Consider the following 288,358-nt stretch of genomic DNA (forward strand, 5'->3'; position numbering starts at 1 on the left):
TGACCCCTGACTCCAAAGTCTCCTATTTCCAGGTAGCAAGAGTGAGCAGAAACTAGGATGGCTCACCCTCTGAAGGTGGGCTGTACTTCCTCACAGAAACAGAGCAGGGCTGCTTGACTTGAAAATTTTTAACACCCTAGTGGTCAGATGTTCCTACTCCAAGCTGGGAGTACCATTAAGACATCCAGTTTCAGTTTTGGTACAAAGTAATTGTATAAATTGTCCAAAGTTATGTGGTCCAAATCCCACTAGAAATAGAAATGTGAAAGGTATGTAGCAGATATTTCTGCTGTTCATGTAATATTATATTAAATGATATTATGTTTTTATATATGTCGAAGCCACCCAGAGTGGCTGGAGGAACCCAGGGTGGGGTACAAATATGATGATGATGATGATGATGCTTTTAGACAAGAGTAGTACACTTGTAAATTCAATTGATTTCAGTGAAATTATACATGTATAGTGGTGTAACAGGATTGCATCCTTTCAGGTTAAGATATTAAATCATAATAAAAGTGGTTTTATTAAATTTGTAGAAAGTCAGATTCTTTCCTCTCTGTGTCCGTCTGTCCGTCTTTCTATTTTCTTTCCTGATTTTTGTATTATATCTGAACTTGTTTCAATATACATAGCTCACAAAACAATGCGCTTCAGGTGACTGCAGAAAACACTCGGGTATACAATCAAAAGCAATCTGAAGCTGAAAATTGATAAAAATATGAGATCCTTTCACCCAGACCTAAACTAATGCATTTTAATCAAGAGTAACAGCTGCCTTCGCTTTCCAAGTCCTGATTGCGTAGCACTAAAGGTTCTGTAGCTCTGTGACCCTCCCACTGACCAAAGAGTTTTGGATATCACTGCCTACAGAGAGCTCATTAGCTACATGCAGTGCTTGAGCAGGAGAGTTGGATAACTTGAGTGGAGCTAAGCAGGCTATTTGTTTTGTACCAAACAATGGGCTCTGTTTAGCCAGCCATGGTAGGGGAAGGGCAAAAGACTTATTATGAATCTCTTCAATATTCAAAATGATTTAATTGATGGTTTAACCACTCACATAATTCAGATGCTTGGAGTACTAGGGCAAGTGGGTGGATGTTAAATATGTCTAAATCGCAACGGAGAGAAACATAAAGCACAGTTACCTCAGCTAGGAGGGCATGCCCAGAATAGCAAATATCTCCAATCAGAGAGCCCATGCAAACTCCTCTCAGACCAAAAGTCTAGCTCTCTTCAGTTTTGGCAAGCAAACAAACATGGGGTGTTCATGAGCAAGAAATAACAGCAACATTAGTGCTCTAATTTTTGCCCCCAGCATATAAGGGCTCTGTTGAACATTACCTTAGCAAAATCTGAGACACTCCAACAATGGGTTTCCCCCATCACCTGGCTCTAGGACAAGCATAGGAAACCCAGCTATCTAGATGTTTTGGGACTACAACTCCCATCATCCCTGACCACTGGTCCTGTTAGCCAGGGATAATGGGAGTTGTAGTCCCAAAACATCTGGAGGGCCGAGTTTGCCTATGCCTGCTCTAGGATGTCTCGGGTCACAATGGTAGCCAGCAACATGGGCATTTCCAACCATTCTCATCACCTCAGCAAAACAGGGGCAAGACACCTTTGTAAATTTATTCTACTGAATGAGCAATGAGGACTATTATTATTTTGGCTCTAGGGGAAAGGAGTTTTAGGTACTTAGGCCAGTACAGACAGGCGCCTGTCATTTACTTAGTCCATTACATAGGCAGCTTGTGAGATCTCCCTGTATGATGCACCATCTTTGGAGTCTCAGGTTCCAACAATACAATAGTATCCACAGTGCAAAAGCTTCTGCTATGCTTATGATACACTACATAAGGGCCAAAAAAAGATTCCCCCACCCCACAGTGCTTATTCTTATGTGCAATGTAAATGTTCCTCACATCTTTGTATAAGCTGAACAATTTGCACATAGAGATAATTGCATTTCAATATTCCAGACCCTAAATAACCTTTATTTATTTAGATTTGTAAGGCATTAGATAGTTCCATGTGTGTAATTTTTACTTAATATATTGCTTTAGCCTTTACTGTAGAAAACAGCAGATGAAGCTTCCACCACTATGAAGAGGAGTGAGGAATCATTTAGGAATAAATGAGAAATTGAACCAACTGGGGCTGATTTGGTCCCATTTTCATTGTTTTAAAACAAATGTCATGAATAGCAAATGGGTACAAATGGGTTTGTTGTAATTTACTCACTCATTTACCCATTCATCACTCATTTGGAGGTTAGCGGGCTTACAGTCTTTTGCAGCAGCATCAGTCTTCTTAGTGGCTACCACCTAAGAACTATCTCTCCTTTTTTTCTAATGAAGAATACCCAAAACATTCGTCTTGGGGCATCGGGGGGGGGGCGGACAGGAATGGCAGCCATCAATATCCAGGGCATTCTGGGAAAAGAAAATGGCAGCAACCAGAAAGCAGCTACTGAAAAGATGCCACTGTCACTGTTGGAGAGAACAAAAAATGAAAAATACAGTGGTACCTCTATTTACGAACTTAAATTTGTTCCGGAGGTCCATTCTTAACCTGAAACTGTTCTTAACTAGAGGTGTGCTTTCGCTAATGGGGCCTCTTCCTGCCACTGGGCCACTGGCACATGATTTCCGTTCTCATCCTAGGGAAAAGTTCTCAACTTGAGGTAACTCTTCCAGATTAGCGGAGTTTGTAATCTGAGGCGTTTGTAACTCAAGTTATATACATTTTCATGTATATGAAAATGAATGTAGGTAGTGAAACGACTCCAGTGCAATGCAAATAATGCAGTTCGTGTGATTTTCAACAAATCAACATTGGCTTTTAATACTGGAAATTATTGGAACTATGTACAATATACTCTGTGTATATGTGTGTGTGTGTGTGTGCGCGCGCGCGCGCGTGTGTGTACTTCACACTCCACTTGTGATAATATGCATATGTATATATAAAAGAAAGAATTCTTCCCATGTTTAATCAATCTTTAGTGGTGCTTTTGATTTTGTGTTTCTCTTAAGGGGCAAAATGTTAACAGCACTTCAAGTACAGGATCACGATTAAACTGTAAATAGAACTGGAGTTGATGCACCTACCTGTTGAGATTGAAAGCTTTTGCAGTGAGAGATTGTAGTTGAAAATAGTTTCCTGTGGACTCAACCCTTGTGATGCACTTCAGTCCTATCGGCTGTTTCCTTATCTGGTATCTTTTCTTCCCAGTGCTTAATAACAGAGCTTTAAGGACCTGTAAAGACAGGGTAGGGGAAGTCATTTTAGAACAGGCAGGCTACATTTAGCAATGTCACCTTGGTCCTTTTTTGCGCTTACTTTGTCTTAAAGGAGAGAAGAAGCAAATTGTCTCAGTCACAGAACCAACAAACAGAGAAAATGTTGTTGTTGTTTTATAAAAAGCCTCCTTTGAAGCTTTAAAAATGGAGAGCAAAAACCAGATGAGCAACCAACAACTGGCCGAATGAACATGAGCAAAAAGAGCCAGAGACATTTAAAGAGCCCATCTGACAACATGTGGCAAAGTAGGTGTTGCCCAACCTGCTGTTCCTCCTCTTTGGGCTTTTATCACTTAAGCTCTTCCTCTTATTAACTCACCAATCCTTAGCTTCTTCCAAGGACATATTAGCTCTCTTCTCATGTTTATTTCCATGCATCCAATCAAAACATGCCTCCCAGTCATGCCCCAAACTGTGCCAAAAGGCTTTACATCAGGGGTGGGCAGAAGGAAGATCAAAACCTATTGTTAGATTTTTGGGTAATTTGCATTAGATTGGCAAGGATTTATGATTCTCAATTGTGGGGAAGGGCCATGCTATATTGAGCATTCCATTTGCTCAAGCATATCACCTTGCCAGATGGAATAACTCCACACCTACTTCACACACTCTTCTGGGGCAATCCCCTGACCCCCAACCAACCCAATTTCAGGTGAGAATGACATGGAACTTCTCCCCACCAAATAGTAACAGGACTGGACGGCATGCAGAATGGTTCTGCCTTTCTGGCTATTTCCTTCTGTGTGACAACAAACGCGCCCCCAGATGCAGAATCGGGACTGATGAGGAGTTTTCATGGGCTTTCCCCCCTATTTTCCTTTGAGTACATAAAACACTGTCTGGTTTTCTTATTCACTTTGATGAGATTCGAGGAGATTGGCTGACAATACTGGATAGATATTTAATTCAAAAGGCAGGCTTTTCCATGAAGTTAGCTTTTCTAAAGCAGGGGTAAGAATGGAAAGCACCACACTAGTACTGTTTTATCACTTGCCTGGGGGCAGTACAGTTTATTTCAGCCAATTAAAATAACAATTACTGTTAGTGACACTAATAGGAATACCCTTCTGCTAGTTAGCCCCACATCCCTGATGGCATGATTAAAACTCCTGAACTTCAAATTACAGCATTGTGCTAGATAGCTCTACTTCAAAAGAATATTTACAAGAACGTTGAACAAAATTCATTTTGTGGTGAATGAAAATGCTTTTAAAAAAATTGTTTTATCATCTTTTTTCCTCATAAGTTTCCCAGTGTCTTTAATGATTGGAATTTTTTTAATGGTAGTAAGCGAATAACAAACAAGGACCACATTACTTTTCTACCACTGAACTCCGTCTCTCTCAAATTTGGCAATATATGGTATGTATGTGCAATATCACCAATTAATTTATTCTTTTCTTCTAATGTTTGTATTCCCTTTTATATCGAGCATATTCTAATCTTAAAAGCTGCTTAATATAACCACATTCCATATTCATATGCATTCATAATCATATGCACGTCCATAACAATACTGCTTGATACAGCCCCAGACTTCAACTAATTTAACATTCTGTTTTCTATAATTGCCGAGCAGGTGGTACTGGGTGCCATGACTCCCTCTGAATCAGAGCAGGGGGGACTTGAGGAGAAGAAAGAGTGGAAGGGAGATGGGGATGAGACATGGGAGCAGAACCCAGTGGACAGAAGGCCCTCTGGAAATGTCCAGCTCTGCTGTTGAAGCAGGAGTCCCAGAGCTTCCTCTTCCCTCCCTGTGGAAAAGAGGAACATGTTAGAGACTGTGGAGGCTATTTATGCAGTGAGAGATGGGGAACACTTGGGGCATTGTCTGTTGGGGCAGAGTGAGACACTTCAGAGGTGCAGCTGGGTTTGGCGTGGTCTCCCAGGGTAAAGCAAGAGAAGAAGGACACATAGCGCCCAACTTCTGGCCAGCAATTCCTAAAGGGACAAGGATTCGTACGAGTAGCTTTTTCCACCTCTACTTAAAAGCTTGTCAGGTAGGCGGGAAAACTTGTTGGAACAACTTTGCAGCCTTGAACTAATGAACCTTGGCACTTGCTTCTAGACTGGCCTTCTTTCTGCCTATACTCCACCTTGTAAGATCTGCTGGACTGTATCTGGCTCTTTCCATGCTTCTGAGTCTTTACTGTTAATTAGTTTCAATAAATTATCACTTCCTTAGTTGTAAGTACATGCACCTGCTGTCAAGTTTTTGTTGTTTTTTTAGTGAAAACCAGGACATTGGGAAGGCCACAATCAGAAGATAAAGACAACATACATCTCCTCCTAGTTTACCCACCACCAGCTAGTATCCAGAGTCACAGTGTCTCTGAACAAGTTCAATTGTGGTCCCTCAAGGCTCTGTCTCTAGCCTTCTCCTATTCTCTCTGTACATGCCATCAATGGATGATGTCATCACATTCCATGGTTAACCATATTAACATAAATTTAATCACCATAATCAGAACATGAATAATAACAATAGCAATAAGCTAGAATTGCCACTCATTTCGCATAAAGCCAAATTTGAAGCAAATTCACTGGGTCCAGCCCTCTTCCATAAACCTATGGACCCTCTTACAAATATTGTGTACATACAACACATTTTAAGAGGGATAGGTAGCATGGGAAAATAAGAAATTCTTCAATAATTGGAATGTGTGTGTGGATGTGATAGGAGATTATTAGAGAACATACCTCTGGCTAGGCCTAGAGGCTGTCTTAAAGGAGAAAAATAGGTAAATTTATCTCTTTCCCTACAGAAGAGAGTAGCTTGAGAATAGTTCTAGTTCAAATCAAACTAGCATGCATTTTAGTTGGTATGCACCTAATTTAGATGAAAAGAGTTAGCTTGAGAAATATAGGATTGTTAAAATACAATATCTAGATTTTTAAGAAATTGGGAGCTTCCATCGATGACCAGAAATACGCTTTGTTAAAAAATGTTGATTTACAAGTGAGCTTCTTCACATAGTCACTCATCTGAGGATCTAGAGGCGGCATTTGTTTGTTTTTCATCCATAACACAGCTTGCAATGATAAAATACATAACATACGGCCTTTAAAACACAATTTAAATAACTTTTTTTTTTAAGAAGAGCACTACAGCAACTAAACAGACCATAGGGTGTTTAATGCTACATTCATCCTCCCACCCACTGCCACAGATACTAGGTAACATGTGATGCAGCTATAATGGGTGGCCACACTTGAGGTTGCTCTGAAGGCTGCAGCTGGTGCAGAACACACTGGCTGGGTTGCATGTGGAGGCAAACTTTGTTGTTGTTGTTGTTGTTTAGTCGTTTAGTCGTGTCCGACTCTTCGTGACCCCATGGACCAGAGCACGCCAGGCACTTCTGTCCTCCACTGCCTCCCGCAGTTTGATCAAACTCATGCTAGTAGCTTCAAGAACGCCATCCAACCATCTCATTCTCTGTCGTCCCCTTCTCCTTGTGCCCTCCATCTTTCCCAACATCAGGGTCTTTTCCAGGGAGTCCTCTCTTCTCATGAGGTGGCCAAAGTATTGGAGCCTCAGCTTCACGATCTGTCCTTCCAGTGAGCACTCAGGGCTGATTTCCTTCAGAATGGAGAGGTTTGATCTTCTTGCAGTCCATGGGACTCTCAAGAGTCTCCTCCAGCACCATAATTCAAAAGCATCAATTCTTCGGCGATCAGCCTTCTTTATGGTCCAGCTCTCACTTCCATACATCACTACTGGGAAAACCATGGCTTTTACTATACGGACCTTTGTTGGCAAGGTGATGTCTCTGCTTTTTAAGATGTTGTCTAGGTTTGCCATCGCCTTTCTCCCAAGGAGCAGGAGTCTTTTAATTTCGTGACTGCTGTCACCATCTGCACTGATCATGGAGCCCAAGAAAGTAAAATCTCTCACTGCCTCCATTTCTTCCCCATCTATTTGCCAGGAGGTGATGGGCCCAGTGGCCATGATCTTCGTTTTTTTGATGTTGAGCTTCAGACCATATTTTGCGCTCTCCTCTTTCACCCTCATTAAAAGGTTCTTTAATTCCTCTTCACTTTCTGCCATCAAGGTTGTGTCATCTGCATATCTGAGGTTGTTGATATTTCTTCCGGCAATCTTAATTCCGGCTTGGGATTCATCCAGCCCAGCCTTTCGCATGATGAATTCTGCATATAAGTTAAATAAGCAGGGAGACAATATACAGCCTTGCCGTACTCCTTTCCCAATTTGGAACCAATCAGTTGTTCCATATCCAGTTCTAACTGTAGCTTCTTGTCCCACATAGAGATTTCGCAGGAGACAGATGAGGTGATCAGGCACTCCCATTTCTTTAAGAACTTGCCATAGTTTGCTGTGGTCAACACAGTCAAAGGCTTTTGCATAGTCAATGAAGCAGAAGTAGATGTCTTTCTGGAACTCTCTAGCTTTCTCCGTAATCCAGCGCATGTTTGCAATTTGGTCTCTGGTTCCTCTGCCTCTTCTAAATCCAGCTTGCACTTCTGGGAGTTCTCGGTCCACATACTGCTTGAGCCTTCCTTGTAGAATTTTAAGCATAACCTTGCTAGCATGTGAAATGAGTGAAATTGTGCGGTAGTTGGAGCATTCTTTGGCACTGCCTTTCTTTGGGATTGGAATGTAGACTGATCTTCTCCAATCCTCTGGCCACTGCTGAGTTTTCTAAACTTGCTGGCATATTGAGTGTAGCACCTTAACAGCATCATCTTTTAAAACTTTAAACAGTTCAGTTGGAATACCATCACTTCCACTGGCCTTGTTATTTGCAGTGCTTTCTAAGGCCCATTTGACTTCACTCTCCAGGATGTCTGGCTCAAGGTCAGCAACCACACTACCTGGGGTGTACGAGACATCCATATCTTTCTGGTATAATTCCTCTGTGTATTCTTGCCACCTCTTCTTGATGTCTTCTGCTTCAGTTAGATCTTTACCACTTTTGTCCTTTATTATGGTAATCTTTGTACGAAATGTTCCTTTCATATTTCCGATTTTCTTGAACAGATCTCTGGTTCTTCCCATTCTGTTGCTTTCCTCTATTTCTTTGCATTGCTCGTTTAAGAAGGCCTTCTTGTCTCTCCTTGCTGTTCTTTGGAAATCTGCATTCAATTTCCTGTATCTTTCACTATCTCCCTCGCATTTTGCTTGCCTTCTCTCCCCCGCTATTTGTAAGGCCTCGTTGGACAGCCACTTTGCTTTCTTGCATTTCTTTTTCATTGGGATGGTTTTAGTTGCTGCCTCCTGTATAATGTTGCGAGCCTCCACCCATAGTTCTTCAGGCACTCTGTCCAGCAAATCTAAATCCTTAAACCTGTTCCTCACTTCCACTGTGTATTCATAAGGGATTTGGTTTAGATTGTATCTTACCTGTCCAGTGGTTTTTCCTACTTTCTTCAGTTTAAGCTTGAATTTTGCTATAAGGAGCTGATGATCTGAGCCACAGTCAGCTCCAGGTCTTGTTTTTGCTGACTGTATAGAGCTTCTCCATCTTTGGCTGCAGATAATATAATCAATCTGATTTCGATGTTGCCCATCTGGGGATGTCCATGTGTAGAGTCGTCTCTTGTGTTGTTGGAAAAGCGTGTTTGTGATGACCAGCTTGTTCTCTTGACAGAACTCTATTAGCCTTTGCCCTGCTTCGTTTTGATCTCCAAGGCCAAACTTGCCAGTTGTTCCTTTTATCTCTTGATTCCCTACTTTAGCATTCCAATCCCCTATAATGAGCAGAACATCCTTCTTTGGTGTCACTTCGATAAGGTTTTGTAAGTCTTCATAGAACTGGTCAATTTCAGTTTCTTCAGCACCAGTAGTTGGTGCATAAACTTGGATTACTGTGATGTTAAAAGGTCTGCCTTGGATTCGTATCGAGATCATTCTATCATTTTTAAGACTGCATCCCAATACAGCTTTCGCCACTCTTTTGTTGACTATGAGGGCCACTCCATTTCTCTTACGGGTTTCTTGCCCACAGTAGTAGATATGGTAGTCATCCGAACTGAATTCGCCCATTCCCGTCCATTTTAGCTCACTGATGCCCAGGATGTCAATATTTATTCTTGCCATCTCATTTTTGACCACATCCAACTTACCCAGGTTCATGGTTCTTACATTCCAGGTTCCTATGCAATATTTTCTTTACAGCATTGGACTTTCCTTTCGCTTCCATGCATATCCACAACTGAGCGTCCTTTCGGCTTTGGCCCAGCCGCTTCATCAGCTCTGGATCTACTTGTACTTGTCCTCCGCTCTTCCCCAGTAGCATGTTGGACACCTTCCGACCTGAGGGGCTCATCTTCCAGCATCATAACTTTTATATGCCTGTTGTCTTTGTCCATGGAGTTTTCTTGGCAGGGATACTGGAGTGGCTTGCCGGTTCCTACTCCAGGTGGATCACGTTTGGTCAAAACTCTCCACTATGACCTGTCCATCTTGGGTGCCCTGCTCGGCATAGTTCATAGCTTCTCTGAGTTCTTCAAGCCCCTTCGCCACGGCAAGGCAATGATCCATGAAGGGGGGAGGCAAACTACCACTGGACTATAACACCCTATTGTGGGATTTGCACTGGCTGGCAATCTGCTACCATGCCAAGTGGGGACGCGGGTGGCGCTGTGGTTTAAACCACTGAGCCTCTTGGGCCTGCTGATCAGAAGATCATCAGTTCAAATCTGTGTGATGGGGTGAGCTCCTGTTGCTCTGTCCCAGCTTCTGCCAACCCAGCAGTTTGAAAGCACGCCAGTGCAAGCAGATGAATAGGTACCGCTGCGGTGGGAAGGTAAACGTTGTTTCCGTGTGCTCTGGTTTCCATTATGGTGTTCCGTTGTGCCAGAAGCAGTTTAATCATGCTGGCCATATGAACCAGAAATCTATTGTGGACAAATGCTGGCTCCCTTGGCCTGAAAGCAGAGATGAGCGCCGCACCCCGTAGTCGCCTTTGACTGGACTTAACCATCCAGGAGTCCTTTACCTTTACCATGCCAAGTTCAAAGTTTTAGCACTAACACGTCCTATGCAGCTCAAGACCAGGTGGCTACAGTCTGTGGGACAGCTTCTTTTCCAGGTTCCAAAGATCTCAGAAGCTCACTCCAGAGTAAGTCAAAAGGGCTATTTGTGCAGCTGACCCTGTTCTGAGGAACAGCATTCCTGTTGAGATACGGCAAACACCCTCTATCTGCATTTGCCATTTAGGGCCTTTTTCTTTCAGCTGTTATTTTCTGTCTTGATTTCAATCATAAAAGCCAAGCTATGGCTCCCTCAATAAGTGATTTGAGGGGACCAGCCCTCCCCCCCCCCAAGTTGATGGGCATTGCCATTCAAACGGTGTGCATCATGCAACTGATTATGCGTGGTGAGGCTTACCTCCTCCCCCCCCCCCAGTATTTTATTCAAGTTGGCATGCCTGATTTTAATTGTTTTATTTTAGATGTTTTATTGCCTTTTTGTACATCCCCTTGATGCATGTGTGTGGAGGGTGATGAATAAATAAATCACAACCATCATAAAAAAGCCACACACATTCCCCGATTCATACAAGAAAACCTTAAAATGGGCCTATGTATTAAGTATCTTTGTCACACGCTGCTGGTGTATATTGAACAGGTTATATGCGCGCATGTTCCTTCCCTAGAACATGTCCCATTTTCTCAGCTACCACCTTAACTTCTATAGTCAAGGAAAACTTTATCATTTTAGAAAACATTGTATATGGCCTTTCCACCTATGAGACTTGTTTTCTATCTTGGGGCTTAATTAGGTCAGTCAGTGCTTGTATTAAATTCTGAATTCCCCTACCTCTGTGCACCTTATGACCATGCTTCCGCTTACAAGTTAAGAGTGCCTAATTAACTAGGGTAATTCTCCTTGCTTATTGTGCATACCAGCCACACAATTAAATTCTTGATTGTGTAAACAAATTGGAGAATGTCATGAATGGGTAATTCTTACTGGAACACTAACATGTAAACAAATCCTGAAGAAGCAGATATAAAGAAAAGAAATAGACACCCCAATCATAAGAATTATTTATTTGTCATTTACTTCATTGGAATTTATTTTCAAGTATGTTTGATTGGGATCACAGCCTTTCTTTCTTTCTTTCTTTCTTTCTTTCTTTCTTTCTTTCTTTCTTTCTAAAACTGTTCTACATCTATAAGATCCCAGGGTTCTAATTACAATACATAATTATAGTATTTTAATTAAAAAATCAATTAATATCCATTAAAATACACACCAATAACATTTACAAATGATCAAATCAAAGCAATACAATGCAATAGAGCAGTGAACAATAACTACAATGATCCTGAATACCTCAATCTGTCTGTCCCAGTGTCTTCAGACGTCGCTGAAACCTCAGAAATGAGGAAAAACAACCTTCTATTAGCAGGGGATTCAGCAGCTGGCATGCTACCACCAAGAAGTCACCATACAGTGGGCTACTATTATCACAAGCAGCCAAGAAGCCTGATTTCGGTGATAATGATAGAGGCACTGCTTCAGCTATTGAAGACCTTGGTTATTCAGGGCCAGAGCTGGCCCAAGACGTTTTGGTACCTGAGGCAAACCACAAAATGGTGTCTCTCGGCAGGCCAGGGAAAAGGGGGTTAGTGAAGATCTACATTAGGAACAAGAGTGGGAAGAGACTAGCAGTACCTCTTATTCACCAAGAGGCCAGTGTAGAGGTGGAAGTTTTATAGCTAATGAAGTAGTATCTTGCAATCAGATGCCTGGTGCTCTTACATCCCCATAAAAATAACTGAATAAATGTAAGTACTATAAAGATTTCAACAAAGTCAGCAAGATTAGGAGGGGTATTATATAATTACTTGAGACAACTAAGCAAACTTGCAATCAAAATGCAGGAAATTGACAGCTGCCAAACACCAAAGATCCAAAATTCATGTGGCAATAGAGAGATGGGTCACCCTATCATAAAAAAATTAGAGTTGTGGGTAACCTTACCAAAAAGATTAGGAACCGCAGGTATAGAGTACAAATGGAAAATGGACAGGCCCTAAGATGACATTGCAGGAACCTAAGATTTGCTCCTAGACTTAATTCTGTGGCTGAAGCAGCAGAAAAGACAAAGCCCATAGTCAAGAAGGATGAAACCACAGCTGATTAGGCCATGGAGAGCATGAGGAGGAGAAGGGGAAAGACTCATTGCATTAGCAGGACTTGCTGCACTAGCTCCTGGTATCACAACTGTTTGGTTGAATCCAGCCCCCAGATTAAAGAGCCACGAAGTATAGTGCATTGCAATAATTGATCCTAAAATTTGCAGTGAAATAAATGTTTATTGTTAAATCCCCAGTCCTCTGTAAAGTTCCCAGAGAATGGTTAGAGGGCATGTGATGCAAAAGCTTGGTTGAAACCAACCAGATTTAGGTCGTATCCGTGCCTGGTTGGGAGACCACTTGAAGGCCCCATGTATAACACATTGAGTTCTATGATGCAGAAGTACTAGGATATTATTGTGTTAAATCAACTTTCTTCACCTTGGTGCCCTCAAAATGTTTTGGACTTCCAGATCCCACAACCCCGCTATGTTGGCTGAGGCTGATTGGAGTTGAACTCCAAAACATATGCAGGTTACCAGCTTGGTAAAGGTTGTATTTAATAAATTGCTGAAAAAGATTTTTTTAAAAAAAAATCATAATAAGATATAAATAGGTGCATGGGGGGGGGGAAGAGACGTGTCATTAAAGAGGATGAAGAGAGAGTCACAATTGATAGAAGCATTCAGAATCAATTAGACAGCAATGATGACGTCGCATGGAAGTCCAAAAGGGACCATAAATCTTTCCCAATGTTGGCAAAAATAAAACCTTAATTATTCATGTTTCAAGACAGCATTGACATCCCATTAATTTCCTCCCCATCCCAGGAGAAGCCAGGCCATGCACCCAGGAGGGCAGCCCAGATGCTTCCTTTTCAGCAGTGGTGCTAAGGCACCTGTGCAAAGACCACATCAATTCATACAAATATGCACCTGTCAGATCCTTCTAATTAAATCTGGCAGACAGGAAACCTCGCTCAAAAATCTTAGTTTCCCATGTTAGATGCCATGACAACTGTATTCAGCGAGTCACAAAAAGCATGTAAGGAAGGGGGGATGTGCTCTATGTTAAAAAAAAGAAATGCCCTTAGCAATGGAAGCAATGCTAACTCTTGCTGTGATGGTGTGCTGTGCTAGATAGCGGAATGCAAAAATTAGGATTCCTGGTTAATGTGAAATGACAGTGAGACTTTAGACTCGTTGATGCATTAATCATATGAATGATGGCTGGAAGGTAGGGCCTTGTCCCTGGTATCCCCTGGTCTCAGACCCATCACTGGCCTAACCCCCTGGGCATCCATGCCTTGGTCTGGAGTCCTTCAGGGCAGGAAACCACTGTATGAGCAGGTGAAGAAAACAGCACCACCACATGACACACAAGGAGTGTGGCCAGCAGCACAGTCGCATTCTTCAGATGGAGGTGCCTCCTCCATACTATTAATAATAATAATAATAATTTATTATTTATACCCTGCCCATCTGGCTGGGTTTCCCCAGCCACTCTGGGCGGCTTCCACAGAGCCCAAAAATACACTAAAATGTCACACATTAAGAACCTCCCTGAACAGGGCTGCCTTCAGATGTCTTCTGAATATCAGGTAGTTGTTTATCTCTTTGACATCTGATGGGAGGGTGTTCCACAGCGTGGGCGCCACTACCGAGAAGGCCCTCTGCCTGGTTCCCTGTAGCTTTGCTTCTCGCAGTGAGGGAACCACCAAAAGGCCCTCGGTGCTGGACCTCAGCATCCGGGCAGAACGATGGGGGTGGAGACGCTCCTTCAGGTATACTGAGCTGGGGCCGTTTAGGGCCCATGCATAAAGCGGGCTTAAATTCTTACAGAGCATAAAAGATCTTAAACTCTGACAATACTACAACAGTCTGTGAACTTCTGTGAAGTGCGTAAGTTAAATGTCCAGTCCTTAAGATACTACCTCTTTAGAGATGACATTGCTGTTTTGTTCCTTACTTCCTTACCTACAGCTTTGTGCCTTCAGGTTAGCTGCCCTGCAGGCCAAGCCATATTTTCCTATAGCTGTAGGGGAGTTATGGACATGATTCTTGCCTTCAGGCCAGCAGTTGCTAACTGGCTCATTGCTGAAATATTCTGTAGCTGCAGACAGCTGTGACCCTGATTTCTTGCCTTTAGGCTGGCAGTGACACATGGCACTTTTAAAAACCAGATTTTATGCTCTCTCTAGGTATGAACTGATTCTCTCTCTTCACCTCCCCACCCTGATTTCCATTCCTTTTCAGGCATGAGCTGATTTCTCCAGATTTCCATCCCTTTATAATTGCATTGAGTCAGGCTGTGCTGTGTTTCTCTTCTCCAGAATTCTAGTTTAATCTAGAGAATTTCTAAAATTAATTAGGGGTAAGTTACAGTGGATAAGACCATGCCTGTCAGCCTGCTGAGATTTCTGGCTGCAGAGGCTGCCCAGCTATAAGAGCAAGTCCAGCCAAGGCGGTTTGCTAGCAAGAGAAACAGGTGAGGAGGCCAAAGGAGTGAAACGAGAGATGTCACAGCTGCAGTGAATGAGATTTTAAAATGAGCCCAGATGAAACTCTGAGAAAAGGAAAACAGGGAAGACGTGGAAGAGAGAAGACAGAGTCTTTTCTTAATTGGGGTTAGTGATTTGGGTCTTATGCATTTGTTTTCCATGTGGAACAAGAATCTCTGGGGCTCCGTGTTGGAGGTTTTCAGTGGTTTGTGAAAGATGTGAGGCTCTGTGAACAGCTGTGAGTGAAGTATTTTTGTCTCTGGGTGCAGTGATATTGCTACTCCCCTGTTGCTGTGTATGTAGAAGCTGAAAGGACCACAGTACAATGTTCTTTTGGTTCAAATTAGGCTACAGCTTTATTGATTACAGATGGGTTAGGGGTTTTGGTTTAGGCATTGGGTATCTCCTGTATCAACCAGTCCACCTGCTGGAAGATTCTATTGGGGTCGTTCCTGATATAGGGCTGACCCATGACATACATCAAATAGGTTCAACTCCCTCAGGGTCACACCTTGGTGAGTGTTATGGCCCTCAGACCCCGCCAGGGTGCATAAACAGAAGCACCTCCCTTAGGATCCCGTTAATGTAGTGTTTCTCAAAATTGGGTCTCTAGCTGTTGGACTACATCTCCCATCATCCCTGGTTAGCAGGAGCAATGTTCAGGGATGATGGGAGTTGTAGTCCAACAACAGCTATAGATCACCAGATGAAAAAGATAAGGCTCATGCCCCCTTAATTTTTGTTATGGAAGAAACATCTGTTGCAACTCCTTATTCTATACAGCTATTAAAGTTGCAGGAGTCCTGTCCTTTTCCCCATCTGTGCACACTCTTGGGATAATGGTGACATTGCTTGTGGAAGATGTTTGCAGAATGTTAGGCTTGGATCCTAGAAATTTACAAGGCTTTTCAATTTGGAAGTGAAATGGCTACAAGGGCTACAGTTACTTCTGCAGGGGAGCTAGGAGTTAAATGAAAACTCCTTTTTAACTTGTGTTTGAAACACTAGCACCATCTCACGCTTCACCCAGTCAATCCAGCACATTGATTTCAATCTTTATATTGGCGTGTGTTGATCCTGCATAGCAGTCTGTACAAATTGAAAGAGTCAGTCTGCTTAAATATTCATGGTATGTTTCTGGGTGATAGTCCATGACTTTGACAGGGAAGGAAACTCACAAAATGCAAAAGCTATATAACATGGGTAGCTGCTGTAAAATGCAGAATACTGCCCCAATGGGGATGCCACCTTTTTGTTCTGGCAAGGCTGATGAGCCTTTAACAGCTGCACAGCATGTAGAAATTCAACAGTAAAAAGCACCTCCTAGCATGGAAATGTAGCAGTTTGAATGCTTTAGCGGCAGAATTACTTCTTGTCATACATCTATCAAAAGCACAAAACCTCCGCCCTGAGGGGTGGGGGGTGGGGAGAAGCAGCGGTCATTCTGGCAAGCAAGCAGGTTATTTTCTGCTTGCATGAGATGTCTTGCTTGTTTTATCTACGATCTGCTCTGAATGTTGCTGGGGAAAAATCATTGCAGGGGTGTCGATGATTTTCTAACCACAGAGAAGCTGATCTGTTACAGGGGAGAAATGATCAGGGAGTGAGTGCTGAGGAGGAGAAGGGAAGTCAAGATGGGCTAATTAGCCTTGTCCTGCTTCTAGCAAGCTGTCCTTATGTCTGAACCATCTGCTAGATAATTTAGAAAACACCTATTTGCTTCTAGTCTCAGTGCTGAAAAGAAGCAATTTCTCAGGGATTGTAATTCCAACTGGTATACATAATTTGTCGTTTATAATTTCCATTCAGAGTAGCATTTATTCCTGTGTTAAGTTGCATTTGCGCCATGGGTATAGTTTCAATTTTAGCAGCTGATAGGTGGATCTGAAAAAACATAAGGGCAATCTTCATGCTGAAGATGATGCATATAGCAGTGCGTTTGCTTTTATTTCCCTTGCTTGTATAAACATTTTATGCATTGTTTTACTACATATTATCATGTAGATCGTGAATTGCGCTAGACAAATATCCTGGCCATATGCCATGTTGACATGGATGAAAACCAGATTCGTATTTCTGTCTCACCCATGCTTTTTAACTTTCATGGATCTAAACAAAAAAACAAAAAGGCTTCCCAGTTTTCATCCTCTCTCTTGCCTATGTTCTCAATTTTATTCTAAACACCGACTCCATCATTTTAAGATATTTCACATTCTCTCATTCCCGACATCATTTTTTCTGTGTTGTAAAAGCAAAAATATTTTACAATTACTGTTGCCCTGCATGCTAAGTGGACAGTCCCAGGTCACCTGTTAAAAGTCAGAACATTTCCTTGGATTGAGAGAGGAATGGGGACTCTTGTTGCTTCTACACTAAATACTTCCTCTAGTTTCTGTTCAGTCAATGGATTCCCATGGCATTGCTCCATTTCAGTGTGTTTTCTTCTTGTTATACCCTAACTCATGGCAAAAAAATTATAATTTAAAAAATGCAGTTGCACCGCCACCTGATTCAGTGTAGATTGGCAAATCACTATTAAGGCTTCTAAGGGCAATTATTCTTTCAACATAACGCTTCCTGTTTGCCTATTTTATTTTGGTTTTTTGCTCAGTGAAGCTGGTAGTTTAGTGATTAATTGTCCCATTTATTTACATTGCAATCCTATACATGTCTGCTTGGAAGTAAGCCCCATTGACTTTAATGCAGGTAACTGCATACAATTGCCACCTTATTCAGTTTTTGCCACTACTGGAGGGTAGTGCCTCTCTTTTCAGGTTTGCCTTTTCGTTCTTCCTTTTTTAGTAAAAAAAAACAAAAACAAACTTCATTTGTGCAGTATACAGTGCTTTTTTCTATAAAAATGTTTAGGGGTGCTCTCATTTTGACTCAAGAAAATCACCATTTTATAGTTCAGATCGGGGAAAATAAATACAGTAAATGGACAAAAGTACGAAGATTCACAAAAAAGCACTGGCAATATACATGAGGGTTACATGAAAGGCTGTATACATCCTTTTTTATTACTCTTATTTACTGAATCTCTTTTTGCTTCTCTCACATTTTCGATATGTTTATCGTTTACTTTTGGAGCAACTGTGTGGCAAATCTAGTCACAGGTCTTGCATTTCCTTCTGCATGAAAGGGAAAGGCAGATGATGTCCACAACAGTTTGACTCCTGACTTGCTTTTATGTTTTCAGTGTCTCTTAAGCTATGTGCGCTTCCTTTTAAGTAATTTTGCTAGTCCTCTCAAAGCTCATGCCCTGAAATCTCTCAAGGGGAAACTAGATGGTAAATCCATGGGATGCTCCAAATGAGGAGCCTCTTCAACATATATTAAAGTAATATGTCATAGGATGGTGGCCTAGACTTCTAGATCAGCCTTGTTCAATACAACTCCATCAGTCTTAGCCTGCACAGCCAATCAGCAGGTATGATCAGTTGTAGTAAAAAACCCCAAAAACCTCTGGATTGACATATTGAGGAAGGCTATTCCAGATTATTTCATACTGTACCATGTAACTAGTTAAAACTGTAGTGGCTAGTTAAAACTGTAGTAACTAGTTAAAACTGTAGTGTTAAAACTGTAGTGGCTGTGACAAGAGCTGAGAGGTTAAATGAGAGCCAGAAAAAGGTTATCGTTGTCCAGGCAAGGAGCAGAGAGGCTTTACGGTCCTTCCTGTTGAGGAGAGCTAATAGGCAACTTGGGGGGGGCAGAGTCAGGCTAATACTTAGACACATTTTGCTGTACAAAAAGAATTAGCTGCTATTTCTGCATTGTAGGGGGTTGGACTAGACGATTGTTGGGGTCTCTTCAAACTCTACAATTCTGTGAGTGGTTCTGGGGGCTCATCACACAATGGGGAAGCTGGGTACAGAGCTGTCAGTTCCTCGTTCTAACACTCACGGTGGCTGACAAATGGTGAACATATCAAAACCATCACAGCCAATATGCTGTGTCAGTATTTTCTTTGGCAGCTGTATCCTATTCTGTTTGTTCACATCAGCGAGACTTCTCTGCTATAGCAAATATCTCTTACAATGTTTTTATTTACATGTGTTGCACCCATCAACTTGGTGCATAGAGAGGTATGCATTCAGTTATTATACCAAGAGTCTCCCTCCCCATGTATACAGGAGAAAGACATCTGACTTGATAGGCATTTCCTTTTAGTGACAGCTTCCTTATATTATACTATGTTCTCTTGCTTCTATAATTGAAAGATTCCCATTTTTAATAATAATAAAATAAAAACCTGTCACCATGGAATGGATAACATTTTCAGATAAGCTTGGGTGCCTTTTTATAAGTTTCCCATTGAGTATATGGTATTGAGATGAAGGAAGCTGACACCAGCTGAATTACTTGGTGAGATTTCAGTTTTTAATAGTGTGAGTGAGGGGAAGGATACTGCTGGATGATCTTAGCTGAATTCATTGGGCAAAATTACTGTAATCGTCATTGCATTGATCGAGCTATATTTCTTTTTAAAACAACTTAGAATAATATGGAAGGACACCTTCAATATTAGAAACATTTTCATTTAAAACAAATAAAAAACAATGACCCAATATTTCTGTACATTATTGTAGCCAAGGTTTCTGTCAACAGAATGTGGTTGGAAGCAGTTTCTGACCATTCCCCCCAGTACGACCCGCGTCCCTCAAATCTGTTGCAAATGGTAGGGGGACACTTTTAAACAGATTTAGAGGAGGAGTGCAGGTTGAGGGGAATAACTGAAAATTGCTTCCGTCCCCATTCTGCTGACAAAATCTTTGCCATCAACCGATTGATATTGTTGGATACAACTCAATGCATACACACATAATAATTGTTACATGCCTCAATCTCTAAGCGCTGTGAGATTACTGGGGGCTTGGCGCTTACTCAGGGTTCATGTTTCCTTTGGAAGTTAGGTGTTTGGCACAGTTTAATCAAACCTTAATTAATTCTAACTTTTATTAAATTCAGGAATTATGGGTAGTCTCCCCACACACACACATCGTGTTCCTGTTTCTGCAATGCAAGAAGAGCCCTGCTGGACCAGACCAAAGGTGCACCTAGACTAGCATATTGGTCTCACAGTCGCCAACCAGGTGCCCATTTCCCTTGCAACAGCCCTCTTTTGTGGGAAGAAAATAAAGATCCATGACCGATGTTATAATTAACAAAAGAATTGGCTGGATGCCTAGATTCAAACCATGGGGTTTAACACATCCAGCAGGAGAGACCCCCCACAAAGTTTAAAACAGTCACAAAATTAAGCAGCAGTATCACACCGGGATATAGGTTGCCTTTTCCTGGCAGGGAGCGGGTCCAACACACTGTTAAGTAAGTTTATTATAATAATAACAACTATTTGTTTATTTATTTGTCGCCCATCTGACTGGATTGCCACAGCCACTCTGAGTGACTTCAAACAATTTTAAAACTAACATAAAAATGCTTTGCTTACAAAGTCCAAAAGTCTGATTCATGTTCCATTCCATGCTGCAGCTAGGACTACAAAATACAGATAGATAGTTTCAAACATCCTTTCTGGTCAATAACATGGTGTGAAGAGAGAGAAGAAGCTTCACTTCCCCACCATAGGTAAGGGGTGTGTGACCTAACTTAGTCTAGGAACACAGTTCCACAGTCTTAACCTCTTCATGCACTAGCTAGCACTCGTGCATTTGCGTGGACAGGCGGAGTCCCCAGATCCTGCACGGTCCCCCCGTCATGCGGAATAACGACTCAAGACAACGTGCTATGGGATTAAATTGGCCACAACTTTATTAAATTTCAAATGTGGCTAGACCTTGGCTCAGGCATTGGACGTTCTCCCTCCCCGGTCCCCAGCCGGGGACCTAGGGAGCATCAGGGTTATCCAGTGTGTGGGGGGGGGGGATGGGCCGGCTCTGGAGAACATATGTTCAAGCAGAGATGGCCGCCCCCGTAACGCCGCCACCGCAGGAGAGAGCAATGACGACCTTTCGGTGTACGGCCAAAGCCTCCCTTCAGAAAACCCCTTTAACGGGGAACCCTGGTATCGCCGCCGCAAGAGGAAGATGGACAAAAGGATTCCGCCCAAGGCCTGATACCGCCAAAGTTGTGACGTTTTGCTACGGGAAAGGCAAAACCTGCCAATGCAGGGAAATTCCTTTCCGGCCCTTTAACAGCGACCTTAACATAGCAGCGCCCGCATACCTGTGAAGAAAAGTTAACCTGCAAAACCTGTGAAGAAAAGTTAACCTGCAAATAAGACCTTAACTGAGGGTGGGTAGGGTGGGAGAAGCTCTGGAGCCAAGTGAGGATTCCTAAGTAAGATCCTCCCTCTATTGTGTGGGCAGGTAATCCCTCCCCTACCTGGCCTGGTCTCCTTGGCAACGCTTCCCCCAGGTGGGATTGGACAACTGACTGAGGTAGGCGGAGACCTCCAGGTATCCCACCTGAGGGAAGGCAAACCAAGCCTATGCTGTTGGAGCCGCTCCAGATCTAGGGGCTGCGTGCGTCCACGCAAAGGGCGCCCCCCATTTTAAGCAGGGAGCGGTCATTCTGTTTGACTGCAATTTCCCACACCTCGCTCTACTTCTGCTTCCAGGCAACTGGTATGTGGTGGCAATACCACATTTGATATCAACAGCCATTGCTTGCCCTATATTCCATGAATTTGTCTAACTCCTTTTTAACGTCACTTAGGTTGGTGGCCTCTACTACATTTTGTAGCTCCTATGTTATGAACCAACCTGAGATCTTATGATGAAGGGAAGTATATAAGTCTAATAAATAAAATTTTAAAATAGTGTTGAATTCAATAGATTGAACTGTGCCCTGTGTGAAGAAGTATTTCCTTTTCACTGTCCTAAATCCCCCAAATTCAATGTCTTTATGCACTTTGAACAATTTCTATCACAAGAGTTTTCTGCTGTGTTACAGCCACCTGTCACAAGTACAACTGGAAACAAAGTTTTTTTTTTGTAGATTTACAGCTGTGATAATTTCCAAGTGAAACTTCCTACACACTGTGGTTCCTTGAACTTTTTACAGTAGTTATGAACTCTTGTTATTATGGATTATTCTTTCAGTGCCGTTTGTCCTTGCAAAATACGTTGTGTTTTCCCAGCACATTTGCTTTTGTGTATCTGTCCTTGAGTGTATGTTCTTTATAATATAGTTGTTTTTAGATGTGTGAGCCTCTCTTTTAATTACCAACCATGGATGTAGTGGTGATCTCAGGTGATACTTATGTTTGAGATTACACCAATGTAAAATTAACTCTGAACATGCATTCCACAATACCAAGAGGAGTCACCATTCTCTCTTCGAGTGCAAGAACTACAAAGGATGGATTTTGGAATCAATACTAAATAGATGGCCCTCTCTAATTTTTTCTGGCACATTTCCAAGGAAATAGAAATTTAGCTGTACTTTATTCTTGCTCAGGTAGTTATTCTGCATAATTGTACATTCATTTTTTTTACTACTGCCATTTAACAAATTAATGCTCCAAATCTAGGCACAAATTTCCTGTGAATAACAGAGGGCCATATTTCAGCGTAAGCATGTGTAGGATTGAGCTGTATGAATACAATTTTGTCCAAGTATTGTAAAAGGTTTCATTGACACATCATCATCTTATATGGTGTTGTGAACATCTGTTGTTATTGCTGCACATCTAGTGTGGTGCATGTGGTCCTAGCTTTCAGCAAACGCAGGCTATGATAGTAGTGGAACCTGGCAATTGTTTGCTGATTCGGTAAAGCTACTTCTAGAAATCCATTGTTTTAGACTGCACATTTTTAATGGCACTTGTTATTGGACACATCTAGAGTTCTGCTATGCAGTCTTAACTTATATTTGAACTATTTGCCAACAAATCAATTGCCACAACAGAAATAAGTTAATCTATTTGAACGAAATCTGATTAAACCAGCTTCAATGCAGGCACATGTGCTTAACTGTATCTTCAGTCGGAGTATAAGGGCATTCCATCTTTCCCCTGCCTGTGTTTACATTAATATAACTTAAATGGCTGACATGTGAACTGTGATCAAGCCTTGCCAGTGTCATTGGTGAACATGCACAGACTTTGTACAGCTCTTTGATTAGGATAAGTGGCAAAGTGGTACCTTGGGTTACAGACACTTCAGGTTACATACGCTTCAGGTTACAGACTCCGCTAACCCAGAAATAGTACCTCGGGTTAAGAACTTTGCTTCAGGATGAGAACAGAAATCATGCAGCGGAGGCACCACAGTAGCGGGAGGCCCCTTTAGCTAAAGCGGTGCTTCAGGTTAAGAACAGTTTCAGGTTAAGAACGGACCTCCAGAACGAATTAAGTTCTTAAACCGAGGTACCACTGTACCACAATTTCCTTCCTGAAGATGAGTCATGTCCATCTAGGATACTAGTCAATTTATTCTATGACATTTTAATCCACCCTGCCAACCCAAGACACCACTAACACAAAATTCTCAAAATACAGTATTCAATAAAAAGCACAACATCAGCAGCATATATTTTATACAATCCTGTTCTTAGATAGGGCTAATCGTTGTTGTAGCTTTCTGTGCCAAAGTAATTAAGTTCTCATGGTTAATAATTCTTTTTTTTTCTTCATCTGTTATTGTTTATTTCTATATATTTTTTATTCCTTTCTTACTTCACAGAGTTTAGGGTCATGTACATGCTCCACTTTATATCACCCCAGCAGCTTTGTGAGGTATATTTGGACTCTGGCAGCTACATGTCAACTGGGATGGGTTAGCCTGAGCATGCTTTTGGACACAATTCAAAGTGATGAGATTCACCTCCAAAGCTGTAAATGGTTTGGTTATGCGAAGGATCATCTTCTCCCACCATTTACTGACTGTGCACTTTGCCTTTAAGTACATTGCAGCCATCAGTTCCCCTGTTTCCCTTTCTTCCATTCGACTAGGCCAGAAGATGTGACTATTCTGTTGCCCTCTTGAAGTTGTTTGACTTCAACTCCTCTCAGACCCGGCCAGCATGGCCTGGAATAATGGGAGTTGGCATCAAACAACATTGGGGGGAGGGCACAGGACAGCCCACCCCAAGGCTATTAGAAACCTTGCTACAAGCCCAAGTTAAGGGCTCTACCAGGGATAGTAACTATCTTAGTTACCAGTACCTGCGTGGAGCCTGCATACAGTAAAGACTAAACAGCTGAGCCAGCTGTGAGTTGGAGATCCTGTTTTATTGTCTAGGCAAGACCAGAAGGCCATGATCCTAGTAACCCTGGCATATCCAGAGGTGATGCTGACTACCAATTCCAGGGGCTGATACTAGGCATCCGTGTGGCTCAGGGGGTTATGTATATACAAAGCCACGAAACCTAAGGTCCCCACTCCCAATCTTGACACATTAAAAAATGAGGGAAGCTCACCTAGAGATCACTTACTATTATATGGAATGTGGTTTTACAAAGTGTGTTGAAACCTAACTTGTGTTTTTTAGACCTGTTCACTGCCGTCTTTTAAACTCCTGTTTTGGGAGTTTATTCAAAATTAACTCATGGCCAGACCAATGAATGGGGCATACCAATATATTTATTCTTCTCTATGTCGGGCCCTATTCCATGAAGATTTCTTCCTGCCCTTAATTTTATGTCCATTGAGTATTCCTTTTGAAGCAGAATACCAACAGAAAGTGCCTGAAGTTAGGAATATGTATAGGTCTTTGTACGAGCAGAGCTCTAATTAGCTGCACACATCACACAAATCACCATACTGCTTTCAAGTCAGAGAGATTATTTAATAGTGAGGAGCTTTTGTGAGATAAGACAACTTGCCTATGACACCATTTATTCGATAGCAGCTTCCTTTTTCTTTCATGTGTGCTTTCCTTCCCGCATTCTGACTTGGCATTGGTTTGAGAGAACTTCCTAGACAAGTTACCAAATGCTCTTTATCACTAGCAATGTTCAAACCTGGGACACCAGCCATAGATGCTTCAGACAGTTTGACTGTGCAGTCCTATCCATGTCTATGCAGAAGTAAGCCCCAATGAGTTCAGTGGGTTTACTCTGAGGAAAGCAGTTACAGTTTTGGAGATTGTTGTCCGCAATATGATGACACACAGCACTACCTCTTTACATCTGCAGGTGTGGCAATGAATGTGTAGGACTGTTGTCTTGCCTCAGTAATGGACTGGATGAGAGCCAACAAACTGAAATTCAGTCCAGATAAGATTGAGATCCTTTTAGTGGGTGGTTCCCCGGGCCAGATGGATGGAAGGTTGCCTGCTCTTGATGGGGTTACACTTACTCTGAAGTAGTAAGTACACAGCTTGGGGGTACTTCTGGGTCCCCTGTTGTTGCTTGAGGCTCGGTGGTGCAGAGTGCCTTCTATCAGCTTTGGCTACCAGCTGTGAACTTATCTGGACAGAAATTATCTAACTTCTGTTGTCTATGCTCTGGTAATCACTAGGTTAGATTACTGCAATGTGTTATACATGGGGCTGCCTCTGAAGATGGTTCAGAAGCTTACCTGGTGCATAATTCAGCAACCAGGTTGCTCACTGGGGCAAGATTTGAGCATATAATTCCAATCCTGGCCTGGCTGCAGGATTGTGCCAATTCGTCTCTGGGCACAATTCAAAGTGCTGGTTTTGACCTATAAAGCCTTAAACGGTTCAGGACTGCAGTACCTCAAGGAGTAGTTCTCTCTATGTGACTCTGCAGTCATCATCTGAGGCCCTTCTTTGTTTGTCTCCTCTGCCAGAGATCCAGAGAGCAGCAGCACAAGAATGGGCCTTTTCTGTGGTGGCTCCCCCTTGTGGAATGCTTTCCCTAGGGAGGTTCACCTGGTACCTTTGTTGCATATCTTAAGGTGCCAGGCAAAAACATTTCTAGTCTCCTGGGCCTTAGGCCAATTAAACAATCTATGGCCTTTTAAACTGTGTGTGCAGAGTTGGGGTTGTTTTTTTACTATGTAATGCACTTTTGTGTTTTATATTGCAAACTGCCCTGTGATACTCAGGTGAGGGTGATACAGAAAATAATGATAATAATAAGATTGTGCCCTAATTCAGAAGCTTATAGGGTTTCCCAAACAGATTCTTGCTTCTGCTTCCTGTTTTTTGCCCTATAGTGAAAACATTGTATTGGGTAATAGAGCATCTTAATGAATATGTTTGTGTATATTTTTAAGCACTTTGTGATTTGCACATGTATGACCCACAATTTATCAGCAAGATGCTGCTCATCGGATTCAACTTGGTGTTGCAGTGCTAAAGCCCCAAAAAACTATTTCCCCCCATTTTTGAAAATTTCTCCCAATAATATTTATGCAACATAGTACCCCCCCAATGTACAGCTTTAAGTGATTAATAAACCTTATTTATTTATGCCACTTTAAAGGTAAAACTACAAACCTTTAGATGGTTTACAAAATAAGAACAGAAGCATGAAAAACCTCATATAAATTAATTGCAAATAACTAAAAAGGGCTTAAGAAAACATTCCAGTTAAAAGCATGACTGTAAAATATAAACCCACTATTGATTAAAGCAACCTTCTTTTTAGAGCCCGTATTAGCCTTTTGTAGGCTAGAGCTAAATCTCAGGCAAACCTTTTTGGTTCAAAAGCCAAGGATTTGAAGGAGGAGGCTCATCTTCACCTTTTTCGGTTCCATTTGCTGTCTGTTTATGTCCCTTATGTCAGCAACTGCAGTTCTCTCCTGTTGCTGAGTCTCATTCTCTCTCTCTGTATTTAGCCAGAACAAGGTCAGTGAGCATTCCATTCACTCTTGCATGGTTTCAGTGACATCGAGTAGCCAAATCTCATTGGATATGTTGCACCATCATGAGAACAGAAATTTCTGTCTTTTTATGCCCTTTGGTTTAAAAGTGGAGAGGGCAGCGAAGTGTCCTGCAGCTGCAGGGAGCATGATCATGGCTGCAGTAAGTCCTTGCTTTCACGCCCTTCCTGTAAAAAGAGACTCCCTATCGTAGCCTCCAAAGGTGGAGAACTCCAGGGCATTTCAGTTGTAATGTTACAAGTCTGGGAGTGCACTATGTTGGCTACCCCTGATATAAGGTTTGCCCATGCTGGTTTGATAGCCTTTTAAGACCTTTCAGGGCTGAGAGCCCATTACCGCTTTCCCTGGTTTCAGTTTGCTCCAACCACTGGTGCCATGAAGCCATGTTGTGAGCCATATTTTGTATGTACCCTGCAGTTTGTTGAGAAATACTTGTGTTTGGCGCATTTCCCCTCAATATTCCATCTGATTTGTAAATGCAAGCTGCCATTAAGATGAAGGGTGTACAGTTCAGACAGTCATTGTGCATGCGCAGATTGCAACTTCCTTGAATAGATGTGGCCAGTGGCAGAGGACGGAGGGCAGGCAGGGGCATGGTGTGCCGCCTGCAGGGGCGTGGCATGTGTCCTGGGGGCGTAGCTCACCACCCGCAATGGCACCCAAACGGGATTGTGGTGCCGGGGCCGTATGCTCCCCTCGCCCCTCTTCCTCTGCCAGTGGATGTGGCAGGCTAGGAGTGTTTGCAGGTACAGAGAAACAAATAAGGTACAGCACACTGGGTGAAGTCACCCACCCACCTCTGGTGTGAACAGCAAGCGCAAATGAAACGCAGTGGCAGGGGTGCAGCCTCACTGCCTTTTAAGATACTAATGTGCGCATACACTCTGATATCAAGAACTATGCAAGTAGTTCCATGTACATATCAGTTTATGCATTTGCACACATAGCCAACATCTCTGAAAACTTTGGATACTTTTATGAAAGGAATATGGGTCTGCTCTTCCAAATAAACGACAACTGTCATATCCAAGTTCTTTCCCATTGGATCTTGGTGATTTTATTGTTTTTCTTAAAAAGTGAAACCATCTCTCCACAGAGACAGCAGTAGAAAAGTAGTTTTGAAATTCTGCAACTTCATTACCGCAATAATGATCTTTCTTCCTATCGAGACATTAATGCTAGATGATGCTATGCATATTTCCACTTGCATGCAAAATTACATTTGAATGACTAAAAGATACAGAGATTAATTTAATTACCACATTAGTAGTCAGTGCTTCGTTGTCCAGGATCATAGAACAGAATAGCAACAAAGCGTAGTTGGCTTCAGTAACGCTAACTGTACCCTGCAAAGAGCAACACACCACCCCCATATCGGAAGATGACTAATGTGATTCAGAGAGGAAGATATCCATGTAATATCCACATTAGTGCTTGTTCTGAAGTTAAAATTCCATGTTTAGCAGCAACAGCTTGTCAAATAATAATTCACTACTACTGCTGGTTTTGACCTATAAAGTGTTAAGCAAAACACTTGGGACCAGGTTGCCTGTAGAAGACCTTCTTCAGCATATTCCTGCTCAAGAGCAGAGATCTTGCCCAGACGCCTTCTCATTGTCCTTTCAGGAATTCAATAAGTGACAATAAAGATGAGGGCCTTTTTCTGTAAATAACCCTCTCCCATATCCTCTGAAACTCCCTGACCTGGGAAATTCAGATGGCTTCCTGACTTGCTTCCTTTATGAGGTGGTTTAAAGGATTTTCTCCTCTCCAACTCCTGAGCCCTCTGATATTTTTTTGCCGCTGTGTGTTTTGTTCTTTGTTGGTCTGTTATATTGTTCTATAATTTTTAGTGAACTCTGATCTCCTTGGGGACGAAAAGCAAGATATACATGAATAATTTTAAACCTGAAATGAGCTCTCAAACCAGTTGACTTTTTCTGTAGAATATGAGATCAGACAAATTCTGGGTTGAGACCAAGCCAGTCATAATCAGAGCACAGCCATTTTAATCAGTGGTCTTAACCTAGTCATGGCCTTTGATTTCAGTGGGTTTACCCAGTATTGTGAACCTCCCTGAGATCTGCAAATGAAGGATGGTATACACACTAACTAACTAACTAACCAACTAACTAACTAAATCTGTGATCACCGCAGACTTGGATTCAACCCATGAATTCAACTTCTCCTAACATTTAGCTGTATTTTCTCTGTAGATATAGTCACTCAGTGTAAAAGTCACTGAAGACATCTTGAATTTCATAGAAGAGACTTTATCTCCACTTCCTGGAAGCAACAACCTTTGGGTTCCAGGTGAGTACACAGTTACATTTTCATCATTTGAATTGCAACAATAATTAAAGATATGAGATTCTACTCATCACCAGGTATTTTTGTCAGAAATTCTGCATTGTACTTCGTTGAAGCTTGTTAGTAAACGTTGTTTGGTTAAATTTATATGGTTATTGAATGCTTTCAGAGTTGAATGCAGCCAGAATGAGACGGATAATTTCAAAATGGTGCCTATGAATGAGAACATTAAAAAAGTGCTCCACAAACATTTCAATACTTGAGTATATTATTGAGTTGTTGTCTGGAAATGTGAATATGAGTGGGAGTCTTGTATATTTTATGTACCAGTTTATTGCATTAATATATTCTTTTACACATTTTCTATTTCCTACATGTTAAACTTATGTGAAATTAATGCCTTAAAAATATTCTGGATATGAAGTCTGAATTTTGAGAGATTAGAAACTTTCATATTGATATTACTTGCTTTTATGGAAAGTATAAGAGTACCCAATAAACAAGGCCACTTGCAAAGTGGTCTTCCATTTTTCTTCTGAGAAATTTATGAAATATTTGTGTAATACAATTCAGTTTGGAAAATAATATGCATAAGTTGGAGTCAACCCTCGCACAGTTCCACTCAAATATGGGACATGATTTAACAACTTTAATTTTCAGCTGGATCCTGCCAGTAGAAATGATGTTCCATCATATTTCAGGACCATGAGGGGCTGCAATAAGAAAGAGGTCAGAGAAAGCCTGCTTGCGGTGTTTTAGATGTGACTCTTTGGAGCGTGACCATAAAATTATAGAACTGGCTATCCTGCTAAACATTCTTTTGAGAAGTGTTTTTTTTAAAGCAATGTTACGAGAGAGATAAAGGAACCAGAGAAGTAATTATTATGCCCTATATTTTGGAGAAATGGGATGTGGGTGGTGCTGTGGTGTAAACCACTGAGCCTTGGGCTTGCCGATTGGAAGGTTGGCTGTTTGAATCTCCGCAACGGGGTGAGCTCCCGTTGTTCGGTCCTAGCTCTTGCCCACCTAGCAGTTCGAAAGCACAATTAAGTGCAAGTAGATAAATAGGTACCGCTTTCTAGCGGGAAGGTAAACGGTGTTCCGTGTGCTGCTCTGGTGCCGGTTCGCCGGAGCAGCTTCGTCACGCTGGCCACGTGACCCGGAAGTGTCTGCGGACAGCGCTGGCTCCCGGCCTCTAGAGTGAGATGAGCGCACAACCCTAGAGTCTGTCAGGACTGGCCCATACGGGGGGCACTAGGGGGCGCATTGGAAGATGGCTGACAATACCATCCATCCGACCCACACAGGGTAATAAAGAGGCTGTTATGGGAGTAGGCAGCCTCCCTTGTTGCCCCAAGGAAATGGGGAACACTGCCCTTGCCTGCTGTGCCCATACATCACCCCCTAATTCTAAAGAAGGGGGTGAGGACCCTAGGCAGAATGCCCCCGTGTGGACCTCGGCTCTCCTGGACGCTGTCTCTGATTGCGCACTAGCTGCAGAAATTTGGAATAATTAATTACAAAAGAAGCAAATGCACATATTTCAAGTGAAGAAGGGGAGTGAAGTCTGCTAATTTAAGTGACCTCTGCAAAAGAAGACGACGGGTTGGAGAAACAGGAATATTTTACGATGAAGGTACACCAAAGGCTGGGTATGTTGACAACGGGACTGAATGGGGGGGGCGACCTTTTTTACTTTCCTTCTATGTGATTTACAAGAACCCCTCCTCATTAGAATCGTCGGTTGACTGACCCAAGCAGGATGATTAAGGTCTGCGTGGAGATAAACTTTAACCAAAAGTATGCTTTATGGAGATCGAGAAGCAATAAGAGCTTTTGGAATGGCGCAGCAATTAATTCAGAGTCGCCATCTTGCCAAAGGATTTATAGCCAAGAGAAGGAACGGACTTGTTTTCAGACTGCATTCCTGGTGAATCTCCTCAGAGGTTTTGAGAAAGGAGGCAGATTGGTGAAGATTAATGACGCTAAGGCTGTTTTGATGTATGGAAGTGATGTTACATGGAAAACGTCTGGATATGGCTACTGGATAAAAAATAATAATATCCACGCAGGATTACAAACTGTCTAACCAGCTTGTGGAGACTATCAGAGGTCACAAAGAGAAAGGAAAAATATATGAAAATAACAACAAGAGATATGGAAAAACAAGAAGAAAGGACTGGATAGTACTGTGAACATCATAAGGATAGATTTGTGGACATTAAAACAGCAGTAAGAAGCAAGAAGTTGATTGAATCCCCTTCAGAACTTGAAATATGGGTACCCCCAACAAAAATTTAAAATCCGGCTGTGTAGTTTGGAATTTATGTAATTTGGTTTGATTTTATGTGATTGGTCGGTTAATAAAAAATTATTCCTAAAAAAAAAGACTGGCCCGTATGGGCAGGGGTACCTTTACCTTTACCTTAGGTACTAGAGCAAAAGGAATACTTGCTTACCTGTTTATGTAGAAGAATTTACGTATTCACCTGAAAACAACTACAATTCTTTTGCTAACACCTTAAGGGAAATTTTTTAATGGTCAATTTATTTATAACTCAATTATGCAAGCAAAAAACAAACTTCCTTTGCATATAAAATAAACAGTGTTTAGCTGGGATATATTCTGGGAAGGGAGAATGTGGGAGGAAGAATATTCTGTTGTACTGGGGTAAAAGTTTCCTATCTCCAAATGTCTGAATAATTAGATGTGGGAAACGCAATGCTGTGGAAGAACTTATGATTTTATTTCTGTTTCACTACGTGGCAATTATAATAAGACTGAGAAACTATGGAAGAACAGAGTGATTGATTGTTTATTCATTTAGCCTACCACTAAGGCATTTCTCAGCAAAATCGCCCACTGATACAAGGTACCGTCTATGAAGACTCAGTGCACGGTCACTTAGCAGTTCAATAGGTGGATGTCTATGGCTCAGTGGGGCAACCTATAAGTGGCAAGTGGGTTTGTCTGTAGCCCTTGTCCTAATTTCAAAACTCCTGTGAAAGCTATTAGTTAGCCCTGTGGCTAGAGCTGACTGCTGGGCACAAAAGGGGTGAGAAGGAGGCAGGAAGAGAGAGTTAAGTGGTGGCAGAAAGAGAAGAAGGTCTGGCTCACCACTGACCTCGACAGACTAAAGATTGCCTACTCCTATGATGTCTCTCTCCTTCTTTGGTAAAAGCACATCCAACAGTTAAGTTTTGCACCAGAGTTTTTTCTCATTTGTAGAATATTTTGTTAAACGTTAGCTTTCTGTTGTTTTATTATTAGTAATAATTCTGGGGACTGTGTGTGTGTGTGTCCATATCCAAAGTGACAATGGATATGACAATGGATGTGACAATGACTAAGTGTCAGTGGTGGGTAAATGGGACATGTACTTCAAATATTTAAGTATCTGTTTGAGCTTCTGGTGTGGTGTATGAATGCATGTGCTAATGCTGTTAGCATAGGACAGAAAATGGAAGAAAGCCATTTAAAGACCAAACCCATGCCCTCTTCGATACGGGTTTTCTGTTCTCATTACAGATGCAGACATAAAGCATCTAGTGTATAAGGCTCAAATTGTTTGGGAATGCAAAGAGCTTTTCACGCGACACCGTGCACATGCTATTCTTAATAGTATATTTGCAAGCAATGAGTGGAGTCCGATTTCTGCTCTAGCACTTGCCGAAGTGCTTTTGATCCAATAGATGCCTTTGGCAACAGAAGAGCAGGGGATGAAATTTACACCAATTCCCATTCCACCCTGCAGCCCACATGCCACCTTCCATGTTGTTCTGAGGGTCCCTCAGCTATCTGGGGGTGGTGATTCCCAACCATCTCCTTCCCTCCTTTTCTGTTGGGGATTAAAAGGGTGCCAGCTGGATTCCACCTGCTGTATTTATTCAATTCCCTCAATCAAAGAGGAGAAAAAATGTGCTCTGAATGATTTCACATACAAGGTTTCCTGATTTCAGAAACTAAGATCTGTGTGCACTATTCCAAACAAGTTGTTTCCAGTGGTATCATATCTTATGGAACCTAAGAGTAGAGAGCTTTCAGTCTGACTCCCCGCAAAAAAACAAGCATGTAAAGATAACTGATGGAGCCACTGTTCCTAGATCAGGCTTTTCAGCTCAGGAAAATAGGATTTTCTGCATAGGGTATCTGATGCTGCTTCTGTAAAAAATTAATTATCATTTTCAAATTGTTGAGTATCATTCGTGAAACCGAAGTAACTAAATGACTGATAGCTAACTATTGAGGCTAATAAAGTTTAGGAATACTAAGAAATATATCATTGATTGAATCGGATTTCTCTTAGTCATTAAATTGGTGTTCAGAAAATAGCATTGCATTACAGTATTTTGCATAAAGAAATTCCCAGTTTTCCCATTAATTATCTTCAACTTGTTTATGAAGAATAAGCCTACAGTTCTCTATATCTCTAAAGGTTATCAAGTAAAAACAATAGTCATTGTCTCTTTCATCTATGGATTTATTGTCCAGCTGTGCACCACAGTTAACTCTGAATCGTTTTGGAAACCATGGTAACAACTGTCATTATTTGTGCTATATTATAGCACTGTTGATTATTCTCAAGAAGACCTCTGCAGAGCAACCATCACTTATGCATGAAAAGCTTTCTAGTGCAGATCCTCATCTATATGATTGAACTGATTTGAAGCCCATTTCATACAACCTAATTGCTAGATGTAGCATGAGTCCTATGCACAAACATGTTATCCACCAAATAGTTCACATGCACACACTATGTTTGTAGGTTCAGGTTGTTGTTCATAGGATTGACAATAAGTGCATGTATATGTTCATCCATACACAGGCATCTATCATGTGAGCTGTCCAGTGTCTGAAAATAGTTTGTCATTCAGTTAGATACCGTTCAGGAGTCTTTCTGTATGTGGCAGATCCAGGGTCAGAGCTCTGTATGTAAAATAACACTGCAGGAAACATTGTGCAAACTAATACTGCAGAGAACAATGGCCAGAGGGCTTTGTGTGCAAAACAATAAGATACTCAGGCATCTCAGTGCATGAATGTGCAAGACCCTGAACAAGCAAATGTGCAGTGTGAGGCATGTAAATAAAGCAAAACAGCCAGTGCACTTGGACAAATCTGAATTCTGGTATTTTGTCTCTCTCGTGGTTTGTGCACGAGTTTGCTTGTATAAAGAAAACAGTGCTCTCTCTGTAAGCAGAAGAATGTTTTGCATGCAGAACAACTTATCATTGTGTTTTTAAACTCACTTTGTCAGCTGCAAACTTGTGGGGAAGAGTTGTGGCTCAGTGATGGAGCACATGCATCATATACAAAAGGTCACAGGTTCAATCCTGGGCATCTTTAGTCTGATCTGAGAGAGACTCCTGCCTGTGACCCTAGAGAGCTGCTGCTAGTTTCTGTACTCTGAGCTAGCTGCACCATTGATCTGACTTGCTATGATGCAGAACCCCATGTGCCTGTGTTTGTCACAAAATACTGTCAGAGTGATTGGTGGCTTGTTCAGTCTTTATCTTTACCTAAGCATAAAGGGAGGATCCTGATGTAGGGAAGTACGTTGATCATGCAATTACTGACCAGCCAGGTTTCCTCCTATAGCACATACCCCTTCCTATGTTATGACATCCTTTTTGGTGCAGGTCAGGAAACTGCATGGGTCTTCCCCCTCCAAAATAGTGTGGAAAGATCACACCAATTGGCTGTTGTAAGTGTTACGACATACACAAGGCACTTGAATTGACATCACATGCAGTCCCCTACTACAGGGACCCATTTAGTCCTATTAACGTATGGACTGGGCTTAGATTATCCTAGATAGCCCTGCGACTATAGCCCTAAACTGCATATTGGTTTATACCAGTGCAGTTGGCAAATGTACGAACACCATTTATTGTCCAATGTAGTTTTTCAGGGTGATGTGTTCTGGTATAATTACAGAGAGAATGTCCTGAAGTTGTGTGGTTTAGTGGTTTTTAAGTTAGAACTATGAATCCCCAGAGAACATCTTCACTGCATGCTGAGATTGTTTGCAGAGTCTCTCAACCATTACTGGAGAGCTTGACTTGCAAATGCAGAGAGGGCAACATGTCCATATATTACTAAGGGCCTTTCATTAAATCTTTCTTTTAAAAATAATTGGTTCTTTTAATCTATAATGGAACATGGACTTACAGGCTGCCTGTGATTAAAATTAAGCCTTATTTGTCATTTAATATGGTGCTATGTTTCTTCCGTAATTGAGCAGGGATCGATGCCAGCCGTGTGATGGACAGTAAGCTTATCCAACATGACTGAGATGGATTTCAGGGAAGACAAGCTTTGCTGTTCTATGTACAAGTGGGATGTGCTCACCATATCAGCAACATTTAATTATTTTGTAGGTAATTATTCATTTGAGGGACACAAGTTTCAGAGTAATATTAGAAGAGCTGACAGACCAGTACAGTCATTGTTTGTCTTAATACATTGTTTGGATTTCTTGGTGGGAGACAATAATTAGTTTTTCATTATATTTGCATAAAGTGATGTTTTACGAAATGAGGAGGTTTGGTTTACACTAGATCAAAATGCAGCAGCAGGTTCTTTTCTTTCTTTTTAATCAGAAGAACATTGATGTGAGGAGAGAGTTATGACACAGTATATCAGGAAATGCATACTGAGGGGTCATTTGTCAGAGAGGATATGGCTCTGCTTGTTGTACTTTCGGGGGATAAAAAGGAAAAAAAAATAACCACCCAATATTATTCTGTGGGAGTTTTCAGGCAAAGGCATGAGGGGAAAAATAAAATGTAATACAGGCTTTCATAATGAATATGTTCCGCTCCAGCTTGAACAGACTTATTTGAGACTGTGTTTGTGAATACGATTCTTGATCAGGAAAACTGGATTTCTTTTGCTCCATTGTCTGTGTTTCCTGCACCATAAATAATTGTTATCTCTCTGCTGGTTGCTAAGCTATAAATATTAATGTTTCCCAACCAATATTAGCAGAAGCAAAAACCCTGCTTTTGGCAGCATCTGTGAACTGGAAGAGCGATGTCTCAAGCAGGTATTATCTATCTGTTGGGATTTCCATCTTTTAATTTTACAGAGCAGAGAATGTTGTGTCTCCATCTTTACCTTTTTTCATACTAAACTGCGGTTGGATGCATTGGGACGCACATATTGTTAAATGGACGTGTCTCAGTCTGGTTGGTGCAAAGGTTTCTGAGTTTTTCTGTTTGTTTCTCCCCCCCCCCCGCCCCGAACATCTCTAGATCTCTGATTTCAAGGCCCATCTTGCTGCCTGTCAAAATGCAATATCCACTGAGATAATATACATCATTTCCATGGCTACTGCAGTGTGACATGATTTCACGCTATTTGTCATGAAAACCAATGGAGATTCTAAGAAAAGTAATCAAGGTCTTCTGATTTGGACTTTGATAATTTTTCATTAATGAAAGATGAACTTCCTGCATTAAAAATGTGGTGATCTACTAAAACCTGGTCCCTCAATGTTCTGTCATAGACCTGGTGTAGCCATTTTACTTAGGGCATATGTAAGTCCTCTTTCATATAGGGCTTAATGTTTGTGGAGCCGAGGGCGGAAGAGGCGCTGAATACAACATAGGTAGAATTAAAACAGATGACAGCGGTAGGGGATTAAACACGCCAGAACTTTATTGATTACAGATATCAGCAGATTTTGGCGTAGGCATTGGGTATGTATCTTGACATCAACCAACCTGCCTGCCAGTTGATGATTGACAGGGTTGACTAAGGTTCATAGAATCATAGAATCATAGAGTTGGAAGAGACCACAAGGGCCATCGAGTCCAACCCCCTGCCAAGCAGGAAACACCGTCAGAGCACTCCTGACATATGGTTGTCAAGCCTCTGCTTAAAGACCTCCAAAGTAGGAGACTCCACCACACTCCTTGGCAGCAAATTCCACTGTTGAACAGCTCTTACTGTCAGGAAGTTCTTCCTAATGTTTAGGTGGAATCTTCTGTCTTGAAGTTTGGATCCATTGCCCCGTGTCCGCTTCTCTGGAGCAGCAGAAAACAACCTTTCTCCCTCCTCTATATGACATCCTTTTATATATTTGAACATGGCTATCATATCACCCCTTAACCTCCTCTTCTTCAGGCTAAACATGCCCAGCTCCCTTAGCCGTTCCTCATAAGGCATCTTTTCCAGGCCTTTGACCATTTTGGTTGCCCTCCTCTGGACACGTTCCAGTTTGTCAGTGTCCTTCTTGAACTGTGGTGCCCAGAACTGGACACAGTACTCAAGGTGAGGTCTGACCAGAGCAGAATACAGTGGCACTATTACTTCCCTTGATCTAGATGCTATACTCCTATTGATGCAGCCCAGAATTGCATTGGCTTTTTTAGCTGCCGCATCACACTGTTGGCTCATGTCAAGTTTGTGGTCAACCAAGACTCCTAGATCCTTTTCACATGTACTGCTCTCAAGCCAGGTGTCACCCATCTTGTATTTGTGCCTCTCATTTTTTTTGCCCAAGTGCAATACTTTACATTTCTCCCTGTTAAAGTTCATCTTGTTTGTTTTGGCCCAGTTCTCTAATCTGTCAAGGTCGTTTTGAAGTGTGATCCTGTCCTCTGGGGTGTTAGCCACCCCTCCCAGTTTGGTGTCATCTGCAAATTTGATCAGGATCCCCTTGAGTCCATCATCCAAGTCGTTGATAAAGATGTTGAATAAGACCGGGCCCAAGACAGAACCCTGTGGCACCCCACTAGTCACTCTTCTCCAGGATGAAGAGGAACCATTGATGAGCACCCTTTGGGTTCGGTCAGTCAGCCAGTTACAAATCCACTGAGTGGTAGCATAGTCAAGACCGCATTTTACCAGCTTCTTTACAAGAATATCATGGGGCACCTTGCCGAATGCCTTGCTGAAATCAAGGTAGGCTACATCCACTGCGTTCCCTTCATCTACCAGGCTTGTAATTCTGTCAAAAAACAAGATTACGGGTTACGGGTTGACCCTTTGATGTGCATCAATTCTGGGCCACCATTTTGGGGTGCAATGGCCTGTCCGCCCCTGGGCATCCAGCTAATAAGCTCCTGCCCCAGGCTCCCTTTAACTGCCGTGCAGGGAAGCCCCACCCCCTCACACACTTAGTTGAAGGATTCATCTTCAATGCCTTGCCTGCCATCAAGTTCTGACAGTTGCTATGAGCTAGGCAGAAACCCCTGACCAGCCAACTGGCCTCAAGGGAAAATTTATCCCTGGCCCCCCCCAAATGGTGACCAAAGCACTTCCGTAGCAAGGCACACAGAAGCTAGCCCACTTACACCTGGGCAGCTACCAAACACAAATCAAATGGAAGGAAGGGTGGGAATCCAGAGGAGAACTGTAGCCAAGGCATGGGCATGGCAGACTTAGATTTCCAGGGAGTGGACCAGAGGGAAGACTGTGAGGCGAAGTCTGCCCTGTTGCCCTCTCCCTATGCCATGCCAATGAATGCCCCTGTGACTGACTGTGCTGCCCGTGAAAGAGGCCCCAGCAACCAGCATAGCTGGCAAAAGTGGCATGAACTCGCTCCACACAAACACACCAGCCTGTGCTGCAGAAGGGAGCCCCGTTTGCCATGGCCACACTTTCCCAGAAATCAGGTAAACAGACCTTTTAGAAATGTTTATGTTACACACCAAACATACACAAACTTCAGCTGTCCACATTAGGAATCCATCTTCATGATAATTTGTTAACACTGCCTCATTTCAATGTATACATCCACCCAAGCAGTTGCTGATTGTGCCAGAGCACCCGAGTCAAGACTATGCTGCGTTCTGTTTTCTATGGTGATTCATGACAGCAAGGAAATGGGTACGGCTGAGGAATTCAGTATTTGTGAATTCCTGTCTGAAAACTCAATACTCTCTCAAACTGACATGCAAAACAAAGTTTGCGTCATCCAGGTGTCACACTGCCTGGTTGTTTAGATGCAATTTTGAGGTCAAAGATTGCAATTTTGATAAAATATGCATGTAGACATTTTCACTTGGGCAACCTCTGAACTGCACTGGGGATGGGAGACAACCTCTTCTATATTTTTCATTCCTCTCTGGCTGCTCAGAATAAATGCAAGTACTGGGACATTAGTATGGTACAAGACACATTGAGTAGCAGCCTTTAAAGAATAAAATTGCCACTAATGAAACATTGATATCTGCCTCCAGCTCAACAGTACTAGTTAAAAGTGTAAATACTGCCAATTTCTAGTCAATTTCTAGGAGATGGCCACACACTTCTCAGATGGCTGAATTCAGGCAGTCTTTAGCTCTGCGTTTCTCAGCGCACCTGAGGCATGCAGTAGTGGCTCAGGGAAGAACTATCTATATGGCGTGCTTTACTTAATATTCATTTATTCCAGTCATGCTTATTAACTCATTCATGCATTTTTTATAACTTCCAAGAGATAAGTTACCTGTAATTTACTTGGATAAATTACATGCAGATGTGGATGTTAAACACTTGCAGCGTCAGACCGCATTTCCATACTTGCTGAAAAGTTACAATGTACTCAGCAGTGGGGGGTGGGATTTTAAACCTTTTTTAATTTAATGTTTCATCATGCTTGTTTTGCTTGGGCAAGGAGCGAAACATCAGCGTAGGAGCAGAGCAAAACGTTTGGTACCAGCTTGGTTGCAGGAGTTGCTGGAAGGAGGCATGCAAGGTGCCATCCTGCCATCTTAGGGAATCCACTATGGATTTGTGTTGTTTACTCCTTAGCCTTTTCTTCTCCCAAAGATGCCCCACAAAGCAACAGAGCCTTAGGGTCGGTTTTCCTTCTCTTAGATGGGCTACCTTCCCAGTTGATGAGCCCCATCTGTCCCTCACTTCCCTCTACAGCACATGTAGAAATTGCCTTCTTGATTGTTGGACCCTCTATTGGTCTTGTCCACTCAATACTCCAGAGGAGGCATACAGGAGAAGTCCCATCAGCTACCCTCACCTGGTATAGCCTGCCAGTCAAAGCCGTTCGCAGGGTGTAGCCACTGTCACATGCTGACAGCTTCTAGGAGCCCCAGGTGAGAGCAGAGTGCAGGGTGGGGACCAAAGGTGGACAAAATACCCCAGAAGGAGCACATGTTCCACACCAGAGGTACTACAACCCCAACACTCCATACATGCCACACCTAGAGAAGGATGTCAGAAAATGATCTTGGGGACCAGCTAGACATTTGTAGGAAGATGTGATCTAATGTGTCACCAGGCCATTTAGGACTTCAAAGTCAGGGTCAGGGAAACTTTCCCATCCAGAGAATCACATTCCCTTATTGGTAACTTTCTCAGGTGCTGGGCAGAACAAGAGGCAAAATCAGGTGGAACGACAAGAGCAAATGCTAGCTGTGTACAGTAGGTTAGTTTCTACACATGCACATGCCTCTGTCCTCCACACAGGAAAGAAACTTGATGGCAACATTCCAGCCAGGCAACAATACTCAGGCTGTGAAGCAGGGGCCGCGAGGAATATGAATTGGGGACAGTTCAGCAGGCCAGATAGAGAAGCCTTGAGGGCCACATTTGGTCTATAGGCTTGGCGTTTCCCATCTCTGCATGAGTGGTTAGCAACAGTCAAAGATTTTTTAAAACAACAACAACAACAACATGGCTCTCCAATTGGCCTGAGCGCCATGTTCCCTTCAAGGAACTATCCTTTGCTTTCTTCTCTTCCTCCTGCCCATAATTCCAATTTAAAGCACCTTTCAATCGCCTGCTCCTTTTTAAAGTGCATATTAGACCAAGGAGTCATTGGATCATTTTGCTGTTTTCTCTAGAAAATTCCCTGTTTTTGCCTTCTGCAAGAGAGGGTGCAGCACAAGTGACTGACTTCTCTTGTAAATCACTTTGGGATTCCTTTCACTTGTGTGAAGTGATAAATAAATTTAATAATCTGAGCTAAACTAGCAGAGGCCATATACGTCACAGAAAGGGACCTTCCGAGCAAATATTTCCAGATGACACATACACATAAACAGACCAGCCACACTAGAGGCGATAGATAGGGCAGCAAGAAAATGTAGAGAAGCGTAAGAGAGGAATATGTGGATTGTAGAGTAAATGGAAATTAGTCCACATGAGAAATAATCTGGGATAGGAAAAGATGGGAATTTGGTATAACGTCCATATAATATGTCCTGTAGTGGAGGTATTTTATATCACCCATTGTTGAGTTAAAAAAGAAAAAAAGGTTCTAAAGTTGTAAATTCCATTGAACACATTGGGATTTACTTCTGAGTAAATATGCATAGGCTTGCATAACTATATGATACAAATGTGATGCTACAAACCAGAGGAGTGATCTGCACAGGTCGTTGTAAGGAGCAATTGGGATTTTGAACAAAGGACAATATTTTCAATGCAAAGGTGACATGAATTTTTAGGCTATCATTCCATCACCCCTTATATAATAAACAATCATGATTTAAAAAAACAATGCAAATTCTTACTTACCTAAGTTTTGGCTTGGCATGCCTGCAGGATTTCTAAAAAGTTTATTTCGCACCCTCCCCCAACAATTCACTTTAAGTAACCAAGTCATACATTCTCCCCTATGTTGCTCAATACAATGCAATACAGTACAATAATAAAAGACTTGGAGAGATCCAGGAGTCAGCTGAGGGTGTCAGCTAAGGCTATTCTTTTTCCATTTGTTTGTTTCATAACAAGCTAGTTGTTGGCTTTTGGCACCCCTCCAAAGAACTGCCCTTTGTCCCCTCCTCCACCCTTTCCTCTCCCGACTCCCATGTTGGACTTCATGTTAGAGCTTTGAAGTTCGATCTTTGCATTTACTTGTTGCTGATTTCCCCAGAAGAGGTCCTGTTTGCCTTTTGCAATAGACGGCCACTGGTTGCTGTTTGTCATGTACTGTGATTAGTAAATGTCGAGTGGGAGGAGACATGTACATATACCCAAATACCTCTGATATCTTTGTGGTCGGGTTTTAATTGTTGCAAGCCACTTGGGGAGCCCCTCTTGGCTGAACATCAGCATATAAACCAACTAATGAATTTAATATATTTGGCATGAGTTTCACATACTGCTTTGGAGGATGTCAGTTGCGGGTGAAATGCTAGAGCACTGATCAAAATATTAATGTTCTTCCTCCTTTATAGATTTCACTTGATAAATGCCAAGCCTACATTGCCACTTCAGCATCTTTGACTCTTTGTTTGGTTAAACAGCTAAGCTGTTTGTATAAAGAGAGCCAGACCGGTAATGAAATAATTATTATATAAAGCCCTCGAAGCTAGCTAATATAAGAGTTCACCAAGGACTAGAAAAGCTTTTTATAAAACTCATTAGTTAAGCCATCTGGATAAGTTGCTTACAAGCTTGGTTCTTAATACGCATTTCTTTTAGTATTATTATTAGTTTTATTGCTATTATTATCATCATGGAAAAATGATCTTATCCCAAAGGATACTATACTGTCAACACCAAGAGGCGGAACAACTTGCTATAGGTCATTGATAAAAATGTGGTGTTTGCAAGGGGGGGAGGGGAAATAGTGGAGCCTGCCAATTTAGCTCATTGATATTAAATGTGTGCACTGATATGCACATTTTAAATATTTCAGAATGCTGGCTTCATTTGCAAATCGTCTGAATTTGTGTTGTACATGGGAGTGATTGCAAATGGGCCCTCTTGGATTACAACCTACCAGTTTAAATTCCCCTCAGAATATTGCTGGCTAGGCATGCATTCTAGAATTGCTTTTTTAGACCAACTGACTTTTTATTTTATTTTATTTTTAAAAAACGCACTTACAAACTGGGAGGGAAGACATATCTTGATACTTACCTGTGCACAGATTAGCTTAATTTTCAGCTGAAGGAGGTTAGTAAACAATGGTGCTGCCAGGTTTGAGAGGATCCTGGGCAAGATGTCCCCTCTGCACTGGACTGGCCCCTCCATCACCATGTTGTTCTTCCCCACCCCACCTTGCTCATTCACTTTTGCTATTTCAAAAAAATATATAGCATTTTGTTCCTCTTGTCCCTATCACATGTGTGAGGGTTTTTCTGTTGTTAACTAAACCTTACACTTTTCTCATGGTATCTGTGTTTGTCAACACTCTGTGACAGATCCTATCAGCATTATATTTCAGCAGGACTTTTCAGCTGCTTCCCTGCAAGGCAGGGAAGCTTAAACAACCCTTGGCCCAAAGCTTCATATTTTATTATGTGAAGCTAGCAATGGTCAAAAACATTTTGTAATTCTTGGATTTTAAAACAGGAACATTGCAGTATCCACCACAACAAAAAGCAAATCAACCAACCCTCTCCCTACAAACCTTGTGGTATCATCATATAAAAGCAAGAGATATAATCACAGAATCATAGAGCTGGAGAAGACCATGAGGGTCATCCAGTCTAGCCCCCTGCAATGCAGGAACCTTTTTGCCCAACTAGGGGCTCAAACCCAAGACCCTGAGATTAAAAGTCTCATGCTCTACCAACTGAGCTATCTTTTGCACATTAACAGAGAGCATGTCAGTAAAATACAACCTCCACTGTCATGTTTGATTTAGTGTGAACACTATCAACTTTGATAAGAAATTGTGTGCTTTTTTATTATTTCATAAATGCAGGAACATTTTACATTCAGTTTTATATTTTTGAAGTCCCCATCCATCTTTCCATTGTTACTGAAAATGTTATTGTTGCAATTTGCTAGTATCATTTTCCCAGTTCTCTGTGAGTAACATTCAGTTAGTATGAGAATTTCTAAGGACTAGGTTTTAGTTTGCATAGCTGGTTAATGTTGTAATTTCAATATCAGTGTCATGTTGTATTGCCACTAATGTCACATAATTGATAAAACAAGTGCACAGCCAGACTAGTCACATTCATCTTACTAATTAAAAAGGTCTGATAAATTGATTAGCTTGTTTGGTAAGCAAGTCTTTGATGTGCAGAGAAATACAAATGGACCTATTCATGCATATTCCATTAAATGGAAAAAGATGGATGTCTATACAGGTATTGTAAGGCCTGGTAAAAAGGAGATGCACGAAGATTGTTTGAAACGCACACTTCCAATTAAGACAGAAGTAACCAGTATGGTTCCTAACAGTACCAGCCTTAAGACCCATTTTACCCAAGGAAAGAATTGTTGATGAACCCAGACCGCCATGGGTCCAGATAATCAGTCATACTCAGGACTGAATGAACCTTTATTTGCATCAGCCATTGGCCATAGCAATAAAACAACAATGTGAGATACAAAGAATAAAAACATACTTAGGAATGTTTGCAGTTGTTTCACCCAACTGATGCATCCCTAAGAAAAAAGGGAATGCATTTTTGCATCAGTCTTCAGTGGTCAACCTCCGCCTGCCCCTTGGATTGGTGTCTGGTGAACTGAGTCAAACACTTTTACCATGCAATACTAGGCATAGTGCAACATCTTTCTTTGCAGGCCATTTTGTGACTGGACCCATAAGACTTGGGACCAGCTTTTATTAATAATATCTGCTGGGAGTAATGAGAAGTGCAGGAAGTTAATCTTTGTTGTGGCCGTGAGCCCAGTGCTGTCCATGGTAAGGTGTCTGGTTATGCATAACCCCAAGGTCTGAGCCTTGCCTTCTAGTGAGTAGGGAGGCCTTCCTGCCCAATCTACCTACTTAGTGGGTTGGTGTGGTCAGTTAGCTTGGGTATGGGGTGTTATTGAGGCTAAGGCCACCGAACCCAGAGATACATGCCCCTCACCTTCAAAGGTGCACTTTCCTTTCAAACAATGTGACCAATTAACCTATTTAACAACAGCCACCCCTACGTTCTTACTGGCCTTCAGCTTCCGGTGCAGAGGAGACATGCACACACAAAAGCTCCTGCCCAACTTGGCCAATTTGTGGACAGGCAAACAATTCCTACAAGGCCCCAAAGCAGCTGTAATTCTGCACTGCAATAGAGGGTGGGCTGGTCAGATGCCCAAAAGGCCAAAGAGGATACAGGAGGAATGACACGGGCTTACGAATCTCAGTGATGTGTCCATTGATACTGACATACATGAGCATACCCTGGTGTTCCTGTGTTTCACCTCTCCCCAGCTGGCTGCAGTAGTGCTCCTGAGCCATAGTGTTGGGTGGGTAGAGGAAGCTGATTTGTGGCTATATCCCTGCAGAGAATGTAATGCATTGCCCTCTTCTAGTAAGCTAAAACATTTGTGGATTTTAGACTATGATGATTGCAGCTACTATAGTAACGTTCTTTCAAACTGAGAATTTGTTTTCATCAACAGCTTGGTTGTGTAATTTTTCTGGGCACAAATAAGATTTCTCAGCAAATTGGTTTTTAAAGAAGCTCCCTTCAATTTATAAAATGTATACATTCCAAACATTGGTTTAAACAGATTCATACCATGATTTAAATGTGCTGACTGATCATGATTTCAGGATCAAAAATAAAAAAGCCCCAAACTTTCTTCAAGTTTTCTGATTCCAAGCTTGGAGGTTAACATTTGATTGCCCAGTAATCATATTTCTTCTGCACCTGATTTACTTGGAACATTTTGTAGATGGTCTTATACAAGAGAAGGTCATAGTTCATCCTGCAGGGCATATAAATGGTTCAAAATCCTGGGAAATTTATGGCCCTTGCTGCTTGTATTTCTATGTGATGTATAACTCAGTTCCTCAACAAATTTGGATCCATTCAGGGGTGAATGAAGTGGGAGTTGCAGGGCACAGTGTTCCCTAACCCATTAATAAACATGTAGTCCTCCCTTTACAGATAATAAAAGCTGGGTCAGTAATATGTATCATGTTGAAACCAAATTAAGTTTACTCAAATGTCTTATTTGAGTGATAGTGATTCTGATTTAGGTTATTAATGCCATGATGTTAGTTTTGACACCTACATCACATTGACACTGTAGTTGCTTTGCTTTTATGTAGATGTCACTATCTTTAGCGATAGCTCAGTTGGCTAGTGTGGTTCTGATAGCACCAGTGTTGCAGGTTCGATTCCTGTACAGGACAGCATTAATACAATTCTGTGATTCATTTTGCTCTTCCCTCACTTCTTTCCATTCCCTTGCCCTCACCATATGTCTATATGTCCGCCAATTTAAGCAAATCCTTCATGCATCTGATGAAGTGGTATATGAAAGCTTATGCCGCAATTGTTCTTTTTATTGCTTGAGTGCCACTTGGTGTTTTATATTTTGTCAATTCATCCTGAAGTCCCCAGTGCTACACCTCCCCACTGAGCCAGAAGAACCCCCAGTCTCCTGAAACATGTGTTGTTGTTTGTGGGAGGGAGAATCGGGGGAAAGTCCCCTAATGTGTTTTCTGCTGGTGGGAGTGGAAATCATGATCTAAGCCTTTATAGATATCCACTGTTAGTTAGACAATATCTGAACCATTGAAATCAATGTAACTACTCGGTATATGACTCATTCTGTATATGATTAACTATGTGTTTAGCTGTGTCTGTTATACATTAGTAGTGGTGTTCAACCCAGTGAAGCAGTTTATAGGAAATAGTAGCTAAAGATTATCTTTCTAAATTCGTATTTATGGCATCCAACAAGAGTGAGATAAGGTATCTGTTTGTGGTAACAATTTGGAGCTCTGAATTGACAGGATGAAGAAGTGTATCCCATTCCTCATGACTATTCAGCTGACTAATTACCACAAATGTGATTGCTTCCAGAAATGCTTTAGTACCTCAGAACACTAGACTTTTAAGGCAAGATTATCAGCATGAGAATAAATGAGTTGGCAGGAGATAATATACCCTGAAAATAAGTGTTAAATGATTTATGCATCATTCATAGATGTGATGCTGCAGAGTGTTGAAAAGGTTTTCTTCTGGCTTCTGAAAAATAAGGTTAGGAATATATATGAAAATATATAAATGTTAGATTAGTTTAAAAGATGCAACAAGTACTGCGAAACTAGGTAATGTGGGCTTGACATGAGTTGAAATTTGAATAATCTCTGATAGAATCTATATGATCCAATTTGAGTTGGAGAAAGTTAATCAGCATAGTTGTGCCAAATTTGCAGTAATAAATATTTGAAGAAATCAATTAAAGAAGAGAATTGGAATCTTTTCACACATTAGGGACTAAAATGTAATTCCACATTTGTAACATTTGAAGCAATTTTCATTATAATTTTTGGTACTTTAAAAATAGTTATGAAAGTAATTTCTTAAACCAGAAGAAAGAAAGAAAGAAAGAAAGAAAGAAAGAAAGAAAGAAAGAAAGAAAGAAAGAAAGCCTTGATGAGCTTAATGGAATATATCTGATATATTGTTTGTCCACTATAAAAGGCTTCTTGATCCAGCAGAGGGAGCAAGGCTATTTTCACCAATTTGCCCAACCTCCTTGAACCACCCCCCTTGCTGTGTTATGAAGGTTCCTACAACAGTCTGTAGAGGATTGGGTGATGGGGATTCAGGGTTGAGGCTGACTATATGAAGAATGCCTTTCTTCCTCATTCTGTTGATGAAAGTCTGCTGAATAAAAACAAAAGTATTCAATCATTGGACATCAGTAGGCACAACTCAATGAGAAGAATAAAAATCATTTAAATCAGAAATGTAAAAGACAGACCTTTTTTTTTTTTAAAAAAAGGACACAATTCACCGTCAAGGACATTTAGACTAATATAGGAAGCTGCCTTGTATCTTTGGTCCATCTAGCGCAGTGCCACCTACTCTACCATCTGCTCTCCAGGATCTCAGGCAGATGGTGTACCTGCTACCTCCTCCTTTTAAAACTTGCCTTTGGCATGTAAAGTACATGACCTACAACAGAGAGAGAAAGAGAGATCTCCATTGAATCCCTACGCATCTCACCGTTTGCCAGCTTTAGATATAAAGAACCAATAGAAGGATCATTCCTGATGTACACAGTAGTAATGTTGGAGGACATATTGATGTCTTATTGCTTAATATAACTTGGGTTTGCTAGATGAATATTTGAGTCATAGAATCAGAGAACTGAATTAGAAGGGACTTCTAGGACCATCTAGTCCAGCAGTTCTCAACCTGTGGGTCCCCAGATGTTGTTGGACTACAACTCCCATCATCCCTGAGCTCTGGCCTTTAAAGGTAGGGGTGATGGGAGTTGCAGTTCAACAACATCTGGGGACCCACAGGTTGAGAAAGGCTGATCTAATCCAACCTTCTACAGTGCAGGAATATGCAGCTGTTCCATACAGGGATTGAACCTGCAACCTTGGTGTCATCAGCAGCACACTCTAACCATCTGAGCTATCTATCTCTACCAGGTTCTTTGACTTCAGGTGGATCTGAATAAGGAAACAGACTTGGTAATTGCTTTTGTGTGACAATTCCAATTGCCAGAGGTTGGACTTGGGGGTTCCTTCACACTCTACAGTTCTAGGATTCTAGGATTCATTCCTCTCTAGAAACTGACAGAAGGTAGTAAATGTTCCAGAAAACAATTTTTCTACATAGGTTACAATTACCCATGCCTTCCCAAACAAGTAAGAATTTAGGCTCAAATGCTGGTAAGACTTACAGAATCATAGAGTTGAAAGGCACCCCAAGTGTCATCTAATCCAAACCCCAGCAATCCAGGAATCTCTACATGTAGTCTCCCATCTAATTTGAAACTCTACCAGATGCTGCTTAGCTTTGTAAATGTGCTAGCAGTTTTATTGGTGCACCACTAGGAGGTTCTATGAGATGGTGAATTAGCGAAACAAAAATAAAACAACAATAATAATCCTTATATTTTGGGTGCCTAATATTAAGTACTACAACCTAAATGAAGCACCTGAGTTAAGTAGGATTCCCAGTCTAATTAGTTGCTTCTAAGTTTAGTTTGTATTTTTAAATGCAAATTACTTTAATTGATAACCAGAAGAAATAAGTCCAGTTAGTATCTCTCTTCATAACCAGCAACACTCCAATTCATAATACTCAGACTTGCTCATGGACAGCCCTTGAGTTTAAAAAAACAGATTCACAAGCATTTGCGTAAAAGTGAATCATGAATAAATTCAGGGAAATTGCAATCTACTCACGGACATTGTGTATACAGGAAAAAAAGAAGCAGAGTTTGTTGAATAAATTATTCACTGTGAATTATTTGCTTAGCTCTAATGATGGGCTTATCATGCAGTTTAATATTTGGAATTAGCATCAGGACAGCATATTCCAGTCACATCACTTCTTCTTTCACCTGTGTATTTTTTAATCCATTGACTCCTTTTTTGTTTTTATATGCTATCCAGTGGGTCAATCCATATGCAAAATTGTTCGCAACAGTTCTGAGCATACTCAGAAGTGTGATTTTAACTTCTGCAGCCAGCCTACCTCCCTGCCTGTGAGCTAGGATACTCTCCCATTCTGCATGTCTGTCTGGGAACAAAGGCTCCCACCTGACATTCATCTCTCTCTCTCTCTCTCTCTCTCTCTCTCTCTCTCTCTCTCTCTCTCTCTCACTCTCTCTCTCTCTCTCTCTCACACACACACACAATAAATATTTGTTTGCTTGAGAATGGGAGCCTATGCCATCTGGATTTTGCAAGCATTCATAAGGAGTGATAACAAAACCAATAAAGCTTTTGAGATGAAGAGGTGATGTTCCTATACAGTGGTACCTCGGGTTAAGAACTTAATTTGTTCCAGAGGGCCGTTCTTAACCTGAAACTGTTCTTAACCTGAGGTACCACTTTAGCTAATGGGGCCTCCTGCTGCTGTCATGCCACCGCTGGATGATTTCTGTTCTCATCCTGAAGCAAAGTTCTTAACCCGAGGTACTATTTCTGGGTTAGCGGAGTCTGTAACCTGAAGCATCTGTAACCTGATGTCTGTAACCCGAGGTACCACATTATTAGAGTTCCAAAGTATTTCCCATTCATCATAGCCATTTATATTTCTTTTATTAATAAAAATGTTTGGGTATCACCGTTTCATAAAAAAGCAAAGCAGTTTACAACCATACATTTACAGAACAAAAACCTTGGGGGGGATTAACATTGGAGATCATCAGCTATCTATTGCAGAAAGATCTTAAGTGCCTGCATAAGCTTGGTAGCATTAAAGTTTTTGGTAGAAGATCTTGATGATCAAGTTGGGATATAAGGATTCAGGTGATACCTGGGACCTAAGTTGTTCAGGTCTTTGTAAATTAATACAAGGACCTGAACCTGGCTCAACAGTGGATGGACTGCCAGTGCAGATGTTCTCAGCCATGTGCCCTCATCAGCAGTCTGGCCAACAGAGCTTCCAATCCAAGCCCAGGGACAGCCTCTCACTGAGAACATTACAGGAATCCAGCCTCAAGGTTACCAGCACATTGACTACAGTGGTCTGGCTCTCCCTGTCCAGGAATGGCCCTAGCTGGTGAATCAGACAGAGGTAGTAAAATGCATTTTTAGGACACTTGAGCCTCTCATGACAGAGATGTATTCAGGAGTAACCCCAATCTCCGTAACTGCTCCTTCAGAGTGAGTGTGACCTTAGCTATAAAGGGTAACTTGCCTATCTCCTGAACGTATATGGGAAACACCTACCCAAAGAGCCTCTGTCTTTCATAATACTTAACAACAACCAGCCCTGGCAATTTAGCTCAAGGGTGGATGAGTTGTGCACAGTGAGACAGTGTGAATACTGAGTTAATGAAAGCCATCTACTGCAAGTTCAGGGCAGAGATATTTGAACTAGGAATTGGTTTGCTATTGCTTCTGCTAGCAGCATTTTTCAGTCATCAAATTAGTGTGAAATGGGGTGGGGGGGACACACATTTAATCCAAACAGCTATGGAAATAGTTCCACGCATCCAAGGTGGAACTATTACCACACACAAAAATCTTCTTTCCAAAAAATTCCAGGAGGATAGTTCCAGAAAGTTTGGTAACTAACTAGAACAGTGTGGGAGGTGGTATGATGATTTTGCAGGGGCAATTGGCAAGAATTGCCTGCCCTCCCTTTTTCTTCCAGCAGTGGTTCCCAATCTTTTTTTGGCCATGTCCACCTAAGCATCTCTAAAATCCTGACACGCCCACCCCCCCGGTGACATATAATAATAATTATTCAAAAAGTGAACTCCTATTCACGTGGAGGAAGGCTAAATGCCATTAACTGTTAATAAACCCATTCTCGAATTGCCCCCCTTAAAAATCACATTGCCCCCCTGTGGGGTATGTGACCCATATTAAAAACCATGGCTTAGTGGATCTCAGTTTCTAGGGACATTTTTGGACACATCCCAGCATGTTTAGAAGAGCAGACATCAATGTGAGAAGCACAATTATTTTTTAGAAATCATCTCAGGACAAATATTGCCCCCTCAAAATGCATTCTGTCTTCTTAGTGCTCTTCCCCCCTCCCCAGTGTTACCTATGGATCGAAAACAGTGGCAAACGGATTACTCAATAACTAACATTTAACAGAAGCTGGGCTGCAACATCTTCTACCAGCTGAAGCTTACAATAGCATTGTCTAACGTGGATTGAACAAAAGTATTATATTATTTAAAATGATGCATCCTTGTAAAGATGCTCATTGTAAGCAATGCATATATAACAATATAACTAGAAGTGTATGTTTGCGAGGTGTCTCAAGGACAGCAGTAGAATTAACCAAAAATATTGCAGTTACAAAGTGAGCACGTTGCCTCGGTTTAAGCAGAGCAGCAAAAACATCAATGTAGAAAACCAAACGTTTCCCTCCACAGTCTTTGATTGCTTAAGGGTTTTCGACTACTGTTTCCAAGCCTTTGCTGGTACCTGTAAGGCACTGTGATCCTTACAAAATATCCTACACTATTTGAGGTTCATGACACAACATCACTCAGTGTTGGATGGGTGGGTGGGTGGGTGGGTGGGTGGATTGATTCTGGGTCACAAGCATCTATCAAAAAAGGGAACAACTCAGATAAAGAGCTAAAGTGGATATGATAGGTTACTGAAAAGGTTATCATGAATACATGAATTATTTTCTTTCTGGCTTTCTTTTCTGACTTGAAAAGAAGGCTAATTTGAAATCTTGACATTTCCCTTGGATGCAAGCTTCATATCCACTTCCAGCTGCAAAAGGTTTTTGCAAAACTAGGCTTGGCCCTGCCATCTTAAGTTTATATAAGGTGCAAGGTACTCAGGGCTGTTGCCAGGAACCTGGTGAAGGACTGTTTTATATATGTGATCAATAAGAGCTGATGCAAACATAACAGCAAACACTGCTATTCCCTACAGGGCCTGGAGAGGTCTCTGTTTCCTGAACACATTTATACCTGCATAAGCAGCATATTAAATGCAAGTGCACAGGCATATGCAGTGTTTCAACAGCAGGTTGGCAGTGTTTATGAAGGTTCACAAGCATGCTCTTGATATATTCAAAGATTATTAAATCCATGCATTTAAAAGTAAATCATTGTGCTTGTTTTATTTCTTACCCTTATAATAACTAGCACCAATGTATATCAAAGTGGCATGATGGTATGTGGTGTGTCGTCCCCCCCCCCCTTTGGGTTTTTCACATTTGAAGCAAAAGGATTTCTTGCTTAGGCATAAACATGGGGCCTTTTAATTGTTCTTAAGAATAATGACTCAGGCCAAACTAGATACATGGGGCAATCAGAAGCACAGTCCTGCTCTACTCATTGATAAAGCAAGGGTAGGGAAAGTTGTTCATTACGTAAACAGGAGCCCATGAGGAAAGAGAGATAAATCCAGCCTTGTCCTCAGGGGCGAACAAAGGCATCGTGACACCCTGGGCATTGCTATGTAGGGCGCATGTGTGGTGTCGCTGCATACAATGCATGCACCGTACGTAGCAGTGCCGCACATGCACTGTACATAGCAGTTTGCAGGCGCTGCCGCACCATTGCTGTATGGACGGTGCCGGGATCCTCTGCTCACAAACGGAGGATCCTCCACATGCAGCTGCAGCGGCACGATGGCTGCTTGTGCCACCGTGAGCCCCCACTGGGTGCCTTCTTGTCACCCCCGCAGACATGGCACTGCAGACAGGCGGAAAGGAGTTTTAGTCTAATACAATTTGGTCCACATCAAGCAAAATACCACATTGCTTTTCTTTGGTGTCAAGGACATTAAGCTGCAGCCTTGTATAGGTGCTCACCTTCATCTTATGAGGAGGGCAAGTAGGGCCACATTCACTGGCTGTGCCCCCTTTTCTTGCAACCCCATTGCCCAGCCCTGCTGCCTTCCATGCATCAAATGGAGAAGACCTAAATTGTGGGGCCTGTTCTGTGCATGTATGTGGATTTTGGGGGTTTGTAGAGATGAATAAAAACAGACAACGAGATGTTTTCTTTCAGAGAGCTTGCGTGTGTGCCGAATGAAGGTGAGAGAGAGAGAGAGATTCTTTCTCTAGCCTCACAGCATCTCCTTTTATTCAAAGTTACAACAAGCATGGCCACGAATGTGCTAGTGGCTGATTGGCTCAATACAAGACAAAGAAACTGAAATCCTATTGGCTCATTTGTATGTAAGGCGGGCTTACATAGCTCCATAGATCTTTGGCACATGAAAGACAGAATGTTAGAGCTGTATTTAGACAGGCATATAAGCTCTTAATCCACCTATGACTAAGATTGATAATGTTATGACTAAGGTGTTTACTAATGTTTAGATTGTTATATAAACTCACACAATTAATTATACATTGAGGATTAACACATCATTGTGATTTACACATCATTGTGAACTAAAGGTGAACTAAAGAAGACAAGTGTGGTATGTAAGGAATGATATACAAAAGGATCTGTGCCAGGCACAGACCTTTAGCCTTGTGCGTGAAAGAGAGGGAGAGAAGCGTGATTGATTATAAACAGGTCTTATAGTCTGTTTTAGAAGCAAAGAGAAGATAGAAATAATTCCCAGAATGCAGGAGGAAAAGAACCAATGTTTTACTATGCTAGGCACATAGAAATAACATGTCTACATCTCCTCCTTTTTTTTCTTCTTAGCGAGGTAAGGCAACTCGGTGAATAAAGCAACAATACTTCCGGATCAGTGGTTTGCCATCAAATGCCGGAAATAATACTGCTAGGCTTGATGGGGCAAAAGTACTTCAAGATTAGTGGTGTGCCAACAAATCTCAAAATAATCCTACCCACATCTCCCCTTTTGTTTTTGTTTTTTACTTACTGGTGGCGTTGCCATTTCGCATAATAGGCTGCAAGGAGCGCGCTAGGTGGTGGTGGAGGAGAGAGAAGGCGAGAAAAGAGATTTGTAAGGCTAGGAATGCATTGGAGAAAGCAACAAAACAAAATTAATATACATACAATAATAATGGTATAATAAAAGGCATCGCGTAGCCATTTGAGATTAGGTAGCCACGCCGTCGACCACAAGGAAAAGGAATCCCAGAGTCCGGAAAATCCGATATCCTCTTTGATGTGGTGAGTGAGATTTTGCAAATGAGAAATTTGCCTTTGAACGGCCTTAGAATTGTCAGTGATGTTAAAACAGCACATTTCCTTGAATTGTTCGCAACCATAATGATGTACCATGAGTAGGTAGTCCAAGGTAGATTTCGACCTTAATAAACCGTTGCGAAGTTCAGCTTGCTCTGTGTTGAGAAGATGAAGCGCCTTAGACGTAATATTCAGGGATTTTGCTGCAGAGCAAGCTAAAGAATTAATATTTGCGCTATTACGCACAGCCAAACCTGGAACACCTAAGAGAGAGACAGCTAAAGAGATGTATTCAGACCTGCTAGGGAGAGAGACAAGATCATCGCAGTCATCAGACAATTCAACACTACGCTGATGTCTAGAGTAAGAGAAATGATGTTTTTCAGGCAATATGATAGACAGACGGCTTAAACAACAAGGTGTGCCGTGACTAATGTTTGCCGGAATGTAATTGAAAGTGTAACCTGGGCAGGACCAAAACCAGCCTGCTGGCAGTTCTGTGTACTTATATATATAAGAAATGTTTACATAATCAGAGCAATTGAAGTTATTTTTGCCCATTTTTACGCAGTTCTGTTTCGTACAGTTGACCATACGTGCACAAACAGCGTTATAAGAGGCCACATAAGGTGTTGTCAAATCAATAGCTAAAGGTGGGCGTTCACGCATTTGCGTTCCCCAATTGTGATAACCTTTATATCCAAGGGTACGAAGTGAATCATTTTGAGGTAGGAATGAGAAAAACCAAGTATCATTCTGTATGTCATGAGGATCATGGCAAACTGGAATGAGACAAGAGCCAAGGATATCACCAATGGCTACTTGCTGAGTAAGGCAAAATGATGAGACATTGAGCGTCCTTGCAAACGATTCCCATACATTTAACGATGTGGAATCACCAGTAGGAAGAGCTGAAGTAGAGAGAGGCAAAATTAAAATACTGAAAATGAGAATTATCATGGAATTCATATTAAGACAAGCAATGAGGGATAGAAGCTGGTTAGTAGGGCTTGCTTCCAGTTGCTGTTCTCTCCTATACTGTTCAGCTTGAAGAGAGAGCGATTTTATTTGGCCCCACGTCACTGGGGGATTGCGATGTCCCCGCTTACGAGTCCTGGGGGGGCTGGACGTCACATCACGGGTGATCTGGAGTTGGTGGTTGAATTGAGGCAATGGATCCGGAAGAACCTGTCGCCACGCCATGGTGCAGCCGAATACAACGTGCAGGAACCCACCGAGCACCCTGTGGAGTAGAAACTGCAGCGTAACCCTTACCCCATGTAATTAATTTCACTGGTTCACTCCACTCATTGGAGGGTAGAATTTTATAGCGCACCAGTGGAGCTGGAAGAATTTCCTTTTGCTGGAAATGCTTTTGAAGACGTGTGTAAGATTGGTGATCCTGTATGGAGATATTCAAATGATTAAGAGTGAAAAGCACACTTGACAACCAACTTTCCTTTTCTGAAAGTGAGTTTGGAATGCCTGCTTTCTTTTCCTGCCTGTTCAGTGCAGTTTTCAGGGTACGATGAGAGCGTTCAACTATAGCTTGACCTTGTGAATTATAAGGGATGCCAAACAGATGATGAATATCCCAAGTTTCACAAAACTTAGCAAAGCCTTTTGCACAATACGCTGGGGCATTGTCAGTTTTTATAGAATGAGGCTTGCCCATAACTGACATTGCACGAACAAGATGATTGCAAACATGTTTTACTTGCTCTCCTCTTTGAGGCGTAACCCAAAGGTAGCCAGAGTATGTGTCGACAGAGACATGCAGAAACTTCCAGGGTGAAAAAGGGGCAAAATGAGTTACATCCATTTGCCACAACTGATTTGCTTCCAGTCCACGGGGATTAACCCCAGGGCTGGGATGGCCAATCTGATTGGAGCATTGAGGACACTGCTGAATAATTGCACGCGCCTCTTCCAATGAAATTTGAAATTGGCGGCTAAGGGCTTTTGCATTTTGATGATGAAAAGCATGACTTTCTATAGGAGAGACAGGCAAAATCTTTAGCAAAGAATCTGCTTTTGCATTTCCATCTGAAATGAAACCTGGAAAGGGTTGGTGAGAGCGAATGTGCACTACAAAGAGTGGGTGAGAACGCTTAGAAAGAAGCAGTTGCAAAGACAGGAAGAGACTCAACAAGTTATCATCTAATAAAGGACTTACATAACTGCCTTGCATTCTACATATGACGTTTGAAACATATAAGCTGTCAACAATCAAGTTAATTGGTTGTGAGGAAAAATAATGCAGAGCTTTTACCGCAGCTGCAAGTTCAGAACGCTGAGCAGACTTTTGTGGGAGAGTGTACAGGCTATGCCACTCCTCATTCTGTTGCCAAGCAACAACTCCTCTAGAAGGAGCCCCGTCAGTGAAAACAGTCAGGGCATTCAAAGGAACAGGGGAAATGATAGAAGAGAAAGACATAGGGAATTGCTTGCTCATTTGCAGGCGCGTATCGGGTGGAATATGACAATCCACCTGACCCACAAAATCAGCGAACGCACACTGTAAATCCATGCTAGTGGAAAGAGCTGTTTCCCATTGTTCTAAAGGCATAGGGACAATAATTTGATTACAATCAACACCAAAAAGATGCTTACAACGTCGTCGTCCCTTGCTAATGAGCTGAGCAAGGAGATCCACTAAAGGGTTTACTGTGTTTCTTGGTGCATGATGTAAATAAAGCCATTCTAGTATATGAACTTTTGATGGACCTTTCTGAATAATTGCAGCAAAAGGTTGTACAGAATCCGTCATTATGACCAAATCAGGCATAACATTAGGAATCGCTCGATCCACCCAATGAATACGCATGAGTGCTTTCAACTCTGCAACAGTTTTGAGTTGATCAGAGTTCAAGGTGATTTGCTCACCTGGAGATTGATGGCCTTTTAAGGCTGAAAACAGTGGCCTTAGCACTTCAAGAGGGATTTTAAAATAAGGCCTTATCCAGTTAATATTTCCCAGCAATTGTTGCAGTTGTACATATTTCATTGTTTTTGAAATATGAAGTTCAGGGATTATTGGAATAGAATAACTAGCTATCATTTTATGTCCTAGATACTGAAAGGGGGGAGATTCCTGAACCTTCTCTGGAGCTATTTTTAAACCATACAAAGACAAACTGGTTATTAAATCATGTTTCCAATTAGGGGGAAGGACTGGAGAATAAAAAAGGATATCGTCCGTATAATGCTGAATCTTAAGATGTGGGTACTTAAGACGAAAGGATTGAAGTGCCTTATCCACAAAATATTGGCACATGGTGGGGGAATTTATCATTCCTTGAGGCAGAACCTTCCAGTGATATCTCTTAGATGGTCTACAATTATTTAATTCTGGAATTGTAAAAGCAAAAAATTTGCGATCCTTTTCATGCAGGGGAATAGAGAAGAAGCAATCCTGCAGATCTATTATAGCCAATTGATATGAATGTGGAATCATATTTGGATTAGGCATACCACATTGCAAAGGCCCCATGGGTTCAATGATGCTATTTATGGACCTCAGATCGTGCAAAAATCTATATTTCCCATTTTTCTTCTTAATTACGAAGACTGGGCTATTGAAAGGGCTGACAGAAGGTTCTATATGGTCAGCTAATAATTGCTGATCGACCAATTGTCTCAAAGCAATCAATTTCTCTGTAGTAAGAGGCCATTGCGGAATCCATATAGGATCAGTGGACTTCCAAGTAAGTGGAAGCACAAACTTACTCATTTATTTGAATCGTTGCTTGTAATTGTTGCAACAAATCTCTTCCCCACAAATTAAGATGAATTTTGAGCACACAGGGCTGAATATATGCAATAACTTCAGAGCTATCAGGCAAAGAGACAGGCAGCCATTGTGCGCTTTTGCAAGAAGTCTGATTGCCTCCCACGCCCCACACTTCAGGAGAAGTTTCAAGCGGCCAATTTTGTTCCCAAAAATTAATGGAAATGACCGAAACATCCGCACCAGTGTCTATCAGACCCTCTAATATTTTTCCATTGATTTTATACTTACGAAGGAGTTTCTCTCTTCCAATACGTTGGGTCACAGCTAGAAGCTGAGGGGAAAAAGATAAAGAGAGCTTGTGCAGATTAGTGTCAATTGCATAAACAACATCAGGTGGTGAAGGCAGCATCACCAAATGAGCAAAGGATTCACCCTTTGTTAACTGCATGGGCATATGGCTCCAAAATTGAACCATGATTGTGCCCACATAGTCAGGAGGCAAGGCACCTGGGATGACATGAATGCCTTGTTTTGCAGCAGAAAATTTAGGTAAAATTAAACCTGTGATATTAGAAGGAAGTGGACCTGCCATTTGGCTGGCCATGATTATGATTTCACCAGGCAATGCAGTGTTTTTGGTTTCTTGATTAATCAAATCAATGGCAAATTCAGAAGGCATATTTTTAGTAACTTTTGCAGCAGCAGAAACCAAAGGCTGACATCTCTCTATTCTTTGGGGCCCGAGAGACTGGGCCCACTGAAGTTTCCCTGAGACCTGCATTGATTTGCCCAATGATAGCCTTTCCCACACTTTGGACATTTTTTGGAAGGTCTGGTCGTGGTATTTGCATTATTATTCTTCTGTGCAGTCCCACCTTGGGCCTTGCACTGTTTTGCAAAATGACCTGGACGGTGACAATTATAACAGTTTCCTGTTTGTATCACGGAAGCGTGAAGTGCATTGGCAAACAAAGACATTGTATGAGATTGACTCCCTACTTCCGAACACGCTTTTATCAAATCTGCAAGGGAATATGTTGAACGGCTTATGATTGATTGCAGCAATTTTTTGCAGTCCGTGTTAGAGTTCTCATAAGCCAATTTTTTTAGCAACTCACTTTGAGCCGTTTCATTATCAATCTGTCTACAGATCGATTCCTTCAATCTGTCCACAAATTGATGGTATGGCTCTGTATTCTGCTGTTTAACATTTACAAAAGAACTCAGTGGCTGTCCTGAGACAGGGATTTTTCGAAATGCACGCTGCACGCAAGTTGCAGTGCGCTGAAGGTGTGAAGGTGACAACACGGCTTGGGCAGCCAGGGTCTCAAATGGAGGAGCGCCGAAAAGCTGGCTTGCTGTATGCGTTTGATCAGCCAGAGCGATGGCGGCATGTTTAAATTCATTTTCAAAAACTAAAAATTGCGCTGGAGATAACATCATCCTCATCAAATCTTTCCAGTCAATCGGAATCATTGTAAAAGAGGTAGAAATGCCCTCTATAATTCCCATTACATAAGAAGATTTAAGACCTGAATCACTAATGGCTTTCCTGAGATCTTTCATGACAGCATAAGGCAATTTTTCATGATAAACTTGTAATTGCTGACCTCCAGGAGCATTTTGATAAGTGAGAGGAAAAATTAATGGCATTTCACCAGCCCATGCAGCTGTTTCTTCCATTGAAAAAAGCCCATCCTGCTTAGCCTGTAAAAGCCCAGCACGGACGGCTCCATATTGTTTTGGCAAAGCAGCATGGTCTAGAGACAAAGAGGAAGGGACAAAGGCATGCTGATTTGCTTGTTCAGGCAGAGAAGGGGGGCCGAGGGGGATGGGGGGGGAATTTGTAAACTGAGACGAAGCAGGAGCAAGGGAAGGAGAAAAGGGAGGGGGATTTTGGCTAGGTGATGAGGGAGACAAAGGGGGCAAAATCAGGGGGTATGGCGGGGGGGAAGTGATTTCTTCAGTTACCAGCAGTGAAGAAATTGAAAGAGAAGATTGTTCTAATTTTGCTATGGCGGTAGCACACTTTTGCCACGTGAGTAGGCAGCTGATTTGGGCACGTGGCTCAGAGAATAAAATTTTGCCGATTTTCTCCCATGTGCTAATTTGCAATGTGCCTTCTGCTTTATAAAAGGGACATTGATGATTTATCTCCTGCAGCAGCTGTTCAATCTCTTTTAGAGAAATTTGGACTTTGTCTATTGTCTGTCTTACTAACGAAAGAAGCTCTTTCGCATGAGCCTTTTGCACCTTACTTAAATCCCCTCCCATACTAACGAATTAAGCGCTTTAGACTTTTTCCCAGTCGGATTAGTATGAGGAATGCTTTTGGCTCTAAAGGGATCTCTATTGGGATCTGATTACTTACCCTTCTTCAGGATCACGTCAAGGGGTCACCAGATGTGGATTTTGGGGGTTTGTAGAGATGAATAAAAACAGACAACGAGATGTTTTCTTTCAGAGAGCTTGCGTGTGTGCCGAATGAAGGTGAGAGAGAGAGAGAGATTCTTTCTCTAGCCTCACAGCATCTCCTTTTATTCAAAGTTACAACAAGCATGGCCACGAATGTGCTAGTGGCTGATTGGCTCAATACAAGACAAAGAAACTGAAATCCTATTGGCTCATTTGTATGTAAGGCGGGCTTACATAGCTCCATAGATCTTTGGCACATGAAAGACAGAATGTTAGAGCTGTATTTAGACAGGCATATAAGCTCTTAATCCACCTATGACTAAGATTGATAATGTTATGACTAAGGTGTTTACTAATGTTTAGATTGTTATATAAACTCACACAATTAATTATACATTGAGGATTAACACATCATTGTGATTTACACATCATTGTGAACTAAAGGTGAACTAAAGAAGACAAGTGTGGTATGTAAGGAATGATATACAAAAGGATCTGTGCCAGGCACAGACCTTTAGCCTTGTGCGTGAAAGAGAGGGAGAGAAGCGTGATTGATTATAAACAGGTCTTATAGTCTGTTTTAGAAGCAAAGAGAAGATAGAAATAATTCCCAGAATGCAGGAGGAAAAGAACCAATGTTTTACTATGCTAGGCACATAGAAATAACATGTCTACACATGTAGACTCCCCATATGATTTACAACAGGGATGGGGAGCATCAGGCCCAGACAGTGGCGTAGCGTGGGTTCTCAGCACCCGGGGCAAGGCAAGTAATTTGTGCCCCCTAACCCGTGGATTTTAGCACTCGAGTCTCTTCCGCGCGCCCCCAGATGTTGCGCCAGGTGTGGCCACCCCCCTGCACCCCCCACGCTATGCCACTGCTCCCACCACAAGTCTTCAGGACAGCCATCCGAAGGCTGGCGCGGGGAGAAGGTCTCTCCGCCCCACCGCCAGGCTTCGGAGCAGCCTTCCGAAGGCTGGCGGCAGGAGGAGGTCTCTCCCGCCTTGGAGAGGTTCCTGCTTCCTCGAGGGGGGGCAGCCAAACGCGCCCCCCAAATGTTGCGCCCGGTGCGGCCGGCACCCCTGGCACCCCCCACGCTACGCCACTGGGCCCAGAGCCAAAATGCTTCTTTATCTGCCCCTTGGAACTCTTTGCGTGGCGAGTTCCCGCCTCCCTCACAGAAATAAAGACACAGGACACCAGTATTTTAGGTTAATGGGCAAAATTAGGCCACAACTTTATTGATTACAGGAATTGAGCGGTATTGGCTTAGGCACTGGTCCTATTGACTAACTGTTTTCAGCCTGATTGCTAGAAGACCGGCAAGGGTTAACCACCAGTAGGGGGAGTCCTGCTGAGGCACGTCAACTAGGACATCCCCCGGGGTCACTGCTCGGGGGGGGCGTGCCTTAGGCCCACACCTCCATAGGCTTCGGACAGGGCAACGCCCCCCGGAATCCTTTACCGGACTACCCTTCGATATGGGGGAAGGTGATGGCACTTCCTCCCCCCCACTCATCTGCATAACAATACCCTTACCAATGCCTAACCGCCAATACCAAGGAAGTTGTGATGATTTGCTACGAGGTAGGCAAAAAACCAAATGGCTAGTGCCAATTACCAGGTGGAAAAAAAATTCCTACCAGGCTCCTTGACGGCGACCAACCGAAGTCAGTGGCCCCTGCTTCACACCTCACGTGTTTTTACCTGGCTGGAATCTGTCCTGGACCTCTGATAATGCTTCTTGCTTGCCAGGACCCTCCAGCACCCCCAGAAGGTGTCCAGGCTAAAAGAGGTTCCCCACCCCTTATTTAGAATACTGATTGTGCTGGGATCTCAATCACATGGGGAGCATTAATGTGTAGAGTGGGTTCCCCACTTGAGATCTACCCCACCCAGGTCATGGAAGATGGCAAGCCTGGGCAACATCATCTCTTCCCATCAGATGATTGTACTTCTCTGAGGGATAGAATTGACCAAGTAGGTCTACCCTGTATCTTAAAAGTGCTTCAGGGATTCTTGTAAATAAGCATGAACCAAGTAGGTTAAGCACCAACAAAGGAAGATGGAGGTCCTATAATTTAACCACTGTGTAGAAGAGAGAATTTGGGTGACCTTATGGTGAAATGAGAGAAGCTGGAGCTGGTCACATCCTATGTTCTCTAGAATTGTTACAGCACCCTGTGTTCCTTTAATAAAATAATACTTTATAGATTGACCTTTCCTGCTTTCAATGACCAGCATCTATACTCGAGGTTTTAAAATCAACCTTTTTGGAAGCACTACTTTTCCATACAACATATTTGAAGGCATATGATACGCTCTTTTCAGGCATATTTTGATTTTAAAATAAACCTGAACTTGAATTTTCCTGTGTTTTTACATTTTGACTTACTTTATATAGAATTAACATTTAACTTAAATGTTCTCAATAGTACAATAAAAAGATATACTTTTCACCACTGAATTAACTTCACTGACAGCAACTGCAGAAAGCAAAATGGCGGTGTGGTGGGGGAGAGAGAATTAAAATAAAATGTACTTGCTGCATTAACAGCTTTACACAGGAGGGGTTTTAAAAGTTATTTTTCAGGATAAGTGGGTTAAAATTAAATGTCAAATATAATTTGGTTTAAGGAGTTTGAAAGATATGATTGTCCTTAGAGAAATTCTGAAGTCTCAGGTCTCCTTGCCAAATGGATATTTGCATAATAGTGAGGTGTGGGGTTATAGATCACTCTGTGGCAGCATGCCAGACCATAAACAGCTTGGTAAGGCTGTTTAAAAAAAAGTTCCATCGGATCCACATTAATCATAGCAAGAAATTGGAATCTTATTTAAAATATGATGTGCATTGACATATCTTGCCCCCCCCTTTTTTTACTTTATTAAGCAAGTAAAGAATTCGGAAACATAGATCTTTTCATTTCTTTGGGTTTCACACAAATGCGGAAACTGAATGTTGACATATATTTATATGCGTTCTTGCACACCTTACACGTTGTTAAATGCTTTTGAGCATCAGCCTTATAAAAACGTGATGTCTGAAGCAATTCTATCAATCCACAGTTGTGGAAATCTTCCAGTCAACAGCTGGAGGGGGAGGGGACAGATTAAAAATTAGTGTTTGGGGCCTTTGAAAATATTATATACTCACATTTTGGTTAAAGTGAAACAAGCTGCACATTACCACCTGGTTCCTTGCTTCTCCTGTATAAATTATTACGCCTTCTTACAATATATATAATATATTGGAGAGTGACTGAGGAAAAGGCAATTTATAGTTCAATGACAAACTGGATTGTGTGAGAAAAGTACTGCGGACCTGTTTTAAAATAGCAGGCCAGCGTGCACCTAGCTGGCTTTCTTTTATATCCTGTGGATTTTCTACACGGTTGGATAGATGCACTGGCAGCATGCTATGCATCCCAAAGCATTTACCAATTGTTGGTCTCAAGGCTTTGCCTACACTCAGTGGGATTTTGTCAACGGTAACCTTGAGGGCAGGTGTCAAAAAACTGGGTGGAGAGATTTTCCCTTTATTGATCCTCTCCAATTCCACATATACTGGCAAAAATGAAGGAGATTTGTGGTCAAATACAGAACTTGCCGTATCACCCATACTGCAGAAATGAGGACTTAGGATTTTTATGTGGTGTATAGCAACCTGCTGTGCAGTTTATCTACTACAATATCACAGTGTGCTTAGATGCCTTTGTATGCACAGATTATGGTCCCTATTCAGAGAAGACAGACATACTCAGCGGGGAGTCGCATTGCAACCTGCTTTTGGAATTACCTCTAATTTTGAGGGGAGGGGGAAGCATCTGGCAGTGTCACGTAGAAGTGATGCTAAAGCATGGCCAGTATACGTGAATCAGTATGTAGATATTATTGTATCACAATATTATGATTGTTGTAACCCAAAACCATTTATTTCCTCTTGGGCACACCCTCACTTATATCTGTGCTCTGCTCTAGAGACTGCTTATGCGAATCTGAGTTCTGCTGCATTCACGGGACTCATTTGCTCCCATGAGCCTCCACTGAGCAAATGTCAATTGGATTTTCCGTGGATTGACGTTTGCTCTGCTTCAGCACTACATAGCAAGTTTTCCTGGGGGAAGGGGTGGGAGAAGTGGAAAACTGTGCTTTCTAGACATGGGGCAAGCAGAAGTCTGGATGAGCCCTTAGTCTTGATTGCTTTCACGAATGGCTTTTTTCTTTTCTTTTCTTTTCTTTCTAATTCCGATGAAAAACGGTTGTATCCAGGGGTGTAACATCAGTGGAATGAAGAGGGAAGTAATTTCCACCTGTACCTTTTCTCCTTACAGTTCCTCACACCCTCTCCAAATCTGCTTCAGAGGGTTGGGGAACACTTCTGAGAAGATGGAGGAGGCAGGTATGGACATAGCTGTCAACCTTCCCTTTTTTGTGGGAAATTCCCTTATTCCAGCGCCATTTCCAGCTGCTTCCCGCTGCTATCCCGGATTGTTAGATATTCCGTAGACTGACCCTGGGACAAGTGAGGCTGCTGATCCCTTATTTTTGAGGCTGCTGATCCCTTATTTTTAAATCTGAAAGTTGATAGCTATGGGTATGGAAGACTGCAGAGGGGAAGGTTGGAAATTGCTCTTCCCTCGTTGATCTGCTAACAGAAGTCTTGGTGTCAGCTAAGCAATAGTAATGGACACACACACACAATTACTTTATATATCTTTGTATTTTAAAGAGCATTTTGGCAACTACATGATTCTGTTTGTTTCAGTTTCATACCATTGTGTAAACTAAGAACGCTACACACTACATTGTTGTAGTCTATCCATTTTGCTTCTGAGAAAATCACTAGCATTGGACTTGACAGAAACAAGCGTGCTAAGAACTCCTTCCTTGTTTCTGGAGCTGTGAGTTAATATATAGCTCAGGCTGAATTTATAGCACTGGGTGGTTAATAACTAGGAAGTCAGTGCTGCCCAGATTTAACTGTAAAGAAGTTAGCTTACTTATTGCTTTAACCGCAGCAAGCTGATATTAAATCTCATAATACTCACAGGCAGTTTGAATGCGTTATTGAGCAGAAGCAGTACAGATGGGGTATGTATGCAGCAACCTGAAGCCAATTCATAATACTTGCCAAGAAAGTTCAGTAATAAGGGCATGGTGGTTGATTTGATATCGTTTGGATAACACTCGCTTGTGTTTTAATGACAGTTCTTGAAACATTGTGCATATTTGAGCTATATTTAAAACGTTGTTAATCCTTTCCAAAAAGTCATCATGAAAAGGGCTATTTGCAAGGGGTTCTTAAAATAGGTTTAAACTTTTGACTATAAAATTCTGAAAAAAATGAAGTATTTGGAATGAGGTGAACACACTGCTTTATTTATTATTACTGCCTTAAGCATAAGTTTCAGGATATGCCAGTAAGTGGCATATGACATATCCAAATGCTATTTTAAAATAATCTGCTTCAAGAATTCTAAGTTTTGAAAAACTTTAGTTTGCCTAAGCTTGTGGGTTATTGGCAGGGCTTGTTTTCAGCCAGAACGCACCGGAAATCAGTTCCGGTGCCCCTCAGGTGGGCGCCATTGCCATTACAGTGGTACCTTGAGTTAAGAACTTAATTCATTCTGGAGGTCCGTTCTTAACCTGAAGCACCACTTTAGCTAATGGGGCCTCCTGCTTCCGCCATGCCGCCAGAGCACAATTTATGTTCTCATCCTGAAGCAAAGTTCTTAACCCGAAGTACTATTTCTGGGTTAGCGGAGTCTGTAACCTGAAGCGTATGTAACCCGAGGTACCACTGTATAAGAGAACAAAGGAGGTGAATTCCAGCACCTCTTTTTCTAGAAAAAGACCACTGGTTATTGGAGATAGCTAAAGATGGAGGGCACAAGGAGAAGGGGACGACAGAGGACGAGATGGTTGGATAGTGTTCTCGAAGCTACCAGCATGAGTTTGACCAAACTACAGGAGGCAGTGGAAGACAGAACTGCCTGGCGTGCTCTGGTCCATGGGGTCACGAAGAGTTGGACATGACCATACGACTAAACAACAACAGACTAAATCATCTACTGGAACTCTTCCTTTAAACATTAGGAGGGCTGGTGTGGTTTGCCCTTACACTCCATGCCTGCTTTCATCATTACCATATAGCTACGGGATTGGTGAGTTGGTCTGGATAGGAATCCCTTCCAGACCTGTGATTCTGTATTAGAATCTCAAAGAAGAACCTGCTGAACTGGCCTTGTCACCCTAGGAAAGAGAACAATAGGCTGAGTTTTTTTGAGTGTGTGGTTTTTGGGTAAACTGGAACCTGTGGAGAGAGGGGCTTGCCTTCTTGGTGTGCTGGATCCAAAGCTTTAGCTTTTGTGGGCTTACAAAACAAAACAAAACAACACCTAATAAGAAAGCAATATCCTGAAGTGTTAATATTATGAGTCCTTCCATTCTGTTCTCAGGGTGTAAATATATGTAAACGAAACAATATATCCTAAAGACACCATAGTCCCTGTTGCCCTGTTGGAGGTGGCTGCTACCCAGGTAGTGTTGACTCATGACTGGGCCTTTTCAGTGGTATTGCACATTTGTGAAACCATCCCCTCCCCCCGCCCCCCGGTGGGATGTGCCTGTCTTTGTCATTGTTGATTTTCCGAAGAAATTTAAGAACATTTCTGTATTCCTACACTTTTGATGGCTGAAAGATACTGGTCACAGCAACTTTGAAATTAGCAACTGTGAGGACATGTTTAAATGCTTCCTTGTGTTCTACATCTTTATAAATTGTTTTGAAATGTTTTATATTATTTTAATTTGCATTGTTTTATCTTTCTGATGTTTGCCACCTTGGGCAGCTTTGGGACAAAGGGTAGGATATAATTATTTTAATGAAATAAATCTAAACTCAGGAACCTACCATTTATGGATACACATCAAGTAAGGATCATCTCAGGGTGTAATTGGCTGACATGGTTGTGAGAATGGGTGGTGAATAAGAGAATAAAGGAGGCCACTTTGCAACATTTGAGATGCACCACTGAATTCAGGAGAGGCTGCTTGGTTCTGGTACATAATGGGGAGCATCAAGAGAGATGCCATGTTCCAGTATTTTGCAGTGCCAAAATGTAGGTGAAGGCATTCAAAGCAGTCTTAAACACAATGTTAAGTTTCAGCTCAGTCATCCTTAGTACTTCCTAGAAATCACTCAGCATCTGAGGCTGGCATCTGATGGACTATAGGATCTGTTAGATCTCCCTTTCAGAGAGTTGTGAAAGAGATCTGCCCTCAGAGAGGGAGATCTGTCATTGGATGCCTTCCCAGTGAGACTGTGGGGACAGGTGGAGAGAGGAAGGATCTACATCCCATCCATTATTCTAATATTTCTCCTGAATGAGGAAGAAACATTGCCAGTCCTGGAATTGGCTTAATTAGTCCCCCACCCCCGGTGTCTATGGGAGGGGAAAGGGGTTTAAGAGAGAGAGAATACTTGTATGTGGAACTGAAAATAAAAGAGGGAAAAGGTAGTCTGGGAATTCCCGAACATGTCCTCTTTGGGGGGTCCTACATACCCATCTGGGGGGGGGGGGAGTGAAATTTTACATTTTAAAGCAAGTGTCCTGGATTTGGGGTTGTTGGGTTTGTGTGTGTGTGTGTGTGTGTCCGTGCGCGGATGGTTCTGGCTCTGGTGTGGGTGGTTCTGCCTTGGTGGCAGCGGAGAAATTATTGTATGATTGCCCTAAAAAAACTCAACAACTTTTTCTGTCCAGATTTTATCTCTTGAAATATGGGAACCCTCCTCCCTCCAGCATTTTGGATTTCTCTGCCCATGAATTTGGCTTCATGCACTTGATGGTGCAATGGTTTTGATGCTGAGCTTTTTGTTTTTTGAATGAATGAATATCCTTAGCCCAGAAATCCATTGTAAGAAAAATGAAGCTGGGGGAATGCTGCTGCACGTTTAAGTAACAGGACCCATTTGCCCACTTCCTCTGTCACAGGTGGCTGTTTGGCAAGGACATGCCATTTAAGAATTCTAGGCTAGGGGATGCCTTTGGGCTGTGAACTTTTTTCCCCCTCCTCCTTCTTTTAATTGCTCCCATAAGCCTGTAGAGTTACTCCTTCACCAGAAAAGAAAAGAAGAAAAGAAAGAAAAAAGAATTACATGTTTTTAAAAAAGCACATCCAATTAAGTGCAACTTGTGGTGTTAAGCAGACAGCATTGTTAAAAAAAAGTCACAACAGACTTGTGAAAACATGTTTCTTCAGTATTAATTATGCAATGATGGAAGACACTGGATGTTACATACATCTTGTCTTAGCTCTAAATTAAATGCACATCCATGCTTTTTTCAAGGGAAGCTGTTGTTATTTAACTTGCTTTTGGCACACGATAACATTGGTAACTCATACGTATGTGTCTTTTTTGCTGCTAAACCATGAACATCTAGCTGCCATACCATCACAACATTTTATTTTTAAAGGACTTGTTTTCAAATAAATGATTGCACTACATCTACGAAAGCCCCAGTAATCAAGTCCAGATCTCGGCACCTCTCATGTATGCTTTTCCAGCAGGAGTTTTACATTGAATCCCTAATTTAAAAAGCTTTTAGCAGGAGGCAGCTTGAGTCTGAAGCTGTCAGTTTTCTCCTTGTCCTTGATGCATACCAAGAAAGAGATTTTACTTTTAAAGATGCTTGAGTTCCTTGAGACATTTGTATTCAAACATTACTCCCTCCCCTTTTTTGTGTCTTTCTCATGGGAACACAGCTCTACTCTTCAAATGGAAAAGAAATAATAAAATACATCAGGAACAGTGGACCCCAGACCTAGTGTTTCTCTCCTTGTCTTGGAATGTTATTTCCATATAGAAAGCTACTCTAATGGGACACTTGTAAATGGCAGGGAATTTAGCCCTCGTGGAGTCTTCTCTAGAAATTGGATTTTTGCTTAAGCAAACAGCAAACCATGCAGCAGGGAAAAAGCTATTTATTTGGCTGCCTCTTGAAGAGCCTTACAAAAATACAATTCAGTTTGCTATGATCAGTCAAGTCAATCTAGTCAGCACCATATATATATATATATATATATATATATATATATATATATATATATATTTGCTTTCGTAGATTTTCACGGGTACAGGAATGCAGGTTTTGGTGTCTTCGGGTGTCTTCCCGTGTAAGAGTCGGGGTGTCTGGGCGACGTTTCGACGAGGTCTCACTCGTCATCTTCAGGCTGGTGCTTTCGGCTTCTTGTTACTGGAACAGAGCAGAATCTGGTGTTTGAGTTTCTATAAATACTGTTGAGGGGTGTGGTGTATAGCCTCCAACGTTCTGGGCAGAGAGGAAGTTCCTAGATTAGTGTGCCTTTTCTTCTTTTGTTCCTTAATTACTTGAGGGATATCTTGAGTGATTTCATGAGTGATATTCTGAATACCACTGGGTGGGTCATTAAGTGTAGATTAGTTGCTAAAGCTTTCGTGTCTTGACCTCTTGAGCTTGTGAAGAGTTTTTCTGAGAAGATGGCTGTGCTGCATTTAGTTGTGCTCTGGCTTGCACGTATCGCAGAACACAAGAATGCCGTCAAAAAAGAAGAAAAAACTTCCTCTCTTTTCCAACACATGAAAGAAACAGGACACGAAATTAATTTTGCAGATTCCAAATTGCTCTTTAACATGGAACATCACCACAAGAGAATAATCATGGAAGCCATCGAGATAGAGAAACACCCTCACAACATGAACAAGCGTGACGACACGTCCCGCCTGCCAGACATCTGGAAATTAGCCCTCCCCACAAAAACCGACACCAGAACCAGAGGCACACAGAACGCCGTCACCAATCAACCACACCAGACCCAAACCCAGACCCTCTCCACAGACATATTACAGACTCCATCCAGTAGCCAAACTATAGTGGCACCTCCGGATGCTGCACCCCCCTGCAATCCCTACACAGATCTGGCTGGCACAAGGCACAAAATCACATCTCGCCCCTATACACGAAGCCAAGCCAGAGCACAACTAAATGCAGCACAGCCATCTTCTCAGAAAAACTCTTCACAAGCTCAAGAGGTCAAGACACGAAAGCTTTAGCAACTAATCTACACTTAATGACCCACCCAGTGGTATTCAGAATATCACTCATGAAATCACTCAAGATATCCCTCAAGTAATTAAGGAACAAAAGAAGAAAAGGCACACTAATCTAGGAACTTCCTCTCTGCCCAGAACGTTGGAGGCTATACACCACACCCCTCAACAGTATTTATAGAAACTCAAACACCAGATTCTGCTCTGTTCCAGTAACAAGAAGCCGAAAGCACCAGCCTGAAGATGACGAGTGAGACCTCGTCGAAACGTCGCCCAGACACCCCGACTCTTACACGGGAAGACACCCGAAGACACCAAAACCTGCATATATATATATATATATATATATATATATATATATATATATATATATATATATAGTATTAGTTCAACTAGTACTAGTAGAATCAGCTCTTTAAAGTGTAGTCAGACTTAGTACAAAATATTTTACATTTTGCCTACATTTAAGTCAGAAAGAAAGCAAAATCAAGCAGCTTTGTCATCAACGCAGGGATCTTTGTTTAGAATTCATGAAACCAAGCACCAACATATAGAGGGGATGTATATTTTCAGCTTCTTCTGGAACACGTAAATGTGACCATGAATCAGATCATTATTTAGGTATGAACTCTATGATCTTTATTTCTGCTTCCCACTTTTTTCTCTCATTTCATCCAAGGCTTGCAGAGCTCACCGTTCAGAATATGCACATTAAGGTTGCAAAAGCAGGGAGTCTCAGTATCTGTGCTCATTTTTACTGTGATTTCTTCACATCCATGCCTTTTAAAATCACCATGGCCAATCCAAATATTGCCTTTTCTGTGCCTGCTTCAGAAATTTAGAACTGAGAGCCAAACAAAACAGTTGCCTTAATGTACTGCTGTTGACAATGATACACATACACACACCCATTGCTCTAGTCTGGCTATGGAATGGCTAGATGAAATGAGCAGTTGACAGGATTGCTCCCAAGCATCCTTCCTGGCATAGTGGAGCCAGAGTGGCTGCTTGGTATTCTGGGCAGTTTAGGGCTCTGAATCAAGCCAGAGAAAGACCAGTGCAGAATGCTGCAACATGGTTGATAACAGGAGTGAGAACTTGTTATGATCAAAGGTAGCTAGAGGGTATAATTAGCCTATTACTTGGGATGACTTTTAGATGGTATGGATCTCAGAGTAAAAAAACACAAAAGAACATGTTGACACTGGAATATTGCTAGCTGGAGGGAGCTGCAACCTACAGTAATATTTCAAGAATTCTAACTGTAAGACCTTTGCTTAAGTAGAATTGTAGCTGCTAAGAAACAGTTCAGTGATGTGTTTTATTTTCTCTACTCTATTGATTCTGTGGGTTTGTTTGCATGCAACTAGTTCTATCTTAAAACATTTTTTGTCCTAAGAACAATTTCTTATACTTTTAGCAAGCTTTTGACTTTGGTTCATCAGACCTATTACTTCACTCACCCCATGTCTAAAAGTCAAACTGCACATTACCCAGACATATTCTTGAATACCTAATAGAGTTTCAGGCTGTTTGGCAGAGGTAGTCTGGGAGAAAAAATGCTTTCACCAGCTGACAGTGAAAGGTTCATGGGACAGGAGGATAAAACGGGGGGGGGGGCACGCTGGTTGACCTCCTCTCCCTTTCTCACAAGGGTACTGATGTAGCTGGGGACTAATGATAGCTGCCTATGGCTCAGCCATTAAATATATGTACATTTTAGAGTCAGTTAAGTTTCAGCAGTGAATGACCATGTTGCCAACCTGTGCTCAACACAGTAGTGTGCCTACTACAAAACAATTGCAATATTCTCCATTTCATTTGCATGCAGAAAAAAAATTATAATTTCCAGGAATGTTGGGAGATTGCCTCAAAATGCATTAAGAATATTGTGGGTTTAGCAAAGTCAGGATGCAAATCAGGATCATCAAACTTTGACAGCATCACTAATATTAGTGCCTGGGAACGCTTCCAAATCCCTACAAACTCTACCAGCTACATTTGAAGGCATTCCTTTTAAAGAGAAGACAACGCCAGAAATTCACAGCTAGTGCAAATAAATAAATAAATAAATGGCACACATACATGTCATTCTCCACCCCCATAGCATTTCACAATATGGCTGACATCAGGATGTTACATGTTTTTCTTTGTGCCACATTCATTGGTTACCACAGGCTGAGAAAAAGAAAATGCATAGTATGACGAGAGCTTTGAACGGATAATCGGTTTTCTCACTATAAAATCCTCCAGAACACTCAGGAGTACATCATATTCCATCAGTCTCTGAGGAGGGGCCCACCAACCTTACAGTGGGGAATTGTTGCTACCAGTCCAAACTTCACCAGAAATGGTTCAACCATGAAAAACAAAAAGGAAGTGCGTTGCTCGCCCCTCCCTTCAGACCTTCAGTCTTGGACTCTCCCCACTTGGGGCAAAGACTACTTTAAGGGTATGTCCTCCTCAATGTGTTTGACAAGTGACCATTAGGGACAGCCCCATAGACATATGCCCATTACACTTGTCCTTCTGAAATAGCATCCTCCCAAATCAACAGCAGACACTTGAAATACATTTAAAGATGTTTCTTGTCAGATGTCTGAAATCTCTATTGCTCTTAAGCCAAGTTCACAGAAGTGTTTCTATTAGGCCGGTGGGAGGTGACCCAAATCCCATTGACTTGAAGTATTTACCGGCCATCAACGATCTTAATAGCTTCTGTTCTCTACAAACACCTAATGAGAGACAGCCAGTTTGGTTTGATTGTGTGATTATTTGACCCAGGCTTGACCGTTGTTATTGTGAGGAGAAATATGTAGATTATTGTGAAACAATCTAATATCCTCACATAAGTAAAATAACTGCCACTGAACTGTGAATTTTGGTTTTGGCAGTTCATATTTCTACATTTTTTTTATCATCCCCTATAATAAGCTAGAAACATTTTATAAACTTCTAGCATCATTGGGGATGCCTGGTGCATCTTGTTGCAAGCAAAAGAACTCATATGGTGCACTTGTGCTTCTCTTCATTGATTTCAATTTAGAGACATCGGCACAGAGAAAAAGGTATTTAACAATGAAATTGTTAAACCATGTTGGGTAACGTATATGCCAATTACACTGGGACCATGCATGGCTGTGGGGCGTAAGACACATTTGTCACCAAAGGCATCAAGCGCTGTGCACACATCCATGGAGTGAAATCAACTGCTGAGAAAAATACATTGCAGCTGGCTGGCTTTCAGCCTGTGCTGTTAAACAATAGCTTGTGCATAAACATTCACCCAAGTAGGAAATAAATTGTATGCTGATTTCATTTTGTTTTGTTGTGTGTGCTCGTAAAACAAAAGTACCGTCTCCCTGTGTTTAAACACACTGACTCTTAAAATGCTTTGTATTACATTAGTTTGCATTAATGCATTAATGTTTCCAATGCACGGTTTGTAAAACAGGGTCTTCTGATTCTATCTATCTACATGTGAAAACTTCAGGTTTTGGGGAACAAGGATTGTATCAGGAATGTGAGATGATCCCAGACGCAGAAATAGGAGCTCCTGATAACGGTTAAAGCCAATATTCATTTTTTCTTCACTGGTACACCCAGTCAATCATATACATACTATTACATATCTAGTCTGTTTACCTTGAACAAATTCATTTCAGTTCAGCCATTTATCCTCTGGACCTTATATTTGTTTGCTTCCCATTTCTAAAATAATGGCCACATTATTTGATTTTAAATTACATTTTTTATTTTATGTCTAAACTTGTTCTGTTTGATGATATAATCTGCTAGTGGGGCTCCACAGATTTATTCCTTTAAATAAATGTTGGCCCTGCTAGGTATTATTCTGGTTCCCAAAACATTATGAAAAATGTATGTCATTTATTTTTCATTGTTATATATTAAGCATCCCATGTGTATGTGGCTTTTGTATTTCAAAACAAATTAGCAGGGTGAGAATAGTGGCAAAAATCTCATTTCATTTTTGACTGCCCTTCCTTGCAAGCTGAACACATGCACTGGAAAGAAGCTAGAGAGAAAGAGGGTGGAAATCTATTAACAACTCTAGGCTGTGCTTTGAATTTAGATCCCAATTTTTTAAATTGTTGTCTTTGTAGGGATATATGCAGGGCAGGGGATACACAACAAAAAACTGATTGTCTACTGTGGAATTTAAGTGTTGCCTCAATTATTCCATACAGCACTTGAATATACCACTATACAAAGTTATGTTACGCATCAGTGCCCATCCGAACGACCAGGTTCCCCTGATTGCAACTCGGTCTCTTTCAACAAATATCCTGGCAATTTCAATTAACTTTATTGCTTTCAAGATCAGCCCATGCTCTTACTTCCTGATTATCCTGTGGTTAATGATAAAACTTCATGTTATATCAGTAGGGATAGGAGGCTGGGTTAAGATGGAACTGCAAATGGGAATTTGTATAGTGTATGGAATCTAAGGCCACATTCACATCATGCATTTAAACACTATACAGTGGTACATCAGGTTACATACGCTTCAGGTTACAGACTCCACTAACCCAGAAATAGTGCTTCAGGTTAAGAACTCTGCTTCAGGATAAGAACAGAAATCGGGCTCCGGTGGCGCAGCAGCAGTAGGAGGCCCCATTAGCTAAAGTGGTGCTTCATGTTAAGAACAGTTTCAGGTTAAGAACGGACCTCCGTAACAAATTAAGTACTTAACCTGAAGTACCACTGTGATGCCACTTTAACAGCCACAGCTCCACCCAAAGAATTCTGGGAGCTGTAGTTTGTTAAGGGTCCTGAGAGTTGTTAGGAAACCCGTTTCCATTCCACAGCTATACAGTGGTGCCCCGCAAGACGAATGCCTCGCAAGACGGAAAACTCGCTAGACGAAAGAGTTTTCCGTTTTGGAGGTGCTTCGCAAAACAAATTTCCTATGGGCTGGCTTTGCAAGCCGACAATGTCTTGCGAGTTCCTGCTGGGTTTTTTTCCTCCCCCCCTTTTTCTAAACTGCTAAGCCACTTATCAGCTGATCTGATCAGCAGATAAGCCGCTAAAAGCCACTAATAGCGCTAATCCGCTAATCCGTCAATGGGCTTGCTTTGCAAGACGAAAAAACCGCTAGACGAAGAGAATCACAGGACGGATTCTTTTTGTCTTGCGAGGCACCACTGTAATTCCCAGAGTTCGTTGTAAAGAGGGTTTTATTGTTAAACTGCTTTGCGAGGAGACTAGGGCATCTCCTAACAACTCACAGAACCCTTAACAAATTGCAGCTGCCATAATTATTCGGGGGAAACTGTGGCTGTTAAAAGTAGTATCAAAGTTGTATGGTGTGGATATGGCCTACTTGCTGATTCAATTAAAGCTACATAAAGGTGGCAAGAGGGAGAATATAAGCCCTTGTGTTTTTTAAACTGGGAGGCAGGTGGTGATTAATCCACTGACTTGCCCTACAAGAGAAATAATTGAGTCTGGTGCATTGAAGATGACTAATGGAGCAATTCTGTCTATTTCTATACAGAAGTAAGCCATGTAAATCTCAAAGGGACTTACTCTCAAGTAAGTGTATAAAGGACTGCAGTCCAAATGCATTATTGAGTGATGCTTCATTTCTGTTATGGGGAGGGGGGAAAGACTATGGGGAGAGGTTCATTTCTGTTATGGGGAGGGGGGAAAGACTATGGGGAAAGGTCGGGGGAGGAAGGAGGAAGTTAGCTGCAACTAAGTGGCCCCGTGTGTTTCAAGAGGGTAAACAGTGCAATCTAGGCCTTGTTTCTCTGAGAGTAAATCTTGTTCTGGTCCATGGTACTTCAGTCCAGATTAGTGTGTATAGTATTGCAGCTTTAGGTGCATAAATGTCCTTGGATTGGAGCCATGGCATTTGGGTGTTCTTCTCTAAGCATTCAGTTCATGATAATTCAAGAATCGTTCACAAGGTAAAGTTGAACATGTCCATTAATTTGTGGTGCTACTGGCTGTAAATAGTATGTGATTCCTAGATGATGTTTTCCAATTATCTCTAATTTGAAGGAAGTGAAACCCCGTGCTTCATAACAAATTAGTGCTTGTGAAACTTTGGCATGCTTGCCCGTCAATTAAGATGCTCACAGTGAGTTACACGGAGCCAGACTCCGCCTGTGGATACCGCACTCTCTTCCTTCTTCATTTCTTGAAAGCACCATCCTCTTCTGCTTTTTAATTCAGCAGAATGGAAACAATGACAAAGACATGGAGAATAGCTGCTCTATAAGGCAGACAAATCTATATTCAGCCATGGGCACTTTCTCCCTTTGTTTATGAGGTGCCATGGCAAATACTAGCACATTTTGGTTGATGAGGGTATGCAACATAAAGGGCAGGATATAACCGCACATTTAAAATAGTATTACCACCTGCCTATGGATCAGCTATGCTAGATCAGCAGCAGTAATCAACAAAGTTTCAACAGTTTGAATTTATAAAATACTGCAGTGGTGAATCTTGATATTGTAATGCTTGAGCACCAGTATTAAAGGCAATTTAACTTGAATTAATAGCAGTAAAATGGTAGCACATCAGATAAAATCTAGAAATTCTTACATTTATGAAACCCAACAGTCTGAATTGTGATAGAATCTTCTTTTTCTCTTCTTTGCTAAACTATGTTTTTGTTAAACTTCAGTTGTTACAATAAAAATTGTAATTGTAGTAAGTATTGGTAATAGAGTGTTTGCTTCCCCCTTTCTTCCTTTTGTTAATGTATGCTCGGAAAAATCATAGCATTCCCCCCCCATTCTTTTTTAAACAGCAACCAAAGTTCCAAGACAAATACATATGTCTGTGCTGTGTATGTAAAGATGAATTGGAGCAGAGGGGGGAATTTGCAAACATTTGCTCTCTTCATAAAGAAAATAATCTTTGGGTGATTCCCCTCCCCTTGAAAGTTTTATGCAGGTGATTTTGTGTGCGTGAGTATGTTGATCTTTTACTTCTGTTTCCTGCCTCCACAGAGGAAGTTGACTTGCTGGATTCCACAGCCACATTCACACATAACTCTACACCAAATCATGGCTTAGCATGAATGTGCAAATGTGCCAGCTCCCAAAGAGGAGATTGCAGCCGCTTTGTTCTTCTGGTTCTGTCAGATCAGACATGGCAGCAGAAAATATTATTTATGATTGCGTCACATGGACTGCAACTGCTAGCATACCATGGTAGCATAGTAGAATTTTATAACTGGTTTGTCCTTCACAAACTTCACCTCAATCCATCCTTCCTCCTTTGATAATGAGAGGACAGAGGAGTCTGTAGGATAGCACTTTCATTACTTCTTCCCCATGAGCTTTATCTTAGAGTTGGCAAGAGAGTGCTCATATATGTGTTTGGGGTGGAGTTGGTGATAAGCCAAATCTTGTGTGAAGACAACAGTGGCATGGTGTTCAGTAATAATTATTTGCTACCAGTGGTTGATTTTATCACCAGTGTCCTAAATGCTAATGCTATTACATTTCTTCAGATAGCTCTAATTTAAGGCGAGAATGCATATGAATTCTCATTTGTACTAAAAAATCTCTCTGAAGACTTGGCAAATGTATGCAATCTGTGGTTTCAGGAACAGTGGTGCAATTACTATATAACCCTGCACTTACCAACCATTTTAACCTCAATTTAATGTGCACAGAAACTCTCCCAGAATAACCTTGATGGTACAAAATGTTTTGCATTTTTAAACAGGCTTGGACAAATATAAGGACGTGTAATTTCAATTAATAGAATATTCTATCCAACACTGATCTAATATTTCACACATTCAGAAAATGTTCCAGTATTTACAGTATCACAAGTGAGACTTAGTCACAGCGATGCCCTTTTGAATTGCACTCCATGTCTTTTCAGTTATTACTTTGAATGTGGAGTGATGCTATTAAGAGACTTGCAAGCCCCCCTTGAAGTAAATTGTACCCTGCAGCTGAAACATGACATGGTGCAAACACTACGTGCAGTGCACTGTACAGACTGTAGTGGTAGACTGCAGCTTGCAAGATCTATTAGAGGCATTTGTGTGCATCTTCAGTATCTAGTCAAACTTTCACTGAACTTGAACATTTGGAAATAACAAATAATAGGCACAGTAGTTGTGAGAAGAGGATGTTGCAAAAACATCCCTGGAAAACCTTATCAAAATAAAAAGGCTCAAATGCAGTAACCACAGAAGGTATGGGGATAAAATATTTTTGCATTTTAATGAGAACTTACCTAATTCTCATTTTTTTCTCAACACAGCTAACCATCTAAATTTTTGCTGCTTCATATACACACTTATGAATAAATTCATGCCAAAATGCTGGTGCATGAAGAAAACTGTGAATTGCTGTGGAAGTGTGAACAACTGAATTTAAGATTTGAAAAATAAGAAACTGAGAGAAACCAAAATTCACAGATTCATTAATCCCCAATCAAATACAGTGAGGAAAAAGTTGGTGCCCTTGATTTTAGTAGAAATAGTTAAGTATTTCTAAAGGATTGAAGAGGCTGTATCTCAGTGACAGATCACATGTGTTATGCACAAAAAGTCCCAAAGTTACTTCATGATATCTCCAGGTTCAGCTAAAAAAGAGTGAAGGTAAAGGACCCCTGGCCAGCTAAATCCAGTCAAAGGCAACTATGGGGTGTGGTACTGATCTCGCTTTCATGCCAAGGGAGCCAGCATTTGTCCACAGACAGCTTTCCGGGTCATATTTGGTCAAGGCTTTAAATTTGTATACTTGTCTACAAATTATTTCACTGTGTCTGAGGAATAAGCCATTCTAGAACATGAATTCCTGGATGAATTTAGTTCAAATGTTGTTAGAGAAACATTTTCCAATCCATTCCTAACTATGCTGCTAGAGGATGGGTTTCTGGAGGTCTAGCCACACTGGTCCAAACTTGCAGAGTTAGCAAAAATACCAAAAGGAATCTAGTAATTTGATAATGGATGAGAATGCTGATTTGGCATACCGAGACCTGGGTGGGTGGGCTCGGAGTTGATCCTGACCCAGCTCTGTACACCTGTATATCAGCACAGGATGCAGGGATGTGTGTGTGTGTGTGTGTGTGTGTGTGTGGAGTTGCTGTGGTCTACAGAAGTGTTCTTTTTGGTGCCTACTAAAGACTTTCCTCTTTCAACAAGCCTTTTCAGATTAGATCCCCCCCCATGTGTACCATCTACATTGGAACTGTTTTAAATGTGTCTTTAATAAGTTTGTATCTTTGTGTTTGCCATCCTGGACTGCTTTGGGAACAAGCATGGAATATAAATTTAATGCAGAGTGAAGGCATTGAGTGAGGTTAAGATACAACATAAGACGAGCCCTGCTGCATTTTTGGTTTTATACATACAGCGCCACCTATAAAAAGACAGCACATTACAAAGAACAGGTGTGATATATTCCTCCTGAAGTGGTTTAACACTTGAACTAGACAGAAGGAAACAACAGAAGAAGGGGGGGATGCAGACATGCACATGGCTTCCCCCCAAGTATCATGGGAACTGTAGTTTATTCCTCACAGAGCTATAATTCCCAGCACCCTTAAAAAGAAGAACTACAGGTACTTTAACTGTATGCGTGGGATCTGTCTAATCCCTTTTATTTATTTATCAAATTTATATCCTGCTATTCCTCCTAAAGGAGGCTAGGGTGGGAAAACAATAAACAATAAAAACACATTTAAAACAATTCAAATAAGGATGCAGACTGAGAAAGATCTCAAAAGGCTTGTATTTTTGTATCTCCTATATGATGCCATGCTTGTGAGAGTGCTAGAACTAGCCTCTCTCCCCCTGCACCCTAATGCAGTGCTTAAAAATAAATAAATGTGCTGGTACTCACCATTAAGTAAGTGCCACACTTTTAACATTGGGGGGGGGGGACAAAGGTGCTGGTACTGCATACCCTTGAATATCCCCAGGGGAAAGAAGCAGAGCAGAATGTATATATGGAAGATTCTGTCATGCAGTACACACACACACACACACACACACACACACACCCCATACATACACAACATGCCTGGAATCTAAACTGCAGCAGTTGAGGAACAATTTTGCCGCATCATCTGCTCTTGGTAGAGCCTAGCTGATTTTGGCTGGATCATGCTCTATTGTTCCAGAAGACTCCAGACAAGAGTTTATGCTGCTCATTTGATTTCTTTAGGCCATGTCCTTCCATGTCCTTGTCAACACTGCAAGGAGAAAAGCCGTCTTGGAAGATTTGCTAAAAGGCAGAAGCAATTTCACAGCAATCTAAAAAATCTGACCTTTACACGTACAGAAAAATCTCTCTTTAAGTAAATAACCTTTTTAGCTGTAAAATTTTGCAAAGACATTCATTTATCAAAAACCTTGATAAAAATCTTGTTGTGTTTATCTCTCTATACCATTTAAAAGCTGCATTAAGAAGGTGCCCCAGACTGCTACCAATGTATGTAGATTTCAGCAGAGAAAGTCTCCCATTAATAAATTTATCATTTTAAATAGTAGTGCAAATTTAAAGTTTGTAATATTGGGAGTTCAGCAATTAATTATGATAGGATGTGATTTGTGCATTTACCCCCATTATCACATTCATGAAAAGTGTGTAATGAGGTTCATTTAGCTTCAGATACATTTCCAGGATATAAAGATTCAAAGTCTAATAGAATTTACCGACAAATTAATGAAGAAGCAGTGTAATTATTTATCTTTAAGAAAAACTGTGAACTTTATTGAAGAATTAGAGAGAGATTCTTTGATTACTTGGTGGGGATCTTAGACGCTATAGATTGATTTAGTTAATCTAGCACCTTTTTGACTCCCATATTTTAACACCTTACAGGTGTTAAGAGGAGTATCCATCATCTCAATATCTTTCAATATTCTTTACAAGTTACATCCTTGTTTTGGTCATTGCGAGTACTCTATGATCTGCTAAATAATTACCATCCTTTTTTGTATGGAAAATTGAGAGATAGTGGCTGCATAAGATTAGTGCTGGGTCTAAGCTTGCCCTCTGATTTATTGAAAGATTAGTTTCTCAGCAAAAGATGTATCTATTTTCCTGTTTCATGGTCATGGCTCTTTGGAATCTCTCTCAAATTTTGGTGAGTTGCTGACTTTATTGTTCCAAAGGAGCCTTGAGTGGGTGTTGTGTAGGAATGTCAGAGAATCCCCATGAAAATGGAAAATGAAGTGGAAACTGACACACTTTATGTGTTTGTCTGTGATCAGGAATAGAAATCATTCAATCAAATAGGATTGGTACTCATTCAAATTGTTGTTGATTTCTTCAAGTATGCAAACAAGAATGGTTTTTTGTATTTTTAAGTCATTTAGGTAAATTTACACTGAATAGTGGACAGTGAGATGAATAACATAGTATTGACAGAAACTGAACTGTATCAGAATGGAAAGTGTTGAATGTGGCAAATTCTGATTGGATTGGGAATCACTGCCTTCTTGCATCCTGTGTGTGTGTTTTTTCTTTCCATTAAACATTTCTCCAGCACTCTACAGCCTGTCTGGCTCCTTGAGCTTCCTGATCTGGGGGGGGGGGAGATCCCCATGGAAGGAGTTGCCTCTCAGCTTTCCCCCCTGAGCTGTAACTGAAAAATGTGAACAGGGATAGAGTACAGGGCTGGCTACCAAATGCCCGACATTGCAGCACTAGCTGATTTTAAGTGAAATCCTTCTTTATACCTTTTTTAAAAAAACACTTACTATATGAACAGCGACCAGATGCATACAGTATGCAACCTCCTCCCCTTCCTTTGTTTACATGAAAACATGGCTGAGGCCATCACATGGTTTTAGGGAAAGCTGCAGTGTACAGATTACTGTAAAGATGGCATGTAAATCAGAGAAAAGGAAAGGAAAGGCACTCACAAACACTTCAAAAGTAAGATAAGCACAACAGAAAGCCTGTGAACCTCCCACGAATCAATGAGATTCCTCTTCCATTTTTAAAATACGATTTCTTTCTCTTATAAATAGGCAGGGGGAGGTGCAAGAATGTGGCACATCACTAATGCTGAAGGTCCTAAGTTCTACCTTCAAAGTCTCCTGTTGAAAGAACCAGGCAGCAATTAATGGGATGGACCTCTGCTTAAATTCCAGGAGAGCCACTGCTGTCAAAGTTGATAATACTGGGTGAGATGGGCCAGTGATAACATTCAGTTCACATAGCTATCTGAGTTCTCAAATAATTCAGTAGAAGCAGCTTGCCTCACCAACCCAGCAACTTCCATTTGTACTTGATCTTTATCTTCAAAGATGTTCTGGGGAGTGTCTTCCAGATTTGCAATCAAAGTAATTATCAAATGTGCAAACAAAATATTGCACTGGCAAATTGTGAGTTATATAACTTTCCTAGCATTCCCCCCTCTGTGCACACATACAGTGAAATGTCTACACACAGAGAGGCTTCCTCAATTAAAGCTGACAAGAAAAGGGGGAAAAACATGAATTCTCCCAGCAGAAGACAATCTGTGCAAAGAACTGTGAATTCTTCAGTGAAGCAGTAACAAATGGCTGCAAAAATACCATCTGACTTCTCTTCCTGCTGCCTTTGGTGGTAACAAAATTGATGCAGAAGGATTGGGCTCCAGACCAAGAAAGTGAATAAACAAATCTCTTAACAGTTGGAAATCAGATTGAAGCAAATGTTATCAAGGGGGCCTGCGTTGGGAAAATGGAATAAATGTATTTGGAAGTCGAAAAGGAGGCAACCTTATAATACAGCAATGAATGGCAAAAAGGACAGAAAACAAGGAAGGCATATGTAGAATATCTCATTCGTATTTCCATCTTGCCTTTCATCCCAAAGAAGCCCAGGGAGGATAAATAAAAACATCTAAAAACATCTAGAATATGAAGAATTTTTAAAAAAATTAGCTCTCAAAGCTAATATTTTCAAGGTTGCCAGGAACAGTATTTGGGGTGAGGGGACAAAAGAGACCGTGTTACAATGGTAGCTTCGGTGTCATCATAAAGACAATAGGAGGCTGTAGAGAGAAGAAGGAGAAAAGGATGAATAGCTTTCGAAGGGGAAAAGTGATATATCTGATATTTCCATAAAATAACAGTACTTTCAGGGGCTTAGAGTGGTTTCAGCACCAAAGGCTATTCCACTACTCTGGAAGTATTAATGTGGCCATAAATATTAATATTAACCACCAAATTAACCATATCAAATTTAGATTGTAAGCTCCTCAGAACAGATATCTGGCCACTTGTGCCATGCACACTGATAGTAGTGGGATGATGGCAATGATTGTTATGCTTTCCCCAAGAGTTGAACAAATTTAGTGTTTCTCTTGCATCTACCTTTTTTGCTTTCACACCTTTAATACAGTTGTTTATGAAGGTGTTCTCCCATTTGTTGCAAATGTTCATGATATATTTCATCAGCTTTAGCATGTTTCCCTTTTACCAAGTGGCTGGAGATCCCAAAAGAAAACGGCAACCGAACGTGACGGGAGGGAGGTTGTTTTTAATGTTATTCCATCCTTCTGCTTCAATGCAACCTCAGTTTCTTCATTTATAGAATTCCTATTAGTTCCTCTTAATGTTAATCCTTTGAGAAGGCCATGCACAAATAGAGGCATTAATTAAACATTGAAAGTAGAACAGTGAATGAATATCCAAACAAGTGCAGAGATTATAAGCTTCAAGATTTAGGAGCTATTTCCTAGCTCTTTCACCCGGAACCCAGTCACATGTAGGCTAGCAAAGCTGCTGGTACTTTGTGGTTTCTTAAAGATGCACTGCCTTTATCTTGTGCTTCATTTAACAGGTCTAACTCTATATGTTTCCAATGAAAAGTTCTGATAAAGTTAGTACAGTGTTCTGAATTACCCTTTTATCATCTGTTCTCTAAAGTCCCTTCAATCCTTAGTGGCAGATTGCTCTTTCAAAATGTATTTATTTTTTATTCTTTCTCCCTTTTGTTATACAACTGACAGGTCTTCCTCTCTGCCCTTTTCTCCAACTCTTCTCTCCCCCCTCATCTTAAAAAAAAAAGCGCATACACCTGAATTGATTTCTATTTTTCTCCCTACTACTTCCACTGGACTTTCCTCCCGGCTGTATTTTCCTACACCTTCTCCCCCTCCCTCAAGCTCTCTTTCAAAACGCATATAGAGCCCAATGAAAAATTGGGGCCAAAAGAGGTCAAATTGATTTATCCTACAGCTCGTTATATATTATATGTATTGTGCCATTATGAAGTAAGGTGTGGGGATAGATAATTTTTCTCTCTTACTGTTTAGAGCAAAACAGAAACCTTGCAGATCCTGAGGTGTCAGTAGGCAGGCATCAGTGCCTACCTGTAAAGCAACAGATTCTGGATAAACCTAGTCTTAAATAATACAGAACAGCAAACACAATTGTCTTTAGCTGATTGATAGCAACCTGTATACCTTCATTATCCACTTTGAAATGTAAATACCAGCAACAACAGAGAATCGAGCATTTTGGGTGGCATTCACCTAAGTTTTACTCAGAGTAAATCCACTGAAATTAATGGACATAGCTAATTTCAGTGGGTTTACTGCGAATAAAACTTACTGAATACCACCTTTTTTAGTTATGTGCTTATGTTTCTGTTTATTTCGTGATGTGGGGGACTGATAGGCCAAAAAGACTGCAATTCTTACCAGATCTACTCAGAAGTAAGTCCCACTAAATTCAATGAGACTTAATCTCCAGTAAATGAGGTTAAGATTGCAGCCTAAATAGATACTATATTAATTTTCTCTTCATGAACTAACTAATGTTGCTCCTTGCAGATATGTAGATTTATCATTGCAATGTCCCTCAACACCGTAATAGCCATTATGATTTTTCTCCCTGTCCCCCACCTTGCAGTTTAAATGTACACACTAACAGTTACACCAAATTATTTTACCAATATTTTTTTTTAATGAGAACTCATGAATGTCCTAACAAACTGAGGGGTACTTAATGCCAAGACATGAAGTATAGATAGTAGCTTAGAGACATGTCACTAACAGCTTCCTTGCAGCTAACATCCAAAAACGTGGACTTCATTAATTGTGCCAAGGAAGAAGATGAATCTTAATTCTAGTTAATCCAGTGGTTAATTTATTGACTCACTTTCACAGTGACATGCCTTTGGTATGCTTTTAAGAGGTGGCTTTTAGCAGCTAGATCTGGGCAGAATAGAGTTGTTGTTGTTTAGTCGTTTAGTCATGTCCGACTCTTCGTGACCCCATGGACCAGAGCACGCCAGGCATTCCTGTCTTCCACTGCCTCCCGCAGTTTGGTCAGACTCATGTTTGTGGCTTCGAGAACACTGTCCAACCATCTCGTCCTCTGTCGTCCCCTTCTCCTTGTGCCCTCAATCTTTCCCAACATCAGGGTCTTCTCCGGGGAGTCTTCTCTTCTCATGAGGTGGCCAAAGTATTGGAGCCTCAGCTTCACGATCTGTCCTTCCAGTGACCACTCAGGGCTGATTTCCTTAAGAATGGATGCGTTTGATCTTCTTGCAGTCTATGGGACTCTCAAGAGTCTCCTCCAGCACCATAATTCAAAAGCATCAATTCTTTGGCGATCACCCTCCTTTATGGTCTAGCTCTCACTTCCATACATCACTACTGGGAAAACCATGGCTTTAACTATACAGACCTTTGTTGGCAAGGTGATGTCTCTGCTTTTTAAGATGCTGTCTAGGTTTGCCATCGCCTTTCTCCCAAGGAGCAGGCGTCTTTTAATTTTGTGACTGCTGTCACCATCTGCAGTTATCATGGAGCCCAAGAAAGTAAAATCTCTCACTGCCTCCATTTCTTCCCCTTCTATTTGCCAGGAGGTGATGGGACCAGTGGCCACGATCTTCGTTTTTTTGATGTTGAGCTTCAGACCATATTTTGCGCTCTCCTCTTTCACCTTCATTAAAAGGTTCTTTAATTCCTCTTCACTTTCTGCCATCAAGGTTGTGTCATCTGCATATCTGAGGTTGTTGATATTTCTTCCAGCGATCTTAATTCTGGCTTGGGATTCATCCAGCCCAGCCTTTCGCATGATGAATTCTGCATATAAATTAAATAATCAGGGAGACAATATACAGCCTTGCCGTACTCATTTCCCAATTTTGAACCAATCAGTTGTTCCATATCCAGTTCTTACTGTAGCTTCTTGTCCCACATAGAGATTTCTCAGGAGACAGATAAGGTGATCAGGCACTCCCATTTCTTTAGGAACTTGCCATAGTAGCTTTCTCCATAATCCAGCGCATGTTTGCAATTTGGTCTCTGGTTCCTCTGCCCCTTTGAAATCCAGCTTGCACTTCCGGGAGTTCTCAGTCCACATACTGCTTAAGGCTGCCTTGTAGAATTTTAAGCATAACCTTGCTAGCGTGTGAAATGAGTGCAATTGTGCAGTAGTTGGAGCATTCTTTGGCACTGCCCTTCTTGGGGATTGGGATGTAGACTGATCTTCTCCAATCCTCTGGCCACTGCTGAGTTTTCCAAATTTGCTGGCATATTGAGTGTAGCACCTTAACAGCAACATCTTTTAAAATTTTAAATAGTTCAGCTGGAATATCGTCACTTCCACTGACCTTGTTATTAGCAGTGCTTTCTAAGGCCCATTTGACTTCACTCTCCAGGATGTCTGGCTCAAGGTCAGCAACCACACTACCTGGGGTATACGAGACATCCATTTCTTTCTGGTATAGTTCCTCTGTGTATTCTTGCCACCTCTTCTTGATGTCTTCTGCTTCTGTTAGGTCCTTTCCACTTTTGTCTTTGGTATGCTTTTAAGAGGTGGCTTTTAGCAGCTAGATCTAGAGTACACTTCACTAATTTATAAATATTTGGCTGACATAGAGCAGTTTTCCTAAAACTACCTAGTGTGTTGGTGGGAGAGGTGAAATCTGAACCACAGGTCTCCTGATTTGTGGCTCAGTCGCTTGGTCACACTGGTACATCCTCACCCATAATTTTCTGGTATTTCTTGGCTTGCACAATGTGACAAAGAGAATGCAAAATTGCAATACTCTTAAGATTGCATGTCTAAAATAGAAATGTGTGAAACTGTTTGAAGAGGATCTCAATATGAACCCTGTACTTCAAGGTTGTGTCATCTGCATATCTGAGGTTGTTGATATTTCTTCCAGCGATCTTAATTCTGGCTTGGGATTCATCCAGCCCAGCCTTTCGCATGATGAATTCTGCATATAAATTAAATAATCAGGGAGACAATATACAGCCTTGCCGTACTCATTTCCCAATTTTGAACCAATCAGTTGTTCCATATCCAGTTCTTACTGTAGCTTCTTGTCCCACATAGAGATTTCTCAGGAGACAGATAAGGTGATCAGGCACTCCCATTTCTTTAGGAACTTGCCATAGTAGCTTTCTCCATAATCCAGCGCATGTTTGCAATTTGGTCTCTGGTTCCTCTGCCCCTTTGAAATCCAGCTTGCACTTCCGGGAGTTCTCAGTCCACATACTGCTTAAGGCTGCCTTGTAGAATTTTAAGCATAACCTTGCTAGCGTGTGAAATGAGTGCAATTGTGCAGTAGTTGGAGCATTCTTTGGCACTGCCCTTCTTGGGGATTGGGATGTAGACTGATCTTCTCCAATCCTCTGGCCACTGCTGAGTTTTCCAAATTTGCTGGCATATTGAGTGTAGCACCTTAACAGCAACATCTTTTAAAATTTTAAATAGTTCAGCTGGAATATCGTCACTTCCACTGACCTTGTTATTAGCAGTGCTTTCTAAGGCCCATTTGACTTCACTCTCCAGGATGTCTGGCTCAAGGTCAGCAACCACACTACCTGGGGTATACGAGACATCCATTTCTTTCTGGTATAGTTCCTCTGTGTATTCTTGCCACCTCTTCTTGATGTCTTCTGCTTCTGTTAGGTCCTTTCCACTTTTGTCTTTGGTATGCTTTTAAGAGGTGGCTTTTAGCAGCTAGATCTAGAGTACACTTCACTAATTTATAAATATTTGGCTGACATAGAGCAGTTTTCCTAAAACTACCTAGTGTGTTGGTGGGAGAGGTGAAATCTGAACCACAGGTCTCCTGATTTGTGGCTCAGTCGCTTGGTCACACTGGTACATCCTCACCCATAATTTTCTGGTATTTCTTGGCTTGCACAATGTGACAAAGAGAATGCAAAATTGCAATACTCTTAAGATTGCATGTCTAAAATAGAAATGTGTGAAACTGTTTGAAGAGGATCTCAATATGAACCCTGTACTTCAACACAGATATTCCATTGCCAGTGCTTCCATTGTTTTGAATTCTCTGTGTATGGGCACATGTAAAATGGCTACCTCTAACCCAAGGATGTCATTATATATGTTAAAGTACAGCAGTATATTTATATATGTACATGCACAAGCTGGTGCTTAAAATTTAAAATGCATTGACCTTTGGGTAATACAACCTTATATCTTTATTTGAAGTTTTCATATGTTCGTTTCTGTATCAAAGTGCCCTATTCTACAATATAGCAAGCAGCAGCTGATATGAAAATGAAAGGATATGACACTGTTCTGCTATGTGAAACACTGTGATGTGCCAGGTCGGTCAGCCATTGACAAAGCTGCTCCAGAGGGGCTTGCATCTCAACACTACTCCTTAATTCTTTGTTAATTATGTTTTAAGGCCTTTGCACTGATAGCAAGTGTTTTAATAATTTTTAAAAAGTGACATTTGGCATAGCAAAAAGCAGGTGAGATTCAAAGCCAGTGTGATCTCCTCTTTCTCGTCTCCTCTCCCTGATCCAAAATATTGTAAGATCGAAGTCCCAGCTTACTTTTGTGAATTCAGGTTTTTTGTTGTTTTTTTACATTATTATGGCATTCTGCAAAGGCAGTGAGCAAAGACTGAAAAACAATTTCTCATCACGTCCCAATGGCTGGCATCAGAATGCCAATTTACAGCCAAAGGCAGTGCTTGTCTGACTGTGAATTTGATTGCCCACTCTTTGATCAGTGCTATACCCTACCACCATTCCAAGCAAAGAGAAACTGAACAATTTCATTGTGCTTCAAAGGTGAAGCTGAAAAAGGCGAACAATAGAGCATTGGCACAGCTCAAGTGAAACCTTGTGAAGTGCCACTTACTGTGGCAATGTGATTTGAGCAGGCACTGCAAGAGGATGTGTTTTCATCTTTTCAGGAGATTGGATATTTTAGGGAAAAGCAGAGTGCAGTAAGCAATGAAAAGAATAGCAAAAACACCAGGCTAGAGATTATTGTCCCGTGAAAATAACTGCCCTGTCCCTTCAGTCACAAACAGTCGCAAGACTCTCCGAATAATGGCTGCCCATTAAAGAATTAGCCAACACAGGCAAACTGAGTATTTGTTTGAGGCACAGATGACTATTATGATCCTTTGGGATTTCAGCCAGGTTTTTTTTCTTCTTCTTCTACAAAGAAGTCTAAATCAAGATAAGAGCATCAGTCCATTTCAGGAGGAGCATCATTCATTGAGCCAGTGGGAACCTCAGCCATATAATTTGTTCGTTCACTTAATCACCTTCTGTTCCTTGAAAAGCCATTCTGTGTGTGATTGGAAAGAATAATGCACAAAGGTATGTGGTTGCCTTTCTGTTGCACAAAAGTATAACCAGGAGCGTGGCATTTTTGTAAGATTATTTAATATAGAATGCAAAGGGGAAGTGAAATTGTGGTATTAATCCCTACTTAAACACATTTAGTGCAATGCAATTATTTTCTACCTGCCACAGTTTTGTATTGGCTTTCAGAAACACCAATAAACCCATAAACCCAAGACATTAAAAGCAGTTGAAATAATAATAATAAAAACTCAACCAGCTTCCAAAATATCCATGCACATACACTATAGCTTATATCTGCTGCTCCCAGATTCAATCTCCTGCATTTCCAACTCTACCTGAAATGCTGGAGAACTGCTGCCAATCACTGTCAACAGTCCTGAGCTGGATGGACCAATGGTTTGCCTCAGTATAGACAGCTTCTTGTGCTCCTAAGATGTACTTTTATTACCACTACTACTGAATTTACATGACAACACATCAACATATGCATTCAGAGTGACTCACAGAATCAAGACTATAATCCATTCCATACATACGAGCTTTCTTTATCTTTGCCTTTCAAGCAACTGGACTGTTGGATTAATGGAAGGACTGATACATTATTTCAGCTGAATCCTCAAAGTGTTTTTTCTTAATGTCACATATACTTTTTGTTTTTATAGTTACTTATTCTTATATAAAAAGAGACGCAGGTGGCGCTGTGGGTTAAACCACAGAGCCTAGGACTTGCCGATCAGAAGGTCAGCGGTTCAAATCCCCGCGATGGGGTGAACTCCCATTGCTCGGTCCCTGCTCCTGCCAACCTAGCAGTTCAAAAGCACATCAAAGTGCAAGTACATAAATAGGTACCGCTCCAGCGGGAAGGTAAACGGCGTTTCCGTGTGCTGCTCTGGTTCACCAGAAGCGGCTTAGTCATTCTGGCAACATGATCTGGAAGCTGTACGCCGGCTCCCTCGGCCAATAAAGTGAGATGAGCGCCGCAACCCCAGAGTTGGTCATGACTGGACCTAATGGTCAGGGGTCCCTTTACCTTTTTTATTCTTATATAATTTTTGCAGTATAAGCTCCATTAATAATAATAATAATAATAATAATAATAATAATAATAATAATAATAATAATGTATACCCTGCCCATCTGGCTGGGTTTCCCCAAAAGCATTACCCAAGACATAACAGGTATTTATTTATGTTTATATACATGGACTCTAGAAAATACCTCTCATGCAATTCATATGGTTTGGAAGATGTCATTCTTTTTTTCTTTTCTTTTCCACCCGAACTGCCATGTCTTCTGTCTTTGTAGCTGGATGAATATGAGTGGGTTGCTTTCAGACAGCTGGATCCTTCTTCCCCTCTGCTGTAAAACAGATTTCATTCCGGCTTGGGGTTATCAACCCCATCATGCTAAATGATACTTCACATAGTAGTGTCAGGCCCTATTTGTCTTCTTGGCAGAGCCTTGACAGAAATTGGTCCCTTGAATTTTTTGTATTAGTAGGCTATATGTATATAACAAGCTATTTATTTATTTTTCAAGATTTCAAGTGACTCATTCTGGGAATGTATAGTGGGAGGAAATAATGTTGTCAATAGTTATATGAAGACATGAATATGAAAAACTAAAAAATGATGACACTTAAATGTTAAATCATTTACAGATCTGCCCACATTATATAATCAATGCTGTGTTTGCTTCACAGGTAAATTTACTCACATTTTTGGCACAAGGAAAAGAATAGATAATGAATAAATTAACATCTTTGTTCACATGGAGTGAATTTGAGCCACAGCTTCCAGTTTAGTCCTTTATTGTTGCTGTTCCAATAAGAACTGCAGAAACATATGCTCTTATGGCATAAGAGAGTTTGTACATTTGCATAATTGTAAAAATTAAATAGGAAACTGCAAGAATGGTGATTATTGCAAGCTGTTGGGACTAATTCAGCAGCAACATGGCACAATCAGTGCAAGGATATCTACTCGGCTTTAGAATTCAGTGGCAGGTTGTTTAAGCAAATATGGTACCATCTTCATTTCCCACAAATTATTGGTTCCACTGAATTGGGATTCATTCTGCAGAACCACAGTTCTCAGTGTGATTTTGAATTGCAATGAAGCACCTGGTGTAATTATAGTATATCCTGTGGGTCAATATTTGGCCTATCAAAAGACGGGGGAAAGTGCAATAGACAGGTGGTCAAATCTTGAAACGCAATCCAAAAACTGGTAGGAACGGAGTCAGAAGCAGAGGACTATGCTCAGTAATGGCAGAAGACAAGTCTGGGAGTTTGGTCCTAGGAAGTTAACAAATTCTGAGGCCTAGAAAGCAGTAGTGAGATGGGAGATCTCCAATAGGAAGATTATCAAATTGTTGTTGATCAAAAGTCAATACTAAGTCTGATTTATTAAGTCATCCTCTCTCTGGGAGTAGCAAGGAGAGACTAAAGGACACAGAATGGAAAGAAATGTGCTGTGTTAGAAACATTCAAGGAAGATGTCCATCTTTCCTTGTGGAAAAAAAAAACTTGCTTATCTGTCTTAGTAAAAAGAATGAGTTGTCTTGTTAGTCATTCTAGCTCCTCTAACCAAGACTTCATTAACAGGGGGGGGAGTTATTTATTTCACAGGGCCACAATACTTCCCTAGTAGCAAGTAAATCTGTTCTGACAGATGCCAGACTGAGCACTAGCAGTCCTGGATTCCAGGTCCAACTATCCACATGAATCTACAACGAAGTGTTTCTCTCACATCTTTTATACACAGTTTAAATGCCGCAGGATTATTCCTTTCTGGTTTCTAGGCATTTTAAGAGTGGCATGGTTTTGTGAGCACTAATGATTACATTTAACAGCAGCATGGCAACACACGTTTGAGCATATCCAACTGAAAACATAATCAGGTAACCAAAGGAGAACAATTATCTGTCATACTAATTGGCAAGTTCCTTTTAACCTTTAATTAACTGTGAATTTTCAATGGGTCTGAATGGTCTTGTTAGATGTCTCACTGATAGAAGGTCACAGAAATACCTTTTTTCCTGATTGCACAGATACAATATAAATAAAATATAGGGACATGTAGGCACTATAAGGCCATCATCCTCATTTGCTCTTTGAAGTACATAAAGTATGTAAATCTTATGTGGTGGGAAGGCCTAGTGCTGCCAGGAGTTTGTTTTGCTTCTTTTTTAAAACACACACACAAACCCTTCTATCTTCAAAAGAAAATTCAAATAGATTTTACATTCACAGTTTGTTTCTTTTGGCACATTTTTGATACAATCAGCAACCACTACTTGAAAGGTTTAACGCTGATTAGCATACTGCCTAATGTGCCTTCTTCAGATGACATCCTAGAGATTATTCCCTGTAGGGCAAAGGTTAAGATACAGCAAAAAAATAAAAATAAATGTTATTTTCCTTTGCACTTCTCTATTCAGCATACTGCTTTTATGATGCTCCCTTTTGGTAAAGGGCTCATAAGAAACCAGCAGCAAGGACTACACATTTAAAGTAGATACACCTGTTACTTGAGCAGATGGGAAACTTTTCATGTCAAATATGAATTTACGTGTTTGATTTCTTGATTGTAGTGAGATTCATGTTTTGCTCATATGTGGTAGGGATGGAGTACAAAACAGAATATCCCCTTTCCTTCTACTCTGGAATACTCACTACTTTACACCTTTGTGTGTGTTTTTTAAAAAGGTGGATGCTTTAGAGAAGAAGATGTGGTACCTTTATAATAGTTTATTGGCATCAGGAGAAGGACATTGTTCACGCAAGACGTCACGCAAAAACTGGTACCCAATGAGTATAACTTCAAATGGTGATTTGTAATTCTGAAATGATCACCACATACCATTGTAAACAGTATATTCCTTGCACTTCATATTTCAATGGAAAAAATTCACACATTTAGCAAAAAGGGAGGTGGATCGAAAGGATGTACGAAGCACACTTAAGATTTCATTTTTCTGTTCTTTTACTCCTTTTCTAGAAAATAGCCAGGAGGGAAACAATATATTAGGTAAAGTATTTTACCTTAGAGGGAAGAGACTTGCTTGGGAAGCTCGGTTAACTATTTCTACAAGCATGCTTAACGGTGATGGCTACATTAGGATTTTGTAGGGTTTTCCTTCCAGATTAGATTGGCTAAGTAAATTGAGATGCAGACAAGTAACAAAAGACCACTCTGTGGCTTGTTGGTGAAGAGTGGCTAATAAATTTCATCATGATGATGATACATCCAATTGTCAGTCAAAAAAGTGGTCCTCATCCTAGTATACCATTAAACTTCAATTATTTGCCAGTTCTGTAAAAGGATTCTCTTTTTCCCTTCTTGATGAAACAGTCCTCCTTTTCTTCTGCCATCCCCATCACTTACACAGCAAGATCTTAAATTTAGGAATATTGGCTGCTCAGACTGTTTTGCCTCTACAACCATAGGCATAAGCCCCCCCCCCCCGGGATGTATGCTTACCTAGGAATGAATGAAAAATTGAGCCAAATGGAGCCTGTTCTGTTGAGTTTTCATTTGTTCTCAAACAGAAAAAAGCATTGAATGACACATGGCACCAGGAGGAAGGCAACATTTGCTCCAAGCTTCAGAGGGCTAAGTTGGCTGGGGGACCCTGCCAGGGACAGGCTCTCTCTCTCTTTTTTTTTTAGTTTATACCTTTCTTCTAGCAAAGTTGCCTCAGACAAACTCTGCACAGCACCAATGGGTTCCGTTTTCACCACCACATTTGTGGCTGTTAGTCAATCATATTCATCCATCACTTATCTTTCTCTGATGTGATCAGCAGCAAGCAGAGTTTGTTTTGATAAACCCTGCAGGCTTCTTTGTCCCCAAGAATTTTGGTGAAAGGGATGAAATGGAGTCCACTACTGGGAAGTGCCTTTTTTTTAATGACAGCTGCCACCATCCAAGAACAACATTCTGGGAAAATAAAATGGTGGCTAGAGTGAGCAGCTACTGATAGAAATTCTGTTGCCACAGTATTAAGAAACCCCTCCTTTCTCAAGAAATGACCCTGCACCAAATTTTCAAAGCAACATTGTGAACCCCCACAGCCTCCCATTGTATTTCCAGTCCTGCTAAAAATGCCAGAGTGCTCTCTCTGACTCGGCCTCTCAGCTGACTCTGTAGCAACACCGTTTGTCTGTTCATCTCACTACCTGAAGGGTTCCCTTCGAAAGGTGGTTATTAACATTCATTTGAAGCCATTAGCTCCCATTCAGAGAATATTTAACGGATCAGCCCTGATCACAGGAACCAATCAGCTCAAGAAAGAATGCAACCATAATGCCATCTTGGCTCAGTGGTTTGGATTAGTTGTACACTGAGATGTAGTTCCAGGGTGCTGTAATTCCATGATCTGAGAGGCAAATATTTTAACTGCTTGCTTCATTCTCTCCAGTTGTATTTTAAATTAAAATCTATGTCCTCTGGTCTAAAACTGCATCACACTAAGTACAGCATAGTCTAAAACTGTCAAATCCTTTGCCTGAGTAAATTCATGTGGCTGCTAGCTATACCTAGTATTTACCGTACTTAAGATTCATGCTGAGGACCATAATTCACCTTTAACCACAAAACAGAATTTATTTAATTTATTTTTTTGCTTGTAGGCCTTTGTTCATCATATCAAATGTAGGTCCTTCAAGGACATGATCTAGTTTAGAACACAAGAAGAGAAAACAACACAAGGCTGTACCTGGGCATACAGTGAACTCCCTGAAGCAATCAACAGATCTACAGATATTTTTAACTAACACTTGACATAAAATATGCCATAGGTTATAGCATACCACCCCCCCTCTCTTCTTCAACTAACAACTCAGCTTTCTTTTCTGAAGGCAAAGGAACCTAGGGACTGATTAGTCAACAACAACAGCTTTCAAAGTCTTCACGACAGTCAAAATAACTCTCTCTTTTTTTCAAATGTGCAAATCTCAAGGGCATGTTTTCAGTGATTCATTCCCTGCCACATGTGAGCAGAGCCAACAAAACATGTTTTACTGAGATTTTGGACTCAAGCTATCAAACTGTTGTTTGACATTCTCCAGCCCAAACCCACCCTTCTGTCCAGCTTGAACATGCTCATAAGCGGAGGAAACTCAAAGACAACAAAGCATATTTGAATAAACAACTAGACAGGATGCAAAACCATGCTACTGAAACCAAACAGCAGATTTCCAGAAAATCTAACATGGTCTCCTGTGTTCAAGTCCCAAGTAATCTTACATTCTTTGACTTTGTTGTTGTTGTTTAGTCGTTTAGTCGTGTCCGACTCTTCGTGACCCCATGGACCAGAGCACGCCAGGCACTCCTGTCTTCCACTGCCTCCCACAGTTTGGTCAAACTCATTCTGGTAGCTTTGAGAACACTGTCCAACCATCCCGTCCTCTGTCATCCCCTTCTCCTTGTGCCCTCCATCTTTCCCAACATCAGGGTATTTTCCAGGGAGTCTTCTCTTCTCATGAGGTGGCCAAAGTATTGGAGTCTCAGCTTCACGATCTGTCCTTCCAGTGAGCACTCAGGGCTGATTTCCTTCAGAATGGATAGGTTTGATCTTCTTGCAGTCCATGGGACTCTCAAGAGTCTCCTCCAGCACCATAATTCAAAAGCATCAATTCTTTGGTGGTCAGCCTTCATTATGGTCCAGCTGTCACTTCCATACATCACGATTGGGAAAACCATATCTTTAACTATACGGACCTTTGTTGGCAAGGTGATGGCTCTGCTTTTTAAGATGCTGTCTAGGTTTGTCATTGCTTTTCTCCCAAGAAGCAGGCATCTTTTGATTTCATGACTTTGACTTGCATCCTCTTAATTCTGATCCCAGCTGAGGGATGCTGTTGCTAACAAAGTTGCATCCACACTACCGAGGGACTGGCATTCTGCAAGCAGCTGGAAATATGGACAATACATTTAATTCCCTGTGATCCAAAATGCAGTGCTTGATGCCCATTGCAATGCATCAGTATCCATCCCCACAACATTGGGAAAACGTTTACTGTGCAAGCAAAAAAGTCCAAGCATTAGCTCCTTGTTTTTAATTTTATACGTAGTTGCACCTTGCCAGTGGCATAGTGTGGGGGGTGCAGGGGGGGCCGGCCACACCGGGCGCAAGATCTGGGGGGGCGCTCGCACTCGCAGCTCTCTGCCCCTACCTGGCTCACTCACTCTCTCTCACTGCAGTGCTGGCTGTGCGAATCCGATCCGAGCCGCCGGGTCGCCGCCCACTGTGGAGGGGGTGGTGCCAGGCATGCAGTGTGGAGGGGGCGCAAATTACTTGCCTTGCCCCGGGTACTGACAACACATGCTACGCCACTGCACCTTGCTGCAAATTCGCTCCTACCCTGTTTTGCTTCCCATCTAGGCATTGCAGACTCCATAGACTCGAGGGATGAATGGGTAAAAATGCTGGGGTGGCAGGACTAGTCCACTAATCCATGCACAGTCCCACATGCCCTTTTATGCTACAGTCCTATGTGCTATGTGGGAGTAAGCCCCAATTACTTTAGACCAGGCATAGGCAATCTCGACCCCCAGATGTTTTGGGACTACAACTCCCATCATCCCTAGCTAACAGGACCAGTGGTCAGTGATGATGGGAATTGTAGTCCCAAAACATCTGGAGGGCCGAGTTTGTCGATGGCTGCTTTAGACTGAGTTAACATTCCTTGTGTGGGCTATCCTAGGTGCCCCATCACTGACACTAGAGCAGTCTCTTTCACCTTCTTGACACACACATCATCCCATCTGACTTTTCCAAGACTGCTAATGGAAATCCCTCAAATGGTGTGTCGGAGCAGGGCATCAGTGAATTTGGATCTCCAATCCCCCTACCCTAATCCCATTTGAAGCCAAATGTAGACAACGGATGAGAAACACAGTTTTCTTCACTGTGGTATGCAGACCAAGGTGTAATGCTCAGTGTTTCTAATGAGAAACATAGAGGCAACATGAAACAAATATTATTGCATTTAGTATCTTAGAGGCATCTATGTGGGCTGTCCTTAAAAGACTGTTCAGAAACTGCAGTTGGTCCAAAACACAGCAGAAAGCTTAATGGCTGGGGTTCTGTTAAGAACTCCCTCCTGTTTCTAAACAGCTGCATTTACGGTCACTTGGCTTCCGGGTCCAATTAAAGATGTTCACAGTGGTGTTTAAAGCATTGGTGAAGGGCAGGATAGAAGTGCAAATAATTAATGCATGCCACACAAATGCAATCACACCAAGGCTAGAATCCTAGAGGCCAATTAATTAATTAATTACAGCCTGATTAAAGAGTAATCCTTGGAAATGTGAAATGAAGCACACCTCTCTCGATTATTTGTGCTTGTCTCAGAGAGCATCAAACGCCAGGTGGCTAGCTTTGCTTTTGTACTGGTCTGTACTGAAGTTTGAGCATCGAGAACTTGGTGCTTGTTAGATCCAATGTTTCCTTTTGTATGTCACGGAAGTCTGGCTGCTTAAAACGGATGGAATGGAAGGGTTGCCACTGATTGTTTGAAGCAATCATTTGCTGATTAGGAATAAAGCTGTATTAACCTGTTGCAGTTTCCTCTGGCAGATGCCATTGCTTTGCCCAGCAGCCTTTTATTTTCGCAACAAACTGTCTTTCAGCAGGGAGGGGGAGGAGCGTCTTTCACATCTCTCCCCTGTTTATGTAATAGTAGGAAATCGCCCAGAAAGGAAATATGGTTCCGAGAACTCATGTTTAGAAATTTTTAAAATATGTGTACCCTTAGTGTGTCCTTTCATGCTTAAAGTGCTTGCTCATTTCACAGGATGTTAGCAGTCTTTTGAGGGAGGCTCAACATGCAATATAGAGCCCTGGTTTTTCCAGGACAGGCTTCTTGGTGCAGACTTTCAGCTACCAGTGGGAAGGGGCCTTCAAAAACAATGAAGGGAAACACACAGAAGGGGGAGGGACCAACAAGCCCCCACTTCTCTCTTGCATGCTAGGAAAGAAAATAATGATTGAATAAGGCTACAGCTGGGTGGTTGCAGAAGACTAGGAGGTATTAGGAAATGTCAAACAACAACAACAAACAAACAAACCCAACCCCATACAGTTTTGATGTTTGCTTTCTTTCAGGTGTGCTTATTACAAATATGAATGACAGCACTGAGCGTTCTTTCTTTTATTAAATGGCCATTGTGATGCATTGCCTAAAAGCTCTTGGGGAGTTTTCAGCTGTCACCTCCAGCCTTCCTGTCAACATCCTGATTGATCTCTGGAATAAGGAATTGACTCTGGCAGTTGACCCAATTGCTCCAAGATATACCGGGGAGTTGCAGTCAATGAAGTGGTGTGGGTGATGACTAGTCTGTATGTTGCAAAAGCAACAACACCATGACGCATCCGACCATGCATGTGATAGAACCTATTTGAAGGCCTGCTCGGTGGTGGTGATTATGAGGGCAGTGAAAGATGCTCATTTCTCTGCCAAAAGAAACTTTCCGAGTGGCCAGGGGCTTTTTCAAACCAACAGGAGGGCTTGCCCAATCTCTTGCTAGAGGCGCTTTGCGGAAAGAAGCATTTCATCTCCATTTTGACTTGAACCCATCACTGGAAGCAGGTCCTTTATTGGAAATGCCCCATGCACCAGCAAGTGACTTTTGCTTGAATAGGCTTTAGCTGTTAGCCACACACAAGCATTTGCTCCATGTGTTTGAGAAGGCCAGTCCCTGCAGGCTTTCCTGACCTGAGGTTGGGTGGGATGTGTCTTCTCTTCTCTTAATGTAACACTGCTCCCCAGGAGACATCACCAGATGAACTTCTTCCTCTGCACTCTCCTGTTCTGCCACCCCTAAACCCCACTCATTCTCCATAGGCTGGGAAGGGCAAGACCTTAGGGTCCTGCTTCCTATGGTCCAGCTGCTTCCATCAATCTCTGATGCATAGTCCCCCTCTTCTTATTCTGAGTCCTCATCCTCAAGTGCCTCCCACTCCTGCTCTGAATCTGAAGGCCAGAGGGAACCAGAACAAACAGTACCATAAGGTCCACCTTCCATGCATTGCAAATGTTGTCTTTGCTTTGTTTTCCATTTTGAAACACTGCACAACTTGTTAGGTTACACATGGTGAAGGCAACTGCCATATTATGCCAGTGGAGCCTTTTTACTGCCGTAAATCGTTATGTCCTCTTGGTCGGTCCTGTCAGAAATGCCTTCCCTTTTTTGTGATTAATCCCTCAACAGGAAAAATTGCACTCAGTTATGTGGAAATGATCAAGACAATTGTAAATGAAAGTTCTCATCTTCTGCAAAGGTTGCAGCACAAGGTTAGGAATAGTGACAAATGCAGAACTGCCAAAAAAAAAAATGTTTTTAAATAGTTTCAGTGAAAATCCAAGTGCTTCATTAAGGGCAGTGTGTGATACCCTTGTTCCATTGGCAAAAGGTTTTACGCTTTACGCAATGGGACTTCCCCTCCTTCCTCTGCATCCTCTCCAGATCTGCTCTGGAGGCTTAGGAGGGACCCAGAGCAGAAATGGAAGGGAAGTACAAGCATAAATTATTGTGCTAAAAGAATAAAAGGCTTAGAATTGCTTTGGATAAAAGCCTGAGACCACACACTTTTTTCTGTTCCCCACATCATCAAACTCAGTAATATACAACAGACTGTGTGTATAATTCCTCTAAATAGTTTTCACTGTATTATCATTTCTTTTGCGGCATTTCTGTTCAGCTGTCAGTTTTCAGTAGTATTTTCTTTCCTTTATTAAACAATATTATAAACTTTTAGTTCTGGGCAAGCTTTATAAGGGGTGGGAAGAGAGAAGGGTGATAATCAACTTCAGTTATTAAGTGATCATCTCTTTCCCACCCCCACCTAGCAGAAAATCCTTTACAGGTGATGTAGAAATGGTTCACTTTGTGTTGTTTGTGTCTAACTCTTCAGCTGCCTTCTGCATGCAGATGACAAACAGTGGCCAGCTGTATTTGGTAGCTTCAGGGACGTCCGTGATTTCCATCCATTCAAATTGGTCCAAGCTACTGAACTATTCCCATCTCCAGGGTTTTCAGGGCCAGACCAATTTGCCCTTATCACAACAGAGTTGCTGTAGGCTTTGTGAATTTACAAGCTGTTTCTCATGTTTATTGATGGTCTGATGTTTGGCAATAGACTAAGATTATTTTTTTTAAAAAAGTGAGGAATCATTTCTACTGCAACTAAATCATTCCCTCTCCTCTGCCTCCCCCCCATTTTCTTTCTTTCTTTCTCCCCCCCCTTTCTTCCTTCCCTCCCTCCCCCCCCCTCTTTCTTGGCTTACATAAAGCTCACTTTCCAAGTGTAAGACCTCTGGGAAAGGAAACTGAAGTAATTGAATTGGATTAGACAAGCCAGCAGAACAAAGTCACATTCCATGAGGTTTTTTCCAGTGTTGAGTAGCTGAATTGTAATTATTTAAGGATTAGTGCAAGTCTAAGATGTGGTCTACTCTGAATACTCGTCTTCACCATGTATAAACAAAAGCAAGCGGTAATATATGCTGTTTAAACTTCTTTTTATCTATAATAGATTTCTTTTAGAGCTGCAGGAACTTGAAAAAAATCCAGCATGGTGGGTAAGCGCTCTTATTGTTTTTCAATAAAGAATTAAATCCTTGAAGCTCACAATCCTAAGGAGAGCTTAATTAAGAATACTTACTCCTGATTTGAATTTCATTCACTCCTATTTTGCTGGTTCTTTCTCTGAAGTGTTATTGGAGAAATTAGGCTATTTTATAGACCATCGCGCCTACCAGAAATTTGTGATTGCTTCCCAAAGTTACCAACTTCCCACTTTCTCCCAGACAGGGAAAAAATTGAAAGAAATTCTATAGCAGTGGTGAACTTCCAGCCTGCAGGCCAAATAAGTTCCATCAGTCCCCACCCACCTGTCAAAGTGAACAGCAGAAACTATGGAAAGTCAGAGTTTAGCCCGTTGACCAGAATCAGTTCCTACCTCTGTGCTACAGGGGTTTTCTTTGGATGTGAGAGGACTGGAATCTTCGACATACTGGTTTCTAAATGTACAAGCAAAATAGGCTCATTAATTCATTTGGGTTATACTCCACACTGTCCATGTGTGAGCTGAACAGACTTCTACTCATGCAACACAAGTTCACTTGCCTTTACCTGTACCTCCAAATATGATTCTAGGGGCATGCAGGTGACTGTAGGGGGAGGAGAGGCAGGTCAAAGTCTATTGCACCAGTGAAAGTCTGCTTGTGTAACTCTAGATTCTATCCAGAGTCTATATCCCATGCAATGAAAAGATGATGCTAATGGAATTGCATTTGCAAGTGCTGCCTAGCTCCACGTGGTAAAAGTTGAGATGGGCCAACACAAAAGGAATAATTATCAATTGGCTTGTCTGGAAGAAAGGAAGGTGAAGACATAGCATGGCATTTTATTCTAGAATCAGTGGAGTACTTGGTTTTTCAACATAGTGCACACACAGTCTAAATCTATTGCATACCTTTGGCTCTGAAAAGCACTTCTTAAAAAAATTGTCTAGTTCGGAAAATAAAAGCTGTTTACAGATTGATTCTGCATTACTCTGCAGTGTATCCATTTGAAAACAGATGTAGGCAGTCCCAGCAATGGCGAGTCTATTTACATCTGCCCAGTGGTGTTGTGGGTGGGTGCATGCCAAGATTGCATTCATCACTTCCTTTTTCATTCACCTGGAGCACTGCTGGGAGGAAAACCTAATCAAGGGGAAGGATTTCAAACATGCATTAAGAAACCATACTCACCTTTGTGGGTGGCAGGATCTAGAATCTCAGTTGAAAGCAGTATGTTGAGAATGACAAAGTCTGATTAAATATTTGCTTTTAAAGACTACAAAGCTAAGTAGCTTATCCAAATGTGTTGATCTTTTACTGATTTTGTGAATTGTAACCAACCACAAAGTCTAGGACCTGTGTAGAATCAGTTAGTGGAGATGTGCTCATTCTCACCCTCTTTTAGGCTCCTTTTCAATACTTTGTTGTATACATTACATCTGTGCTTTTACTTTCGAACATCATTTGGTTGTTGTGAATACTGCAATATATTCTTTCTTTTAAAAAATAGTAGAGAGGAACCCAAAGCAGTTGAAATCAAATGATTTCTTCCATTGAGGTTTTTTGTGTTGTTTTTTTTTTTTTTGTGTGTGTAGTGAGAATGCACGCATGTGATGTCTAGCAGAACTCAGATTTTGTTCCCTAATTGGGTGACATGACAGTCATGAAAAGGTTCAGTGCTTGAAGGGATCATGGAATGATGAGTCTGTCATCTCTCCACATTAATTCCTTCCCACAGCCACTGAGCTACTTCTCTCAACCACAGCATCCCACAAAACTCTTAATTTCTAAACACATAAACCAGCTGCATCAAAGTGGAAATGGGAGATCTGTAACCTTTGAAATAATTAGGCATATCATATGGATGGCTTTTATATTTCCAAGAGAGAGCAGATAAGTCATAATTGCTTTGTTCCAAGTTTTTGTGTAACTTGAAAAACTAGTATGCGGCTTGTGCATAAGCTGCTTGTTCTTTGTTGTCTTCCATTTTCATAATAATAATAATACCTGCAGACCTAGTAAGAGTTATGGAGAGAAAGAGTGTGTGTTTCGCCTATTCATCCGTGCCTCACTTTCCTCTGTTTGACCTCTTTCAAATTTTACATTGTATATTCCTCAGAGCAGGGGCCTGTTCTCTTGCTCTTCATAGAGTGCTTTGCACTCTGTATTTATTTATTTGATTCCATTTATGAATCACTTCCTCAAAAATATCTCAAAGCAACTTCAATGTTAAAAGCATTAACATTGGAACAGTTCCATATGTAAAACCAAAACAAACAGAAAAACTCTCCATTGTTTGGAGGTTTTTTTAACTGTTTTTTTGGAAACACCCTCCCCCCATACAGTGGTATATAAATTTTATGAAATAAAATAAAAAAGACATACATACATACATATATAAGCATTCCAGAGCCAAGATAGATACATCTCCACTTTAAAAGGTTTGTTGAAAAAGGAAGGTGTACAACAGGCCCTGAAAATGCAACAGAAACCACTCCTATCTGATGTGTAATGGGAGTTCCAGAGGACAGACACCAGCACGCTAAAGGCCTCCATAAATAAACAACAGTAATAGTTCTCTGCATCTCAAAAGCTAGCATAGTTTCCTGAAAAGTAGTTGATCTTGTTAAAATACACTGCTTCCCTGAGTATGTGATTTTTGTTTGTGTTCTGTTCTGCTAGGCCAACACAGATAACTTATTTTGGTAATTCCAAGCTTCCTCAGGTACTCATGCTTTCTGAGTGCATTTAAGAGCATCTTTGTTTAAATGGTTTGTAAGCATTCATAAGGCTCTCAAAGTCCCAGCCGTTATTTTAACAGCTGGAATTGCAAGATGGGTCATGCACTACATAGTACTTTGGGGGCTATTATCCACTCCTGGCAGCCTAGTGGTTTGCCTTCAGCTGTCCTACATACGTATTTACTGCAAGAAGGACTACAGTGTTTTAGCACAGTCCTAGGAAGACAATAGGCTGGGAGCAAGCTATTTGTATGGTACAAATAAATGTTCCTTTTATAGCAGTTTATAAAACAAACAAACAACAGAATCCCTGCCTTTAATGGTGATGGGTATGTGCATGGTGCAAGTGGCTAAGCAACAGTATAGGTTTAAATAAAAACAGATCAATGCTGATGAACAAATATTGCCTTTTCTATCAGCTGCCAAAGGTCTACATGGCAGAGGATAAAAATAATGTGTGTAGCAGTAAATTATTTAAGCTTCATTCACTTCCAGGTGGGCCACACAAAGATTTCCGACTTCCAATGTAGGAAATATCGTATTTCCTAATTGACTATCCATGCCATTGTCTTCACACAGAACTGCGCAGAATTATTAAGCACTGGCTGCCATTTTGGATTCAGTTTGCTTGCAGAATATTTTTTTTTTTTGCACTGTTCAGAAAGGTCTGAAAGTTTTGTTTTCTATTCAGAAAGTCAGTTTTGAAAAGGTCATTCAATTAATAAGAGAAGTGGGAAAGATTCTAAAAGGTTAAGATGGCTTACACCACAACCAGGAAGAAGAAAAAAAGAATCTTTGGATAGTAATGTAAATATACCTGTACCTTTTGAAACCCAAGTAATTAGGCCACTCCTTAGGTATGGAAAAACAGAGTCAACCTCTGCAGCTTTCTTTCTAAATACCTTCCAGCCGTGTTCCTCTTCCTGTGCCAGATCACCATGGAAACAATGTTAAATAGCATTATTTCCATGGAGATCTGACTGACACAGGAAGGGGAACATGTCCAGAAGGAACCCAGAAGGCTGCAGGAATGGACAGTGTCACTGGCTGCAATTAGTGGCAGACAAGGTTTTAAAAAAAGAAGTGGGGGGGGGAACACATTAAATTGTTCACCTGATCCGTAGAGTAAATTAATGTCTCCGGTCCCTGGAAATAATCAGAAATTTATCCTGTCCCACCCTAAATCTCTGGAGCATTTTCTTTCCTTCATGTTCTTCCTTCTTTCCTTTGCCTCCCACCATGAAAGCAAATAGAATCAACTTGGCTGAAAATATTGGTGTGGCTTTAGGTTATCTTTTTTAATAATGCTTAATAATGTTGTAATTGAACTTTTTTGAAGATATAAATTGAAAAGGAAGCAAAACAAAACATGCAAATGGTGTGTTATTAACATGCCAGGCTTAAGACAGCTCAGAAACTATACATACTGATAATCTTAACACTTTATTCTATATATTTTCTTTCCAGGTTTTTTCTTTAATGAAGGGATGAAGGTATAACTTTAAAGATCCATAGTCTAGGGTGTATCAAGGGCAGAAAGCTGGCATTATTATTTACATGTGAATGATCAATACACATTTTGTATATTTTCTCAAATGGATCTTCTATCATTTGGCCCCTGGTTGCCGTTTGTTTCGTGTTAATTTCTGTAAAAGGGCGCTTTGCTGAATATTTTGGTACCACTGGTCAATATTTATGTTCTGACATTTCTTGCATTTCTGAGCAACAACTGCTTGTACATCCAAGAGTAAATGACTCATACATAAATAGAAAAACATGGGTTCAAGCCAGCATACAAAGACACAATATATGGCAAGCAAAGTACTGTACAACAAATATATTCGTCACAATGTACCCTCTATTACAAGGCATCTAGTTCATACAAGCAGTACTCCAGAATCATCAAAATAAGTACAATATTACAATTAATGATATATTTTCATTATCTCCGACACAGAAACATATTTAACAACACCAGTGTTGAAGATGGATGTATCCATTGACCATGATCTCACTGATTTCCTGGCATGCCAACTTTCAAAAAACTTCAGCTTTAGGTTTATGACTGATCTAGTATTAATTCAAAACTTATTATTTCTTACATCATCACCACTGTTAAATGAGTTCATTGTTAATATATGAAAATTTGAAAATACCACGTGATTCTAGTGGCCATTGGCGGGAAGAAGGCAGGGAGACCAACAGTAAGTGGCCTTATAGCCAACTGGTTTTAGTTATGTCATTATCCTCCTCCCTCCTATGTTCTACAAGGACAACACCGACTAGGGAAGAGGAAGTTAACAGGCAGTTCTGCACCTTGGACAGGTTGTAATAACACAGGCAGGTGGGGGCTGGCTGGGGGCAAACAAGGTGGTGGGGCAGCGGCCCAAGAACCCTAATGGACCCTCATCAAGTGGGGGGTGCTTTTGCCACAGAGGTTTGTGTTAGGTCTTTGGCTTTTTAGATGTGAAGCTAGTTTATCAGTTAGAATCCTCTTCATGTTCTCTTTGTAGAGTCTCAATTTATTTTTATTTTCCTAAATAAATCATATTCTTGTTTAGCCATTCTTGATTTGTTTCTAGGTTCTTCAAAGATGTTGCCAACGAAAAGTCTTAAATCACTTTCTTAAAGCACATTCTTCTTGACGTAGTATAAAGGGAGAATTAAGAATATTTTGTCATCTCTGGAAATAAATAAAAGTGTGTTCCAAGAAACGAATGTTGCAGTCCTATGGAAGGTTACTTGTGAATAAATCATACTGCATTCAGTGTGCCTTCTTCTGCATAGGACAAATGCACAGAATTCATCTTTATGACAGCTGCTCATTTTACCATTCTGGATCTGCACAAAACCCTAGCTGCTGGGCTAGAAACCAATTGGATGATGGAGATATCTTGAGTTTCATGCTAGTATGAAATCTGGTGACTTACTCTTGCTTGTAAGTATTAAAAGTTGACCAGAGCTGTTGTGAGTCTGACAAGCATGTACCATCCCTGAATGATTCACTGTATTGCAGTGAATACATATCTTCTTTTACTACTTGAGCAACAGTTATAGATTTAAATAAAAAACAGATCCTGATGAACAAATACTTCCTTTTCGATTAGCAGCCAAAGGCATCATTGCCGAGGATAGAAATCATCTGTACCAAGGAGTGGATGGGTGGGTGTACGTGTGCAAAATATTTATCTCACATTCATTTCCATTGGGCTTAGGCGAAAGACAAAGGCTTCCTTGTTGCTATGTCGAAAGCAACACACACCCTACCCATCATGCCATTTTCTTTGCATTACAATGTGCCCATGACGATAACAAATCTCATTTTAAGTTCATATAGGAAGTGAGAGAGTTTATTGAATCTGCTTTCATTTTATATACAGACTCTGATATAAACTTTACGTGGCTTCTATGCACAGGAAGCTTCTGGTGTGATGGGCCCCTGTTTTAGATAGTTTTGAGTCTGATATAAAGACACTGTTTTTAACATTATTATGAAGGAATAGACAGTAAAATGGTAGTGATCCTCATGGAAGAGACTACGTGGGCTCACACATTTTCTCCACAAGTTTGTGTATCTAAATCAGGGGTAAGGAATGTGTGGTCTTTCAGAGGTTGTGGGACTACAACTCCCAGCAGCCTCTGGGAAGATGGGAGTTGTAGGCCTAAAATATCTGGAGGACCACAGGTTCCCCATCCCTGACCTAAAATCACTATTGTGGAAGGAGAAAGTGCCCTTCATTTGTTTGAACCAGTCTGCCAGGGATTCCTACACTCTTGTCAGGTTTCATCGAAGTGGAGCCTCAAGTGTTTTACAACTGCCTTGCTGTCAGGAATGCTCAGCACGGGCCAAATTGCTTCCATTGCTAGGCCCCTTTTTCACATGTGGCATTAAATTTTCTTTACGCTTACCTAAGTGCTATCATAAACGAGTATTAATCACCAGCTGAGATTTGTTGATGTTCTAATCTGGTTAGAAAGGGAGTTGACTAACAGTAATCACTTTAGCTACATGATGAAAAGACAGGGTAATCATCACTTACTGCACAGGAAACAGAGAAGCAACCTTTCATCTGAGCTCAATATTGCAACTTGACTTGTTAAACTAGTACCAGTTCTGATGAGTGAAGGACTCAGGCACTAAAATTTTGCACCAACTGCACTTTGATCAAAAGATGTTTCTCTTCTGTCTACCTGACATTTGCTATAATTGGCCTTACCAATTTTCTTCACACTTCAGCTGTGCAGAATATGTAGCACATCAGTAGCAGGCTGTCTCCTTTTGATAACAGGCCCTTTTAATAAATCACTCATCCTTTCTATAATAATAAGTTATTCTGCTGCATTTTCTTCCTTCAGTTTTATGTATTTATTTCATATCCTGCTACATAGCCTTTAAAAGGCCTTGGGGTCATGACAGTCATAACATGCTGGGCTGCCCCAATAGAAAAATTTGGCATGGATGCTGAAATACCCTGACACGAAAAAAACTGGAGACTTCAAAATCATGTCTGAGACTACTTTAATGTAAGGGCTAAGCTGTAGGAGCTGAGAAACAGGAGCTGTGTTAGGAAGGCAGAGCCATTTTGGATGACTTGCACAAATTCATGGGAAAGAATAAGAATAAGGCTATCAGTGGGTACTTTCAGTTCTATAAGCCTATGACAATTTCTGGGATGCACAATTGGGGAGAACCCAATTGTGAGCTTCTGAAGGCATCTGATTGACCACCATGCTGGACTAGATGGGCATTTGGCCAGATGTAGCGAGGCTCTTCTTATGTTCTTAGGCAGGAGTCAGAGTCAAGGAATTCAGCTCCTCTGGACTTTGCTCACACAAAGATCAGGAGAGCCCAATAGCCAGCTTGAGTGGGCAGCCCTAATCTCGAGCCTGAGATTAGTTCACTGTCCTAGAAGATGCTCCAAAACACAATACCTTGTGCATGGTTATTAGTTCTACTTCAGCTCTTCTTCTGCTGGGTAGAAGAATTGTCTCTATGACCAGGGACTTGTGTTCTGTATAGCCCATGGGTTACCAGGAAATGAAGACCGAATTTACTCAGAACACCACCACAATACAGCTCTTCCCACTGAGGCAGAGCTGAAATTTCCCTTGAATAATTCTGTTATTGGGAGTTAATAATTTTGCAAGTTGTATTCTTTCAAGTTCTCTCCCCACTCCCTTCCATGACTATGATATAAATAAATCCGTATGATCTTGAGCAGAAGGATAGGTTGAAGAAACTGGACTTGGTTTGGTCCGTAAAAGTTTTGCATTTGACCAACTATTAGTTGTTGCATACGTTTTTGAAAGACCATGTGTGCTGCTGCTGTTTTTTAAAAGAAGATTTAGCTGCTTGGAGCAGGAGCAACACGCTTTGAAATGGGGCTGGATTTGTCACTGTGGAGAACAGTATGTCATAAATGTCACAGGAACATTGTTTGGGGGGAAATATGAGCATCATTGCATGGAAGCAGATAGCTTTCTTTCCTCTCCAAGCACTGTCTTTCTGTGGAATAGTATGTCATCATGTACCATCCCACATATGGGCATTTCCAGCCCCATTCAAAGTACTTGCAATCTGATTGCTTTCAAGCTGATCCAAGTACAGTGGTACCTCAGGATGCAAACGGGATCCATTCCGGAGCCCCGTTCGCATCCCGAATGGAACGTAAGGTGCGACGGCGCATCTGCGTGTGCGCGGGTCGTGTTTTGCCGCTTCCGTGCATGCGCGTGATGTCATTTTGAGCGCCTGTGCATGCGCAAGCGGCGAAACCTGGAAATAGCATGCTCCATTACTTCCGGGTTGCCACGGAGCGCAACCCAAAAGCGCTCAACCTGAAGCACATTCAACCTGAGGTATGACTGTAGATAGATCTTGTTAAAAATCAAAAGGGGGAAATGATAAAATGTAGCCCTTTCTTTGACAAAAATTTGAGATGGCTGTTTGTGGAGCAGACCATGTTCTGAACTGGTGTTGTGGAGCAGGTGAATCTACTTTAGAATATGGATTTTCAAATTGCTTCCCTGACTTTGCAGGAGATTGGGGGGCAGTACATGATGATTCCCATATATTCCTATGGATTCCCCCTTTTAAAAGCCTAGAAGGTTGACATGAGGGGAGCATTGTCACCATTCTCTAGCTAAGCCCCACAGCAGCACCCTGGGTGGGGCTAGTGAGAGTGTGAAGGACCCATACCTTCTTTTCTCCATGAGAAAGGTTCATCAGGGCAGAGTGGAAGGGTGGATACATGCCTATGCAAAGCAGTGTGACTCCTGTTCCACCTCTGCCAAGGTTCCTGCTTTAGGGCAGGCATGTCCATAGCACAAGACAGGCAAAAATACTAATGGCAAACTGAAGCCATATCTGGAATAAAAATAACCATTTCTCTCTGAAATTATTAATTCCTTTTACGTTGTGTAGACCTATCATGCTCTGAAGTCATAAATGATTGATAGCACAACCGAATTAAAATATCAGCTCCATTGAGTACAATGGGACTCACTCTCAGGGTGTATTATGGATTATGATCATTTCATCCAGCCCAATCACCACCTTACCAGTATGGGAATGTTGTAAAATAAAAAGTAAAATAAAATAAGCTAGTAAAAATAAGGCATTTGTTTGCAAAACTGGCTTGGTGAATCCATTTTAGATTGATAGAAGTAATTGGCAAATAGATATTGAAAATAGTAAATGTTTTGCTGATTTGTTTTCCCCAAAATAAATTAAGAACCTATTTGATTGTTAAATATGCAAGAGACTTAAATTGCCTTGAATCCCAGAGTCTTCTGTTTCAAGAAAATATTTTAAATCTCATTTTTTAAAGAGATGTAATATAAACCAAGTAATGTCTTAACAGTTTGGGTGTAACAGAGAAACAATATATTGAACTTGTTTTAGTATGTGGCAATCACTAATGAGCAATCAGACATTTACGTCATTCTGCATATTTTGACGCACCATATGTACTGGAGACCAAAGTGAGACCCTATTAAAATATTTCTTATGTGCTTTGAAATGGGATTTGTCGGCTTGAAGTTCACTCAGGAAAAAGGACTGTGGTTTTGAACTAAGACCACACTTTGAATGGCAACGGAGGGTCATAAGTCGATTTCATTGTAAATACACAAATGGGGGTAAAATGCTTTACACATCAAGTAAATTGCTCTGAGCAAATAATGCAAGCATTTACAGTTACTATCCCTAAGTGCTATACTGTTTGTATAAATGCTTTGTGTAACCCTGTAGCTAATGGAAAGAAAATGAGCCATAATATCCAGAATATGGCAGGAAATGGTAGCCAATTATATAGCACAATTGGACCTTGATTCAGAGAAATGCACACAGGCATCCATATTTTTCTCCAAAGGAGTCATTTGGATGATGCACCAATGGATCTCCACAACTTTCAAGTTTAAAAAGCAGTATTGAAATTTAAAGCAAAAGCTTTAATGTAGGGAAGACTGCTGGGGGGATAACATTAACCAACACTGTTTCTCTCTTAATACTAAATCCCCCAAATGCCTTCTTAACTCAGATGAGTCCAACCCACAAGTGCAGAGTGGGAAAAGGCAAACCTTAGAGGCCAAACTGAGTTAAAATGAAAGGGCACTAAGGAAAAGGAAAATATTTATGCAAAACATCCACAATAAATTCAGTGTAGCTGTTCAACGCAGACATTTCTGGCCATTTTTGCAGTGCCCTGAAAGCAAACAGTAATGTTTCTGAAAACAATGGCATATCCAAGCTGTCTGTTAAAATATCACCAGATTTCCCTGCACTGCGTAATTACAACTGATGCGAAATAATATTAGCACCACACTTTTTGACCACATTTTTATCACATTGATCTTAAAATCAAGTATCTTTTTTGCTACCATTTTTCAGCCTTTATGATAGCATTGCATCTAAGATGCAAACAGTAATTTTGTTGTTCTTGTCATCCAACTTAGAGTTAATGCCCTGAATTCATATAAGGCTACTGTGAACATAAGGGGGGGGGGGGTCGTTCTTCAGCCTAATCTCTCATTGATGGTGCTGTGACTGTCTTTGAAAATAGACTGAACAGTTTCGGCTGTAGAGACTTGATTAAATCTCACTTGTCAAATAAATGTAATGAGCGATCTGACTCTGTTGCATATGAACGTATGCTTTGAAATGTCCTTTTTCCTCAACACATGGCCTCCTCCCACCACTCCTCTCATTCTCCTTCTTTTTATTTTTCTTTGTATGAGGACAGGATCACATAAGTGAATTTCTTCTTATAACAGTTCTAAATCTCCTTGATCTTCTAACTCAGACTTAAGAAAGCTGCGAACGTTCAATAACGTTTAAAAGATATTATCTGCCTTTGTGAGTGAGGAAGCGCAATCGTGGGAATACTTAAATATCCAACCTATAATTCAAGCTGACTGACACATTAAATCATAGCCTCCAACTGAACCGCTGCTCTTTAAGAAGCATTTTAGTCTCAGATGTAACGTAATTAATGGATGGTAGAAAAAGAACTGTATTATTTTGTTTGGTTGCAACAGCAACAGTACATTTGGGAAATATTTACTGGATCACAAAGAAGATGAGGGAAAATCAGTATTACCAGTTGCTTGCCAAAATCTTTAATTCCTTGGGCACCATCAGGTTAATTTTTTGGTATATAGATTGGAAATTCTGCTATACCATTAATCAGAGGAATAAATATGAACCAACCTGAGGAGCATCCGTATAAGAAACAAAGTTTCACAGTCAGTGGTGATCCCATATGTGCCATTCCAAGCAGGAGAATTTGTGTAAGCTACCAAACACTAGCACTGTCAGGTTTTTTTTAAAAAAGGAAATAAGTCTTTAAAAGATACAGTTATTTTTACAACACCCAAATAAATTTTCCATTAATGATGCTTCCTGTGATGGAACTCTGATCCCATGAGATTCTTATGCCTGCAATACGTCACTTGAAACCAACACTGTTCCAGAGGTTGGATATTCTGTTGGAATATTCCAAAGGTTGGAATCTTGGCCCAAAATTTAGGAGACAATAGGAAGATCAGTTAGCAGCAGGCTGATTCCACACTGAAGCTAGTGCGCCAGGATTTGCGCTGTTTAAATGTGGTTATAACCCTCTGCAGTGGAAGCAACATCACAACAGCATTTGTAGGGATAAAAGCCAACATAGAAATGTGGGCAGCCATTCCAGCAACTGCTCACTGTATATACTCGTGGTCACTCACCAGTGATGCCCTCACATAGTATCTGTATGGGGAAGGCATCAATTGGTTCACAGATATGGTACACATGCCATATGTCAGTATCCTACCCAGAAAACACATGCAACTGAACAGACAGAATGAGAGACCGCGGCACATTTCCCATTGCAGACTGGGGTGTGTGCTAAGACGGTGACTGTGGAGCTCCACAGATAACTTTGTTAAACCATTGCAGACACTGATGGTGCAGTAAGTAGGAAAGAAGCCTCTGACACCTATGGCTTCAACTCCAGGGCTTCCCGCATACAATGATTCAAATCACCCACAAATCATCATTTTTGAGATTGCATCCCAGTACAGCTTTCGCCACTCTTTTGTTGAGTATGAGGGCCACTCCATTTCTTTTACGGGATTCTTGCCCACAGCATGAGTTTGACCAAAGTGCGGGAGGCAGTGGAAGACAGGAGTGCCTGGCGTGCTCTGGTCCATGGGGTCACGAAGAGTCGGACACGACTAAACGACTAAACAACAACATTATTATTGTCCAGTCAGTCATTTACACTTTCTTCATGTTTGAGCTGCAGATGTAACCAGGCTTGATAACTTGACATATAATTAGCAGCCCTCTGAAACCATCTTGGTAACATGAGGAATTGCATGGTAGGAAACTGACAACAACCAAGAAACACTATAAATTACCCAGAGCATTGCAGAAATGTTTGTGTGGTGTTGAATTAACTGGCCACAAATTTAAACCCACCCATTTAAACAAGAAGAGAGTTTTTCAACACTCCTCTATTTCATTCTCACTGTGCTTGACAATGACACCATAGAAATAGCAGCAAAAGTGTGAGCGTCATTGAACCCTGTAAAACCTGTGGAAACACCTATGTTAAACAATTTTGTATTATCTTGTGAAAAGTGCATTCAGTAGCCTTTAGACTTCCTTAACTTTTCTAAGGTAGCAGAATTTATTCATCTGATCACTTTGGCTTCAGATGAGAACTTGTTTAAGTTTATGAAATGTGGAATATGTTATTTGGGAACTGTGTGGATTACTAGAGCAAAATAAGCTGTTTTTCAGTTTATGCCAAGTGTGTTTGCAGAATCAGCTGAATAAGTGTAGTGTGTATTGATTATTGTGATCGCCGCTGTCATCTATGAAAGAAAGATACTGCAGTCCTATAGATAAGATAATCGGTACTGAAATAAAACATTATGTATAAAACTAATGGGACAGCACCATCCTGTATAGATCACAAGGATAAGTTTTACTACGAAGTATGTATAAAGCTTTTAGGACTCATAGGTATGGGTAAATATCCTCTAATTTTACCTGCCACCTTTGCCCATTTCATGCTTTGACACAGCTTGATAGACCAGTCCAAAATCTTCATGTTGAATACAAATCACTAAAAAGACTTGTGGCATCTTTCATGGACTAGAGCCAATGCAAACCGCTTTTATTATATATTAAAGTGTGGGGTTTGTGAGAGAGGGAGAGGGAGAGAGAGGGGGGGTGGAGGGCACACAGGGGGGGGAGGCCCTTTTGGCAAATACTATTTAATTCTTGTGTTTGGGAAGATACTACCAATAACAAAAATTCTCTGAGTGGTTTACAAATGAAAACAAACAAGCAACAAAAATTTTAACTGCTAATGAATATAGATCTACTCTGATCAACCTCATTTAGAGTTGTTGGCATCCATCTGCTAAAGAGACAGTTGAGTGCACTTCCAGGGGTGAAATCCAACTGCTGCATTAGTAGCAGTGAAGTGACCACTCCAGGGCACAAGGCAGTGTGTATGGAGGTTCTGAGGTGCTCAACGACAAGACCCTGCTCTCAGCCTCACTGATGTGGTCCAAAGAAAAGAAAAGTAATAGTTTTAGCAACAACGTGGTTGCCAGAAGGAGGCATACAAGGCACCATCCAACTATCTTAGGGACTCCACTCTGGACTTGTGTAGGGTTTAAACCTTAGCCATTTCTTCTTCCTAAGATTTCTTGAAAGGCAGCAGAGTTTTAGGATCAGAGTTTTCCTTCTTCTAGATGGGCTATTTCCCCAGGTTGATGAGCCCCATCTGCCTCTCACTTCTCTACAAGCCCTGCAGGTTTGAGACCCATCTGCTACCCTCACCTGGTTTAGCCAGCCAGTTGAAGTCATTCCTGGAGGTTGACCGCTGTCACATGCTGACAGCTTCTAGAAGTCACAGATGAGAGCTGAGTGCAGGGTGGGGGCCAAAGGCAGACTACCCTAGAAGGAGCATGACGTGGTCCTACCCCTCTCTGACACCCATTCACTCATACATTTAGAGTGCTTTGTAAAATATGTGGCACCTTAAGAATTAATGAGTGTAGCTTTCATGGCGGGGAAGAAATGGAGGCAGTGAGAGATTTTACTTTCTTGGGCTCCATGATCAATGCAGATGGTGACAGCAGTCATGAAATTAAAAGACGCCTGCTTCTGGGGAGAAAAGCAATGACGAACCTAGACAGCATCTTAAAAAGCAGAGACATCACCTTGCCAACAAAGGTCCGTATAGTTAAAGCTATGGTTTTCCCAGTAGTGACGTACGGAAGTGAGAGCTGGACCATAAAGAAGGCTGATCGCTGAAGAATTGATGCTTTGAATTATGGTCTGGAGGAGACTCTTGAGAGTCCCATGGACTGCAAGAAGATCAAACCTATCCATTCTGAAGGAAATCAGCCCTGAGTGCTCACTGGAAGGACAGATCCTGAAGCTGAGACTCCAATACTTTGGCCACCTCATGAGAAGAGAAGACTCCATGGAAAAGACCCTGGAAAAGACAAAGCTTTCATGGCTACTACTTAATTTGTCTGATGCATGGTGCAAGGCCAAACTAAAGGTGACACCTGTCATGTAGAGTGAACTATTTTAAACAAAAAAAATAGACGAAGGTGGTGAAGCTAAATTAGAATGATAGTGTAAAAGAGAGGGGCTTTAATGCTTTGTCCCCGCTGAATGTGAATCCGCCACCACATCCACTATCTGCAATGGGAGGAAAGCTCCATTGGTGTCAGGGCCAAGGACAAGAGCACTCTGCCCCCTGCAGTTTCCAGCAACTGGTATTCGGAAGCATACCGTCTCTAGGCATGGAGGCAGTGCATAGTCATCTGGGTTAGATGACAACTGCTTTGCATACCACCCACCTCTTCATACTGATATATATCCTAAGGCAGTGACCTTTTATTCTGCAATATAAGAAGGAGGAGTCAAGGATTCCTGGTTCTGACAAATCTCTTCCAACCCACTGCAGGTTCCATTTCACAACCAGCCTAGCTTGGGTATCTGGGGTTGAAGTGTAATAAGACAAAGTGGGCTTGGCCACCATTGAAGCCATCAGCACATTTTTCAGGGAACAGTGGTTGCTAATGGTTAGTATATAATTTGGTCCCCATAATTCAAATCAGTTTCTTCTTGTTTTGTGACTGAATGTCACCCAAAAATAGTAAGTCTGGAAGTGCCCTAAGTGAGATGGCTCAAGGGTAAATGCTATAGTTAATAGAAACAAAAACTCCAGAAATAGTTGTGAAAGAGAACTCAGTAAACTGTAGTTATGATATGTTAATCACCGGAGGCAGTGATTAAATTAGCCTGGCTTTTTAAAAACCTGCCCCTTCTCCTATTCGATAGAGCTACAGGGAATTTTAGGGGAAGTTCACACTTTTCCATACCAGTGTTAAACACAGAAGAGGGGAGAAAGCTGGGAAATCTCCACAGAACCTTCAACAACGATAGAAAGCATTTGTCTAAAACAATGTTTTATGTGCTAAGGAATTACTTTGCAAAACATTTTTAAAGGCAGCCTCTTCACTAAAGAAACTAAGAGCTGTATCAGAAGATAGGGTGATGCAGGATATTTGGTTTGCTTTGTGACATCAGCTTCCCATCATTATATTGCAGGTAATAGTTCTCTTCTTCACCTGTGTATTAAAAGAGGGAGATCTATGGAGGCTGTCAAGTAATCAGATATCACAGGCAAGGAAACCACACAAGGCCAGAGACAGCTATGTCAGTTATCATTAGGTATAATGCAAATGTTCTCAGTGTGGATTTGTGTAGATGCATGTGTACACATATTGATGAATATAATGTGTGAAGCAGCATAATTATTAGAGGAATGTGACAGAAATAATAAGGTTGACAAGACGGAAATGCCACCAAAAATAAATAAATTAAATTGCCTCCATCAGGCAAAGCCTTTTAAAAACCTCTCTCTCTCGTGTGTGTGTGTGTGTGTGTGTGTGTGTGTGTGTGTGTGTTCCCACTGCATGAGGCGGAATGCAAGTTGTTACACAATCACATCTGCACCTCAGACCAAAGGGACTCAGCTTGGAAAAGGTTGATTTTTTTTGTGTCAGTGCTCATTTAATCCTCTGTGGTTTTGCACTCATTGTTGAAGGGCAAAAAAGAGTGAGACATTTTATCTCTTTCTATTTTCGGGAGATAGGAAATGCTAAAAGAGATGGGGAATTTGTGAAGGGTTTTTAGTGGCGCTTTCTCAAATATGTGATTTTAGTAGACAAACAGCAGTAACACTTGCAGCCTGATCCTAACCCCCGCTGTAGCTGTTATGGCACAAGCAGAGGCTTATGAAGCAACAGCTGCAAGTCGGATCTGTGGCGAGACAAACGTCTCTCAAAACATCTCTATCTGCCCTTTGCAGCATGTCACTGCCTGGGCACGTTTGTCTCCGTATGAGGTGAATGGCTCCATTCCTACAGCCCTTAAGTCGCTACTCAAGAAGTTGTGATGAAAAATCCTGCTTCAAAGGGCCCTGAAAGTTTGCAAGTGATGAATGTCTTTATTCACTTCCCTGTCCGCTAATCTGACAACAGAAAGGGATCCTTACTTCCATGCTAAATAAACTAAACTGGCTGAACTAGATATGAGGTTAATTATGTGAATGCAATTGATGTGCACATTTTTTGTTATGTTACTAGCAGCTTTTGGGAACCATTAGCAGCCCCAGGATGGTGGAGGTGGAGAAGCGAAATGGATTTCTTTCCTAGCCACAGCCCTGAGAAAAATCACTTCTCTAGAGATTTTTTTAAAGGATTAGTAGAGAAATTTAATTTTGTTCACATGTAAAAGTGAACCTAATCTATTCTCCACTTTCCAGAGCAATGCTTGAACTGAAACACACATGTCCTTTGAAATTCACACTTTGCTGAATTTTGTAATGTAGTAGCATGTAGTGAAATAGTGAAAATGCAATACAGAAATTTATTATATTGGAAAAGTGATAACCTGAGAGAAACTGAAATTAGCATATTTGACCACCCCTAGCCTTTGTCCATACCTTTGGAAAAACACAAATGGAAAGACGGTGACCATGTACTTGGGTGGGCTAGTTCATCATGACGTTTACTAAGTTGGAATGGTTTTCAGTGGGACACCAACAGAGTGATAGCTGATTCCAAAGGGTTAAATAGCTCCCCCTCCCTCTATTTATTTATTTCATTATTATTTAAAATATTTTATACCATTTATCAGAAACTATCTCAAGGTGATTCACAATAATAAAATTCACTTAAAAATATATTAAAACAATAAATCCAGCTGCATTTACAAACATAAAAAGCAAGCTGACATCATTACTTAGAAAATGCCTCAGAAAACAAGTAAGTTCTCAGTAGGTGCTGAAATAATTTCACTGTAACACCTGACCTACTCTAGAAGGGAGGCCATTACACAGACTCGGCCCCATAAGGAAAAAAGGTTGTTGTCTTGGTCACTGTTTAACAGTGGAACTGGCTTTTCACATCTTGGCATTTTTTGTTCCATTATGGTAGCTATAATTTACACATCAAGGGGGCATCTCTAATTTATTCTCCTTGCCACCATAAAGTGGGGAACTTTGTGACTGCAGTGGCTGTCCCTTAACAATACTCTAGGATTTTTGCCAAGCGCCTTTCCCTGAATACACTCTTTCCCTGCCCCCCTTTAATATTAAACAGAAGATGTTACTAAATGTAACTACGGCATATATCCTTGGGGAGAGACAATTAGTAAATACTAAACATTTACTTCAACAATCTCATTTGGGGTCCCTTATTGAAACTGGTATGCTGAGTTCAGATTTTTTTTTATAAAAAAATAATACTAATTTTCATGGGACTGAATAAGCCAACATCCTGTTAATTAACCCCATCTGCTATAGTTACTTGCAAAGCTGTGGCAATCTGTTCACTAGAGATTCAAATACTGATAAACAAGCTCCCTGTAGTAGAAGCACCTCAAGTGTCTTAGTCTTTAATACCCTTTGTCCAATATTATTGTTCTGACTTACAATACCCTTCAGTGTTCTTTTCTTGAACAGTTATGGAACTAAGAGCACAACTCTCATTCTCAGGAATCAGATGTTTCTTGAAAATTGTCACATTGAAATTTTTCCAATGTTTACTTAGTCTGCCCTCCATCTTCCCTTTTCTTATTTCAGCTTTCTGCCTCCTATTTCTTTAGTGGTTCATTTTCTTTGTCTTCTTTTGTCCACTCTCCACCCCCACTTTGCTTTTACTCTCTATTGCTCTTAATCATTCTTTTTGCATGCATTTCTTCAACATTTCTCTCTCAAGCCTGATTTATAATGGGTGTCTGTGGCTAAAGCTCTCACATACGTCAGTGTTCCTCACAAGCCTTGGCACATTTAAATGCAGCCAGTGGGTGTGTTGGCCCATTCATATTTACAAAAACATTGGACACGCATCCAAACCATTGGTCACTATTATTACACATGAGTGGGCACTTGGAAAGTGTGCTTAATTGTGATCTGCTGTAGGTAGAATGATTACAGTGGTAACTTGGTTTTCGAATGGCTTGGCTCTCAAACAAATCGACTCCCAACACCGCAAACAGGAAGTGAGTATTAATGTTTGCGAATGTTTTTTTGGAAACCGGACATCTGACACAGCTTCCACTTGACTGCAGGAAGCTCCTGCAGCCAACTGGAAGCCATGCCTTGGTTTTCAAACTGTTTTGGGAGTCGAACAAACTCCCGGAACAGATGAAGTTCAAGAACCAAGGTTCCACTGTATATGGATAAGATCCTTTCCGGTGACATACATTCTATATAACAGTGTAATTCTAACTATGCCTATTCAGAACTGAGGGCTATTGAAGCCAATGAGGATTGCAGGCATATGTGCTGGAGAATCATAGGCCCCTTAGTGTTAAGGGCAGAGGTTATGAGTCCTTCCATAAGGCATTATTCCTGGGATATGCTCTATTTTACTGTTGTCTGCATTTCCTCTTCCAGGAACCTGAAGTTCTGCCATGTCTCAGCCATCCCCCCCTCATCCCGCCATCAAAAATAAATTGATATTGAACATATTGGATCTTACATTACTGAGCAGGAATCTCTGCTTTTGCTCTTTAACTCTGTCATCTGCATCACACATGTGCTGGTAGTAATGAGGGGACTGGAAGAGCACCGCCAACCCTAAATTAGCATACTTTTTATTCTAAATAATTTTGGTTCAAGGTAATAGACAGGTGTGTGTACTAGTAGGATGGAATTTGTAAGCTGCACCTAGATCTTTCATTCATGTAACATGTGCAGCTGGCAAGCCAAATGCAAAGGGTTTAACTTTCCCACTTTCTTATTTTGACCACCCAGCAAAATGATGAAGCCTTGACATGAGGAGGTTTCTCTGCTTCGTCTTGCTTATTGAAATAATTTCAACGGTTAACAACAATTATCTGAATTTGGCATCTAAACCTTAGAAAGTAATTGCAGCATAAGTGAGCTCATGGGTGAACAATTAAATGAGGGAAAGTAGATGTGTACTGTAAGGTATTGGGATGCTGGGGATGATGTTTTTATTCTGGGAGAACAATTCTCACTTCTGCTATCCCATCCCCCTTTTATGTTGTGAGTAAATGATGATCTTGCCAACAGAGGCCAAAGATCATCTTGACTCTCCAGCTGGGTCATGCAAAAATGGGAGCTTTCTATACAAGAATCAGTGCCTTGAAACTTAAAAGTGTAAGTTAGCAATTGAAAAATGTTTCTCCCTCAAATGTGATTTGCTTGCTGATAGCAGGACAAATCTCTGATCATGGATCTTAGGTATCATTAGAGCATAGCCTTCCTGCTACAAGAGTGTGTTTACTGAGCTGCAAAGATGAAAAGTTACTCATTATAGCCAATACTAAAAAGAAAAAGAAAAAAAGTTATTAGGGATCCAGACGCATTAAGATATACCAAAGTAAATTTGCCCCTGGATAAAATAGGAAGTCTGGGCAGTATCACATCAAATGTCTCCCATATATAAAAGAGAATGAAAGAGAGGGATTTCTTTTCTTCACAAATCATAAGGGTCAGTCAATCTGCTACTCTGAACAGAAAGGTCTATTTTTATAGATATGTATCTTGCTCCCATATTTGAGGTGTAAATTAAATTCTATGGTGGCTGAACACTTTTAAGTTGCTTGGTGTGAGATTTTCTAAGGTTAACAATGACTGTATGTCTGTTATGGAGTGGACATTATATTTGTCCCAGTTTGTTGTAAAAGTTTCAAATGATATAGTAAGCACTTCAGCAGCAAAAGTCAGCCTACTTATATTGCTTTTCTTTATAGAGATTTTCTTTCTTCCTACCTTCCTGAAGCACAGAGAGGAATCAGGACCATATTTCCAGAAAATACCTGAAATTCGTGTGTGTGTGTGTGTCTACACATGAGCACTGTCTCCTAACCAAAAAATCATTCCACTCCCTCCTACACTCATCCTATCAACATACTGGGTTCCAATCCTAACTTAATTTTGTTCTTTCTGAGATAAGAAAAATTGACTGTGCTCAGGAATATATTCTTTAAAAATGTGAAACCAAAACCTAAGCCTGGGCTTGCAAATTCCAAACTGCTCTTGTGAGTTTAGTTATGTGATGGACAATATGTGTTTCTGCATACTACATGTCTACTTTTGATTTTCTATACATTAATATGTCCCCTGTGTATTCTTCTCATGCAAAGCATAGCAGTGTGGATCCATGTGCATGGCGCATATTTCATAGTTTAAGGTATAGAAATCAGAGCACACTTGAAATCCCAACAGGCAAAATCCAGCAGCGGCCCTTCTATTTTTACGAGAAATTACTTTTAGTTTCATATTCTTCCTTTCTCTCCTCCCGCCCCTCTCTCCAAGCCATATTGGTCTTAAATCTGTGTTCATACCAAAGAACCAGAATCTGGAACTTTTGCATCCTTGTTAACATGCATGTTTGTTTTATAGTTCTGTCAGGCATATCCATGAAAAAAGAAACCACATCATTCACCTCGAGTGAGTGTCATAGAAAGTTGGAAAGTAACAAACAACTTTCTCCTACCAGTTTTCTTACAAAATAGTATTCCTTTGCAATTATGTGTAGGTTCCCAAGTTGTGCCAAAATTGAACATCTGTAGAGTTACCCAAATAAATAAAGATTTCAAATGGGATTCTCCAAGTTTCTGAGTCTAATAACTTTGTAACTTCTGTGAAAGAACTTCCAGTCGTCTTGAACTATATCAAAGCACTAAGAAAGTGATACATAGCTCTGAGCCCAAACCTTGAGGGATTTATCTATCATTAATAACAATACAGAATAACATTTGAAGCTCCTGAGGAAATGGTTCTGCACTCAATAGTTTTTAACTCCATGCTCACATTCAGAAAACTTAGTTCTGGAGAAAAGTTATTATATACTGTTACTATTTTTTTTCTTCATTTAGGCCACACAGGTGCCAGGATTGTCATTATAGATGTCAGGAGAGGGCGAACCAGATTATAGTAGATTTTTTACTATAATTATGAAGTTTGATTAAAGGAAGAAAAACAAGAAACTGATTGAAGCCAAAGTTGATAGATTTGTCCATCCCTACAGGTAAACTGTAAAATTTTGAGAAATGCATATTTCCAGGACAGTTGTGCCAAATGACTTCAGAAACCCTTTGAAGAGCCCAACTATACCAAAAACTAAGCTGTTATTTCTCAGCTAAAGCCTGCCCTGCCTCTGACTATCTTAGGCGACTATTTTGCCTTCATTTATCTATTTTTGTCAATTTGTATACAACCTGTCCACCTTTGCTTTATAGCATAAGAAATCTTTCAATAATTTTTGTACCTTGTGATAAAGACAGTATTTTTTTAGTTTATAAGAAGCCAACTGACAGGATGTGGTGAATTTTTTAAATATAAAAATATAGGTTTGTGTGGAAAGAGCTCAAGATAAATTACTTTCATACTTTCAGAACACTAGAGGTTTGGACTCATCCAATGAAAATGATAGAAAGTTCAAGACAAAAAGTAAAGTATTACTTCATGGAGAACAAAAGTTAACTTGAAGGTGCTATGATGACTACCAGCTAAGATGGAGGAGGTCCATAGCTCAGTAACAGAGCACAGTCCTAGGACCTCATGGTGGTTTAAAAAAATAATCAACAACAACATGCTGTATAGACCCCCATCTCAATCCCAGCCATCTCCAGTTGGGATTGCAATAAAATCCTGTTTGAATCTCTGGAGAGCCACTGTAGACAATCAGGGGTAGATGAACCAAATAGTCTAACTAGCTGCAAGGCAGTAGGGTTGTAGAAATCCATAAAGGACAGAACTTTTAGTGGCTATTTGTCATCATAACTAAAAATGGGGTTACGGGAAGCTGTGGAAATTGCAAGTGGACCCATTTTTAATTGATAGAATGTGTGTGCGCACAAGAACATGTATGAATGCTTTCTCTTTGCCACTCCATTTTCTCATCCCTGACTTCACTTTCTGCCTCTGCCTCCTGCCACTCCATTATCCTGTCTTTGGTCTCCCATATCCCTTCCCACCTTACCACCTTTCACTCTTCCCACATTCTCTTTTGTCCCTTGTGCTTTTCAGAGTAGGTACTGATCTTTTCCTTGAAAAGCATATAGACTGAAAGACGAAGTGGGAAGGAGTGTTGTTCTCTTAGACCTTCTCTTCAGCTCTATATACTTCTCAATGCAGGAAAAACCTAAAACCTCTTGGCACCTCATGAAAAGAGGGACAATGAGTAGAAGGACTCAGAGGTTTTGTGGATACCAGAGAAAGTCCTCATGGTTGCCACTGCACTCACAGGCACTGAGGTGTATATTATAGTCAGTCTAGAAGAGAAAATGGGGGGGGGGGTGAGGCATGAGTTCCTAGAAAGCACTTGTTAAGCATTACGTCCAATCAACTTCTTGGGTAGCGGAAAAATGCATTTCTTATTTTAGAAAGCTGAGCTCTAAAAGCTTTGATATGCTATATAATTCAGAAATCAGGGAGGGTTCTTGTGAATTCCCAAGCACAAGGGCTCTTATTGCCTTTCAAGCAGCAGTTATAGCAGGTTCAGATGAAGGCAAACGAAGCCGAGGCCTGTTTGGAAGATAATAAGCCACCTAAAGCATTTTTTGTTGTTGTATAAATGCATGTATGTGGTTTGATTTGAGCCACCAAACAGTATGCCATCATCATTAATTTGAAATATTAAAAGCATGTAAATGAGGTTTTGAAAATGACTCTGCTCTCAATCTCACCCAGGTCTCTCTTGGACTAGTGCCCAGAAAGCAGTGTTGGATCAATGACAGGAAGCAAGTCATCTCTTAAAGTGTTTTCTTGTTGAGTTGGGCTTCTCATAGCGTCATGACAAAATACTGGGAAACAGGGTCGTGCATTCCCACACTGAGGGGTTGCGCCCATTGTCAGGGCCACCCTGCTGTTTTCTAGTGGCATCCTGTGCCAAGTTATTTTCAATGGCTACAGCAAGCAACCAGCTTTCAAATTTTAATCATGTGTATGTTCTACTATAGGGAAGGGCATGTTTCTCTTGGATAATTATACTTAGTATTCTACTGACATTGTGGTTACCGTATTGCAACCTGGAGGTGTTGTGTTTTCATTTAAAAGTTAATTACTGGCCTGGTTCTCACACCATGCTAAGCTAGGTGAGGGGAACTTGTGGACCTCCAAATGCTACTGAAGTACAGCTGCCAACATGGCCAATAGTCAGGGATTGCGCCCCAATAGGCAAATAAAGAGGCAGGCACATTAGAAGGGGTGGAACTGGGCCACTTTTTTTAGACCTTAAATTGAAATCAGCAGAGGGGCAGTACTATGGGGCAGGAACTAACTATGGGGCAGGAACTAACTTAACTGTATAACTGTAGCCATTGGGCAACCCACCCTTGCCTAAGGAATTAGGGCATGGCTTCTTAGCCTACCCAGATTCCCAGGCCATACCCTGAAGTTGAGAAGAGAGGTCTTACCTTGTCACCACCCCCGGGACTGCAGAACCCCAGGTGGATGAGGGAGTTTGGCTTCAAAGGAGGCCCCTATATCACCCTCTGAACCATAGAGTCTGAGAAGTGAGCCTCAGGGCTGAACCATCACCTGAAAGGTACCCAAAGGGCATCACCAGGCTAAACCAAACTAATTCTTTTCCCACACCTAAACTGCCACTGAAAGGGGACAAATCTCTATTTAGTCCCTTTTCCCCATCCCTGAGAGACACTGTTGCAGCCCCCTCTGCAGGTTGGATAGAAAGATGTTATTTTCAGCATCCGTTACATGGACTCCATCTGACCTATACAGTTCAACCCCATCCGCCCCGATACCTTCATGGCGGATTACTTGACCTCCCAGGCTATCAACTGCAAGCTGAACTTCACTGTTGACTTTTCTCCTTGTCCTATTTATTCCCCTTGGATTCCAAGAAACCTACCATACCCTTCTAGGCAGTATTTCGGACCAAACTAATGTAACCACTGGCCAACGATGTTGGATAACCAACATGGCTTACAGGCTCAGAGCCTTTCCTTTCAGCAAACCTGGATCATTGACACCCAGGTGGACCACCAGCACCTGGGAAGGCCCAGGCATTGCAGCCTCCTGGAACAGCAAAGGGGGCAACAGGTCCCAATGTATGCCTCGGTGGCCCAACCACTAAACTGATGCCAACTGGATCAACCCTAGTTGTGTGCCAAACTTGGAAGCAGCAGCCCTCCAACTGGCTCCCAACACCATTGTGTGGCCGCAGATAAGCACCCTGGACAGCTCGTTCCAGATTTAGGCACCTGCCAAAATAAAACATAGTCAGCAACACATTTCAAGCACTAAGGCCACCCTTGCCCCTTAGCGGCCACACCTGCCCCCTGTGCGTAATCGAGCCCTTCCCACTCACTCAGACCACCTTAGAAATAATCGAGCCCTTCCCACTCACTCAGACCACCTTAGAAATTTACCTGCTCTGCCTTTCTTGCCCAACAGCTCACAAAGGCATCCAGCCTTTTCAGCACTATCTAGGTCTTTTGGCTGAACGTTCTAATGGGACTTGTAATTCAGTAACATCTCAAGAGCCAAAGATGCACTAAGACAACAACTGTGTGGCTCCCCCAGCTGATATGTGGGATGTGATAGAGCCACAGATTCTCCTGCCCTGTTTCTTCATCAAACACTTTGCTTATCCTTCCTCCCCATCTGTTTGCTACATAAAGTGCAGGAAGGGAGGGAGCAGGACACTAGATTACCTCACCAAAGAAGCTGCAAGTACATTGCAACTTTTGAAGGTTCAACTAGGCAACCCTAACTGGTATCACCATTGCTGGCTCCCACCTCCATAGCCACCCTGCCCCTGTGTCTTTAACAACAGCCCAAATACACAGCAGTTAAGCAAATGAAGCTTTCCCTGACATCTAGAAAAAAAGAGGGGGGGCGGGAGTTTTGCCAATTTCATTTTTCATATTTTTCTCCTTTGAGAAAAATAAGAAACCAATCCAAATTTATTTGAATAGATTTCCCTTGGAAGGATATCCTTTATTATCTCTGTCTAAATTGCTCAGCTTTCTGATGTTTTAAAAGGCTGCAAGTATCACAGCAGCTTTAAAATATACAGTTGAATATGATCTATCTAGAGCTACTCATGAACAAACCATAATCAACAAGAGTTGCTTTCAAGCGGGTATGTTGCATTTGCATGTTCACCCCTCCCCTGAAGCTATAATGATGCATACAGACTTCTGACAAAGGGTGCAGAATTGACAATGATGACATTATCAATTAAGACTTTAAGCAAATAAACAATTTCATTTGTTTTTCTATCTCCTTTGATAATCATGGCTATATTGACCCAACTTACTAGTCTAAAATCCCATGTAATTACAGCATTGTCTCTGCTGAGCTTGTTTTCAAATTAATTGCAGTCAATGTGGTGGCAAATTAATTGTGGGAAATCATTAGCGATAAATCGCAAGGTGCACAAACTCTTTGAAGCATTGTTCTGTTCCTCTTTCCAGAGCTTCGGTGGCCATCAGACACAGGCAGTTAACAGCAACACCTGAAGTCTTAATTGGACTCTAATTGTGCTCCTATTTGACCAGGGAAATTATGCCTCTCTTAAGCACATATCATTTACACAACCTTACAGTGATATCCTTCCAGAGGCAATGGGTCTGGAAGGCTGTTGTTGCTGTGCTAGGTTTCAGTGGTTGTCATTTTGACATATTATTTTGTGCTTTTCTTCAGAAGACAGAAGTTGATTGAATGTGAGAAAAGTGGGACTTTGACAAGCTGTCAGAAGCCCTTGCAGTGCAAACTTACCTGCCAGCTACCTTGTTTCAGATTTCTTTCAAAGAAGCTTTCCAGTGCACCAGCTTCTATTACTAATCCAAGAAGCTCTAAAATCAGGAGCTCCCTATTTTGAAAAGGCCAAATTAAATAATTTACACTTCAAATTGTTTTAAATCCCAAGGAGGATAGAAATGCCTGATAGAGCAAAAAACCAAGGGTGGATTTTGGAGATATGTATGCCCTCCAGTCACCCTGGCAAGTCTGTGCTAATGCAAAGTTAGTTGGTGTTTCATTCCTGCCATCTCCCTCTTTTGTTTTTATTATTTCAGTGAATGTGTGTGTGTGTGTGTGTGTGTGTGTGTGTGTGTGTCCGTCCCTTCAATTCCTGGAAAACCTTGTGAAATTCAAAAAAGAAAAGAAAAGAAAAGAACAGGCAGCCATGAATTGGTCAAGGAAAGGAAATATGAATAGAAATAAGCTGATTTAAAAGAGAAGCCATCTTCTTGGTTTATAGTGTTTTATTATAATAAAATCTGATCTTCAGAGCTATGGGGCTTTGTTTTTTTTAAAAAACCTTTAAATATGCTTTATTTTTTTCAGATATGATTGTTTTGCTTTTCCTTCTTCAACGTAGCTAGGCTTTTTCATACATCAGTGGCTATTTACTACTCCATCTGTGATAGATAGATATGTTTAGGATTTCCAGACATATTTTATTGGTGCTTTTGACAGCTTTCTTAAACTTAGAAATTAAGCAAATCATCTCATGGAAATACATCACCAGGAAAGGTTTAATTTGCTTAATGTTTGCAAATGTATGGCTTTCTTCTCAGGCAAAATGGAAACCAAATAAGATATGATAAATCTAGTGAAATTTCACTAGATTTGGGTGGAATCTGCACATCCATAGATTGTCACCATATTTTGGTTAAAGCAGAATTTGAAGCAAAAATGCCAGCTCCTTCTGCGAAGCATTACACTTTTACGATCACATTTTTTTTAAAAAAAAAAAGGCATGAAGATAAGAACTTCACTTTTTCATAATCGTCAGGGCCAACACTACTGTTAGGCAAAATGGGGCAACTATCCCAGGCTGCAGCGAAACTGCAGCAACTAATGTGGGGGCAAAGGAGAAAGCCCTTTCACTGCCTTTGAGAGCCTTCTTGCTGTACCCTTCTGTTGGAGGGCATAACAAGCCTACCTCCATAGCCAGCCCACTGCACTTGGGTGCAGTGGAAGACACTATTCCACTGCCAGTATTGAAATTAGATTCAACTCCCAATCCAGTCCAGTCCTTGTCCTTCATCTTAGGCCACGAAACATCTTGAGTTGGCCCAGATCATGCTTTGAGGAAATAATAAATAATGTGTAATTTAAGACTCCAGTGCTGTTCACAGTTTACTTGGAAGTAAACCCCATTCAACTCAGTGGGACATACCTTTTTGGTAAACATGTTTAGGATTGTATGTGTGTACAATCTAGAAAAGCACTAGGAAAACGACAGTGCATTCTGGGTGATTCAAAGTGGAACATTCCATCTCAATACAATGCATTAGGAACATTGGAACGTTGGAAACTGCCTTATTCTGAATGGGACCCTTGGCCCATCTAACTCTTCATTGTCCATACTAACTGCAGCAGCTCTCCAGGAATTCTGGCTGGGATACCTTGCCCTAGCCAGAGACACAAGGGATTGAAACGGGGCACTTCTACATAGAAAACTGGTTTTCTATCACAGAGCTATGGCCTTAAACCCATCGAAAGAAAGAGAGAACACTGCAGCAATTGCAAAACGGGTGAGAGTCAAACAGTGCCAGCCCATGACATCTTACTGCCCTCCACTGGGGCCTGAGACTTTCTGCACCATTCAGACATCAGTTCCTGCCTTCATCTATTTCTCCTTCATGTTGCTTCCAGAAGCAGGTGGCTTCATCTTGTTTCATGGCAGGCCCAGTCTTATGTGTAAAACAAACAATGGTTGCTTTTTTTACCTAAAGGGAAGTAGTCAGAGGAAGTTGGGATTCTGTAAGCTCTCTTTCTAGTGCCACTTCGCCCTGGCTTGCTTTGCTTTGCTGTAGGGCCTTCTTGCATCTGAATGTGGCTTCCAAGAGGCTTTGAAAGATAGCAAAATTATTTTTGCCTTGTAAATGCAGCAAGATCTCTGGCACATTTTATAGAAATGCCTTCCAGTTTGCTCATAATTCCCACTGCTGCTTCCAAGCTCCAGTTTCACTTTACATTTTCAAAGCTGTAACATTCTGAAAATTTACCAGACTCCAAAGGCTGATTTGCTGTGAGAAAAATCCATCAAGCTATGTGGCTAGTCTTTAAATGTATTAATCACTAAGTAGCTGTCTTTTCTAATTAAGCATGGGTCTTTTAACACCATAACATTTACTTAAACAAAATGCACACTTTTGCACTTTGCCCTGGACCTTATGTTAAAAAGCCTTTAATAATTTGTGTAACATTATTACTAACTGCAACTTATAACTAAAGGACAATGAATAAACAGTTGCTGGCACAGGCACATAATGGCCATGGCAGAAAGAAGGGAGCCCACAAAAATGGACACAGGAGACTAGTATTGGGTTGAATTAGGCCACAGCTTTATTGATTACAGGAAATATTAGGTTTGGCTAAAGCACTGGGCATGTATCCAGCATCAGGCAGCTCACCTGCTACCTGATAGGAACCTGGTGGAGTTGATTGTGTGTTGGGGAATTGCCCTCAATATTTCTCTTCCTGAAAGTGAGGGGTGTGTCAGTGTGCATGTAAAATTCTTTAAAAGATTTGTAGGGATTACTGTTAGCTGTCGCAGGAGTGCATCAGCCCTTATCCTACACACACACACACAATTTTTAGCACTTCTTACAGGCTACAACTTCCCTCCACAGTGTGCATAGCATCCTTCAGGGCATGGGGGAGGGAGACTACCAGTAGTGAACATACTCAAGACCATACAGGCCATAAGAATTATGATTGGGAGGCCACAATCCTTTATGTGGAACCTTCTGGCAGCTGCGTGCCAGTAGTGGGTGGAGCAAAAGTCAAAAGTGGGTGAAGCAATGGATGTGACTCTTAGCCTTGCACAACAGGCAACATTCCAGCCATGCAGAAACCGGGCACACATCTTTCTCCATCCAGGCAAGGAAGAGGCATAATTGCTTCAAGAGCACATTCCAGGAGAGCAGGACAGCTCAGGGATGTGTCCTGGGAAGTGGGGTGGCCTAGGGAAAGTGCCAAGGGCCAGGCAGAGGGAGCTAGAGTACTGAATCAGGCCCCTGGGCCTGAGGTTTCCTATCCCAGTTACTAGTCTTCTTTTTCTTCCTTCGTTAGGGAAAAAGAAGTATGGGATTGGCAATAAGGGTACATGGTGGACTCTTCAGGGACAATCTTATTTCCAGCTTTCATTTAGAACTTGTGGTGTGTGTGTGTGTGTGTGTGTGTGTGTGTGTGTGTGTGTGTGAGAGAGAGAGAGAGAGAGAGAGAGAGAGAGAGAGAGACACTGTGTGTTGGTTATTGGGGTTGCCCTTACTTGAAAAAAGGCAAATAGAGACTTTCAGAACAGATAAAATGACATTAACATGAACTGTAATAATTCCTTTGCTATTTTTCTGCATTAATAAATAAATGATACTATAAATACAGTATACACTATTGATGGGTTTACTATAATAGTCAACTTGGAATTTTTACAGCTATTTAAAACCTGCAGAAGATTCCATTTATTTCCCTAGGTGCTTTTGTACATGTTTTTCATGGAAGAAAATATTTTTCAATTAAAGCATTCAGACCCCATTTCCTTTATATCTCTTTTGTGAACATTTGTTTTGAGTGGGCAATTCTATAGAAGGCTAAGTGAAAAGATGGGTTCAAGGTTAACATGATAATATGAAGAAAAGAGGGGGAGGGGAGTTGAAAGTACTGCCAGTAATGTCTGCCTATTGCATCTGGTTCACTTGCTTTTATTACTGAAGCCTTCTGCACATTTTTCGTATTTAATTTTCTTTTCACCCACTGGAAACATTTCCCAGTGTAAGCCAGAATCCCCTTCTATCCCATTTGTGTGCTGTGCCCTCAGCCTCTACAGATGCATGTGACTTACTTTAGTCCCTTTGTTTACAAAGAGGGCAGCAAAGCAATTGTATACAAGATGTATGCTAAGGCCTGACAAGAGCTGCTCAGATGTAAAAACTAAATGCCTCTTATCTGTATCCGGGTATGAGCTCTTTGAAATAACTCAATGTGCTTCATGCCCAGAGAGAGAACACTTGAAAGCAAGCAGGTGTATGTGTGTGTTGCTCGAAGGATTCAAGGAATTATGAGGGGAAAGTGTACACTCTCACAATGTTTAGGAATTTTATTTCATAGAGAAATGCACATGAATGCTGCCTTGAAATGGTTTGTGTTCTCCCCTACTACTTTTTTATTATTATTTCTGAGTATTTCTAACCTGCTCTTCTTTGACTATTTTATTCTGGGGGTAGGGAACAAGGAAATTAATAATAGTGAAAAATATGCAGGAATTCACACACACACACACACACACACACACAATCCATAAGCGTAAGTCCAATTAAATAGCTCACTTGTAAAACAAACAGAATCTGTTCTACTTGCAGCTTCCAGACCAGATACAAAGGCAGGCGCACATAAAGCATGTTACAGTAATCAAGTTTTGAGGGAACCACTGTGGTCAGTCTATATATTTATAAAAATGTTTTTTAGGTGTTGATTGGAGGTTTTAAAAAAGTCAATCAACGCCTCAGATCTAATCAGGACCAAATTAAAATCTAATTTGATGGCTTTCCTCAGGATTAGTGTTGGGAACTGTAAATGCTCATCAGGCCCAACTGTTTACGCTCTTCTTATATGGGCCTGTGAGAATGCTGGGAGGCCTCTTTCATACTAGTTCTTATACAAAAAGAGAAATGGAGTCAGGCTGAGCCCTGACCAAATTTAAATTTAAAGACCTTGGCATATGATAAACCTGCCCTCTGTGTCACATTCACCCTGTGCTAAATATAATTGATTCTTCATTGGGACTTATTGTTCCCTAGAATCTTTATGTTGCAAGATTCATCTATCTGGAACTGAACTTGCTGTTACAGAGACTGTAGTGCATCTTTATTCTTCTCATTGGCATACAACTATTCTGTTAAGAAGCTGCAATATACAGCTTAGATCGGATGGTGGTGCTGCAGAAGTTGAAACCATTGTGTGCACTTCCTCTCATACAAGCCCCACTTTTGTTAATTCTCTCTTCCTGCTGCAGCTGCAGATGCCATTCTGTTTGAAAGCATATCCCAACCCACAGAAGCAGATATTTGAAAATGCACACAGAGGTATAAAGCAGGAAATCCTTAGTCTGGGAGTGGAAGTTAAGATTCAAGTCAATTCGGTCAACGATTTCTTGTCATTCACCACCACCATCTGAGGGGCTGAGTAAAAATAATGAGCAGTTTGTCATAATGCTCCATGTTCAATACAGTGGTATCTTGGTTTATAACCTTAATCTGTTCCAGAAGTCCGTTCTTAAACCAAAGCATTCTTAAACCAAGGTGTGCTTTCCCATAGCAGCGGGGGACTCAATTTACAAATGGAACATACTCAACAGGAAGCGGAACATGTTCTGCTTCCCAGGCAAAGTTCACAAACCAAAACACCTACTTCTGGGTTTGGCGCATTCTTATTCCAAGTTGTTCATAAACTAAGCTGTTCTTAAACCAAGGCACCACTGTAGTGGCCTATGACCTAAACCCTAACTGATGCCTGAAGCCACAGAATTGTATTGTGCCAGACTATACTAGATAATTAAGCCAATTTTGCCATGACCCTCCTCAAGAAACTCTTAGGGGGCTGTAGATCTGAATAGCATGACAAGGTTGCGGAAATTGTGGACCTCTAGATGTTGAAATGCAGCTCCTGTTAACTATGACCACTGACAATTTTGGCTGGGGCTGATGAGAAATTAAGTCCAATGGCATCTGGAGGACCACAAGTTCCCCAAGCCTTACTTTCTTGTAATTCTTACAAGAATTACAATTGCTGTGGAGCTGGCCTCAGACATGCTTATGAGCATAACTTCAAGCTTCCTTTCCAAAACACATCCTTTAAGGTGAAAATTTGAATTCTCTCAATGAATTGACTGGAATTTCTTGTCCATTACAGGATGGAAAAGAGGCTTGTCTGAGATACTTTAAGTAAACAGGGAAGGGGAGGATATTTCTTTTTTAAAAATACTCAGTACAGGTTTTCAAAACAGCAAGGCATAAATAGTGATGGAAATAGATATCAAGAGTTTATGTTAGTAGGATTAAAGAATTTAGACTGCAGGAATAGTTAGTGGTTTTTTTATAATTCAGACGCGGAGTATATCAGTTATAATTTCTTTGTCAGATGGAGTTGTATGTCACATAGATTTCTTTTACCAGTGGAGCAAACATCTCTTCTGTCACAAGCAAAATAAAAATAGAAAATGCTTTGCACACTGTGAAGAAGAACCATAGCTCAGTGGTAGAACATGTGTTTAAAGGGATATTTTTTGTATTCAGAAGAAAACTGCCTGAAGCCCTGGAAAGCCAGTCCTGAACTAGATGCACTAATGACTAATGGAAGGAGGTGGCTTCCTGTTTTTCTTTTGCACACACAGTTTTCTTCATAAGTATAATATATCCTTTAAAAAAAAAGAGAGAGAGAGAGAGAGAGAGAGAGAGAGAGACTTAATAATGTAGGTTATACTGTATCTCTTTAATATTTATGGAAGCCTGATCTGCTTTTGTTAGTTATAGATCTGCACTCTTCAGTTCAGATGTAGAAAGCAAATTCAGCCAGAGATAAAGAGTATAATGATATGACCAGTTACTCCCATTGATCAGTGGATTGCCAAGTGCTTTGCAATGCTAAAGCAAAAGTCAATACTATACAGCAAAAAATTAGGACAATTTGAATAATCCTGCAAAGTAACTCTCTGCAGAAGACAATTGTCCAATAGTAAGTTCCTTAGCGGGACGCGGGTGGCGCTGTGGGTTAAACCACAGAGCCTATGGCTTGCCAATCAGAAGGTCAGCGGTTCGAATCCCCGCGACGGGGTGAGCTCTTGTTGCTCGGTCCCTGCTCCTGCCAACCTAGCAGTTCGAAAGCACATCAAAGTGCAAGTAGATAAATAGGTACCGCTCCGGTGGGAAGGTAAACGGCGTTTCCATGCGCTGCTCTGGTTCACCAGAAGTGGCTTAGTCATGTTGGCCACATGACCCGGAAGCTGTACGCCGGCTCCCTCAGCCAATAAAGCGAGATGAGCGCTGCAACCCCAGAGTCGTCCGCGACCAGACCTAATGGTCAGGGGTCCCTTTACCTTTACCTTAAGTTCCTTAGCAGTTGAAAATCATGATCTGCCTAATCTATTGAAGGTCTTCCATCATACAGAAAAAACCAACAACATTTGCACAAGATTGACCTGGCTTCACATCAAAATAATATCCAGCTTCTGGTGAAGTAAATTTAAACTTCTGATTGGACCCAAATATTTCCACACTAGAGCTGCAGCATTCTGGAAGCCACCTTCATCTAAATATTCCGTATGATTGGCATGTTCATGTCCCATCCCCCCAATCCTTGTGTCAGATTCTGTGTCTTTCCATGTTGGCCTCAGGTCACAGGATATTAAATGGAACAGTCTACAGGCAGCCCAAAGAAAAAGTAATTGTCGTTCTCTTTCTATTTCATCACTGCTTCTGTAATTGAAAGTTATCTGCTTATAATTGCATCTTTAGTGAGCAGTAATTAAAATTCTTATCATTAGCGTTTTCTTTTAATTAGTTTTTTTCCTCTGATAAAAAAATGTATTTTGCACAACGCATGTCTAACTTCATAATAATAGGCAAAACTGGAAAGGTAAAGCAGAAATGTTGTTCAATGCAAAATAAGGCTCTGTTACAGTAAGCTGGTGACAGAGTAATAAAAAAAAGAGATACAACTGGTTAGACATAGTAGCACATGAGCTAGAAACAGAAGCACACAATAACTACCTTAATTTAATTTATTGGCTAGCATCCAATCTTGTGCAAGTGGATTTGTACTCATGCAACAGGACTTGCTCTTTGTTCCCTCCCTCGTGACTGTTCCTTGTGCCACCAAATATTTCCTGGAGGGTCCCAGAGGGGCAGGTTTTGGAGGTATGTGTAGGGTGCTGGGAGGGGCCTACAGATGAAGGGAGAACTATTGCTAGCAATAGTGTCAATTTTGTTGGTGGACTGATGCAGTTGGACTTCACCCATTCTATTTATGCTGCTTTTCTGTTGAGACAAAGTGTCTTACAATAAAATAAAACACTTGCACTGTATTTGACAGGGCCTCTATGGTCAGTCTTAAAGGCAGATTCATATGAGAGCTTACAGTTTCTGATTATCCCTACCCTTCCAAAGATCAATATCAACACTTTAAATCAAGCACAGAAACAATTGCATATGATCACAGTTATATGTCCTCAAAACCAGATAGCCTGCCTCCTCTGCACTGATGGATTGATGGGTAAACAGATAGATTATAGCTGCAGGCCATACAGCCCTCTACACTAGGAATTCCAGGTGTTGAGGCCTATGTGTGTCATTTATTCCCACTATATTCTGATTTTGAGCCCTACCCTGACTAAAGCAGCCTCTCCTCCTTCAATATTCTGGCCTAGCATGTTGTTTCAAGTTGTATATCCTGGCCATCTGGTCACCATTTACCAATTAAGCTTCAACAGCATGGAAATCAAGCCTGGCCCAAAGCAGAGGCAGCTGAGGCCTCATACCCAGAAGGGCCAACTTGCTCTGCTAAATGCCTGTTGTGATGCTGGCCTCTGTTCTATGCCTGGCTTTCTCTCTAATTGTGTCAAAGGAAGGCTAAAATATGACTATAGACAAAACAGGTTGTAAAGACAGCTTGAATAGCATGATGTAGGGAACATTGTCTTAGATCTGATTTCAAAATATAATGTCCATTCCATATCTACTAAGTATCTTGTATGTTTAAGAAGTGGTACTTTTCAATTAAAATGGAAAGAGGGAATAAGCAAATAGCAAACATGGGCATATCAACTCTTATTTTAATGTAAGAATTATGCCTGTCAGTCTCCATTGCTTTCATTTGGCAACAACAACAAACAAATTCCACCTCAGTACAGGGGAGAGAATTTTCATTCATCAGCTTTTGAGGAAAACAGAAATGGAAGCTGAAGATAGGAGACATCTCTGTGAATGATGTGTAGAAGAGGATTACGTTCTGGAATGGTGTCTGCAGTATATTGAGGACTTGGAATATTCTTTGGAGTGGGGAATGGGCATTTATAAAATAGGTGTTCGTTTCTGGGGAAAGTGAGCTACTGCTATGTTGCTGTTGCCATTTTAAGGATTGCAAACATCCTTATATTTTTGGTGATTTTGCTCAAGCTCAGCAGTGAATAGAAGCACTGCTGAAATGCTGAGCTCTCTGCAGAAACATCCATTAATTTAAGAATTTGTCATGACTGATTTATAAACTTCTGTTCCCTGAAACAGTTATCTAATATTATCTTGAAAACTCCTTTGTAAAATGGAAGTCATGACCAGAAAAAATGTGTCTTAAATCATTTGCTTTTCTGTTTGCTTTCAGTGAAACAAAGAAGGCAACATTCTATTTTCCAATTTATTATGTGAGGAGACGTGGGGAATGCTTTATATCCATCAAATTGTTCTTTTCTATTTTCCACAGAGCTGGAAATCCTTCTCTGCTACTGCCACTTCCCATCCTGTTTATCACCACTAAAATATCAACCTTTCTTTTCCTTTTCTTCCCCTCCCCCATACTGAAATTTTGCATAACAAATGAGCATGAGGAGGAGGAGGAGGTTATAAGGGAGATGCTAAAGTGATATGAAATTTAAAACGTAACAAATGCAAACAGGTTTTCTCAACAAATACAGTGTTGTTGTTTAAAAAGGAAATAACCAGATTAAAACTGTAACTTTTAAAGTAAGAGATTTATTAGTATGAACAGAGCTAGAAAATTGCAACAAAAGGGCAAAACAGCAATCAGATTATTTGAAATGTGCATTTGAATCAACGAGGTTTACAGGGATTACTTAGGTTATGTGAAAATCCTGGAAGAATGTGGTGACATTTCTGTCAGTATGTACTTGATCAATGCCAGGGTTGGCCAGCATGGTGCTCCCAAATGTTTGTTTGTTTATTATTTATTCTGCAGTTTTTATACCAGCCTTTTCTCCAAGGTAGGAATACAGGGTAGCTCACCCCAAAGAGAATTCAGTATAGAAGAGAATATAAAAATATACAGTAGAAACAGTCTAAAATCAAATACACTTTAAACATAAATCAAAACCATCATCTGCTCCAGGATGACTTAAGACATGAAGGCCTGGACATATGAATGATTTTAACATAAATCTTATGTGGAATACAGCCAAATATTACTCAGGAGAGAGTTCTGTAAATGGGGTGCTGCTACCAAGAACGTCCTATCTTGTGTTGCGTGCTGAGGTCCCCTAAAACCCCTACCCCAATAACTCACACATCACACATAATTTTGTTTAAGGTTTTTGGCATAATTTTGGCCACAACTTTATTTTCATACAAATTGAGAGTGGTTGCTTAGGCATTGGTTATGACTAGCTGTCACCCCCCGCCTTGGGGGACAGCACTGACTCCCTAGTCAGTCCCGGAGGAACAAGGTCAGAGTCAGCTGGAGCTGCGACACAGGCCCTCAGCTACTCTGCGCATGTTCCTTGAAGCTTACGCGGCCCGCACCCTGCCGTCAGGGTTTGGACGAAGGGGATGGTAAGCTTCAGAATTCCTTTAATGGAATACCCGTCAGCAGCAGCATTGGAGGGGCAGGCACAGCCAATCCATACCCCTCCACCAACCAATTTAACCAATGCCTAACTGCCAACCTTACAAGTTGTGACGATTTGCTAAGCAGTAGGCAAAACCCAAAAGGCACACACTAATCAGCCAATTGGAAAAATCCCTACTGGGCCCCCGCACCAATGCGGACGACCCCATGACAGGCAGAGCAAGGTCAAAGCGCAAGCCCAATCAAGGGAGGGCGGGCGGGAGATCCAGTGTCCACAGCGAAAGAGAAAGGGAAAGCTGTGGACCTTGCTTAAATAACCACTGATCCCACCCCTAAATTGGCAACATCAAATTTACCCCAGTAACACCATCCTCCAATCTGCTCCAGGCCCCTTGAATCTAATACTGCCTGGCAACCAAGTGGAGTTTTGTTCGGCCCCATCCGCAACACGTGCTCTCCTTTTAATGAGAACACGCTTTACTATCCTGCCAGGGTTGATGAGATCACAAGTAGGGACTCTAGTGTTTCCTGCAGGGCTCAAAGTCAGGAGGTATTGGGGAAGGCACTCTCTCAACACACTTGTCACATATCTATATGATATTTGATTCCTATGATTTGGTGTTCTAGAAATTCTAGTGATCTGCAGTAATGTGTACCCCACTAAATTTTGCTGATGACAGTAAATTGTTAAAGGTTGTTAAAACAAAAAGAGATTGCAGAAAGCTCCAAAAGGACCTTTCTAAAATGAGTGAGTGGGCAGGCAATAAAATGGCAAATGCAATTCAATGTAAACAAGTGTAAAGTGATGCATGTTGGAGCAAAGAATCTTAATTTCACATACATGCTCCTGGGGTCTGAACTGGAGGTGGCAGAGCTGGAGCGAGACTTGGCATCCTAGTAGATAGCTCAATAAAGATATCTACCCAGTGAGTGGCAGCCATGAAAAAGGCGAATTCCAGCCTGTTGTGAAGGAACAAAAACTTGTTAGTTATTTGTGCTCTGTTTCGGCTGTAAAATGTTTTAGAGGCTGTGCTGACCAGGAGGGACAAATGTTTAGCTCAGAAAGTTGAACTTTAAGGGGAAATGAAATGAAACAAAACAAAAATGAAGAAAAGAAAAACCTAGAGAACTCTCATGCCTCTCCGATTGGCCAGATCTCTGGGAGGAGGTGTATATAAGTAGAGCTATATAATTAGAGCTACAATTCCTAGTGTTCCCTGGGAAGAGAGGATTGATTGTTAAATCATTCTAGAAACAGTAGTTCTGGGAGGAAAATAGGGATATCCTGACAACTATCAGCACCCTTAACAAACTACAGTTCCCAGTATTCTTTGGAGGGTAGCATGACTGCCCTCTGCCTACACTTCAGAGCCAGAGAGTCATACAAGGCTGGGCCTCTCTTCTTCCTCCTCCTTGCCCACTCTGCAGCAAGTGCTATGAGCTGCCCAAGGGATGAGGCCAGCAGTGGTGGCCATGGAGAGGCCACCACTGCTGCCGCCAGCTCATCCTCCTCCCCAAGCTTGCCAGTGGTGGTGCTGACAGAATCTGCTGGCAGAATCCAGGATGGCTTTCATAATTCAGGGACTGTCCCTGGAAAATAGGGACATTTGGAGGTGTGGGTTATAGTCCATGCACTTGGTATAGAAGAAGAAGAAGAGTTTGGATTTGATATCCCGCCTTTCACTCCCCTTCAGGAGTCTCAAAGCGGCTAATATTCCCCTTTCCCTTCCTCCCCCACAACAAACACTCTGTGAGGTGAGTGGGGCTGAGAGACTTCAAAGAAGTGTGACTGGCCCAAGGTCACCTAGCAGCTGCATGTGGAGGAGTGGAGATGCGAACCCGGTTCCCCAGATAACGAGACTACCGCTCTTAACCACTACACCATAGGGTTGGCAGAGTTTTTTAGCTTTTTGTTTTCCGCCAGTCACTGCTACCGACTGCGGTATTCAGATATGTCTGGAATATTCTGGACGTATGACAACCCTAATCTGGTATGAAGGTTGTGGACCACAGAGACATCTCAGTCATAGTATTTTGAAGTGATAGCGATTGTGTTACATGTGGGTCACAATGGGGTTAGAAAATAATGTTGAAAAGCCCTAAAACCAGAAAGCTGAAATGTGGCTTTAACAGAACACACACATTGAAAAAAAAGTAAATCCTGAAGGTCTGAATGAAAGCAAGCTGATGCAGGAATCAAAATTACTGTGTATTATGGCATTAGTGACTAAAGGCTGCAATCACATACACACACCCAGGAAGGGGATGGACAGAATGCCTAGGAGTTAGCAAAGCTGATCTGTTTGCCTCAGTGATAACAACACAAAAGACAATTTTTGTATAATATATTTCCAAATATTTGCGGCAGAGACAAATCCGCAGTAGAACATGCATTCATTTGTCTTTTTTTGGCTTCAAAGCTCCCTCTCCTTAGGTATAATCTCATCATCAGTGGAAGAGCTTTGGTCTGAAATATGCTTTGGTCTCTTAAAATACAGTAATCAGAGGTGATCAGTGGTTGGTACAATTAATACAAAGTAACAGGTTGCTCAACTCTGTTTGATTCACAGAATGTACTACTTTGACATGCAAAAGTATGAAAACATTATAAAGTATAATTTAGTCCTGGAGACGTGATTTTTGTCAACAAAAGGCAATACCAGAATAACAATGTCTGTAACAGTTCTGTTCATGACAGAACAGAACTTATAACTTAGAGGAGTAGCAATTTTGAAGGAGCCATTGGAAGGAGCCATTTTTCAAGCCTAAATATGCAGTGCAACCTTGTCCTGGGCTTGCAGATAATTTCAAGAAGTCACTGAAAATGATTGTCTATTAAAGGGTGAGACCTCTGGTATTTCCTAGTCGCTAGAAATCATCATATATTAGAATGGAAAGACCTCTGGTATTTCCAGGTGTCAAAGTCCCAATTTAAGGGAAATGAGAGATTTTATGTAAAAACAAAAACAAATAGAGGCTGATACTTTGTTGTGGCCAGTATAATGGGATTAGAAAAAAGAAAAGATCAAGGATCGTTTAGTGATTTTCTTATTCTACCATTGGTTCTGGTATTTTTTAAGAGAGAAAGAGAGAATAGTGAAATAAGGGTATTAGGAATAGTGAAGCACAGGAAGGACTACATATATTCAGCCTGGAATAATTCAGCTTCATCTAGAGATGGAAGAAAAATAGCAGAAAATTCAGGTGATTTAATTAAAGTAGTTTAATAATGCAGACTTTTCAACAGCTGGCATTCATGTGCATCTTTCTCAAAGAACATATTCTGATTACACAGAACTGATCCAAATTCTCCCCTTCTAAATTTAGAACGTATTTGAACCACTACTTTTAGAACCTAAATTTTTTAGCACATTCACTTGAATGTCTCAGTGAGTGTTGTCTTTGCAGTGTAGGACAAAATTTGTGTGGATTATGAATAGTCTGTTTGTGCATAGTCGTATCATTGTTGCACCACACCATGGGTACCAATTGCCTTCCCTTCTACTTTACTGGTGTAATCCTCTATATTTCCTGTGCAAGGAAAAAGGTGATTGGTGTCGTGCAAAGGAGCCATGAGGAATAGTTTAAGAAACTGAGCAGAGGTGCTCATTGTCTTCCTTTATTGTTCTAACACACTTCTGCCCCCGACCTGATCTATAATGTGAAAATGCTTATATTGTGGATTGGATGAGGTATCAAGCCTCTTCTCCTCCACCATCCTTCTTTGAAAATTGATGCTGCATATCAAGACGTATGTCTGGGATCATGGAACGGAACTACAACTTCCATCTTCCCAAGCAAAAAAATGCCAAAGTCAAGTCCTGGTAGCGATGGTGGGACTTGTAGTTCTCTCATTGAGTAAGATGTTTGTTTTCATTGGTATTGAAAACAGCATGGATAAGGAGGAAGTGCTGTCCTTTCTTTGCCAAATCCACCACTGGAGCCACCATTACTTGCTCCCCCATTTTGAACTTCCTTCTTGGGGACCACTGCAGGGTGGTATGTGGGAATGGGTCTCCAGTGAGCATTCTTTCCAATACATGGCAGGTTTCACTTGAGTGGGGCCTGATTCGTATACAGGGCGAGTAGCCTTCTTTATGTAAGCCTGAAGAATCTCTGAGCCTTGGGTCATTCCTGTGACCCTTCAGGTCCCTCTGTCAGGCCCTAAGGATGCTTTTACAGGCCATGCCCCACACTGTCCCTTCCTTAAGTGCTTTTTCATGGCTGGAATGTGCCCTTGAACTGTGATAATACCTTTTGCTTGGCGGGATGAAGGATGGAAGATTTGTGGCTGCATGGGTATGCCTTTTACATGGATGGAATGTGCAAAGACTTTAACCCATTGACCCGTGGTTCATTGTATCAACCAGTGTGTTGGAGGAGATAGGAGTCCAGTTCCACCATTACTGAGGCAGCTCACCCTAAGTAAGGGTCTACCTGGCCTGTCACATCTTGTTCTGTATAGTTAGAGTGGTGCTGCCCTAAAATAAGTACTTGTATGCTGGAGGTATCATCCTTTCAGGTCCCAAGTTCCTTGTCATCCCATTTCTACTTCAAGTTTGATTCGGTCTCAACATACTTTCAGGTGAGAATCATACAGACTTTTAAGAGTATTAGTTGCCCACTCCCCTGCCGCAGAATCACTCAGGCCTCTTGCCTTCTCTGTGTTCTCATTGGGAAAACAAGACATGCACTCAAGGAGGTGTTTGGCCAATCCCATCTTATTTTCTACTTGACTTTTCAGGGTGGCATGCCACCCAAGCAATGATGAACCCGGGGCAGCCTGTCCTGTTTCACTGCCTGAGGCAAAACAGGCAGATGCCGCTGATGTGGCGGCTTCCAATAAGATATTGCTGGGTGGAGGCAGGGTCCCACAGTGCCCTGTGGAATTCCACAGCCTGAGGCAGCTGCTTCACTCTACCTCATGGGCAGGCCAGCCCTGGCAGAACCACCTAGTATATCCACACAGCAGTGCCCCAATCACACAGTGTGTCCTTCACAAGAACAGTTGCACCCAAGGAGCACAGAAGCCCAAACAAATCTAGTCTCTTCAACCCTTCAAACAGCTTGCACGGTTTCCACTTAGTCCAGCAATATATGGTACTAAAAGAGGGTCAATGGTACTCAACATTTGCCCAGGGAAAGCCTTGGTTTCGCCAAAGGAGAAAAGGTCGACCCATACAGGGCCACAGACAACCCTCATTCACCAGCCAATGGAAAGTGTTGGGAAAGGGAATGCCCCAGAAAATAGCTAATTATCCTCAATGGGGAGATGCAAGCACCTGCCACTCACAATTTGCTACAAATAAGCTGCCACAGCCCAAAATGGTTCCACTGGGCACATTAACCTTCCAGAAGGTTCCAGAAGGCCCTGTTCATACTAGGGAATAAAAGCCCACAAGACTCAAGGCCCAGCAGCCTCACTGATTCTTTTGCCACCACTTCCACTCGCAAGCTGTTGAAGTTCACTGCCTCAACAATACCTTGGTCTGCCACTGCTCTTTCAAGCAATCACACAGACATTGCCTCCTGCTGCAGCCAAGAAGAGTGTAGGACAGGGAGCCTGAATAATTCTGGTTGGGACACATTAAGCCCTAATGCCCTGCAGCCTCACACCGTGTTTTATTCTTCCCCAAAGGCGCAGGGCACACAGGGCAAAGAAGGGACTGCAGAGATTCACAATAGCAGGGGGGAAGGTAATTAAACAGGTGATATTTGTTTATGCATTATTTTAGATGAAAACAATTTCACAGCCTGTAAATATAGTGCCAATTAGTTTGTTAGATGGATTAATGTCTTAATGTGTTCTGGGGGTTGGGCAGCCGAGAATGATGGATTAATTAGAAAATTGTTTGGGGGTTTTGTTTTGTTTTCCTCTTGACCATGCCTGTTATGTTTTTAATAGAACATTTAAAACTCGTAGTGGCAAGATTAACATGATAGATTATAATGGCCTTAGAAAAGCCAGCACATTTTATCAGGTCACTAACTACGGATGGAAGACATTTTTAAAGGAAGAAGCAGAATGTTGTAAGATCCATTAGGTTTTGTAGGGTCAAAACGTGTTTAAATAGGCATTAAGCCAATTGGCCTGAGGTGTTAATAATGTATTCATGAAATAAAATGTGCCAAAATTCAGAGCACACGGCTTTTGATTAAATGTATTTTCTTCATTTACAAGCACGGTCCTTAATACAGTCTTCTCCATTTTGAAAAACTGATTTCCCCAATGGAGCATAGGTCTCCCAGAGGCTCTTTGCCAATGTACATCTAGCAGTTACTTGTTGCTACTACTGCCATCTCCATTCAGGACTGATGAATGATGCTTATTACCCTATCAATGCTGCCTTGATGCTGAAGCAGCAGCAGAAGCTTCCTCAATACAAATACTGTAGTGCTTTCAGCTTGATTTTATATTAACCAAAGCTTCAAATGAATGTTTGTTTGGTTTTTGTTTAAAAAAGTAATAACATAAAATTAGACTTGTGTTAGGAGAAGCACAAACTTGTATCTTTTCTGCTACCTTGTGTTTCTGGGTAGACATAGTATTGCTGTTTTATAGCAGCCACACTAAAATCTTAAATATGTGCTATTGGCAGCTCTCATTTCTGCCCTAGGGGAGATTTTAAAATGGCTTCCACTGAAAACCTGGGAATTCTCTATCCAGGCAACCTCACACTTTTTCAATCTCTGTGGATCAAGCAGCCATAAAGATTCTGGTAAACCTGTACTAAATATTTTTATTTTTTTTTGTAAAACTGAAATTTGCTCAGGAGTGTTAGTCAGCATTTTCCAGAAGCTGTAAAGAATCTTGCACATGCTAGCAGGGGAGCATGTCCTGTTACTCATGAAAATAATCCAGTTTAGGACCAGGTTGTGCGAGCCCAGCCTGGATAGAGTTTCAGTGCTTTGCAACTGATTTGCTTTAAGAGAAATCCCAAGCCAAATAGCAGCTGGACTACCTCTCCCCTTTTGGCATTTCTTCTGGTGGAACCTTCTGCTGTAGTTTGTAGGACAACAGCAGTAAGTATCAGTAGGTTTCAGTAACGAGAATAAGCAAAGTTTGGAGTATTTGGCATTCTGCAACTCAATGAGAGAATGCTTTGATGTATAGATGTATACACTCACTGGCCCCATTCCCTGACCTCTAGCCCAGGCATCCCCAAACTCGGCCCTCCAAATGTTTTGGGACTACAATTCCCATCATCCCTGACCACTGGTCCTGTTAGCTAGGGATGATGGAAGTTGTAGTTCCAAAACAACTTGTGGGCCAATTTTGGGGATGTCTGCTCTAGGCATTCATAGAAGGTGGGGAAAAGACTTATGTGCATGGAAAGCTCTTGTGATGTGTGGAAGGACAACTTCCATACAGAGGTTCACTTAACATACAAAGGTTTGTGGGGGAATGGCTGGGGAGTTTAACCCCACTTCTTTCTTCACACTTTCAGTGTGTAGCATAGGACATGTGCAATGTTCCTTCTCTGCAAAATTCTTCTACAGTTTGCCTTGTTCCTAGCAGCAACCAAGTGGGTTAAGAAAAACAAGTTGTAGGTACTTTACTGTGGATCAAAGGAATATTTATTTTATTTTTGAAACAGAAGCCTGCTGTCACAGGATAATACTTCTCAGAAAACAAGGGCAAATGCATTATGGCTGCTTTCCTCATGTGTTTTATGGATGTGGAGGGACTGGCTTTGAATGGCTCTGCAGGGGCAGCCATAACTTGGCTAACAGTGCTTAAATGAAAGGCAGGGAATCAGGAAAGTCAACGTTTGGGCTAACATCACATCTCTAGCTCCATCTGTTTGTGACAGCAGCACAGCATGGGTCCCAGGCAATATGTCAGGCTCTGCTTTGAATTTCCTACCTTGTGTCAGTTTGTGTCATACCTTTTGCTGGAAAAAAAGAAGACCCCAGCCCAAAAAACCCTGGTTCTTACAGTTAAGAATATACATGCTCGATTCTTCATGAGACACCCCCCAGAAAGAGGAAAGTTCTGCTTGAATACCTCTCTAGCAAGTATACTGTATGCATTTCTCATTGTGGGGAAAATTATATGTATATAAAATCTATATGCACCTGAGGAATCTGGTGCAGGTGTCATGCAACCCATAGGAAATGATGTTCCTGAGCTTGAAGGAGTGAGCTGGCCTTAAGGATAAAACTACTTCTCCAAATCTCCGGGAAAGTAAGATTGATTGAAATAGAGGACAAGCTGGCAGGGACAGCTAGAGACAAGCTTAGTTTTTTGTTTTGGCTTTTCAGAGTTCTCTGAGAAAGCCTGGGGAAAATGAATTAATTACAAGTTGAGCTGTGGGGGCCTCACCCATCACTAATGTATGAAGTTTGGTTTTATAAAGGCTTAAATGCCCATTGCATGGTTGTGGGGCTTGCAGCCACACCATAGGAATTTTAAATTTGATCATAGTGGGGGTTTGGGAGGGGTGGGTGTTCCTTCAGGACCTGAGAGAGCCAGTGACAGCCACACATACCATGCAGGGCTGGCTCTTTTGGTGAGTTTGCACTGCGACAGCTTCAGCACTTTCTCCCCCTCTCCTTCCTTGTAAGTCACAGTGATACTGGTGATGGGCGATCAGAAAAGCAATAGTGCCCCACTGGCCATTGCTTCAGCATACAGGAAGGGGAGAATGATCTTTGTCTTCCCAGTGGCTGATAGAAATTTGTCCAAACCCAAGATGATAGGAGGATGGAGATAGGGGGAGAAAAATGCATTGTGGGGTATGTTTCTACGGCCCAGCTAATTTTTTTGTCTGCAAGATGTTTTTAACTGTTTTTAATATTGTTTGATATTAACTTTTTAATATGAATATTGTTTTTAATGCTGTAGCCCATCCTGGGATCTTATGGTGACGGGCAGGTAATAAACAAAATAAGACAAAATACTTTCCATAGGGATTGTGGCTGGGGATGGAAAGCTTAACCCCCCTATGAAAATGCTGTGGTCCAATGGAAATTGCTCACCCTTGTGTCTGAGATTCATTTTTAAAATAATTTTGCTTGGCTGCAGTTAATGAATGTGTAATTCATCTCATAGTTACCTGAAAGTAGAATGGTGCATTGGGAAACCTGTTTATTTATTTTAAATTTTGTTCCTTCTGGATCCCTCCTAGTATGATATTTGTGGAACTGTTGTGGAACTGCCCTGGATGTGGTATGGATACAGGACAGCCAGCACATGTCTCCTGTACTTAAAAGCTTGCAATGGCTGCCCATGTGTTACTGGCCCATGTTCAAGGTTCTTGTTTTAATTTACAAAGACCCTCAACTGCTGAGGTCCAGAAAGCAAAAAAGACTCCCTGGTTCAATATAGGCCTGCTCAAGCACTTACATCTTTAGGGGAGTCTGGATTCAAGTAATCTGGTGCACTAGCAGAAACAAGCACAAAGACTTCCACTAACTTCCACTCTCCCTTCCCTCAAATCTGTTCAGTACGGTCAGCAGAACCACCAGAACAGTGTGATGGGGAAGAGAGGGGAGATCATTCCATCTGACATGCCAGAGGAATGGTCTTATCAGCACAAGGTTAAATTCCACTCTCTGTTACTGATCCGCCATGGCTCAGACACATGGTTCATATCTATCAGGAGCTCTGTGTATTCAGTACTGTGGGTCCTGTTCTGTGTAAGTCCCTCCCAGCTAAGATCAGATAGGCCTCTTCTGTGCTGAACCTCTGGTGCTTGATGGAAACTTTTTGTTTTATTTCAGCATTTTAAATAATTTTGGCTGGTTTTATCTACTGTCTCTCTTTTGCATCTTTACTGTACACAGCTTAGAGGCTATGGGGTTTAGTGGTATATGAATTGTAGAAATAAAAATGTAAAGCACAGAATCCAACCACTATATGCAGCTAAATGCAGGAGTAGCTGGTGGAGCAGGGTAGCAATGTAGAACAGACCTCCTGGCAGCTTCATTGATGTCCTTTACTGGGAGGGAAGGACAGGCACACAAGCAGTAGTGCTGGATTGACTCTTCCAGTGTGCCTGTGCCCAGTGCTGTTTTTCTAGAAAAAGAGACCCTGGAACTCAACATGAGTGCCGCCCTTGTTCTCTTAGAATAACAATGGAGCCCACCGGAGAGGGGCCAGAACTGAGTTCCAGTGAGTTCTGGCTGAGGAAAAGCCCTGCCTGTACCCACAAACACCACCACCCCCTGGTACCACCTGGTGAGCCATAGTGACAAATTTTCTAGGAAGCTGGCTTTGCATTGTCACTTCACAAGTTGTGTCTGGTTGTCTGTGGACTGAAAGGTCTGTTTTATTTAAGTTTTTCTCCCACACGTAAGAACAGTATTAAACTTGATTTGAGATCATACAGAGGTCAAAAAAAAAGAACCAAGATTTACCACTGAAGGAAATTGCAAAAGACTGTTGCTAAGTTTTAAAAGCAACAATTAGGCGAATGCTTTTATTAGCATTTTAAACAAGCCGCAATTGACCAGTGTAGTTTTAGACACAGGTTTATCTGCTAAATAATGTACACTGGATGAATAGTGTAACACAGGTCAGAGGGCTGCTGCTGACAAAGTTAAGCCACCCAGATGAAGCCTTTAATCTATTCTTACTCTGGCCATTCATGTAATCAAAATCTTTTAAAGATGAAAGAGTTCTAGATCTAGTTTGGTTGCATGCATCACAAGCTGCCACATGCTCAGATGCACAATAGTTGTCTAATTGCTGGATGTCTAATTGCTTTGGCCTGTGATGAGCCGGAATGAAATTTATTCAGCTTATCATAATGTGATTGCCTATGTGGTTGGGTGACCTCATTGCCATATGTCCAGGTACAACTTTGATCACTCAGTGCACCCTTCACAAGGACATAAGAAGAGACCTGCTGGATCAGGCCAAAGGCCCTTCTCGTCCAGCATCCTGTTCTCACAGTGGTCAATCATAAGCTAGATCAGCTCATGCAAAGCACAGTCCTAATTGGCCCCCACTCTCATTGCAAAGACAGTTCAATAAATTCAAAATTAAACACCTCTTAACTAGTTAGTGCATGTGGGGCACAGCAATCCAAACAGGGTGGGGAATGACAGCAGCAGAACTGCCAGAACCAAAGCCCTGCCAGGTCCATATCAGCAGGGCAGAAGGTTCCCCCTCCCCCCCCATAACAACAACAACAACAATTTATTATTTATACCCCACTCATCTGGCTGGGTTTCCCCAGCCACTCTGGGTGGCTTCCAACAGAATATTAAAATACAATAATCTGTTAAACATTAAAAGCTTCCCTAAACAGGACTGCCTTCAGATGTCTTCTAAAAGTCTGGTAGTTGTTTTTCTCTTTGACATCTGGTGGAAGGGCGTTCCACAGGGTGGGTGCCACTACCGAGAAGGCCCTCTGCCTGGTTCCCTGTAACTTGGCTTCTCGCAGCGAGGGAACCGCCAGAAGGCCCTCAGCACTGGACCTCAGTGTCCGGGCAGAACGATGGGGGTGGAGATGCTCCTTCAGGTATGTCATTAGTTGACATACTGCTTTCCCTCACACAAATCTGGACTTTTAATTCAGTGGATTCAAAGCTTCATCCGATCTACCCCTGGAACACATCCTCTTTGTCACCTTCAGTGTTGCGAGTACTGGCAGTGGAAGGATATTGATACATGACTGCTATGTGGTGGTCTCTGTATGTGGAGGTCTCCTGCTTTACTTGAGGAACTCTGACTCCACCAGGAGTGTCTAATGAACCTGAGTGATGGGAGATCCAGAGCAGACAATGTACTTCCTCACATAGCCCACAGTTAAACTATGGACAGCTCTCCCACTAGACTTGATGGACACCAACTTCGGTGGCTTTGACAGGAGCTTAGACAAATTCATTTTGGATAGCGGTCTCAGCATGCTTCTGAATACCAGCTGCTGGATAATTGCTTGTGCGTTTCCTGTAGGCAAATGGTTGCCCGCTATGGGCAACAGGATTCTGGACTAGATCTCTGCTCTGATCCAACAGGTGCCTTCTTATGTTTTTATGTAACATAGTCACTGTGGACAAATTGCCAAACATAGTAGCATTAATAAAGCTGGAATGAGAATGAGCGTGCTAATGTGAAATTAATATGCTCCCTGACAAACTGATTACCCAAACACAGTAGTAAAGAATGGAGCATCTAAACAGCGTATAACTTGGAGAAATGAAGTTATGCAGCTAAAATGTCATTAATTAACACAGAGAAGACAAAACATAGCTCACAGCTTTAAATGTAGAGCAGCAGTTAGTATGAGGGCACTTGGCTATGTAATCTAAGGAGACTAGTATGCAACAGACAGAGAAAAAGTAATTATTGGCCCTTTCAGTTAGCAAAATATCCTGTTTTCTATTCCAAATTCAATTTCATAGTGAATGCCAGGACCGGGGGTGGGGGAAGGGAGCAAATATATTTCTACTGGAAGAATCAGTTCAGGTTTATATATTATACAACAATATGATTACTCATGGTTTACAGAATCCATCCTGGTTTCTGATTCGATCCTAGAATGGCCCACTTTTCCTTAGAACGTCCCTATTTTCATCGGAGAAATATCGGAGTTGGGTATGGAGTTATTTATTTCCTGATACAAAGTCAAGGAGATAATTAACTATACAACCTTTAGAAGACATCTGAAGGCAGTCCTATATATGGAAGTTTTTTAAAATGTTGAATGTTTTATTATGTTGGGAGCCGCCCAGATTGGCTGGGGCAACCCAGTCAGATGGGTGGGATATAAATAAAATTTAATAATAATAATAATAATATTTAATAGGACATCCCTATTTTCACTGGAGAATGTTGGAGGGTATGGGACTGCAGCCAGTGTAAAATGAGCTAATTATAAATCTACATGCAATTTTAACAGCTGGACAGGTCTGCAAATGGTCAGGCACACTTTAGGCAGGTGGCCTCCTGGTATTGTTTGAATTAATATAGCAGCAGTGGAATTCTCCCCAAGGTTGCAAATTTGATGAGTGTCGTCAGTAAAGGTGACCCTCTGGCTATAAATATAAGTATCACTTTTGTTAAACCAGATTTTAAATTATTGGTATGGCCTATATATGCTGCAAAACTACACAAATACTCTTAATATAGTTGCAATTATTGGGGTACCAGGTGGAGGTAAGCAAGCAGAAATACAGAAAGAAGTTTACAAAAAGAGCACGTGACATGTAAAAAAGGGAAAAGCACAAAACCTTGTAACTCTCTCTTTAAAACTAGGAAATGTCATTTCTACAGGATTTTTCAGCGAGCCTTCAGAATTGAGGAGCTACGTTTGTGCGATAGACAGACATTTATATGACAGTTTCTAAATGCTAAAGAAAGGTTATCATTCTCTGAAGGGCCTATCTATGGGGATATGGTTTCCATGCCAATGAGTGCAGTAATTATGTTCTTGAGCATCTGCATGTCTCTTTCATTGTGTCTGTAGAAGTGGTGATGCACTACAAAAGCTCCATTGCCTCCCTTTCCCAGGTACTCAATCCATACTGATGAGTTAAGATTGACTTTGAGACTCAGATGCCCAGGCAACCTAGCTCATAAGCGAAAGCCCAAATGAATAGTTCTATGTGTTATTTGTTTCTTTGCCATTTAGTCCAACTGATCAGTCTGCACTTGTAACATGTACAGACATGCAGGTCAGAACTAGGCATGCCGACAAGCATGTTCTTGCTGCCAAAACCAGCTTACCCTCTTCTGCCCTGAAGTTGTAGAAACATAGGATGTGTTGCTATCATGCCTCGTCGTTATTAGCTTTCACAGTAGGTGTGTAGGGTGCCCAAACATCACATGTCTCCATAACTCCACATGGCAAGGAGTAGTAGCAGGAACTTGACACAGGATTGGCAGCCTTGTGTGAAGACTCTGTTGCTTGAGCTTTGTTGGTCCACCCTGCTTTGGGGTAGGGCTGGGAAACACTGCTGTCTGAAACCATTGGGAGCCATTTCCAGAGGTTCTCCACCAATGGTGTAAACAATATAGAGCTAACTGGGCTAATAGTCTATAAGGCAGCTACTGACATTCCTTCCTAAGTTCCTCCATGTAGCAAATTTCAAGCAACAAGACAAAGTTGTCAAGGAAAAGGATAGTCGTGTAATAGTTCCATAACATGCTAATTCTCTTGCTTATACAGTACATTATTGAACGCTCATCTGTGCCAACACCTCTGTTTTATACACATTTACTTTGACGGAAGTCCCATTGATTTCAGTGGAATTCCAAGTAAGTTTGCTTAGGAGTTCAGCCTCAGATTAATTGGTGGCTTATTGGCTACAAACCCAAGCACAGATTCAAACACATTGCAATCACATGTGCATGCGAGTGAAAGAGTGACGCTTCTGATTTAATAATTACATTTTGTGTCATATGAACGGCATAACAACACTGGGGTATTTGAGTGTCTCTAAACTCTACCACTGGCTGCTGTTAAATATTTATATGCCTACTGTTAAGAACAAATCATTTTCTCAATCTATTTCACTAATACAAATTATTTATAAGTACGTCATTAATTATTTAGATTTTCCTGGTATTATATTTGCATTAATAATTCAAATTCATATAATTATCTATTAAATCATATAAATATAATTTAGCTTCAATTGTTGTCTGGAGCACAAACAGCAAGTCTGTCATGGACCATAAACACATAAAACATGATTTCCGTCACTAATAAGCATCTATTGGCTGCTAAAAGTCATGACAGTATCATGCTGAGCTAACTTGCCACTTAATATCTCTGCCATATAATTACTGTACCTCTGAAACTTCATGGTCTCTCATGGCTGGGATGCCTTTTGTCCACTGGCTATTGTTTTATAATACAGGTAAGCCAGCAGTCATAACGAAAGTTTCTTTACACTGTTCACCAATTACTTTTATGTGTCCTGAGGGGGATTAGCACTCCCCCCATCCCCCCTTTTAGTGTGTGTGTGTGTGGGGGGGTATGGTAGGCAAAAATTGATTCACACTCCAGGAAACATCAGCCATCTCCTCATTAAAAACTTCAAAGCAAGCCACAGCTGAACAAAATGTGTAACACCAGAGCTTAAACCCATAAGTTATAATACATCCTGAGGGGAACTTTGCTTTTGTAGAGCACATATCTGCACATTTTAAGTTGCTTGCTATCCCTAATATATTCAACTCTGCACTTACACATGATGAAATTGCAATGGGTTTATTATGGTTTAATCTGACTGACTTGTGGCCTGATCCCCATGCCCCAAAGGCACAGCAGTGGCAGCAAAGCACAACATTTCTTATAAAGGTACAAGCATTTGTCGGGGTGAGGAGGTCACAATTTCCTTTCCCACCTATATAGTTGCTCCAGTGCACAGGATATGTGCCAAAGTGGTGCAGCTGTGGCATACAAGAAAGAATGTGTCCTACAGGCCTACTGAGAACACCTGCCATTCCAGAGCTTGGGTGTTAGCGTAACACTAAAAATTTGTGGCACCAAGGGAAATTGGTTTTGTTCAGGGTATTTTTCAATAGAAGTGTCCCATTTATCTAGCATAGGATTGTAAGTGGCAACGTAGAAGCAAGCTACCTATGACTAATTATTATTTGTGTTCAGTGTTATTAGCATTAGCATTTATTTACTATCAACGTACATGGCTGTGTACAGAATGAAATTTAAAAGGTTCCTAACCTGAAGGGAGTTAGAATAATCACACTATAACCCACGGCAAACTTTCATAGTGCTTAAATGGGAACTATTTCCAAAAACCTTAGAATTCTTAATAATTAAGGAATTCAGTCTTTGCGAATCCTGACATGAAATTACCGGTTCTGCGCCTGACACATGTGCAAAGGCAGTTCCCAGCAATTTAAACATAAGGAAATACATATTTATGCGTGGATTTTGAAAGACAACACACATACCGGTATTCTGAGAGAAAAGGCACATCTAAGTACATATTCTGATTATCTGATATATGTACGTCTGAGATAGTTGGGCAGTTTTAACAGCAGAAATGAAACAGAATTCAGTTATGGGAAACAGGCAAAAGCAACACTCACTAAAAATAGAAAGGTTCACACTTCCTGAGGTAAAAGAACCAAGTTTCTTCTGCATCCCAAACACCATGACTCCTCCCTAATGAGTTGCTGAGTTTTATTTGCATGATAAAAAAGCAGGCCCAGTTTAAGGAATTGTTTACCTGGAACTGAAGATAGCTACTTCCCCCTTTGTTTTAGTTTGGCAACAGAAGGATTTTGCAAGCTGGACTAATTAAAATACAAAGGGCTTTGGCTTTAAACAGCTGTTTTCTTTCAACTGCTTCACTTCAGCAACCCAGCTTATGTAAATATTCACTCCAGCACTATTATTAAGACTTTTCCTTTCTTTCTCTGTCTTTTTTGGTTATTGTTTTGTTTTGTTTATACAACTGCCTGAATGCCCTTAGATATATTCCGCTTCACTCTCAATAAAAGTCCCTAGTTGAAAATTCAGCATGGTAGGCTTTCTAAATAGATGAGCCCGAACAGTAGAATTTCAAAATTAGCAGTTGGCCTTCTAACAAGGATCTACTGCATGCTATGTATGGCCTTATCACTTGTCAAAAGCCATGACTTCTGCTTCTAGAAAAGTAAGAAGGAAAACAATTGAATGACACAATTTTTCTTAGAGCTATTTCATCCATGTGCATGCATACACACACACACACACACACACACACACACACACTTCCTTAGGATTGTAACTGTGCTGCCTTTAATTAGGGCCTTTATTACAGCCCTTTATTCTGTTAACCTATTTCCATCCATGCTAGATTAGTATACAAGTGAGAGTAATTTTAATGGCTTACCAAGCAAGAGGCCCCGTGGGATGCTTTGGGACACTGTGAACTACTGTGATGAGGAGCAGAGCTGATGCCAACATGTTTAACTTTTTAATTTGAAGATTATGTTGGAATTGAAACACATTCTCCAAGGTGAATAACAAGCACTTTTGCTGCAGTACTTAACCTTAGCTGTGAGTTAACATTAATTACCTGGCACACTTGTGTCTATCTGTTGTACGTATATTAGAAAACAATTGCTCTCAAACAATGGTACATGGACCTCTGGTGACATGCCATGGTCCTTATTGCTGCTTCCATCAGCCTGATGATGAGGGTGTATTTAGAGTGAGAAGTCCCAGAAGCATCCTGGCAATCACTAATTGTGCACGTCTTCGTCTTCATGCTGAGCTCTCTTATTATGGCAGCTGACAGTGTATACGAGTCTCTTCCTTTGCCTGCTGCTTTTTGCTGAAAGTAAATGACAGTGAGAGTCATGATATCATTAACACTGAACCCACCAAGGTGAATGCAGCTAGTTATAGTGGTTTGCCAGGTAACCTGCACAGTGCTTAACACCCCTCCTTATTTCTGCAGTATGGCGCAGGCAATCTCTTCTGGAGGGATATGATGTATGACTTGTGTTGTGTGTTTGACTTTCTGGTTGTGTAGGTCTGGAACACAGATATGGTGTTTCCAAAGCTCAAGTCTATTTCAGATATGCATGTACAAAATGAAAACCTACTCTTGTGCTGAAGCAGGCAGTGGGGTAACACACTGCATGTTTGAGGAGTTCGAAAAGGGACCCTGCACATTTACTATTATATGTGTGTAGAACTCTGCCAATCAAATGGGGAAACTGGACCAGACAGTGTGCAAGAGCTCTCTTGATGTATGCCAGAACGTATGTACTGTAGGGCTCTTTCTCATACTTGTCCGGCAGAAGATATGGCAGTAGAAGGGGATGGGACAAGCTTGTGCCACCTTGTCACATGCTTTTAATAGTCTGGATGCTCCATATGCTTCTTTCCATCCTATCACAGCTGAATATTTGAACCACTTCCACTGAAAAGAATTGGGTCTGCAGTGACATAAAATAGCATTTCAGCTCAGTCCGGGGTGTTTCTGTCTGTGGTGATCATTTCACACTTGTAAATTATGTTTTGATATTTTAGACACCGTTCCCAAGTACATGTGTGATCACATCTGTTGTCACCCCTGCATGTTTTAGTCTGACGTGTCTTTTGCCTCTGTGGGTTCAGCCACAAGTGATGGTGTGCTGTGATTGGAGTCACCCATATGCCCTTCAGTGCAAGTGCGCCTGCCAGTCCCTCTGGGGCGACACCAGTGAATGGTCTCAGTAAATATCCCTTCAAAAATCCCCATACACAATATACTATTTCTCCTCCTTGTTTGCTTCTTCCTCCACTGACTAATCTTCTTCTACACTAAACATGCATACACACACACAGTCTGCAGACAAACACACACCACAATCTATTCTGTTTCTTTATAGCAAGGAGAGTGGATCCTTTGATCACCAGGGAAGGCCTATGCAGGTATATCTGCAGCACAAACTGGCACATTGCTGACTTCTGGGATACAGAATTAGATGTAAGTGTGCTGCTACCCTTTGCCACTCTCATTCTGCCCACAATTCCATTTCAGCCATTCTACCAGTATATATATCATGAAAGCAGAATATCCAGTATTCTGTCAGCATAGAAGGTCTTCCGCTGAATCCTATACCCTCTGACTTGGCAGTTCTTCAATATAGGATTGCACTCTATGACATCTTAATGAAGCACACAATGCCATCAGGCTTTGTTTTACTCTGAAGAGATGTCTAGACTTATTAAGACTTTTGTAAACCAGCACATTCTCTTGAAGGAAAATCATTAAATTAAATGTAAATTAAATTTAAATATAGACAAAAAGTTGGCACGTATCCATTTCTATACCACAAGTCAATTGACAATGAGGATAGAAAGAAAACCTTTAACGTTAGATTGAAGGTTTCTAAACTTTGACATATGTGCACAAACAATTCTGTGTTTTGAGTTAAAAATAATTTGGTATTACAGCTTTATTTATTTTACTTTCTGCCAGGGAAGAGATCTGAGGTTACTGAGCTGCCAATTGATAGTGGAATTTTCATTTAAGCTGTTTTGCCATTTAAATTGTCCTTGTATTCAGCTAAGCTGTACTCAGAGACGACTCTCTGAAATCAGTGCTAGTCAAAGTTAGCCATAGCTAACTCAAATTAATTTATTTCAGTCAGTCTGTTATAACAGTGAAGTACAAATTTGTCACTTAGCTGATTTATTTATTTGAATATGTTGAATTACAGCACCATTTTATGCATGTTTGGTTGGAAGTAAGAGTGTTTAATGGAGCTTGCTCCCTGGTGTGTTTAGAATGGCTGCCTCAGACCTCTTTCAAAAGTCCTTAAAAACTCCCCAAGGTATGTGATAAATTTGACTTTGTCTAGTTACGAGACAAATACAAAAAGATATATATAGTTCTATCCTGGTTCTGCTGGATAAACCATCTCTCAAATGTTTAGCATTAAAAAGTAACTTACTTTTTGTGTGTAAATAAATAGGTTACTTACTTACTTACATCTAAAGAATAGTTTATTTCAATTAACCAAAGTAGGGCTTCTACTTTTTCCTGAAAGCAAAGCAACACCAGGAAGAAATTCTACCGGTAAAGTTTTAATTGTCATGCCTGCCATGGAGTTTGCTAAAAGCTTGAATTTCTACCTGCCAGATGTCAACTAGTGTAAAAGAATGTCTATTGCTAAGTCCTGGTTCGTAACAAATCATCTTCCTGAGCAGTGTTCTAGTGGGGTTCATATAGTTCAAGGCTTATAAAGCACAAAGAAATGCATTAATTCAAATGTCATCTTCGCTAGGTATCAGAGGAGGAAATTGTAGCTTCCTGTACTTTTCAATGTGAAGTTTGTGTTGCTGTTAGAGTTATGGATCATCATGACTGTGTCTTTAAGTGCAAAATTAATATTTCATCTCAGTACTATCCCTGTACAAAATGGTTTGATTTTAATGAGTGCACTTTACAAGATGAAAACTGCTTCCACCTGAAATGCTTCAATTTAACAGAGCTTATTTGTCTCCATCCATATTAAAATGTGATTAGAATTGCACGTGAAATTATTGTATTTGGAGATCCACACTGACAGCAGTTCTGAACTTGAAACGCTGAGTATAGCTAGCTGAATCAGACTCAAAACTGTGAATTAGTACAGTGATGCTTGATTGCATTAATATCAATATTTATACCGCTATAAAGTATGTTTATGACACTGTAATTGATAAGGCTATTAATATTAGCTAAACTTAGGACCTGCAATTATACTGCTATAAACTAAAATTTATTGTTACACTAATGGTCTCTAGCACTCAGCTTGAGAGACCTGAAGCTGTATTATTTAAATCCATAAAGCTATGGACTGTATTTCCTTTTCTCATTTCTATCAAAGACTATATTTACATTGTAAAATTAGAATTTGCTTTCATTTGGAGTAATGCTTGCACTTTTGAGAAAGTGCTTTTAATTAATTTTCATGTTTGTTCATCTGGAAACCACATGGAAAAAGCTACGCCACCATGCTTATATACTATACTAGTAAATTAAGCATGCATTTTGCAGGCAGAGAACAACGTTTCTGGCTGCTATGTGGAGTGGTCCCTCTCCCATATTAAATTATGAAATGAGCCCCTGTACCCCAGCATCAGCAGGAATCCACACTCTTGACTTTCTGCCTATGTGGTTGTTTAGGTTTTATTTTAATTAATCAGTCATTTTACTTTGTACAGGTTTTGATCGCTTTTTAATACTCTTATACTGCTGTACACTGCCCTGATATTTTATGAGCTGGTATGTAAATACTTTTATAAATAAAAACATTCTGACTAGGGCTTGCTGTGTGCTGAAGTGTTCCCATCTATGATAGGATCACTGGTAGCGGAAGAGGAGTGGGGGGGAACGCACTGCCCCCGGCAGCGTGATCCTGGTGGGGTGCCATCGCAGCTGCCCTGCTGCCCACGCTAGGCGCCATGCCCCCAGGATGCATGTTACGCCCCTGCAGGCAGTGCGCCACACCCCCGGGATACGTGCCAGCCCCTGCCTGCTCTCTGCCCCCCCCCCGGTGCTGGAGCATGAAGTTCCGCCACTGGATAAGGTAAATGTCATGCCCCACAGTATGCCTGCTGCATGTTAAATAAGGCCTGTGGGTATAGGGCAGTATATAAATTCAATCAATACTAATAATAAAATCCAATATTCAACATTTTCTAGTTTGCCAATTTGCCTTGGACTAAGTGCCACATTTCAAAAAAAATTCTGTGTTAATCATTTTGTAATAGACTTTTAGCTATCCATTTATAGGAACAGATAGGTCTCCTTCTAACATTTCTACTAGTAATCAAATTGTCTTGGGCTAAGTACAGTGGTACCTCGGGATGCGAACAGGATCCATTCCGGAGCCCCATTCACATCCCGAACAGAACGTAAGATGCTACAACACGTCTGCACAGGTCGCGTTTCTCCACTTCTGCACATGCGCGTGATGCCATTTTGACCGTCTGCGCATGCGCGAGCGGCGAAACCCGGAAGTAATGCGCTCCGTTACTTCTGGGTTGCCGCGGAGCGCAACCCGAAAGCACTCAACCTGAAGCATATTTATCCCGAGGTATGACTGTATGTGCAAAGTTTCAACTTCTAACTAGAATACAAGGAGCTGAACAATTTTACAGTACATCAGAGCTCCAGATTTGAATGTCCAAACTTATACTTCACGAGAAAGTATTACAATTTTAATGTGAGTAAGAACAGACACACGTATACCAAAAATACTTGCTAAACCCACAAATATCACTATTATAGGCTTGTAAAAATAAAATTGTATGCTTGTTATAGTGGGATTTAGACTCCCTGAGATCTGTAGTATTTTGGTTCCATAAATTGCAATGTTCACCAATTCAATAAATATAAGAATGAAGTTCCCAAGTAGACACAAAACACTAAAATGTTTTATATCTTTTGTACACGCTTTTCAGGATACCAAACCATTCTTCTAGTTAACTGCATATACATTGCATAAATTTTCCAAAATAATATCTGAGCATTGTGATAAATCTTGAGGAAAATATAATTTATTGAAATGTGTAAGATACATACAGTGGCACCTTGGGTTACAGACGCTTCAGGTTACAGACTCCACTAGCCTAGAAATAGTACCTCAGGTTAAGAACTTGCTTCAGAATGAGAACAGAAATTGCTCAGCGGCAGCGCAGCGGTAGCAAGAGGCCCCATTAGCTACAGTGGTACCTCAGGTTAAGAACAGTTTCAGGTTAAGAACAGACCTCTAGAACGAATTAAGTTCTTAACCTAAGGTACCACTGTATTTTTAAAATCCTCCTTGTTCTGTATTCCTGGTCCAAAGTTAGGGATTTCTATGAAAAAATCATTGCCTGGTTCAAAATGCATCTGGCTTCAGTTATTCAGTGAAATGTTGAGCAGACGTTGTCACACATGGATTTTTTTCCTTGTGTTTACACTGCATAATGAGCTTTGTATTTACAGTGCTGCATAAATACTTAGGGTATTACACTGCCCTTTATGTATGGAAGTCATGGTGCACCCTGTTTGGGAAGTCATGATATTCCAAGAATCATGGGTTAATGGAGAGGTTTGCTCAGATTGGGTTCTGATGCAGCTATTCACAGGAGTTTTCAACTGCTCCTTTGCAACGTTAGTGCAACTAAGAACTTTCCAGTATATAATGTTTAAATTTGGTCTTGCAAAAGCTTGAGCCTGTGTCTTACATCAGTCAAGTTGGAACTGCCTGGCAGTTAGTAGGTTGTTTTCCTGCTTCCTTTCTAGGAATGAGAGGGAATGAGTGGAAATGCTAAATTACAATATTTGCTGTACACAGTAAATGCTACATTTCTCTCATCTTATTCAAGAATGAAGTGCTGACATGTGGGTTACATGTGAATATAAAGTACGCATGAGTCAAAATATTGTAGTAACTTCTAAGCCACTTTGTGTTTTCGGATTTAGTTGTTGGCATTCAGCAGTCAATGTGAGGCAGAGCAGCTGGGCTTCAGATATATACATGCTTGTTTGTTTCTGGGTGCCATTTGAAAGGGTCCTGCAACACTGTATCTCTTCTGTTTGTGACATTTCTATTTTCAGATGGTGGCAATATCACTGAGAGAACAGGTTGCACATTATTTAAACCTTAAAAACACTTCCCAGGAGACCAGAGGGAGGGGTGTGTGATATACATGAAGATAAACAAAATGCATAAATAGTCACGGAGAATTTCAGAAGGATCAAAATGCATTTTGGATGTTTTATATTGCACCAGGCTTTTTCAGCAATAACTAAACTCTTCAGCTGAGAAAGAAAATCAGCTTCGTAATATGTGAAGTAAAACAATGCAAAAATAAGTAAATCCAAACAAGGATCTGCAACAATTAATTCTGCTTTGTTCTCCTTTCCATTTAAAGAAGTGCTTCAGTCTAGAGCAGTGGTTGGTGCTGATGTAGAAAATTCATGCCTAGTGTGTTTCTGAATTCTGTTTGTTTTGAATTCAGACATCCCACTCCAATTACTGCCACCATATAATAACTGCATGTAAATAATATTTCATAAAATATTGGCTTTTAATAGTGGGGGGGGGGGAATTCACATCAATCACCCTTAAAATTATCATTGATGTGATAATAAAGGCCTCACTCTCACACAGCTGAAGGGGGAGGGGGTTCAACAGATGGAATACCACCATAGAGAATGTCCTCCACTGTATCACCAAATAATGGACATATCTTAATGATAGAATTCAGAGGGAAAATCCTCTTTGTGGTTCTTAAGGCACTGGCAAGCTCATGAGTGACCAGAGTGGTGGGGTGGTGCTGTGCCATACTCAGGTTGCTTTTTGAGGTGGGACTGGACAGCAGCAGGGTTGGGCTGCTCCCGAACAGACTAGAATATTTGGGGGCCCAAGTGGTTCATGCAGTTACTGGGCCTGTGGTGCAATCTGTGCCCCTCTTATGAACCACGTACCAAATGGAATATGTGAATACAAAATGTGGCGAATAATGACTATGTGTGACAGGAGCACTTTACATTGAGGCCCACATGCATGAAGGACTTATGTTAGGACCCATATTATGGAGCTCAAGCACTCGGTCGTATATATCTTATTATAGAGAACTAGCATTGAGAGCAGGATAGCCTTGCTAGATCAGGCCAGTGACCCATCTCACAGTCACCAACCAGATGTCCCCCGGAAGCCAACAAGCAGGACCCCTGAGTGCAACCACATTCTCCCCTCCTATACTCCTTTACTCAGAGTAGACCCAATTAAATTGATGAACATGACTAAGTTAGGGCCATTAATTTTAATAGGTCTACTCTGAGTGAAACTTAGTTGGGTACCACTGTGTGCTATCTGGGAGCAACTCTATTTTGTTATTTTAATGGAAGGAAACCTGGTTACATCTAAAGCATTTGTACTAGTTTGTAAATGAGTGCTATTCAAGATGTGTATATTAGTCATCTCAAATTTGGTTTGAGTGGGGTTTTTTTTAGTTTTGTAGTTGCATGAAAAATAAAATAAAGATGTTAAAAAAATAAAAGCTGTTTTCAAAACAGGCCAAATACTATACAATATAATAAACTACAACCATTCTTACCATTTTATTTATTTATGTGTTATGATAGCCATGGCTTTTGTAATAGACCTCAACAAAGGTAACTGAAAAATAGCATTTCCTTTCTCTTTCTAAAAATGCTTCCTCTCTCTCTCTCTCTCTCTCTCTCTCTCTCTCTCTATCCTGTGATACTGGATATGACACCAAAAACTTATCTATCATAGCTAGAATATTCTGGATGTTATCCCATTTTGAAATTAAAGGTACAGGGTCCCCCCCCCCCTGTTTTTTGTATGACATACTTTCCTCGATCATCACCTCACCCCTCAAAAAGAACCAACAATTCTCTTCACTTAGCCATATTTCTCTAATCATAACTGGGACTCCTTGTTTTTCAAAGAAGTCATTTGTGCAATGACAACCAGTCAGGGAATCATGCAGTGAATAGAGGCCTCCGGTTTGCCTTTTTTTTTGGGGGGGGGGGTGACTGAGCCATGCATATATATTTGGCATATATACTAAGAACCAATCATCACTGGGCATAAAAATGTGTCAGTGCTTTTACTAAAAGGAAACAGGAAGAGGTGCTGTTGTCTCTAAGCGAGGCATACATAGCATGTTTTTAAAGAGAAAGACAGAGATGCTATCATGAAGCAAAATCTGACATTTACTTTAGTTAACTGTAAGACAATGGAAGTGTTAATTTAAATGAAAAGTGGGTCTCCTGTGGAAATCATAGTGCAACCAGCGATTAAAATACACAGAATTTTTGTGTGTGCAGGTATCCAAGACTCATTAGCTTGAGACAAGGGGATTCATATTCTATTTAGCAAGATTTCATATTGAGCCATTTTCCATTTACAGTATATTCCTAAAGGTGGAAGCAGCAGGGAAATGAAATTACTTCATTTACTGGAATTACAGCTTCTTTTGTGTAAAACTTTAATCATCTTATATATGACAACCTTATGCTTAATGTTTTTGGAACACTCTTCATAACACATTATTTAGTGAATGCATAGACTCTTCCCACTGAGCTCATTGCTGCTTTCAATGGTTGTGCTAATCTAGTTTGAATATATGCAGTAGTTAATCTTAATTATGATGCCGAAGTCTATACCATGTTAATTATTCATTTCACATGTTCCTTCCACTTTATTGTAACTCCTAATTTACTTTAACTAAATGTAGCTTTTAATTATAGCTTTGAGAATTTGGTGAAATTTTGTCTGGCAAGCACACATGAGTTTGGGGGGGGGAGAGATGGGGGAAATATGCCAAATTGGCAAGAAAGGGGAAGCTAAATAACATAGGAGCCCAACTCGCCCACCGTTCCAACTGTAGCAATGGAATTATCCGAGACACTTCTTATGAACATTTGCTGAGCTGGAACAAAAAGCCCTGTTTGTTCTGCTTGTGTGTTGTATGTATGCTAGATTCTAGCAGGCTGCATTATGCAAGACATCCATTTCTGAAAATACCATAAATAAAAAATTGTCCAGTAGCACCTTAGAGTCCAACTACAGTAAGTTTGTTCTGGGTATAAGCTTTCATGTGCATGCACACTTCTTCAGATACACTGAAACAGAAGTCACTAGACCCTTAGTGGTGAGGTGGGTTTTTTCTCAGAAGGGTAGTAGGAGATGGGTGATTGACTCAATGGGTATGGTAAACCTGTTGACGACTGTTAACGACTGCAATTAGCCCTACAGGAAAAAGCAAGGGATAGTATGCAGACGACCAAAAATAGCTGTAGCTATTTTTAGAGACAAGAATCCAATATCTCTATTCAGACCAGGTCTCACCATAGTTTTCAGTTTAGTAATAAGTTGTAATTCAGCAACTTCTCAATATGAAAAATACCATGTCAGTCTTTAGCATATTAACAATGGTGGGGGTGGTGGGGGTGGGTGCACACACATACACACCCACTGGGTAGGTAGGCAACTAGTGTAAATACAATGCTGAGAAAATAGTGTTCTATGGGAATGAAAGCTTCCAATACACAACTTAATACAAGCCTATTGGATGCTGGACTAAACGGGCCATTGGCCTGATCCAGAAGGCTCTTCTTATGTCCTTATGTTCTCTGACACTGAGCTATGGATCCTCCTTCAACAATTCTATGCATGCTTACTCAAATGTAAGTCACACTGAGTTCAGCGGGGCTTTCTTCCAAATGAGTATGCTTAGAGTTGTATTCGAAAGGTATTCTTTAATTTTAGAATAATTGAAATATCCATGGGATAAACTTACCTTGTTCAAAGTATGAACTCAGATCTCAACCTGAAAAGTGGCACCAAAGAAGCTGCTAACATGTGTTGATATAAATAATAATAATAATAATAATAGGAAATGGCACATATGCTTAATTTATGAGGATCCCCTGCATATTCTTGTACGTGTTTATATTTTGCCCAAATATGACAAGACACACATGCCATGCACCACAGTAAGTCAGATATTATTTTGTGCAGTAAGTCTGTTGCACTCATGTATTCATTACACTTAAAAAGGCAAGAACTGGCTGAAATTGCATAGTCAGGGTGACAGTTTTCCAGAAAGGAAGCAGCATCCTGATTAAGGATAAAGATCCCTGTAATCATGATGTCAGCTTCCCTGGTATACAACTTTGGACAGAGGCTCAGAGAACTGAGCAACTGGAGACAGCAACACTATGAGAACTTTGGGGAAAGAGACATTTTCAGGCAAAAATCTTGGCAGCACTTCATCTATGCTACTAGACTGGTCATAGAGAAGGAAGCTATCATTTGTAATTGCATTCTAGCCAAACATCTGGGAATGCAGTGCATAACTGATAATTTTTGAATGGGTGAAATTAATAAATCACTTTTTACTGCTGGTACTGTTGCCTTGGTCTCTGTGCTTTCCCCCTCCGATCCCTGGTTGTATTCATGTCACATAGATATTTTGCCCTTTCAGTCTCTGGGCAGGAAAAAGGTAAAGGAGAAATGCTAGTTAGTAGTGTAGGTTGGGTCTGCTCAGATAAGAAATGTCTATGACCTCATAAGGAAAATGATAGTGTTGGAGCACTTGCAACAGCTGTTGATTGAAGTTGGTTATAAAATTGCTGGGGGGAGAATTAATCTTTTTCCAGTCTAAAAGATATATTGCCCAAAATGAACAGCCACATAAACTTTGATGTTGCTTGTAGCTTCTCATTTTGCTGCAATATCAACAGTTGAACCTTGGGGCAGGTGTGTCCTAACACTTCCTTAGATGGCTCAATGAGTAGATGCTCTTTCATTAGTTATGAAGCAATAAATTAAGATTTACGGAAGACCACTATAAACTATATATATAAACATAAAAGTGTCTCCTGAAGTATCATTTCATTCCCTCCTTCCTTGTCTGCAAGCCTTGAAAGCTCACAAGTGCAGTTTTACAATAGAAAACTTGGGGCGGAGAAAGAGGCTTACTCTTAAAACATTATACTTGTGCTATATTTCCTCCAGTGACATTCGTGTAATGCTGAAAGGGTCGCAACTGCATAGTCAGGGCAAATCACATGGACCTTCCCCACCGTTGACACACTATTGGGAAGAGGTGCCAATACCACAAACATAGAGGGTTAGCTCTGCCCCCAATGCAGGTATTGCAACACTACACTCTTTCATGGTAGGAACCCACAGAAAAGTACTTTATATTGTGCTTGTTCTAAGTCTAACAACCATCTTTGTTTGACCACTTTTGGCCATGAATAATAACTCTATAGTGTTAAGTAAAAAAAGCAGCTTTAAAATAGTCAAACAATCATTTATGGCTGTAATTAATGGTGCATTCAGAATATGGGGATGATTGCATTAGGTTTCCTGGTTATAATGCCAGTGCAGGCATAGGCAAACTCAGCCTATGCATATATTAGAAGTATGCATAAAAATGAAGATATTGGTGAAAATAGCATACATTAGATCAGGCATAGGCAAACCCGGCCCTCCAGATGTTTTGGGACTACAACTCCCATCATCCCTAGCTAACAGGACCAGTGGTCAGGGATGAAGGGAGTTGTAGTCCCAAAACATCTGGAGGGCCTAGTTTGCCTATGCCTGTGCTAGTGCTTCTGTCCTGGTTTCTAATATTCTCTTTACACTACATTACCTGTTGCATTATGGAACTGTGCCATTTTGATCAAAAGACTGCCATGTTGCACTAAACTTCATTCACACCAGCGGGCACCTGGCCTTCCACAATTCCCTAGAGATTATTATGGGGCATCATTAATTTTGCTGAATGAAGTTACATTTTAGTGAAGAGTTACAGAGCTCTAACTAGGGAAATAATGATAAATTATTATTATAAATTATTATTTATTATTATTATTATTGTTGTTGTTGTTGTTGTTGTTGTTGTTGTTGTTATTATTAACCTGTCTATCTGGCTGGGTTTCCCCAGTCACTCTGGGGAATGACTGAATGAAATATCTGCCTCGGCACTACATGAGAACTACTGTAATATTTCTGTGACACAATCTCATTTCGCATGATTAGCATGGGAACAATATCCCCTTAATTAAGCTTTTAGATAAAACTAAAAGATGTTGAACTAATGGCAAATGCATGACTATGAACCAATTAAAAATAAATAAGGAAAATAAATATGTGAAAACAATAGTAAAATTATGTGGAGTCAAACAAGAAGAAAACCACAGTTCTGGGCTAAGCTACTGCTGTGTGTCTGCTATACATCTTCCGTGGGGTCCCCCCCCCCTTCATCAACACCTCTTTTAAAAGTGCCAGAAATGAAGGGTTGTGATTGTTGTATTATTTCAGCAGCTTCTCTTTAACTTCGCAGCATGCTACTCGTACTAATTTTCAGACTTTGAATGATGGCATCTATATTTTTGTATTCAAATATACTCCTCAGTAATCCTGGTTCAATTTTAGTTCTGAGCTACCCCAGGACATGCAGTTCAATATTACTAGCGGTCGGACCACTGCAACAGCCTAATAGCTTCTACTTAGTGGCATGGTTGGTGGCAGCACATCATGTTGGCATACAGGGACTAGAGGTTTTTACTCTTAATATGCCTCTGAATTTTTAGGCAGCACACTGCTTGAGAAAAGATATATTGCAGGAGTGATATGTTCATTATCTTGGAAAGGAGGCTGACAGTCCTGCTGAAGGGCACTGGCATCTCACTGGCAAAGAAATAGTGTTTTATGCAAGTGTGGAATTGAAAATGCTCATTGATGATTCCCTCCCAACCAAATGGCATTAAATAAAATCCAGCTACAGAGAGAGATGGCATTTCCTATCATTATTTGTCATGAGACAGATAGATAATAGAATATGGTCCACAATATCTGGTCCTGAAGAGAAAACTACCAGTTGGGTTGTAAGGTCCAGTTTCTTAAGCTAATGCAAACACCCATGGAAATCAGAAATAAACAGGAGGTAAGAAATGTACCAAAGCATAAAAGTTTCCTTTGCATTTAAAATTAATCGTGGATTAGATTGGCTGAAGGCTTTCAGTCTAAAACGGCCTCATTGCTTGTCACTGACACACCAAAATCATTCATTTTGTAGGCCAGAAGCAAAACAAGAAGGGCAAGCCTATGGCATGCAATCTATAGCCTTTGTAATGGTAGCACTACCTGTGCATGTAGTCAGAGGTCTCTGCAAAGGCATAGCAAAGTCAAGCACACCAGGAAGGCCACCTGGAGCCTTTAGTCTAGAGTGGAACTTGCTGGCATGTCTAGGCAACTGTTTCATCCTGATTTATTATGTATAAACACACCTGCTATGTGCCAGGTGCTGCACAAATCCCTCCATACAGGCTCACAGTCTAAGCAGCATGAGACAAAAGTAGCAGACACTGTTTTGGATGGAGCCCTTTGGAACTTAAGTGCAGTTGTGTGTTTGACAATTTGGAAGAGTTAAGCTTTACAAGAGGAACAAATCATTCTAGTGATTTCCTTGATATATATAGGCATCTGTAGCTCTGGGAGGTGCCCAGATAATTGTCACGAATTCTTCGTGGCACTTTAGCAGAAATGCTCAGAGTTCCAGGTTCTTCAGTGTAGTATATTTATTGTGAGCTACATATATACAAATATCTACAGGCTATAATACACGAGCAGTTCATACAGTCAAACAGAGTACCTAGCTACACCTTAAGGCAAATAGGAAGACCTTTCTATCTCTCTCTCTGTCTCTGACCACACACTTCTAGACCACACCCTTACTGCTGGACAGGTTTCCCTTTTAAACCGATGACAGCCAATCAACTGACAGCACATTACTGCTGAGTCATTCTGACTCAGCACTTCCATACAAAGTATTGCAGGCTGATTGCATCAGCCGGTTGCATCAGCTAGCAAACTCAAGCCTGCAGACTTACTATCTCACACAGCATTCTGTGAATCCCGACAATGATAGCCATAGCAATGTATCAGTTGGGAGGGCAGGGGAGCCACACTGTCTTTTTATTCCATTGGTGCCACTGTTGAATGCTGAGAGGAAGAAAGAGGAGGTAGTACCAAAGACCAAAGGAAACAAAGAGAGAGACAAAGGCTCCAAAATGGTGCTAGAAAATGAGTCTTGGACAAATAATAGTAGTCCTTGTAAAACAATAAAATGCTGATATATTTCTGTTGACAACAACCTTGATCAGGGACATAAGATTAAGGCTATCTTTCAAGGCAATCTCTCCCTTGACAGGGAACCCTTAATGGCACAACCCTCAAGAAGGTTCATTTTGCAGTATTATTTTGAGGCTTTGCATCTCCTTTTGCTTCTACTGGTAAGTGCAACCCAGATAAGTGGGTGTGGAAAGGTGGGTAGATAGATAGGTGAGGGATATGAGGTTTTGTGGTTCATTCGAGCAGATAGGGAGAGTGACCAGACCTCAACACTGGTTTGAAAAATGAAATAAACAAAAAAAATTCTTGAGATATTCCCCCCCCCATTGTGTTCTGAGCCTAGTTCTGTGTCTAACTGGGTTATGTTCCAACAATATCTGCAGGACTACAGGTTCCCTATTCCTACTCTAAAGAGATGTGTAAAAGTATTGTGGGAGACAGAGCCATTATTCAAGCTGAGGTTCGATAGAATCAGTACGCAATTGTAGCTAAGATTTATTGTTTGGTTGTCCATCATCCTCAGTTGGGGTGTTAGTGGAAATCGTCCAACCCTGGTATAGGACAGAGGAAGGACAGATGATCCCCAACAGTGTCTGTCTCAAAGTTTGTTGGCTTCACCATTAAGCAGAATTTAGACAAATATGATGTCCAAACAGAGTATACAAGCCTTCAACAAGCACTATGATCAAGACTCATTTGGCCAGGCTGTTTTTACAGTGGAAGAGAAACAATCTAGAACCATTTTGTTGCTTACATATATGTAAGTCAGTGGTACTGATAAGAAAGAACAATGTACTCATATATTACATGGGTTTTTAAACAAGACATTTGTTCTGTTTCCATAGAGGGGCTTTTAAGGCAAGTAACTGGAAACACATTATGCCTGCCAGGTATGCCTATGTAATCTCATTGACAATATATACTATTCTTCCGAGGAGAAATGCAACATTATTTATTTTTAAAGAAAAATGAAATAATTTCTCATAAGTGAGTAAAAACATTCCAAAACAAATTACAGGCTAGCTTTTCTTTCCATTTTCCCCCTGCCAGTTTAACAGTATTCTTTGTAAACAATTTGAAGGGATCTTATTTGAATCAGCTTGTACTCAGCTGGAATTTGCTTTTAACAATAACTTGTGCTTTAATAAGCTGGTGCCCAGAGTTTGTGCCATGCTGCTTCAAAGAGATAGCAAAGCTATGAGTAAGATCAAAGCAAAATGGTCATGGGATCTTAACTATTTGACAGAAGAAGAAACAGAGAATTATACCAGCACAGTTTCTATTTTTCCTGAAGAATTATTCACTTTGATTTCCTATGAAGAGTTTACATCTCTTCTTTAGTCAAAAAGTTCTCTTTTCTTATGTATCAAAGTTTTTAAAAACTCTGAAGACTTCTTTATTGCCTTAACAGAATGTTCCCACATGCTGAGGGCCTGCAGAACATTGGTCCCAGATACAGCAAAAGACAGGGGCCAATTATATCAGTAGAAGTCTCTCCCTTTTTCTCAACAACTAGAAAATAAAACAAAGTATTCAAGTATTTTTTTCACTAGTTAGGACCTAGGACTAGTCACAATGCTGTCTCCAGCTCTGCCTTGTATTCTGCTTTGTCATTCTCATACTGATCAAAGTAGTCTGTGAGAAGTTCATTCTATACTCACACCCTATACTCATTCTATACTCACATCGTGTTCCTCAAGAGTTTATCACTTCTGCCTAATGTCCATTTTCAAAGAAAATTCATAGACACAAAAACTAGTCACCAAGACTCGTATTTCTAGGCACAGAAATACTAGTATGGGAAACTTGTAATACTCCAAATACAGGGCACAGGTTAAGACTCCAGAATTCCTCTCTGTTTCAGATTTTTATTAGAGATGGGGAAGAATTTCTCTCCTATTCCCACCAAAGCAGCTTCCATTAACACTACAGAAGCCCTTATGAAAGCTAAATAGATACTCATAAGTAAGCCTCATTGACTACAGTAGGACTTATCCTAGGATAGTCACAGAATCGCAGCCTTGGGAATTAATTGAAACCTGTGTACAGTGGTACCTTGGGTTACATACACTTCAGGTTACAGACGCTTCAGGTTACAGACTCTGCTAACCCAGAAATAGTACCTCGGGTTAAGAACTTTGCTTCAGGATGAGAACAGAAATCGTGTTCTGGAGGCGCGGCGACAGCGGGAGGCCCCTTTAGCTAAAGTGGTGCTTCAGGTTAAGAACAGTTTCAGGTTAAGAACGGACCTCCAGAACAAATTAAGTTCTTAACCTGAGGTACCACTGTACTGTGCAATTTTAGGTATTGGAGAGGAGACAAGGCTGACTCAACATGCACCCACATGCAGAAGAGATAGAGCTTTCCACATATAGAAAGCAACTTGCCTGGGTGTTGAATCTTACTCCACTGCTTGTCACAGGAGTGCATCCCCAAGCACACCTGAGGGCAGCAAGCTAACTTAGAGGATGAAGGAAGTCCATGGGACACACATGCTTAAAGCAGCAATGGTCACTCCCCTCCAGCAGAAGGGAATCAAGAACAACCACAGGGTTGATGCCACTGCCCTCTGGGATCTGCTTTCTGGAGTTATTTGCCATAATGCTGAAGCCAAACCAGTGTATTGTCGGGGGGAGAGAGAGACTTCCATCTCTTACTTTCTCCTGCTCGCTGCCACAATGGGAATATAGTCTGGTAAGCATGTGGGAGGGGAAGGGGTTTAGTGAATTAGTAGGGAGAGAACGAGGAGCATATTCAAATGCAGCCCAAAGGTTGTGGCTTGCCAAGGGCCATGCAGTGAGATCCTAGCAGAGGCAGAATCTGAGTGCTCTTGAGAGTGGAGGGAATTTTCTTCACAGTAACTGCACTTGTATCACTAAAATCCATAATTGGAGGGCAACAGAGAGAAAAATGGTGTGATGTTTACTCCTATGAGCTTACAAAACTTGAATGGTTTTTTACCCCTTCAGGGCATTCTTTTTAAAAAAAATACTCAAAATATTATAGGAAAATGCACATATTACATGATTTGGTGCACTGTTATGTCATTGCATTTCCCACTTCTCTGCCTAGGATTTCTTTGCTTGTCCACTCTGTTGATTTTGTTTTGTTATATTTAAAATGGCAAGTTGTATATATACATTTAATAATAAATAAATTATAGAAATATATTGTAAGGTAATAAATAGCATGCAGTTCTACAGAAATATCTTACCGAATATAATTGTTTTCAGAAATACCACTTACCTTTTTCATCCCCTGTTTAATGCACATAATGTGCACTGGAAGTTGATTGGGTTTTTATATGGCTGTGAGCTCAGCAGAACTGCATTTCTGTGGCTTAGAATTTGCATCCTATAATTGCATTTTAGCACATTAATTGCATTTAATTTGTTATTCAATCTAAGAGCAGAACCTTCACCATCAGTGCTCTTGAGCAGAGTTTAAAGCAGCAACTGTCACTTTAAAATTAATATTCCTAGTACCTAAAGGTGAAAGGATAATGAGTCCTCACTCCTCAAATTAAAAATCTAAATTGGGGAAAACTCTCCCTGGACTTTTGTATTTATTCACCTTTGCCCCTTTGATGAAAAGCAAATATAATTCCATTAATAAAATATCCCCTCTCCATGATGATCTTTAGTCTTCCCATATTTTTCTACTTCCTGCTTTTTTTGCAAAAAAAAAAAAAGTGATTTGAGAATTAGATTGCAGTGAGACATATTTGTTGCATGTGTTAACTTGGCAGGTGCAGCTTGTCACCAAAATTCATTCATTTTACTACTGTTGTGTATTATTTTGGTGAAGATAGAAGGGGTAGAAGACAAAATAGTGCAAATGTGTATGAACAGATACACAACTGGTGCAGGGCAGGAATTAGAGGCAGCTATGCAGAATATATAAACTCTTCAGTTAGTAAACCTTTTTACAACTAGCATAGAAATGTTGTTCATAGAATGCCTATATTTTCTGATTTTGTGCTTTTACTATGAGTGCACTTATGCTATCCTAGTTATGATATTTGGGTACTTAGCTGCAGTCTTTATTTTCCCATTTATGACTTTTAACATATAAGCAAACATTTCTTCAGCTCAGGAGACACGTCTCATAACTAGGAGATTATTCACAGCACTTTTTACATAAGATGGCTGTCATGTGAAAGTGTTTCCACATGGCTGAGGTATTGTATTTGGTCTATACTAGGGATCAGCAATCTTTTTCAGCCATGGGCCGGTCCACCGTCCCTCAGACCTTGGGGGGGTTGGACTATATTTTTTGGGGGGAAATGAACGAATTCCTATGCCCCACCCAGAGATGCATTTTAAATAAAAGTACACATTCTACTCTTGTAAAAACATGCTGATTCCCAGACCGTCCACGGGCCGGATTGAGAAGGCGATTGGGCCGGATCCGGCCCCTGGGCCTTAGTTTGCCTACCCCTGGTTTATACACTACATAGATTCACCCCCACCATATGGTTGTTACCAAGAAACCTCAGGCCAACATCAGATGTACTTTATGGCAAAGGATCACACAGAAACTCTTACCAAAGGGATCAACAGACACACTTTCTGCCTGCTTTCATAAGGTGGTTGTAATGTATGTGAATTGGAAAATACCCAATATACAAAGAGAAGATTTTGTATGTAGAAAACCTCAGATCTGTGGATCAACAGCAAAATGGTCACATCATGATTATATTTAGTATGGTAACTAGATGAATGCTCTGAAATATCCCACGTTAATGGTTGAATCATAGCTCGCCACTAGGCCTGTCATGCAAAATGAAGCAACCTGCTTCAGGTGGCACCTTTAGTGCAGCAAGACTTTTAAAAATGTTGATCCTGCTATTTGAATGGGTGTGCCATTTGAGCTCTGCTTCATTCAACAAAATGTCTTGGGCTTTGCTTTGTGAGTTGTGTCATGAATGCATCCTGATATCAAAGGCGAATAGAGCAAAAACCAAGACAGTGGTGCCAGTTATTTCACTTGTTCAAGGGCTCTCAGTCACACAGCACATGCGCAGATGCACTACAAGGATATGGTTACAACGGTAGTTGCACTGTCTAACGACCAGAGGGCACAATGGTCCTGGAATGTGCCATTTTATCTTCCGCAGGAAGTTATTCCCTTTAATCTGTTGTTGACATTGTTTATCTGAGAGAGCCTTCAGTCCCCGAAGGCTATTTACTTTCTCTGGTAAATTTAAAGACCTCCAGCTTTCATTCATTCATCACAATCCCACAGTTCATAAGTGATTACATTGAAATATAGTAACAAAGCATTCCAGAGATAAATGAATGCATGAGTATATTTACAGAGACTTCAGAGGGTTTTGTAAAAATCCTAGACATGTGACTCATGTTGGAACTAGGGGTGGCAAGAGCCCAGTGGTCTTGGTCACCATTGTCCCAACTCAAATGTCAATTTAGGTATGATTCAGATATGACTTAGACAGCATCTTAAAAAGTAGAGACATCACCTTGCCAACAAAGGTCCGTATAGTAAAAGCTATGGTTTTCCCAGTAGTGATGTATGGAAGTGAGAGCTGGACCATAAAGAAGGGTGATCGCCGAAGAATTGATGCTTTTGAATTATGGTGCTGGAGGAGACTCTTGAGAGTCCCATGGACTGCAAGAAGATCAAACCTATCCATTCTTAAGGAAATCAGCCCTGAGTGCTCACTGGAAGGACAGATCGTGAAGCTGAGGCTCCAATACTTTGGCCACCTTATGAGAAGAGAAGACTCCCTGGAAAAGACCCTGATGTTGGGAAAGATTGAGGGCACAAGGAGAAGGGGACAACAGAGGATGAGATGGTTGGACAGTGTTCTTGAAGCTACCAACATGAGTTTGACCAAACTGTGGGAGGCAGTGGAAGACAGGAGTGCTTGGCGTGCTTTGGTCCATGGGGTCACAAAGAATTGGACACGACTAAATGACTATAAACAACAACAACAGATATGACTTGAATTAATACACTGAGTTTGGTCCTGATTCAGATTGGGTCCCATCATGTCTTTACTTGCCCTCGCTTCTTCCAAGCCCTTTAAATTTGGGAGAAAGGGCCATCCCTCTTCTGAGGAGGGGTGGCAGTGGCCAGATGGAAGCAGCAGGGCAAAGGGAAGATTGTTATTGAGGATGTTGGGGGTGCTGAATCAAGTCTCCTCCATCTATCAGAGACAGAAAAGCAGGAATTTCTCTCCCACACCCCTCAATCTGTAGTCATTCTTTACAGTCCTCCCCCCACAGCAAGCCAAACAAGACTCCCTGGTGCCACCAAACAGCTGCCAGTTGTTGTTCTGTTTAAGGACAATTTCAGCAGGAGTCTTGAGTCTCACTGAGAGCCATTCATCTGTTTCATCTGTTATATAAGGAATCCAAGGCATGTGGAGATAACACGATCAGAACTATACTCCCTGCCATAGACAGCAGCAGTACTCCATGAATGGGGGTGGAATCAAGTTAGGATCAATACAAAACCAACCCTTTTTATTTTCAGGATTTTGTTTTGTTTTGTTTTGATCTGTGAAAGTCTGTTTTAACATTTCAGCTGAATGAACAAGCTGAATGAATATTTCAGAGCAAATCATGTCAAAAGTGGGTGGCTCCTGAAGTTATATTTTGGTGCCTTTTGTTTTTCAGATAGAGAGTGATGGTAAGAGTGACATAAGTTTAGAATTTACAAGGCATGATATTCTTATGAGTTTGGGGGAGGCAGACTGAATGCCTGACCCCCCCCTTTCTAACCCCTGGATCCAGTAGGTGCTAACATATAAGGGAGGCTAGCTTCCCTTGATGATGGGCCATTAAGGGAAACAAAAGAAGGGGGCTCTGTGTGAGATGGTAAGTGGGTTGGACCCCTCCCCCAGCTTACCATCAATTGGAAGGACAGAGCCAGATTTTTAGGGTTGGAAGTTGCAGCAATGTGAGCTAGAAGCAAAGCAGCAAGCAGAGAGAGCAAGCCATGCCAGATTTCTGCTTGAATCTAAGACTGTGACTATGGGAGAGAAAAGACCCACTTGGAGTGTTGATGGTGTGAACCCCTTCCATCAAAGGCTCAGGTTGTAGATATGTGTAAATAAACCATATATCATAAAGGCACCACAGTCTTTGCTGTGCCTCAATTCCAAAAGGAAACATGGACCTTGGATAGGTGCATGGAATGCCTGGAACCTCACACCACTTTGAGATGGGGATGGTGTGCAACAGTATTAAGGGAAAGGATATACAGTGGTACCCCGCAAGATGAATGCCTCGCAAGACGGAAAACCCGCAAGACGAAAGGGTTTTCTGTTTTGGAGGCGCTTCGCAAGACGAATTTCCCTATGGGCTTGCTTCGCAAGACGAAAGCCCATAGGGAAATCTCCGGGGACCTCTTTTAAATGCTGGTGGTGGGGAGCAAAGCCTTCCCCCCCCCTCCGGCCTTCAGAAGAGGTCCAGGAAGGCCGGCGGGGGCCGAAAGGCTTTGCTCCCCACCGCCAGCATTTTAAAAGCAGTCCGGGATAGCAGGGAAGCGCTTCCCGCTATCGCGGACGGCTTTTGAAGGCAGGCGGGGGGGAGCAAAGACTTTCGCCCCCCGCCCGCCTTCAGAAGAGGTCCTGGACCTCTTCTGAAGGTGGGCGGGGGGCGAAAGTCTTTGCTCCCCCCTGCCTGCCTTCCCGGGAGAGTGGAGAAAGGCAGCACATTTCTCCGCTGTCCCAGACGGCTTTAGAAGGCAGGTGGGGGGGGGCAAAGACTTTCGGCCCCGCCCGCCCTCAGAAGAGGTCCTGGACCTCTTCTGAAGGCGGGCGGGGGGCGAAAGTCTTTGCTCCCCCCTGCCTGCCTTCCCAGGAGAGCGGAGAAACGCGCTGCCTTTCTCCGCTGTCCCAGACGGCTTTGGAAGGCAGGCGGGGGGGGCAAAGACTTTCGCCCCCCGCCCGCCTTCAGAAGAGGTCCTGGACCTCTTCTGAAGGCGGGCGGGGGGCGAAAGTCTTTGCTCCCCCCTGCCTGCCTTCCCGGGAGAGCGGAGAAAGGCAGCACATTTCTCCGCTGTCCCAGACGGCTTTGGAAGGCAGGGGGGGCAAAGACTTTCGCCCCCGCCCGCCTTCAGAAGAGGTCCAGGACCTCTTCTGAAGGCGAGCGGGGGGCAAAAGTCTTTGCTCCCCCCTGCCTGCCTTCCCAGGGGCTTTTACATCGCCCCGGACAGCGGAGAAGTCCTCCGCTGTCCCGGGCGATTTTAAAATGCCGCCCGCCAGCATTTTAAGATCGCCCCGGACAGCGGAGAAGTCCTCCGCTGTCCCGGGTTTTTTTAAAATGATGGGGGTGGGAAGAAAAGCCCTTGTCCCCCCCCAGCCTTCAGAAGAGGTCGGGGGACAGACTGTCCCCGGACCTGGTCTGAAGGCGGTTTCCATAGGAACGCATTAATTGATTTTCAATGCATTCCTATGGGAAACCGTGCATCGCAAGACGAAAAACTCGCAAGAAGAAAAAACTTGCGGAACGAATTAATTTCGTCTTGCGAGGCACCACTGTAGTGGTACTGTTGACACCTTGGCAAAATAATAATAATACACTAATCAATTTGACATTGTATCCATTCCATTCCAAATGTGTCTCAGTGTTCAAACTGATTCCTCACACTCTAGTCCTTATGACATCAGTGGTTCTGTGGGTGTCTCCTTTAGTCCTTACTCAGCTCTCAAGCATTTTGTTTGCATATGCTCTGAACAGAGATATCAGAGCAATACAAAGGAAGTAGAGATGGATGAAGCTATCAATTTTTGTGTCTCTCAATTCCCCCCTTTTTGTGATCTTAAGTACACTTCTCCATTCTTCTGCATCGGTTTATGAACTGTTTTGAAGTCCTCTTAAAAATTCATCAGCATTTTACGTAGTACATATTTCTTATAATAATTTTTGCAAGTCATTTCCCCTAATAAAATGCATTTTGCATGTTATTTTCACCAATATATGCATTTGTATTCACACTTTCTCCTAATATACACATTTTTGGATGGGAAACTGCAGTGCAAAATTCTATATTGTATTCATCTTGAAAGATAGCTGCATTTAAATTTGTATATTATTTTGGAAGTGTAATTTGGATGAAATCAAATTTTCCTCCCATCCCTACCAGAAAGATCAGATTTCTATTTTTTCCAATCTTAAGTTCAGTTCTACACTTTTTGAATCAATTTGTGAATTAAAAATAAACCCATTAAAGCCATTTTATATGCAGTTTTAACTAATATCCACATTTTCCCATCATCCCTGACCATTGGCCCTGTTAGCTAGGGCTGATGGAAGTTGTAGTCCCAAAACTTCTGGAGGGCCGAGTTTGCCTATGCCTGCTCTAATGTATGCTATTTTCACCAATATCTTCATTTTTATGCATACTTTATGCATATATGCATTTTTTAAAAGCATTGACTGGTTGGAGAAATGCTTTGCAACATTTTGATAAGTGTGAATTTCAGAGAATAGCTGTGTTTCCCATACTGTTTCCGCAAGTGCAAATCTGATTGATTCACATTTAACTGTGTACAGTGGTACCTTGGGTTAAGAACTTAATGCGTTCCGGAGGTCCGTTCTTAACCTGAAACTCATTTTAGCTAATGGGGCCTCCTGCTGCCACTCAATTTCTGTTCTCATCTTGAAGCAAAGTTCTTAACCCGAGGTACTATTTCTGAGTTAGTGGAGTCTGTAACCTGAAGCGTCTGTAACCTGAAGCGTATGTAACCCAAGGTACCACTGTACTGAATTGAATTTCTACTCTATCTCTACTTCCGGGTCTGTTAGGCAAAAAGGAAAAACAAAACAGAATATTAGCACACATTGATTCCAGCACATGCTCCCCTTGTTCAGGTATTACTGGCAGGAAGACGAAACATAAATGGAATGTGGGGGCACCTTTACCCCACCCTTCTCATCAGACAGTTCCTTGTCGCTGTTCTTGTGTTCAGTTGCTACATCTGAAGCAGGGAACCTCAGGATTCGTGGTAGTTCTGTGTGCATTGTATAAACAAGTCCTTCTAGGGTTCTGAAATGCAGAGAGAGCCTTAACAAGTACACGTGGCTCCCAACTTCAGATGTAGCAGCTGAACATGGGATCAGCAAGAAGAACCATGCAATGACTAAAGGCATGGCTCCACATCACATTTCTCTTACTGCCAGCAATACCTGAACAGGGCTATATTAGTTTCATACAAATGTTGAACAAGAGTGAAGAAAGAAGTAAACTGCTAGGTTCAGATATAGGTTAACTTATAATTAGGAAAGAAAGTTGTTCTCTACTAGTAATATTTTCCTTCTATAAAATTCATCCTGATATCCTTCAGTACTGTGATTGTCTGCATCCAGTTTTACATTATATTTTAATTGCTTAGCATTTATATATTCATACTTGTATTTTAATAGCATTACCTTTAACACATAACAGGTTATACGATGCAGTTCTATGTTTTAAAGTGTTGCATAAATGAATTGCCATGATTTATCCAACACCTGATATCAGCAGGAAATATGGTTGTAGAGTAGACATGTATTAAAAATAATTATGCTTACTTATTATTTTGAGTGGTTAGCTCTGCTTGTCAGCAGAATAAGTGAATTGGAGATATGGTTGTTTTTATTTCATTCATATGTATGTGTGTATTTCTGTGTGTATCAGAGGTTTTTTATTTTAAAAATCATGCATATATTCAATTGTAAACTTTTTTTGAAATATCCTTCATCATCATATTCACAGTAACCTTAATAATAAACAGTGCATCTAATTTCTATATCCATAACATAGCGTATAACTGATTGTGATATTTATTTTCCTTTCTGTGTATATGTATTCCATTCTAGCATTAATGGGTGTCATACATCAGGCTGTGAGTGGAAAGAAATATGAAATTGAAGTGTCAAGATCCTGCTGAATAAGACATGCACACTGTGGCAAATCCTGACACACAGGTGAATGAATAGGAAACTAAGGATGTGACCCTTAGGAATTAGCTTAGAGATCCAAATTCCTTCAGGGCATGCTTCATAACTGTCACTCATCACAAGGAATGCCCTTGATTTGAATCCAATTTTAACTCCTGCCCACATGGAATATTAACTCCTGCCCACCTAGAATTCAGTGCTGGCTAACTGGGGCCACTATAAATTATTTACAAAAGAGTTGGATCAGACAACCAAAAAGTTAGAAAATAGCATAACAAATAAATAAGTTGAGTGTGTGTCATTCTGGGAATTTCTGCTTAATTAATAATGTGTGACTCTTCTGTTATATTTGTTTGGGGGGGGGGAACTAAGCCAAAACAGACAAGTTGCATAGATGTTGTCTAATTACTGAAGGATACTTAGTATAAAGGCTAAGACTGAAGAGTCATGCAAGTAGCTTCCCCAAATAACTTCTTGCACAGAACCTCAATCACACTATAATCCCACATTTTGGGGCAGCAAATCACTTTTCAAAGCCATAGTAGGTTCACATTGTGATATGAGGGTCTGTGAGTTGATTTTTTTAAAAAAATACAACATATTTTTTATTTATGCAGGCAGTACATAAATCTTCTATATGGTCTGAGATGGAGCGTTTGCACAGAGAACAGATATGAGATTGACAGATTAGACTTTTCTTGCAGTTTAAATATATTGGTTTAAAGAAAGACCATACTATGGTATTTCAGTTTATTTGTGGTTAGCTTTCATTAGACTACTTTGGGTTTGATTCACCTAACAAGTCCCAGCAGCAGAAGCCCTGCACAGGGTCTCCCACTTGTGCAACAGGGCATCCCTCCTCTCCTCCTGCTACTCCCCCTCCCAAAAGGCTTTGTGGGAGGGGGAATTGTTGCCTCTGGCAAGCTTCTACTTAGAGCCACATCTTCTCAACTAATACGATCATTGCTTTATATTCACTTAGTCTTAGCAGGCAGAAAGCAAGCTTTTTCTGTTGGCCTTGGAGATTGTGATGGTACACAAGAGAGTTACTATTTCAGTGGTGTCTGGTGTCCATTGGAACCAGGCAGGATGGTCAATGGGAGGTGGAAACAGAGCCACAACCACCTAATTCTGGTTTTTGTTCCTTTCTCCCTCCCTTCAATGACATGGAGGCTACAGCAGTAAAATTTCATGACACTGAATTTCTAGCTGAATTTCTTGGCTCAGTATACTTGGGCACTGTCATACTTTCTTCTCTGCTGGGAGAAAGTCAGGGCCTCTCAACACATCCTTCCAGCTCCTCATTCCAAAAAGAGAAAGTGCAGGGCCTCTTAAGCAAGAGGGGTATCAAAGAGCATTTTTATTCTTAGTTTATTTCTATGCCACCTTTCTGCCAAAAAGGTCCCCAAGATGGTTCACAAAGGGTTTTAATGCTTATTTTTGTAAGTTGTTTTGAATTCGCATTTCGGTCAAAATTGACTAATAAATATAATTAATTAATAAGTGAATGAATGCAGACTGAAGGCGCTACCATCTCAAAAGTAGAAGCTAAGCAGGCAGTGCATAAATTAACCTAAGCAAAAATCATTTTTCCAAAACTGCCACTCTTTCCTTCTCTCCTACTTGTTCCTCCTAATATTCCATTGTTTCTTTATAAGCAATGGCTACATCTATCCTTATAGAACCTTCTGTTTCTTGAGATGAGTAGCTGCAGAATTTCACTAGGACAAGACTGAAGCAGAAGGTTGTCGGCCAGTACCAGCAGGTATCTCAGTAGTAAATAAGTAAGCCGTCAGACAAAAGTACTCTATTTGCCCTAATGGACCAATGTCCCCTGTGTAATTCAGGTGACTGCTTATTATTAGCGAAAATACCTGTTCATTGCATTACCCTTTACATTTTGGGGCACACACTTAAAAACAACAACACCTAAAAGGAACAAGAAATATGATGAGGAATGTGTGATATATATCAGCTACAATGTAAGAACAGGTAGGTAGCCGTGTTGGTCTGACGCAGACGAAATAAATTTAAAAAATTAAAAAATTGTCCTGTAACACCTTAGGGACCAACTAAGTTTGTTCTGGGTGTAAGCTTTCGTGTATCTAAAGAAGTGTGCATGCACACAAAAGCTTATACCCAGAACAAACTTAGTTGGTCTCTAAGGTGCTACTGGACAATTTTTTTAATTTTAAAAAATTATTCCTTAATGTAAGAACAGTTTGCAAGGGCAAGTCCCATGTTGAGTGTAGCCTAGTCTCAGTACTACAAATAGGTTTTAGCCTGGACTCAGTGGAATCCCTTCCTAAATGTTCAGACCTAGCAAAAAGAGAAGAAGAGAGCTCTTGGGCTATAATCCCAAACTTAAACCTAAATGTCCCAGAAACAGCAAACACCATTTGTGGTAGATGCTTTTATCGCAGCTCGTAATTTACCATTCCAAACGCCAGTCTATCTTCATCCTCACTCTAGCATATAGACTGCTTTACTTGGATGAATATAATGGTGCATTATTGTGACATCTTCCTTGAACAGCATTGAAAACTAGGAAGAGGGACTATAAATAGCAAGGCTTAATTTCCAGTCCTAGGGGCACACAAGCACTCTCAGTCCACTTAAAGTCAATAGAGATACATGAACAAACTGAAGCGCTTAATGATTCACTTTCTTCTGCTTACTAGAGTTGATCATGGTAGTTACCAGAGTGATACTATTTATCTGCAGCCCCATTAGGAGATCTCTTATTGGTCAAGTTAATACAAGTCATTACTTGACTTGAAAATAATGATTTGCAGCCACAGTAACTCCCGGTAATGTTTGAGCAGATGCTGAGGATCAGGGACAAGGGTTCTTACTAAATAAATTGCAAAACATTATTTGCCAAGCAGGGCCACTTGTCTAAGCATTATTCAAACTTCTTTTATATATTTTTCAAAACCCAGACATATTTGTATTGTTAAAAAAAGTCTGTATTTGCTTTGAACATCCAGTGCGTAATGATAAACGTAGCTGTTTTTTCCTGTCCTTGATGTACAATTTACAAGCTGAGTGAATATTGATTCCACTTACAACAAGATGTTTTTGTAGGAGAAGAGGTAACAGCAATGGAGTGCCCACAGGGCTGGTCCCACCATTAGACAGAACGAGGTGGCTGCATCAGGCAACTGATTTTGTGTGTCACGAAGAGACAGCAAATTGTTATTTATTTAATTTGTTATTGTTGGGCAGGGGCCAGGGAGGAAGAGACCTGCCTGTGGAATTTTCTTTCTCAGGTTTCGAAATAAGAACGTAAGGAGCCTTGCTGCATCAGATCAAAGGTCTGCATAGTCCAGCTTTGTGTTCTCATAGTGACCAACCATATGTCTGTGGGAAGCCCGCATGATGGAAATAACTTGTCTGGCTTTGAGTATCATAGAACTGTAGAGTTGAAAGGCACTGCAGGGGTCATCTAGTCCAACCCCCCCCCCCCCAAATGCAGGAATCTCAACTAAAGCATCCAAGACAGATACTGTGCATCAAGGCTGCCTCAGACAGTAGATTATTTGGGCTTGGCCCTGAAGTGAGCTTTCTCTTTCTATAGTCAACCAATTTCCAATTTTCTCTGTATGTAATACATTCCATAGTTTAAGAATCTCATTTATGCCAATTTTATTATTATTATTTCTATCCCTTAAGATTGGCTAGGATTGGGGAAAATTCAGTGTAACGCTTTTCCAATCATTCCATCTGCACAAGCATTTCAGCTTGCCAGATGAAAGAATCCGCTCTGTCCTCCTCCTGGAGGTTCTTCCACCCTCACAAGTGCAAAATTCATGGGTTGTGCAGGTGGGGTAGGAAAGCCCCATTGCACAAGTGGAAGTCCTTGGGCTGGGTTCTCACTGATGAATCCTACCATATGTCATTAAAATCCCCTAACAGTTGTGCTCCCACACCCATATTCTGCATTTGGAATGAACATAGCGCTTTGCTATCTTCCGTACATGTCTAGGTTGTATTGTATTTTTTCAGGGATCCTTGCCTTATTAAGCAAATGAAAGATCATGTCAGAAGGACAGTCTTGCAATGTGCCTCAGATTTGCAGGTAAAAGGACTCCCATTATTTGTGTTGGGGCTAGAAATCCTTAGGCCAGCTCCATGCCCGGGCCACACGCATTTGCTGGACCTGTACTTCTGGGGTCTGACTGTAATATGTCCTTGAACCGTGCCTCTTGTTGGCCTGGACTAAGGATGCAGAGATGGGTGGGTGGATGCAGAAACCTCTCACATTGCACAGTGGGCATGCAGCCTACTCCAGAAACGTAAGAGGAATGTCTGCTGCACGGCTCATATTTGCTGCTGACCCTCCCTACATTTGGTTCTGGCCTGCCCACAGCTTCAGTGTGGCCCCCTGGAATATTTCCAGCAAGGGAATGTACCGTAGTCCTCAGTCTGACAAAAGGGTTTATTTGCAGTCCTGTGCATGACTTCTAAAGCCTCCAAATCAAGTGAGGGGAACCTATGACCCCCCCCCCAAAAAAATGTTGCTGAATTACAGCTTCCTTCATCCCTGGTCATTGGCCATGCTTGCTAAGGCTTATGGGAGCTTCAGTTCAGCAACATCTGAAGGTATAAGGTTCCCCTCTCTTACTATAATTACAGGTTAAAAAACCCCACTGTCTTGCTTGTGAGCATGCATATTTTTTTCAACAATGGGGGCTGTTACATGCTCTGTGCACTGAATTCCTGTGCTTTACACATAGGGAACTTTTCAGCATATGGCAACATGCAATTCCAGCTGCAATTTGAATGACACCAACATAAGAACCATACATCACACCCCTTCCCTTCCTGTACAGTTCAAACAGCTTACTTTTAGAACAGTCGACTTTGATTTTATTTTCTCAGCCTCATCTGAGGTCAAATTTATTTATTACATTTATTAGTTGCCTCAAAACCAGAGTTCTCTAGGTGCCAGAAAATTAAAGCTATTTAAAGCACATATTCAATCAAATCACAGCACCCAAAAAATCCTGTAAAACAAAGCACCCACATCAGAGTAGAGGTTAGTAATACAGTAATATAACAAAAAAAACCCCCACAAAATAATCTCATAGAATCAAAACCACATCCTAATCCACTATGGAATGCATAGATCAACAGCTCCAATGGAGCCTGTTTTTCAGCACACAAGCCTTCAAGCTATGACAATCTGTCCAACAAAAGCATCTCCCCTCACTTGGATTTCCCAGGTTCAAATATCCCTTTTCCTTTGAGTCTGCAAAGGTTGCCGAGCATTTTGCTCTGCAAAAATAAAAATAAAAATAAATAAATTCAGTGTTGCTTTCCAAATCCCACAATTTGGAAGAGGTGAACTTTGTATTAAAGGTAGAGCAGCTTCTAGCATGCAAACAAGTACTGAATTTGGAAGCATCATTCACAGTAAATTCTACAGAGTTCAATGAGGACCAAATGCCCATCCAGTTCAGCATTCTCTTCTTACAGTAGCCACACCCAGGTGTCTATGGGAAATCCTCAAATGGAATTTGAACACAGCAGCACTCTCCTCACTCTTGTTCCCCAGCAACCAATGTTCACACAGGTGGTACAGAGCCATCATGGCCAATAGCCACCAATAGCCTCATTCTGCATGGATTTGTCTCATCTGCTTTTAAAGTAATTCAGATTGGCAGCCATCATTAGTTCTGGTGGTAGTGAATTCCAGTTTAATTATGCACCATTAACTCCCAAGGAAGTATCTGAGGAAGTGTGCATGCACCCTTATACCCAGAACATACTTAGTTGGTCTCTTAGGTGCTACTGGACAATTTTATTTATTTATTTCAACTTTGTCAGACCAACAAGGCTACCTACCTGAATCCCAAGGAAGTACTGAGTCACAATTCCTCTTCCATTGCTTCTTTTATAATGGTCCAAAGGAGCATAATCATCTCTTCCATACAGAGATGCTACCTAAATTGGCATTGCACACAAATCAGATGGGATGGGTGGAAAATCATGAGCTTTCTTTTTTATTGTTATAGAACAGGCTTCCTCAACCTTGGCCCTCCAGATGTTTTGAGACTACAATTCCCATCATCCCTGACCACTGGTCCTGCTAGCTAGGGATCATGGGAGTTGTAGGCCAAAAACATCTGGAGGGCCGAGGTTGAGGAAGCCTGTTCTAGAATAACTGCAGGAACAGGAATCATTGCTCACTCATAATTCTTTTTATCCTTTGGGGCATGTTCTCAAATATGTGGTGAAAAACACATGGCAAAAAACCTGCAGATTTCTTTGTATAACATGTTGGAAAATCCATCCTGACACTGATAAAACTGTTGATGAGAGCCTGTTTAACTACGTGATATTTTCACCAAAACATAAAATAAAATGCTCAGTACAAATGTACATCCTATATCTTTATTATTTCAGAACTGTAAAAACAGCCATCATCTGGAGAAAATTTATCTGACAATTTATTAATGACAGATACTGCTGGAGATGTGCTTCCTTATATCAAAGACACATAATTTTCCTTGCTTTGAGGTGTTACGAATGACATTTAGTTTAAAGTTTTATGTCTTTCATAGCATCCCCACATGATTTAATATTCCCATTTTACAATGACAATGCTATCATGACAATAATTTTTTTAAATGACAGTGGGGGTTTTTCCTAATGCTGAGTTCTCAACAGGATTTGGGGTTATACTGTTCAAATATTCTGTTTCATGCAAAACATTCCACTGTATATCAGAATTAAATAAAAAGAACAGGCTCTGAAAACAAACTTTACCAACAGCAGGAATGTTTTCATAAGGATGCATCCTTTACCATATGTCTTACCAAGGAACTGCTTGCAAGCTTCTCATCAGCATCTGGTGGCCCACTGTGAGAACAGGATACTGGACTTAATGCACATTTGGCTTGATCCACCAAGGCTCTTCTTATACCCTTTATCACATGATCGGATCTGACTGTGTGGTACCTACTTTGGATGACTTACATAGGGTTATGTATAATAACACAACAGTAAAGCCTTCAGATTTTGCTGTACACACTTGTAGCTGTCAAATTTGGACAAATTTACATCATAATTGTGGAACTCAAGTTTTGAAATTTGTACAAATATGTTTGCAAATGTACCAAAACCTTGATGCCCTCCTCTCCTGCAAAGGAAGAAGGGACTGCTGTTTTTATTATGCTAAGGAAAAGGTACATCCGAACTGTTTTCAGCTGGGAAGAGTGATGCGGGCTTTCTTGCCCTGACTTTCAGAGCTGCTCAGAAAGCTATGAGAAGCCTTGCTGTTTTCAGGCAATTGTCTCACTGCAGCACCAGGGACAGCTCCCCTGCCTGGAGTAGTGAAGGGACTCTCACAGACACTATTCTGACTGTGGAGACGCTCTAAAAACAGTGAGATTCACCACAATTTTCTAAGAGACTTTGATATTCAGCACAGTATCAGGGAAAGTCTGTGCCTTTCTTCCTTCTGAGCCTAAAGAAGAACTTGGACTCTTCCTCCCCTTGGCTGTCTTCAGAAGCACTTGGGAAGCAGTAAGTTTTATCCTTAACCTGCTATCATTGTAACTTCTGCCCAGTTGCAATTGATTTTATTACTATTATTATTATTATTATTAGCAAATGCAACAAAGGGGGAAAATGAATCATCATTAGTAGCAGCAGATCCCATTAAGAATAACTATCAGCCTACATACATCTTAAGTTACATATGTACATTTATGGAAGTCTTTCAGATGGTGAAATAGGTATCCACACAAAATTGTTGTCTATAGGAAATATAGTCAATTATAGCCCCAGTAGTGAAGAATAGTTAGTGAGTATTATAAGTCTCTTAGTAACCATAACAGCTTGTAAAGTCCACTTTTGTTGTCCCCTCATTAATCCCCATACTACAGGAATACAATTTTAGAGTACATCAAGGATTTCACCAATACAAAATAAATACAGATAACAACTTCAGACTATAGGGAATTATTGGGGAAGCTGGCTACAGTTTTAAAGCTACTGACATTTGCCACATGCATTCTTCTACAATGGGCGTGAGGAACTTCTGACCCTTCAGATGTTGTTGAACTCCAGCTCCCATCAACCTCAGCCAGCATGGCCCATAGTCATGGATTATAGGAATTGCAATTCAACAACATCTGAGTAGGCACAGGTTCCCTGCTCATGCTGTACTACCTCCCTCAAGCAAGAGTATTTCTATTTCAATCATTTTGTTAAAATGTGGATACATACCTAGGAATGTACTATTTTTCTCTTCCGTAGTTCTGAGGAGTGGTACATGTAAACAACAGCAAACCTTTGTCTGCTGATTTGATAGCCAAGGCCACCTTCAGAATCTGAGTAAAAAGTGAACTGTGTTTCTAACAGCAAGTGGGCTGTGTTTGGGGTTTTTTACACTTTTTAAAGTCATGAACTCTGTACCCTAACTTGCTCTTTAATATCTTTGTTAGCATTGCACCAGAATTACCATTTTAGGAAATCTTCCTCCCTTCTCAGAAAAAAATTCCCTACTCTCTCCTCAAACATTATGCACTGATAGTGAGTTGATTTTACATATTCTGTTTTTCTTACAGTTGATTTAAAATGAGTTTTCTGCAAATTTACTATTTCTCCTAGCTCTTTGGGGGTTTAAGGATTTCTCATTGAACTGAACTTCCATACACTCACACCACTAACTAGAATTGCTTCCTTATTGTATCCATCTGTTATATCATTGGTAGTGAAAAGGGGGGCTGGTTTCTCTCAGTGCTCTTCCCATGTTTACTGCTGTTGATTAAGGTGGGGGAAAGTCTCCCTTGTGACATCTATCTTGTGTCAGCAGCTAGAAGAGGGATAATGTTTGATGTTTTATTCTGTTTAATATTCTGTTGGGAGCCGCCCAGAGTGGCTGTGAAACCCAGCCAGATGGGTGGGGTATAAATAATAAGTTGTAGTTGTAGTTGTAGTTGTAGTTGTTGTTGTAGTTGTAGTTGTAGTTGTTGTTGTTGTTGTTATAAGGGACCCATGGCTCTCCAGATGTTTATCAACTCCAATCAGCCTTGGTCAGTAAGGATGTGAACTGCAGTTTAGCAACACACAAAGGGCATCCCATCTTTGTTCCATTAATAGGTTTGTGAGTTCAACTCTACTGCATTGCCATAAGTTAAGCAGTGGATTCAAAAAGGGTTCAGTCTTAAAAGGGCAAAATATGCTTGATTCACCTTGGTAACCAATTAAGGCCCAAGGAAATGGTCTGAACTATGTAAGGAAATCTTTACATGGTGGCCTCTGCATGTTTTGGACTACAACTCTCATCAGCCTCAGCCAGCATGGCCCAATGGTCAAGGATGATAGAGAGCTGTAATTCAAAATGTCTGAGGGAAACAGGTGGGGGAAAGCTGTTCTAGGAGGACTCTGGAAATCCAGAAGAGGCAAACAAAGCTAAAATTGGCCAAGCAGAGATGAATCCTAATGACTGCTTGTAGATACTACAATTTCTATGGAAACTAATAGCCTTGTGGTATGCATTTTCATTCTGAATTCTAGTTTTTGTGGGAGTGGGGGGTGGGGAGAGCATTTGCCTACCTGCCAGATGGACCATTTTCTGAGATACATCTTCCTGTAACTTCTTTGAAATAATTTCCATTCTGCTTTGCATCCAATGCCACATTTTCTTTCTCTGTGAAGCTTCTAGCCTTAAAAATAGTTCAGCCACCTGTTGCAGGAAGTAAAGGAACATATCATTTGCAAAGTTTCTTAAAAACAAAACCGTTGTGTGGGTTTAATAGTTGGTTGTCAATAGTCATTACTTAAGATTCCCAGTCCCACAACTGTGCCTAACCACAAATACCACCCCTCCCCACTGCTGTATGGTGATTATTGTCGTGTCTGTGGTAAGATAGAGTAATGCATCAGTTGTGAAATTCTCCATTAGTGCTAATTTGGAAATGGGAATATTTATTTTTTACATACATAGTCCACCTTTCCTCCAGGTAGCTCAAGGCAGAGTGTGTAGTTCATTCTGTTTCCCATTTTATCCTTAAAACAATTCTGTTGTGATGTTTAAAAAGCTGGTGGCAAGAGAACTGGGCACACAGTGCTCAGGGACTGTGCAGGCAGGTTGATGCACACAGGGAGACTGGGGGCAGGGCTGCTTTGCACGCCCTTCCATGTCTCCAGTTTTAAAAATGGTGTGTCTAAGCTAGTGCCTGAACATTGCTGGAGTGAGTGGAGCTCTTCCAGGCAGTTATTTATTTATATTTTAATCCTTTAAAAATAAAATAAATATAAAAGGTTACTGTGTGCCATCACCTACGGCTCTGAAACCTCACAGTCTGTGTTTCCTTCCTAGCAGGAGCCACAGGCTGGGGGGTGGGGGACACAGGGGGGCGAGTGAGCTTAGAATGATGTCTAGTTTTGTCTTGAAGCACCTTGAAGTAAACCCCCTCACACAGGGAAATTGGGATTTCCTTGGCACAAAATACTTCCTGTCTTATCAGTGCCAGAACGTCAGCACAAACTAATCTTGCTTCAGCAAAATGGATATATCTGCTATATGTGGACATTGCAGCACTACTTCTGTTTTGCAGTGTGTACATTCCATCAGATATAAAATATACTTTGATGCATTATATACTAGAACATTGGAAAATAACAGTGCCTCCGCACTCTGGTAATTTTCTACCCCGTTTGAGAGATTGCTGCAGTCGCTGGGAGCTTTAAGTACCTGGAAAGCCCCAGGCTACACTTGTAAATGGAGACACATCTGTGTCACAAGCTCTATTTACCTGCTTTTGATCGTCATTTTTGTCAATGGTCCATGAAAATGTGTGGAACCAGGACAAATGACACTGTGAACTGATTACTTCAAATTCATGGAGTAATAAAAACTGAAGGCTTTGGTAGCTTAAGAGAACATGACAGTTCTTTTCAAGGAAACAATGCTTTAGAAAGTTACATAATCATAATTGTCGTCTGCAGTGTCTTGGCTTCAGAAGAGATTTTCCCAGGCTATAAGGAGCTGTGTCCTTGCAAGTCCCCACAATAAATGTTAAAATGAGTTCTGTCTTGCAATTATAATACTAAAATTTGCAGGCTCTGCCTGATGATTAGGAGTAAACAGATAAATTCCTTTTCAGGTGGCAACAGGGAGAGGCCTTTGTCTTTCTGCTAGTGTTGTGTTACGCTCATATCTGCAAAACATCTCATTTATATTGAGATATGAACAAAATTCCCCTGTTCCCAAGCAACATCTTTCTTCTAGCTCGTGTTTACATTATTCCATATGCTATTTCTGAGTCCCCAGCATGTGCAAAATTATAGCAAAAGCCAGTCTTTGAGTGACATACTGATTTTGCATCCTATAACCATGCCACATCTTTCTTCTTAATGTGCAAAATGGAATTTAATTCACATGTGCTACATTTTAAAGGTTCTCTTTCCCCTTAAGCTTCTTTAAGGAAGAGCTTCTCCTACAAGCCAGACAGATATATGTGTAGGCAACAGCATTACTATTACTTACATCACATTTGAGCGTCTCTGGTTTCATTCATCTTTAGTCTCTATATGTCTATTTCCCCCCTGCTAACAACCGTCGACACTGATGAGCTGCAGTATATCCTGCTCTCTCTCCTTCCGACAGCAGTCATGAGCTGAGTTTATGCCACCTTCCATTGCATCCGTATGCAATCTGGCCTGATCGCATTTGTGCTTAATTTGTCTAGCCGTCCTATCTCTTTCATTTTCTCCTTGGCTAGGTATGACACTGCAGATTTCGCTTTTTAAAAAGGATTCATCCTTCTTCTGTCTGATTCTGCTTGTGCTGCTGCCATCACAAAAATCTGGGGCCAGACACAGCATAGTGGGCATGAAAGATGGGGGTGAAAATAGAGCTGGCCAGAGTGGAGAAGGCAGGAGGTGTTCCAGGAATGAAATGAAAAGAATGGATGCTTCCTAGCTTTTATTTTATTTTATTTAGATTGTGTTCCAGCTTTCCTCGTAGGACCGCAAGACAGTGTGCATGGTTTGAGAGCTAGTGTGGTGTAGTGGTTAAGAGCGATAGATTCGTAATCTGGGGAACCAGGTTCGCATCTCTGCTCCTCCACATGCAGCTGCTGGGTGACCTTGGGCCAGTCACACTTCTCTGAAGTCTCTCAGCCCCGCTCACCTCACAGAGTGTTTGTTGTGGGGGAGGAAGGGAAAGGAGAATGTTAGCCACTTTGAGACTCCTTTGGGTAGTGATAAAGCTATATTTTTAACTGTTGTGTTTCAAGTAAATTTTTATAACTTGGCTTTTAAAAATAGGCTATTGTGGAATTTATTAGACTGATTTTAAAATATTAATTGGACCCTATCTGGACTCATTCTAACCTGTTCTGGATCTTAATCCAGATCATGATCCAGAAGTTCTAAATCTCTAAAAATGACCATAACTTCCTTGTTTTCCACACACACATATACACTTTGTTGACATGGCAGCACACACAGATTGTTATATTGTATTTATCCTGTCAAATTTAAGATGGATTTTCATGTTTCCTTGAAATTTGATTTTTTCCTAGAGTGGTTTAATGACAAATCTCTCTTCCCAGGGAACTCTGAGAATAGTAGTTCTGTGAGGGGAATAGGGGTCTCCCAACAGCTCTCTACACAAACTTTAGCATTCATTCTGATTTGTTTTGAGGAAGGTTCAATAACTGTATCATGGAAGAGTTTTCAGTGCATTTCCACATCACTTTCCTTATCGCAAAAAGTCTGGTTTTGGTGAATCAGGTTTGTTGCAAATGAAATCCCAATTCTGTAATAGCTCAGCCTGAATTTTCTGGTATGTGATTAAATCCCACTCAGAAATAGTGACAGTCTGGAAGCACCCATTGATTAATCTGTCAGTTTCACCACACTTCATTTATTCCAAGATAGATGGCAATTTTGATGTTAGATGCTTGACGCTTGACCCATCTTTGTTTGCCACCAAGAAATTATATATTAATGTCTCAGTCTCTTCAATTGTCAGAGTAATTCAATAACACATTTAATGGATCCAATAAACATTATAGTACAATCCTATAAGTGTAAACTTAGATGTCAATGATTTCAATGGGTCTTTATTCCCTAGTATGTTATGGATTGCATTCTTCATCTCTGGCTTGACATCCAATAGATTATTCCCAGCTTAAAATAAAGATTTCAGCTGTTTGGAAACAAAAAATAGAGGGAAGCGTGTAGAAAGCAAGGTTAACCAGGAATAATGTGAGCAAATATGCATTAGACATATAGCATTTTGCTCCCCCCCCCATTTTAAAAGCAAAAGTAAATGCATATTTGTTTTAAGTATGTGATGATTGACTGTACATTTCAATCAAAACAGCATTAAGACATCAAGCCTAAGAAAATAGAAATAAAAAATAGAAATTCCCATAGTATTTCCCTTGACTTCAGCTATGGAATATGTCATACCCCTGGGGAGCGGCAATAATACCAGGATCTGAGTGACAAACTATTGAAAGCAACATGTCCAGTGAATGAAGCCAAAGAGGAAATCCAAAGTGAGCAGACAAACACTAGGAAAAGCACAATTTCTAATAAAAACAAAGCACTTTTGATTGAGGAGGGCTGATAAAATGGAGATTAGAACAGAACAAAGGGGAAGAGGCAGCACACATCAAGCTGTGGGCGACTTGAAGAAAAGGATCATAGAGGACATTAGGAAATAAAGTGTCAAGTTTGTGAACATAGTGCGGAGTACTCTTAAATGAGAGATCTACAAAAGACGGAAAGCTTTTGATGTGGCTCTACCAGCAGATGCTCTTTGTGGAAGACAATGATTGCACAGCGTGCAAAGAGAGATCAAAATGGAGTCCCACAGAGTGCTGGAGACTGATTCCAGTGACTTCATGCGTACCGCACTGGGGACAATTGACACAGGACTCCTGCACACCATTTCATTCTGAGAAGGAGAAGCAAATGGGCAGGGCTATCCTCCCATCCTTCTCATTTTCCTGTTCTAGAGGACATGGGAGAGAGAAGATAGGCGGGGGGGGGGGAAGGATAAAAACAAGATGAACAGACCTAGAAAAGCAAATACTCAGCTGAAATTAACACAATAAAGAACAGTGGGAGCTCAAAAGCAGAAAAACTGGCAAAACTGCTCTCAGCATGCTCCAAGATTTACTGCAAAATTAAACATCAGTGTATTTTTGAGAAAGAAATTCACCTGTGTAGCATCAGAAAATCCTGCTGTTTGTCTCGGGAGTAGCAAACTTTGAGGATCATCATGAATTAATCCCACTATAACTTTCTAAAGCAAATTAGTAGCATAACCTCTTGTTTGCACCAAGTATGTTGGGATTTGGGAAACTTTCTCTTGCTGCTAACTTCTTTGACCAGAGGCGTACTAAATGCAGATTTGTGGACTTGTTGCTAACTGGATGTTTGCCAGTGTGCTGGTGACCTGCATGTTCTACATTATTGTGGTTGACAGTAAAGAGGTAGAGGCTGACCTTGGATTACAACTCTTTAAGGGTTTGTAGTCATTTTATACAACCTATCTGCAATCGGTGGATATAGGGGAGTTAGGGTGGTTTTTCTCTACTTTCATCCACCTAAGGAACTGGCCTAGTCATCCATGCCACTGTTACCCCTTTGGCAGGGCTCTAGAGCCTTCTGGCTATAGTGAAGCCATGTGCTTGGTCCCCATATGAACTATTCATTTAAAGCAGTACCGCACCATTTTAAACAGTAACAGCTTCCCCCAAATACCTTTGTGTTGCTTTCTTGCTGTTCTGGCTTCAGGGATAGCCGCGCAAAGCCTCTTCAAGAACATTTGATTCAGAATATTTTTTTTCTTGTTTTCCTCCTCTTAAAAACTAGGTGTGTCTTATGGTTGGGTGCGTCTTATAGAGGGAACAATACGGTAATCATGGGAACTGTACTTAGTTAAGGGTACTGAGAATTGTTAAGAAACCCCTGTTTGCCTCCCAGAGCAACAATTCTCATTCCTTCTTCCCAAGGAACTCTGGAAATTGTAGCTGTCTGAGGGTCCTAGCTATCACAAAGGTTGGTGTATCACCCACAATGCCTGGGAAGCTTCTGAGCCAACTCATGCAAAAGCAGCCATCCCATCAAAGGAGGGGGTAAATAGTGGGGGGCAGTGTTGTCTTTTCTCACTCTCCAATCCTCCCCCTCACCACAGGGTGTGGCCACAGGCTAGGGGCTCTTTCCCCATGGTATAGGCAGGGAGTACACCAGTATCTGCTGATACCACCTTCCTTAATTTTCTTAACATAATTAGTTGTTTGGCATACTCACGATTCCTTCTTATAATGTGCAAGGATGTGGCATTTCTGGAAATATACTGTATATGTGGCTATCAACACCATATTTATTTATTACCCTTTGGATTTAGAAATGATATCATCCGATATTACGCAATCGAAAATTAATAACATTTGTAGAGAAGAGTTTGGCATGTTAATGTATTAGGCGAGTATGTGTGGTCACATTGTGCAGGGAAATTTAAATGTAACCATAATTATTATGAACTCTTTTAAATAAAGGGCAAACTATATGAGGCGATAGACTGGCAGTTCACTTCTGTCCAAAAGATATAACTTATGGAAGTTCAGTTGGCAGTCAGACAAGAAGCCACTTCCTAAGGAAACTGCTCAAATTCCACAGGCCAGTCTCATCTCATTGGCAGTCCCACCTTGTGGCTGGGAAGTCCGTTTGGTGCAGTTCCAATGATATTATGCATGTAGGTGCATGAGTAGCTATATTTGTGTACACAAAAAGAAGGCATCAGAGACAAACAATTTCTTTTCTTTATCTTTCTCATTCTTAGATACACATAACCATATTTTAAAGTTCCTACTGGTCTTATAAGTACATTTGCCTTGGGGACTATGAAATAGTGAGGCATAACACATAACAAGAACCTGTGTGATGAATATGCTGGTCAGAAGCCATACAGACTCCTCATAACATGAGATAAACATGATACAGGTAGGTCAGTCAATAGACAATTCAGGACAAGCAGATAACAGAACTCTATCTCTACAAAGTAGAATTCACCACTGAGAGATTGCTTTGGTAAGCTTCAGGGTCAGAGCCAATCTTCCTTGCAAGGTGGGGGCTGCATGAAATAAACTAATTTCAAATCAGTGCCTTTCTTTTTTTAAAAAAAATAATAATCTATATTCCCCCCCTTCACCGTACAGTTTTCTTAGATGGTCCCCTTCTTTTTCTTCAGTTTCTGCCTCCTACTTACTGCCTCCTCTCACTGAAGTCTCACACAAGGTTGGAATCTAGACACATATAAAAACGCTGTGGAAAAAAATATAAAAATATATATTGAATAATCCATTAGCTCACCATTATAAAAGTGCATTGTATAATGTACTAAAAATGCACTTAAAACATTATATTTGCAGCTACATAGCACATTCCCTAGGTCTTCATTCTGCAAACAGTTTATATGCTGAGGCAATAGTTGGCATTAGGGCTGGGCACCAGTGCTGGCTGAATCAGGCAGATTCAGAGAAACCTTTTCTAAAAAAAAAGTCTATTCCTCTCAAAATGCCTACAGCCAATGGGATGTACTTTGCAGCACACGCAGTATATAACCAGGTGCAACATTGTCAATTATTCCTCCCAGCCAAACTTGACTTTCTGAAGGTCTCTGTCTCATTGGCTTTCTTTCCTTTATTGAAATTTTATTGTAAAACATCAGTTTGCCCTTGTCTGTTATTCATTTTTCTGTCTCTTCTTATTAACCTTAGGACTTAACAATTTAATATATTCTCTGTACAATCACTTTCAACTCATTTTACATCAGTGGGGTTTTTTTGGTAGAGTTCCCCCCACCTCATAATGTATGCCTTTCTATTACTATTTCTATAAAGTGCTTGTAAGTCTGTGCTTTTGGAGTTAATTAATGCCATTTATACTGGCACCAACCATTTCCTGCCTCGTAAGGAAACTCTTTTCAGTTTGGTATTTTCACAAGACAGCAAAGCACATCTTGAACTTATCAAAAGGATATTTTTTTTTAACAGCCAGAAGAATCATGTTGGCAATAATATCACCTGTCCTTTCAAAAACGAGTTGTTCAAATTTCCCTGCTCCACTACTTAAGATTCTGACCAACCATTATATTAATTTGGGCTCCTAGTTATTTGTAATTAAACTTGTCAGATTAAAGTACTGACTATGTCTTCTGCCAGTATCAGTTGTACATGGTGAACAAGATATTCCCTATATTTACTCGTAATTTTATGCCCACTCTGTGGCCTGAAGACATGTCATCCAGCAGATTTGGTGAGATTAAGCAGGTCTAAGTCTATCCAGGGCTTCGACAGGAGAATGTTTGGGAAGCCAATATTGTCTTAAGTGGTGTGACATATCTGGGTGGTGTTGGTGAGGGCATCTTTCCCTATTGTTAACCAATAGCAGTTGGCAGGGTGAAGCAGTGAAACATACTTGACCACCCATCACTGGTGACAAAAGACGGGACAGGCAAGAGGGTGGTGTGTTGACATAAGGCCTCTCCCTTCCCCCTCTCCCTCCTAGTAAAGTAACACTGGTGATGGGATCTCAGGTAAGCACTGTGGCCCATCTGACAGTTGACCCCCTTTCTAGGCGTTCCCCAGAAAAGCATCCTTAGGCTGTCATCAGTCAGAACCTTCTGATGAATTCTAGGCAGTCTACAAGCAATAATCCCTGTATCTATCCCAGCTTTGAGGTGAAACGAAGAGATGAAGAGTTTGGATTTGATATCCCGCTTTATCACGACCTGAAGGAGTCTCAAAGCGGCTAACATTCTCCTTCCCCTTCCTCCCCTGCAACAAACACTCTGGGAGGTGAGTGGGGGTGAGAGACTTCAAAGAAGTGTGACTAGCCCAAGGTCACCCAGCAGCTGCATGTGGAGGAGCGGAGACGCAAACCCGGTTCACCAGATTAGGAGTCTACCACTCTTAACCACCATACCACACTGGCTTTGAAGTTTTCATTTTATTTCTCCCAAGCTGAGAGAACACTGTAGGCTTCTTGACATGTTACACTGAACACAAGGTAGAACCTGTCTCTACAAATGTACAGATGTTTGTGTGGAAGAGTCTGCACTTCATGATTTGTACAGCTCATTTTACAGAAAATGAAACAGTAAAAAATCTATCATAAAAACAAACAGAAACCCCAAAATCACCTTAAAATGCATTAGATGAACTAGAGTCTGAATCAATGACAAAAGGAGCAACTGACTCTAATCAGTCAAACAGAAATGTGCTTAGAAGTTAGTTTCACCATCATAAAAGTTCTTAACTTCCTTTACAGAAAAGTAGACAGTGTAGAGCAGTTGAACTATTATTTAAGAGGAGATTAAACTCTGAGAAGAAGATTGGAGGTGTAAAAAAAGGTCTCTGGATTTTTGTTTATTCAGGAGTGCCAAATGTTCTATTTTTTGTTGTTGATCTAGTTTGCATGTGGGGCTGTGTCACAAGTTACATAAATGAAGGAAGGAATCATATTGATTTAAGAAATGAATACCCTACCTAGGAACATTGCCACCAAACAAAATGCCTACAAAATATTTCCAGCACTTGTAGGTTCTTGAATTCTGCTCATTTCTTGATTGGAAAAGTTGCCTTTATTGTCTTTGGCAAGCTTCCAAATACAGATTGGTCCACCATCTGAACAATTCATAAACTCAAGAAGCATCTACTGCAAGCTGATTTGAAAGTGTTCCCCCTCCTAGCACGGTGGGAGAATGCCAACCTTGATTTATATGAATTTGCCATATATTTAGGGTTGCAGCTTTCATCACCGCATTTCCATGCCAGTAAAAACTACACAGGCTGAATTTATATTCTACTGTGCAGGGCCTTAATTCAGGAAAGAAAGTAGCAACTTTATATTCCAACTCTCAAGCAAAATTTTATTAAATTTTTCAGCTCATTTATCATGTGATTCATTTATTGGTCATCTCAAAGACTCCTTCTCATGATTAAAATAACAAAAGCCTTGTGCCCAGCTTGGGGGCAATAGGAAATTGTTGAATAAATCAAGCTCATGCAATACCAGTGAGCTTAATATTATAGTCTGGCAAAAGGAAGACAAACAGAAAATCATTAACCATGGATTCTGAAATCTGAGCTGTTTCAGTTAGTAGCTGATCTTACTAACAGGGTTAATTACAACATAAGTATTCCCAATATGAAAGATTCCTCTCAGGACACTTTCTCCATGTAGCACAGCCACAGTTAAGAGACACATTTGGTCCTGTCCTCGTAGTTGTATTGGAACAAAAAAGTATCAAAGGCTTGGGAATGGAAGCCGCTAGTTTGAGAGTAGAAGCAACACACAAAATTCATGCCTCAATGCCAATAAGGATAGAGCTATTGTCTTCACAAAGATAAATTCATCGCAAACTATCATCACGTGTGCAGCTTATTTCAATTATGATAAAGCTTTACGAGTGTTGGGAAGCTACCCTTTTAAACTCATTTCTGAAAGCTATTCTATCCATAATTACACTCCCATAATTAATTAATGTTCCTTTTGCAGTTTAATGATTGCAGTACTTTTGTTAGGCTTTCTTCTTGATAAAGGAAATTAAGATTCATAGATATACTAGGGGTACAATGTGGCAGCATCAGGGATGGGAGTCTATAGAGGAAAGCTGTAACTGTGTTCTCTGTTGTTGGATGTCTACTTTGTTTTGTCATTTAATAATCTCAGCTATCTTTCATCTGTCTGATTCTTGTTACGTTTGAAACGTTTTTATTGTCTTTGGGCTTGAGAATAGTTTCCCCACGCACACCAATTTTACATTTTACTCCTAGAGATAATTTATTGCATGCAAATATTTCACTAATGTTGGTGCTAACTGGAGTCAATGTGGTGTAATGGTCTGGGACCCAGGAAACTTGAGTTCAAACCTCAACTTCTTTTGTGGACTTTTAGCAAAGAGCTTAACTAAAAAGAAGCCATCAAGCCACCACAAATCACCAAGGATACTTGCACTTTATTCAGGAACTCCAAAGTTGGGTTTTTAGAGGACTTGTAGAAATTCTGAAAGTCTTGTGACACCCTGCCTCTTGGCATCACCTGGCAAAACCTCTGTGAGGATTTCAGATTTGAGTTTTTCATTCATTCATTCATTCATTCATTCATTCAAGTCTAGTCTATATTCAAGCGGATGTGATGCCAGCATTCTCTTGATACAGGGCTTTAGATCACCCATAGCATCTAAAGTTTTGTTTTATAACTCTTTTCTTCTACCTGCTACAGTATTATTGATAATATTTTAAAAGCACACACAGAAAGTAATGCATTCTCTGCATTTAAGTCAACTTGTTTTGGAATAGATTGAGTTATAGCAAGGCATTGGTTTAAATCTAAACCCTCTACTAAAGATTAAAGACAAGATGGCAAAATCCTATCGTTTCCTGCAACCTTCTCTTAAGCCTCTTTTTTAGGGAGGGGAGGAAACATTCAAAAGTTATTGGCTTTAAATAATCTTCATCAACTTCTCGCCTTACGCAACTTCAAAGACCAGTGGCCAATGCATGGCAGCTTTTGAGACAGAGGATTACTAAAGACTCCCACTGGAGTAATGCTGTATTCATTTTCTGTGTAAACCATGGGGATTCTATGCTGACAGTTTTGTGGAAGCCCCTTTCAAGGCAGATGCTCTACTAAGACTATTCCAAGTGCAGAAAGAGAAACAGCTTGTAATATTAACAAGGCTAGATCCTTTTCAGGACTCGCTGTATCCTTTATTGAAAATACAAAAACAAAATTGCTTTCAAAGGCTTATTTATAACTGCTTCAAGCACAGATTGCACTATCATTATTCCACAATAAGAGCATGCGTTATTCTTCCTGATATTAAGCAGGGTTCCTTTCTAAAGACTGCTTTCTAACAGAAATCTGGTTAATGGTGCATGACAGCATGAACCAAAACATGCCATATTTTAACACTAATTTAACAGAAGTGGGGCAAAATACTATTTGCTAGAGAAAAAAAGCAACAGTAAGAAGCTTTTCCTGGGCATCATTAAATATATATATATTTAAAAACCCTCTAAACCTCTCCAAAATCATTTATTTTGACAAAAGATTGATAATTATTTTATTGATTTATTTAATAAAAAAAACTATAAACCGCTTAATAAACAATCTCTCTAAGGGTGCAAAAGCCTTGAATCAGTTCTAAGGATGGGAGACCTGTAGCCCTCCAAATTTCACTGGACTACAACTCCTATAATCACTGACCACTGACACTTCTGGATGGGGCTCATGGGAGATGGGAGTCCAATCCCAGGTTCCCCAAGCCTGGCCTACTGAGTTCAATAGCATGGACCTTGGATCTGTGACCATATGACAATGTAAGATATTCTTGTAGGTTAGTTATACTTTACCACACAATCAATTTCCCCCTCCCCTTTCTTTAAAGTATGCCCACTTCCTGAATACACATGTAAATCATACCCTCCAACATTTCTCCAATGAAAATATAAACATCCTAAGGAAAAACAGAACATTCTGGGATCAAATCGGAACCCAGGATGGCTTTTGTAAATCCAGGACTGTCCCTTGAAAATAGGGGTACTTGGAGGATCTGGTAAATGGATAAACATAAGCAGCCTTCTATATAAACAGAAAGAAAACAAATGAGGGTTTTTTTTTCTATCTGTAGTAACTGAAGACCAAAAGCAAAATGGAGGGAGGAGGAAGTGGAGGTTAAATAGCAGCTCTGAAGCAAAGCTCAGAAAAGCAGCTTGATCTTGGAAGTGAGAAATCCATGTTTAATCCACATCAGCTCGTGTGGAAAATTGTTTGAAATTTCTTTACTTAGTTAGGCCAGCTGTAAAATGTAGCTAATAAAACTTAACCACCTTTGTAAATTGCTTTGATATCTGCATAGAAAGTGATGGTGTTAAAGGAATTGGGCTTTGTTGCTTGTTTACTCCACCGTCAATCAGGAGTCACTTTTCCAGACCTCGGTGCAGTTATTGTAATGTGAAAATTGAGATTGCCCTGTGGGAGGATAAAAGAAGGACCCTGATATTTTTATAACAACCACCTAGTAGAAGGTAAATGTATGAAATACATATGGAAAGTGTATTAGCAAATAAATAAAAAAGAGTATATTTTTTGCATGTGGATGTAGGCTGTGCTGTGTGTTCAGTGCAGAGGGAGGGGTAAAATCTGGGGGAAGTAAATGTGTTGAAATAAACACATGTTTGTCTGACTATCCTGCATTTCCTATGCTATGCTGAACTGGCAGTGAGTAACCAGAGAGAGCTTAGAGTTGAGGTGGGTACCTGAAGATTTTGGTTACTGTGTAGGGACAGTGGGAAAAGTGAGTTTCCCATTTGGGATTAGCAGAAAATGGAAAGGAATGAAATTGAAAATAGGAAAGGAACAAAATAAAATGGAAGGTTTAGCCTGGATCTAACAATGACCTTAGATTTCTAGATTGCAGCTGTGGCCAAGAGTGTCTTTGCCAAATTTGGTTTACCAGTTTTTAGAGAATTCATATTCAAATAGTGATTAGATTTCTGTAATGTGTTTTAGGTGGTTCTGTCTTTGAGCGGTGTGTGGAAGCCCCAGCTAGTCCAGAATGGAGGACAAGAGGTTTGGTCAACAGGAACATGCAAGTTTGTTATCGTAGTAGCTTCAATGGCTTTGCTCAAACTTTGAGCCCAATTCAAAGTACTGCAAAGCCTTAGATGGTTGGAACCGGAATACCTTAAAGCAGGGGTAGCCAATATGATGATATTGTGTGGCTACATGCTCCCCTCAGCCCCAGGCAGAAGAGTGAATGGTCAGGGATGGTGGAAAATGTAGTCCAACAACAATAGGAGGGCATCACATAGGCTACTCTTGCCCTAAGGCCTGTCTTCTTCCATATGTGGTTGTCTGTTCATGGCACAAAGGTTTTGTAAATTAACCATAAAACTCACTTCCCTGCATTTCAATGAACTTCTACCACAGTGCAAAGTGTTTTCTTTTTCAACAGGTGTTGACCTGTTAAGTTTTAATCTCCCATGAATACTAATTCTGTACTATTTTATCTGCTTTATCTATACTAGGGGTTTTGTATTTTATTGTAATTATTTTATTCATTGCCGTGTTGTAAGCTGCCTTGAGCATTTTTAATGAAAAGATTTTAATAAACAAACATTGCATTTGGATAACATTTCCCATGAGAAAAAGCTGGAGCATTTGGGAATTCTTATTTTAGAAGCACACGGGGGTGGAATCGTAGAAATTTATTAAATTATGAATGGTGTGGTGAGAGAGACTTTGCTGCCTGCCTCTGAAAGTGAAAACTTTGGAGTCACCCTGTGAAACTGAAGGAAGTTGATTCAGGATAGATGAAAGTGAGTACAGTGGTACCTCGGGTTAAGTACTTAATTCGTTCCGGAGGTCCGTTCTTAACCTGAAACTGTTCTTAACCTGAAGCACCACTTTAGCTAATGGGGCATCCTGCTGCCGCCGCGCTGCCGGAACACGATTTCTGTTCTCATCCTGAAGAAAGGTCTTAAACCGAGGTACTATTTCTGGGTTAGTGGAGTCTGTAACCTGAAGCATATGTAACCTGAAGCGTATGTAACCCGAGGTACCACTGTACTTCTACACACTACACATAATGTTGGCATTTGGAGTTAAAAAGCTAAGCAGAAATGGAAGGATACTGAATCCCTATTGGAGGAGGGAATCTTTACCCTACATATAACATTTCTCTTTAACCAGGTCTTTGGCTGATTAACGTTCTGTGTCCTTTTAAATGTGTTCATATGGCGTGTGTGTTATTGGTTTGTTTTTGTTTTTGCTTTTATTATGTATTTTGTGTTCTCATTTTCTTTTCCTTTCTTTTTATTTGAACCACCCTGTGATTTTTGGATGAAAGGCAGTAAACAAATTTAATTAATCAATTAATTATAATTATAATTATAATTATAATTATGATATACCCACACCAAGAGTGATAAGCTTTCTTTTTTCCCTAAGCTCATTTTATTACATGTTTGATAGGAAAAATCCTAGTTCTATCTAACTAGGGTGGAGATGCCTTGAGCCATGCTTGATCTTCCACCAGAGAAAGGGAAGCACAAAGGATGTCTCCTCTCTCAAGGTCAGGATTAAGAAATTGGAAATTAGGGCAGCACCCTTAAGGGCATTAGTCTAGCTCCTGAGGGTAAGTCAGCACAGGTTAGGTCAGAAATAATAGTCTAGGAAACTTGGAGGTTCTCTCTCTCTCTCTCTCCATGCACCTCCAGGGCAAACTAAGTTGCATCCAAAATTAACATTTGAAAGTCACTGCTACAGTAATGACCACTAGGTTAGATAACCATGATAGTTAAATGGAACTTGGGACACTTTCATTGCTTCTGTCCAGTTCTGAATGTATGCCTGATCCCTGAATCCCTGAATTGTGACTTCTGGACTCGAATTCTGTGTCCACTGTCAAGCCTGTATTGTTCCTTGCTTGCATGTAAGAGCCTCTGTTCATGTACTGGGTATGAGGTAGGAAAAACTCCACCACACACAAAAGAACATACCATTTGTCTTGCACCCCCTACAACTAAAAAAACAAGCATTTTATTGATGCAGCTAAATTTTATCTTCATGCAATTCAAAGCACCATTTCCAGCATTTTCACCTGGTTCCTGGCCAATGTGGTCCTAATGAGTTGTATGCTCCAAAGTGCCTCCCACTTCACCTCACCTATCTGATTATCCACACCGAACTCCCACACTTCCCTTGTGACTCTCATATTACAACTTATTTCCAAAAACTGCATTTTATATAGAGCTGAGTCTTCCTTCTTTCATGCTTCTATCATGGTGTAATGTAGATTCTTATATATAGTTAATGATATCTTTTGAGAAGGCCCAACTTGACCTATTCATGAATGCGTGGATTTGTATGATTTAGATCTAATTAGTCTACTCCCCATTCACCATTTCTTATTGTTTTACTTTGCTCAGAGGTTGCCCTTTGTCAAATGAATCTCACAGCTTGCACAAGCCTTTCAATTACCCGTCATCTTATTTCCTATATTTATCAATATCAAATTGGGTTGTTTGAAAAAATGAAGTAGATCTTGCAGGTGCCAGAACATCAGACCAATTTTTAGGAATGGTGCCTGGTGGAAACAAGTCTTAGTCTATTATTTCAGCTTGGCGTTGCTGATACTATGTCCATCTGTTTCAAATGTCACCCAGTTTTAACAGTAGTGAGAAATATTACTGAGGAATAGTGGGAAATCAGTTCCAAGTAAAACAAAACATTTTACAAAGTCAAGGGCTGACCAGTGAAATATTCTGGTATGCTAGCTAATGATTGCATGAAGTTTCAATCTCACCCACTCCACCCACCCCGGTTCCTCCTTGTACAGTTCTTCAGATTCAGGGTGGGAAGTCAAGTGTGCACACAAAAATAAATGCAGAGATAGTGGTCAAGCTTGAGTGATCATGGAGAAGCCACCATAAAAGGTCTCCTTTGTATTGTCTGGCCTTCTAAGAAGCTCAGTCCTGTGCAAAGGAAGGAAATATTTCCAGTCAGCATAGTTTTAATGTATCGGAAATCACCTGTATAAGCCCCCTTAGCTCTCAGTCTTAAATTCTAATTGTGGCATTTAAAAGCAGCTAATAGCCTTCCAGGGCATTCATAACCATTTGGAAAATACACTCTATAACAGCAGAAGGGATTTGATTTCTTAGCAGAAATGGCTCGCAGTTGCAATCTGACATTTTTATAGGTTAGTTTTTCTTGCTATCAAATGACAAAATAATTTATATTTTATGTAACATTTGCTCGTTATGATTGCCACAGTTACCGTAACAAGAAGGAATACTGTGCAAATAAGTGATCCCTGGTCTACGTTCAACATTTCTTCCTGGAAGGATTATATGGACTATCAGAGGGTGGAGGGCTCTATGGCACAGTTCCATCAGTTTAGAGACCATGAATGGATGTTGGAAATGCAGGAGTTCAAGCATGGGTTATTATTGTCATATGATACAAAATGCTCACTTAATGTTTCTGCTATAAGGAGATCCACACCATTCCTTTAAAGTACATCCTAAAACCATGAAAGTAACATGGCTTCCCTTAATAAAGCCTTGGAGCTATGGTTTGTCGAGTGTGCTGGGAAGTGTAGCTCTGAGGTGAATCTACCGTTCTCATGATTCTTTGGGAAAGTCATGTGCTTTAAATGTGCATCTATATGTGAGCAATGCTTCTAAATTCTAGTTGCTGGAAACCACAGGAGGGGAGAGTCCTCTTGCACTCAAGTCCTGCATGAGGGTTTCTTATCGGCACCTACCTAGCGGACCACTATGAGAATAGGATGCTCGAAAGTATGGGCCATTGGCCTGATCCAGCAAATTCTTCATATGCTCTTATATGAATGGTGTGGATCTGTCCTATATGTTTGGCTTTGCATTGTTAGTCTTACAATAATCCTCTAAGGTGGCCCAGAATTATTTCCCTCCCAATTGCAAATCAGTGGTTGAGGCTGAGAGAGCTGTTTGCTTAAGGCCAGTTTATGGGTTTAAGGATGAGTAAAGACTGTACCTTTCACCTCAGATTTAAGTTCCTACACACTTAGTCACATGCACGTACCCAAATGATGAATTCAAGATAAACAAAAAGTTAATGATAATAGTTTAAATGCAAGTAGGGACCTTAGTGTTCATTGTCCCACTTTCAAATTTGCCTTGGCTTCTGCTTTAATTCTTTTTTAAAACAACAATGAGAGGTAGAGAAGAAAGAACCAAGTATATGAAAGTCATGGTTTTTTTCATTGTAGAGTCTATGCCAATGGCAGATAGTGCTAGCCAGTGCTTTTTGTCGCAATTTTGAGTAACTGAACAAGATTGTCGCTACAACTGTCCCCTTTTAAGATAAACCCGTTAACAGTAATTGTGACCTAATACAGAATTGTCAGGAAGCGCAGTATGTTTTACCTTCATGAGAAAACCTCTCTAATTGGAATCATTGGACCTTGACGTAGTTGTCATAGCTACATTCAGAATGAGGGTGAAATCTTTGAGAAGACTGTTCATGAAAATTAGACCACAGCATCTCTGAATAAAAACATTATATGAGGACACATTCACATGCAATAAAAGTTTTCTTCTTGATTAACTTCTTTACTTTCTCTTCCTTTTTCTATGTGTACAGGAGGAATGGGGAGGGAGGGACGCCTGGACTAGGCAGGTCTTCAGAAACACTGCACAGTCCATTATCAGTCAATAGATTAAAATGTTGGCATTTCATGTTTTGCTATGGATTCTTCTAAAGCTGCATCTTTATTATTGATACAACTGGAAGGGATGCTGTAAAGGACAATGAAGTAAATTGAAACTGGTCAAGAGTTGACAGAAAATGTGTAACTCAGACAGGTAGATGCTCTCCCTGAGGTTCAAGAACAGTGAGTGAAAAATAATTATGTTCTCATTATCTTTGACTAGGTAGGAGTCATAACAATAATATATCCAGAGCCAGAGTAGCACTGTGTAAAGCAGCCTTCCCTAACTTCTAACTCTCCAAATGTTTGGAACAACAACTCATCATCAGGCCCAGTCAATAGCTGATGGGAGCTGTAGTCCAGAACATCTGGAGGACATCAAGTTGTGGAAGACTGATGTTGAAGTCTTTACTTTACAAATGTTATTTTTCAAATTCCAGAGTGTCCAGAACCCTGGCATAAGTCCTGACAGTGCACACACAGTCCTAAGGCCAGTCCTGAAATCACAGTCCAGTGGTTTTTCTGAACCAGACAAGCCATAGTCCATCAACAGAGAAAGTTCAGCAGACCCAGAGTCTCTGCCCTGCTTCCCTTCTATCCTTCCCAATTTTGATTTCTACACCTGAGTTTGCTCTACCTGAGCAGTGGTGCCTTTCCACTTAACGAGGAATGTGATCCTCACCTGCCCTGAGCTTAATCCTTCCCTGAGTGTCCACAAACCTCATCTCAGACCTAACGAGCCTCATGATCTCCATCTGCTCCACTGGTGAGCTGGGCTGTGTTCATTTGCCTGCCTCAGTTTCTTGAAGTGCACTTCCCACTGTTCCTGATACCTCAGAGCCTGCCATGTCCATGGAGCTGGGTGGAAGTACTCCTGGTTCTGGCGATGTGTCCCCATTCCCTGAGTCCTCTGAACTGTTGGCTGCTTCTGCAATATCCTCTGGCGTCAGGTGAGTACCTCCCAAGTCCCCAACCTCCCCTTCCCTATCTTCAGCTTGTCCTGGTGTGTACCAATTGTGTCCACACCCCTCACCAGGATGATCTTTCCCTCCCTCAGTGTCCAGCCAGTACGTGACACAGCAGCTCTGATGCTAATTAAACTACTTCCAATAATTCTGATTTATATTTAGCAAGAAAAATGTCCTATAAGTTGAGGAATGTTCTCATCATATTTACCAGTTGTGAACTCAGTTCTCTGAGTCTTTCATGAAGCCCCAAGTACCCACCCAAAATTTTCAGTTTCTGTCCTACCTTTCTTGTGTATATGCACTATGCAAGGCTGCTTGCAACAGCAGAGTGCTTTTGCTCTGGCTGTTAAAATGCAGCTTTTGATAAAACAGAGAAGTCCAACAGTCAAACATTTCCCTGATGGGTAGCTTGCTGTGGACTTTTAAAAAAAGTTGAGCTCATTTCAGGAGCTTGCTTATTTATTACTGGATGGCATCAGTATCCACCCCCATAAAGGTTACTCTACCATAAATATTACCTATAAGGTTTCCAGACCACTGACAAAGCTAATCATGTAAACATTCATGCCAGTTTAATTAACACATTCACCACAGATATTTAATTACGTGCTTTGTGTCACGTTGAAGTAGCCATCATAAATTTTAGGTCCTACATACTTTTAATTACCACCGTGTAAAAATTCTAATAGTGACATAGAAAATAGCATTTGCTTTCAGAAGGCTTAACCAGTTGTTTGTGAACCTAGGCAAGACATATTTTTTTCTCATGAGAGTGTTTGCTATCAAGTTGTGCTCACTCAATTGAATTATTACAGTATAGATAAAGTGGCACATGCAATGACCTCAACTCAATAGAAATGTTATTTATTGATTTCAAAGTGTATATGATCGATCCATAAGTCCTCTGAGTTGACAGTTATCCAAGGCATGTGTTTAAGTGCTTAGATCCTTGGTTATCTTTTGATCACAGGATCAAAGCTTTGTTGACACGCCCAACATGAGACCAATCTGCTGTTTTCTGCTGTGTGTGTTCCCTAATCATGCTGCAGATTATAAACGTAGTAGTTGGTATATGGAGGAGGAATTTCCTGTGTATTCTGTATGCAGTGTGAAGCAAATAACAAAGTAACCATTTCTGAAATGAAAACTCCTAGTATCTATTTCTAAGGTAGTCCTGAAAGTCAAATGACCTAGAACAGGGACAGGGGACAGTTTTCAACCTGAAGGATGCATTCCAGTCTAAGCAAGCTTAAGGGGGCCACATGCCAGTGGTGGACAGGGCCAGAGGCAAAACTGGGCAGAGCAATAAATGTAGATTTTCCTTCTGGACAATAGGCTAGCTTCTACACACTCTCACATACCCCTCTAGATCCTCCATTCAGGCACACAAGAGGCACTGTCAGAATTCAGGGCCACATTTCAGCCTGGCAAAAACACTTGCGTGCAAAGCACAGGCCATGAGGGGTCAGATAGAATGGACTCATGGGCCACACTTTGCCCCAAGGCCTGAGGTTTCCCATCCCTCACCTAGTTAACAGTTCTGAATATGCCCTTAATAAAAAAAGGCTAAGATGTAATTATTTAAAAGATTGAACCTAACTGGGACAGGGAAGGTGCAGAGGGACAGATTAATCACTGCATCTACATCCCAGTTGCAGTGGCGAAGCTGCATGCTCCGCTACCGGGGGCGGAGAGTAGGTGGGGGTGTGGCAGTCCTCCCACAGGGGCGTGACACGCTGCCTGTGGGGGCGTGGGGCCCAGTGTGCAGGGGGTTGTGCAGCGTGTGTCTGGGGGGGGCACCGCGATGGCACCCTACCGGAAAGTGGTGCCGGGGGCGATCCACTCCCTCCGCACTCCAGTTCCTCCACCAGTGCCCAGTTGGCTTCTGCTGCCCAGGGCAGAAGGCAAGGCTTCCCCTTGCCCTTTTGGTTTTGTTTCACACACTCCAGGGCTGGCACAGTAGAGGGCCCCAAGGATCAGGTCACTTGGGTGCCCTGCCATGAAACACTCCATTTCAGATTTTTGCACCACCTGCCAGATGCTGGAGAACTGCTGGGGGAAACTGCAGCCTTTGCCATGACAGTGCTCCCTTCTCCATGTGGTGCTCTTTGCTGGTAAAGGTAAAGGTAAAGGTACCCCTGCCCGAACGGGCCAGTCTTGACAGACTCTGGGGTTTGTGCGCCCATCTCACATCTATTGGCCGGGGGCCAGCGCTGTCCGAAGACACTTCCGGGTCACGTGGCCAGCGTGACAACGCTGCTCTGGCGAGCCAGAGCCGCACACGGAACGCCGTTTACCTTCCCGCTGGTAAGCGGTACCTATTTATCTACTTGCCCCCGGGGGTGCTTTCGAACTGCTAGGTGGGCAGGCGCTGGGACCGAGCAGCGGGAGCGCACCCCGCCGCGGGGATTCGAACCGCCGACCTTTCGATCAGCAAGCCCTAGGCGCTGAGGCTTTAGCCCACAGCGCCACCCGCGTCCGCTCTTTGCTGGTAGAGACCATCAAAGAGGTGAATAGAATACACACCATCCCAGCACCTCCAGCCAACATCAGGAATGTGGAAGGTTGGGGGACGGTTGTGTAGGAGACAAAATGAATGACTTTCTGTATATCATTTCTATGACTGAAAGAGGCAACATGTGGAGAACGGAAGCTATTTTCTATAAACAGATGGGATGTTTCTGCTTGTTTTTTTTCATCTGGAGACATTTGCATATGAATATAAACATCATTAGTAGTGGCTAATTAGTAGATGACAAAGGTGCGAAAGGATTACTGAAGGAGGATAGGGAGATTGCAGAGAAAGTTGGATAAAGTATTTGCATCTTGTTTCACTGCAGAAGATCTTGGGCAGATGTCCACAACCTAACTGCTCTTGTTGGGAGGGCATATAAGAACGAAATCAAATAGATGAGATGCAGATTTTAGGCCAATAACAATCCCTGCTGTTTCTCTTCCAGGGGTGGTGGGTCCTGCTAAGATCCAAAGAGGTACACAATGATGTTGACACTAGCCCTACAAATTACGTGATCTAGCATAGGGATTGAATTTTCTGAAAATCTCAGGGCTGATCTTACCCATCCCGCCCCCATTTCTGTCTTAGCCCTTGACCTCAAAAAGTTTTTGTTTTTACTGGTTCCACTATTTTTTATTATTATTATCGCATATTACAAGTAATATAGTACCACATAGAGCTTGACTCTATTATATATATGTTTTATCTGTAATATATATATACAATTCACTATGGAAATAGAAGACAACAACCAACTCCCCTTTCTTGACGTCCTAATCTACAAAAAACCTGATGGCTCCCTAGGACACACTATCTACCGGAAAAAAACACACACCAACCGCTACTTACATGCACAATCACACCACCACCCTGCACAAATAAACTCCGTAGCCAAGACTCTCATCTCCAGAACCAAACGCCTGGCTGACAAAGACCACTTGACAACTGAGTTACAGAATCTCTCAAATGTGTTAATCGCCAATGGATACCAGAAAAACAAGGTTACGAAGCTAATCCAAAAAGAAACACCCCCCAAAAACCAAGACACAGAAGAAAACAATGGCATGGCCCTCCTTCCTTATATCAAGGGCACTACAGACAAAATTAGCAAAATCCTCCATAAACACAATATCAAAACAGCCTTCTGCACCAACCAAAAAATAGCCAATATCCTCAGAAACCCAAAAGACAAAATCCAGCTGGAAAACCAAGGGGTCTATGAAATACCCTGCAAAGTCTGCCCAGCCACGAACATTGGACAAACAAACAGACGAATAAATGCACGTATCGCAGAACACAAGAATGCCGTCAAAAAAGAAGAAAAAACTTCCTCTCTTTTCCAACACATGAAAGAAACAGGACACGAAATTAATTTTGCAGATTCCAAATTGCTCTTTAACATGGAACATCACCACAAGAGAATAATCATGGAAGCCATCGAGATAGAGAAACACCCTCACAACATGAACAAGCGTGACGACACGTCCCGCCTGCCAGACATCTGGAAATTAGCCCTCCCCACAAAAACCGACACCAGAACCAGAGGCACACAGAACGCCGTCACCAATCAACCACACCAGACCCAAACCCAGACCCTCTCCACAGACATATTACAGACTCCATCCAGTAGCCAAACTATAGTGGCACCCCCGGATGCTGCACCCCCCTGCAATCCCTACACAGATCTGGCGGGCACAAGGCAAAAAATCACAGCTCGCCCCTATACACGAAGCCAAGCCAGAGCACAACTAAATACAGCACAGCCATCTTCTCAGAAAAACTCTTCACAAGCTCAAGAGGTCAAGACACGAAAGCTTTAGCAACTAATCTACACTTAATGACCCACCCAGTGGTATTCAGAATATCACTCATAAAATCACTCAAGATATCCCTCAAGTAATTAAGGAACAAAAGAAGAAAAGGCACACTAATCTAGGAACTTCCTCTCTGCCCAGAACGTTGGAGGCTATACACCACACCCCTCAACAGTATTTATAGGAACTCAAACACCAGATTCTGCTCTGTTCCAGTAACAAGAAGCCGAAAGCACCAGCCTGAAGATGACGAGTGAGACCTCGTCGAAACGTCGCCCAGACACCCCGACTCTTACACGGGAAGACACCCGAAGACACCAAAACCTGCATTCCTGTACCCGTGAAAATCTACGAAAGCATATATATATATATATATATATATATATATATATATGCATATAAAATATAATTTTCATATAATTAGTTGGCTCAGAAGGGCTAATGTCCATTTATAAATATGCTTAAATTGGTTAAATGCTAAGATTGCAACCGATGTAGAATTTCAGTAACCAAGTAAAACTGGGTGTGTGCAACTTGTTTTGCCACTTGTTTCAAAGTGTTACTGTTTTATTTTGGTAGTTCATATTTTCTTCAGATAACAACACTAGGAATTTCATAATCAAAACTAAACCCATTAAAGAATGACTTTTGGAACCACCACAGAAAATAACTCTATACAGATGCATATTTAGCTGGATGCTTGATCTAATATTCACTTGTATGTCTGGATTCATCAGAAAGAAAGAGAAGTTTTGTTTGCCTGTCACTAGAGCAATCCCAGAATTACACTAAATCTGCAAACCCGTGCATATTTTTCTTTGTGTAGTCCCCACTGAACACAGTGGGATTTACTTATGAGTATATATGCACAAAATTGCACCATTAAGTTAAAAGTTAGTGAAATATTACACATCACCCAAACACTTATTTTTAATGGTTCAAAGATCCAGTCTATTCTATAGAAATTAAGATCATAAATGTTAGGTTTCCTCTTTTCATCTTCTTGACTGAAAAGGTCAGGGTCTGATTCAAAGGATAAGATTATTTGCAGGTTGGTACCAATATATAACTGTGATTAGCATCTTTAGTACAGACTCAACATGAGAGATTTTATGAACCTATGTTGCAAAGAAAATGAAAAGCAGAGTAATGTTTACAGTGATGTGGTAATAACAGAGAATGATTCTGCTCTTGAATTGTTGCAGGGTATTATTGTATTTCAGAACTTGCATACTTCCTTATTTGAATTTTAGGGTGGTGGCAATCACCAATTATTATCTGCACTAGAACCAGTGTGTTAATTTCTAGAATAGAAAAGGTAAAAAAATATAGGTCTAGACAAATATGGTTCACTCTTTTCCTTAAAGAATCCATTAAGCTTCAATATGAAATGCTTCCTGTTCCAAGCAAAACATACAGCTAGCAAAGTATTTCCTACATAACATTTTTGTGGGATCAATTAAGGCAGCAATCCAGAAACCAATTTCTTCAGAGTGGTTTCCTGAAGCTAGTGGGGGCTACTTCTGAGCAAGTGATTTCAATATTGGCGTCAAAGTAGTTTTTCTCAATGTGATGGTAGAGGGGGGAACTGGAAGCCACTGATTATGGGTTATGGTATTTTCAGTGATAGTTTCAACTCCTTTTCTTTCTGTTTTCCATTTACTTTATATGCCCTCTTCCCAACTCATCTTCTTTCTCTGATTCTCTGCCTGTATCCTTATTTTTCTGTTCATTACTTCTGGCAGTTTCTTGCTTGTCAAATGATGGATACTTTCAGATATGGTCTGTCAAAAAAATAACGTTGAGGTTCTGGAATTGGGAGTTTGCTAGAAATGTCCCATGCCTTAGCCTTTCCCTGCATTGTTATTTACATGCATTACAAACTGTAAGAGTATCTACTATTTGGTTGGGAGTCCAGTGGTGAGGGATATTCTTTATGTCCTAAAAGCTCTTCATAACCTTGCCTGTGTACCAATCCATCTTGAGCTCGACATGTTTTCTGCCATAAGAGCATGAGTGCTTTCCTGCGCCTCCCCCTGCCATAACCATTACAAACCAAGTGTTTTGAAAACTGTGAGCTTAAGTGATTGTCCTTCCTGCTCTGGACTCTGAAACTTTAAGGGTGGGCTTTGCCTAACTAACTCTGTCAGTGGAAGTCTTGTGCAAGGGATTAATCATGCACAACGGGCTTTTGACATGCACACCACTGTGCCCCCTGAAATTGTTTCTTGGCCAGGTGTGTGTGTGGGTGGGTGTCAAGAGAACTTCTGGACCAGTGCACAGGAGGAGGAGGATTGATTCACCTGGCAAGCTGAAACTCTTACAGAGACAAAACTTTTGTAATAGTGTGGAACTGAATTGGACTATGGCACTTTTTATGGAATTCCTAGGTAGGAAATGAAAAAGATGATGTTTAAATTTAAATTTTAGGTAGGAAATGAAAAAGATGATGTTTAAATTTAAATTTTAGGGAAGCAGACAAATATATAGTAACTGAGCAGAACATGCTATCTTGCAGAGATCCCCATTAGCACAAAGGATAAGAAGCAAACTAGGTGATGTATTAAAGGTAAAGGGACCCCTGACCATTAGGTCCAGTCGTGACCGACTCTGGGGTTGTGGCGCTCATCTCACTTTATTGGCCGAGGGAGCTGGCGTGTACGGCTTCCAGGTCATGTGGCCAGCATGACTAAGCCACTTCTGGCAAACCAGAGCAGTGCATGGAAATGCCGTTTACCTTCCCGCCAGAGCGGTACCTGTTTATCTACTTGCACTTTGATGTGCTTTCGAACTGCTAGGTTGGCAGGAGCAGGGACCGAGCAACAGGAGCTCACCCCATCACGGGGATTCGAACCGCCGACCTTCTGATCGGCAAGTCCTAGGCTCTGTGGTTTAACCCACAGCGCCACCTGCGTCCCTAGGTAATGTATTACATGGTAGGAAATTACTAAGACTGCTGGCTTTTGCTACATTTTTATTAACATAAAATTCTACTGTTCTGTTGCTGAAAGTTGACCTGGTGAACTGGTTAGACTTGGAATGTTAAACTGGAGACCAAGATCCATATCTCCATTAAACTCCCTATTTGGCCATGAGGCAGTGCAGAACTGATGGAAGGCAGCACTGTCCTAGGAAGTAATCTGATGGTCCTCATTATCAGCTTTCATACATGAGCAATGAGACACAAAGTCCAGCCACAGGGAACTGTTCTTGGGCTACTACCCTGAGGCATTGGTAATAATGATTTAAGTTTTTCAGTGAGAGATTCAAATCTTGCGCTAGTTGTATGGCTTCACTGTCAATTATTCAGTGCAGCTGCTGGAATGTTTTTAATGACATGACACATAGTGTTTATTGAAGATCCCCCTGACCAGTTTTTTCTGTTCATTTCATGGGCATGAGCTGGGTGGATCCCTTCGATATTTATCGTGTACTTGTAAATTTCCCTCCTACATTTGGTCTTTGATTTCCCTTTCTTCACTTCTTGTTTCTTATTGTCAAATGCAGTTAAGATGATTTTTCTTAAATGTGCTTTTCTGGCATATTTTGTTGAAACTTTGGATGGGGCAAACTTCCTGAAAGCCCTGGTATGTCAGAAAGCAATTAATTCATTATAATTGGCTTCATAATTTAGGGTTTTAACAAGAGATGAGCAAGTTATGTTATCTATGGGGTGAGGGATTAAATGAAACAGGTTAACCTGCAAATAAATTCATGGAGTAAATTGGAGATGGAAAGGAAGGGAGGAATCAATTGTCTTTCTTTCCTACCTCAGAATGAATTCCTAATCAATGCCTATTACTTTTGGCAGTGAATGAATCTCTTCCTCTTGATGCCGAAAAGTTCCTCATAATCACACAGTGTGTTGATCACAGGGTGCACATCCTAGGATTAGGTTTGGGGAGGAATTTGGTTGTGTCTGCATTTTTACCTAAGTCACACTTCCTGAAACAATATGTGAACTGAGGCAAACCTTTCCTACACTAGCATGGTGTAGTGGTTAAGAGCAGTGGAGTCATAATCTGGTGAACCGGGTTCTCTTCACCGCTCCTCCACTTGCAGAGAAGTCACACTTCTCTGAAGTCTCTCAGCCTCACTCACCTCAGAGAGTGTTTGTTGTGAGGGAGGAAGGGAAAAGAGATTGTTAGCCGCTTTGAGACTACTTAAGGGGATTGAAAGGCGGGATATCATGTCCAAACTCCTCCTCCTCCTCCTCTTCTTCTTTGAAATTCACACTTCAAATGTTGCAATGTGGTTTACCAACTGAAAAGTGTGCACAGAAATATTTTTTTTTGGGGGGGGAAGTATACATGAAAATGCATACACTAGTGAAAAATGCATTAGATAATGTAAAAATGATAGTAATGTTGTGTACTAAATGTCTGGCAATTTTTTCATTTTTACCTTTTAAAAGAAAAATCACAATTTTTATTCATTTATTTGTTAAGATTTATATACCACTTACAAAACTCTCCTAAGCAGTGTCTATAATAAAATAATTAATACAACACAATTAAAATCTCAAAGCACAGCTAAAATACACAAAACTGCTAAAGAAACAGGTATAGATAAACTAATTATGAATAAAACAAATAAAGTAGGTAAAACATTTAAAAACAAACATAGATATCTAAATTATATGCCTGGGTAAACTTGCTGAAATACAAATGTTTCCAGCAAGCATTTTAAACAATATAACAAGGGGTCCTGCCTAATGTACATAGCACTACGAAAAAGTAATTCAGTTTTGATGTTAGCCATGTCTGAACAACTGTGGTCAAGCTATCTTGGTCCAGGAGTTGGTCCAGTTGTACCAACCACAGCTGGTACAGAGACTGATGTGTAAATGTGGCAAACTAAACAAGTTCAGAAACATGAGAAACTGAGAAGCCATCATCAACAGATTCACCAATCCCTTCCTAAGACCCTTTGCTTGCAAATGTTTAGATATCTCAATGAGGGAGGAAACCCTTTGTTGAATAAAGCATAATTTTACAAAGTCGTTGTAGATAAGAAAAATGCAAATCCCCTTCTTGGTATTCTGGGGAGAGACAATCCCTTGATTATTTGCAAGATAGGGGCTCTGTGTCACTAGGATTGCTTCACACACACTCACTCAAATTATAGGCCCCTGGAATATAGCAGTTTTATTTTAGTAAGTGTTGGGTGGTTCTGGGAATGCTTGTGAGGGATCCAGGAAAAAGCAGCTGCATGTGCTATGGAAATTGACTAGTGACTTCTTACCCACTAGTTGCCTGTGCAGTTGAAATCAAAAGCTGTTGCCAAACATGACCCTGAAAAAACTGCCTTCCTTCCGCTAGCTTTTTATTCTAGTTTCTATTATGCCAATTACCTAGTTATATGGCGAAGGATTAAATATATGGTCCCCAAGGCTAATATTATAGGATTTTTATCTGAGAAGTAATTTATGATAATAACGTAACTGAAATCTTAGACGCTTTCCATCTTTGTGTTCTGAAATATTTGCTTGAATTCTCAGATCCCCTTATCTGCTATTCATCATATACTTTCAGTTTCCTAGGAAAAACACACTATTGTTTTAGTATCCTTGGAGATTGTGTATAGTGCTTGTTTATTGAAGAGTAATGCTTAGAAAGACCTTGCAGACAGCAAGTCGTTTAGTGGTAACATTTCCCCCTCTGTTTTAGCAAATGTCCTTGTTCTGCAGTACAGTTAAGTGACTCATCATGTGATTCTTGCATGACACTTGTGGCTCAGAAAAGCATTAAAGGAAAGGTGTGAATGCTTGCTGTTCTGTTCACTACAAGAGTAGGTGATAGGAAAAGCTCATAAACAACCTGGGTTCATTTCTGCTGTCAGCTAAGCTGTATGAAGTTCAGCAAAACAGATACATTTAATGTAGCTAGATTATATTTCCTGATCAATGCTACAAAATGAGTTTCAGTTTTAACAATGGCAAGGTTAAGTAAACAGGCCTGACTGTTTTTTATAGTTCAACTCTAATGCCAGTAGAAAACTTTAAACTGTATTTTTTACAGGAGCAAATTAACAACCTGTCCTAGGTCAAATTGGATTACTCAGAACTGTGAACGATAATTCTGAGCCACACAATGCTGTAGCATATTCATATATATATAGGTTATTAGCCATATGCAAAATGATTCCCCCCCCCCAACACAGCCAGACTGCAGTCTATGGCTGCAGTTCTAACTCCACTTACCCCCATTGAATTAAATACAACTTACTGAGTAGATAAGGTTAAGAGTGTAATGCAAGATGGCAACTTGAAAGTTCTAGAAGTAGTTTGTTTCAGATACACAAGGGGGAATTATTCCAATCTTAGCCACCCCAAAACTGTAATAGAAGATCTCCTGATGTTTGATAGGATTCATCCATGCAGAAAAAGATACCATTTGTGCAAATTTCATTAAATTCGACCCAAAATGAAGTTATAGAAGTTTCCATTTTAAAAAAGTAGTCCAAACATTAGAAGAACCCAGCACAAAAGACCCTGGATCTATTTGCATACAATTTAGCACTTCAGACATTTGCCTGCAAATTCTATTCACTTATGCCAAAAAGAAAACTATCTATAGTTGTTAATTTCTGATAAAATGAAATAGGGAAGACAAAATTTATTTTCTCTGATGTGAATTTGGATTTTGGATTTAGGCCATAAGCTGAATAGGGCAGCCTTTGAAGTATTTCAGATTGAAGCAGACTGTATTATGAAGTGCCAAATCAGGGTTCAAACAGAATCTGCAGCTGGTACAGAGATTCATCAGGGCAACAGCGACTTAGAGCAGTCTTTGTTAGAATTTTGTATGTCACTTTTCTATCATTTGCTTATCTAATATGTTAGTGACATTGTTCACCTATGCAGGTACAATATATACTTAAGAGATAGGATATAAAACTACAAAACAAGTGCATTTTAAGTCACAACTTAGTAAAAGATTTTTAAAATACAGAGCATCTGTTAAGTACATTACTGGCACATATATCGCTAAGGGTAAAAGATCATATCAACTCACAGTTTATAAATTAAGCTGCAGAAGTATACATTTTCCATTTCTTAAAGGTTGAACTACATTTCGGTAACACTCCTTTGCCAAAGCATTAAATGCTGTTTACAAGTTACAAAGTAAAAACACACTCTTCTTATGTTATTAAGAGTTGCACATTTTAAGTTATTTTCTTTTGTTGCCTGTATGTGTATTGTGTTTATTAACTGCTTTGGTTTTAATAATATGTACCAGTACTTAAATATAGTTAAGGTTATTGTGACTTTTAATCAACTTGTTTTGCACAATTTCCTAACCTAAGTCTTGAGTATATCATAAAATGTTTTGGTTAGAAATAATTTTTCCTCGTTTTAAACAGGTGGTTTAAAGACAATCTATTCTGGTACAGCTCTGGTTCTCTTTCTTAAACCACTAGACTGTATTGTTCAGAACAAGAGTAGCCAAGCGCAGCTGTTTTCAGCCTCTATTTTCAGTGTGTGCTGGAAAATACTGTAATGAAGAAAAGGCAATTAAATCATCATTTTACCATGATCCTCATTATCTCCTCCATCCTTAACAAGTAGAAATACAATTCAGACACAGATGGCAACTGCTAGAAGGGGGGGACAGTATTCATGTACTTAGATTGCCATCAGTTGTACAAAAGCTTAAATGTGTTCATTAATACCATGGAAACAATAGCTTTGCAGTGATTCTTTTAAAAAGAGGCTAGATAGAATTATTATTTCAAATAATAGTAAAATATTTTGTCCCCAGTTATAATACAGTCGTACCTTGGTTTTCAAACAGCTTAGTTCTTGAACGTTTTGGCTCCCGAACGCCACAAATCCGGAAGGGCTTCTGTGGGTTTCAATCGGCTGCAGGAGCTTCCTGCAACCAATCAGAAGCCACACTTTTGTTTCCGAATGTTTTGGAAGTCAAACGGACTTCCGGAACGGATTCCGTTCGACTTCCAAGGTATGTATATAGGAAAAATGTGATTTGTGCATCTATGCACAAATGGATCTCATTAAACACCTCTCAGGCATCTGGAACTCTTGAACATGTATACTAGCATCTTTGTTTGCAACATCAAGGTAACTTGCCACAGTGATGTGTTTAGCAACAGTCAGACTCACTGAAATCCAGCCCATTTTCATCCTGTCCCATTTTCCAGGGGGACTGTTAATGGAAAAGTATATATATTTACATACATAAACAAACTATGGGCAGCCATGTCCTCCACTCTTTTGATATAGGAAGAATGTCATCAAGTACCATCACTTCCTATGGGACTTGCTCTATATGCATTCAAAATGCTTGGAGGCAAGGAGCCCCATGCATTAGTCACTCCAGGTTGTGGGCAGCTGGAGGCCTATTTTGAGAAGAGTAAAAGGTATGTGATAGATAGACAGACAGACAGACAGAGCATTTGCAGAACACAACACCTGGGAAGTATGCTCTTGTGTGAGTCATTTGCCTCCTGCAAGTGTACAACCCTGAAAGACATGCATGCCAGTTTTCGTCTGTGGATAAGGAATAGTTCCATTATCATATTCTCATGTTCCCAATTTGGAAGTGGACCATCAATTCTATCTGGGTCATGGTCCACCCAGATCAGGTAAGGTGAATCCACTTCGGAATGTAAGTAAGATGAATTCCTCTCATATCCCCAGCTGTGCTGTCAGAGTTGTACTATTCCTGTGTTACAGGTGCCAATTAATATGTACCCTTTCACACATCACTGGTTACACTCCTTTCCCCATTCTCCCCTGGACTTTTAGCCTTAAAAAATACTACAATAAACTACTAGCTGCTTGTGTTCATTTCATTGCAGGGTGTGGATGTGAAGCCTAAAGACAGGGATATCTGAAACCAAGTCTGAACTCCTGAATTATATTAGAAAGGCTTAAATTCTTCTTTGAAGGCTGAAATAGATTCAGGTCTATGAGATTAGCCACAGGAAATTATCAGTTAAATTAATAAGTAATTGGAGAATGAATGACTGGAACAGTAGAATTTTAAAGACAAGATTTCTGAACAAAAGACAGACTCTTTCCTTAGAAATTATAATGTAGGCTATCCTTCCAGGGTCATGATATAACCTTTCCCTATTGCTAATGAAAATCTAAGAAGCATAACACGTCAGGAAGATGATCCAGCTAGTGCTTTTCTGAAACTTGCCCTCTGTGAAAGTTTTCTTCCTCTGTGAAAGAGGCTTTTCTTTTCCTCTCTAATTCTTAGGTTGACCTCTATCATTCTGAGGTGGCTAGGTATGCTGGGTGTATTTTCGTTTCCAGTAAACATTTCTCTAGCACTCTGCAGTCTCCCTAGTTGCCCACACTTCCTGATTTGAATTAGCACCATTGACACTGGCCCAGACATCAATCTACCAAACTCAATCTAATATTGTGATTACAGCTTAAACAGAGTTGTACCACAAAGGGCTTGTGTGTTTTGCAACAAAGAGATCACAATTAGCATCATTCCTGGCATGAAAAGATCTGAGATGAGGAACTCTAAGAGCTTTGGAGTGCAATAATTTGTGTGCTGGCAGCCGTACTAGCTCCCAGGAAAATATGGGGCCAATGTGTATATAGGGATAGTCATCATCCAGACTTCTTTGCTTTGCATTTAAAAATTTGCATTCCTGGCAATCTCATGTCCGCTACATAATCAGAAATAGCAAATGGGTACAGGAATTTTGTATAGGTTGAATTTAAGAAAGTAATACATATATAAATAAAAAAATTTTATTACTGTTTTCATCTAGATACAAAACAGGAAGGAGTAGGTAGGCTGCTATTTCCCTCATGTTACTTGTTATATAAGTGAAACAGCAACTCCAGTTTTAACTCTGTCCCTGTTCAGTCTGGAAGCTTTTCACATTGTCAAACTGTATTTTTAGATTTCTTTAGATTTCTAATTTAGATTTCAAAGGAATTATTGTTACTTAGTTTTTCTTACCTGCCATTCACCGTAAGGTTCCAGGGAAATTTACAGCAATGTGAAAAAACAATATTAAAATCAGTTAAAACAATTTTCAAACAGAAGAATAGCATACTCACCAACTGTCCCGATTTGAATGGGACATGCTGGAATTACAGAAACTCAGCTACTGATTGGATCCTGGGATGTCCTGTTTTGGCTCCTGTCAAGAGTGAGGCCCCAAAAATGCCTGCTTGGGGGGGGGGTCCTCTTGAGCAAGTCACCTGCATGCTGTGAGAGCACAGCCCTGAAAAACTCCCGGGGACTATGCTCTTCTGTGAGTCAGTCTCATATTCTCATGTTACATTTCTCCTATATCAGTGGTTCTTAGGTTGTGGAACAAGGCCCTCTTAGGTGATTGTGAAACTCTTCCATAGAGCCACAAAATTCTAAGAAAGAATAGGACCATGATAAAGATGGAACCTGTTTCCCCATCATCCACCAGCCAAGGACTAAATTATTTGAATACTCCTGGCAGAAGACTCTCAGACCCTAATTTGGGAAGAAGGAAGCCCAGGAAGAGCTTTGTTCAAATGATAGTTCTCTGGTAGTTCAAAAATGTCCTTTTTATTTTTCTGTTGCAAGTTTTGAATAGGCCCCAGTCTGTAGATGCTCAGGCACAGCAATAGGCTTTATGGAAATACATGAGGATCTTTGAACATTGGTGGGAGGCAGGGCAAGGAAGAGCAAACATGGGAGGTATGTTTTAAAGATTGGAGAACGGCTGCCCTGTACAGAATCACAGCTGAATAAAGGGAAATAGTACCCTAAGAAGTAGCTCTTTTAGGACTATCATCTAGAGCTGTGAATGTTTCTTTCTTCCTGTGTATGAACATTGTTTTTCATCTCAATGTGCGTTTCAGCAAGAACAGGCAAGTAGAATGGGCGGTGTCAAGGTTCAAGCATTAGACCAGGGCAACCCTGTGCTACAACTCTCATCAGCACTGACAACTGGCTGTGCTTGCCAGCATTTATAGGTGCTGGAATCTAACAACATCTGAATGGCCTCAATATCCCCATATTAGCCCAATCCTTAGTGCTGAACACTCTCTGACATGTCTAAATGTTCTCATCCAAATTTCTCCCTTGGGCTTGGGCTTCCGAAGTGCACACTCTTGTTTCCAAAGTGGAACTGATGCATTAGATTATATTTTTGGCTTCTGAAATCTGTTACAATAGCACTGTGTGTGAACAATGTGCTACAGAATTAAGTTCTTTCATAGCTTTTTATTGCTGATGTGCATCTGTGCATTGTTAAAGAACAATGTATTGCAAACAAATAAACAAAAGGGGGAAAGAAGCAATTGTGATGTCAGTGTATATAGGATTGTATCAAGATTCTATTGTGTGAACTTTATACCAAAGTGCACATTGACACATTCATACATGCAATAGGTTGAAATTGCTTTTTTAAAACAGTATTGGGGGGGGCAAGTTTCCTGAAGGATCTCCTTCTCCCATATGTACCTGTGTGTAGCTTAAGATCTTCAGAGTCCAGCCATCTCGTCCTCTGTCGTCCCCTTCTCCTAGTGCCCTCCATCTTTCCCAACATCAGGGTCTTTTCCAGGGAGTTTTCTCTTCTCATGAGGTGGCCAAAGTATTGGAGCCTCAGCTTCAGGATCTGTCCTTCCAGCGAGCACTCAGAGCTGATTTCCTTAAGAATGGATGCGTTTGATCTTCTTGCAGTCCATGGGACTCTCAAGAGTCTCCTCCAGCACCATAATTCAAAAGCATCAATTCTTCGGCGATCAGCCTTCTTGATGGTCCAGCTCTCACTTCCATACATCACTACTGGGAAAACCATAGCTTTAACTATATGGACCTTTGTTGGCAAGGTGATGTCTCTGTTTTTTAAGATGCTGTCTAGGTTTTTCAGCACTGCAAGCTAGGTGTTAAAATAGAATGTTGATTCTAGGCCACCCATTAAGTGATCCAGTTCTTTCATATGCAAAAGCCCCACCATCACATATGTTACACTGAGGATGACAGACTGCCATCTAGATGTCATTGAGCTCCATCAGCCGCAGTCTGCATTGCCAAGCAAGGTGGATAATGGGACTTGTGTTGTCACAGCAACACCAGGGAGGCCATAAGTTTCCCACCCCCGGCATAGAGCCATCTCTGCTGCAACTTCTGTCCAATTGCAAATATATACAACCACTGGAGGCAGAACTTCCACACCCTGTGATGTTGTAGCAGTAAATATTAGCGTTTTGTACATGTTCATTTCAGGTAATGCCTATTATTTCTATAATAGAATTTCTAATATGCACTTTAAGTTCTTTTTGATTAAAAGAAACTAATTTCATATGCATAGAAATCTCAACAGGCTCCAAATTGTATCTTAAAAGAGAGAGAGAGTTAAAAGTGCCAAACAGGGGATTTTCTCATCTAGTTAAGGTTCTATATTTGCAATGGCAGAGGGAAGGAAAGAATCGCTTCCCAGCACTTCTTTCAAAAATTCAGAAAAATCCTGAAAGGCCAGCACAATCATTAATTTCACACCAGTATAAAATGTTAGAGTCGATATTGCTTCTTTCATAATGTATCTGCTTCCATTTCCGTATTTATATTAAAGTTTACTTCTCCCTGTGTCTATGTGTGTGACAAATGAAAGTTCAAACTGGTGACTCACTGTTGTGGAATAGGTTACTAGATTATTAATATTTTAACGTTTTCCTCTGGCAAACATTAAAGCAATTGCAGTCAGAATAGGGCTTTGGAATAAATGGCTGCTTGATACCACTAGTGCAATTGTTGGGGTATGCAATAGCATTGTTTTGAAAGTTTTATATATTTAAGTCAATACTGTTTCCATATTCCAAAAGAACCTTATTTACATAAGGAGGGAGGCCAGAACTTTAAGATGAGATAAAGTTGATTTTTAAGCAATGCAGTGCTTGTACTTATTATGACAGACCTATTATTCTCAAAGGTATTCCATTGTGTTCTTTCGGTGAATACAGAAAAGGTGTGTTTACAGACTTCATGAGGAATCAGAACAAATGTTCTCGTCACATAATTAAGGTCATGCATATCATGAAGATAGTTCCTCTGACTGTTTTTCTAATTTAACATAGTTATATCACAGAGGTTAAAAATTATGCATGCTGTCTTTATTATATTACACACATAAGTTCGAAAAAGCCTTTGCATGCGCTGGAAATAATAAATTAACTAAAGAGATTCATTGTGTAAAGAACTAAATTTTTCAAGCCTCAAATAATTTAATTCATTTTTATTCTGTGCATAAAAGTAATTTTCTCCTAGGGGAAAATTACTTCTTAACTACTGTTATGTATTCTCAGGTGGTTCTGGGCACTCTCACAAGATAGTTATAATAAAAAGCGGGGAGAAGTGATTGAAGTGAAACCCGTCAACTCAATATTTTAAACAAAAGTTGGAATTCAGACTTGATGTGTTTTGTTGCTATTAGATTTGAAGAAATGGAAATGGTGTTATCAGCAAGGAGTGTGGACAATGCAAGGCTTGAGCCACCTCATCCTCCTTAAGCAAGTTTCTTTTTGAAAGAACTATTTCAAATGTAAGGACTAGCTCTTTTCAAGGTGCAACTGGGTTCTGGGTAAATGGCACATGTCCACTTAACAAATTTTTGAGTTGACATGCTTCCTTCTCCTGGGCCAATATTGTAGATCAACCTAGAGGCCTTTGACATGGAATCAGTTTCCTAAATTGACACTAAGAACAATGGCTCTGTTTTACAACTGTTCCAATATTTGACTCATCTGTATGCAGAATTAATATCAAAGAATACATCAAATGATAATAAAGAGATGGAAATAATTAGAAAAGTAGAAGGAATAAGACCACTAGTGCTTCAGTTCTTTTCAGATTAGGGGAGCAATAACCTCAGTGTTAGGGACACGGGTGGCGCTGTGGGTTAAGCCACAGAGCCTAGGACTTGCCGATCGGAAGGTCGGTGGTTTGAATGCCCACGACGGGGTGAGCTCCCGTTGCTCAGTCCCTGCTCCTGCCAACCTAGCAATTTGAAAGCATGTCAAAGTGCAAGTAGATAAATAGGTACCACTCCGGCGGGAAGGTAAACGGTGTTTCCGTGCGCTGCTCTCTTTCACCAGAAGTAGCTTAGTCATGCTGGCCACATGTACGCTGGCTCCCTCGGCTAGTAAAGCGAGATGAGCGCCGCAACCCCAGAGTCAGCCACGACTGGACCTAATGGTCAGGGGTCCCTTTACCTTTGACCTCAGTGTTGATGACTATGCTCTGCCTGCATGGTCAGAGGCAACGATGCTTCTGAATACCAGTTTCTGGAAAGCACAGAAGGGGAGAATGCTCTTGTGCTCAAATTGTGCTTGCTGGTCATGGATCAGTTGCTGAGACTGTAAGTCCCCACCCCCATAGCCCTCTAAGCCCCCTCCTCTCCAGGGCTTTCCCAAACAATTGGAGACTGTGCCTGCGTGAAGCCAACCTCTCCTCCGCCTTCTCCATGCTTTTTCTGGTTCTGGGAGACCAAGGGGAGGGGAGCTGGTCACAGCAGCAGGAGGAGACACCTGTGACTCTTCACCTGCCTGACTCATCTCCATGAGTCTCCCTCCCCTGCTTCAGCTTCTGCATCTGATTCTGGTCTTCTCTCTGCCACAGACTATCCCAGCTCATTAAGCCGTTTTACATCTTCCTCTGCATCCAGCCTATGCATGACAGAAAGAGTAGCTGTAGAAGTAATTACTGCAAAGAACTGGAAAAGGAACAGTACACCATTTTATCTGTATGGATTCAGAAGATAGGGCCTATTGTAACAATGATTAAACAACCTTAATAGATGTGAGGTAACTTGGGCAAATCGGTGTTTTCCGTTTATGGTGTTTTCCATTTATTGCAAGTTTGTTCCTTTTGTATTTATGTGGTGGGGGGAGTACAACATTTTAAGTACTTATATTGCTTTGTTATTAAATCTTATAACTTTTTGTTAAAATTTGTTTATATATATTTAAATAAATAAAACACAAATGTTTAGGTTTTGCTTTCTTGTATGTAACCTAGAAATCTTATAAATCTAGACATGATACTTGAAATCAGTTGCAGCCTACAAGCTGTATATTCTGACCAAGTGTTTATCACTGCCTGCTTGAGCAAGAAGATTGTCAGCTTACCTTCCAGCCATTTCAGATCTCGCAAAATTGGTCACCAATGCCTGTTAACCATGGGTTACTCAGTGTGTTCTGATAAAAGTAACACATTTTAGTGGGGCTGCATTACGACCCAGTTAGTTTTAAAAGTCATGCAATTTTACCTAAAGGTGTGTTTGATTTATCTTGGAGTGAACTTTGCATAGAACATCTAATTCAGTTTCTGCTTGTGGCATAGTCTCATATGGAATTTCTGGCCATGCTGCTAGGCCACACCTCTCCAGGAGTGTGCTTATGTGAGATGCTCATGTGCATGTCAAGCTGCTCAGGTCTGATTTAGATGCAAAGCATTCCCATAACCCACATCCTTATGGTCCTCTGAACTGACTGGTATGCTAGACTGCTGAAGAGCCCATGTTCGTGCATGATAAGAAACATAGTTTCCTTGACATGCATGAGTTTGGCAGGTGGCAGCAAGTCTTGGGCTCATATCTTGAGCTTCCCTCTGTTCCTCTTTAGCAGCCAGAAGAGGAGATAAGAATCCTGCTTTCAGTTTTAAGCTAAATAGTTTCCCAAGATGATGAAATGTGGATACTGGTGGTTTGTTTAAATTATGGTTAGTGAAGACCAGCTAAGATCAGACTGTGGTTTCAAATCATCACCTGCTCTCAAACCACAGTCTAAACAAATTACAGCTCCCTGAGTTCAGACATGGAGAACTGCGGTTAGCTTAAAAATAAAAGCCAAAGTGATTTGTTACTCAGGCACACAAGGCAGAAGAAAAGGGAAGGTGGGACTATTCAGGTTTGAGTCTCACTATGGTTCATTGTTGTATCAATAAATTATGATTACTCATTATATATTAACCAAACCAGATCCATTTTTTTCTTGTTACCTGAGCTAAGCATAGGTTAGATGCCCTGAGCCACATTTCAATAATAGTCTTTTGGGCATATCAAAGCTTCTCTTTTTAGCAATTAACTTTAAATGCAAGAAGTAGATTTTTTTACAAATAGTTTTTTTAAAATAAATTCAGAAAAAATGTGAAGTGACTCACAGGAAAGGTATTAAATGTGTGAGAATCAGGAAATACTAATATTTTTGAAAACCATAGAAATCGTAGAATTTGTAGAGTTGGAAGGGACCCTGAGCATCATCTGGTCCAACTCCTGAAATGTTGAAATATGCAGTTGTCCCATATGGGGATGTAACCTGCAACCTTGGGGTTATCAGTACCACACTCTAACCAACTGTGACCTAATCAGTTTGTCAATGGAAGGAGAAAAGATGTTTGTAGTAGGCAGAAGTCTTAGGGTTTATATTTCTTATAACCTCAGTTGCTTCTACAATATGGAATGGTAGTGCCGGTTGTGGCCAATAGACCTGCACAGGTAGGACTAAGTTGCTCTCCCTCCTTTCAATGCCACACATTGCTGCTGCCTACCAAAAGGGTGAGGCTGAGGGGCAAGGCAGTGGGAGCTCACCATGGTGTGGCGCCATGGTGGAGCCAGTGCAGGGTCCCCACTGTGCCCACAACACACTAAGCTTCTGCTGTCTTGCCTTCCTTCCCTTGATAACCGCAGCAACACACAGCAAACAAATTAATACTATTTCAAACAGTTCTTGCCCAAACCTTGAAAAGTGCTTACATTTAGAAGTCCAGCAGGGTTGTCATACATCCGGGAATTCCTGGACATCCTGGATATGGGGATGTAACCTGCAACCTTGGTGTTATCAGTACCACACTTTGGGGTGGTTCTGCATGCCCATCTAAGGGGAATTTGGGGGGTCCTACATGCCCATCTGAGGGGAATTTTACATTTTAAAGCAAATACAAACAAAAACTGTTTGTTTTTAAAAATGTGCGTGGTAGGCTTTGGCTGTGATGTAGATGCCCCAGGCTCTGGCTCAGGTGACCTGCGCTTTGGCTATGGTGGGCAGCTCAGACTCGGTGGTAGGGCTATTGGGCAATTGCCCTAAAAAAGCTCAACAACAACCCTCAGCTGGACACCCTCTCCACAGGAGCATCTACCACCAACTGCCCTGTACTGCAGTAGAGGGAGGGGGGCATACAGACAACTGCCACCTCAGAATCTTCTCCAATTGGACTTTCCCTTTCCTTACCCAACACAGGGGCACCTACCATTAACTGTCCTGTGGAAAGAATTATGGTAGAGGGAGGCAAGCAGGCCAAGACCACTACAGAGCCTGCTCCTGATAGAATTTTCCTTTTTCACCACAGGGCCGTTTTAGCACCAGCAGCATCGTCTGTGGTCACCTGTGGGTAGAAAACAGAGCCAGCCCCTATGGTAGTCTCCAAAATAATTAGGTGGAGACAGCTGGTGTACTAAATATTGAGATGGTATTATGGTACAAATAAATGTAATTGCTTTGTGATGGCTGTAAAGCTACCCGGGGTATAGTAATACCACCTGAAATTTCTAACTTCAGTTCCATAATAATGTTAATATATGGATAAGATTACAAGGGAAATATAGGCATGAAGCTGTCTCTCAAAAATGGACCCAGGTGGAAAGAATGGGGGTGGGGGAATTGTATTATTAGGATTATCAAGATGATGAAATTCATGAAAATGCATTTTGCGGAAATTGTTCATTTTAGCAGTCCTGGGTGAGCTGCAGTCACTAACCATTTTGTCAAGATGGACGGGAAACCTAAAAAGACAGGACTTAAGCTAAGCCAAGAAGAGTGAAGGGATTATTTCTAAAAATGCAATAAATCCTAGAGGGTTCAAAATGAAATAGCAAATATTTTGATCAGAAAAAAGTGTATGACAAAGACATATGTAAATATTGCTATACAGTGCATTCCAATGCCTGTTTACTTGGAAGTAAGTCCCACTATGTTCATTATTTTAACAATAATACTCAATATGAAAATAAAGAATAGGAACCCTAAAGGCCTAAAGGACCTTAAAGAAGGACCCTAAATTTTTCCCAGAATTTTTTTTTGCAGATCACTATAAACAAGGCCTCACACCTGTGATTCAATGGAAAAAATAGGGCTTAACTGTTGCAGATCGGATGTTTTTCAGTGAGTTACATGCCAGTTTTATGTGCTAGTTTGAGCACCAGTCACCTGAAAGAACAAGGTTGGCAGGATATGCAGGCACATGTGACAATATAAATATTTATGTTGAGAATGCATTTAATTTTTCAAGGGAATAATCTGAGTTATTTCATATTACAATCATTTATGTGATGAATTATTATTATTGTCTATATATTCAGCGCCATTCTGTTGTGCATATCCATTGTAATATGTACATTTGCTGTTTACTGCCTCTCTGTGTCAAGGAAATGGCATATATATTGTTCATTTCCTTGATTTGCTGGTATGGTGTAATGATCAGTAACTGAAATACTAGCCTTGAATTTGTGTATTAGCTGGTACAGAAATAATTTGATTCCAGTGGCATTAATTTCATAAAATGCTCATTCACTCTCAGTTTTGTTTGTTGTTTTGAACCTCACAGAAGGGCGAATGTTGGTTCAGTTATAGCTTGGGGTAAACTTTGGCTCCAATTTATACTGCTGCTAACTAAAATATATTTCATCTGCTAAATGGATTTCATCAGAATGTAATGCAATTTGTAGAATCATAAATTCTTATGGTCATGATTTGATATAAGAAAGTAATATTTTTCCCTCCAAAATTTGAAAATGAAATGTATATTAATGCTCTAAATCAATAGTTTAAAAACTAGAGTAGAAGTGGCATGTCACTTGGAATAGTTATTGTCCTGTTTTGCAGTACATTCCTCAAAGAGGAGTCTATATGTTGGACTCCCATTATTCATGACTGTTGGCCATGCTGGCTGGGACTGATGGGAGTCATAGTCCAACATCTGAAGGGCACTAAAAGGGGGAAAGAAGATGTTCAAAACTAGACTGAGCAGTCTGACTTGGATAACAAGAAGATAGTAGAAAAGGTTATAAAGAAATTGAGGGCCGTTTCAGACACAACACAACACTACCTACAGCACACAACACTAAACCATAGTTTAACATCATGAGCAGGGACAAATGAAGTCAACCCCTAGTTCCTTCAGAATAATTGGAATAATTGCAATAAACTGTAGCTTATAGTGAGATGTGGGCTCAGAGAAACTCTGAATAATCTTAAAGTAATTTCAAGTTCAAACCATAATTAAAGAACAAGGCATGTTTCAACATACCATAGATTAGCTAAATCCAAATTTAGGGTTCTGATGGCACTCTAAACTGCTGCTGATCTGAAACAAAAATGAAATCTTTCAATCTTCTTGTGGCCATGCTAAAAGATAAGAGAGGTTTGGGGGAGCTCATGGGAATGGGGTTTGCTGCAGCTCATTCTAGTAATACTAAATAATAGATTATCCCATTCTGTGCAACTTTTATCAGCACAGAACACTTTTGGGGACTGCATCTGGCAAAAAGGACAGAAAAACAAAGGTACTGGAAGAACTGAGTATGTATTTCATTTACTATAACTGAACAAATATTTGAAATATTTGTTTGAAGGGTCCTTGTCTTAAATTTTGTACACTGACTGAAAATTTACTCCCTTCAGCTTTGGCACCCCTGGCAATGCTGTACATGTAGCAAAAATGCCTGTTTTCAGAACCCACATAAGGCTGACAGTCCTATTTTGTTTGTGTGCTGTAGGTAGACTGATATTGCAATACACTGTAAGAACTGTGTGTATGGGCAAATGCCACACATAATTTCTGCAGGGCAATCTGCAGACATCTGTGCTGCATGTTGCAATGTTAGGCTCTGAACGCTTTGATCTGGAAAACCTGGCTGAGCATAAACAAATCCTCATGCCCATTATTCATGTGAGTGAGATATTTAAGAGCCTTTACCCATTGTGGATCTATAGAGCATGTTTCAACAGTGCATCTGTTCCAAGTGCGTCAATTTATCAAGGCAATACAATGGAACACTTGTGTAGCAGCCCCAGAGTGTCACCACTCCTTCTGGTTTTTATGAAGATGAGCCACAAAATGCTGAGGACCAGGTTTGATAAAGGTATCTAAATCAAGGGAACTCCATTGGTTTAACTGACCCATGTCAAATTACACCTGATGCCAATCTGGCTCAGAAAATCTATATCTCATACAAATTTAATGCAATGCTGCTTTATTTTTAACTGTCAATGACAGCAAGGTCATGTTTCCCCATGCAGTTCCTCACAGCTCACTTGTAACTGGCTGGTGCTGTGACAGATGAAATTAAGATTTTTCTACTGAACAATAAAAATGCAAACCTGGGACTATGGTGCCATCCTGTTGGAGTGTTACTGCAAGAGCCTAACCAGAACTTTGAAAAAAGGAGGAGCAGAAGCATGAAAGTTCAATAACACAATTATCATTAAAGTACCCCACTAATCTTTATCTAGTATTTAATACCTTCCTTCTCAAAGGTGTTGGGACAAAAGTAAAATGTCTTATTTAGCCCAAAGTTTGGATGTTTTATACCATCTTTCATTCAAATGAAAATACCAGGATGGTGTACAGTATCAATATAAAACCATTCCAAAGAAAACATTAAGGAAAATACAATATGCAAATACAGTAGGCAGAGGAATAGGTATCTGTGGCCAGAAATAAACATATTTTGAACAGACGGCAAAAGCCCATCACCATTGGTGCCTGCCATATGTCATAGGAGGAGCTGTTCTATGTGTATCACTGTAATAAGGATTCCCGTTGCCTTCTGGGGCTCCCTAGTCCTGCCCCAAGTAAACCTGCACTTTCTGCCACCCCTCTCATCTTCCTCTGCCTTTGTCCTGTTGCAGTCTCTATGCAATCTCTTTGCAGGACCTGGGATGGAGGGAGAAACTGAGGCTGAGAGATCCAGTTATCCAGCTAGGGAAAGTTGTTATTCAAGGACCCGCCGCCTGCTTGGGGATAAGAAAGACACATGGACACAGTATATTAGGTTAATGTGCTAAAAAAAGCCACAACTTTATTGATTACAGCATGTGAGAGGTATTGGCTTAGCATTGGATAAAACAACAGAGCGTGACTCCACCCCCTCAGGGAGGGGTGAGTCTAACAAGGGTTAACCACCAGTGGGAGGAGCCTGCTGGTGCAAATACAACTGAAAGCTCCCCCTGATGTCACTGGGAGTTGTGCCATGGCCCTAGCCACCAGCAAGGGCATCGGACAGGATCCACGACAGCCAGATTCCTTTACCGGAATACCCATAAAGTGGAGGGGTAGGCGATTGCCACACTCTGCCCTCTAATAGACAAACATATTCCAGTGCCTAACCGCCAATACCTAAAAGTTGTGACAATTCGCTACGAGGTAGGCGAAAAACCAAGTGGCCAGTGCCAATTTGCCAGTTGGATAAAAATCCCTACCAGGCCCCTTGGACAACCAAGGCGACCAACCACAGGTCCATAGCAATGTCAAGAACCAAGCAGTGAACTAAAGGGAGGGTGGGTGAGTGATCCGACGAAAACCAGCAGCGGAATGAAAGGGAAGTGCTGCCGTGGCCATGTTTGAGCGGCAAAACCCCACCCCCAAGCCTCCACCTGGTTGGTTGGCTACCTGGGGGTGTGGCGCAGCAGCCAGCTCCTGCTCACAACTCCTCCCCTCTGTAAGAAGGAGAGGCTTTCTTGAACACTTCTTGCAAAAAACCGACCAAGCATTGTCTCATCAGTTAGTTGCTGTGTGCTTAGCCCATCATGGGGAGATATCAGGAAGAACTTTGACGGTAAGAGCTGTTCAACAGTGGAATGGATTCTCTCGGAAGGTTGTGGGTTTTCCTCCATTGGAGGTTTTCATGCATTGGTTGGATGGTCATCTATCATGGATGCTTTAAGATTCCTGCATTGCGTTGCAGGGTGTTGGTCTAGATGACCCTTGAGGTTCCTTTCCAACTCTACATTCTATGATTATACAATTAAAAGGGCTCCCCCCATCCCAATTCCAACTTAGCCCCACAAACAGGCAACTAACAGAGACCATACTGGGAGGGAGGGTGCAGCACAGGAAAAACTGCAGAGCTTAAGGAATGAAGCAAGATTATAACCCTAACTCCCCTTGTCTCTGATTGGCAACAGATGCCACCTGATGGAAAAGTCACCACCCCAGAACAAACCAAGTAAATCTTTTTTTGGGGGGGGGACTTGGGTTTGGCAAAGGTGCTCACACTAATCAGGTGGAAATGGCATTCTCTCTCACACACTTTCACTCTATGCCTTAAAGTTGTCAGTTATTTCAGTTGACATCTTACTGAATATCATTGTAAGAAGGTAAACAAGTTCATAATTATTTTTCTAATATTGTGTAAGTGTGGTTAGAAGGGAAAATATAATTCAGCTCATAATTCCAAGTGTTTTATTTCGGGTCTGCCTGAGTGCACTTGTTTCTTGTTTTTGTTTTTGAATGCAGTGATGCATTGACTCAACAAAGATGTGATTGCTATCAAAGGCTTAAAATTCAGATTAACCACTTTTTGGCACATCACCCCCATTTTCGGTTTGAACTTGGAATCTATTCTGTGCCTAGACCACTAATGAGAAAATCCGTGCTTATGAATTCAGTACAGAATGGACGGTCTCCCCCCCCCTTTTGCATAATGTCTGCTTTGAAGTCAGGCAGTCCAAGAAAATGATTGATCTCGCACAAGTTCATAACTTTTTCAAAGTACTGCCGATATCATTAAATTTTAATTAACCCTTTGAGCTCCTTCTATGATGTAAAGATGAGGGAACATCAAAGGCTTGTGTGTTAGAGCAGCAGTGGAATCTTTTGAGCTGGCTTAGCCTTATTGAAGATATCTAAGCTTCAAAATATTCTTGCTCTGTAGTCAGCGCATTTCTAGTTACTGCCTTGGCTCTGTTCTGCCACCCTCTCAGCTAGATCTATTTATATACTCTAGTAACGAACACTCCTTAAACCATGTTCCTTCCCTACCTTTAAAATAATCAATTAATAATTAAATATCTGTCTTTTCTCTCTGTGATTTCACCCCCCCCCCCCTATGTATATCAGAACATCAAATGTTGTTCTCAGGGGAAGATTGGCTATGTGATCTTTTGAACACTTAATTTGCAATTAAACAAGAATGTTGCTATGTGAATTCATCAAAAGCCAACAGAAGAGAATGCAGAATGATTGGTTTCCAATTCTTGGATTTCAGTTGTGAGCCAAGCTTCAGAATTCTTATTTTATCTAGGGTAGCGCCAAGTGATTTTTGTTTTTGAGGGGAGGTTCAAATCAGCTATGTTGTGTGTGTGTTTTGCCATGTGGTTTAAGTGAATCATTTATGCTATTGCCAGATAATTGTATCATTACATTTATATTACTATGTTTGTGATGGGACTTGGGGCATTGCCTGTTTGTAGAAAAAGAGTAAAAATTACAAAGACAAGAAAATATAATAGCTACATCAATAAGGATCTGAGTTCTCATCCTGGGCTTTACTGGTTTGACAAGGATTATTGCCAGAAAAGTTATCGTTGGGCTCTAATGCTGTGATCTAATTGAGAAACCCAATATGTATTCTGAACAATAATCTGTTCACACACTCACACTGCAAAGGCATCATCTCCCTACAACAACAGGAAGCTGGGTCTTTGCCTGTGCAAGAAGGCTCAGATAGTAAATTTCAAGGTGATAGAGACCCCATTACATGCAAATATGTTTTTACTAGGATCAATGTGTTTCCTGACATTTATACTGTAAATAATAGGTTTGCAGAATGCAAGGGTCAAAACCATAGCTCTGATAGCTCATAATAATTTTGAACTGAGTAATAATTAACATATAGCATCTTATAGCATAATAATTAGAACCTTGTTTCCTTAGTATTTTTGAACCTAAGAAAAGCAAAAGTGTGTGTGCGCATAAAATGACAAAAATGTTAGCAGCTTATGGATTAGTCAAATCGTTTTTCAGTATCTGTCAGCTTTAAATCTGTTTCAGGGTTACAGATGGGATACATTTAGAGGACAGCATCAAATTTACTATGTGACACATGAATGAAAATGAAGTTGTGACATCTGGCAAAGAGGGTGAAAACAGACATATGGAAAAGAAGCTTTCATGAGGAATTGTCTCTTACAAGGGTCAATTTTTTTCATTACTAATGTGATGGCCATTCAGAGGAGCTGTGTGCTTGAAGCAGTTGTATTTTAATACAATTTTGAAATGGTGAACCCAAGAGTAATGTTATTTCTATTGTTGACCTCTGTAACACCACTGGGACACCAAATGTGAAAGATGGGGAAGGAGTTTTATCCCCTCTAAACCTCCCCATGCTTTGAAGGCTCTAGCTTACCCTTTCTAAAACCCTTTCTAAAATTGACTATGCATAGACTTCAATTTTTTATCTCTTATAATTCTGCTGCCACTATAAATGCTTTAATAAAACCTTATCTCTTAGTACACCATCAATAATACATTAGTAGGGTATTAGTCTATAGGCCAAATATGAACATTATTTAAACAATTGTTTAAAATTTAAACAAATATAATTATTAAAAACCTGATTTGCATATAATGCATGTTAATAATATATGAGACTAGATGTTATCCATAAGTTTCAATAGTTACTTACAATGAACTGTTTCTTTAAGGAATCTGATACAGCCTTATCCCTCTTTTCTAATTATTATTTTCCTAATTCGACCTTCCAGAGTCCGGATTTGACATTTACCATCTGGTCAGGAACTTTGTGAATGGACACAGAGTTGAACATAATCTCTCAACTGCTAGGAATGGGGGGGGGTTGATTTAGTTTGCATTTAAAGGTGAACTTACTAAATCTGAACTTTCTGAAATAAAATGTGAACTGAAACGGCCATCCTTCAAAACGTGCACTTCTCAAGTGCAGTTGTGTAGTCAAGTAATGTATACAGAAATACACATACAGTGGTAAAGTGTGGATATCAATACATATATTAGTGAAACTAACATACAAAAATGCATTATATTATTAGAAACTGCTTTGCAGTTTTTCTCTCACTCACTCACTCTCTCTCTCACACACAAACACACACACACACACACCTGTCCCTTACAATGGACTTTTCTTGAGACATGTACTTTCACTGGCAGGGCTGCTTCAGCTTCCCTTGAAATCTTCTGGTCAGGGACTTGAGTAACAGGTCATAGCCAAGAAGATGACATATAGTTGCCTCTCTGAGGCCAACTGCCTACAAATGTTGCTCTGGCTAGAAACTACCCTTGAAAGCCACCTCTGGAGTCTTCCTCTCATTCCTACTTCTAATGCTTTTTGCCTTAATGCATCAGCTCTCCCTAAGCTCTTCTGCAGCAGCAGTGGCCATCACTGCTGACCATTAGATCATACTAACCCTGGACAAATCTGTGCCTGCCATGTTAAACCATTTCAGTCAGGATCAATGGCTTTGAATTACTTCAGTTCTCTGCCAGCCCACATGGTTATGATTTTAAACCAATGAGAGCTGATAGAATGTTCAGTAATTGGCCTATCAAAACTTGACCTTTTGAATTTTCCTGTCCAGCATGGGAACTGACAGGTGTAACACGAACCACTAAGGCCAATGATAGCTTTCTTGTAGCTGTAAGAACTTACAGGCACCATACAAAAGTAACAGTTAGACTTCATATAGAGCAGGCTGGCCTTTTTCACCTCTCTCATTGATTCCCACTTATAAGCACAACATTTGCTTTCAAAACATATTCTTCTTTTTAGATTTACACAACATTTGAAAATATTTTACCTCAGACTTTGACCCACCAGTCCTTCACCACACCCTCTCATTGCACACCTCTAGGCCTAGACGATATGTTACATTCACCACAGGGCCTCTACATCACCCTAGCAAGCCTTTTCACTCTTCAGCATAGTATTTAGAATTGTGTGGCTCATGTGAGCTTTCCTTCCATTGCTCTTTGGCATTAGAAGTGTTGTCGAATTTGATAAATCTCACTACATCATAGCTCCAAATCATGCAGAATATATTGCTTCACAGCACAGCTTTGAGGGAGGGGGTGCATTTTGAATTGGGGACATTGTATAGGATAACTAATTGAGATGCTAAAAGTACAAGTACTTAATTTCACTGACACGAGAAAGGCCATGAGGAAGCTTTAATTTAACTGCCATGAGGCAGGCCATGGATGTTCTGAATTAAAACCAATACTATGCTATCCTTGGTATGGAGCTTCTGTAACTACACATACTGAGTATTAAACATTCGACTACCCGTCCATCTTGCTTTGTCCATCTCTTTTCAAAATGCATCCGTGCTTTATACTCCAGCGCTGCAATTAAAAACACTTAATAGGATCTGGAAACTTTACAGATGAAGTGGTGACAGCAGCAGAACATATCACAGTTGCCTTAAGTATAATCATGTCTTTAATTGCCAAAGCAATGCTGTTTCAAAGTGAAGCTATGGAAGCTGAACAGATCAAAGCCTATTGGACAGATGCAAGTCAGTAAGATCCAGTCTATGTACTAAGAAGAAAGGTAAGAAAGGATTTACATGTGTTTAAAGTTGCCTGATAGCTCTGGGCCTTTTCCATTTTTCAATAACTGTGTTTTCATTTTGTAGTCCACACCTGCTTCTTATGCTCCGGAGATATTTGATACTGTTACAGAAAAGTATCAGTAGTAACTCTTGCTCTTAGCATCATGGGGCTAGATTAGATCATCCCGAATGTTCTACTTGTAAAATGAAGATGATGTAATGAATGTGAATGCTACTCACAGTGGTTGACACACTATTTTATGTATCATAAGACTATAATTGAATGAAAATGTCGATTTTGTTTTATTTAAATGATGTCAGTGCTATCTAAAGGTTGCAGCATCAGTGGAGGCTGAAGTACTTTCTTATGTCAGAGGGTAACAAAAACAGCCTTTGACTCCAGCAGTGCAAATCAGTGGGCCACTTCACCTGAGTACATGCTGAGTCTTTGACATGTCTTATTGAGGCACATACAGAGGTTTAAATTTTAAATATTATATCGTGTCAGATGCTAGATTAAAAACAGATTGCACTTGAGGAAACTGTGATACATTTTGCGGCTTTCAGGAGTCAGTCTGTTTGGCAAAGGAACTGAGGGCTTTTCCAGAGTTTGTCTGTGTCCAATGAATGGCACAGTAGTTGTAGTTAATCCACTGCACATTTCCTCTAGGAAGTGCCTCTATAAAATAGAAATCCTATTTTCTGATTACTTAAATTGCAATATTTTGTTGCTGTGAAAAAATTGTTTCCCACCACATCCCTCACAGTATGCCTGTAGTAATTACCCATGCAATTTGGATCATGCTTACATCAATGTCACAGGTGCATAGGCTTGCTGAAGATGAAATATTTCCACTGTCTTACCATGGTTAGCAAATTAAGAGCATGATGTTGGCTTCATATTTGCTTTTTCCATGTTAATTTACTTTTCTTAAACCATTGAGTAATTATATCCATGCACTGCTGTACTTGAGGAAAACTATACCCTGGTGGCATTCTCTCCCTCCCTGTCTTCTTTGGGGCCACTCTGGGAGATAAAGAGAAATATAGGGAACTGACTGGAAGTTGTTGTTTACCGTGATTTAGGAAGGTACAGAGCATCCACCTTGATGTACATGTTGTGATCCCTACAATTATGGCTGGCTTGCAGTTGGGGTGGCTGTTGCTGTCAGAGGAGGAGGGTGCAGAGCTCCAGGACCCTGACTTCACTCTTTTGCCTTTAGAGGCCAGGGGGAGCTGTCCTGTCAGCTCCCTGTCCTGCCCCATTAATAGAACAGAGATTCCCTAGCAATGAGGGAAGTTGTTCACCACCCAAGAGGGGAGACTTGACAGCTGGAGGAGGAGGATCCAGAAGGAATTATACCTATCTCATGGCTGACAACTCAGTTCCATTTATACTATTGCCAGCAGACCCCTGCCTCTCAGAGAAGTGCACCATTCTTATAACAAGACAGAGTCTGATGATTGAGTATGGCATATCTCGTGATTAGAAGCTGGCAGGGGGGCTATGACCATTTGTTGAAACAGCTTCAGACCCAATTCTGTTCTTGAACTCTCTAGCCTTCCCTTTGGTGATCTGTATCCATAGCCTTATCTATCCCATTGTAAGCCTTAATAAAGTTTTATTACTTTCTCACACATAAGAGAAAGGGTCAGGAGCCTTGGCTGTACACAATTTTCAAAGAATCAGGCAAAGAAAATGACAGTGTGTCACAGATGTAGATGACTCCTTATGGTGTTAATATTTATTCTTTTGGAATTTGGTCATGCATACTGAGCCTCAGTGATTGTCAGTGGAATTCCTCCTGGTTGGATGGGACCTTGCAACTTTGACGTTTATTGAGAATAATGTTGTAAACTGAATTATTTAATGTGGAAAGGACTGTAGTTCCGTGGTAGGACATCTGCTTTATATTCAGAAAGTGCTAAGATGAATCATTGGCATCTCCAGATAGAGCTGATCAACACCCCTATCTGAAACATTTGAGAGCTGATGCCAACTAGATGGACCAATGGTTCAGCTTGGTATAATTCAGCTTCCTGTGTTCCTATGTTCCTAATTCATGGGCTTTCTCAGTCATTCTGTGTCACACTCTTTTTGTAATCTAGGTGGATCATGTTTTATATTTGAATGCCTTTCTGACCCTTAAGAAAATTAGTGCGTGACTTTCTAAAGCATTTTTGGATTTAGTAGGCATCTCTTGGATATTATGAGGAGGTGCTGCCTCTTGTAAATAAGATTCATATTAATTCTTCCTTATAAAACACTTCAGTAGAAAAGACTGCAGTGCAGAGAAGCACTATTTAGAAAACATCCTTGTCCTTCAGAAGGAGAAAATACTTTGGGAAGGATGGAAGTCAGAAGAGCTAATTAGTTATATGAATTACTGTGGAATCAGAGTGGTTGGGAGGGGAGAACATTCAGGTTTATGCCTAGCTGCTGTGGTGGATGCATTTCAGTTTCAACTGTTCTGCTATATTAGTTGCCTTCCTACAGTCTGTAAACAGCACACATATCTGTTTAAAACTATATAGGACTGGTGCTCATATTACCCAGAACTAGATTCAAAATGTAGGTTTTCTGTGATATATGAGCAAATCAGTTCAGGCTGAGGGCATTCGATAGCGAACAATATATATATAAAGTCATGCTGTAGCATATATTGACAGATCCATTACACCCGCTGCAAAGTATTTACTTCAAGTTAAATTGGTACAAAATGATATTCCTAACAGGTTAGTTGTTAGTTTCTTGTCACGTTTTCTAGTTACAAAATTTGGTAGAGGACATTTCATTTGTTGTCTTAAATAATACTAGATGCTCTAGGTTTGGGGTGGGCAACCTGTGGCCCTCCAGATGTTTTTAGAGTACAACTTCCATCATCTCTCGTTATTGGCCATGATTGTTTGGATTCTTACATGTTTTCAAGTGAGTTGTACCTTATAATCTTCGCTGCTTGTCTCTAAGTACTGGTGTCAGAAGTGGAATCAGTGCTTTTCCTTAACTCGCTACATCATTGTTCATGGCATATCTCATAAGTCCTACAATCTTTCAAGTCTTGGTTTTATAAATCTTCTATTCTTACCCTTCCCATAGTTGGGAGATTCACCTGCTGCCTCCTCCTTTCACTTACACTCAGGTATGACTTGATCAGTCTATTTTGATCTATGTTAGTTTCTTATGTTTCCTTCCATAACTCCCTTCTGTCTCATTTGCGCATCTATCTGCAATATTTAAAAAAAAAAACTGCAGGGAAGTCCAAATGTTTTTGAACCTTTTGGTCATAAAATATATAGGGTGGAATTCAACACTGCACTATGGTGAATATCCCAGCAGCCCAAACATTGCAGCTTGCCAGATGGAATGATCCTCCCACGGCATCATTCCACACCCTGCTTTGGGGCTTCTCTCACCCCTCTGCAAGAGCCAGTTGCAGAGGGGTTGGGGTGCAAGAGGCAAAGAAGAGGGCAAATCCTTATTTTTGCAAGTGGAAGCCCTCATGCAGGGCTTGCACTGATGGAACTTGTTAGGTGAATCCTTCCTAAATTTTATCCTAAAATGCACATTTTTCTATGCATCGTAACGTAAAATAATCATTTAAATACAGTGGTACCTTGGGTTACATACGCTTCAGGTTACAGACTCCGCTAACCCAGAAATAGTACCTCGGGTTAAGAACTTTGATTCAGGATGAGAACAGAAATCGTGCGGCGGTGGCGCAGCAGCAGCAGCGGGAAGGCCCCATTGGCTAAAGTGGTGCTTCATGTTAAGAACAGTTTCAGATTGCTGCTGTAGTGGCATACAAAAACAGTCTAACATCCTTCTTGGGCAATTCCGGTCCTGTTATTCCAAGTAAAAAGGCTTCTGGTTTCTTAATAAATGTATTTTTCAACATTTTTAAAAATTCATTATAAATCTTTTCCCAGAAGTCCACCATATATGATAAAAAGTGCCTTCTTTCTCTTTACATTTCCAACTTAGGTTATCATTAGTGTGGAAGATTTTTGCTAGTTTCACCGGGGTTAAGTACCATCTGTACATCATCTTCATAATATTTTCTTTTAATACAGTACATGCCGTAAACTTAACCCCTTTCTTTCATAACCTCTCCCAATCTTCCATCATTATATTGTGACCTTAGCCTCCAACGGTGATAGCCACCTGGGAGTTTTTCTTTCTAGGAGATCTTTATATCTTATCCAGACATTATAAAGAGATTTTCTAATTACACAAATATGTGATATGATGAAATTCAGATTGGAGGGTGTCAAGGAAGTCTTTTAGCAATGTAGATACACCAGGGAATATGAAGAAAACATTCTTTTATTTTGTGTGTTTTTATTGTTGTTAAGTTTTTATGTTGTGTTAAATGTAATGTTTTTCTTTTATGTTTTTGTCTGTGTGTTATAAGAGAAAACTAATAAACTTTTTTTTTGGGGGGGGGACAGTTTCCGAATAAGAACGAACCTCCAGAACAAATTAAGTACATAACCAGAGGTACCACTGTACCCATTTGGCACTTTTTAAAAGCCAAGACCTGCATTATAGCATTTGAAGAAATGTAAAAAACCAAAGAATAAATGTGTTCCAATCTGCTACTGCAGGAAGTGTGAATCAGGTTGGTTGTTGCTTAAAAACACAAAACCCTGCAATATCTTAAGGTCCATCTTCAGGCCTTCTACCACACTGTTCTGTGTGACTTGGTAAGAATATCACTCTTTGTAACACCCTTCATTTATTCTCTTTGAATTCTCCTGCAAGACTACAACAGAATATTTCCTAGAGCACCCTGGCTTATCCTAACCATCTGCTTCACTGCTACATGATTCCCTGTACCCACCATCTATCCCTGCTATTCATTATCAGTCCCTGTCTTCTTCATCCTTGTCTTTTCCATGTTATATGGATTTTTAAGCCTTCTGGGCAAACAATGACTCGAACATTATTTTCATGGTGTGTGGTTTGTTGTTTTTTTTTAAAAAAAATCTGTGTACATACATAAGTCCAACTGTCCCCTTTTACCAGTAACAGTCTCCCCCTACCCCTAGCACTCATATTTCATTTGTTTGTGTTTTTCTTTCAATATTTCTAGCACTTGCATTCATACTCCAATATGTAAGTGCATTTACATTAACACAAAATGACAGTGCAAAGATTCATTTACCTCTAGTTTATCACTCTCTTCCTCCAATAGCCATGTGTCCTAATTTCCTACAGAGATCAGGACAATAAAGGATATTGGAGAAAACAGCAGACAAAGAAGAACCTGCATTAATTTGAAATAGTGTGCATGTGTGTGTGCGTGTATGTGTTCTCAGACAATAATCAGGCATGAAAACAGGGAACATTCTATATACACTGCTGTTCCTATTTTCCTCTGTGAGATGCTGGAAAGCATTATGTAGTTAACAGGCATGGCCCTGTTTTTTTGGCAGGGTATAGTGAAAAATATACAGTTAAACTAGTATCAAGCTGATTGTTTTGTGTTTTAGTAGTATAATTACAAGGTGGGGATCCATATTATATAGGAGACCAAAATATTGTTTACTAGTTTTACCAATGCAGTATTTTGTGGATTAATGTAATATCAACAGCTTTAAAAAAGATTGATGTACTTGTATTTAAAAAGGTGTACTATAAAGCACAGCTAATACTGAAACAGAATATTATCTGAAATGGAAAACAAGAAAATATTTCATGAGTCTTTTAGCATACTTTTTCTTGTCTATAGATGTACTGATAATAATCAGTTTTGCATGCTCAGATGTTAGTGATCTTACCATTGCCTTTTTCATGTTTGTCTCATACACCAGAACATTAGGTGCTGTAACATTGAAGGGATGGATTACCTCCCCATAGGTCTTATTATATGAGGGCAGACAAGATGGAAGAAAGATTTCAAATATGTTAGGTGATGGAAGAATGTTCATGGGGAGTCATGTGGAACTGGAAATTTAGACAAGGTGAATCTAGAAAAGCCTTGGTAGGAATAGCTTGGTGTTTTGGAACATCCGTGGAAGAGATGGTGGTAGTTTGATAATTGGAGGGATGGAAAAGCATGGCCAAAGGGATGGAGACAAGAGTTGTGGAAAGAAATAAAATGACCGTGCATATGACAGAGTGGGGGGGAATGAGAAATAAGTACATGGGGAGAGAAAATATAACTGGTGTCAGATGTTAATCCAGAAAACAGCTAGCAGAAGCAAGCAATATTGTGTTCTATAGGTTGTAGAAAAGGAACAGAAGTCTGAAATTTAATACGAAGTGCTAAGTAACCCATGCATTGATATGAAGAGAGAAATATAATGTGATCGGGGGGGGGGGATCAAATAGATCTAGGGCCAAGCATTGGTATGCATAATGCCCAGAACATGTACAAAATGCACATTCTCCCAAACCTGTTTGTGATTATGCATATTGACCAGAGAGTATGCAAACATCAGATAACATGCATATTCCCCAATTTCCCTTGGAGGTTATGCATATGTGCACAATTCCCTCTTCATGGACAATGTGCATGAGGTGTGGTGAATGTGCACAGTTGCTGGTTATTTGGTATATGTATATCCATTTGTATTCATTGACTAGCATAGCTCTCGGTGCCAATTATGAAAGCATTTGCTACTATTCTTTTTAAAAAATTAATAAATTGAAGGCAGGCTGATGTACTTGATCCAGATTTGTAATCTTCTCTGGCTCTCTTTTTCTTGAGGCTGTGGGCTGTAGAAAGTATTGTTGCAGGTTAAAACTACAGCATGGTTCTCTCTAGGTTGGCATGAAGTTTCAGAATTTTCCTAACTTAGTGATGATAGGCTGGGGGATGGGGAGGCAGTTTGATATAATGTAAGTGTTTCTAAAAAGGCTTGTATCTGTTCTGGTGGCACTGGCTTCAAATGATTTGCCTACTGAGAACAGTTCAGTTTGATATAGCCAGTTTCATAAAAGCTGAATCAGGATTTAGACTCCTGCAGGGCCCTCATAAACCGAATCTCAAATAAATAAAAAAGAGAGAACAATCTGAAAGATTTAATACAAAGAATAATTTCTTTCTAACGGAAAGTTACCTTTTTTCCCAGATACAAAGTGCCTATACTCTTATGTTTATGTGATTCAGGTGAAGAATAAGTCTCAGCAGGCTTTGCAGTCACAAAGGATTCTACATCAGGTAGTTGAAAGTGCCTGTCTTCGGCCATGTACCTTGCAGTAGGTACAACTTTCTGCAATTCTAATGAAATGTTCTACCAGATCTAGCAAATGGACCTAATGCTACACTGGGTGGATATTTCCTGGTCTGTACATTGCTTCTTAATTTTTCTATCTTGTCAAAATCAGAGCTCTGTAATTGCCTTTTCAGTTACAGGCAGATTTCAGACAATCTCTTTATTGTACATTCATCCTGATCTGCCGTATAACTTCCACACAAGCCAATCTGAATGAATGCTCGGTAAAGAGCAGACATTGTATGACCTCTGCACAAGCTTAAACAACGTCTGCTCTTGGTTGAGCATTCATTCTGAATTGCTTGCGTGGAAGTTATACAACTTCCACTAGCATTCCTCCTCCTCCTTTTTTTAAAAAAAGTATCTTCATCCCATGCTTTCTGGTGCAGGACCTGAGTGCAACAACACTCTCCCCACTTTTAAGTCCCAGCAAGTGGCATTCGGATATATACTGCCTCTGGCAGTGGAAGTAGAATATAGCTATTATGGCTAGTAGGCATTGATAGCTGTCAGAGTTGCTCCCCGATCCTAGCTCACAGAGGATCACGCTAGCCAGCGATCATTAAGTAAAAGTCTTTATTGAGTTACAGTTCCCATTCTCAAGCTGCTGCGTGCAACTCTACGTCTTATGGTTAGATCGGCGAAGCTCTGTCTGGGTCCCCGCCTCCTGTACACCAACTTAATATCCTAGCCCTGCTCCACCTTTTCCGCCTGACTGTTCTCCTCTGGGTCCCTCTGCCCCCCGGGGTCTCCTCCCTCCGGGACTCCTCCGACGCCGACCCCCCGGACCCTTCTGTCTCCTGCGCCGGGCTTTAGGACCTGGCTCCCTCTCCGGGCTGCCTACTGCGTCACTTCCCTGTGCATTTGAACTTGGCGCGCGCGCCCAACCTTCCACTTTCCGTCTGACCGTTTCTTCGCTCCCTGATGGAGGTGTGGCCACTCCTGACTTGTGCCCTCCCTCCTGTTGTGAGCTGCCAGCGCTTGATCCCTGGCCCCCTTCCTCTTCCCTGCTCTCTGGCGGTGACGCTGGTCCCGATCTCCAACTGCTCCCCTCTGAGTCCCCTCTGGCTCTATCTTCCTGGGGTGTCCCCCTAGGCTCCCCCCTTGCCCTGGCCACTGGTGCTCCTTTCTGTGAATCTTCTGATTCACTGGAAAGACTCGGAGATCTCAGGTCGCCGTCATCACTCATCTTTTCTTCTGCCTCCTCCTCCTCGCTCTCTGTTTCCTCCCTTGCCCTTGCCTCTGCTCCTGAACCCCTGACATCCATCCCCCCCTCGAAGCCCCCTCTTCCCCCCTCCCCTCCGTCCGGTGCGGGAGCTGGGTGCTGCTGTGTCAGGGGGACGAATGTCGGGTACAGGTCGCTTCCCGTGGCGGGCCTCCATCTGAAGTCTTCCGGTTCTTCCTCCCTGCTCTCGTCGACGACGGTCACCTCCGCTTCCATCTCTGTGCCGCCGTGCTCGAAACCTGGGTCGTCCCCGAAAACGTCCATGTCCGTCTCTCCCTCGCTTCCTCCTGGGGGCGTCGCTCGTCCTGGACCCTCCAGCCACTTTCTGCGCCACTGCTCCTCTGGTCTATCGTCCCACCAATACGAGGGTTCTGAGGCAGATCCCGAGGGTGACCCCTCCGGGGAACGTGCGTCGCGTGTCGGTTCCTCGTCCGAGTCGAACCCCCGGAACGTGCTGGCTGAAAGCGTGGGCGTGAAAAGCCAGTCGTCGAAAAAATCAGCTGGCATGGGCCTGTGTGGGAAGAGGGCATGAAACTCTTCTTTGAGCAGAGGTTCGTCTAGAGCGTAGCCTGGCACCCAGCTGTTGGCACTGGCCGGGGTGCCCTCCTTGGCGAGAAAGTATTCTACCCCCTCTTCCCCCCATCTAGAGTCCAAAATCTCTGTGACTTCGTTGATGCGCTCCTCCTGTGCCACTCCCCCTTGCTCGGTTCTCTCTCGGAGTGGACTTGGTGCCGTGCCTGGTTCCTGAAATCTGTGGGGTGCCTTGTAGGGAGTGAGCACCGATCTGTGGAACACCGGATGCATCCTGGAACCCTCCAGAAGCGCCAGCCTGAAAGCCACCGGGTTGACCTGCTCTTCGACTTGGTAGGGCCCCAGTTGTTTATGCCCTAGTTTCTTCTTCGCCAACGACCTGGCCGGCACTGCGTGGGCTGCTAACCAGACCCAGTCTCCCACATGGATCTCTTCGCCAACCCTTCTGTGTTTGTCCGCTTGTACCTTGTAGGCGTGTTTGGCCAGATCCAGGTGCCGCCGCAGCTGATCGTGGACCTCCTGCAACTCTGACGCGAACGCATCTGCTGTCTGCGGCTCCCCCTCCCCCATTCTTTCCAGTCCCGGGAAGGTTCTGGGGTGCCTCCCGTTGTTGGCGAAGAACGGCGTGACCCCCGTGGACACGTGCTTCGTGTTGTTGTAGGCGAACTCGGCGAGAGGCAGGTAATCCACCCACGTCGCAGGCTGTTGATTCGCATAACATCTCAGGTACTGCTGCATGATGGCATTGACCCGCTCCGCTTGCCCGTTGGTCTGCGGGTGTCTAGCCGACGCCAGGTTGATCTTGACGTTCAGGAAGCCCATCAGCTTCTGCCAGAAATTCGAGATGAACTGTCGCCCTCGGTCGGACAGAATAGACCGCGGCAGACCGTGAACCTTGAACACGTGGTCTATGAACAGTTTGGCCGTTTGTTCCGCCGTGGCCACCTTCGCACATGGAATGAAATGTGCCATCTTGGAGAACAAGTCCACCACCACCAGCACGGCCGTCTTGCCCCTCGAGCTGGGCAGATCCGTGACAAAGTCCAGGGCCACTCTCTCCCAAGGTTCGAACGGAGTTTGCAGCGGTTCCAACAGTCCGGCCGGCGGTCTGTGCACTGGTTTGGCCCTCTGGCAGGTGTCACACCTCGCCACGTAGTCCGCGACTTCTCCTCTCATTCCGGGCCACCAGAAGTCTCTGGCGACTAATTCCACCGTCTTCTCCTTGCCAAAGTGCCCGGCCGTGGGCGTGTCGTGCAGCTGCTTCAGTACCTTGGCGCGAAGTTCGTCTCCTGGCACGTAGATGGCCCCTTTACGGAGGAGCAATCCATCTTGCAGCTGGAACTCGTCGGTCGCTGCCGTGCCCCTGTGCACCTCTGCCATCTTAGCTTGCGCGAAGGAGTCATCCTGCAACGCTCGCCGCACCGCCTCCAGGTCAACTGTTGCCGCAGCACACGCCCACACTGTTGGTGCGAAGATGTGCATGGCGGCCACTGGCGTTGCCTCCTCCAGATACTGCGGCTTACGGGAGAGAGCATCCGCCATGATGTTGGTGTCCCCCGGGACATACTCTATTCGGAAGTCGAAGTTCGCAAAGAACTCAGCCCAACGTATCTGCCTCTGGTTCAGGAACTGCACCGTGCGCCAGTGCTCCAGATTCTTGTGGTCCGTGCAGACCTGCACCGTGTGCTTGGCGCCGATCAGGAAGTGCCGCCACGCTTTGAACGCTGCATGAATGGCCAGCAACTCCCTGTCCCAGATGGTGTAATTCTGTTCGGACTTGCTGAGCTTCCTGGAGTAAAACGCTCCCAGCCTCCAAACCCCCTGCGGGTCTTTCTGCAGCAGGACTGCTCCCACGGCTCTGTCCGAGGCATCTGTCTCCACCCTCATCGGCCTGCCGGGGTTGACATGAAGCAGTTGCTCTTCCGACGTGAAGAGCCGCTTGAGTGCCTGAAAGGACTGCTCCGCCTGCTCCGTCCAGATGAACTTCTTTTTCTTGGAGCTGAGCGTGTCTGTGATGGCCGCCGTCTGCATAGCAAAGCCTTTGATAAACTTGCGATAGAAGTTCGCGAAGCCGACAAACCGTTGGACCTCCTTCCGGTTGCGTGGGCTTTTCCAATCCAACACTGCTCGAACCTTGGCGCTGTCCATGGCGAGCCCCTTGTCAGATAACTTGTAGCCCAGGAAATCCACCTCCGTCACGTCAAACTGGCACTTCTCCAGCTTGGCGTAAAGCCTATGCTGCTGTAGCCTGCTCAGCACTTCCTTGACGTGTCTGTCGTGCTCCTGCTGCGATTCCGAAAAGATCAGGATGTCATCCAAGAAACAGACGCACGTTTTGTAGAGGAGCCCCGCCAACACGTGATGCATGAACGCTTGAAACACGTGGGAGCCATTTTGCAATCCAAAAGGCATAACTCTATATTCGTAGGTGCCCAGGGGTGTGAACATGGCTGTCTTCCACTCATCTCCTTCCCGCATGCGAATGAGGTTGTACGCCCCTCGCAGGTTCCGTACCTTTGCGAGGAGGTCGTCGATTCGGGGCATGGGGAAGTCCGATGGCTTGGTCACACTGTTCAAGGTGCGATAGTCCACGACCAGCCTTTTTTGGGGCGTGTCCCGCTTCTTAACAAAGAATACAGGACTGCCCCCCGCTGCCTTGGACTCTCGGATGAAACCGCGCTCCAAATTATGATCTATGAACTCTTTGAGTTCCTGCAGTTCGTCCTCAGACATGGAATACAGCTTCCCTTTGGGCAGCGCCGCCCCCGGCAGCAGGTCAATTTTGCAGTCATATGGTCTGTGGGGGGGGGGTAGCCTGTCTGCCTCCTTCTCGCAGAAAACCTCCAAAAATTCTGCGTACTTGTGGGGAACCGCTTGCAGCGTGCCTAGCTGCAGCTGTGACTCCTCTTCCTCTCCTTCCTGCCGGGGCACGATGCAGTGTTCAGCACAAAAGGAAGAGCCGAAGGTCAGCTGCCTCTGGCACCAAGCCAGCGTCGGGCTGTGTTTGTCCAGCCAACTCATGCCCAATACAATGGGCGTGTCCGATAGTTGAGTGACGTTGAAGCTGATGATTTCCCTGTGATTCCCAAGTCGCATCACCATTGGTGGCGTCTGCTTCACCACTTGCCCCCCTAGCAGCTCCCTGCCATCCACCGTGACAACCTGCAGGGGCAGCGTGGCAGGCAGCAACTGTATGGCGTGCCGGTCGACAAAGTCCTGCCCTATAAAGTCCGCATTGCTGCCCGAGTCGATGGTAATTGGCACGTCCATGGTGATCCCATTGGGCAGCTGGAGCGATGTGGTGAGCCTCACTACTGGCTTGGGCGGGAGGGGGTCCATGGGCTGTAAAATCTCTGGGGACTGCTTCACTGACACGTCTGGCTGGGCCCCAGTGCCTCTTCCTCCAGCCAGACAGCGTCGTTTCCCTGCTGTGGTTCTCCTTGCTGCGTTGCTGCAGTTACCATTGCTGAGGCTGCAGTGTGCTTGTGGAGCCTCCGGGGACACTCTTTCGCCATATGCTGTGGATCATCGCAGATATAACACTTCCTGTTCCCTCTAGGAGGCTTCGCTTTCACTGTTGCCGGTGCTAGGGCTCTGGCTGCTGACTGAGCCCTTGCACTTCCAACCTCCATAGGTTCCGCCCCTCCTCCTGGCGGAGGCGTGGATTGCGCACGCGCTGCTTCTCTGGGAAGGAAGGAGGAGCCCCTGGCTGGTTCGCGCCCTCCACGCCCTTCGTCCCTGCTCCACGGACGTTCTTCCAGCCGCACCCCCACCGCCAGCGCCCTCTGAACGATCTCCTGCGTGGTCCGGGGTCTCTCCCCCCTCGCAATTTCATCTTTAACCGAGCCGTGCAAGCCCTCCCAAAACAGGTCTCTTACAGGAGCCGAATCTCTGTCCCATTCCAGGGCACTGACCAAAGCGAAAAAGCGGGCATGGTACTGCCTTACGCTGGCCCTCCCTTGCTTCAGTCCATGTATCTGCTGCCGAGCAAGATCCACGTCAATGCTTGATAAAAAGCACCCATCCATCGCTTTAATAAAGGCATCCGCATTTTGGAGCGCCGGATCCTTATCCCTCCACAAATTGCGCAGCCATGCTTTAGCATCTCCATGCAAATGGGACATGATGAATCCCACTTTCTCTTGCTCATCTCTAAAGTCTTTGTTCAGCAGTTGCAGTGCACACATTACATCTGCTCTAAAGTTGGGGTACTGTTGCAGATTCCCATCGAAGTGAGAGACTAGACCGCCTGTTCGTCTCCCCAACCCAATCCCCTCCGGTTTGGGTGTCAGTTGCCCTTGCTTAGTAAGCACTTCCAACCTGACCTGGAGATCCCTGTAGGCGGCAGCTGCGTCCTCCTCTCTCTTCCTGGATGCAAGTGCCTCGGCATTCAGTCGTGTCACTGCTTCTCTGAGTTCCGCTATCTGCTGTTCAGCCGTCATGTTGTCTGCCGTTCGTGAGCTCGCTAGTAGGCACCCGCTTTCTCTCCTCTCCGTGAGGCCGTAGATGCCCACAATTTATTGAGACAGAGCTTACTGTCAGAGTTGCTCCCCGATCCTAGCTCACAGAGGATCACGCTAGCCAGCGATCATTAAGTAAAAGTCTTTATTGAGTTACAGTTCCCATTCTCAAGCTGCTGCGTGCAACTCTACGTCTTATGGTTAGATCGGCGAAGCTCTGTCTGGGTCCCCGCCTCCTGTACACCAACTTAATATCCTAGCCCTGCTCCACCTTTTCCGCCTGACTGTTCTCCTCTGGGTCCCTCTGCCCCCCGGGGTCTCCTCCCTCCGGGACTCCTCCGACGCTGACCCCCCGGACCCTTCTGTCTCCTTGCGCCGGGCTTTAGGACCTGGCTCCCTTTCCGGGCTGCCTACTGTGTCACTTCCCTGTGCATTTGAACTTGGCGCGCGCGCCCAACCTTCCACTTTCCGTCTGACCGTTTCTTCGCTCCCTGATGGAGGTGTGGCCACTCCTGACTCGTGCCCTCCCTCCTGTTGTGAGCTGCCAGCGCTTGATCCCTGGCCCCCTTCCTCTTCCCTGCTCTCTGGCGGTGACGCTGGTCCCGATCTCCAACTGCTCCCCTCTGAGTCCCCTCTGGCTCTATCTTCCTGGGGTGTCCCCCTAGGCTCCCCCCTTGTCCTGGCCACTGGTGCTCCTTTCTGTGAATCTTCTGATTCACTGGAAAGACTCGGAGATCTCGGGTCGTCGTCATCACTCATCTTTTCTTCTGCCTCCTCCTCCTCGCTCTCTGTTTCCTCCCTTGCCCTTGCCTCTGCTCCTGAACCCCTGACAATAGCCTTATGCTTCACGAATTTGTCTAATTGTCTAAGTCCCAGCAAGTGGCATTCAGATATATACTGTCTCTGGCAGTGGAAGTAGAATATAGCTATTATGGCTAGTAGGCATTGATAGCCTTATGCTTCACGAATTTGTCTAATTATCTTTAAAGTTATCCAAGTTCAGAGCCAACTATTTGTTTATCCTGCATTTTTATCTTGTGAACCACCCTGAGAACTTCGGATCAATGGTGGTATATAATAATAATAATTATTATTTGAATTCATCATCATCGTTACTACTTCTTCCAGGAGCAAATTCCATAGTTTGCTCTGTGTAAAGAAGCTCACATAGTTATTGCCCTTTACTTTCAATGACTCATACATTAATAATGTTTCCCACCAATATTTGATGAATGGATATTTTAATTTCTGTAGTTCTTACTAGATAATACCTTTATTTTTGATGGTATTATATATTAGCCTGCCAACCTTCAAATCATTTTAATGATGTCATATGTTAACGTTAGAACATGGCTGTTGTACTGGTCAAGTCCTTCTATAAAATTTTCCCTAGCTTTTGGAGTACAAGCCTCGATTTGCTAAAGAATGAATATATTTGTTATTTATTTATTTTTAAAAAGCATCTAAGGCTGCAAAACTATATCCACTTATCTGCAACTCAACCACATTGAAGAGAATGGAACTTGCTTCTGAGAAGGGAGGTATAGGATTGCACTGTTACATGCACTAGGCCCCTCCTACTCACAAGTTCACAATCTAGAATGCAGAGCATGTGTACATGCTTGGCAAAGAAGTGATTAAAAATGAAGCAACAAAAATGCAACCTGAATGACCTGTCAAAGCTGGATACATTGCGAAGATTCTGTTTTGCTTCACTTTTTTTTGATGCACTGACATGCACTCAACTATGTTTTCCGGTCATTGCAATGGGGATGATACATGGCAAGTAATAAGAGCTATTTCAATTTACTGCAAATGACTGCAAGGGGACAAGAAAAGTTTTTCACAACTGCCACTTTAGGCACAGTATAAAAGAAATTCATCAGTATAGACCCATATCTACCATATTACACCAGAAACTGCCTGCCTGAACTATCAGATGAACTTGCTCTGCTTTTGAAACTTACTGATTCCTGCAGTTCAAGGGAGGGGGCATTGATGCTTCACATCACAACGTTTCAAGATTTTATTTGTGTAGGAGGTTTCTCAAAGGAGGCCTTTCTGTGACAGCAGACTTTATCGCATTTGTATGCTTCCCCAAATAGTTCTGCAATAAATTGGGAAGTGTAAGTTATGAACTGTATATCTACAAGGTGGTTCCAGATGCAAACTCTGTGTGTTTGCCCCACAGCCAGTTCTGAAGCCCTTTATGATTCAACATAAATGTATTTTCTTTAACAGACAGTTTTGAGAAAGGTTTATTAAATTTGAAGTGTTTCTCTGACTCAACAAGGGACTCGATCAAAGCCTCACAACCACAGCTGATATCTTAAGTTCTTAACGCCTCAAGAAAGCCATCATACATTATCCATCCAACACAGGTCTAGAGTTTTTGCCCAGAACAATTGGGAAACATTCCGCCAGTTTCTCCTTTTTATAAATTAATCACTTCCATCTAATTAATATTTCATTAATATATCCACCATGCTTGCAGTCACCAAGAGGCTTTATTTAGTTTTTGGACAGTCCACCAATATATCAGCGTGTGTGGGACAAATGAGTTTCTATCTACTGGGTGCTAATTGATAAACCTTTATTCTCTAAACCTATAGTAAGGGCTTTTAGACTATGGAAACTTTCAACAGTGTGGAAAAGAATACTGTCCTCATGGATTGTGCCAGTTTACAAGCTTACAATCTGCCAGATATATTCAGCAGCATGAAACAAAATGAAACTTTCTTTTAAATGGTGTGTTCAGAGTTGTCTCCGTATCCTAGAATAAAATATTTAACTGGAACTATACTCTGACGGGGGACTTGCCACCCAGAAACTTCTACATAGAAATTACTGTACATTTACACTCACAGTACCATCTTCTCAAAGAGAAAATACAGGGAGAAAGTATAGTACCTGGCCCAGTGGTAACTGGGAAAATTTATTGTCTCACCAAGGATATCTCTTCCCAAGTGTCCAAAACCACTGTCCTAAAGGTATCTCTAGCCTAGAGGGAAATGGGTATATTGAAGGAGGGGCAAACAATCTGAGCACAAATGTATCAAGTTGAGATACATATTAGGTCTAGTAAGGCCTGGTGCGGGAGGATTCCCAAGTAGTAGTAGCCAATATGGTGTCTTCAAGAGACTCCCATTATTCCGAGCCAGTGTGGCCAATGGTCAGGGACGATGGGAGTTGTAGTCTAACTGGTATATAGAATCATAGAGTTGGAGGAATATGAAGTTATCCCTTTTGGGAATCGAACCTACAGCCTTGGCATTATCAGCACCCTGCTCAAGCCAACTGATACTCCTGCTTACCTGTGCTTTGTAGCATTCCTCTCAATTCAGTAGCAGAAGAAAAAACAACCAGTTATTGAAGGCTGCACAGATTGACCACTGTGTGGGACTAGTCATATCAGCCTATATTTCTAATCTAAATTGTCTTGAAAACAGAGCTATAAATGGCCAAAGCTTTCTGTGGCTCTGGAATAGAGATGGAGTCTCAGTGTCAATCACGACATTGTTATCTAATTCTTATCTTTTCTCTTAATATCAAGCAGAAGTGAGTTCTTTTTTTTTTAAGCAGTTTCACTAAAATAACAATTATTGTAATTATACATATATACACATTGTACATATGCATTTCCTAAAGTAATCAGTGTACAAATAGAGGCATACAACAACGTATAATGTAATTATTTTTTACATATTTTTGCATTTAATTAGGCTTTTTATTTTTTTAAAAAAACAACAACCTGGGAATGTATGACCAGCTCAGACATTAATACAGGCAGGTCATAATCATTTAAATTCCTTCATTCCCATTCTAAATTAAGTGGGAATTTTCAACCATTTTTAAAAAGTCCATAATAGAATATTAGGAGGAATGCAACACTTGCAATACCATAAGCATCTTCATTTAAAAAAAAAAGACCCTAAGAATGTTTCTGTAGCAAATCCAAAGAATACACAGGAAGACACCCTCTGTGCTAGTACAGGCTCTTGAGTATCTTACATTTAAGAGTGGCCAATTTATTTCCAGATGCTCAGAACCCCCTGATGTTTGGTTGTAGTATTCTAAAAAGCAAATTGATATTGTTAGCCTTTATATTACACAAAAAAGCTTCAAGGACTAAAATAAAATATATAGGAATGTGCGATCCAGTCTGGAAAGCATTTTCCTGTAAAGTGACTCAGTGAGTGAGGTAGTGGTGATGTTCTTTAAAAGCACTTTAAGGAATGGTATTAAATTAATGACTCAGGCATGTGTAGGAAAGGGGTGGTGTGGGGAGTGTGGCATACAGAGGAGGAATCTGATTTCCTAAGGGGAATCCTTCAATATTTTCAGCATCACTAGCACACTTTGTCACTTACTGTGAATTAAAAATAATTAAAGTGTGTCTTGAGTACACACAGTTTGTTTGATCTTTTCCGTGTGGCAGCACTAATGCTAGTCATGTTTTCCCTGGCATTATTAATGTGAGAACAAAAAAAAAACCAGAAAGAGAATATCACCCACCCAAACAAAATCCTCCTTTTTATTAATGCATATTATAGAGAATTCCCAACAGCTTGCAGAGAAAATTGCATTGCTGTTACAACATCCTATAGCTATATTTAATGTGACTTCTTATGCAGCTGATAGAAATACCATTATTATTTTAATAACTGTTTCTCAGAGATGCTTGAAATATTATGAGCCACATTGCTCCCCCTTTTTGCTTGAATGTACAAAGTCAGCCTCCTCCCTTTTTCTTCAGGGCATAGAGTGGTCCCCCAAAATCACTCACAGCAATTAAACAAAAAACAGTGCAAATAAGACACAGGCTTCTAAACTAAACAGGACTCACAGTATAGGACAGTGGAGAGAAAAACAGAGAAGAGAGGCCAGTTGGTCAATGCAGGAATGAAGTGGTGAGTTGTTAGTGGACATTTACATCCAGCCGGGGCCATGTTGATCTTCAAGATGGGTCCATTTCATGCAATTCCCAATGCATTTAGAATTTATATTTTTCAAGTGAGAGGTGTTACATTTTCACCTTAATGAGGCCCTGTAGGTGGGGTGGGGGGCACCCTGACTGAAGTAGGCCTCCCTCTTCCTTCCCAAAATCATCCAGTGGTCCTTTTTCCTCTTCCTTCCCTGTGGCAATCATCTAGTGGTCCTTTTTCCTCTGGCTGGCAGCAAAAGTGAGAGTGATATTCTCTTCATAATTGGAAGGCAGAGAGGAAAGTAGTCTTCCTGCAGCAGTTCATTCTCTTACAGACTGTAAAGAGCAGACTAGCCATCTTCCCTCGCCGTAGTACTTTTCCAGGGGGGGTACATTCTCTCAGTGGCTCTCTGTTCGCTGGCCAGTGGGAGTGGACCACCCTGGTATGTGGAGGGTAGTCTAAACTGAGAAAACCCAAATTACCAACATACACACTACTTTATATTGATTCAGCACCTAAGACAGGGAGGTGTTCACAATTTATAGAGATGTTTGAGAAATTTGCTCTTTGTGAATTCCAGTATGAATGAACTTAATTCACGCTTCTGGACACAATCTTCAGCTCCGGAAATGTATGAAAATACATTTAAAATGCTACAGTCCAATACCAAGATGAATGTCTACTAAGCTCGCATGTTGAGCCAGCTGCTTATGGAAGTGAGTTGTGGGCAAGTAACAACTGTCAAGAATGATGCCTCAACACCTTCCACATGCACTGCACCAGGAAATTTTTGGGTATCACATGGCAGGACAGTTTCAAAGATGTGCTCTCCCAAGCCAACACTCCTAGTGTTTTCGCAATCTTGTCTCAGTGATCTCTATGCTGACTTGGTCATGTCCACAGAGTGGAAGATGGCAGGATCTCCAAGGATGTGCTCTATGGGGAGCTGGCTTCAGGCACCAGCCCCCTTAGCAGACCAACTCTGTGTTACAAAGATGTCTGCAAACGTGACATGAAGGCTGGCAACATCAACCCTGCCACATGGGAATCCTTTGCAGACAACTGCAGTACCTGGAGACAGTCAGGTCATGTATCCATAGCAGTAACCAGAGGAGAAATGACCCCTGGGAGAAGTGCAGAAGAAACGTAATGGTGCATCTGCAACAGTACAACCAGACACATTCACCTGCCCTAGCTGCAACAAACATGTCTCTTCCATATTCGTCTCTACAGCCACAGCAGGCACTGCAGCCTTCCAACACTGTGACTTTACCCCGCTAAATGCGATCTAGATGCCAGGCTCAGGTCATGTTCTAGGTGGCGTCAATTTTGCATAAAGGTCTCCAGGTGTAACAGAGATAGTTCCCCTTTTGAACAAAACAAAAAAGTCAGTGCATGATGCTGTATATACACTGCCTGGTTTGATTTAGCAGCTTTGCTCTTGGAAGCTCAGCTAAATAATCTTAATTGCCATGTTTTATTGCAAGCATACTGTAAAACATAACACTTCATATTATGTTATTTCTATGTTGGTTGGTTAATTTAAGCTGCAAGTAATAGATAAAATTAAAAGTGGTAGGGTGACAGGTCACTCCTAATATCCCTTGCTAACTTACCCAAAGAGATAGAGTTCACAAATCTGTATACATTTGTGCTGAGGTATCCATTTTAAGCACTCTCGTCTTGTTGTTACAAAGCTGCACATTAAAAATGACTGGAGAGGAGACCGTGCTGTGTGATCTGATTGTGCCCTGGCCAATCTATAATAGAAACAAACAAATAGGAGTGTGAAGTTCAGATCCAAGAAACTAAATTAAAGAGTCCCTGGCATCTTGAAGTATTTTTTTCTTTTCTTTTCTTTTCTTTTTAAGCATCTAAATAGCTAGGCTGGGAAAGAACTTAGGCAGGACTGCTGCTGATCAGAGTACTGATTGTCTGATTTAGGAAGGCAACTTCACATGTTCATGTCAAGAGGGAAGGAAAAAATCAACAGTATATTGAATCCCAACTGAAGATGGATGTGTTTCCTTCCATACATTCTCTAATGGTTTTCCTGCAACTAACAAGAAGACATGAGCTTATAGAATTATAGAATTATGCATGGTATGGAAATAACACAGGATCGCTCAATGAAGCTGTTTAGCAGTGGAATAAAACCAAAGACAAATGAAAGTATCATTTCACACACATGTATAATAACTAGCATAGAATTTGGTGCCCAAGAATGTCGTGATAGCTACTGGGCTACATGGTTTTAAAAATGGATCAGGCACCATTGTGGAGGACAAATCTACTAAATTGCTAAATGGAATCTCTGTGTTCAAAGATGGTGTATTGCTGAGCAGGGTTGAAAGCACTCAGCTTCATTGTAATTATATTTGTCTAAAAAAGTTAAATGTTTCTGCTACATCCTTCTAAAATAAACTGTTCATATGGTATCTGAATGCAAACTATATCATAACCTACACCAGTGGTGGCGGGTGCGCATTGGACTGGTGCGGTGGAAGTAATGAGGCCAAGAGTAGGCAGAGCCAAGGCATTCTAGTCTTTCCCTCATTCTCTTCCCTGCTGGGTTCCACCGGGGCATTACTGAGACTAAGAAAATGGAAGGTGGTCATTAGTCCCACCTTCTGAACTTGGTGTAAAGAAAGAAAGTGGGCAGATGGGGACTGGCTGAGGACAGACTGAAATTGGTGGGACAGTGCCCTATTCCCCTAGTGAACCAGCCAGTACTGGACAGTGCTCATAATTTTGTAAAACTGAATCTGTGAACCTCTATTTTTCTTTTTTGAAAAATGAATTAGGGGAAAATGTGACTTATAGTAAAAAATTATAAACACAACACAATATTACTTTTATTACTGTACAACTAGTTTTAGACTGTCAGCTAAATAACAGGGCATTTACTTTCAATTTCCTGAAAAAACACTTCTGTACAGTAATTACCAGACCTTGCTGCTGGAGGCTTGATACTTAAGTTTTCAAGGAAGTGATCTAGCTTAATGTCCTTAGATGTGGTGAGAGAGTGCCAAACAGTAATTCAGACTGTGAAATCCTATGTATGTCTACTCCGAAGAACGTTTTATTGAGCTCAATAGGATTTACATGCAAGTAAGTGCAAACAGGGTTGCAGTGGAGTTCATTTCACAATTGCTTATAGAATCATTTAAAATTTTGGGAACTGCATGGTGAAAGGTCTCAGATTCTAGCATGAGTGCTGTAAACATTCTATTTCAATTGCAAATGGACCTGTTTTAATTGTCATACCAATCGCTGTTCAGGAAATACATGCATTATTTATTTATCATTATTTATTAACACATTTTAACCTTCCTTCCTGTCTGTATAGGGTGCCCAATGATGCTAACAATGCATGCATAAACAAACAAACAAACAAATAAGCAATCCAGAAGATACAACCAGGTATCAAGGAACACCAAAGGCCTAAGCAGTAGAGACAGTGCAGTTGCCATCTACCTTGTGGACATGGCAGAATGGTATTAGCTTAACCAGAAGTCTGAAAACAGAGGAGGGGGAAACAGGCTTCCCATGCACCTATCCTGTGCATATATTTCCTCTGTATCTCAGATGGTAAGGAGATTCAAGTGAAGACCAAAGCAAGTAGGTAGATTCATTAGATATACATTCCTGGAGATGTCCTAGACCCAAATTGTTTGAAAACTGGCTTAAATTAAAAACATGATGCAAATAAATGGTGAGGATAATAGGATCAACCTTCTACTGAGTCAGACCATTCGTTCATCTAGCTCAGAATTGTCTATACTGATTGGCAGTTTAGTCAGGGGACATTCCCAAACTACAGGGATGCTAGAGATTGAATTTGGGATCTTCTGGATACAAAGCAGATGTTCTATGACTGAGTTACAACCCTTCCTTTAAATTTGTCTTTTTAAAGTTAGTTGGTTTACATATTCTCCCATTCTTTGAATGTCTGTTTTGGGGAGACATGTGGGAGGGAAGGGATGTTGCAACTGTTGAAAACAAGATGCTGGACTATATGAATCCTTGCTCTAATCTGGAAGGACTCTTCCTGTGTTCAATTTCGTTTGTAAAGCGACCCTATCCCTATTTGTATGGTGTGTGTATATAGTAACCTGGACAGATTCAGATAGTTCTCTTTATCTGGTTTCATCCTCATTTTCTTCGCTATAAAATGTTGCTCAGGGCACCATTCTTCCTTAGAACCGACAATCCCTTTTCCTGTTCCTTCTAGAAGGTAAACAATATTTGCATAATAAGTGATATGTCTTTTACAAAAGAACATGTAATAATTATTACATTTTTCTTGGAAGCTGATATGAAATTTCATAAGTATTGGATAATAAATCATTGCAAGCCGAGTTATCTAGGTGATGCTATACATTTAATTTAGGCTATTCCATAACTTGTTAAACAACATAATTCATTTATTATGGTACCTCTATAGCAGTAGCTCTAATTATATTCCATCTTCTTGATAGTAGAATCCCAGCACCCAGAAAAGTGTGGGGAAATGTTTGCTTTCCTTTTGTTATTCCCAGTACTTTGTTCAGCTAAAATGCACTGTTGAGAAATGTTTAGTATGTTTTGATTTAAACAAGAATAGCATTACTGACCTGACCTGGTGACTGCTGAATTTTTCATCAAAATAGAAAATTAAAGCATTAAAACAGGTTTGTTGATTTCTGATGCCTTGCTTTTTGGCCAAAACTGATTCCCAAATCGGCTTGTAAGAAAATCCACACAAAGTTATGATATAATTAGGGACCTGCATTTAAGTGAATGCCTCTTACGTCCCCTGCACTTGATGATAGTCAAGGTTAAATGCTCTTTCCTAACCTGCCCCAGGGCTCCAGCCCAGGCAGCAAGCCTCGGACCCGCCTCTAGATGACTCAGCAACCAGTGGAAGCTTGTGGGACCATCAACCAAACATGGGGGAGTGGAGAATTTAAGCAAAAGTTTGATAGTTTTATGGTCAGGTAGGAACTTTATGTCAGTGAGGACAGATTGGGAATTGACTCTCAGTGAGTAAGAGAGGGCCTAACTGTTAATGTAGGCAGTTTCAGTTGAACTGGAGTCAGGTAAGCAGGGCAACCTGGTTTTGATTCCCTGGGGAACCTTAAATCCTAGAAGGGACTGAACAGGTGTTGCTGCTTAAAAACACTGAAAGCCATTTTTAGGTGGGAAAAGTCTAAGACTCAGGTTGGTAAATAGTGCTGTTTTAAATTCTCTGTAAAGGGTTTGTGTCTTGAACTGAGTGTTGTGCCTCTCTTTTGAAACCATCACACTTTTAAACCCTAAAAAGTGTAAGCAAACAAACATTTAGTTTTGTTTCAGAAGTGCCTCCTTGTCCTTTGAACACCTGGGCATGCAAAGAGATGACACTGGGCAGCCTTCACAGAAAATGCAACCATAAATAGCTAATTCTAGACCACTCCTAGACCTCAAGGAGAGTTTATCTATTAACATACCCATGCAATTGGCCACCTCATCAACACCAATCTTCAGTGAGGGTGTCTGTCACAAACCTATTCCAAAAAGGCAAGGCAGACCACCTAAGCCTGCCACTTAGTTACCATATTTTTCGCCCTATAAGACGCACCAGACCACAAGACGCACCTAGTTTTTGGAGGAGGAAAACAAGGGAAAAAATATTCTGAATCTCAGAAGCCAGAACAGCAAGAGGGATTGCTGTGCAGTGAAAGCAGCAATCCCTCTTGCTGTTCTGGCTTCTGTGATAGCTACGCAGCCTGCATTAACTCCATAAGACGCACACACATTTCCCCTTACTTTTTAGGAGGGAAAAAGTCAGTCTTATAGAGCAAAAAATACTGTATTCAGTGTGGAGTAAGCAAAGAAAAACACAACCCACCAGCCAAAACGTGGACTGGTCAAACATTTCTACTTAGCCCTGAATGAATCACTGAAAGACAGACAGCAGGGAGAGAGGGGACTGTAAAAGAAGAGGATGGAGAGCACTGACGAACTCTTAACGAGGGCTCTGATTTTGACACACGAACCCATACCACACAGAAGGGTGTGCCTTTTACAGATATCCAGGCCGCAAATGCGTCCCACTACCCAATACCAGGGCAGAACAGGTAGGGGAATGACGCTACTGGGGAAGAGGACAGTTCAGTTACTAGAAATTGACTTCCAACCTCTTCCTCAGCATCAGTTAGCTTTTGTAAGTTTGTTGCTAAAGACACATATCTTTTTATTCACATCAGTTTGTAAGTCTCCAATAAATAATTAAAATATTTTTTGTTCACAACCTTATCATTTGAATTGGCGGTACTATGGATTCACCTTGTAGACGAAAAGAAATGAATGGCAATTACTCTCACATTCTACAGCTGAGATGAAGTTTAGAGCCTATGTAAGAGGAAAAGTTAAAGAAAAGGATCATGAACAGCAAAGAATAAATTATCTGTGTTTCTCTGGGGACTGGAATTAAATATTTCTTGTATAATTTGATTTCTTATACTCAAATCTAATTAGTAATAGTAGCATTTACATACATTTCCATCTATTCAATTTTATCATAGAGTTGCTTTGCTGAGTTGCACAACTTATATTTTAATGTACTGCACTCCTTCTTATTGACACAATGTATTAAATATATTAATGAGAGATTTTCATTTTTTATTATTCCAAATGGAAGTCAAAAGTTTGAGATGGAGTTGGGGTGAACATAAAATTGAGTGCAGCCCTTAAAGTGAATGCAATATGGTTGTAGAGGGTTTTTATGGGGGGGGGGGAGTGTATCATGTTTAACCAAATGTAGAACTTGTCATCAATGTATCATTGTAAAAGGAGATATAATCCCAGGACTGGCTGGGTGTGGAAGAGGAGCTAGATTGCATAGATGAAGTAACACTCAGCAGGACTGAGCACTCCTGCTCTCCCCAGTGTGTTTGGAAGCAGGGAAAGGGGGTGCCCCGCCCCCAAACATATAGCTTTTAAAATGCCTTAATTAAACATAATCCCTACTCCTGAATTGATTTGAGGCTGAATCCTGTTTGGGTCTTTTCCAGATAAGCCCAGGTCAGGATGGTGGTACATGCATATTTTTGTCTGCCTGCCTGTCCAGTGCCACAGTGTTTTCTGCTCTCTAGCTTTATAAACCAAGGGAAATGCCATGCCACCCAATAATGGTACAATAATGTTATGTGGCCTGCTGATGTCCTTGATCACAAATTGCATGTTAACGTGTGCAATGAAAGGTCACTAGAGAGATAGATATTTTGATATCTTGGCCACAGGAAGTTGCAAACTATTTTTACTGATGAGGGAAATTAGCAGGAGTGTGCACAATAACAAGATTTGGTTTAGACCTTGATATAGTGCTGCAGTAAATAGCCTGGCCTACTCCTTTTTGCATTGTGGCTATAAGACTACAAGCCTGTGGTTTGTCTTATATGTACATTTATATACGGTGCTTAGAAAAGTTTAGGTGCACAATGAATTATAATAGTAATACTAATAATATAATAAGTCATGATTCCTGTATGGGGTTAATTTACCTTAATGATGGGCAAAGTCCTTGTAATTAGATTGAAATTACACGAACTATTTCCACAGCAAATAGCATATCTAGGGATAAACTGCATCTATGGTTGCGATCTGGATTGTGAATCCCACCTCCCACATTGCTGTTTTTTTTTCTAATGAAAGAGACATGAGACTCATCTACATTAATGGTTTTTAACGTTAAAATGAGTTTAAAAGGGCTTATGATAATCATATAGCAATATGGCATTCTTTTAAAATGTCAATAATGAGTTATTAAAATGTGACACAAGAGGGTGCTGCAGAGTTCTTCCCGTGAAATAAGTGGGTAGTCCTTGCAGAAAAGGAAGTGAAGGGAAAACCAAATGTTTTAGAACGATACCAGAAACATAGTTCTAAGAACGTTTAAAGAGTGAGTATAGATCCAGCCATGGTCAATTCTTTTTAATGGCTTCCTTTGCCAGGAGTAATAAACCTTAAGGTCTTTAAAAAAAATCTTTCAAGTAGTAGTTTTACCAAACTGTTTATTTCTACACTCCGTTGCAATATGTATATATACCAGACTTCACCAGTATCTGGATTTGGCAGCCCTGTAAGCAATTGGATGGATACTGTTCCTTGCTGCTTGAGTAGTTTTATTGTTTTTATGGCTGCTGCTGGTGGTTTTTGTGTGGGAACAATTTTTGTATTGCTTGGAAAATTTAAGATATTTGTATTTATTGTTTGTTTTTTTAAAAAAAGAAATGTGAACCAATCAGATGACTTGGTTTACTCAGTAATATGCATATACTAGCATACAAACAAGCCTAACAATAAGGCCTGATGAGCCTGACAGTGTGATATACATAGTTAAACTATGAATGTGGGTGATAAGACTAGCTTAATTCTATCCATATGGTGAAATCCTCTCTTTGATAATTTTTGTGCTTCTTCCAGTATATTTTCTGTTTTCAAGGACTAATGAGCAAACAATTACCTTCAATAAAACTCAGATTGCAAACACAGAGTGCCTTTATAACTAATTCTTGCAGTTATCTGCATACACAAGAGTCTTAGACATAGAAAATAAGAAGGTACAGATAAGCAAACATGTATGTATTTGATTTATATAGATAACAGATCTTTTCACTACAAGATGGCTTTAATATAGCAAAATATGCATTTATTGTCTTTTAAGTGCTTTGCAAAAATGTTATTCCATGCAGTGTAGCATGGAACAAGTGTCTGATTACTAAAAATGGGTGTCTTTCTCATCTGCAGGGGTTGGGATACTCCCCTCTCTCTCTTAACATCTGGGGTAGAAAACATTATCTTGATATAAGCATCAAGCTTTTCTTTTGAACTTTTTCTGGTTCCTGTCCAAGTTTTCTCTTTATCTCCTGCATACCAGCTTCTAGGTATCTGTCTCCTGACAGGAGAGATGTTTAGAGGATTAATGCCTTGATTGGCAGGTTGGCTAACATTACAGTTCTATTCACGGAGAGATCTTCCTTCATGTTGGGTTTTCTTTTTTTACGGAAAAAGGGTTGTTGTTTTTTAAGAGAGAAACAAAGTCTGCCTCCCATGTTACCAAACTATTCAAGCAAACATAACTTCAAAATATAATCTGATCCTCAATGGCTTTTATTGTAGACCTGAATGTATAGGAAACAATAATTTTCATTTCCCCTGTCTAATAGAGCCTGGAGAGATGTCAGGCTGTGTAATGCAAAAGAAGAAATACTGGTGGCTGAAAAACTTTCCCTCATTATTTGTTCATAAGCATGAGTTAAAGGCAGAGTGGAGAGGGAAACGGGAAATGATGCATCTTGCTTAAAAGACACTTATCAGAGCATTAAAGTTCAGTCCTGTGGTTTTGATTATGGAGTGAAATTCTGCTTATAGATGGGGCCAACTCCTTCCACTCCGAAAGCCCAAATGCCCTTCTCTTCCCTGGTCCAAAACAATGTCAAGTTGCTTCTGTATATACCTTCCAGCTTATATTTCACCCACCCAGCAAGTGACTCCCTAGAATATTGCATGGAGCTGCCACACCTTCAGAAGCAAAGCAGCATAACATATGCAGCAAAAAGCCTGAGAGTAAATGGTCTTCAATCTTTTCTTCTTTTGGTAACATTTGCTCATTCAGCCTCTCCTAATAAGCCCCAGGGTATTACCATGGAATAGATACTCTAAACATGGTTTATGCTAACTTGGCTCTTGAAGAACTAAAAAAAGAGGTGGAAGGTTTTGAGGGGTCATCTCTTTGCCTGGGTGAGTTCGCAGCCAAGTCAGTAAACAGGTAGAAAAAGAGGGTGTATGGGAAGAGCAGTTCAGAAGAATCAAGGCCTGGGTTATTTTTAATTAGATCTAGTTTGGAGGTCTAAAATAAGGGGAAAGGCATGGCTGATAGGATGCTGAAAATTAGCTAAAACATTACAATGAAATTAAAAAAAATTCCCTGATAATTTTGCTAATTAAATTGTTATGGAAAAATTGCAAAGCAGTGTGAGCCCAAGGGAAGACTTACTGCTTTTTCGGAAATCTTCCTACCAGAAACCAATCCTCAGAGCACTTATGAAACATCATGCTGCATGCAAACCAGATTTAGATTTGTCAAGTTGTTTTGAAGTGGCATCAAATAATTGATCAGCAACTATGACTGTGATTATAGTATAAAATCAGAGCTGAATTGTGGCAAATAATTGCAAAAATAATTAAAGCCATAAATCTTCCTAGTAACAATATGAAACAATTCCTCTTAATGCCCCACAGGGATAGGGCTGTTAGGTTTGATTGGAATTAAACCCAGTGATGGGAGAGGGGAGGAGGGGGGAATGTAGGATGAAGAAAAATATACAGTGGAATACGTTTTAAACAGATTAGAAACACACTAAGCTATCCTAAGAGTGAAATCCTATGCACACTTACCTAGAGTAAGTCCTGTTGAATTCATTCTGCCTTACTTCTGAGTAGACATATATAAAATTGCAGTCAATCTATGTACTGTATATATAATCCAATTTTAAGCAATAATGATACTCTGTTTCATGGATGTAGCTATAATAATGCAGCCAAAAATAACACTTGTCCACATTGATAATAGAAAGTTAAGTGTGGATCTATGATTAAATGTAGCACATTTAGGCTGCAATCCTATGCACACTTTCCTGTGAGTAAGATTTCTTGAACTCAGGGGAACTTAATTCCAAGGACACATGCATTGTTAGTGAGCCTTACTGTGAAAATTTCATATATACCCTATCCACAGCCATTAGAATTTTTATAACTAAGCCATGAAATAAACAATCTGCAAGTACTGTGAAGGATTTGCTTTTCTCTTGTGAATATACCATGATGTCACAGCAGTGAACCAATTACAAGGTATGATTACTCACAGGTGACAGGCAGTAAGTTTACTGCCTTTTTACAAATATTGGAGGAAATGGATGTCCGAGTGCCTCAGTGGTTAAATAGTTCTTTCTGGATCTTAGAACAATATCAGTCATTGGGTGTCAACAGGGGGCGGGGGTGGAGTGTTGAATCTTTGACAGAAAAGAATTACTTCATCTGGGACAGCTACATTTTGTCTGATACTTGTTGGCAGCTTTCCGTGGAAGATGAGGAACTTACAAAATAGATTTCATCAAAATCTGAGATAGAAGGAAATGAAATCTTAGAAATGAAAGCATATTATGCTTCTGGGATGGAATTGTGCAAGCACAAAGATATATTGGGTGAGAAGCGGATGTTAAAATAATTTGGCTGCCAGTGAATCTTTCATGGTTTATCAACTGGTCACTAGTTAAGATGGCTTTAAAATGTGAATAATTTCTATTACCCATGTTCAATCTCTCCCTTTAATGAAATTGGTCCATCTGGACAGGGTTGCCCTCCCACTGGAGGAGCAGGTACAAAGTTTGAGGATGCTTCTAGATCCAGCTCTGAGGCCCAGGTGTCACCAGCTATGACTGGTGCAGAAGCTACAGCCATTCCAGAACCAGAAACACTAGACCACCATAGTTCAGGCATTGGTTACTTTAAGATTGGATTACTTCAGTACACTCTGGGGCTTTTCCCTTTTGCTTGATCTAGGCCCAGTCACACATCTGCTTAGAGATCTGAACTATTTTCCTTTTTGCTCCCTGGTCAAGTTCAACCATTTGAACCATTGGGTTCAAACAAAACCTACCTCTCCCATCACCTGAAGCCATATATCATCAGGTAAACCAGATTTGTTGAACATTTTCTTACCTGGCAAAGCATGTGATTCTTTGCACTAGCCCCCAAAAGGGTTCTGTTGATTTCAGGGAGAGGGAATGAGTTCCAAGTTCTTTTTGGGGGATAAGGTTAATGTTCTCCTTCCAGATTTTGAGCTTATACAAGGTTTTAAACAGCATACATTCAGATTGTAATAGGAAGTAGGATCATAATCCTACAAGAGCTTTTATGAAGGAGTCACTCTGAAGCCTCAGCTGTGCGTGGATTGCCTGTGTTTGGTCAAGGATTGTGTACTTCAAGTATCTCCTTTTTAAAGCTCAATAATGGTTGTACTTTGGTTATCATTTTTGTTCCTGCCTTGCTTGAGGGTCAGGCGTAGGTCAGGTCCTTAGTATTATTTGTATAGCAGTGAAATCGAACACTGAATAGAAAGTGGAAAATTGCAATAAATGTCACTGCTTTAGCTACTGAGAAGGGGGAGTATGTGAGAATATAAAGAAACACATTAAATATATTGAATTTCTCAGAATACTGTTGTCCTTGAATGCTTCTCAGCATATGTTCTGGAAAATCTGCAGGCAGGCAAGCAGAGCTTTTTTGTTTTTTTTGTTTTGCTTTAGCACTGGAAGTGAATTTATTTATTTAAATATTTCTGTACAACCTTTCATATGCACTAACAATGTAGTTACAAAAACAAAACAAAACCCAGAAGCCTAATCAAATTAAGTCAGAATAAAATAGCAGTGATGGCAAATGAAAATGAACCATCTATGTCCCAGATCACAAATGGGTTTTAATCAAATGCCAAAATGGGAGGATGTGGTTGCACAGAGATGGCACCGCTATTGAAAAGGCAGTTACTCTTGTTGCTTCTTGTTGAGATCATGCAGGTTGTGGCACAACCAGGAGGACTTCATCTAATGAGGCAAGTTGATGAGAAAACACAGCCCTTCGGTTAAGCTAGTCCCAAGATGTTTGGGGTTTAGAAGGTCAAAATGTAAATGTAATGCAGTTTTGGCAGCCAGTGTAGATTCTTTAATAGCACTGTAAGATGCACATGGCAGGATGACGCACTCAGCACCCTAGCCACTTAATTTTGCATGAGCTGTAGCTCCTGGACCCACTGTAAAGCCTCCCACATACAGCACATTACAGAAATCCAGTCTTGATTTTGCCAATACATGTGTCACAATACCAAGGTTATCCTGGTCCAGAAACAGTTGAGCTGTCACATTTCCATAGGTATTTGTCATGACAACTAGGCCAATTTGAAGAAATGCCCCCCCCATGTTGATACCAAAAGCTTCTAATGTTGTATTTCTTGTAATGAATGTCATTTGATTCTAATTATATTAGTCTTCTTTTTAAGAATCTTTAGTGCAAAGTCCAGTTTGGAATGTGTGCAATGTTTTGACCATGTTTTAGTGCAGAATAAAAACCCTGGTGCCTAGATATTCACCTGGTCCATTGAGTTCAGACTGTCTTAACCCCAAAAAGACTTTTGCCAACACATGCTGAGTTAGAAAGAACAAAAGGGCTTTCTCTGTTTGTTTAAATGTGTGTGTAAAAGCTAACAGATAGGGTGGGATGTCATTCCTTAAAAACCCACACCAGATTTGGGAATTTAAATCAGTAATACATATTTATGTATTCCAAATAGATATAATAAATAGTTGTTTGATTAAAATAACAATGGTTCTCTCTAGTATCGTAGCATAACATAACTGATTCTCCTTCCTAGCTCCAGCTTTTTTATTAATCCTTTTCTCTCTCAAGTCCTACAGATTTGTCCAGTCTTCTTGCTCTGTCCTTAATAAACTATCTCCACTTGCCACTCATTTTGACTCCACTCATTCATCTCACTCCTGCTGTGTACCAACAATTCTTCCATTCATTTTCCAAACTGAATTTGCCAGTATTTAATCCTACCTGCACATAATTTCAATCCCAAAGTCTTGTTGTGCAGCATTTCCCATCCAAAAGATATTGAGGAAAAGGTAATACCTGGTGTTATTTGCATCAGGAGCAGGGAACCTTTCTCAGTCTGAGGGCCACATCACTTTGTAGGCAACCTTCTGAGGGCCACATGCCAGTGATGGGTGGGGATCAGAGGCAAAAGTGCAACTCTTACTTTTATATTGTAGGCTACATGTCACCTCTGTTGATATGAGCCTACTAACTTGCTAGTATCACAGGAGGCTTTGATACAAGAAAACAGTGTAACTGAATGGACTAGCATGAGCCTATGGACTAAATACCACTAGGCCTATGCAGTTAAGACTACATTCCCCACAATGGTCTGTTGATGTTTGTTTTTAATTTCTTTTTGCTTTAACTTTTTAGGATGTTATTGTTGGGTTTTTAACCACTGTTAAATATTTTTATGATACTGTGGTATATAAATATTTTTTATAAATAAATTAAATAAAAATAGTTAAAAAACATTCCAGCATACAAAAGTTTAAGGTTTCTATACATAAATATACATCACACATCAATTGTCCAGGCAATCAAAAGCTATTATCATAGTTTGTATTCCAGCCAGGCAAAGGCTCAAGGGGAACATGGCACAGGGCTAGTGAGAGGTGTGGCCTAGTAAGAGTTCTGAAGACCAGACAGAGAGGCCTACAGGGTCACGTTTGGCCTTATTCTCCCTACCCATCACTTATTTAATAATTAAGCTAATATAGATAGCTTAGTATAGACAATGTTCTCCTCCCCTCATTCTGTAATGTTTTCCAACTCATAGAAGACCTCAAGTAACCCTATGATTTGCAGGAATGCTTTGTAGACCTAAAACTTATTTTCTATGTGTGTTCTCTGCAAACTTGTGAAATCTATAATGGTCTATAGTGCTTCTAATTGTTTCAGCCTGCTCTGTGTGATAAAGGAGTGTCAACTTAGTAGAAATCTTTAAATTTCCCACAGATTTCTCTGAGAAATAAATGAACTCTTTTGCTTGAGTTCTCTGAACTAGATAAGGGAAGGGAAAAGAGAATGAAATATGTCCTAGTGGCAGTGTCTCTATGACTGTGATGACAGTGCCCTAGACATTTCATTACTGCCTGTAAATCTTTTGGGAACTGCCTGGTGTTATTTACAGTACTGAAAGTATGACACAAATGTAACAACCATTTGTACAAGCAGAAAAGTATTTGTTTTCTTTGAACAGAATGTAAGATAGTACTACTGCAGGTTTGTTTGGTTTTTTAAAACCTATTATTATTCCTAAAGCAACCTATATTATGTTCTCCATTTTCTTACAATTCTTTGTTAATAGGACTTTTGTTGGTGTAGCTTATATTTTACCTGGTGAGCTAACTTAACAGTTTTAATTTTCATGAAAATTCTTTTATGCTCTCAGAGTGGGCCATAGTGTATAACTACCAAAGCGATTCCATACTCGTTAAGGCTTGCACTATTATCATTATCATAGAGAGAAGTCACATTCAATACATATAGCAGCAAAAACTTGTCAAACAGCAGGAAACACACTTCTCTTTGATTTGGAAAGCAGCAATGGACGTATACCTAGCTAGAAACCTATGCATCTCTCTGAACTACTAATGGTTTGTGAATGTTGCATATGCAACTAAATTCATGTTAGTTTTTAAAATGTTTAATTTGCAGTGAAATCCTAGGAGTGTCCATCTGCCATGTAGCATATTGCAGATATTGTTGTTTATGAGGAATGTATGGGTAAGGTGTGCTGTTGAATGTGGTATATCCTTGTGCAAATTAATTGAAACAAAGCATGTTTTCTATCTTACTTGTAATCCTGTACTCAAAACAAACATGAAAAGTCAGTTGATTATTATGATGTTGGAAGCCTGCAGCCATTAGAAGGAATGATGCACTCGCCACAATATATTGAGGTTCTTCCAGAGCTGGAAAAGAGGTATCCTAACAGTACTGGGATATTGCAGCAGGACCTAGATCCCTGTCACAAATTGAAAGTGGTGAAGAAATTAATGACAGAGCAGCAAATACAGGTACTTGATTGGCCAGGGAATTCCCTGGACGTAAATCCCATTGAGAATCTGGGGGCTATATGCAAAAGTAGCCTCCGTGCTGTAGACTGTGTACGACTATGGAGAAGCTCATTCAGGCGCTGATTCAAGTGTGGTACAGGGATCTGAAAATCAATAGTGACTGTTCGAAACTAGTTTGAAACCAGTCACAGATGCAGCAGCGGAAGCAAATGCCTAAGGGAGTGGGATTTTTTTTTGGGGGGGGAGAAGCCAGGTTAGAGCCCAGCTGGGTAGGGCACTTCCATCAGGGCAGGTGAAGCAGTGTGATGGGGTGGCTTCAGAGTGAAGAGGCCACCTCAGCCTCAGCTGAGCCCAGCACACTAGCAGCCTCAGTAGATTGCCTCAGCTCAGGATGCAAGTCAAAAGCCAGGCAGTCTCTGCCAGCAAGTTTACCATCAATTTATGTTTGGCGAATCGCCACCCCACCCCCAAAGCTCCAAAACTTACTTTAGCTCAACAACTTTGCACCCTCCCTTTAGGTCTCCGAAAAGCAGTGACACAGAACACACCCAGAGGTGTCAGTAGGGACATACAGTATGTGGCATTTCAGTTGGAATACTGCTTTTGCCTTTCAGGACCATACAGTGGTACCTTGGGTTACAGACGCTTCAGGTTACAGACTCCACTATCCCAGAAATAGTACCTCGGGTTAAGAACTTTGCTTCAGGATGAGAACAGAAATCGCATGGCAGCAGCGTGGCGGCAGTAGGAGGCTCCATTAGCTAAAGTGGTACCTTAGGTTAAGAACCATTTCAAGTTAAGAACGGACCTCTGAAACAAATTAAGTTCTTAACCCGAGGTAGCACTGTATTGCTATATGCTATGATATGAGTCAGAATATAACAAAATGTTGCCTTATCCTATCAATTGATTTAATCATAAAGTCATTGGTGGCTGGGTATGAGTTTTGAGCAACCTTTTCAGGATGTAATTTGTGGTAGTAATTCAGAGAAAAGAAAGTATTGCAATAACTAATGCACAAAATACTTCCAGAGAACTCTAGCTGGATAAAGGCTATGGTAGAATTTTCACTTCTGTCGTCTTTATCCTTCACTCACTCTTATTTCCAGGAATGGAAAAAAACAAATTGAAGACTAATCAGAACCAGATGCTCTTTCAAGATCATCTGTAAGGCAAACATGAGTTATTATCATCAAGAACCAGCCGCAGTAAAACTTAAGTGTTCAGAACACCGCCTGGGTGGTTTTATGTCAGATGAAATAGCACACTTTAATCTGAATTTGGGATTATTTGTTTGGAGTGCCCCACTAACCATTGGCATGAGAGATGCTGGTATGAATATACCTCTGGTTGTCTTAATTTTGTGCTTAGAAATATGTTTTGCTAAAGTGTCGCCGATTTTGAACTGTTCTGTGGGGAACCTTGTGGTTCTTTTAAGTATTATAAGGGATCCTTGGTGAAAAGACTCGTGATGTTCCTGTGGCCAGCTCTACCCAGTTTGCCAGCTACAGTTGTTCCTGGAGGGACATAGCCTTGTCACAGAGTAACATGATCTGGGAACCTCCCAAACTGGATTACTCTAATGTGCTCTCTGTGGACCTGTCCTTAAAGGCAGTCTGGAACAATATAGCTGTGAAATTGTGGAGTGGTACACCCAGTTGGATCCCTATAACATCAGTTCTAAATAATTTGCAATGGTTGTTTCTACATTGTCAAACCCTAATTTAAGGCACTTTTGTTGTCAGTGTTTTAAATGACTCGGGCCCAAATATTTGAAGGAACACTTTTCATCATACTTGCCTGCCTGTGCATTAAGATATGTAGGCTTTTTCATTGTCCCCCTGCCAGATGAAGTACAGTGATGTTGGATAGGACCTTCTATGTGACAGCACTCTATTTTTGAAATACTGTCTCCTCTGAGAGGCATTTTGCGGTGACATTACTTATTTTTGGGTGAGCATTACCCAGAGGAAGAATTGCTTTTGAGCTGATTGCCTGCTATATTCTTTTTGATGTTGTTGTTAATTTAAATCCAGTGTCTAATACTATCTGTATATATTTGATTGTAGGGATGGGGAAGAAAACCATTCAGTTCTCAGTTTAATGTGTAGTTACCTAATTCATACTCCCTGAACAAATCCACAAAATGAAATGCAGCTATCTTTTGCAAATTCACATTTCTCTGAATTTTGTGATGCAGTTCTCTGACTGTATGCATTCATGTATTCAGAAATGCATAAATCATGGAAGTGTATGCACATAGATGCATACATTAGTGCAAATAATGTACAAATGCATTATATAGGTAAAATCACTTGCAAAAACGCGTATGTTAAGCAAAGCAGCATGCAAAAATGATTTTATTAGGAGAGATGTACACAAAAAAGCACACAAATTTCACGGGGACTGATGCAGAAATAGGGGAACTGCACATAAGACTGAAGAAATGAGAAATGGAAAAATTAAATTCTCAGATCTCTTCATCCCTAACTTCTAACTGCGCTACAGATCCATTACTTATCCTTAATAATCATATACAATATTCTTAGCTTGCGCCTTTTGAGTGCTCTATGCATCCATATAACTTATTTCCTGATTTTTATTTTAAAATGAAAATCAATTATGATTTTAAACAAATATGCAAAGGATTAGAATTCTATAAAAGCCATTAGGTTGATTACAGTGATATATCATTGTCAAAAAATAATTTTGATTATAAGAGGAACAGACTTTCTTGTAAGGTGGTGGACTCTCCATTGGAGATTTTTAAGCAGAGGTTGGATGGCCATCTGTCATGGATGTTTAGTTGAAATTCCTGCATTGTAGGGGGTTGGACTAGATGACCTTTGGGGACACTTCCAACTCTACAATTCTATGATTGGTAAGCTCAAGTAAGGAGCACTAACAGCCTCACACACACACACACACACACACAGCCGCAATGCACACATTAATTGCATTTTCTCCAAATCAGTTTCTTGCTAAACAAAAAAATTACTGATTTCCAGGTTTATAATGTGAATTTTCCGCCAATGTCTTTATTTTAGCTCTGTGTTAATGCTGTAATTGTGTCATTATAAAAGGAAAGCAACTTCTCTCATTGATTAACAAGGCAATTTTATCAATGGAAAGCTTGATTTGCTACTTAGCTCTACAAATGTCTCTCTTGGTAGCAATTTTTTCCCCAGTACTGTGACCACTTCCATTTTTTCCTCTGTTTCTGGGTAAACCTTCATTATCCATTTTGTCAGGCTTCTAAGTATTGCTCATACAAACAGAGCACAAGGGAACTCAGGGCAACACTATAATATGTGGCTTTCCTTCAATTTCTAGTGTCAGCTGTAGGCCAATATTTAGACATAGGAGCCAGACCCACTTTGAGCTTGTGTTGTTCTGCTTTTTGAAGAGACCATAATGAAGAAGGTCAGCTTTGAGAAGTGTTTGCAATGCTGCCAGCTTTACAAAATTCAACCCGCCCTGCTAGCTATAGATCATTACAACAAAGTCGTTATTACTTCACTGCAAAAATAATTTCTCTCACTCCCCTTACCAAAAACAAAGCATTGCTGTGACAGTAAAGAAGAGTGGGTAGAACCATCAATGTTATATTGAGCCCATTGGTAGAAATGCAAGATATAAATGTAATACATAAAATTGATTGTGCCTCTTTCTCTCTATGTTCAAATTCTTCTTCACTCATTCCATTCTATATGACTTATGCCTACCCTCTTTATCCTCAGCTTCCATCTGTAACCAAGCTTTGAACACATGTAGCTGCATTTGCCGACATTCCTACCCTTGTCTCTCCCTCTCTCCCTTCTTATTATTTCCCCATTGATTATCTTATTTTATAACTTTCTTAGGGGGAGGAAGCTGCCCATGTAGCTCTGTAAGGACTCATATACACTGATGGCAATGAGTGAAAATAATTCCAAATTAAGGTAAAAGGCAAAGATAAAGGAGCCCTGGACGGTTAAGTCCAGTCAAAGGGACTATGGGGTGCGGTGCTCATCTTGCTATAGGCTGAGGGAGATGGTATTTGTCCACAGACAGCTTTCCAGGTCATGTGGCCAGCATGACTAAACTGCTTTTGGTGCAACAGGACACTGTGATGAGTGCCAGACCACACGGAAACAACGTTTACCTTCCCACCACAGCAATACCTATTTATCCACTTGCACTGGTGTGCTTTCGAACTGCTAGGTTGGCAGGAGCAGGGACCGAGCAACGGGACCTCACCCCATTGTGGGGATTCAAACCACTGAACTTTCTATCGGCAAGCCTAAGAGGCTCAGTGGTTTAGACCACTGATCAAGTCAATTGTGTTGATGTGTCTGGTGTAACTTTCTAAAAGGAACAGACATAGGGAGAAAGAGGCTGATTTCTGCATCCAGACACTCTCCAGAATTTCCTTTTGAACTAATTCATTTACACATGTTTACTCCCCACAGCCTCCAGCAGCTAGCTTGATGTTTTGAAATGCTAATGCTGTACTCAGGAAAAGAACACACAAAACTTTCCCATCTCATGAGATAGATTTTGTAATCACCCCATATACTAGAGGGCAGTCTTTGGAACGGGCCTTACATACACTTGGCTCTCTTGTCAGTGTGACCTTGGCCAGCTCGATTTTTGAGGCACAAGACAGAGAGACAGTCAACACACACAATCTCACAAAGAAATTGATAGGGAGGCAGACAAAAGAGTGGTGAAAAGGAATGATTAGAACAAGCACAATGAAAAACAACAGTACAGGCAAGGATTTTCTGTCAAAGTTTGGCAGACCTTTGACCTGAACATCACAATGAAAGCTGTGTAAGAATCAACAAAGAAATACACCCTCCTCTTTTTAACCGTGAAAGATCATTCTGAAAGCTATAGCTTCTAAAGCAAGACCAATTCAATGACAAAGAGCTCGGGTGTCTGTTCAAGGACAAATGTATCAACTGTAGAGTACTGATGTAACTGTAATCAAACTGAAGAATTTTCCCCATGCAAACAAATAATTGTTGGTGGGGAAAACACTCAAGTAAAGAAGAATGGATGTTATACAATTATCTAAGCAGGGATAACTGGTATGAAAATGACACGCGTCAGTGAAAGAGGACTTGTCAGTCTGCAAATGTCAGGGGAGGCGGTGCTGGATGAAGGGACACTTCAGAGGGCTGTGCCTGAATGACAGGCAAGGCAAAGCAACAGAAGATGGCCAAAGCTGGACCAAGTGCTACTGAAGCTTTCATAGGTTGGAAATGTTCAGGCTTTTCGCTGCTGACGATTATCTATAGATGTTTGAGGAGGCATGCATAGGCATGCTGCAATCTTGTTCACACTTATCTATGTCACATCAAACTCAGTGGGCTCACTTCTGCGTAGGTATGCATAAAAAGGTAAAGGGACCCCTGAGCATTAGGTCCAGTCATGACCGACTCTGGGGTTGCGGCGCTCATCTTGATTTATTGGCCGATGGAGCCGGCGTACAGCTTCCGGGTCATGTGGCCAGCATGACTAAGCCGCTTCTGGCAAACCAGAGCAGCGCACGGAAACACCGTTTACCTTCCCGCCGGAGCAGCACCTATTTATCTACTTGCACTTTGACGTGCTTTCGAACTGCTAGGTTGGCAGGAGCAGGGACCGAGCAACGGAAGCTCACCGCATCGCGGGGATTCGAACCACAGACCTTCTGATCGGCAAATCCTAGGTTCTGTGGTTTAACCCACAGCGCCACCCGCGTCCCTTAGGTATGCATAGAATTGTGCTAAAAAAAACCATTTATTTTGTTCATATATTTGAAATATTTTCAGTCCAAAGACCACCAAGACAGCTAACAATTATAAAGCAATAATCACCAGTGTATTGCAAGTGTATTTCAAAATACACTTTTAAAAGGTATCCTACTAGAGATGGATGAATCTTGTCATTTTTTGTTTTTTTAGTTTCTCATTTTTTTCCAGTTCAGTTCCCCACTTACTCATTATTTTATTTTATTTTTAAAGTACTCATTAAAATCCACCAGCATTTTAGTGGGCATCTGTCCTGATATTGGTATTCAATTTTGGTATACAATTTTGCCCAATATAAGCATTTATTTATTTTTTGCAAAGCTTTTTTATATTTCCCCCTAATGTTCCCTAAGTTACTTACACTAATGTATGCATCTAATACACATTTTGCGTTAGTGCATTTTGTACACATGACTTGGCTGGAGAATAGCAATGCGAAGTTCATAGCAGTGCAAATTTTGAAGGATAGCTGTGTTTCAGAAAGTGTGAATTGGGTAGCTTTGCCTTTAAATGAAACAGAATTGAATTTCTCCCCCATCCCTACACCTTACATTTTGGGATCCAAATTTATTTATTTTTCTTGAAGTATGCATGGACACACACCACTCTTTGCCATCTACAGCAGCTTGATTGAAGTATGTGGTAGAGTCAATTTACAAATGTTGCTGTTATTGAAACTGGGAGTGAAGTTCAAGCCTTCCCTATCTCATGTCCTTTACAAATTTCTCAAACACAAGCTTTTATTTCTTTGTCCTGCTCAGCTGATGTTAAAGGCCGTAAAAAGATTTATCCCCATCCACCTCTCTCTTCTGTTAAGTAACACCTCAGGATTCCTTGCCTATTTGGCAGCTGGAGGAAAAGAAAGTAACTGAATAACTGAAGCTTGTATAGTATAGCCAATACGATGATGTGGAAAGTCACCAGTTAAAATTGCAGCTCGGCCACGAAATCATTGGGTGGTTCTAGGTAAGCCATCATATCTGAGCCCTCAGGGCACATCAGTAATATGAGGATAATAACATTGGTTTGTCTTAATTTCTTTTTGATGATTAGAAAACAATGTATTTAAAGTGCTTTGAACACCTATGAAAATATTAAGAATTGTTCTTTGGTTTTGCATTCCAGATTGCCCCATTCCTTAGGCTGAAGGGGGATATTCAGATATTTACCCTGGAAGGGAAGCAAGCAGCTCATGTCACAAATGACATGTTTGTAATTCAGACCTGGTTGAGGTGCATTTTAGAAAGGACATAGGAAAGGACACAGAAAGATATGCAGTTTATTAGGTCTTAGGGCAGCTTCCCATGAATTGCAGTCAGCTCTTGGGGACCTTTGGGAGCAACATCCTGGTTAAAGATGCTGCAGAAACAAGTGGAAGATCAGTGGGCTTTTAAAGGCCGAGAGGTTAATTAAGTCATCTCTCAGTTTGTTAAAAGAAATAATGTTAGATTTTTACACACCGACAGCATTTTTCATGAAGTATTCTACTATATAAACTCTAGCCTCCAACGTGTAAGCTGAACCCATCAATCGTCTGTAGCACATTTAAATGAAAAATAGTTAGGCTCACAAATTGTGCCAATGAAAAATTTCTTCAGCATAAATAAGAAAATTGACAAGTATTTTTAAAATGGCAGTGTTCAATGTCCCCTCTTGAAGAAATAGTCAAGTTAATAAACTGGATAATTGGAAATTTCACACTTTATAATTTGTAAAATAGCCAAGGTCCAGTTAAGGCAGGCAATAGTAGTATAAATCTTTTTAGGTCTTCAGGCAGACATAATAAGTAACCATAAAAAGATGTAGCCATTTATGTGCTCAAGGAATGTATTGAAGGGAGCATGCTACATTAATATAGATGCACATATTTTTACAGAAAATTATAACTCTGCTATTATTTTGGACCAACTCTAATTGCTCTGCATGCACTCTTCTACTTTTCAATCCATCAGCAGAATCTTACTTTTATTTGCCTTTTTTATCTACACAGTTTGAGTCATACAGAACTCTCACATAGTTTTCCCACTTAAATTGATGTTTGTTTCCCCCTTAGTTTTTAGAATGCCTTCTGCATTTTTAAAAGCATTTCATATAGGTTAAGGAGAAAAGAAACTTCACTTGAAAGCTTTCATGGGTAGGGTGAAATTTTTATGGATAGGGTGCAGTGCTTTTGTGAGTGTCTCAGGGGCCCACATGTCCTGAAAACCCCATACTGTCCTTGGCTAGGCTTTCCTATTACTGTAAGAAACTAGAGGAAGCTGTCTACCATGCTCCTGACAGATGGTTGTGTGAAGTCTATTTACTTTTAAATTCATCAGTGTAGGAACATTTTATCTGAAGTGAAAAGGGTTTTCTCATAATTTTCTCAACTTGGGAAAAGTTCCTTAGGGACCTGCAAGACATAACGTGATCCCCTCAATGTCTTCTCCCCACGTGCATCTAACTCCTGGTGCTTGGGAGAAGCATTAGCTCTAGTACCTGCCTCCATTACCTGCCACCGCCACCAGTACTACTCCTGTAAAGCCATCCACAAGCATCTCCTGTTCCTTTCCTTCTCCTTGCCGGGATTTTTGGTGGAGTACAGGAACAGCCGTGGCAACAGCAGACAAGAAGGGGGTTTTGTTTCCTTTCCTCATTCCCCACTGTACATCATCCTAAGTGAATGTTTTATGGGAGGATAGGGTAATATATTTACAGTGACTCAGGTATATGTAAACTCCAGAGGTTGTGACATTTTATACAGAACAGAGTGGTGGGGTGGGGGGAGGCAGCTGAGCACTGGTTTGAAACAGAATGGACATAAGAGGAATGGTTATGTTATAGTTGTTGCTTATGTAGATATGTTTAAATTGTTTACAGTTTGAAAAAGGGGAAAGAGAAAAAGAGAAAATGTGAAATAGTGGTCTTCACTCTTCTTACTTGCAAAATTGTATTACAGTAGTTCTTCCAAAGACTCTTCTTCCTCTCATAGCTCCATCACACTATTAGCTTGGGTGATGTGGGAACCACTAGATTAGACTACAGTATTGCAATATGTAACAGTTGATGTTTCTGCCTTTGAAGGTTAGCTAGTTCAAAATAGAACAACTAGGCCTGTGAATAACACCTATTGCACAACTGTTAAAAGAACGTTTGAAGGAAGGGTTCAGTCACCAGTATCTCCAGGTAGGACAGGCAGAGAACCCTGTCTGAAACCCTGAGCAGTCATTGTCTGTCAGTGTAGACAATACTGAGCAAGATGACTCAATGGTCTAACTCAGTAAATGGTAACTTTCTATATTCCCAGTCCTTAACCTACTGAAATTCAGAGTGATTTAAAGCAGTGCAGGATTTGGGACCTGCTCTTGCCTTTTGGAGACTTCTAGTGGCTACCATACTTTTTTTATTTCTCCAGCCTGTAAACCTCTGGTGGTGTTTCTTTTATGCTGAAACTATACCTGTTGTTATATGCTTAGTTACTTATTTGTAGGGTTTATTTTGTAGGGTTTATTTTGCGGGAGGGACTTACTCTAGGTTGTTCTTTAAATACTTGCATTATAGGGTGGGATATAAATCTATAAACTAAATAAATGTAGTTGCACATATTGTGCTCACTTATAATTTAGGCTACATGTACCTTTACCCAGCGCCTGCCAACCTAGCAGTTCGAAAGCACCCCCGGGGGCAAGTAGATAAATAGGTACCGCTTACCAGCGGGAAGGTAAACGGCGTTCCGTGTGCGGCTCTGGCTCGCCAGAGCAGCGTTGTCACGCTGGCCACGTGACCCGGAAGTGTCTTCGGACAGCGCTGGCCCCCGGCCAATAGATGTGAGATGGGCGCACAAACCCCAGAGTCTGTCAAGACTGGCCCTTTCGGGCAGGGGTACCTTTACCTTTACCTTTTACCTTTATTACATTTCAGCTTTTCAACCGCAACCATCTTTCACTGCAGTTTCGGGAAAACAGAACTATTATCTGACAACAAACTTCTTGAAAAGTTTACCCTAAGAGACAGAGTTCAGTCCTATATTTGTCTGTCAATAATTTGGTACGCTGTGGTTGTCTAAATTTTAAATCCCTAATTCTGACAAGCAACTTCTTGTATATCTTATCTTAAGCTGCAGAGTTCAATCTTGTGCATGTTTTATAAATAAAAAAGTAAAGCCAGCAAGCATTCAAGCATTATCAGACTATCGACTTGCTCTGCTCTGTTTGTAAATTCTAAAGATTTAATTAATTCATTTTAAACAGAGAAAAGCTGTTGCAAAGGCCAATTCTGTGTATGCTTACTCAAAAAACACTTTCCTTCTTTTTTCCCTTGTTGACTTATGTGTTGCCTTATGAGAAGACATTACCATATATATCTCTGCTCCCAGTCTTGTGTTCCTCTCTACATCAATCAACCTTGCTTTACATATAAGTTGCACCATTAGTACTAACAAATGCCATTCTCCTTGATGCAAATTAAAACATTTACAGAAAACAGTGGGTCAGTACACTGTACTACTAGCCCTTGCTCTCATAGGGTCCTGAACGTCAGTGATCCATAAAGAGCGTGGATCCAGAAGATCAAGGTATGGGCTGTAGTAGTCAGAAGCTGATTCTTTAGGGCAGATGGGGTTTTGCCCCACCAGTCTCAGTCTTCCCTCAGCCAACTCTCATCTACCTGCCTGGGAGTGGTCCTCCCTGTCATTGGCTTCTGCTCTTCCAGTCCCAATAGGCACCAGCCACCACTGGTCAGAAGTGTCCTTAGAGCTCCAGTAAGAACAGACACTGCTACTTACTAATGGAACCAAGCTTGCTTATTTAAACACAAAACCCAAGTGAGACCCAGAACTTCTATCAACCACCCCATATTGTCAACATCTAAGGGTGTCTTCTTCCATGCTTTCTCTAGAAGGTGGATGAACCCTCCTAAAAGTATCTGACATTGGAGGTTTTTAAGCAGATGTTGGATGACCATCTGTCTTAGATGCTTTAGATGCACTGCAGGGGGTGGCCTTGATGACCCTTGGGGTCCCTTCCAACTCTGCAATTCTATGATTATTCCTGCCACCTCCCAGTACAGTTGCATACCCTTTAACACAACATGGCATGCAAATTAATGCCAGGTACAATCATTTGCAGTTTTCATGTTTCTTGATACATAAGTGAGATTTCCTTAAAGATAGTTTTCATAGAATCATAGAATCATAGAGTTGGAATAGACCACAAGGGCCATCGAGTCCAACCCCCTGCCAAGCAGGAAACACCATCAGAGCACTCCTGACATATGGTTGTCAAGCCTCTGCTTAAAGACCTCCAAAGAAGGAGACTCCACCACACTCCTTGGCAGCAAATTCCATTGTCGAACAGCTCTTACTGTCAAGAAGTTCTTCCTAATGTTTAGGTAGAATCTTCTTTCTTGTAGTTTGCATCCATTGGTCCGTGTCCGCTTCTCTGGAGCAGCAGAAAACAACCTTTCTCCCTCCTCTATATGACATCCTTTTATATATTTGAACATGGCTATCATATCACCCCTTAACCTCCTCTTCTCCAGGCTAAACATGCCCAGCTCCCTTAGCCGTTCCTCATAAGGCATCGTTTCCAGGCCTTTGACCATTTTGGTTGCCCTCCTCTGGACACGTTCCAGTTTGTGGTGCCCAGAACTGGACACAGTTCTCCAGGTGAGGTCTGAGAGCAGAACACAGTGGCACTATTACTTCCCTTGATCTAGATGCTATACTCCTATTGATGCAGCCCAGAATTACATTGGCTTTTTTATCTGCCGCGTCACACTGTTGGCTCATGTCAAGTTTGTGGTCAACCAAGACTCCTAGATCCTTTTCACATGTACTGCTCTCAAGCCAGGTGTCACCCATCTTGTATTTCTGCCTCTCATTTTTTTTGCCCAAGTGCAATACTTTACATTTCTCCCTGTTAAAGTTCATCTTGTTTGTTTTGGCCCAGTTCTCTAATCTGTCAAGGTCGTTTTGAAGTGTGATCCTGTCCTCTGGGGTGTTAGCCACCCCTCCCAGTTTGGTGTCATCTGCAAATTTGATCAGGATGCCCTTGAGTCCATCATCCAAGTCGTTGATAAAGATGTTGAATAAGACCGGGCCCAAGACAGAACCCTGTGGCACCCCACTAGTCACTCTTCTCCAGGATGAAGAGGAACCATTGATGAGCACCCTTTGGGTTCGGTCAGTCAGCCAGTTACAAATCCACTGAGTCATAGCATAGTCAAGACCGCATTTTACCAGCATCTTTACAAGAATATCATGGGGCACCTTGTCGAATGCCTTGCTGAAATCAAGGTAGGCTACATCCACTGCGTTCCCTTCATCTACCAGGCTTGTAATTCTGTCAAAAAACGAGATCAGGTTAGTCTGACATGACTTATTTTTCAGAAATCCATGCTGACTATTGGTGATCACAGCATTCCTTTCTAGGTGCTCACAGACTGTTTGCTTAATGATCTGCTCCAGAATCTTCCCTGGTATTGATGTCAGACTGACTGGGCGATAATTATTTGGGTCTTCTCTTTTCCCCTTTTTGAAAAGGGGGGTCCTTTATTTGGGTCCTCTCTTTTCCCCTTTTTGACCCATAATTATTCTTAAGCTTTAGACCCTAGACCAGCGCTTTCCAAACTGTGTGTCGTGACACGTTAGTGTGCTGGCTGCAGTGTGTAGGTGTGTTGTGCACATGCTCCTTCAAGGGGTTAGTTTAACCTCTGGTTTGCTAGTAAAACTGAAATACTGTGTCACAAAATGATGCTTATCTAAAAAGTGTGTCACCAACATGAAAGGTTTGGAAAGCTCTGCCCTAGACCAAGTAGTTCCCCCTTGCTTAGCAGGCCTGCTAAGATGAATTGTGAATTGTGGCAGCAAGGTGGAGCAGATGGGAGAAATGAGTAATATATTTTTCCACCCATGGGGGGCGGGTAAACCAGAGTGACTGTTCCAGGTGGCTTAATGCTGCTGGTATAAACACTTAAATGGGTACATTCATATCAAAAGCTTCAAATACTTTTAGCTCAAAAAAGAAAGGAAAGACTGACTTTTTGACCTAAGTTGACATTTGAAGTTATTATGGTGTATAAATAAAGAACCACAACTAATGTTCTTAGAGTACATGACTTGCTTTTTAATAATTTAATCTTGAATTTATCCATATATGGGCATCTGAACTTTGGTTGCTGTAAACCTTACATTTCTATTGACCCTACCAGCCCCAACAACTGAAATACGAAGCCTGGTTTTATATTGAATGCAGTATCAACAGCTTAAAATAAACTTATGGAAGACCTACACAAGCATAGCTGGTTTTCAACTCAAGAAACTTTTTTTGGTTTAGGTCTGGCACTGAAGGACAGCGGGGCACTTTTCTCTTTTACAGCTGTGTGCCTGGCAAACATTCACAGGTTAAGCCTTTTCTAGTATGGATATATATATATATATATATATATATATATATATGAGAAAATATGTTGTGGCTCTTGATTTGCTTTTTACCATGGGTCAATTGTTCCATACAGATTCCCAACCCCCTCCCTTCCTTATGCTTATCAAAGCAAAGAGGTCCAAATGGGTCTAAGATGTCACCTGACCTGTTTAGTCTTTCCACGCTATGGTACAGTGTATTGTGCAATTAATAGATTTGCATCTATGCATATCAATTAACAATTGCAAGTTATATACGGATTTGTGTCCTCCTTTGTGAGTGAAGTGGAGGGCTCAGTCCATATACAGTACACTTACTTGACCCATAAAATCCTGCTGACACCCATGGTTCTAGTCTCTCTGAATTAGATAGTTCATTAGGATTTTTCCCCCCTATCAGAATTATATATATTTAAGTCTAGGGATTTTCAGTGGACTTAGTCATGCTGCCTAACTGCTTACGATTTGGCTGTAAGTCTGACACTGCATTGTTATTTGGCGGTCTAGCTACCTAGTGACTTTTTATTTAAGGAATGATTGCTAAATTTCGACTTCTAAAGTGGGTGAAAGATCTGTAATGCTTTATCTCCTAAATACTGTCTGCGACAACCTACATGTTGGTGGATTTGCAGGTGGTATTTTGTTTGATGTAGCAAGCTTTACCTGTCACTGTGCTCTTTAAATGTGACAGTTTCCTTAAGACACCCACAAATGATACAACGATTAGAGTCAGAACAATGAGATCCAGGATTAATGACAGCGGGCTTTAATATGGCTCTCACAAGTAATTTATATAAGATAGGAGGCTTGTGAAGAGTGATGGAAGCATGCTTGTTTTTTTTAAGCAAGGAAGGTATTGCTTTCCCTAATACAAAGTGATAGGATATGCTAATATACAAAGTTATAGGATAACTGATCATGAAATGGATGCTGTGTTTCTTGTTAGTATTATTTCTAAGGTTTAGTTCTGTGTGGGCTATACCACTTCAGTCTGCAGATGGGTTTGCATGT

The 288,358-nt window shown here is 41.1% G+C and overlaps 1 long non-coding RNA gene across 1 annotated transcript; it reads right to left on the bottom strand.

Annotated features, from left to right (window-relative positions):
* Positions 1 to 47,323: 47,323 nt before the first annotated feature.
* LOC309527821 lies at positions 47,324 to 192,698 on the bottom strand. Its single transcript, XR_014217379.1, has 3 exons — positions 192,508 to 192,698; positions 190,572 to 190,701; positions 47,324 to 47,414 (listed from the first exon to the last, which is right to left on the bottom strand). It is a non-coding gene; the product is annotated as an uncharacterized lncRNA (long non-coding RNA).
* Positions 192,699 to 288,358: the final 95,660 nt, after the last annotated feature.

This window comes from Podarcis vaucheri, assembly GCF_965113315.1.
Source record: "Podarcis vaucheri genome assembly, chromosome: 2".
Lineage (NCBI taxonomy): Eukaryota > Metazoa > Chordata > Lepidosauria > Squamata > Lacertidae > Podarcis > Podarcis vaucheri.